Below are 268,505 nucleotides of genomic sequence, written 5' to 3' on the forward strand. Positions count from 1 at the left end.
GCAGGTGAACCTCTGCATGAAAATGAGGGACATTGAATTTGAAGCCCGCATGGAGCTCAATTCACCAGGAGCTGACAGTCGCTGTTACCAGTAAGTCACATTTAGCACTTCAACTACACAGTGACAGCATGAGGTGATGTCTGTGTGACACAATGAAATGCATTTTAACTTATTTCAAATGTGTGTATCCTGCAGAGAGCCTCACATCCAGCGGCTGGCTGCAGAAGCCATGAGCAGCCTGGTGGAGAAGCAGCAGGAGCCCGGCTCCCGCCTCCTCGGCCCCCAGGAGGTGGTGATGGAGGTGGTCCCCAAAGTGGTGCAGGGCTTCTGGCTGCATCCACCGAGCCTCTCTTTCACCATGCCGTCCCTGCAGCTCAGCCCCCTGGCTGTAGGCATGACAAAAGCCGTTCTGGACCAGCTCAGCTCCACCCTGCCCTCCATGGAGCTTCAGGTCCCATTCTCCCGCTCCATCCGGGATGAAAAGGCTCTCTCCATTCAGGAGAAAATTAGGCAAAATTACATCCCCGATGTTCTGGTGCAGGAGCTAAACGGTTTGAGATCAAATGTGCTCCACACCATCGTTGACACAGCAGTGGGGGAAATTTCTACAATGTTTGAGCCCCCAAAACACGCAGATGAATTGATGAACACAGAGGTTAGAGGACCTGCTCACATGAATCACAGAGTAGCAGTAAAGGACACTATAAAGTATAAAAAATATCCTTTAATTAACAATTAAATTTTCCAAAATGAAAACATTTTCTCTCCTGCTTTAGGTGGAACTACATTATTCCTCCCTGCCAGCTGCAGAGGATGTTGCTTACATTTCCTCCACCTCCCACAACGGAGGTTTGAACAAGGAACCGGACTTTGAGAAAACTACAGCCGTCACAGAGATGGACAACTCCACCACCAGTGATGCAGCTGATGCAACCACATCCACCACAGAGATGGACTACAGTGATGGTGGTTTGAGTCAGAAGCCCAGCCTGAAGGAGGACACTGAGAACAAAACCTTCATCCCAGAGCTGGACTTTCCCAACACTGACAACTCCACTGCCAGTGAAGGAGTTTTGAGTGAGGCACCCAGCCTGGAGGAGAGCACCACAGAGATGGAGTCCCCTGGAGCTTCAGCTCCTCTGGAGCCTCTGAGGCTCCCTGCTGAAGCTGCTGCCATCACTGCAGGGCAGGAGGACTTGAGCATCTGTCTGGCTGACAACGAGGAGCTTGAGCTCTCCCCCGACACCACATCAGGTAGGAGTTCTCCTCTCTGACTTGTGTCTGAGTCATCAGGCCCGTTCACTCTGTAGCTGATGGTTACTTCCATCAAGAAGAGTTCAGGCACTGACTTTGCTCTTTGTTCTTTGACTTTTTAGAGGTCAAAAAGACCAAGAGATCAAGAATCCAACGCTTCTGCTGTTGGCTGCGAACATTCTTCTACTGATGCTGTCTGCCCAAGGACACAGAGGAAGACTAAATTTCTCATGAAAAAAATAAATGCAGTGCTGCACTGCAGTCAGGCCATATTAGTTGACTTTTGTTTCATTTATGTGAATTGATTCCATGTAAAGGAACCAGATATTAACTGAACCAGATATTATCTCTCCGCTTCATGGTCTATAACAATCAAGCCCAGACTACATCGGGAGAACCGGGAGATTTCCTGAAGCGCCGGCCTGTCACTGGCCTGGTGGCCTGCCTGTCTTTCTTTTTTTTTTCTTTTTTTTTTTTTTTTTAGACAGGTCGCCGGCCAGGCCAATGAGCTGTCCATCCGGTCCGGTCCGGCTGGCCTCGCCAGTCTGACTTTTTTTTTTTTTTAAGTCAGAGAGACAGGCCAGGCCAATCAGAGGCCAGCAACCTGTGAAGAGATCAAGACGTGATTGGTTTGTTTTGATTAACACCTGGCCCAACAGTCCGAGTACGTTGTAAACACAGGCAGCATGTTGAGGAGGGGGTGTCACGACTCGCGTGTGTCCCTGCGTTCCAAATTGCATACTTCTACTTTTTACTTTTTACTTAGTATGTACTGCAGCTGCCCTTACAAAGTATGTAGTTTAGTATGAAATATGCATGCGAATGCATGCTATCAGGACACACTACACACATCGTCCCTGAAGTCCGACCCTCTTGCTCACTTCCGCCGCCGTCCGCAGCGCCACATTTGAATGTTGTCAAAATGCCGGTGCTGTTTCATACTTCGCTGTCGTCTGTCATATTTCTGATCTTCTCTGATCGTCTTCCTGCTGCTGTACCTGAGCAGGTTTTGTGCGATATGTGTGTTTTGTTGTCGTCTGTATGTGGGCGTGGCTTGTACACGCAACTCAGTGCGACGTAACGTCTGCTGCACAAAGGATTGTGGATCAGAATGGCCAGAGCAGCATGCTGAAATGCATACTGCGAAATCTGACCGGATGTAGTAGAACATCCTGGTACTCTTGGCATACTGCATCTGACATACTATGTATTGGGATATACTAATTCTTTTTTTTCCATACTAAATAGTATGATAGTATGAGTATTGGAAAGCAGGGTGTGTTTGACTGTGGAAGAGAGGAGAGGAGGAGGAAGAAGAGGTTGCGTGATTGAATTGAAGTTAATACATTAATTCCCCAAATCCGGGGAAAAAAGAGGAAAGGTGTGCCCCCGCCCCCCCGCGGACCCGCATCCCACTGGCCCTACTCATACTGCGCCACTGGAAGGATTCAAGATCTCCACTGGAAAATTTACATGTTACATATCCTGAGGATGGAGCAACATGAGGCGGCTGGAAGGAAGAAAGAACAACAATTTAACCAAGTATGGAAGGAAATATGGCACGCTAGGCGAAGATAAGTTGAATTGTTCTCATTTCCTGTTCTGAGGAGCAGGATAGGTGGTGCTGACTGGTGAACAGACTGCCAACTGGGAAGGCTGGTCTTGGTCCCGGGCGGGGTCCCAGTGATTCTGCATCAGGAGGACTGCACTGCAACGTGGCTTGCATTGGATCCATAGATGAGGGACCCTCAGTGCACCAGCCTTTGCCCATCTGGTTGCTCCATAAATATTAAATAATATGGATAAAATTAGAATATATAATTTATGTTTTGGTCCCCTGTGGTCATCTTATCTCTTCATTTTTTTCAGTGCTGTTGGTGAGGGATTGAGGAGCTGACCGGTTTATGTGTTCCCACTGCATCGTGTGTGTATGTGTGTGTATGTGCGTGTGTGTGAGGTTGTTATTTTGTCATTGTCATTTTTTTTTGTCTGCTGTGTTTTAGTGTGTTTTATTAATTCTATGATGTTTGTAACTGTGTAGCTGTGGAATAATTATACAAAAAGAAAATAAAGGATGCAGATCAAAATATTTGGTTTAAACTAAAATTGTGTTTTTGTGTCTAAAGCAGAGAAATGGATCATTGAGGCAAGGCAGAAGAGTCATGAGGACGATGATCATCAGCATCAGTGGAGAAAGACGCAAGGCAGCAAGCTCAGCCACTGGGTGCTCCTCCACTTCATGTCGAACCTCATCTACATCAGCCGTACCTCAAAGCCGACATTACTTGTGACGTATTTTTTGGTATAGTGGCCAACCACATCAGCAGCAAGAGCAATAGATGGTGCCATGATCATTTGTACCCTCACAGTGACATTTCACACAGTAGTATCACTATTATTAGTCATCTGGTAGGTATTCTCTCAGTGTTCAAAGAAAGACTGAAGATCCAGAGCCACAAGTGATGTTATCTCCCATTTTGTCAGCCCTTTGTCTACCAAGTGCCAGTTTCTTTTTCTATCTTGTGGGAATAAGTGAGAAAAAGAAAGATATGGGATTAGGATTAAACCACATTTGTGATTTTACATACATGATGCCCAATAATGTGTGTCATTCATATTAACAAGTCTGCAGGAGTCACATATGTGCATTAAAGGACCACATGATTAAAGGACCATTCCAGTAATTTTGCATGTTTAGCGTAATATCTACAAAATGCAAATATATCACAATTCTACTATTTATTTCCAAAGCAAACAGTCATATTTTTAAAAAACTACTATATCATTTTTCCTACCTGAAGTTCTTTTTATGCCACTCTATGCCAGGAGGGGGAGCACAATGGTCATAAGTTGCTTGAAGTCATTTGACGCTGGAAACACAACACCACAACAGAGACCAGCAAACTACGTCTGTGTGTGTATTTGATCCATCACCATGTCATGTTTAATGTCGGATGAAAGCAGCACACAAAATGCGGGTTTCCTAAAAAGGCAAAAAGTAAAGTGTCAAAACAAGGAGGAGGGAGGCATAATAACTTTTCATTGCAGCTGCTTGCATGTTGAAGACTTTTTTGTTTTTTTTTGTGCAAGCCCATAAACGCTGTGAAAGCTGTGTATTTTAAAGCTGAAATAAAGACATTTTTGTCCATTACAGTGGCTTCCCTCCCAAACATTTTTTATAGTTAGGTTTGTGGTGCACTAAACAAGTGTGTGTGTGTATTTGTGTGTGGTGTGTGTGTGTGTGTGTGTGTGTGTGTGTGCGCGCGAAGGGAGGCATCTCTGGATCTTGCCTAGGGCTCCAAAAAAGGCCAGGGCTGGCCCAGAGGCTGGCGCTGATTATCTCTGGTGAAAATGTTACTGGCCCATGGACTTTCACAACAAACAGGACAACAGCACCTGACGTAATCCTCATAGTGGGCAAAACAAAAAAGTTATTATTATTTTTTTTTGATGTGGTGGTGATGGCAGCACATCATGATGAATGTTATCCTTGATGCCCCTGTAGTGTTCAGTGTGATGTCTGAATATGAAAATGTGTCAGTGTTCCTCAGCATGCAGCCTCAGGCATTTAAGTGTTTCAAAGAGAAATAATAACAAAAATCGATTTTAAATAAATGTAACGTGGGTAAAACATGCCAAATTAAAAAGAAAAAAAAACCTTTAAAATCTGGCCAGCTGGAGCAGAAAATGGTTCTTCAGAGTGATGCTGTAAGATAACCCTTTCTGCTTCCACAAAGAACTTCCCAGGCCATGTTTTTTTTTTTTTTTAGAGACCTTTAAAAATGGATTAAAAAAAAAAAAAAAAAGATATTTGAAGGACCAGCGATGGTTCTTTAAAGAGGAGAGAAGAGAAAAGGTAGATGGAAACAGCAGATTATTCTCATTTCCTGAAACTAAACTAAAGCTGGCAACTGGAACCTTAATGGTGATGCTGCAGGAGAACCACAAAGAACCCTTTAAACCACAGTTCTTTAGAGAACCTTTCTTTAAATGGTTCTTTAAGGAATCCCCAAAGGTGCCTAAAAGACCCATTTTAAAAAGTTCTTCATGTGATGGTGAAATGATTCTTCAAATAACCTGAACCCCCCATCTCCTTTTCCCCCAGATGAAGAACCCTTCAGTAAATAAAGTGGTTCTTTGGTAGCTGATGGTTCTTCCTCGACCCACACAATCTTAACCATCTTAGAACCATTACTTTTTTTGTGTATGCCGAAACACGTGCAAATGGCTAATATGCACGTGTTTCTGCAAATAAAATAAGTAGGAAATAAAATATATAAATTTTAAGAAGTAATTTCTCGCCAAAGATGAGAATGAATGTATCTTGAGATTCATAGTTCAAACGAGCTATTGATATTTGTAAGCCTACAGAAAAAGGTAATAAATCATTCTTTAGCTTGAAAAAAATACTCATTTGACATTACCGCTGTGTTTTCATGATTCACTCAAAGACACAAACACCTAACTTTCCTCTATCAAATATGAGTTAGACGTGATGCATGATTTCGTGCACTTTATCTCTCGCTTTCACGTCGTTTCCTTTTCCAGTTATTCACACACACACACACACACACACACACACACACACACACACACACACACACACACACACACACACACACACACTGAGTGGGTCAGTTGAGGTATGTGACGTTTGACCCAGTTTGCGACGAGGAAAAACGTCCTTCACATTTACGCACACTGAAATGCGTGAGAGGTTTTCAATTTGAGCTGTTTCCCTGCAGCAGCGTGCGTGGCATGCAGGAGCACAAGACATCACAGTGAGGGGTAGAGAAAGAAAGAAAGAGAGAGAGAGAGAGAGAGAGAGAGAGAGAGAGAGAGAGAGAGAGAGAGAGAGAGAGAGAGAGAGAAGGAGGGAGGGGGTCTGTTGATGTGGGGAGTTGCACAACAACACGGACTAATGTGTCTTTCTGAAACCGCATAGCTTGGAAATAAGTGGGACAATGCTCTTCTAAATCAGGTAAGATTAAAAAATACAGATGTTTGGCTCACTCCTGTCGGTGGCGACGCTTAAAATGCCACCAGCGTGAGAAATGTGTGCGTAAGAAAACTTAATTGGCATTTACTACGGAGGCTGTGTCGCGTAAAGTCGCCTCCCCGACTAACAACCGCCTGTTTAATCACTTCGGGACTGTGCAGAAGTCCCGTCGCGCTCATGTAGCCTACAGCCTGGTGTGCTGGACGTGGGGTTTTCTCCGTAGCTGCTATCGCCGTCTTCAACAAAGAGCCTTACTTGTTGCTTCGGCCCAGTTCGGCTGAGACAGGCGCCGCCAAATGCAGAAAACTCAGCTAAAAGTCCAGCGACAGCCTCCATGCAAAACACCCAGCGCCGCGGGTGATTGATAGGTTGGGGTTAGCTGACGGCTCGCTGTCAGTCTGTACAGGCCCGGGCTGCTGTCGATCAGAGCCACGGAGTCATGTATTTCCTCTCACTGATGTGCTCCTAACTTCATAACAGGAAATCATCGCAATACACCTCTAGCCTGTGTAGTGGCTGTTAGTTTTCATATTGCCATTATTGTTGAAAATAGCTCCACTTTTTTAACTTTTTTTTTTTTACGAGTCTGGGTTACTGTTTGCTTGTTGCAGTAGTCAGAATGGCATAATGGGGTCGTGACTATGCCTTGTGAAATTCAGAAACTACGAATAAAAAACACATTTTCGGCTAAGAGTAGGCCAAATGTTTTATTGCTTTGCTTTGTCAGGAATGTCGTGTGGGCAGTGTGGAGTAACATTTACACTAAAAGTCTGGGTGATGTGGTCTTAACCACTGTTAGCAATATATCATTATCAATATTATGCTGATATTTTAATTTGAAATTAGATATCATCTGATGATATCGTGATAGGACTTAAGTGTTGTCTTTTCCTGGTTTTAAATGTTACAGTAAAGGGATGCAGTTTTACAGACTTTTATAGCTGTTGCTTTTACCTGCTTGGTCAACATATCCATATTACTAATAAATGTTTATCAAAATTCTCACTGTAAATATCCTATGACAACACCAGCCGGCTAGCCATCCCAACATCATCATCAAAATATTGATATTAAAGTAATTAATCAAAGATATCATAACATTAGTCACAGTTGTAAGTGCCCCCCAAAAGCGTACAATAGGCATGTTAGTAGGCATATGTTCTGTTGTGTGAGACCTGCAGTATGAAATGTGATGTGTGTCAATGTGGTCTGCAGTTCCTCTGTCACAGATGTGTTGGTAGAGATGCAAGTTGAGGTCAAATGGCAGCAGGGGTGACCGGTGTTGGGAGTTATGAGGATGCCTGGGCATACGAGGTTAAATAACTTGCTAAAATTAGTCACATGTCAGCTGTGTCAGGGAGTTAGTGTCCCATATGACTGGGGAAAGCATTGTCATGATATATTTCACATGCTAAGTTGCCGGGCACTTGAAAAAGTTGTATGCAGTTGTGATGGCCATATTTGTCACAGTTATAGACCGTAGTAAGCTTGGATATAGGTTAAGTGATTAATCTGATACATACATCGCACTTGCTGTTGTTACAAATGTCTGTCGGTCATAATTGCTAATAGGACTGAATTACCGTGATGACCTGGGCTGATGTGAGGATGGCTTGTAGTTGACCAGTGATTCTGCATGCCAAGCTTCAAATCTACAAAATGTATATACTTCATGATTCTACTAATCTTTTCTCAATGTAATCAGTCATATTTTTGAACTCATATAATTTTCCAACCTTTTATCCAGCCGTTGTTTTACATTCATTCCACTATAGTATGAAAATGAACTTTCAGAGACTTCAAGCTTTGTTCTTCACACCAGTATTTCATCACTGTAATAATGTTGTCAACATTAGTTTTGCTGAAAGCAGCAGCACTGTTGTGTTTTGATCACTTGAAATTGGACAGAGTGAAACAGTCCCTCTGCCAGGGAAAATAGTCCCGAGGGAAACATTTGCTTTACACAGCCAATTATCACTTGTGTGGTTTATGAATGTTGATGACTTCTGTTAGCCACAGAAGCAGAAAATTATAAGGTGGGTGTTTCAACCAACAATTCATATTGGAAAATGAAGGGATTTTGATTATATGTTGTGACATCTTTAATGGATTCATTGATATTCACCCATACAAATATGAAATATACATACTTGCACACTTTCCTTGTACCTGTACACATGAAACATTCATACATTCATGCTAATGAATGTTTGCACATACACATATGAAACAGTCACATGGACACATGAAATACGTGCATGTCCATGTGAAACATTTGTACATACACATGAAAAACTCACAAGAAGATGTGAAACTTTCACATATGTGTCTCGCAGATTAGAGTGTGGCTCGGGATACATATTTCTGTCCGAACCCGGATCGTGTCTGGGAGAGTAGTAACCGAGCCCAACCTGAACCCAACAGGCATTCTGTGTTTTTTTGTTTGTTTGTTTGTTTGTTTGTTTTAATGTCTGAACCCGACTCAAGCCCAATGCAGGTAAAGGTGGCTGCAGCACTGAGTTTGTGTTATCATGTTGTTATCATGGCTACAGCTTGCCTGTTTACCCTGATTACATGTGTGGGTACCTTTAAATGACCATCAAAAAGCCACTGTTTTACGTAAGTCTAGGTAAAGTGTTTGAACACACACGCCATGCAATGTGGCCGACGTGACTGAACCTGACCTGAGTATCATTTCTGAATTTTTGTCTGAACCCAGGCCAACCTGTCGGGCCCTGTGGGGTTTGGGTCGTGTCCGCCCTATATGTAGATGCGTAATGTACTTCACTTGTGTGAGTTTTCACAAACCAAAAAAAAGTAAATTACCACAAAATCACCCCAAAAATCATGCAAAATGATTTTTTTAGAGGGTGAAATAATAGCTTTCACATTGGTCTTGTTTTGGACCTACAATGATGTAGTTGTAGTATAAGGCAGGGGCCTCCAAATTATGTTTTGTCTTGGGCTCCCAAATGTCTGGTGGCGGCACTGTTCAAAGATAAAGTAGACAAGGGACAAAAAGCATAATTTCAATCACTTTCTGTTCTGTGTGATGTATGCGTTTATTAGGGATGTAACCACTCTGAAACAGAGACCAAAACTGTGATAGAAACATCCACAGTCTCGAGTCGAAGTTCCCTCTTCCATGTCGCGGCCCCTCCACCCCCAGGGCAGCTGCCACCGATGGCACCTGCCACCTCGACCAACCCTCTGCCCCCGCTGCTGGTGTGGCTTGTTAAGCTCTCATTAAGTTCCTGTTAAGGGACTAACAATATATGGTATCACTATTGTTTGCCATGCAAAAATGTAGCATGTGTTTGGTCAGATGTGACAGTGTATATTGCATTGTGACATCTGACATCAGTAACAAAACTAAGAAATGGCAAAACATTGCAAACTGTAAGTTGTACTAACAGCTGCGAACCCTGATCAGTGTTGGGGAGAATAAAGTATCTACCCAGAATGCCTTGTGTGCACAGTTTAACAAACAGCATGGCGGTAATGTCAGAGTGCCACTGCTGCTATTCGGACACAGCAGTGGTCAGAGGAAGCAGCTTTTCTCCTGCAGGCAGAACGGGGGAGAGCTGCCTGGTGCTCATGGGAGGAAATGTAAACAGTGTCAGAAGCTGATATAATCTGTCAACAAGCAGGACTTAAGATGGATAAGTAGACTGATAGAGTAGTTTATTGAGCCCAAAAGGAAAAATTATGTTGTTGCAGTAGTTATCACAAAAAAGCATTGTGAGTCTCCCACTGAGCGTGCTCCTTTGTGCAGTGGATGAGAGGGACTGTCCACGATGGCCCTCCAGTCTGGGATGTGGTTGTGCAGCCGCATCTCAGTGAAGCACATGATGTCATGTTCCCACAAGTCCCTCCGACTCCTCGTCAAAACCACTAGCTCATCCATCATGGCGTGTACGCTCACATTCCCATGATAGAAGGGATAGTAGGTTTATATTTCCTCTTCCTTTCAGTGTTTTATACCTGCTCTGCATCCCCTCTCCACCTCCGAATCTCTTTCGATACTTCCAGCCTCTTCCTCTGAAACACGGCTGACTCTCGTAGTGCTGCCAGCCAATCTCGTGTTTAAACAATGCTGCTTTGACCAATGAACACATCGCCTCAAGCTGGTTGAAGCGCTCCAACAACAGACAAAAACATGTACAGCCACAAACCTCCATCCATTGTTGTGATGTCCAAGGAAGGTTAGAAAGTATTAAAAACAATAAAAACACAGTAACAAAAAGTAAAACAATCAAAAACAAACCAGAGACACTGGAGCTGCCACGACAGGCTGCCACTAGCATGGCATTGATTTAAGATATTTTGTTTGCAATTCTATGCCTCTGCTCAGGTCTTCAGCACTCTAAAAGAGGGGTCTAAAGATACATTTGTTAAAAACAAAAACCTTGATTATGTCTCAGAAATTTAAAAAATGATTCTTTTTCAGTCATTTTTCTTGATTCTTATTTCTGATTCAAAATACTGTGAGAATATCAAATCATGGACTCTGTTTTGTGAATCGAATCAAATTGTGAACTGAGCAAATCATTCGTCCCCTAATGTTCATCAGTCATGTTGCCAAATATGGTTGATATTGTCTCAGTTCAAATGTTGTCATGATTTTTAGGCTAATCCCTGCAGAACAACTGTTCTGACCCTTCCATGGTTGTATATAATGCAAGTTTGTTGTGAACACAGCAATCTATAATGTAGGCCTACTACTACTGGTGAGGATGCATGGTGGTTGAGAGATGTCAGTACTTGTTTATTAGGGCAGCATCTCTTGGAAAGAGGCTTTTGAGGTGGGAAAGTGGCCCTGGTTTTAATGGACTGTTTTCATCTCCCAGGGGAATGTTGCTGGGAAAATGTAGTGGCCTGGAACGGACCCGGGGGATGTGGAGGATTTGACCCTCTCACTGCTAGAAACTGTCCCCTCTGTCCTCCGCACTGTATTCCATCTCCAAATTGTTATCCAGTCCATCCACTTACTAAATAGTTCACCTCTGTGCTCGTGAAAGGCATCTGAATGCCTTCAGACATCTCTCACAAGCATTTAACCCTTTGAAAACTGAGCAAATTCACTTTGATTTCTGTCGAAAACACGGGGAAAAAGTTGATGAGCAACCTGGCAGGAAATGACCTGAAAATAAGCAAGAGATTTGAAAAAAAGGAAAAGAAAAAAGAAAGTAAATGAAAGTAAATGAAGCGAAATTGAACAAAGGAAAAATACATAAAAACTATCCAAAAATTAAGAATTATTGTAAGAAAATTACATAGAATTACCACAGAAATGCCCACAGTTTTGTTAAAGAAATTAGAAGAAGAAACAGGAGAAGAAGAAAGAAGCAGGAGGAAATTCATCAGCTCACAAAAAATATGATTAATTTAAAAAAACTTTTATTAAATATTATGGTGACTTCCATAGTGAAAGGTGGTGGTGACTTTGTAATTTAATTCAAAAAATGTATTTGAAAAAAAGTCGAGTGAATTTGCTCAGGTTTCAAAGGGTTTGTATATACATACACAATAAAAGCGACACAAACCTGTCGATTTGTTTTTATGAAAGAAAAGTGAAAAGTCTCAAACTCTTGGACATTCCATCCCCTCACTTTTGAAGCAATGGCTACGCCCCTGATTTAAGATTAATTGCAAATATTGGAATTGCTCAGTTGCTGCAGAAAGATAATGATCTTGAATTGATGAATTGATCTTTAATGGTGTTGAACCCTTGACACAACTGATATTTGTGCTCAGCAGTGATAAATAGGTATTGCCAAGGAGTACCAAAATAATCTCGTATATTCTTCTAAGAAACACATACAGTATGTAAGGAAGTATCCAAAACTTTCCATAAATACTAAAAGATTAATCAAGACTATTCTATTTGGCCCTTAATTATGTTCTCTGATCCAAGGGCAGTTGACTACGTGCCGTGCTCCCTACTACCAACACCACACTTCGCATTCATACAGTCGCACACAGGAAGCGATGAATCACCCGCAGGAAGTGATGAGTCACCCACAGAAAGTGAAGAATAAAAACTTAAGAGTGAATCCAAACTGTCTCCTAACCAGCCGTGAGCAGCGCTGAGCGTCCAGAAAGAGCTGAACTCACCAGCGTGACTGCGGCTCTTTTGCCTCTCTCAGCCTCTGGGACCCTTTGGTAGGGAGCGGGACAGACCAGCCAGGTTGGTAGACGTGAGCGTGTCGTGTGCAGCTCACGGACATCAGGATGCAGAACACTGAAACTGAATTTTTGTAGATCCAATTCGGAGCTGCCAATGTGGACTTTTCCCATGTGGCTGTAACAGTTTTAATTCAAATAACTAATCTAATCCAAATTATGTTTTCATGCTTATGTATTCCTGCAGTTACCAAAAAGGAACTAGCAAACTGTAGTGTGTGTGTGTGTTCATGTAAGACCTATGTAAATGTATATGGTTTTTGTATAGCCTGTACTAGAGCATAGAATGGTTCTTCAGAGTGATGCCATTGGAGAACTTTTCCTGGTTCCACAAAGATCTTCTTAGACCACAGTTCTTTAATAGAACCGCTTCTTTGAATAGTTAAAATGTGTGTCCAAGAGCCATTAAAAACAGTTACTTGTGCTATGGTTCATGAGTCAGCCATGGTTACTTCAAAGAAGGTAGATGAAATGATACATGAAAGTACCAGTTGATTCTAATCTCAAAAATGAAAAATAAAAGTGTGAAATGGAAACAAAATTAAAGTCAGTCAGGATGGAACTTTATTTGTTTCCAGTGCGGCAATTGGTCGTGCAACAGTGAGACACAGACATTCAGCACACATATAAATACAACACTAAGAACATAAAACATAATAAAAGTAAAATACTGAGCCGATCAAAAGAAGAAAAAACAGAAATTTAAAACATTACATGTGCAAGTAACTACCTTTTCCTCCTGGAGTTAGGGAGGCAGATGGACAAGAGTGTGTGTTGTGGGTGTTGGTTTTAGCTCGTGGATGTCTGCAGAGAGTGCCAGACGGCAGAACTGAAACTCTCGATTGGAACCTCGCTTAGAACATTTATCTGTTTGACTTAGGCAGAGTGATACCCATCCAAAAAAGAAAGAAAAAAAAAAAAAAACATCAAAGTTGTTCTTCGAGGAAGCAGAAATGGTTCTTCCAAGAATTCTACCCAAAATGTTATCTAAAGAACTTTAAAGAACACCAGAAACAGTTTTTGGAGGAGTTACAATGAAGAACCCTTTTCTTTTTTCTTTTTAATTTTTTTTTTTTTTTTTTTTTTTTTTTCACATTAGGAATCATCCACTAAATAAATTGGTTCTTCAGTACTTCCTCATGGAGCCAAACTCTTTTAAGGAGCCATTTTAGATTGTAATACACCTCTTCTCCAGTCTGAAGGTTCTTTCCGGGCTTTACTTTAACAAGAGATGCCAGAGTTTCACCACACTTTGAAAAACATCAGTATTCACTCAGTCTCTGATACTCACTGTTCAGTGTTCAATACTAGGACCACTTTGACAGTTTTCTTGTGACTTCCACTGTCGTTTCCCAGGTGACAGAGTTGATTTCGACATGAAACTGAATTTCGCGCTGCTTTTCCAGAAGAAAGAGCAGAAGACCTAAAGCCAAGGACAAAGCTGTAGACTCTTTGGTGAGTAACATTTCTCATATCCTCCTCTGTGGTTTCCTTTCTTTTGCCTGTGGCTGCCTTGTTGTGTCTTGGTCGTATACTCGTACGTAAGTTTCCTCAAGAAAGATTGTGAAATTATTCAGTACCCTCTCGAACCGAGGGCAACTTAAGTGTATCGCTGCAGAAAAACCCCAAAACAAACCAAAAAAATCCCCATGACTTTTTATTGATTTTTTTTCAAATTCTAGTCTTGGCTACAAGCACATTGTACTAATTGAACCCAGAGAGAATCTGAATTACAGGTTGAATGGTTTCATATGCTCAAAGGAACTTCAAAGGGGAAATGGTTTCAGTTACATCAGAAATGGTTTTGAACAGATGTAAAGGGATCGCAAACACAGTTAAAAGTTTAATTTGGTATTTTTCCTGGTAATATCTTCATCATCCACCAAGATTTGAGATTTCCTGAAAGTCAGTAACTGTAATAAAATGGAGTTTTAATCCATTCCTGCAGAGCTGGGTGGACTTTAATCTACGTGCAGGGTAAGAACATTGTCTGGTCCCTGGAGAGACCAACCAGCTGTCAAGCACAGTGGAAATACCACACTGGTTGGAAATAGCTCCAGGTCTTACGACCGCTGAAACAATATGTTAGCAAATGTTGTCATAGCTAGCATTGCTGTAGAGCCGTGATTTTCAAACTGTGGGTCCTGGACTATTGATGGGTTCCATGTGGGCCGTAGGAAGGCTGCATAAATACATGCTTTTCTTATTTTTGACTGAAAAAAGAAAAAAAACTGGTTTGTAGAAATGAGTACAACAAGGGATATCTGTATTTGCAAATGAACTCTTCAAATATTGAAGGATCGTTAAGATTCACTGTGATGACGGATGTGAGTGCATTGAAATTGGAATTGTATTAGAAACCTTGGTAAAGGGAACCCTAGAGGGGAAGAATAGAGCAGAGAAGTTTTCATTAAAAGTGCACGTTGTTGTTGTATTATGGTGTCCTCTGTTATAAATTGTTGCCCCATTTCTGGTTTTGTTCATGCTTTGATTCACTTGAAATTCATTGATTCATTTTTCTTCTCAAATGACTGTGGTTTTTGGTACAACGACTGGAAGTATGTGACAGTGTTGTTAGGGCACATAACTAACGTCCATTTTATGGAATCTGTTGTCGGTGTTGTGACCACTGACCACCAAACTTTGGCTCCATTGCAGGAGGACCACAGTAGAAAAAACCCAAGTTGTAAAGCAGCAATAACTTTTTTTTTTTTAACCAAATCAGAATCCCCAAAACAAAAATCAACAAAAGCTCTCTTAAAAACAGAATTCTTTACAAACCACGAAACCTGCACCCTAAGGACATTTGCGCTTTTGTTAGATTGGTTAGCCTACAAGTAAGCGGATGTGAATTTGGATTTTCAAAATAATTCAATCAGTTTTACTTAACCTTGCATATTAAACAGAAATGGCATAAAGAAAACATTAATTCTGCCTGTTATTTATTTAGATCATTTTATATGTCAGCCACTAACAACTTGACTAACACACTTCCTGTAGGAAATGTTGCAGTGTAGTTCCCTGCTGAGGTAATCATACCGAGAATGGAGATTATAGCAGAATTTTTTTTCCCCCAAATAGTGTGACAGTTTCAAGAAAGAAATTTTGTCTAACATTTTTCCAGTGCAGTCAGTAGATACTAGATAGACAGAAACAATGAATAGGCTCGATGAAAAGGCTTTTTTGTTTCCAGTAGCACCACGTGCAAGCCAAACATATCATGAAACAGCATATCATGAAATGGAATCAGCAGATTGCCATGATATTTGGTGGGTGTATTCATACTCCCCAAAGGATGATTTGTGGTGACCCTATGACCTTTGCTCTTGCGACACCTTAAGGTGTTTTATTTTAATTTTACATTCTAAAATCATGTAGGTGTATTTCCCTGGAATTTGGAAGCACATTCATGCTACCCGATGACCTCATGACCTTTCCACTAGTGCCACCTTCAGGCCAAAATGTACAAACTCCATTCTCCCACCAGTCCCCATGATGCTGTTTTCAGTGAAAATTAAGAATTTGTGCAAAAATCATCATTCCTTTTAAAATCATGAATCATATAGAAATCGTAAAGTCTGTCAAAATAAATCACAATATGTTTTTTTGTTTGTTTTGGCTTTTTTTTATGCCTCCACAGTGGTGATAGCTGTGTCTGGAGACATGATGTTTTTGGGTTCATCCATTCTAGTTTAATCCTTATGTACATACAGATGTCACATACTTTTGAATGTGATATCTCAGGAGCCCCTGGGGGGAATTTCATTACATCTGGCACACACGTCCACTTGTACTCAAGGATGAACTGATTAAAGTTTGGTGGTCAAAGGTCACACTCTTGGTCATATTTCAGCCTGTCATACTCTCATTATGACGAAGTTTCACACAAATGTCAAATAGGATAAAATGACAACGTCATCACATTTTATATCCCAAATGCTACAGGTCAGTATCATAGTCCTCAGTATTCTGTGTCTGGATAGACATGGATGTAAACTGCAACTTGCCAGTTCCCCGGAGGCATACAACCACAATGCGGTAATTCTAGTTTTACCATGTCCTTGGTAAGCTACAGGTAGCAGCATGAGATTCAGACAGGTTTTTACAGTAGCAAACAACTTTATTTGTTTAGCAGCTGCTCCCATTTGGCACATGTATGTGTATGTAGGTCATATGGTAATTTCAATTAGCTGTATGCATGTGCAAGATGAACTCCTTTCTTTTTTATTGATTTTTTTTTTTTTTGAAGTTGTGTTTTAATTGTGTTTTGTACTAGATTTCCATAGGTTTATGTTGCAAGAAACACCAATGCAAGAAATAAGGTTAATAAATCTTCATCATTATTATCGTTATTGTTTTTATTATTATTATTGTTGTTGTTGTTTTCTTTGTTACAGTGGTGAGTGGGCATGATATACCACAATGGAGGAACAGGACAACCACCAGCCTACACTAGACAACCACAACAATCTCTACAAGATACCTGGCCAAGAGGATCAGGTACAGCATCAATCTAGACCTCTGATCGCCTTACAGTGCTCTGGAGAAATATTTACTTCAGGCAGTGGTGCTTCCGGCTGGTCCGGCTGCCCTGTAAATGCAGGTGGTTGCTGCACCAGCAGCTTCTACTTGTGCAGTGGGGCTTCAGTGAATCGTCTCACTGTCAAGTGAAAGCACATTGCTTTACTTGGAGTATTGGCAACTGTAGCATTATTGTGTGCTTTCAAATGTTGCCAAACACGCCTAATTGAATGCAGTATTTTCATTTAAAGGGAAATCACAGAAGGAAATGGAATTACAGGCAACCTAAAAACAGTAGAAACAACTTTATTTACAACAGTGTTTGTTGGAAATGCCTTGATATTTGTGCCAGTGATTGTCTTCCAAAATATGCAGTCTGTTGGGCTTTTAGGGTGCTCTATATTCATATTCAGGGTGCCTCATATTCTACTCCAACTGCAGCTCCCCAACAAGAACAAAGGTTTATCTTGTGAGAAGCTTTGAAAGGGGGTGAAAAGAGCTGATTTGTTTGATCATGATTAATTGTAGCCCACACACCTACTCATAATGTATTGCCTCTAATCCAGTTCCATGCTCATGCCCAGCTCAATGTGCACCTTTACGTACTTCAGTAGAGTTTTGACTGACATTGTGACGAGGAATGAGAAAGATTTATTTTGGGCTTAGCTATGCCATACATGGGTGTAAATTGACCAACAGGACCAAAACAAACTTGTTTATTGTCTGGTAACACTGAAGTCCCATTTGAGACAACAAAGAGTGAATCTGCAACATACAGGAGCACTGGACTTACAGTGTAGTCTGCATCAGCCCTACAGTCTGCAGGCTTTCATTCCAACCAAATCCTGCACCAGCTGAGTTTGCTCATTATCACACTTTCAACCAGACAAATAGTGAGTAGACTTGCTGTAGTGTTTTGGTTGGAATGTCAAGCTGAAGATTTTTTTGGTCATGATGACTCATGCTTTTAAAACAAGGTTCTTGGGAAGTATGAAAATACTAGTTGCAACACAGTGAAATGCTCTGGATGCAGCTAAGCACAAATATCAGTGTAATGGTGTCCGTTTTAATCTTGTGTTTTCTTGTACAGAGAAACATGCCAAGCTATCAGTACTGCTGCAGGTTGGCAAACTTCCGAATTGAGAAAAAGATCGGCCGTGGCCAATTCAGTGAGGTCTACAAAGCCACATATCTGCTGGAAGGACAGCTGGTTGCACTCAAGAAAGTTCAGGTACTTACCACTGTGTGTTAAGGTTGCATGTCAAAAAAATCATTTACTAGTTGTTATTCTTATGTGCAACAGAGTTTAAATCTTCCCCATATTTATGGAATGAGATGCAGTGAAATTTATCCAGATTATCAGCACATTCACGTCCCTTGTAAACTGGTTAAGTCTCTACCTGGAATCTATCCAGGATTTTCAGGAGGTTTGAGAACCACTTGAAAAACCTCAGTGACTGTGAGGAGGACTTTTTTGTTTATTTGGGAAAAGCAAACTGTTTTGGAGATGCGGTTCATGTTTTCACTGCTGTGTTGTCATTGCAGATCTTTGAGATGATGGATGCCAAGGCTCGTCAGGACTGCATCAAAGAGATAGATCTACTAAAGGTAAGATTATTCAACAACAGACATATTTTATCCCTATTGTCAACAGTGTGGGACTCTATAGATGGAGACGTCGGTCGGTTCGTCAGTCTGTTTGTTCATGTAGCTCATGTAGGGTTTCACTTCCAGTAGGTTTCAGTACAGAACTTGAATTGGAGTTGATTGTTCATGAAACTGTACAGAATAAAATATTAATTGTGGTTTGCTGTGGTGACATTGTGCATCAGTATGGCCATGAAGTGTGTCACACTACCTTGAGAACTGAGAAGATATGTTGTGCTGTGGCTGCTTGCTGAAAGCAGTAATCAATCTTAATTGTTACCACCAATCGGTCCATCAATCCTCAGTTTCCCTCCGGCAGCCCAAGATGCCTCTCCATGTTCCAGACTCCACTGCTTGTTCAGTCGGTGCTACCAAACATCACACTTCAGAGAGTCAGCGACTTTCCACGAGTCGGTTTATTCATCAGTTCACACAGCACAATGGGCACAATGGCTAGGACACACATAAAAATGGCCGACATCCTGCTATGTTGATTTGAATGGGAAAGTCCGCTCTACTCCAATTCAACTTCTGCGGGTTTCAGTTTTAGTAGGGGGAAGTCTTCACAACAGCAGTTTCACAATAGTAGTGAAGACAGTGTTTCCCTATTGTGGTGGAATAATCGGATTAATTTTTTAATTTTATCAAATGTAGCTTATTTCTGCTGAGACGCCCCTCTATGATCAAAGTGACAGGCAATGTGTGGACGCCATGGACAGAGCAAAAGTCACACACAGACCCACTGCTGTCTGTAGTATTCCTGTAGCGTTTCTAGTCACTCAGTAGCATCACTGTTGCTTAAAACACCTCAGAACAGAACTACATAAAAATGTATGCAACAGTGACACAAATAACAAGTGCAAGTAAAGCAATGGTCTTTTCTGATTGAGACTGACTCACACTGTTGAAAAGTGCATAAATCACTGATTGAGCTCATTAAAATCAGTGTTGGTGCACATACGCACAAACATACCAGCTCGTTATGCATAGAAAAACTCCTGTGTCACCAATCATTATCACCCCTTGCCCACCACCTGTCACCCTCAAGTATCAGGAGGAATGCTACAGTGGTGGTCTGGCTATACGAGGCTTGGCAAGACTTGTTAAACCTTCATTTGTAGATTTAACCTTTTTACCACTGAACAAAAATAAGTGGTCATTTACATTTTTATTTTGTTTGTTTGTTTATTTCTATTTAATGGGTAATTTAAATAAACAATTATTCCTACATAAATGATGATCTATTTAGTTGCTAATCAAACAAAACAAGAAAACAAGAAAATTGACTTTATCCAAGCTATTCTGATATGCAAACTAGCATTTTTACAAAAATGTGAATATTTTGTTCCTGTATGTGATCCCCTCAGTCCGGTTGTTGCACACATCCTGATACTGAGTGCTGGGTGGTGTCAGGGTCCTCTTTGCACAGTGAGCCCCTCGGGTCCTCATGTGGCAGACCCCGGCTTGTCTCGACCTGCTGCTGAAAAGCTGCTCTTGTGCAGCTAAATCTGAGCCTCTGATGTCCTTCAGTCAAGCTTTTTCTAGCCTCTGGCAGGATTTCCTGATGTCAGCCACCTCTCTGCTGGTGGTTCATTCTTTGTGGACGCTTGGCTCGTCATGCCACCTCCTCTGTTTGCTCTTCATCCACATTTCCTGTTTTTGAGATATTCTTGTAGCAGCTCCTTAGAAGGTCTTTTACAGATGTACGGAAGTGTATTCATTAATTCAGTTATAGATCAGAATTTTTTTTCATAAAAACCTTTCCCAGAATTTTGATTATATTTATCTCATTAACTCAGAAAAACGGGGCAGAATTTTTTTCTTGAAGTGAATGCATTACGCTTCCATGCAGATGTACTAATGGTATTCATGCTATGTGTTCCATTCAGGATGGTGGCTTTGATGCTTATTACAAGTTCATTCTGATAGGAATCAATGTGTGTATATATATCAGTACGGAGGACTTTGATCCACACCATTCCTTGTTTTTAGCTGTAATACATTTTAATTTACAGAACTTTTGCATGTCATGATAAATTAAGGAAATTGTTCATTTGGACATTCTGAATGTTTTCTTTTGGGTTTCCCCCTGCAGCAGCTGAATCACCCCAATGTGATCAAGTATCTAGATTCCTTCATTGAGGACAATGAGCTTAACATTGTCCTGGAGCTGGCCGATGCTGGAGATTTGTCTCAGATGATAAAGGTCAGGAGCCACTACTCACCTTAGAAAACTGACTCTATCGTCTTGGTTATGCTCTGGAATTTCACTGAAAGGTCCAAAAATGTTCAGAAAGTGATTAGGTACAATTCATGATGGTTGATGCACATATTCACCCCCAGTCACCCTCTTACCAGTTCCACTACCCCAACCTTCATCGCTACATATTGCTCTTCTTCCACCCCCAGCTTCCTGTGTTGTCCCTGATCACATGCATTCAGTATTTTAATTCCTGTATGATGCAGAAATTAGAAACTTCCTCAGCAAACCTCAACTTGCTCTGAATCATCCCTGGGCGAAGTTCTAATTTTAACCACCACATTCTCGGTTTCCACCTCTCTCTCTTTTCTCTGAAACATTTGAATAATTTTTCTTAGCATTCTGCTTTATTTATGTTTTAATCAAACTGCATTCTTAAACAAAAGTCTGGTACTTTTTTCTGTAACAAGGTATAAAAACCAAACATATATGCTTGCAATGTGTCAGCCTACCACAAAAATGTTTGGAATTTCGGTGGAATCATTTGTCATTCGTCCTTGCCTGGTGCAAATGACATCAATAAAGTGCGTGGTTTGGATGAGAAAAAAATGTAAAGCACAGGAACAATAAATCAAGCGCACCCTTCCAAGCGCTTTGTGTGTTTTGGAAGTAAAGAAGTGCACTGACTTCCATGGAAGCCATGGAAGTTGCATGGCTTGTTTGATCTGGTGCCCATGCTGTTGGAATAAAATTTAGCATCATGAAACATTATGACCTATTTTTTCTGTCATTTTACTTGGGAGATAAGAAATTACTGACTGCCAAAAACCAACAGCGCTCGATATTAGACAGTCAGCTGCAGCAGGAGTTGACATTAAAACCCATTAAAAACCCATATGTCTGTCCTGGGCACAAACACCCTGCAACAACTTGTAAGAAATTCATAAGAAAACTAATTTGTTTATGTTGACTTAATGTTTGCAGATGTGATATCTTGTTGGACATGCGATCGTGACGTTTTGTATGTTGGTTTTGGCAGGCAGTTGCTATTCCCTCTTCCCTACTGTGTAACCGGCATTGAATGTTTGAGTGGTGCTCTTTGAGTACTTGACTTTACTGGCCTACTTTCACCCAAGCCTCATAAATTCCTACTTACATAAATCAATATTTGAAACATCAGCCGCTGTAAATAGCTGCGTACTTTCTGTCAGTTCTCTTCATGACAAAGAATTAGTGCTGAATAATTACATTCTCATTGCCGGTCTTTCTACATTTCAATAACTTGAAACAGAGACCCAGCACCCTATCATTATAAATCAGTCAATCAAGTTTATTTGTCACATGTAATCATATAAGGTACAATTTGAAATCTAATCCTGCCTTCCCCTCAATTTACGCATCAAAGAGTTTAAATTGGGTGGGGTGGGGGGTGCCTTAGGCGGTGACCTCTTTTAGCATCCTGGTGGTCTGAGGTAGAAGCTTTTCCTGAGCGTCTTAGTGTTGGCCTGGTGTATCCAGTACCTTCCTCCCAACACAGCAGGAAAAAAGGGCTGTTATCCGATGGGTGGGATCTGTAAAGATTCTCCAAGCCTTATTCTTGAAGCACCTGGTGTAAATTTCCTTTAGGCAGGGTGGCCAAATGGCATTGTCCGGTATTCCATGACCCAGCCAAGTCTCGGCCAAACAAAAGATGCCACAGTTCCTGATATTCTGGTGGAAACTGATGCGGTCACAGAGGTCGTCCAGCTCTTTATCCGACGCCTGTACACTGGCCAGCAGAATGCCCGGCAGAAAAGATCCACATGGCCAGGTCTACATTGGTGCCCCCCTTTTTTAATCATCAGTCATGGTTGGATGACTGGATGAATATATCTTGGATCTGCGATGACCTGAATCCATTTATTGTTGGAATTCACTAGCCAACATTTGGTTATTTAAATTGTTGCCCACTAGTACAAAAATGCTTGATAAGCATATACTCCTTTTCTACTACAGGAACTGTCTTTGGAAAACAGAAACTCTTTTGAGGAACCAGGAACTGCTTCCTATTTCCATCAGAAGAGCTTGTTCCTCTTTTTGCCCCAAAATGGTCCCTGCAGCTGAGTTCCTGGGGTGGTCAGAGTGCAGTTTCAGTGCTGAACATCTCTAATTGGTTAAACCCAACAGCTTGCAAGCATCAACCAAGCTGTTTTAAAAACAGGCATGAGCAATCACAAACACAAATTGTTAAAACATTGTTCGATCAAGGTATCTTTAGGCAAATAATTGAGAGGAAACAAACCATTTTTTGCCATTTGCATTGAATTTGCATTAAAAGTAGTTTCTTTTTTAGGAGTCCTCAGTCTCATTTTTGACCTCTACAGGTCTGTTCTCCTCATTTGCATCAAGTTTGCTGTTCTCGGGATGTGATGGAAACCCAAACACACAGGATCTTAGGGTACTAACTGCTCGGTGCCCTCTTCCAAGAACAAGGCCCAAGAACATAGTCTGAAATTTTTGGGTGGAAAAGAGACTATTCATAGCTGTTTGGAATACTCCTTAAAAAAAAAAATCCTTAAAAAAAAAAAAAAACCCAAATATCACTTAAATTTTCAATGAGATTAGATTAATTGAGATTGGATCAGATTACTTTGGGAGCATCACATTGTTGTAGTAAACTTAAGTAACTATTACAACTTAAATTAACATTAAAGACTTAAAATCAGCATGCTCTGCCTAAAATTAAGAAGATTGGACTATAACCCATTTCTCACTGAGCTGAATTTGGCAGATGATCTGCTGGGCTGCTCGTTGACACAAAGGGAGATTGCTTTACAACAAAAAACTGTTTTTTTGCTCGGCAGTAAGCTTAAACTCTATTGCATTTCCACTAAGTGCATTGTAGTTAAGCTTAGCATTAACTCACCTGGTCAGAATGAATACTGTCCATTGTACAGGGCTGTTTATCAGCTCTTATCGCTTGCTCTTTAAAACAAATGCAGTAAGCCAGGTGTGGGGGGCAGGAACCAATAGTCTTTTTGTGACTGAAAGCAATGTGTTTTATTGGACATGTGGTCCTAATTTGGAGAAACACCAGCCTTACCTAGTGTGTACCACTGTTGTGAGATAGAGGCTACCATTCATCCTGACCATAGTCACAAGTTATCACAGCTAATTTGGCCTGATTTATACAGTAGATGTTAAAAAGTGATAGCTTTGTAACGTTTTGGGGGGAGTAACCTTTTCTTTTCCCTTATTTCTCCATTTAGTACTTCAAGAAGAAGAGGCGGCTCATCCCAGAGAGGACAATATGGAAATATTTTGTCCAGCTCTGTAGTGCCCTAGAGCACATGCATTCACGCAGAGTAATGCACCGCGGTAAACATCCACTCAGTCTGTTCAAGCCTCTTCTTTCTCTCTATTTTAAACCCTACATGTTTTCAGATCTTTTCCTCTGGTCCATGTCTTTGTCCCACCCCAACCAGTCATTATTTCACTGGCTCCCCTTGTGGCTTTATTCACCTTGCTTTTTTTCACTGTTTTCCACAATTTCTTATTTTTCTTTAATGATTATTTTTCAGTGTGTTACTTCCCATGTGTCTGTTCAATACTTTTGTGGCTTGCCATGACATTGTATCAATAGTGTGTCAAATCAGGTACAAATCAGGAGGTATTATTGCTAGTATGAGTGCACTGCTTTTCAAGGGGATAAGAAGATCAGATGTGATTGGCCATGATTGATAGAAGCCCTGCCGCATCTACTGATAATCCATGACTGCATTGCCACTGTAGCTCTTTTGGACCATAACCTCCGGTCACAAAATCACCAAAGATCTGCTGGGCATGCCCTGATTAGTTTGTACCATGATTTTGGGATACCACCTGTGTCTGCACCTTGATTCAACACAGATAGAGCCCAGGAAAGCAAAGGAAGTTGGCCCTTGATTCCTCTCAGCCGTAATCTAGTTTCCACTTTGCTAAACGGTAACAGGCAAGGTGGCAAATTAGCACCTGGCACCTGCTAAATGCGGGTAAAAATTTGCAGAGCTGCGTAGCTGTTTCTTTTTAGTTTACCAGATATGGTGGCACGTTAAATGAAATAGTCTACAGCTCAGTGGCAACACAGAGCCAGTGTGAAAAGTCCCACTAAAGCTACAAAAACAGCAAACAATGAAAACAAAGAATTGCCTTAGAAAATTCATTAAATATTATTTGATGAAAGGTGGCCAAAGGATGAGAAGGGGAAAAGAACAAAACATGATTTTCTTAAAATTAGAAGCAAATTATTAACCCATTGAAACCTTAGGAAATTGATTTGATTTCTTTCAAAAACATGGGGAAAAAAATCAACAAATTAGCAAAAATTAAATTATTGGAGTGTTAGTTAAAAAATAGCAGCAGCAACAGAAAGGTAGTATTTTTTAATTACAAGAAAACTAAATTTATAGTTACTGGCATAATATACTTAAATGTCAGATCAGTGGCGATGGACTTACCAAAAAATGTAAATGTAATTATTGGGCATGCAGTTTGGGCATCCAGCAGACGCCTTGGCAAATGGAAAAAAAATGTATCTGCCTCCTTGGTAACAGGGTTAGTGGCATGGCACAGCAGCACTGGAACAGCTCAGGCAAAGTCAGCATATTCATGAGCACAAATATCGTAGGACAGAGCGTCTGTGGCGGGATTTCATTCGAAGGCGGCGGTATAAGTCATGTGCAAGACTCCTGTGAGAGATTTTGAATCACAGTCTGGGAAGTCACTGAGAAATGCCTCCTACATTGTTGTCTGATAGAGTACCAGAGTGTGCTGATGATGAAGTCATATTTACATGAGTCTGTATTTCTGTGTGTGTGTGTGTGTGTGTGTGTGTGTGTGTAAAACAGATATCAAACCAGCCAACGTGTTCATAACAGCCACAGGGGAAGTAAAGCTGGGTGACCTGGGCTTGGGACGCTTCTTTAGCTCCAACACCACTGCAGCGCACTCCTTAGGTAAAACACAGCAGTGTACATAAAGTGTAAATGGTACACATCTGGTAAACAGTGAATTGTATGTATGATAGAAGCTAGTGTTGTCTTTTACAGGTTTAAAAGGCTGAATTAAAATAAAGGGATTCAGTTTTCTGAACTTAGTAGACTGTTCTAGCTGTCCCATTATTAAATCCACATTACTACATTACATTATCAAAAATCTTGTGTTTCAATGTATTATGAGAGCACAAGCAGTCATCCCTTAAATATCGTGATGATACTGTGGTATTCAGTCAAAGATATTTTGATATTTGATTTTGTTCAAATCACCTAGAGACAGCATTTCAATCTCAGATAGATTTTCATCAGGCAGCAGTAACGCAAACACAAAAGGAAGACCAGCTGCCCCCATACCAAGTCAACGTTACAGTAAAGGATGAACCAGTATTATAAAACATTAGTATAACATTAGAATATACTGGACAGTACCATTAAAAGATGTAGACGTGTGCTACAGTACATCAAGCACATGAGCCTGTCAGTATTTTCCAATTCGGCACACCATTCAATCCATATATTAGTTTGATCAGAATACCCTAACAAGTAGTTCATAGAGGAGAACACTAAGTCTACATCAAAAACTAAAAATAGTAGGCCATAGTAAGCCATCATATGATTTATGAAAAACTAATAAGGAAAAACAAGGTAAACATGACCCATTACATCAATACAATTTTTAAAATTTATTGTAGTGTATTACAGCAGTACAATAATCATCTTTGTTTTCAGAGTTGCAGACAACTTTGACAAGGACAAAAAAAATAATCCTCTCCAGGTTATTGTGCATGCATTTTTGAGCTATGAGTCATCAAAACAAAATGCCAACAGAATGTGTGGCTATGAAAAACCCTGAGTGAGTTTTGATTCTCACAAAGCAAGCAGTACGTTTTACATGTTCACATTTAACTCGACATTAGATGAGAAGAGAAAAACAATAATTTTCTTAAATTTCATTCACTGCTGATTCAAGAAGGAGTCACTGGCTTGGCTTCCCTTAGCAGTGCAAAGCGAAAGCGTCCCAGAGCAGTGGACGTTTGTCTTGATGAGGAAACCACTCCCAAAGTAAGGGGAAGTGAAATATAGTCAAATGTATTTTATCAGGTGTTATTCATTTTTTGTGCGGGAGTATCACAAAATACCAACAATTTTCAACAAATTCCCAAAGTGATGTGTTCTTCATGTCATTTCAGGTCAGCTCAAAGAGGGTTGACCTAGTTACGCTTGCTATGATAACAGTCACAACCTCAGCTACATGATTGCTGAAGTCGGTACTTGCTACAATGATATATTAAACGAAATGAGATGTTGTCCACTTATTTGTCTGTCTTTCTGTCCCAGTGGGGACACCATACTACATGTCCCCGGAGAGAATCCATGAGAATGGTTACAACTTCAAATCTGACATCTGGTCCCTGGGATGTCTCCTGTATGAGGTAAGGTCACAGACACTGTTACCGTTTACCTTTCTAAAGTCTATAGTCCTATAAGTTTTTTTTTTACAAAACAAAAGGAAAAAGAAACTAGTTTGCTGCTACTGAAATGTTTCTCAGCTGTATGGGTTTTATGGTACAATTTTTTTTCACCTCTGTTAATTTGTGCCGGATCTACCTAAACCGTCGGTGGTGCGAGGATCACTTTTTAAATCCCAAGATGTGTGTTTCAAATCCACGATACTCTGTGTAAATAACACAGCTTTGGGGTTGCTGAAAGGCTAATTTTTTTCACTTGGACAGAGATAGGCTAATGACTCCCATAGACCTCAAGTCTTTATGCTAAGCTAAAACAAAATGCTACTTATAGAAACAATCAAGCATCTTGTCTCAGTCTGGGTAAATCAGAAAAAGTAGAATTCTTTAAATTTCAAACCTTTAAGCCGACCAGGCGTCCAAACACAGCTGAAATGACACCATTAACACAGAATGAATGAGGTATATGTGCAGAGAGAGAACGAGGAGATTTTGATTGCTTCTCTGGGTGATGGACACTGACAGGCGCTGACAAAGACAGGTTGTCTTAAAAACCATCTTAGAAAGGATTGCCCTAAAAGGACAAAAAAAATTAACCTGTGGGAAGTGAGTCAACTCTGATAAAATGCAAAGAGCCAGCAGAAAAAGAGGCAGCCTTTGATTGGCTCGTGTGGAGGGAGGAAAAGCCATGAGTGAACCCAAGAAGTCAGGACAGGAATTTTTACCCCAAATGAACCTACATTAAACTACATTTGTCCCGCCCGAAAACAGCGCTGGTTGGCCCGGTTCATTTTTCAAACGAGAAATCACACCTGAATTGGTCAAGAATGGCGGCAGCTGAAATGCTTTATGGCAAAAAACACCAAATGTCTTTATTTTGCAAGTATTGCGCAATCTTATTTCCAGTTCATTTACACCTTTTCCTGGTAAGAATGCCTTGTGGTTGTTATTGGGTGTTATCTTTCATCTGGATTTTCACAACAAATGCAGAGGGGTGGAGGAGGGCAAGTAGCAACATTGTTTTGTTCCACATGGCTGTGGGGTATACAGGAAAGGTGGTCTTAATTTTTATTAACATAAATGCTAGACAGAGCATGTTTAGAGAAATTCAACAATGCTGGTAAAGCTTACTGTACACCGACTTTAACAAAATCCGGCGTACCTGCATGTAGACGCTTGCCACCTCTGCTGCGAGCACAAAAACTCTTATTCATCTTCGTTTTGTTTTTCATTGGAAGGCTGAGTCATCATTAATGCTTATCCTCAGAGACAATGCTCCTTCAGGCAGATGTGTTCTGGATATTATCTCAGAGATTTTTGACAGGCCAACACAGACTGAACGACCAGCATTATCCCATGGAATCCCAATCACTTCCTATTTCTGTCTACTTTCTCTTTAATTTCCTGCTGTCTTTCCCATTTTCATCTGAACTGTTTCTTCATATTTCACTGCTTGTACTATTCTCTAAACATGAAATATTGTAGCATTGCAGCTAAACCTGGCGCCCTATATTTTCAGCAGCTGTTGCATAAACTAACATTGTTCTAAATGTTGGTCTTGGGTGCTAAATGTGTAGTCAGTCAACTGAGACAGGCGAGGGCTGTCTTTCTTGGTGGAAAATTTGCTTAAGCTTTCTATATTATTTGGAAAAGTTCAGTTTCAGCTTAATCTAAAAACTACCGAAGCATAATGCATTTACCTCTTAGATAACTATCTCATTAATTCAGAAAAAAAACAGCAGATTTTCCTGGCAGTCTTTCTCAGAATTTTGAGATGTTAATCTTGTGAATTCTGAAAAACAGACTTTATCGTTTTTCCTTGAAAACCTAATTATCTCATTAATTCAGAAAAGAGGTTTGTTTTTTTCATGAAAAACTTTTCTCAGAATAGAGAAGTATGTCATCAATCCAGAAAAATGGGGCAGATTTTTTTTTTTTTTCTCAAGCAACATAATGACAGTATGGGAGAAAGAAAATTATACAATCCTAGTTCAGTTTCTAGTCTTGTGTGGGAATAATAAAAACATTTTATCAAAAAATTCTTTCTTTCTCTCTCTCTCTCCACGTGCAGATGGCAGCACTACAGAGTCCGTTTTACGGGGACAAGATGAACCTCGTCTCTCTGTGCCACAAGATCGAGCAGTGCGACTACCCCCCCCTCCCACCTGACCATTACTCTGAGAAGGTAGATGAACACATGGCCACTACATTTGATTTCTGTCAGATTCAACGCCAGTCAGACCAATTTTATATTTGAAAATATGGGAAGTGGATTTGTTTTTCACCTACAAATCATGAGGAATTTGTGCAAAAAAGGAGAACACTCATGCACAAGTATGTGTGAGTTTGTACAAATCATTTCACCTTTTTTTTTTTTAAATGAAAACGTTTAAGACACAAGTTGAAAGATATTTGTGGATAGTAAAATATGCCTGTGATGTGTCTGTTATGTGTGGATTAAGATGTCAACATTTGTCAAGATTAATAAGAGGAATCTACCCCCATAACTACACACTTCAAAATCAGTGTAATAATTGATCTGCGGTGGTTTAGGTGAAAACGTGTGATCTCTTCGAACAGAGCAGACACAGATGACATTAAGATTTTTTAAAGCTCATTTTTCACTGCAGAAGGTTAATCTAAACTTCTTTTCCTCACATTGTAGCTACGGGACCTGGTAAGCATGTGCATCAACCCGGACCCGGACCAGCGCCCGGACATCGTCTTTGTGCTTCAGGTGGCCAAACAGATGCACATGTGGACGGCCAGCACCTGAGCGCCACTTCTGCTGAAAACCCGCATTCTGCTGAGTCTGAGGACCTCAAGCCACAAGACGGCAGCTCTGCCTGGTTTCCCCAGTAGGAAGTGTTTGATTGGTTCTCATCTGGAGACGTTGTTACACACCGGTCACGAGGAAACCGTGGAAAGACTTTGGCACAAGTGAACCGTGACGTTTTGACTTCGGTGGCCACTTCTTGTCTTTTGTGGAGGATCTGAGGAGGTGCGGCGGCGGCGCAGGGGTGGCTGGAGGTGATCCAGGTGGCTGTCTTCACGGCTTCTTCACCGCTCCAGGTAGAGGTGGTGCTGTCGCAGACGTCTCTAAGCCACTTTTTTGTCATTTCGCAGGGGTTGCACTCCACAGGCAGAGCCCAGTGTTTTGGGTGATGTCTGTGCGGAGTAACTTAGTGTCTGCACTTTGCTGATGCCACACTTTATGCTCTTTTCTTTTAGCTCATTACTTAAGCCATATTTAGAAATATTATTTTGATGTCGCCTGAAGTCATTCTCATACTTTGCATATCATTGTTTGCAATGTCGTTTGTCGCCTTATAGTAACAGTCAACCCAAAAATTGGGGGGGTGTCATTTGCTCTTGGGTGCAAAACTAACTTTAAAGGACCTTACCAGTGATTTTGCATGTTTAGCATAATATCTATACAATATATAAACTTCACATTTCTGCTAATCTTTTCCCAAGGAAGCAGTTATATTTCATTTTCCATATCGTTGTAGTATTGTCGTTTTGATGACGTGAAATTGGACAGAGTGATGCGGTCCCTCCGCCAGGGAAAATAGTCCCCGGGGAAACATTTACTTTACACAGCCACTAATCAGCTCTGTGATGAATTGTCACGGAAGCTGAATGTTATAAGGTGGCTGTTGTAACCAAAAATTCATATTTGAAAATGGGGAGATTATGATAGGTTGTGAAATCTTTAGTACCCCCGCATGATTTGCTAAATTGTTTGCTGCAATGTAAAATGTGAGGAAACTGTAGTAAATGGGCCAAACATTCAAAATCACAGGTGCAGTCCTTTTTAAGTGCCAAACCAAGGAATCAAAACTGAGTCAGTATTGAAAGCACAATGTTTTTGAAGAGCAGCCTTGAACTTTACCATCATCAATACTCCTGGAAAACCCATTAAATGCCACACTATTTTGAGCCAAAAAAGTAGACTTGTTGAGTCTAGTTTGAAATGTGTTAAATTTATAGATAACACGCGTAGATTCAACAAACCAGTGTGATAAAATTTACCTAAAATATATGTTCACTTAAAGTAGCTGACTACCTTGGCGGTGGGTGCTGCTTAATGTTTGTTGCTGTTGTGTATGATTGCAAATTTATGTGTTGTAAAATACCAAATGTTTACTAATGATTTTGTGTAGACATTGTTGAATTCATATTGGCAGATGTAAACAAGTGTTTACTGTGAAACTGTAAAGAACATTGAAATGAGGCTGCCTATTATTGCCTAACAGTAGCACACAAGCCAAAAAAAGTGTAATCTGATGGCAGTGCCATGTTAATGTATTTTAACATTAACATTAAAACTTAATACAAAATATTAGCCGACAAATTACAAAACCACAGTTTATGGGAAATGGATTATATACACATTTAGTTCAGACCAATCTGCAAAAATCATCAGTATTAATCAACTGCCTTGTATAAATAACTAGGGCGAGAGCTTGAATCCAAAGTATCATGTCATTATATTAACAAATGTACTGCCTTAATTAAAAAAACCAAAAAAAAAAAAAAAAACAAAGACTTGGCGATTTATGTGAACATGGTTAGGTGTTTCCTGGTTTGTTTTGTAATTCCACAACAAGAGAGACTTGATGTTCTCTGCAGATAGGTGGAAAAAAATGTGCACATTTATCAGTGTTGGTCAAAAGAGATGGACAACTTCAGAGTATCGGATATCTGCCAAGAAAAAAAAAAAAAAAAAAATCATCATCATGCTTCCCTAAACTGGACCGTTGTTGATGCCAAAGTGCTTTGTGGTCTGGTCACTTAGTGTGTTGCATCATGTCACACCACAGCAGTGATCTGTGTGCATCAAGATCTCACCTGTCTGAGCGACTTCACCCACAAAGTGTCACATCATTAATAATTTAGATGATGTGTTCTCTCCCAAACATTTTTTTTTATTGTTGTAGGCAGTTGTTTACACTCTAGGAGCAATTTTTATGATAATAAACTAATTAGGCAAAAAGTAACTTTGCTAACAGATTAAGTATACTCTTATGGAGGGGACTAATTTTAAGTCAGTTTTTTATGCAACAGGTGCTTTAGATTTTCCTGGTTTAATGGTTTTATTCAGACCTGCATCTGATTTTAACACATCTGAACAAACTTGAAACACTTTTTTACAAAAATCCTTCACAACTCAATTTTTATTGAAAACAACGAGAGAGAGAAAAAAAAAACATGCCATGTCTTCTAAGGAATTATGGGGAGTTGGGGTGGGCAAACTTATGCTGGGAAAATAAAGTACACATGCTTTAGGAGGTGTCCATAGTCTGTACAGTCTCCTCCACCACGTCCAGGTCCAGTGGGGTTACCGTCTTCGACAAGACCCCAGTTGTTCCTCTTTTGTACTTGTACTCACCAGTCCTGAGGAGGGAGAGATACACAACATGAGACCAAGTTTCAACTAAACAGAGCTACTCAGTGAGACTTGTTGTGTAACACACATCTAAGATTTCATCTTCATTATCACAGCAGGCCAGTCTGGACACACAACTTAAACAGCACAGAAAGCCATGCAAATTAGTTGTTCAGTGTGAAATTCAGCAGAAGGAAATTCACAGGCCAAACACAAAAGTAGGTTAGTTGTTAGATAAATGAGGTATGTTCTAAGAGACGGCCGGTGGACACGGCTGTCTCGTCTGCACTCTACACAGACACTTCACATCTTTACTCACGGGTACAAGGCTTCAAGCTCAGTTATTCTTCAAGCAAAACAGGCAACAAGACAAAAAGTTATCCACCATTTAATTAATGGATCATTACCAAGTCAAATGAGTTAAGGTAATAAGAATGATTTAAGGTCATGATCATCTCATCACAACATGCACCACAAATATTCAAGACAACACAGGGAAGTCTGTCTGATCACTGTCACATTGTCATGATTCTAATGTGTTACTTTGGCTAAGGATTTCATTCCAAAAAAGCACTTTTGATTCGCTCAAGTATTTTTTTTTAATGTAACCAAAGATGGGTATATCAGTGCTACAGACAGAAATTTAACCAATAAAGCACAATAATATTTAGTGCTCTTCTTCAAGAAGCTGTTTAAGGGCTGCTCAGTTACACCGGGACATGAACATGTGATGATAACTGGAAGAGCAACATTGCCACAAAGTTTTTTTCAATATGAGTATTAATGTGAGGATTGACACATTTAGTCAGAGGATCTGTTATGGGGGCGCCCCGGTAGCTCACCATGCTGAATGCATATCATGTAATACTAAGGCTAAGCTGGAGCTCGAATCTGGCTCAGACTGCATGTCACCCCCTCTCTCTGCCCTGTCTCTCACCACTGTGATGGACTAATATAGCAGAAATGCCCAAAAAATAATCTTTAAAAAATGGATTGGTTGTGGTTTCAAATGTCACAGATGCAATTTATCAGAAACAAAAAGCTGACATATGCACACCAAACAGAACCAAACTGGTGATCAATTCAATGAATGAGGCACCCTTTCTTTGGATAGTCCCCTACAGATATTCAACAGAATGTCAACTGATATGGAAGATAATATCAATAAGCCATAAATTATATTTCAACAACAGATTGACATATCTACTGACAGCAGGGCCTTTATCTGCTTTTGAGAAACACAGGTTGAAACACAGTAGTATATTGGTCTGAAAACTGGCTGGGGAGTTTTCATACACTCAGCAGCTCAGCAACGACCCCTAGAGGATCATTTGGGGGAAGAAAATGTGAGATCCTCTAGGGGACACCAAATCACAAGACGTGAACATGCCAGGAGCTGCAGCAAAGAAACACTGTGGTAACATCACTGCTGTAAGTTCCTTACCTGACCCCCTTCTTGTTGGCCTCATCGTGAGGCCGCAGGTAGTCCACCTTGCCCTTCATGATGACACACAGGTCAACATTACTGCCAGAGCCCAGGTCATTGAAGATGCCTGCTGCAATGGCATCCCGCACCAGCTGCTTGGCTTCTTCCTCCTTTGAAGAAAAAAAAACACGGTGGTTAGTTTCTCAAATAAACATGTCGACATTAAAAGTAACAGTAACACTGGCTTTCTATTAGTGCAGACTGTAAATTTGGTAGCAGCTAGGGGTGGGGGAAAAACTATTCAGCTAGAAATTGCTTTTTTGTTTGATATGTATAATGCCATTCTGACCCTGAATCTAAAATATAACTTAAATTACATTAAAATTCAATTATAGTAGATTCATTTTATTTATTTATTATTATTATTATTTGTATTGTATTAATTTAATTTGATCATCTTTTTGTATTTTTCTATCACTGTAAAATTCAAGAAGTCTACTGTACTGTAATTCTGAATCAAAAATACTTTGGCGTTACAGTTGCAGTAAATACTGAATCGGCCCCCAGGTACTGTGAAACTTAAATTGCAGTGTCTGAGAAACACAAATGACGCTATAACTGTGCCACAGAGTTTCATCCAAATATATCTAGTTTTTGAGTTATCGTACTAATAGACAAACAAACAGGTGAAAACATAAGCCGCATCTTCCCTCAGTGGTGGAGTTAATAAGCCACGCCGATGCAGGGGTGCTAGTGTAATCGGATTTGTGTGGCAGTAAACTTACCTCCATGTCAGGCTTGTAGCGGTCCTCAAACACTGCCATGGCAGCAAGGGACCCGGAGCCTTTACAAAAAAAAAAAAAAGAGAGGAATAAGTGATTATTTGAATGACAGGCAATACATTAACACAGTGTTCCCTTTCAACTCACTGTGGTCTGTATTCAGGGCAGAGAGAGAAGGCACTGGAGATTTCAGTTCTTCCAAACAGGCTTTACCTGGGCGGGCTACCCAGGAAGATCTGCTAGTGTTTTGCAGTTTTAACCTCAGGTCCCTCACAGATTCACTTGTCATTATAGAGTGGGCTGACGCACAGAGCATATTCCCAGATCAGGTTTTGATGTTTTGATGTCTGACTTTACACAAACTGTTGGAATTTATATAACTTAACCTTAACCAACACTGACCGGAGCTGTTCATTTGAAAAGGGACTGAATCAACACCATTGCACCAAATATGTTGTTTTCCTTATGTGCAACTGTATAACAACCATCCAACAACAAAAGCAGTTCTCGTGTGGTGGTAGAAAATGACAGAACAGACTCACCCATAGTGACGTAGGGTAGCTTGTCAGTGGAGCCGTGAGGGTAAATACTGTAAAGGTGAGGGCCCATACAGTCGACTCCACCCAGAACCAGAGCAGCACCAATGTAACCCTGGTACCTGAAGACATACAGTGCACTACTGTTAACACATTTCCATAGTGTTACCATTCTACTATTACTTTAAGTTTTGATGTGGAGCTTTGATTACACAGGAAAGTGCTTTTCTCCACACACATAAAATGCTGCATAGGGTTGCATTAGCGAGTCAAGAATATCTCAGGTACGACCTGTATTTCTGTGAATTTTCACCCCATGCATCTACTTGTGGAGAGCTTGAAAGATGCATATAATATACATTTAAATTCTCCTCTTCATATATACATTTGCTAAAAGATAAAACATGACAGTGAGTGTGTTTACATGCACACAAATGATTCTATCTTAGCTCACAACTGGACAGGGTGCTGACTGGCTACCCTCAGTAAAGAAAACTGAAATCTGATCTATTTACAGTATTTAAAACAGGGCTGAAACCACCATTTCAGCATTGGAGGGGACAGATATGCCTGAACATTGAATTGCTAATATATTCCAGCAATATTTTTGGGGGGGGACATTTTTGGAGTGCCTGAACATTGGGGGGGACTTGTACCTCTCAATGTATATGGGTGTTACGGCCTTGATTTGAAATAGAAAATCTCCATCCAAAGAGTAACCTTGTCTGAATTAAACGAGTCGCTTGTAAGTATGCTGCCAGTAATGTGATTCTGTCATTCATCAATCAATTCATCAAAACATCAGGAGTATTATTCTTATCCTGAGCAGAAGTATATTGGAAGAAAATAAATAAATAAATACATTTGGGTGTTACAATACAAACAATTTATGTCTGATTGTGGATCAACAGCAGCCATGACTTGAACAAACCCTGAAATTCTGCTAACAGCTGCTCTGGCTACTGCAGTGCAGCTGTGCAGCTGCTTGGCTCGTTTCTTACGTCACCAACAGAAAGGACTTTCAAAAGATCATGCTGTGTCCCTTTGCTTAGCTTGCTATTCAACAGGCCAAAGATGTTTCTTGCCATGATCAATTTGTGAGATCATGTGGCTCTCGGGGCCAAGTTTACCTGAAGAGCATCTGCTTCAGCATGCGGTTAGCAGTGGCTACACGAGGCAGTCTGCCTGTGGAGAGGGAGTGTAGCTCGAGGTTGGAGGAGATGATCTGAGTGGTCATCTCTGTATCTGCAGCTGTACCTGCTCCACAACAACTGGAGACACAAGGACAGGACAAAGGTCTTTCAATCATGCAATATCACACATCGAACACATTAATCGTATTCATAGTATTACAGCAACACCCTGCTCACACTTGGTTTTGAAAAAGGACAATACCACTGATTTTAAATGTTTAGCTTAATATCTACAAAATGTATATACTTCACATTTCTAATCTTTTCCCAAAACAAGCAGTCGTATTTTAGAACTATCTTTTATCCAGCCGTTGGTTTCCATTCATATGAAAATTAACTTTCAGGGACTTCAAACTTTCGTCACACCAGTATTCCATTACCATAATAAAGTCTTCCACATAAGTTTTTCCTAAAAGCAGCAGCACTGTTGTGTTTTAAAGACTTTAAATTGAGTGAAACTGTCTCTGTGCTGCAAAACAGTCCCCAGAGAAACGTTTTCTTTACACAGCCAGCTATCACTTCTGTGGTTTATAGATGGTGACGACTTGGTTAGCCACAGAAGCAGAACTTTATAAAGCGGGTGTTTCAACCAAACTGATTATATGCTGTGAAAAGTGAAGTAGCCCCACATCATTTGCAAAATGGTTTGTTGCAATGTAAATTGTGGGTAAATTGTAGTAAATGTGCCAAACATTCAAAATAACTGGTACAGTCCTTTAACATCCAGCTGACATGTTCCAGTCACAAGTAGACAGCAGAGACACATCATCGTTCACTCCTGTCACTATTATGTATCACAGATGTGCTTCCAGTTACCACCTGTGACTGAATTTGTGATCACAGCCTCAGACCCATCAGGATTACCTCCTCTTACTTACTCCTACTTTGCTACACTGATTCCTCCGTAATTTTCTCCAACTCCCTCCCATCCCCTCTTCCTTGATATGCCATGTTTTCACAATTCCTCATCTCTGGGCCATTCACAAAGCAGTTGTGCCCATCTTCTCTTTTTTGGAAGATGCACCATCTCACTGCAAAAATGAACTTTATTCAAAGTTCAATTACAAACCAACACTCCACTCCATCAAGTTCTTTCCGGTCATCTTGCTGTCGGCAACACACTGTGTCCCTGACAACCTCCTGTCCACTTGTGATTAGATCACCCAAGATACATTTTAAAACCAAGCTTGATCAGGGACTTGGAATTAATTGGACATAAAGCCACCTTATCAGCCAAAATCATAAAGGAAAGCTATACAGACTCTATATTAAGAATTCACAGACTGACCATATTCAGAAGATGTTTGCGAAAAGTGTTATTTTAAGGCTGCTCCAAAATGACAGGCATGTCTTGTTTGCTAGTACCGTGCCATATTTGCATTCATTTTATCTCATCACCCTAAAATGGCAACAATAATAACTGCAGAAACTCCTAAGAAATTGCCACTTACTAAATGTTGGGGGAAATGTAGTGGATCTTGGAGCAGTTCTTGTCTGCCACCACCATGCCCTCAGTCGCTCTTGTGTCAGCTCCAAGGACGATGCCATCCTTAACAGGGAAAGACAAAGACAGTTAGGAAGGTCGACCACCTGCGAAGATCCCTGCACATCATTACTCTGTATATAACATGATATCTTAACACTGCCATCACAAGGGGTACCCTTACCACATGGGAGAAAATATAATTCCCAAACTCAAACAAAAACACTTATGCTGTTTTATTTTATTTATCTGGTAGCGTCTCTTTGAAATAAAATCTCTCTTCTTCCAGGGAGTCCTGAAAGCAGCTTATTTATTCAGAGGCACAGGGTTATGTTCATTGCACATGCATTGAGCACAAGGTTTCCTACTGAACAAATTATTTCAGGCAGTCTAATTCAGGAAGTCCAGAAGTTACTGGATCTTTCCAGATGTTGACAACAGCGAAAATGCAGTTACAAAGGTAATTTGAGCAAAAGCTGAGCTTGAAGCTCCTTCAGGCAGCAGCTGGGTTTTAATCAAAGCAACAATAACTTTATCTAAAAGTTAAGGTTTATCTGTTCAGCAGAAGGAAGTGCAAGTCAGAGCTAACATGACATTTGAAATAAGAAAATCTCCGCCCTCGTGACAGTATGACTCATCAACACGTGAAGCCAACAGACCCACAGAGATCAGCCGGTGATGCTTGCTGTCTCATATGAGTACACACTGTGCATCTGAATGTTCACTCAGACCTCTCACTGAGGGACTGACCATGTAAGGACTAAACTCTCAGCCCCTCTGTGTTTACAATGCACATTTACTTTGCTCATTACTCCTTGTTGGTTGGTGATTTGAATTGCTTACCTTGAAAACGACGCCACAGATAGTAGTGCCGGTTTTGCGGGCAGCAGGCAAGTTGCATCCCAATTTGCTAACTTCATTTTCCAAAACTGCATTTCTGAAAACAAATTAAAAAGCCTTATCTGAGTGCAACAGGAAAATTATTACGATTCAATATTGTGCCATTCTGGACAAAGATAAGGATGTTCTTCTTTAATTATTATTATTATTATTAATGTATAAATATAAAAGAGGGTAAAAAAATGCAAATTAATATTTAACTAAAGTAATGAAGTAAAATAAATATTTAAAAGATAACATAAAAATAAGGACATGATATACTACAATTGTTTTTTCTATACATTTTAATGCAACTAATGTATTGAAATTTAAGCAAATTGTAATTTAATTTCATTTTTTTTTAATCAATTCTATTTAATTTGATTTCAATTAAGGCCGCACAATCAATTCAGGGTCACCATGACAATATAAAAATCGACAGAAAAAAATACTGACTACTTGAGTTTTATTTTAACTGTTGTTCTAATGTCTTTTACACTTTTTTAATTCCTTATTTCTTGTACTAGGGGCTTTTGTGTGGTATTATGGTGTATTTCGTTGCATAGTATTGTGTATAGTCTTGCAGCACATTTTTTTTTTTTACTTTGCAGTTTTACCTGATATTTCTCTTATTGCCTGATCCCAATTATTTTAATTTTTTTTGTTTTATTGGGACTTGTGTTGTACTATGGGGTTGTATTTAATTGTGTTTTACTTTTTCCATTTTCTCTTACTTACATTTATCTCCATCATTTTGACTCTGTTTCATTACATTAAGTCTTTTTTTTTTTTTTTTAATTTATTTTTTTATTTTTTTATCACTTTTATTATAAATTTGACCTTTATTTGGTTGGATAATTCATGTTGATTATCAATCAAATGTGCCTCTCTGAGCTGTATTTTCCATGTATGAAATGTGATATACAAGTAGAGTTTTTGATTGAAGACTACTGTTTGCAGTTCTAACATCCAAAACAGCCAAATTATAGTAAAGTGTGGACGTGTGGGGAAAAAAAGGGTTAATGGTTTAAATCGTTTGCTTTTTTCCCCTGTATCTGGGAGGATGCATCTGTAGAGCAATCAAACAAACAGTGGAGAGATTAAAAACTAAACCACTGTCTGTTCACAAAATTATGAACCACATAAATAATTTTAATTTTACTATACTTTTACCATAAACTATACTGCACCAGTAAGTGGGTAACATAGGCTTCATTTAGGTTTACATTGGTTACAAAACAACAGATAACTTTAGATAACACCATGTAACTAAATATTAACAAATAATGGTTTGAATTGTAAATGATATCAAAACTAATAAATTAAAAAACAACCAAAAAAAAAAAAAAAAAAAAACTGTTATCTGCCCTCTCATTTTAAATTACAGCCCTAGCAGCAGCTAACTTGGCTAATTTAACTGCCGGCGGACTCAGTTTTCACCTCTGTCACCTGTTTGTTTGTTTGTTTGTTTGTTTTTTTAAGATAATGTCTAGGTAAAAATGTAAATTTCACATGCTCTGTAGGACCTAAAGTGAGAAGCCGCTCCAGGTGTAATTGACGGTGATAAAGCTGCATCGTGCTGAAAAGCCTGAGTCATTGTGTGGCAGCCGACACACCGACACCGCTAGCGTTAGCTTGTCACCGCTCAAACTGAAAAACACGTCCATTTCACATTTTTTACACAATTTAAAGGTGCTTTTCACAGACGTACACGCTGCCCTGATGTGTCTCCATTGTGAACGCTTACCTTTTGCAGTTTTCGAAACTGAAACCTCCGACTGGCGGCCGACACACTGACAACGTCGCCATTTTGCTGAATGAGTGTGTGTGTTGTTTCCGGGAAGTGAAGCACCCGGAGAGAGAGAGAGAGATGCTGCTTTCAGGTGCTCCCCGCACTCACGGACTTCCCAGCTTTATGCGGCTTCAGGGGCCTTGTAGTGTGTCTGGACAGACACAACAGCAAAACGTAACCCCTACACATTTGTATTTTATTTTACAAATACATTGGCGCATTGTTACGTTTTATAAAGTTATTATTAGGCTATTATTATTATTATTATTATTAGCTGTTATCAGGTAGAGAGTTCATGGTCAGTTTTCCTTCCAGATAAGAATTATTCATGCTATCAAAGCTCTTTCAATAACCTATAGTCAAGTCAATGTTTCAATGTTAGTGCACCACAAATTTTAAGGTATAAAAAAAAAAAAACATAACAACAACAACACTGCTGTCCCGAGACATTTTGGGCACTTTGCAACAAATCATTTGGGGGCCTTGTTTTATCATGAGTAGATCAGTGTGGTCCAAATGATGAATTTATTTTTTCATTTATTTCACCTTTGCTCCATAAAGAAGTTAACTTACTTTGGTCCTTCCTCTGTCCATGAAATACAGGCATATACAGAACCATTTTTGATGCTCTTTTACAGTTGGAGGCATCACGGTAATTTTTTATTGCCCCCCAGGAGCGACTGTAGCCAGCAGTAAATATAATCATCAACAACAATCAACACACAGCAACACACATTAATTTTTTTTCCAGTCAGACACAATTTGTTCATTATTAAACTTCAAGAAAAGGTCAAGAAACACTGTGGGACTCCTCTCAGGAGGGGGCGGCGGAGGGCAGGGCTGGGGGCTGTGGCCCCTGCACCCCCCAGTGCTGAAGTGAAGACCACATCCTTGGCCTCATCTCTTATAAAATCCTGCTTGATTCAAGAACCACTGACCTCTGAGGGCCAAAGCGTGGATGCAGAAACAACCCCCGAATTCTTCATCTCACACTGTATAAAATAAATATAATTCTCCAGTGGTGCACCAGCGATAATATCAAACATCTAAAACAATGAAGAAATAACATTGTGATTACCAGAAAATGAGTTAAGAGTGTGTGCAGTTGTCCTGGTTTAACTCTGTCCTGTTTTGTCCTGGCATGGGATGGATGCCAACCTGATGCCAGCTGGATGGCGAGGTCGACTACCAAAAAAAAGGGGCTGCAATCAGGCAAACAACATCAGATAGGGCATGTTGAGTGCATTACGCTGATTAGGCGGTTCATTAAAGACAGAGTGGGCAAAACAGATGGTTTAAGGTGTAATCGGTGGGATCTCTGACAGGTCCATCGTGTTCTGACTTAATCCAGGAAGTGTGTCAAATGGATGGTTTTTCATCAGACCTTGTTTCCATGTTCAAACACATTATCCTGTGCTCGCTAAGTGAGGCTGAACTATCCAAGTGTGTGTATGGTTAAATGACATGCTGCAGATATGAGAAAACTTTGTGATTTTTGAAAAGCAAAGTTTGCGTTGTACCTGCTGCTGACATTTGCACTTCCTCCTGTGCTTCAGCTCCATAGCTGGCTTAATCATGTAAATGCGATTGACTGATTTTTGGTTTATGTGCTTTCAGAGCTGATGACCGGGCTTATAGCCTAATTGTCTACCAACTTGTGTGGACATGCAACTCTCTCCTTTTTCGGACTTGAAGCTCAGAAAGATAATGTTTTCAAAATTAATCTTTTTTCCCTTTAATTACACTTTATACAATCCACTGGACAGAAAATGACTGAGATTTTAACCCTTGCTTTTGCCCCAAACTGAGCCTTCAGTTTGACAAAGAACAGACACAGAAAGTTATCCTGGATAAGAAACTAGTTTATGTCAAGAGAGATGCATCAAGGTGCAAACTGCTTTATTGACATGACTGCATCACATAGAGCATTGCCAAAGCTGAAGTTTTAACAGACAGATAACAAAATAGTTAAAGACATCAAAAGTCTATAATTGACGTTTCTGTACAAGCTGAAAAGCTCAGTTGCTTTATTTTAACATGTACACACAAACTGTCTGAGCCTTCACATGCAGGCAAGTTTGGCGTGCAGCATCTCGATGAGCAGGTTGTTGCAGGGCACCTCACCGCTGAGGTGCTTGCAGCACAGGTAGTCCTCAGCGAGGGTGCTCAGAGAGCGCAGCTCAGACAAACAGAGCAGCAGGTGACCAAATCTGTCCAGGTACTGAGGGTACGTGCACAGCGTGTACTCCAGCAGGGCTCCTTGAACCTGCTCCTGGACGCTCTCCACAAACGGCTGGCTTTCCAGAGGTTTCACATCTTAAGAGAAAGAGCATGTTTATTGTGTACTCTTGTTGATTCATGGTGAAATTAAACTGTTCCTCATTTGGCTGGTGGCAGGGCTCTGAGGAGGACACACCATGAGCTGAGACATCAGCCACTTCAGCAAAGAATAAAGTTTACGCCTGTCTTTACTGTTGTGATAACGTTTAATTAAGATTGCTCCTGTGACATAGAGTGTATGTCACAGGAGTCCAGTCTTAAGCTGATTAAGACTGGACAATTTTATAAATTAAAAAATATAAAGAAGAGAGTCAGACTTGTCTAAATCAGAAAAAGTGGTCTGTTGGAAAAATTATAATTGCCCATGCCCAACAAAAACAAAGCACTAAAACAAAGCAATTCTCACTATTAAAAGCAGCATGATGTGTCACCTTTAAATTAGTGTATCTTACAGAGATGTAGATTACACAAGGATCATTTTCAACTCTATTTGGCTTGAGACCTGGAAAATAAATCAATTCTGCAAACTGTCCAGTAATCCTTCATTTAATACTGCTTGGAACAAGGAGTTTCCTCCTTCTGACAAAACGGCTCCATTTATTATTAGGCAGCTGCACCCATCGGCCAGGTGGCTTACAGTGTTTTGAGTGGGACTATGCTTCATTGCGTGAGCTCACCTCTCCTATTTCATCTCCTATTTTTTCCCATTAAATGCTACTGTGGCTCTTATAAAAATTAATCTCAGTGATGTAACCGAATTCGTGCTTCACTAGTTAGTCGCAGAATAACGAAAATAGATCAAAACAGCACCAGAAATGTAATGAAAATCACCAGATCCTATTTTAAACAGTGTTAACAGGATTTTCCTTTAACAACTATGGACAAGCCCATGTGATCTATTTTTAGGTCTATTACTGATCATACATAATGTGCCATTGCCATGTCACTAACCTGGGTTGAAGAGAATGAGGAACTTAATACAGACAACCTCTTGGCGGTCTACTTGTAGGCCATGGAGCTTCTCCAGCAGCTCCTGTCCCCTCTGGACCAGGTGGGCCAAAGTGGGGTCCGCATAGGAGGCTACAGCCGACAGCTCCACCTGAACCAAGGAAAACCATCCTGATGTGAGAAACATGTTGGCTCTTGTGTTTTACCATGCAGGTCCAGTAGATGAACAACTTTGTAGCATTCTGTCTGGAGCTGTTTTAATGCGTCTTTGCTTAAATATGTACAAAAGATCACACCAATCTGCTGAACCCTGTGAAACCCAGGATCCTGTGAGCAGTAGTTGTTCTTTTTTCCTTAACAATTTTTGGGATATTTTGTGGTAATTTTTTCCTATAATATAATCAAAAATACATAATTAAAATAATTTGGTTTATTTTCTGATCTTTTTTGCAGGTTTTAACTTTGTACCCTGCTACTTTTCTGAGTGTTTCTTCTAAAGAAATCAATATAAATACATATGTTAACTCAATTTTAAAAAAATATGTGGGGGCTGTGGAAGGCAGGGCTCGAGACGCTGCCTGATCTGCGTAGAAGGTCTAGCGGCTCTGCATGTGAGTATATCCTTTTGCATCCTAAAAGTTTCATATTCTTCTAGCATATTTTCCACCCTTTCAGCAATGCAGCACTGAAACAAAGTAAAAAAAAAAAAAAAAAAAAAAAAAGGCATGTCCTGCACTGGCCTGGAACAGCCAGCTGGTCTTGTGAGATCAATTTAATTTGATTCACAAATCCAGAACTGAGAAACAGAGACAAGAGGACACCAACACAGATTTTTCTCATAAAAATGGTATGAATTGTAGAGCAACATACTTTCGCTGTAACAGTTGCCGCCATTTGTTTTGCTCCACTGTTGTGCCATATGATGTTTGTTTTATTGGACACTTAATTAATGATTGACAGATGGCTGATCCAGTCTCCTGCTATGGATTTTGCAAACACCCATTGCTTCCATTCCTTTTCCAAATGGTTTTCAATCTGAGAGTGCCAAGAGTGTTTCATGCAGTAAACAATGGTAATGAAATCACAGGATGGCTGCGCCAGGATAAATATCCATGTATGAGCATGGATATTAGCAGACTTGTCAGCCGTCATCTGAGTTCCTTCTCTGTCATCCCCTGTAAATTTAGCCTCTCAAAGCAACAGTGCCCCACATGATTGCACGATCATGCAGGGATGACACATGATCTCCTCCAGGCTGCCACCTGGCAGAGATAATAATAAGAAACTTGTGACCAAGGGAACATTCTTACTGACTGGACTATTTTTTCCATGTTATTGAGGCTCGAGGATCACTGACCTCCTGCCCGGTGACCAGGAGCACACTGCTCCTCTTGCCGTGCTGGACCTGCCTGAAGAGGATGTCCAGGACCAGCAGCTCACTCCAGCAGTTGTGAAGCAGTTTCATCTGGTCACTCACCTGGAAACGGAAACCAAAAGATGAGAGGAAAAATAAAAGATGAGTTTGTATCTAGCAGTTTTACCTTTAGTCTTGTGTCAAAAATTAAATATGAGAAGAAATAAAATAATATTTTAAGAGAAAGTGAAATAAACTCCTAAAACATGTCCACATGGGTTTCAAAGGATTTAGGCTTAATATACACACAATAACAGTGACACAAACCTGCTGATTTACCTTCAGGCAAAAATTAAAGTTTCTCATAAACGTTCCATCCCCATCACTTTTAATGTGATGGCTCCATCTTAAATATATTTTGTATATGTAAACAGAGATATTATTGCTACATGTGGGCAATGATACATGTTGTCAGTCACTTCCTGAACTCATTCTGATGTTAAAGATGAACACACATCTGTCTGAAAAAGAGACACAAAGACCTGGAAACAGGCCATTAACAAGTGTTGAAAAGAGTAAATAGTGTCCCTTCCAGTGTTAAAACATACATGTAATGTAAACAGGCGGCTAACCGACCTCACTGTCAACACGGATCACAACTGGCACGATGCATAGCCTACATGTGGGAACTATATTTTGTTGTGAGGGGGGCTGTGGCGAGCACTGTTTACAGAAGCAGAACACAGTTCACTCAAAGCCAATATAATACTAAGGCAGCCTATATAACTGGGGGAATTCCAGTGGTTATTCCAAAATGTTAGTGATTTTAATGCTATGTCCCTTGGGGCATGGTGCTTTTTCTTCCTGCACTATCAGCATTCATCTCTTGCAAAACCTCGTTCAGATGCATGTTTTAGATTATGATCCCATACTCAGGTTTCAAAGTGTTAGTTGAGCCTAAAAAAAGAAGAAAAAAGAATCTGATTCACTATAGTGCAATATATTGAGGAAGGCAGGCCGTAGTTGTCGTGCCTGATCTACTCAGTTGACTGACGGCTCTGTCTGAGGTTACTGGCTTTCTCTGCTGTGGTGTGTAAGTGTTGCTCTGATGTGTTGCTTTCACCTTCACACATCTCACAATACAGCCATGTGGGTCTACCAGTGAGTATCAGCAAGTAACAGCAAACAGTATGGGATTTAGCAGTAAAAACAATTCTAACTTCACTAGGACAGACTGTCATGGCACTCTCGTGACTTTAAGGGAACAGTGGAGCTCTCCTTGAACATACACCCCATTTACACCTGTTACTAAGATGCCAGAGATCTGTATCCAGATACATTATCTACAAAAGGGAAAACACATGTTAATGCAAGGCGTAAATGCAAGTCCTGACATTAGATCTGATCATCCTCTTTCTAAGCTCCTTGCCTGGTTTGTCTGTGAGGTTTGGCTGCTGTGCCTCTTGCGGTTTCTGAGGTCCAGATATTCTTATGGCAGTAGAGGAAGAAGAGAAAGAAGTAGAAGCAAAAGCAGGGTTCCAGCACTTCATGGTTAGACCTATATTGAAATTTTAAAAATATAAGCCCCCTACCTCTATTTGCATAAAATTGTACCTTGAACATTTGTAATATATACATCTTTTGCTGTAGATTTTTGTAGTTTAACTGTTAGATGGAATTTTTCTTTAGTTGTACTTGCACCTAGTAAGTCAATTCTGTATTGATTTAGTGTCTTTTAATATGTCAGCGCCAATTAACAACGTCAGATTACTCATGCATCCATTTCATTTGGTGGATTAAAATGATCCTGACTCTAACTTATCTTTCAAGCTGTTACTGTAGAACTCAGTTGTATATTACATTTAATTAGCTTGTTTCTGGCAGTACAGTGCAATAAAAACAATGTCAGTCTTTCAATCAATACTCTCAGTCCTGGTTCTACTAATGTGAGACTTTGCAGATGCACTTTATCCTGTCAGCATGTCTTCATCACGGTGAACACCTCTCAGCAACGAGGCACAAAACAAACAAGAGTGTGGTTGCTGCTACATATGAATTAATACTGTGTGTGTGGGTGTGCGTGTTTGTTCGTGTGCTTATGTTTGCAGCTGCATGTGCCCGTGCCGCATCTTTTTAGCTCACAGCAAGTCTGAAACTGCTATCTAACATGTATTTAATTTCTTTCACAGACTGATGTACTTGATCTTTCATAAAACTGATTTTTTTATGATAGATTTCCGGCTGTTGTGTACACGGAAAAAATAACAGTTCTAAAATGCTTCTTTCAAAGACTGCACAAGTCCATGAAGAACCATCAACTACTAAAGAGCCTCTTTATTTAGAAGCAGTACACAGTTCACTTGTTGGGGAAAAGAAAAATTTGAAAAAGGCTCCTGACTGAACCAACTGGGTTAGGGTTTAGATTCTGGATCTATTTTGAAAATGGTTCAGTGAGAATTTTTTTTGTTTGTTTGTTTTGTATTGTTTGTTTGTTTTTGTTTTTTTTTTTTTTTTGTTTTGTTTTGTTTTTGCTTGTTTAAGTTATTTGAAGAAGCATTTCACCATCACATAAAAGAACTTTTTAGATGTGTCTTTGAGGCACCTTTGAGGATTCTTTGAACAACCATTTAAAGAAATGGTTCCTTAAAGAGCCGTAGGTTGAAAGGTTCTTTGTGGAATCAGAAATGGTTCTCCTATAGCATCACTATTGGCACTTTTGGACCAAACAGTTCTGGAGACTCCCCTCCACTACTTCCATGTATCTTTTTTCCTGCTTCTTTGAAGAACCATTGCCGGTTCCTCAAACAACTGTTTTAGGGCTCTTTGAACCATTTAGAAAAATGGTTCTTTAAAGCACCATGATGTCAATTGCTTGCAGTGGATGCAGAAAATGTTCTCCTATGGCTCTCTCCTATCTCTCACATCACTCTGGAGAAACATTTTCAGTTCCTGTTGGCACCACCTTCATTTTTCTGTGTGTACTGAAACATGAATGTGGATGGATCTAAGAAAAGAACAACAGGAAGAAAACATGACTGCCAAGATGGCCTTGTAGCTGTGCACCTTCACAGAAAACAAACCCAATCCTATCAGTGGGTTGAACAGCCAGAGATCCATTAGCAGCATTTATCCATTTATCCCAAATCAAACCTAGAAGTGCCTGACTGATTTTGATTTTCTGACAGATTAGTCCGGGAGCCAAAGGGTGATTTTTGGCCAAACCTTGTTGCGTCGGTAAAAGTTTTTTTCTCAGCTGATTCTTGTAGCTTGGGGTCTCCTCTTAAGAATTCAAGAGGGTGCCGAGTGATATCCCTTGAGCATTTTTAGTTATTAACCCCTTAATGCCCGAAACACTAAAATCCCAGAAAAATAGAGATTTATGGTGTTTAATTCAAAATACTTGATCTAGATGCATCAAATATGCTTTCTACAATGCTTATACATTACAGTGGATATGTACAATGTATTTGATTTTAGATTAGGGCATTTTTAGATATTAACCCCTTCATGCCCAAAACACCGAAATACCATAAAATTAAGATTTATGACATTTTATGCACAATAATCAAGTCAAATAAAATAAATCTGCTTTCTACAATGTTTATTTAGTGAAACTGGTCATGTACAGTATATTTAATTTTAGATGAATACATATTAACCCTTTTAGGCCTTCTATCTTGAGCATCCTGAACCAAAACATCCAATTAACATTTCCCAGAAAAATAGGGTTTACCACTTTTCCTGCTATTTTAACTGACATGCTAGCGGGGAATCAGGTTTGTTTTCCAAACATTTCTACTGACTGGCTAGTAGGTGAGCTAAGCAGCAGGATGGTTTGTGGTTTCTTGTGTAAATTGTCTTAATTTACATAATGATCTAAAACCGAATTATAAGACTTTAGTCATGGTAACCTATTTCCCAGGTAGCATGGCATAATATAGCTAGACAATGGCAATAACAGCCAAATCCATTCAAGTGGGAGACTCCAAAGTTTATGACCTAAATGCTATTTATTCAAGGGTCATAGCACTCCTGCCTAGTGACCGTGATGTTCACGTGGAGGATGTCTTCAACTATGAGCTGGCACCAGTCCCAGCTGCCATGTTCACTGAGGATGGAATGCAAATTTGCAAGTCCACACTGAAGAACTCACTCCAGAGGCCTGTATCACAAAGCGGGATTAAGGTGTTAGCAAGATAACTTCAGGCTCAACTCCGGATTTTCTGTATCACAAAGCTGGTTAACCTCTCATTGGGATAGGAAACCTATCCCAAACCTGTCCTGAAAGCTAGCCTGCTCCGGGGCAGGCTAACTTTTAGGATAGGATTGAATCCTACATTAAGGCTGTAATCTCTTAGTGGACTGGTTGATTTGTTGGTCGATACGTTCTTGGTCGACCAAAATCTGATTGGTTGATTATTTACCGTGTTCATTTTATCAGGAGTAATGTGGGTGTTTTCAGAACACCCTGTTTCACAGGTAACAGTCTGTCTTCAGAACACCCCCCCTTGTTTTCACAGTTTTGGATTAGCCCAACCCACTGGCAGAGACAGATAGGTAGGCCCGTATGTTCTGAACTGAAGAAAAAATTAGGTCTGGTTTTCCGAATATTTGCTTAATTAAGAACGTTTAATGAACATTTAGTCCTCTACTATGTCAAAGACATCGTCAGTGTGGCAGCATTTTCCCAAAACAGATGGAAAAAAAGTCGAATGCAAACTTTGCAAACAACAGAAAAAAATGATATCACGCAGGACGTTGTCGGTTTTATTGCACCGGGCAATTCAGCCTCGCTCTGTGCGAGGACACGCACAGTGCAGGCTGGAATAATAGTGGAAGGTCCTGTCAATTATTATAACACATGACAAAAACGAATGTCTAAATTATGTTGCGTATACCTCAACAGTTCTTGTGCTGATGTCACTAGTTGACATAGTACTATTTTTGGAAATCATAGGCTATGATATTGCGTAGGTGCACGTGATGCAGCGCTGTCAGAGCCGACCGACTCCAGTGTGTTATTCAGTGCAAAATAATTAGGCCAAAAATACTAGTTGTTTATGTTTATTTATAATTCATTTAGGCGGACAAGGCTATCAGGTAGCCTACTGCCCAGTTAATTAATCTAAAATTAGGACTTTTGGTCGAAATTTCAGGACTTTAGTCGACCAAGATTTTCTTTGGTTGACTACAGCCCTATCCTACATAAAGCTGTCACCCTGCATATCAGCTGTTTGCCAAAACATGGCCTAAAGGATATTTGATAATTAAGTATTTTTATAGTATATTTATATTTTTTAGTATAATATGCTGCTCCTCCACCGTGAAATGCGCTGTGCATTTTTCCTTGCGCATTCACGGCTCTTGATGAGGCAAACCTGGATCGAATGAGCGAGTTGATAACCTGCGTCGTGATACGGCTTATGCATGATAATCTTGATTAGTGTAGCTGGATAGGTCTGAGCAATTCAAGGAAAACTGAGCTTGCTTCGTGATACAGGCCTCAGGTCAAAGTCTCCAAGAGGAATGCAGATGTCACTGTCATAAACATCACACAAAAAGTAAGGAAATTTGTGTTTGGTAGATTATTTCTTTGTTGTAACAATGCTTCTTGGCAATAAATCTTATACCGCTGGAAAGCCTGTTTATTCCCCTTTTTAAATGGTGCCACATTTGTAAGGAACATGCATTTGTGGGATGAGCAGCAGAGCTGAGTATGTGGGTTCTGGTACCCCCAGGTGCTGCCAATCAGGTGCCTGATTGGCAGCACCAACAGGCCGCGAAGTGGGCGTCCCAAGAACACCCAAGAGCAGACTGCATGCAGCCAATCTCTGGTCTTATAGGGCTGCCAGGACTGCCCCTCACCGTCAGGCCCGTTTGTGATGCATCTACCTCACTGGAAAAACAAGGCTTGTCATCATTGGAGGCAATCTCAATGCAGGGAGATATCAAGATGAGATTCTGTAACCAGCAGCAATCCTATATCTCCACAGTCTGGGACCAAACGCTATCCTCCAAGATGTCAACGCTCGCCCCCACAGAGCGGGTTTATCAGAGACTACCTCCAGAATTTGGGAGTGGAGAGGACGGAACGGCCTGCCAGCAGTCTTGACCTCAACCCCATTGAACACTTGTGGGATGAGCTTGGGCGTGCTGTTTGTGCCTGAGTGACCAACACAACCACGTTGGCTGACTTGTGACAAATGCTGGTTGAAGAATGGGATGGCGTCCCACAGCAGTGTGTGAGCAGCACGAGGAGGAGGTGCCAAACTGTTGTGGCTGTGTATGGTTCCTCCACACGCTACTGAGGCTCCTGTTTGTTAAATGAATAAATTGTTAAATTGCCAATACGGGCTCTAGTTTCCCGGCGCAGCGCGGGGTGGCGCAGTGAGGCGAACCCCGCGCAGGGCTAGTTTCGACCGGCGAAACGGGAGAGGCGGACAGTTTCCAAGTTTCACAGACCGAGATGCGCCGAGATGGGAGTGGCGGCGCAGCGGGGGGAGGTGCCGACAGATTCAGCTTGGCGCAGTGACAGTTTCGTGCCAAAAGGCTTCGCCGAGGTGCGCCAAAAGCTCGCCATCTGAAACCACGTCTACTTTCAGCGCAAGGCGGAGCGGAGCCGGCGCAGTGGAAGTTTGGCTGACTGGCGCACATCACCAAAACCTCACAATCAGCACAAATGGTGCCAATCTCCTTTGATCTGACATCAGTTGTGACGGGACAGTTGATATGGAGATACCGTATTGATCTGAATATAAGACGATATTTTTTCCATTGAAAATGCCCGGAAAAAACGCCCTCGTCTTATATTGGGGGTCTAAGCAAATACACATGTATTGTACTTGCATATGTTCTGTGCTTGAATACAGCACACTTTCCCCGCTCTGGCACGGTTGGAAGGGGTGTGCTCCAGCACGGTACGGGCGTTCATGCACGAGCACATGCACGGTCACGCAGCGCGCGAACGTGGATACAACGTAAATCATGCAACTTTCCTCCTGCCTCCGCAAAATCAATTAATGCGCAGCGCGATTACCAGCGAATGGCCACGTCGCGCAATCAATAATCAACCATGTTGTCTGTGTCGCTGTCCATGGTGCTGCTGCAACCGTGTATAAACAAAAGCTGATTAATGATGAAAGGTATATATGGCAGTCTGTGTGCGAGCGACCGAGGCACCAGCCGGTATCAGGTGGGCTGGCCGGTGTGCGCCGCCACCCGGTTGAATGTAGCAGCCAGCTGACATGCCGCTCCGGCTGTCAGTTGGACGCTCTCTGAAGTTACCTCCGAAACTGTCGAGGTAAATAAACATCCCTTAACCCTGGCCATGAGTGCAATGTGAGACGGTGGCGGTCTCAGAAAGAAGAGCTAAAAAATGCCCACAGCCAGAGAAGGGCTTTTTGTGGTCCACAAACTGGTCGATTCAACGAGATTGACAGGAGGGTGTGCGATTTTGTGAATGAGAAATGTAGTGAAGGACTGCCCGTTACGAGGGCTGTGATGCAGCAAAAAGCACTTGAAGCTGCCACAGAGCTCAACATAGCCCGCACTGAGTTTAAAGCTAGCATGGGCTGGTGTTGCAGAATGCAGTGGCGGATTTAAGAAATTTGGGGCCCAAGGCAAAGGCAGGCATGGGGCCCTCTGAGATGAGAGGACAACACACAAAACAGGGGCCCCGAGACACACATAATACGATAAGCATTCTGCTGGCATTTTAGCGAAAGTATTTTAATCAAAAACATAATTAATGTGCGCAAATAAGTAATAACTGTATTAACCATAAGTGTATGAGGAGTTTTATGGGGCCCTCAGGAACTTGGGGCCCTAGGCAACCGCCTAGTTTTGCCTAATGGTAAGTCCGCTCCTGGCAGAATGTCCATATAAAAAGTATTTTTCCAAAAAAGGGTCTTGAAAAAGAGGGGTCGTCTTAAAATCAGGGTCGTCTTTTATTCGGGTCAATACGGTATATGTATGTGCTGATTGTGATCGTAGCATTGAATAGTGTTTTTTTCGGTATTTATTGCATTGTTCATGTGTCTGACATTCCGGAAGCCTGCCTGTGAGGTTTTGGTGACGTGTCCGCACTGCTCGCCGGTCTCCGCTCCGCGCGGGTCTCCTGAGCTCCGCTCCGCCTGCGGCAATAGACCTCCTTGTCAGCTGTGTAAACTTTCATTACGCCTTCACGCAGCGCATTTTAAAGGCGAGGACAGGGGCTCATTTGATTGGTTAAATGTGAATCGGCTGTGTCAAACCCACTCCACGCCTTCTCTCCTCCCCTCCGCCGGTAGGAGGGACGGCGGAGTACTTGCGCCACCGAGAACGGCATGCCAAACTTGGAAAATCCACCTGGCCACACCCAGTTGGCGAAGCGCATCTGCGCTACGCCCCTGCCTCGCCAGGTCTGCGAAACTAGAGGCCTACGTCTTGTTTCTTCAAACCTCAATCATCCAATCCACCAAACACCAAACAAGAGTCAACGGCACAATCAGCTTTTTGGCTTTGGCAGAGGAGATTTGGCAAATTTTTCATGGGCGCAACCCACATCCTCAGCTCTGCTGCTCATCCCACAAATGCATGTTCCTCACAAATGTGGCACCATTTCAAAGGGAAATAAAGAGGCTTTCCAACAGTATAAGATTTATTGCCAAGAAGCATTGTTACAACAAAGAAATAATCTACCAAACACAAATTTCCTTACTTTTTGTGCGATGTTTAAATGGATCAGCCCTTCTTTGGACCTGTCATACAGTGACGTGTACCTCATCTTTGACAGATACTATCAATACAGTATCAAGTCAGTCACTAGAGATGTCAGGGAGATAGGGGTCAGCAAGCATAGCATTGCACAAACTCCATTCACACTGACCAAGGCACCCATACACACCACACTAACTAGGTTAGATAGGATTTAGATTGGGTTTATTTTATAAATAATGTCCTGTAAACTTGGTTCTCATCTCTGTCTGTGCTTCTGGGACCTCAGTCACATTTTGGCTGGGTTGTATCATTGGGCCACAATAGTAGATGTACATGCTGTACATGACAACTTCCATATAAACATAAAAAAAAAAAAAAAAAAAAATTACATAGCAGATTTGATGTATTTGACTTGATTATTGTGCATAAAATGTCATAAATCTTAATTTTATGGTATTTTGGTGTTTTGGGCATGAAGGGGTTAATATCTAAAAATGCCCCAATCTAAAATCAAATACATTGTACATATCCACTGTAATGTATAAGCATTGTAGAAAGCATATTTGATGCATCTAGATCAAGTATTTTGAATTAAACACCATAAATCTCTATTTTTCTGGGATTTTAGTGTTTCGGGCATTAAGGGGTTAATAACTAAAAATGCTCAAGGGATATCACTCGGCACCTTCTTGAATTCTTAAGAGGAGACCCCAAGCTACAAGAATCAGCTGAGAAAAAAACTTTTACCGACGCAACAAGGTCCACCCCCCCGGCTCCCGGACTAGATGACCGTTCAATGTCCATTCAGAAAAAGTTCCACTTGGTTGAACCAAGCAAGAGAGATAAGGACAGGAACATAACAGGAAACAAGGACACTGGAATAATAACACTGCATGATCTATAAACCTGGAGTGAGGAGGGGTAATGCTGCGTGCCCTTGTTGGATTCCAAGATTTACATTAACCAGAGGTTTGTATAAATTGGGTCTTACCTTAAGCTCTTTGAAGAAGATGCATCTGCGAGCCCATTCCACAATAGAGAAGAGCATCTGGTCAGCCATGCGGCACATGAAGCTGAAAGCAGTCGGCTTCCCCTGCTTCTCCCAGCTGCTCTGTTCCCGCTGGAGGTGGGCAGCAATGTTCCTCTGCATCTGAAGCTCATCTGGATCACAGCGCAGGAACTCCATCACTAGCTGAGGCATCCTGGGAACTTGTGGAGAAAAAGTTTCCTCCTGAAGCTCTTCTGAGTAGGCATGGTCCCCCAAAACAGAGGCTTGTGAACTCATATGGATGTCCGTGTGTTCTGACTTGATGGCCGGATTGGAGGAGGTGTACTGACGCTGGGTAGATATAGATGGGTTGGAGGGTGTTGATGTGCCCAGTGATGGCAGCCCGTAGCAGTTGTGGTTATAGTGTGTTGTGGGTACAAGTGTTGTTTGAATGATGGGAACTGGGTAGAGACCGGGGAAGCTGCCAGTAAAAGCAGAGTCTGTCTGATTTGAGGAGACAAGAGATGCGGCGGCCTCTGTTTTGAATCCATTTGCTCGCATCAAAGCCCTTTTCTGCTGCTTGAGGGCACGGTCACGCTTGTACATGGGGCCAAATTTGTTCCTGCCGCCTCGCATCCGATCTGCTCGAACAGCTGGCAAGAAAAGTTCAGGGAATTAGTGGTGTTTGTCTTACCTTCCAGGCATGGTGGCAAATAAAGTCTTTGGTCTGATCTGACCTTAAAATATATCACTTTAAGAGTTATGAATATAGTTTACTTGTAAGGTTTAAAACCAGCAATGCCTTCAACGGTGTGTGGATCACTGTGATAGACGGCTGGATACAGCAGTTATAGTTCCAACCATCTAACTTCTCCCTTTCAATTCCAAGACATGCATTTCAAATATTCATGATACACTGTGTAAATAACACAGCTGCAAGTTTGTTTGTTTTTTCACTTTGACAGAGCTAGGCTAAGGAATCTCATAGACTTCAAGTCTTTATGCTAAGGTAACATGAAATGCTATCCATAGGAACTGAACCACTGGACGTACAGAGGTGAAAATGGTATTGAACATCTTGTCTCAGTCTAGGTAAGTCAGAAAAAAGTAGTTTGCCAGAAATCTTGGAGTATTCCTTTAAGATGTGCTAATCAGTGAAATCTTCTGATGCAGTGTTTGTTTGGAATGAAAACCTGCAGACTCTCAGCCCTCTGTGGCACATCATTGCCTATCCCTGGCTTTTACAGTGTATATGCTTTGCAGCAAACCACTTTCTTAGTAGCATTGGTTCAACTTAATTGTAGAAGAATATTAAAAAGTAAGTAAGGCAAAGTTGGTTTAATGACTCTGCAGTTACTGAGACTGCTGACTCAGTAACTGCAGAGCTCCAAACCCCCTCTGGCATTAACATCAACACAAAAACTGTGCACCGGAAGTTTCATGGCATGGGCTTCCATGGCTGAGCAGCTGCATGCAAGCCTTACATCACCAAGCACAACGTGAAGGGCCTTGGCCTTGGCCCCTTAATTCCGGCGAAGGGAAATCTTGGAAATCTCTGCTTCCAACTTTGTGGGAGCAGTTTGGAAAGGCCCTTTTCTGTTCCACCATGACTGAGCCCCAGTGCACAAAGCAAGCTCCATAAAGGCATGGTTGGGTGAGTTTGGTGTGGAAGAACTTGATTGGCCCACACAGAGCCCTGACCTCAACCCCATCCAACACTTTTGGGATGAACTAGAACAGAGATTGTGAGACAGACCCACTTGTCCAACATCAGTGTCTGACCTCACAAATGCTCTTCTGGATGAAGGTACAAAACTTCCCACAGACACACAGACACACACTCCAAAATCTTGTAGAAAGCCTTCCTAAGAGAGTGGAAGCTGTTATAGCTGCACCAACTCCATATTAATGCCTATGGATCTAGAATGGGATGGTATCAAAGCTCATGTTGGTGTAATGGCCCAATTCTTTTGTCCATGTTGTGTGTATGCATACAGATAGAAAGAGCCCTAGCCTCTTCAGTTTGGTAGGCTATCAATATATTTTACGCAGAGCATGCATTTCGGTTTAATATAAATTTGTTGTTGACTATTTTGACTATTTTAACTTAGGCTTAACCTTTTTGCTTATACATCCATTTATTCCCAGTTCCCATTCCTGTAACTGCCTAATATATAATAGCTGTGCAGAAGCCCCTTAATGTTGAAGTAAATGCAGAGCCATGACCACAATTTAGGCATTAACAAACAATCAAACAAGAGAAACTCAGTAATTACATGTATTTTGTTAGTATTACAAGGCAGGAGGACAGCTTGATTTACAATGGCAAATGCAGTGGTTTTAGGCGACTTCAACCTGAATAATGATTGTTAACTAGGTTTTGTTTTTTCTTTCAATAATTATTTTATTTAGTATTTAATGTAGCAGAATCTTATTTCTTAAATCAAGTCTTTTTTTTTTTTTTTTTTTTTTTTTTTTTTTTTGGTGGTAGTGGAGTAATATGCCCTAACAAGGCACTTAAACAAAGGAGAAAATTTCTCATTATGAACTATAGTACTGGTTTATAGAAATTACCTAAACAAATATTAAAATTAACCTGAATCCTTAGTTGCATTAATGTGGTATCAAACAATAAAAGTCAGGCTACAACTATTAGCCTATGAAATATGGCCATTTTTATCTAACCTTTATTTGACTCTCAGTGAGATTAAAAATCCCTTTTCCCAAGACAGACCGGGCCACGAGTGCAGCGCAAAAGTTTGGACAACATGCAGAGATGGACCTTCAAACAAAACAGCTGGCGCAAATTTCTGGAAATAATAATATAAAAAAGTGACGCCCAACTTTTGAGAGAAAAGACAGTGATCGACGTAAAAAAAAAAAAAAAATCAGTATGTACTATGTTTTTTGTTCACATGTTCAACGGAAAAACAAAATTAAAAAAGTAAGATAAAAAAAAGTAAAGTACAGCAGTGAGTGAGCTCATTTTCTGATCCCTGCTATTTATGATTAAAGCAAAAGCTATTTACAATTTTGCTCTATGACACCTGTTTGAGAGTAGTTATTTATGAACTGTGCTGTACAGACACACGCAAAAAGAGTTGATTATTTATTATCTGACAAATTATTATGACAAATTATTCATTTTCTGTAAACGAGCAGCATTTTGTCTAGGCCTACTCATATTTTCATAAGTCACAGCCATCACCGTGTGGAAAAAGGCATTTCCCGATGTTTTTATTTTCATGTAGGCTAAGCGTTTCCTTCCAGCCAACCATCTGGCACAGTGTAAAATAATAACACTCTAAAACAATAACTATATTCCATTAAAAAAACAACAACAAAAAAAAACAAACTCCCTTTTACCTTCCAGTCGCATCCCAACGATGAGGCATTTCTGAAATCTGCAGGAGGGACACCGCTTCCTGTGGGTTTTATCGATTTTGCAATCCTGGTTTTCTGCGCAAATATATTTTTTGTTGTTTTGAACAGTTCTTTTGAAAAAACCCTGTGTGTTCAAGCAGAGGAGAACAATATTGCAATGTTAGGCTATGTGGTTTGAAATATATTGGTCCTTCGTCGAAACCAAGGATATCGAAAAGAGATTAAAATATTATAATTAAAAAAAAAAAAAAAAATGCAAATAATCCTACAGCAGAAAGTAATCCTAGACAACAGTTATTTTAAGGGGAAAATCCCTTCGTACCTTACAGCTTTCACAAGTCAATAACCCATAGTGGTACCCGGATACTTTATCTCCACAAACTGGACAGAGCTCCTCCAAATCCACTTCACATCTGTACTCCATTCCGGAAAAAACACCTGGAAAGAGCATAAAGGCCAGGCTGGATTCATTCAAAGAAATCTTAAAGTGTCAAATAAAATTCAATGGTATTCATATTAATTACATCAGAATATGCCAAGATAAGGCTAGGAGCGTTTCCTGGCCCAGAAAAGTAAGAACTGACAAAAACTGATCAATGAATAAATTACGACTTTATTCAACTTGTTTCTTTTTAATTTAACATTTTTGCGTGAATATTTGGGAAATTTTCTTGTAATATTCAGACTTCTGTCACACTTATTTTTTAATAATGCACACAATAATAATGCACACTTCAAAAAAATTGTTCCTTTTTTTTTTTTTTTTTTTTTTTTATTTTTATGTCCTTTCTTGCTAAGCTGCTCCTCACCCCCCACCCCGAAGAAAATCAAGTGATTTTGCTCAGTTTCCACAGGGTAAGAAGCTTATGACCGGCATGTCAGAGGGTTTAAAGAGTCCCATCAAAATTTCAAGCAAAGTGGATTGTGAGAAATAAAGTTCTGCCTGAACCTACAGCTACTTGTCTCTTGGGCTTAGAAGAAGCCTATACTTTTCTATTGTTGTGGAGAAATCCATAATAAATTTGCACACGTACATATGAATTGGTCTCTGTGGGAAAGCCGTAACACATACAGAGTGTGACTGAATGTCCTACCTGGATCAATGTTTTGGCCCTGTGGTGGATGCTGTAGTCCTCGGTGTCTGGTTGGATATGGATCCATACAAACTGGGAGTTACAGGCGCACATTAAACTCTTAGGGGTGTTGCTGCTGATGTGACAGGGACAGCAGCAGCAGCTGCTGGTGGTCTCCTTAACCTGTGTAGGAGGTGCAGACCAGGGGGCATGGGGGGCTGGAGCTGCACCAACCTGGGCATCAGCTGGGTGTGACAAGGTGTGTCACTCTCCATAACTTATCCTCACTGAGATCAATTTAAATCTTGTTATCATGGAGAGGAAAGGGAAAGAAAATCACTATCTTACTGGAAGCCATATACATAAAACACAGCAGAGAGGATGAATGCCCAAAGCCAGTAATTTGTTGATTTATGACTGGTGATTTGTCACCTGTTTGTCCCCCAAACAATAGACCCCACCAGCATGTAAACAATATATTTGCACTTAGTGCTTCAGTTCAGTCCTGCTACATCAGCCTCCAGTCAGCGTCGCAGCAGAGAGCTCAGAGTGCTCATGTTTTTACAGCACAGCCAGTGAATATATGCCAGTGACATTAATATATATGAGCCTTTTAGTAAGGCAGAGTTGACTATGGCCTGTAGATGAATCAGATGATGGGGTTGATTATTGTTATTGTACTTGAGCTTGTTATTATTGTTGTCCGTTGCTGTTGCTGTTGCTGTTGCTGCTGCTGTTGCTGTTGTTGTTTTTGTATATTGTTGTTGTTGCTGCTGCTGTTGTTGTTGTTTTGTTGCTGTTTCTGTTGTTCTTATGATGGTGATGATTATTACTGTTGTTGTTGCAATCATTATTATTGTTGTCGTGGGTGTTGATGATGATGACAATAATATTAGTAGTAGTAGCACTAGTAGTAGTAGTTACAGTCGTTAACTACTACTACTACTACAGTCGTTAGTGGGTTTTGGGGTTTTACAGCTTTTATACAGTCTTCAATCAATGATTGGGTCAGCCACTCCCCAAAGCATCACACCAGCTTGTGGTGCAGGAGATATATGTGGAGATATGTGGTGAATATTCACACATTTGGTTTTAATAATACACACGTAATGAATTGTGAACAGAGTGCTGACGTGTTCATTCAGAAAAGCATTTAAGATTCATTTTGTAGTACTAACAATCATTTTGTAGTACTGCTCAAAGTGGAGCAGCTCCTAGTAAAACAGATAGGCACAGAAATGTACATTTTGCAGTAAATCACAAACACATTTTGCACCACCAGTAGGCCACTTTATTGTATAAGGAGTGATAGAGCGCCCTCTAGTGCTGCTCATGCCCAGAGGAGGCAGGTGATGAGGAGGTGAAAGAGATGCGACAAAAAGAAGTAAACCTGCCAATGGAATATGAGTTTTCCAAAATCAAGGGAAAAGTAATAGCAAAACATAATGAAAGCACATTGAACCACCTGAGCAGTAGCAGTGAGATATTTCAGCATCCGTGAAGGTGTTGTGTGTGTGAATTTGTTATTCCAGAGTGTTTCAGTGAGGGACATTTTATCAGACTTCATAAACTCCCTCTACCTCCCCTCAGAGTCTCAGTGTGTGTGTGTGTGTGTGTGTGTGTGTGTGTGTGTGTGTGTGTGTGTGTATGTGTGTGTGTGTGTGTGTGTGTGTGTGTGTGTGTGTGTGTGTGTGTGTGTGTGTGTGTGTGTGCAGGGTCGAACTGGGAGACTTTTTCAGGCCATGAATCAGTCATAATCAGGCCTCATAATCTTCCTCATGAAGCTCATCGAGAGAATGCCAAGAGTGTGCAAAGCAGTAATCAGAGCAAAGGGTGGCTATTTTGAAGAATCTCAAATATAAAACATGTTTTGAGTTATTTCACACTTTTTTGTTTACTACATAATTCCATGTGTGTTCATTCATAGTTTTGATTCCTTCAGTGAGAATCTACAATGTAAATAGTCATGAAAATAAAGAAAAAACATTGAATGAGAAGGTGTGTCCAAACCTTTGACTGGAAGTGTATATTCGCATACATGCAGGCACGTGCTACTTATACAAGGATACAAGGATACAAGGAAGTTTATTTGTCATTATACAACAGGTTGAATAATGAAATTAAAGTGTGGTTCCCTCTTGATTGATTAATTGATTGTATAGAAAATAAAATTATTATAGGTTTCATAGTTATGTTTACTGTTTTCCATAGCCTGTGCAAGAAGAATCGCTTGCTGCCGATTGTTGCAATGGACACCAGCTTACACATATCCGCTGACATATAGGTTGCTCACTGCAAGGAAGACATGCTTCTGCTTAGGACCTAAATTATGTGATTTTTGTTATTTGTTATTATTTTGTTATTACGAAACTGGCACACATGAGGACCGACCCAGGAAAGGAAGACCAAGAGTCACCTCTGCTTCTGAGGACAAGTTCATCCGAGTCACCAGCCTCAGAAATCACAAGTTAACAGCAGCTCAGATCAGAGACCAGATAAATGCCACACAGAGTTCTAGCAGCAGACCCATCTCTAGAACAACTGTTAAGAGGAGACTGCGCCAATCAGGCCTTCATGGTCAAATAGCTGCTAGGAAACCACTGCTAAGGAGAGGCAACAAGCAGAAGAGATTTGTTTGGACCAAGAAACACAAGGAATGGACATTAGACCAGTGGAAATCTGTGCTTTGGTCTGATGAGTCCAAATTTGAAATCTCTGGCTCCAATCCGTTGTGTCTTTGTGAGACGCAGAAAAGGTGAACGGATGGATTCCACATGCCTGGTTCCCACTGTGAAGCATGGAGGAGGAGGTGTGATGGTGTGGGGGTGTTTTGCTGGTGACACTGTTGGGGATTTATTCAAAATTGAAGGCACACTGAACCAGCATGGCTACCACAGCATCCTGCAGCGACATGCCATCCCATCCGGTTGGCATTTAGTTGGAACATCATTTATTTTTCAACAGGACAATGACCCCAAACACACCTCCAGGCTGTGTAAGGGCTATTTGACCAAGAAGGAGAGTGATGGAGTGCTGCAGCAGATGACCTGGCCTCCACAGTCACCGGACCTGAACCCAGTCGAGATGGTTTGGGGTGAGCTGGACCGCAGAGTGAAGGCAAAGGGGCCAACAAGTGCTAAACACCTCTGGGAACTCCTTCAAGACTGTTGGAAAACCATTTCAGGTGACTACCTCTTGAAGCTCATGGAGAGAATGCCAAGAGTGTGCAAAGCAGTAATCAGAGCAAAGGGTGGCTATTTTGAAGAAACTAGAATATAAAACATGTTTTCAGTTATTTCACCTTTTTTTGTTACATAACTCCATGTGTTCATTCATAGTTTTGATTCCTTCAGTTAGAATCTACAATGTAAATAGTCATGAAAATAAAGAAAACACATTGAATGAGAAGGTGTGTCCAAACTTTTGGCCTGTACTGCACATATAAGTGATAACATGTAGTAATGTGTATACCTGTTACAAACCAATAGTCCCAAACCCAGTCCTCAAGGACCCCCTGTCCTGCAGGTTTTTGTTTAAGCTCTACTCTTTCACACCTGATCCATTTAAGGGCTTCATGCTGATTGGCTGAAACAGATCTACCTGAGGAGCGTGTGCCTGAAGGTTTGTGGACCTTAATTGGGTCAGGTGTGCAAGAGCTGAAACCAAAACCTGAAGGGAGTCCTTGAGGACTGGGTTGGGGACAACTGTTATAGACCGTGAAGCAGAGAGACAATATCTGGTTTAATTAATATCTGGTTCCTTTACATGGAATCAATTCACATAAATCAAACAAAAGTCAACTAATATGGACTGACTGCAGTGCAGCAGTGCAGCACTGCATTTATTTTTTTCATGAGAAATTTAGTCTTCCTCTGTGTCCTTGGGCAGACAGCAGCAGTAGAAGAAGTTTCGCAGCCAACAGCGGAAGCGTTGGAGTCTTGATCTCTTGGTCTTTTTGACCTCTAAAAAGTCAAAGAACAAAGAGCAAAGTCAGTGCCTGAACTCTTCTTGATGGAAGTAACCATCAGCTACAGAGTGAACGGGCCTGATGACTCAGACACAAGTCAGAGAGGAGAACTCCTACCTGATGTGGTGTCGGGGGAGAGCTCAAGCTCCTCGCTGTCAGCCAGACAGATGCTCAAGTCCTCCTGCCCTGCAGTGATGGCAGCAGCTTCAGCAGGGAGGGTCAGAGGCTCCAGAGGAGCTGAAGCTCCAGAGGACTCCATCTCTGTGGTGCTCTCCTCCAGGCTGGGTGCCTCACTCAAAACTCCTTCACTGGCAGTGGAGTTGTCAGTGTTTGGAAAGTCCAGCTCTGGGATGAAGGTTTTGTTCTCAGTGTCCTCCTTCAGGCTGGGCTTCTGACTCAAACCACCATCACTGTAGTCCATCTCTGTGGTGGATGTGGTGGCATCAGCTGCATCACTGGTGGTGGAGTTGTCTATCTTTGTGACGGCTGTAGTTTTCTCAAAGTCCGGTTCCTTGTTCAAACCTACGTTGTGGGAGGTGGTGGAATTGTAAGCAACATCCTCTGCAGCTGGCAGGGAGGAATAATGTAGTTCCACCTAAAGCAGGAGAGAAAATGTTTTAATTAAATTGTCAATTAAAAGATATTTTTTATACTTATAGTGTCCTTTACTGCTACTCTGTGATATATGTGAGCAGGTCCTCTTACCTCTGTGTTCATCAATTCATCTGCGTGTTTTAGGGGCTCAAACATTATAGAAATTTCCCCCACTGCTGTGTCAACGATGGTGTGGAGTACATTTGAGCTGAAACCATTTAGCTCCTGCACCAGAACGTCGGGGATGTAATTTTGTCTAATTTTCTCCTGAATGGAGAGAGCCTTTTCATCCCGGATGGAGCGGGAGAATGGGACCTGAAGCTCCATGGAGGGCAGGGTGGAGCTGAGCTGGTCCAGAACGGCTTTTGTTACGCCTACAGTCAGGGGGCTGAGCTGCAGGGACGGCATGGTGAAAGAGAGGCTCGGTGGATGCAGCCAGAAGCCCTGCACCACTTTGGGGACCACCTCCATCACCACTTCCTGGGGGCCGAGGAGGCGGGAGCCGGGTTTCTGCTGCTTCTCCACCAGGCTGCTCATGGCTTCTGCAGCCAGCCGCCGGATGTGAGGCTCTCTGCAGGATACACACATTTGAAATAAGTTGCAATACATTTCATTGTGTCACACAGACATCACCTCATGCTGTCACTGTGTAGTTGAAGTGCTAAATGTGACTTACTGATAACAGCGACTGTCAGCTCCTGGTGAATTGAGCTCCATGCGGGCTTCAAATTCAATGTCCCTCATTTTCATGCAGAGGTTCACCTGCCATGTCTGAAACACAAATGAAATTCATCATTCAGATTTGAGCATTTTACAGGATAAACCTAACATTATGTGATCATTTACTCCAAACCTGTCATGATAATGTCTTACCAGCATGAGGACAGGCTGAACGATCTCTGCATCATGGTCCTCAAGTGCAAACCTCCACAAGCTTCAAACAGAAAACAAACAGAAAGGTTTTCTTTACTTTAGCTCTTTTGCCCGCTCATTAGAAACACAATAGGTCAACATGAGCAGAGTTGATGACAGATGGAGTGGTGGACTGTGTGTATGTCTCACCGCTCCCTGAGGGTCTTCTTGCCCCGCTCCACCAGCCACTCGGTCATGTCTTCAGCCGTCAGCTGAGACAGGAGCTGGTTTCTCTGCTGAAGCCTCAGCATCTCCACCATCAGTTTTCTCTACAAGAAAATACAAGAAATCAGAGGGTTTACACACAAGTATGAGAGACACTTGACTGAAATTATAAAGTGTTTTATTTTTTGGTGTGAGCCTGAAAACAAAGAGTGGCTCTTACCTGTGAGAGATAATATTTTTTCTCCCAGCAGATCTCTATGGCCTGTCTGTAGACTGGGGCATTGAACAGTTCCTTAAAAGGAAACAAGGTAATATTGTCAGTAATTATTTTTTACTCAGTGATTTAACTACAGTACAAAATATCTACAATTTAACTGCAAAACAAAAACCATCCTCACATACCTCAATGGGCCTGTAGATGGCCCTGCCTTCGATCCAGTGCTGGGATGTTGCAGCTTCAGCAGGGAGGCTCAGAGGCTCCAGAGAAGCTGAAGCACCAGAGGACTCCATCTCGGGGGTGGATGTGGTGTCCTCCTCCTGGCCGGGCTCCTGGCTTGAACCTCCATCATGGGAGGAATCATCCAGTGCCATCTAGAAAGAAGACAAGCTGTTTTCATTTTTGGAGAATGAAACTAAGATTTTTTTTTTGTTTTTACTTTACAGAGTCTCATGCTGTTACTCTATGATTCATGTGAGCAGGTCTTCTTACCTCTGTGGTCATCAACACTTCTGATATTTCTGCATGCCTCGAGGGCTCAAACATGGCAGAAATTTCCCCCGCTGTGGTGGCAACAATGCTCTTCAGCACATTTGAGCTGAAGCGGTTTAGCTCCTGCACCAGAACATCAGGGATGAAGCTCTGTCTAATTTTCTCCTGAATGGAGAGAGCCTTTTGGTCCCGGATGGAGCGGGAGAATGGGACCTGAAGCTCCATGGAGGGCAGGGTGGAGCTGAGCTGGTCCAGAACGGCTTTTGTCACGCCTACAGTCAGGGGGCTGAGCTGCAGGGACGGCATGGTGAAAGAGAGGCTCGGTGGATGCAGCCAGAAGCCCTGCACCACTTTGGGGACCACCTCCATCACCACCTCCTGGGGGCCGAGGAGGCGGGAGCCGGGCTCCTGCTGCTTCTCCACCAGGCTGCTCATGGCTTCTGCAGCCAGCCGCCGGATGTGAGGCTCTCTGCAGGATACACACATTTGAAATAAGTTAAAATGCATTTCACTGTGTCACACAGACATCACCTCATGCTGTCACTGTGTAGTTGAAGTGCTAAATGTGACTTACTGATAACAGCGACTGTCAGCTCCTGGTGAATTGAGCTCCATGCGGGCTTCAAATTCAATGTCCCTCATTTTCATGCAGAGGTTCACCTGCCATGTCTGAAACATAATGAGATTCATCATTCAGATATGAGCATTTTACAGGATAAGCCTAACATTATGTGATCATTTACTGCAAACTTATCATGATAATGTCTTACCAGCATGAGGACAGGCTGAACGATCTCTGCATCATGGTCCTCAAGTGCGAACCTCCACAAGCTTCAAATAGAAAACAAACAGAAAGGTTCTCTTTACTTTTGCTCTATTACCTGCTCATTAGAAACACAATAAGTCAACATGAGCAGAGTTGATGACAGATGGAGTGGTGGACTGTGTGTATGTCTCACCGCTCCCTGAGGGTCTTCTTGCCCCGCTCCACCAGCCACTCGGTCATGTCTTCAGCCGTCAGCTGAGACAGGAGCTGGTTTCGCTGCTGAAGCCTCAGCATCTCCACCATCAGTTTTCTCTACAAGAAATACAAGAAATCAGAGGGTTTACACAGAAGGATGAGAGACACTTGACTGAAATTACAAAGTGTTTTATTTTTTGGTGTGAGCCTGAAAACAAAAAGTGGTTCTTACCTGTGAGAGATAATATTTTTTCTCCCAGCAGATCTCTATGGCCTGTCTGTAGACTGGGGCATTGAACAGTTCCTTATAAAGGAAATCAGGGTGAAATCATCAGTGAAATCATTAGTAATTACTGTTTACTCCATGTTTTAACTACAGTACAAAATATCTACATTTTAACTGCAACACAAAGTCCTCACATACCTCAATGGGCCTATAGATGGCCCTGCCTTCTATCCAGTCCATGGTTGTGGTTTTGCTGCAGGACAATTCAAATGGACAGCAACAACAAAAACAAATCAATATCCAACAAAATGATCATAACTGCAGAGCAGTCAAAAGAGCAGCCAAACGCGGTCGATCAGTAAGGCACAAGTGAAACAGTGAAGTTTTCTGTGCGTTGCCATAGGAGACAGAACGGAGCTGTTGTTGAGTCACAGGCAGTAGAACTCGGCTCTTTATGACACAGATTCTGTTTGGTTCTGCTGCTCAGGTTGAGATCAGCAGAGAAAATGTCTGGGCAACCTGAGCAACAGAGATCAAGTAGGAATCACAGAGCAAAGTCTTTTTACCACACAACATGTTAGCAGATGTTTACAGCTGTGTTTTGACTTGGCCAGTGTGTTGGCAGGCTTTTAACTGTGATACACTGTGGCAGGTTAACATTAAACTGAATAGATGTATGCTGTTTTGTATTCGTTTTCCAGTTTGTTTGTTTGTTTTTAAGTCAGTCATCAGTCATGTCCTACCTCCAGTATTGTGCTTAAATCACAACCACACAGAGAACTATTTTTCAGGCCTAGCACAGCAATATATTCTAGACTGGCCAACTGTGGTTCCTTTTTCTTTGAGCAGTCATTGGCAGAAACAATATTATTTGCAATTTAAAAAAAAAAAAAAATCCTACATAGATTCTCCATTTTCTTATTCTTGATGTTCTGCTAAAAAATTACAAGCAAAGCAGGGAGAGGCAGTCCATTGTGATTTCTGCTTCATGTGCACCAGTCCAACTACAAATCAGCTTAGTTTTTGTGTTGTTTCCATCCTGTGTTGTTTCCAGTATAATATATATATTTTATATATTAACACTGCCTAATAATTTGATTCTTAAACATTCTGTATTTTCTGCTTTACATCCCCATGCCAGTTTGCCCACTAATCTGTTACACAAATGCTTCATAATAAGATCATAATATAAGGAATGATAAGATGCAGGACGATGCCGACAACAAGGGGACTCACGCTCCCCCAAGATAGTGTTGAAATTCTCTTACATTTTGCATCACACTTAGTAGCTTCAGTTGTCTGTCACTTGTAGCAGACATGGGCAGCTGGTGGCCCACCATCCTTCATGCTGTGGCCTCCAGGGGAGTTTCCCTGCTTGTGAGAGAAATGACTGACCTCAACTGTCATTTCCCTTAAAGCTGCTGCTCTCATTTTGGCCACTAGGAGGAACCCATGTAGCTTGATGGTAGTACCTGCAAGTCAGCCTCAACCAGCGTGTTTATCTAATGAGGTCAAAGGTCATAGCACACCACTTACCCCAATAAAAGTTGCCCATTTTTATCCTCGGGTCACTGAGGTAAAAATCCCTATTTTCTCTCATTTTTTTCATTTCCTTTACCTCGCCCTTTGTCACCCCTCATTTACCTGATTAAGTTCACCTGTTCACTCCTTATCTACGGGCTGCACTCTCTCCCGTCTGGATAACCCTAGATTTGTGAAACTCTCGCAAATCTGGGGTTACCATCTACCACAACTGCTACACTCCCTCAGATTCAGCTGAGGTTTTTCATTTGTCCTTGTTTCTTTAAGATGGACATGTGAGACGAATTTGAGTTATTGGGTTACGTTTTCAGATTCAAAGGCTGTGTGCTTTCCCCCTTATTTTTGTAAATTCAATTTCTTTGAAGTTAAAAGAAATTAAAGCTAAAATTAAAACTTTGTTCAGAGGACTCAAGTGTCCCTGGCTTTATTTCAAGCACTCTAACCAATCACCGAGACAGAGGGGGGAGATCAGTGCTGTCATACCTATGGATTATCCATCTTTTGTACCCATACTTCAAAAGATAACTACTCCATGCAGAACCCATTCATATAACATTTGCTCATGCAGATGGCCTGTGTCTTTTACGGTTTAAATAATATTTATCTATGGCTTTTGGTCTGTGTGGCAGCAAACATGATATTAAAACAGGCAATAGTGAGATAATATTTTATTTAATTAAAAAAATGGGTCTGAAGACAGTGGAGAAATGGAAAGGGGTTTAAATCTAGACAAAAACGCTTTGGTTTATTATGTCGATTGTAGTATAAACCTTTTTGAGTATGTAGTGATGGTAGTGTAGAGCAGGGCTCCCTAAAGCTTTGGATGCTAAGACCCAAATGTGGAGGTGCTACTTGTCCTGAGACCCTCCAGATATTTCGTGAAGTGAAATAAAGCTGTCAAAAAGCACTTACAAGCTCACAACGCTCTTATCCGTGAACTCTGTTTATTTTCTGTTGAGCTCAAAATACATCACTCTTGCATTCCATATGAGCAAATAAATCAAATTTATTGTTACATTTCCAGGGGATCCAATGTTACCACATGTCAACTTTTCCAGATTCCAGGGCTTCATCAGCATCAGGTCCTTGATCGGCCACAAAACTGCAGTCAATAAACAAATCGATGTATCGTATTTTCTATATGGTTGTTCGGTAGCTGAGCAGACCGCCGCCACTCTCACTGTCACTTTTTCACGGCTGCCTGCTCAGTGGTGTTTCAGGGTCGACTGGTGGATGTAGAAATTGTGCCTATGTTACATGATTGCCTCATCTTGTTATTCAGAAAAGAGTACGTGCACACAGCCTTCTCTGTTCTCAATTCTCTGTTTAAATGTCAATATGAAATGTCCAGTGGTGGACAAAGTACACAACCCCATTATATTTAGGGTATAGATACTCCTGGTCAAATGTTACTCCACTACAAGAGCAAGTTGCTCAGTGAAAGTTTTACTTGAGTTAAAATATTTGCTTTTAAAAATACTTAAGTATACCAAAGTGAATTTTCTTTTTTTAATATCAACGCACTGCTTTATTGTTTTCATAACAATTACAGAACATCGTAACTCTCTGGAGCCACCTGATGAATGCACTGACCTGCATGTTGAGCCTCTACACCACAAAAATACAGAAATACCAATAAAAACTTCAGCATCGAAACACAGTCAAATCAACAAGACAGCCAATGACATTTTCATTTTTCATGTTTTATTTACCCATCCCACCACACAAACAAACACACGCGCACACACACATACATACACTAAGCAGCATGGCAGTGTTCTGACACATCATGGTGTGTGTGTGTGTGTATACATGTAGGTATTAGACAGTGGATGACATATTTCTACGATCCATCAAACCCAGTTGAGAGCAGCTACTCTGATTGGTTTTTCTCCTGTGAGGAACACAATGTGCGTGCGGCCAATCGCATTTTAGAACAGAGAAAAAAAAAATCACCCACTGAATTCAAAGCTATGCTCAAAATTAACAACTTTCATAGAAATGAGTCAAAAGTACACTATTCGTCTTTGAAATGCAGTAGAGTAAAAGTCCAAAGTTTATACAACAAATGTACAGTACTGAAGTAAATGTATTCTGTTACTGTCTGGCAATGGAAATGGCAAAAGCAAATACTAGTGAAATTTGAATTTTCATTTTAAGCCAAAATTTGCACATACAAATGGCAACTTTTATGTCAAATACAAGACTCCATTGCCATTTTATATATTCAATTTCTGTTGGGCATGAAAAGATATTGTGATTTTTTGCAATTTCCACATTGAGAGGTCAATCAGAGACATAATATCTTTAACATAGTGTAAATGTAGTAATAAAAAAAAATATCTTTGTTTGCTAACTGGCTTTAACTCCCTGACATTGGTAGTTGATAGCATAAACATGACTACTGATGTTTAATGTTACCCAAAAGAGGCTCTAATGAAGTTGACTCAGCATCTGGTCCATCACAACCCAAAAATAAGGCTGAGCTGACCGGGACTGACCTGAACGCTTCAAAGCCATAAACTGTTGCCATGGTAGTTGAAGGCAAAATCAGTCTTTTTTCCCTTTTGTAACAGTGGACACTGTGTCTTCTCTTGACACAAACAGATCCACCCATGGCACATCCACATTTGCCTCCCAAAAGCTGTGTGCACAGTCTGCTGTGTGTACAGCGGCGGGCCCCTGGACAGCAGATCCACCCTCAGATTAAGACCCTCCCTCTTCGTAGTGAGGCTTCAGATAATTGCTGCCAAAGCTTCGAAGACCAAAAGAAGGTGTTCGGAACAGCCGTAGAGTTAGACTTATTTATCAGGCTAAAAATATAATGACAACACCCAAAACATTCATGAATTATCCAAATAACATCATTTTGATTGTGAAGTTAGAACATGTTTGAAATTAAGGCTTCAAAAACTAAGCAACATAAACTGTGCAGCAGGCCTTGTGACCTCCAGTGAATACTCACATAGCAGAAACACAACTAACGTTTCTATCTTTATAAATTCCTTGAAGCACCTGAACGCCCCACTGAATAGTCAGTTTACAGGGCACTTTAATAGGAATCCACTGAGGGCTGACAGTGTAGGTTTGAAATCACGGAGCAGCCATGTAGCCAAGTTTTTTTTTTTTTTTTTTTTTTTGACACAGTTGGGTGTGATGTTTAGTATGATTGCATACTAGGTGTGTGCAACAAATGCCTTCCAAGATATCTCTGCATTGAAGGCAGAAGAGTACTATTTCCCTAAAAAAACCAAACAACAATGTATAGACTTATATAAAAATAATCCCTCTTCATCATCACTTGTGAGCCACAAGAAGTGTGTGTTGGTGTGTGTATCTGCAGAGACGCTGCCCTGTGCCTGGATCTTCTTGTTATGCTGAGCTTGGCTTTCACCGCAGTGAGCACTGAGGTAGAGGAGGAGGATGAAGGGCGATGTGGTGTTGACCTGTTCTCTGTTGGACAGGTAGGTCCCGACAGGCCAATTTTATTTTTTCCCATGACAGCAATGTTACATTTTGGGCGGGTGTGTCATTCTGTCACCATCCTAGGAAAAGAAAAGTCACTGCTGGCATTAAGCTCAGCCAGGGAGGAGGGGCCAAATTTGAATGCTGTGTTGACAAACCATAATGAAAAATCTGTCTTAAACTGTCTTTATTTCAGACAGCTGCAGATTATGCCATCACCTTTTAATAACATTTTACCCGAAAACTGAAAATGTGAAATAGAGATATTTTTCTCAAGCCGCATCACAACTCAATCCAGCAGTGTAGGGGCCATGGCTGAGGCTGTCAGTATTTTTAGCCTTCTTTTCCTTTGTCCCTGTCCAAAACCTGGTTTATCTGGCTGAACGGGACAGTCTGGCCGCTAAGGCTCCCCACTGAGCTGCTTCTCTGCTTTTGGAGGAAAATGTTTGTAGGCCCATTGTTTTGCTGTCTGTGGCCTGTCCTGTCTTGACCTGTCGACGTTAGGGGAGGGGTGACAGTGACGCAGCAGGGACTGGAGGTGAGACCAGGACATTATGTAGCCCCGTTCACATCGGGGTGGGGGGTGGGGGTTGAGGGCTGGGGAAAAAGTATTAAGGACTTTAGCCCTGAATCCCCGGGCCAGGTGACGCACCTGCAGCAGCATGTTGCCTCCATGCCAAACAAAAAAAAAAAGCAGATCAGTATCAAAGTATCACAATATTTTCACGTTATGACATCTTTTCTTATTGTTATGACATACAAACAGCAAATTACAACAAGAAACTCTCGTTATGATATGAAATGTTTCTTGTTACAATGAGATGTGACAGGAATAAGTTGCCATAACTGAGAGACTAATTCTACACAATTATTTCATATATCGTAAGGCCCAAATAGAGAAAATTTCACATATTACCAAAACATGCTGGTCAGTTATTATATTACTTGAGTCCATGCCTGAGGAGACTGACATGTCAGTGAAAGCTCAAGACTTTCAACAACACCCCCTAATGACATTTTTTTTTGAAGATGTCCATCCCTGGAATTTGGAAAAGCTTAATTCTGGTGCCAAGTACAGTGTAAAACAGCTTGCTGAACAGAGTTTTGTCACTCATGTAAGTTTTTTCTCTGTCATGTGAATATTGTCTATAAAAAGTGTTGACTCATGATTTGAAGCCCCACTGCCCCAAAGGCCAGGTCAATGGCAAAAGTCTGCAACTGGAAAAAAAAAATCTGAAAGCGGGAAAAAAAAACCAAAAAACATCTGAAAACAAAAAAATATAAAACCTGTGACTGGGAAAAAAGAAGACAAATATCAAAATATATATGAAAGTGAAAAATGAAAATTATTTATTCAGAACATTTCCAGAACTGAATGAAAATTATATTTAACTTGAAAAAACCCTAGGCTTATTTTTAGTTTGAATACATTGTTCAGTTAAAGATCAAAACTCCAGTAAGTAGACAGGTCCCAATGTCATGTGAGCATTAGTTCAAGATCAAAACTTGAACTTTCAGCTTCAGATTTCAGTTTTTCCAATTAAATTTTTTTTTTTAAACAAGCAAACCTTAGTGGCCTGTCACTGGCACCATTTCAACCGTCTGAGCTGATGTTAAGTATTGTCGAATTGGCTGCTATTTCTAATTTACATGGCTTTACCTGAGTCATTTAAAAAACTGTATTTGCATGTGCAAGGCTGAATTTCCAGCATTATTCTGTGATTTTCTCTTATTGTACTCAATGGACGGATAACATGGAAATCAAATTTAGTCAGTTTGGCAAAACAGCATGCACTCCTCACAGTCCAAACCCTTACTGAACCCAGGCTTTAGTGCTCCGGCAAGGTCAATAACACACACAGTATTGTGGCCAATGGTTATGTCACAAACATCCCAGTATGCATGAGTGAATCTGAATATTACAATTGCAGGTGCAGCCTTACATACAGTATGGCGTTTCCAAGCTCTCATGTTTAGGTGTCAGTTCTCAAGCATCCTCACGTTTGTCACAGTGCTCTGGCTCATCACTAACTTGACGATGCCTTGTTAACCAAAACACACTCATAAATTATTCAACATGATTGTAGGCTCTCGGATTCTCAAATAAAATAAAATAAAATGAAATAAAATAAAAACACTGAAAATAAAGAGCTCTCTATGTGAAGGCACCATGATCTACTTGTCCGGTAACGCCCAGCTGTGTGGTTTTGTTGGTTCCTATAGCTTCCGCTCCCCAGCGAGGATGCTCTGGTAGATACTGTCCGTCAAAGGAATGTAGCACTTCTGTGTGTAGTCCAAGAAATAGAGAGGCTCTGAGATTGTTGCAGGGTTGAAACCACTCTGCACTAGATGGAATTTCTGTTGCTTAAAGGTGCTGGTCATATCCATGAACTCCTGGGGGAAAAAAAAGTGATGCAACAGGTCATTTTATGCAATGCAATTCCAGGTGATACATAAGTGTAAGGGGATAAATCGTGCCTTAAGATGTCTGATGTAGAGAGAGAGAAAGGATCAGAGAAAGGATGTCAGAGGTTGGGAGGGAATGAAAAATAAATGGAGAGATAGGGAATAAGCAGATGAAGATCGAGAGAGTGTTATTTCTATATCTTCATGAGAAAGGTCTAATATAATCAAGCTAATTTTAAACCATGATACCACACAGGTGGAGGTATGCACCTATAAACTAAAACTGGTTTGTAACCTGCTGAAAAACCAAAAAGGAAGAACAAGAAGCAATTTCAGACTAATTTTAACCCTATAAAGCCTGAACTATGAAAGAATTGGCAGAAAATTCCAATTTTTTGAAACTGAACCCTTTATTTAGTCCTATAACAAAATGTGGAAAAAAAAAAAGATTTTTCAAAAAATATGTTCTTACATAGGATTTTTCTGTTGTATCATATATGATAGTACTTGAAGTGCCAATGGTATGGTCCAGGGTGAACAGGGGAAGTGTCCAAAGCTATACAACAGTATTTTGGTCAAGTATTGATTAAACTGAAAACAGAATGTGTTATTTGATAACATGTATCATATATGATACAAATGGCTTTATAGGGTTAAACTCTTTAAAAAATAACTACAGTACAGGCCAAAAGTTTGGACACACCTTCTCATTCAATGCGTTTTCTTTATTTTCATGGCTATTTACATTGTAGATTCTAACTGAAGGAATCAAAACTATGAATGAACACATGTGGAGTTATGTACTTAACAAAAAAAGGTGAAATAACTGAAAACATCTTTTATATTCTAGTTTCTTCAAAATAGCCACCCTTTGCTCTGATTACTGCTTTGCACACTCTTGGCATTCTCTCCATGAGCTTCAAGAGGTAGTCACCTGAAATGGTTTTCACTTCACAGGTGTGCCTTATCAGGGTTAATTAGTGGAATTTCTTGCTTTATCAATGGGGTTGGGACCATCAGTTGTGTTGTGCAGAAGTCAGGTTACTACACAGCCGACAGCCCTATTGGACAACTGTTAAAATTCATATTATGGCAAGAACCAATCAGCTAACTAAAGAAAAACGAGTGGCCATCATTACTTTAAGAAATGAAGGTCAGTCAGTCCGGAAAATTGAAAAAACTTTAAATGTGTCCCCAAGTGGAGTCGCAAAAACCATCAAGCGCTACAACGAAACTGGCACACATGAGGACTGACCCAGAAAAGGAAGACCAAGAGTCACCTCTGCTGCTGAGGACAAGTTCATCCGAGTCACCAGCCTCAGAAATCGCAAGTTAACAGCAGCTCAGATCAGAGACCAGATAAATGCCACACAGAGTTCTGGCAGCAGGCCCATCTCTAGAACAACTGTTAAGAGGAGACTGCGCCAATCAGGCCTTCATGGTCAAATAGCTGCTAGGAAACCACTGCTAAGGAGAGGCAACAAGCAGAAGAGATTTGTTTGGGCCAAGAAACACAAGGAATGGACATTAGACCAGTGGAAATCTGTGCTTTGGTCTGATGAGTCCAAATTTGAGATCTTTGGTTCCACCTGTCGTGTCTTTGTGAGACGCAGAAAAGGTGAACGGATGGATTCCACATGCCTGGTTCCCACTGTGAAGCATGGAGGAGGAGGTGTGATGGTGTGGGGGTGTTTTGCTGGTGACACTGTTGGGGATTTATTCAAAATTGAAGGCACACTGAACCAGCATGGCTACCACAGCATCCTGCAGCGACATGCCATCCCATCCGGTTTGCGTTTAGTTGGACGATCATTTATTTTTCAACAGGACAGTGACCCCACACACACCTCCAGGCTGTGTAAGGGCTATTTGACCAAGAAGGAGAGTGATGGAGTGCTGCGGCAGATGACCTGGCCTCCACAGTCACCAGACCTGAACCCAATCGAGATGGTTTGGGGTGAGCTGGACCGCAGAGTGAAGGCAAAGGGGGCCAACAAGTGCTAAACACCTCTGGGAACTCCTTCAAGACTGTTGGAAAACCATTTCAGGTGACTACCTCTTGAAGCTCATCGAGAGAATGCCAAGAGTGTGCAAAGCAGTAATCAGAGCAAAGGGTGGCTATTTTGAAGAAACTAGAATATAAAAGATGTTTTCAGTTATTTCACCTTTTTTTGTTAAGTACATAACTCCACATGTGTTCATTCATAGTTTTGATGCCTTCAGTGAGAATCTACAATGTAAATAGTCATGAAAATAAAGAAAACGCATTGAATGAAAAGGTGTGTCCAAACTTTTGGCCTGTACTGTATGGATCACACACGCATCCTTGGCCAAAATTAGAAAGATTCAGCCGTTCTGGATGTCAATTACTGCAGTGTTGTCTGAAATATTCAAATAAAAATAAAATAAATTAAGTTGAGTGAATGAATGAATAAATAAATAAACAAATAAGTAAATTGAGGGCAGCATCTGAATGGTAAAATCCCGGTAGAATTCATTCATTCATTAATGCATTCATTTTAAATAAATAAATATACGGTTTTGTGTTCCTTACCTGAAGTCGTATGAAAAGAGGACGGGCATAAGCTGGTAGATCCCTCAAGACGTGGTCAAACAGTTTCTTGCTGTCAAAAGAATGGCCTGGTCTGACAATGATGGCAGCCATTCCTGCTCTGCCCTCATTTCCTATCGACAGAATTGTTGCTCATTACTTCTGTCATCATGGTCCAGTTTCATTTTGACAGTATTTTCAGCCTATAGACTTTTTTCACACATGCACAGCAGACACGTATTTGCACACAAAGTACCTGGAATCTCCACCCCGTACACATTGGCCTCTTGGATGAAGTCAACCAGCCCGAGTGTTTCTGTCACCTCTGTCGTCGCCACATTTTCACCTTTCCACCTGAAATCAGTCATTAAACTGACATTAACACTGCAGGTCCACCTGATATTATAAAAGTAGCTTCAGTGGGCAGGATGCTCACTGCAGGACAATCTCTTGACTTGTATGGTACAGGTATTACAGATCTTAAGACTGACATCTGTCATCCTCTGAACAGTTCACCCCTTTTGAGAATGTGTCATTAATTTGCTCTAAAACACTGGAACACTGAAACATCCACTTCACTGACTCTGCCCAATCCCATCAGCCTGATATGGACTGCAGCTGTTGTGTGCATTTTCTCAATGCATGAATACAATTTCCCCTATTCAGTGTAGTTACTCTCAGTCAAAGCTACAGTTCATTATGTAAATAAACATTGGACACTGAGAATTTCATAAGCGGCTCCTGTTGCAGTATCCATAACATAACAGGCTGCCAGTCATTTCACACCCATGTGTGAAAACACCGACCAGAACACAGATCGCAGCCACAGCTGGATCACCAAACTGGACACTAGGATGCAAATAATAATTACTGTTGCCTTGAAAAAACAGAGAGTGAAACCACAAGCTTTGATGAACTCGTGACCCCAAATTAGTTTGTAACAACTGGGCACATTGCATAGGAGCAATATTAGAAAATTACAGCTGAGGTGCCTTTCACACCTGCCGTGTTCATTCTTGTTAAATTGAACTGATGTGTTTACTCCCTTGGTTTGGTTTGTTTGGGTCAGTGGCAACACCATAACTGAACCCTGGTGTGCACCAAATATTCAAACCAGAGTCTTCTTGAAAGAGGTGGTGTCAGAGGCAAACTCTGAGGTGGTTCATTTAAGTGAGAAAGGGAATCACATCAGCTTTACCAAATTTATATGCTACTGTACCTGGTTGGTATCTGGCCTAATGGAGTTAGGTATTTAGGTATTTTTTTTTGTATTTTGGCTTCTGTTCCAGGATCTGATGGCAGACCGGTATCATCACCAATCAATTGGAGACATATCAGTCTCTAATGTTTTGTTTCATTAATCCTCCTTTGTCCTATGTTGTGATGTGGCTTCATGATCTCACAACAATAAATAACTTTTATAATCAAAGTATCTCTGTGATAATTATTCTCATATTTCACTGCGTGCAGCACACGTGTATTCAAAGCCGGCATCATCTGTGTTTGTTTTGATGGGAAAACTGTTAACAAAGGATGAACCTGCCTGGTTATGTATCTTGTACACTAACACATACAGACAAAGACACACACACACACACACACACACACACACACACACACACACACACACACAGTGGAGCATCAACCAGGGAGAGCTGCTCTACAGTGAAAGAGTATAAATGGGCTAACAAGCGTATTCATCCTGTTGCAAGCTGCCTGCATCTCTGCCTTCTGCTCTGTTTCCCCAACTCACGAAAGAAACCCCGGCCTGTAAAGAATCACACTGATCGTTCTCCTCTGCTACTGTCTGCCTGCACTCTAATTGTGTCCAGGAACATTTTAAAACCAGGTGAAAACAGGGTCCCAACCTGTTAACATGAAATTCCCCTGTACCTGAAGGTATCTCCCACTCTGTCTTTGAAGCAGATGAAGTCCTCCTGGTTTTCAGCCATCAGATCGCCTGTGTTGAAGTAAGCGTCTCCCTTCACAAATACGTTTCTCATCAGCTTCTTCTCTGTCAACTGTTTGCTGCCGGCGTAACCAAAGAATGGGCTGGTGGCGCCCACCTTGGACAGTAAGAGCCCCGTCTCACCTGAGGAGACACATGACACAAGACGTGTGGAATCACTGCACATGCTCTTTCCTACATAAGCGCAATGCATTCACTCAGGGGATAAAATTCTGCCCTTTTTCTGAATTAATGAGATCTCAAAATTTGGAGATGATTAATAATATGAAAAAAATTCTGCCTTGAAAACATTATATTAAAAGTACACTATATTGCCAAAAGTATTCGCTCATCTATCTAAATCATTGAATTCAGGTGTTCCAATCACTTCCATGACCACAGGTGTATAAAATCAAGCACCTAGGCATGCAGACTACTTCTACAAACATTTGTGAAAGAATGGGTCGCTCTCAGGAGCTCAGTGAATTCCAGCATGGTGCTGTAATAGTAATGTAATAGGATGCCACCTGTGCAGTAAGTCCAGTTGTGAAACTTCCTCGCTACTAAATATTCCACAATCAACTGTTAGTGGTACTATAACAAAGTAGAAGCGATTGGGAACGACAGCAACTCAGCCACAGAGTGGTAGGCCACATAAAATCACAGAGCGGGGTCAGCGGATGCTGAGACGCATAGTGCGCAGAGGACGCCAACTTTCTGCAGAGTCAATAGCTACAGACCTCCAAACTTCATGTGATCTTCAGATTAGCTCAGGAACAGTGCGTAGAGAGCTTCATGGAATGGGTTTCCATGGCCGAGCAGCTGCAGCCAAGCCACACATCACCAAGTGCAATGCAAAGCATCGGATGCAGCGGTGTAAAGCACACCGCCACTGGACTCTAGAGCAGTGGACACGTGTTCTCTGCAGTGACGAGTCACGCTTCTCCGTCTGGCAATCTGATGGACGAGTCTGGGTTTGGTGGTTGCCAAGAGAACGGTACTTGTCTGACTGCATTGTGCCAAGTGTAAAGTTTGGTGGAGGGGGGATTATGGTGTGGGGTTGTTTTTCGGATGTTGGGCTCGGCCCCTTAGTTCCAGTGAAAGGAATTCTTAATGCTTCAGCATACAAAGACATTTTGGACAATTTCATGCTCCCAACTTTGTGGGAACAGTTTGGAGATGGCCCTTCCTGTTCCAACACGACTGTGCACCAGTGCACAAAGCAAGGTCCATAAAGACATGGATGACAGAGTCTGGTGTGGATGAACTTGACTGGCCTGCACAGAGTCCTGACCTGAACCCGATAGAACACCTTTGGGATGAATTAGAGCGGAGACTGCGAGCCAGGCCTTCTCGACCAACATCAGTGTGTGACCTCACCAATGCACTTCTGGAAGAATGGTCAAAAATTCCCATAAACACACTCCTAAACCTTGTGGAAAGCCTTCCTAGAAGAGTTGAAGCTTTTCTAGCTGCAAAGGATGGGCCCACATCATATTAAATCCTATGGTTTAAGAATGGGATGTCACTCATGTTCATATGTGTGTGAAGGCAGCCGAGCGAATACTTTTGGCAATATAGTGTATTAAACGTTTTAAACTTTACATTAAAAAAAACTTTATATTAAAGGTATCTCATTATTCATAAAAACAAGGCAGCAATTTTTTTCTTATGTGAATATGTTACACTTCTGTTCTTTTCCATCTAAGTAGGACTTCTTATATTCTTGAGGGTGCACGCTTACCCTTTTTCACTCGCTGACAGAAACCACGTTCATCCTTTACAGGTTCATCTTTCACCATGTCATACTGTACCAAATCATACTTGAAGAGAACCTATGAATAAAGCAAACAGGTTTAGTCATGTTGTCACTTTACACAGGGAAGTGTTTGTGGCCAGGGGCTTTCAAACATCTGGACCCCAAAGTTAACTTTACAAAAGCCGTGGACCACATCTGAAGTGTTTTTGCCCTAAAGCAGCCCTTATATCAAGAGATATTTAAATACAAGAAATCTGATGTAAATTCAGCATCACCGTTCTGATGTTTAAATATATTATTTAGTAATTAGAAATATAGAGTTATTATAATTTTTTAAAGTATGATTTGCTCATTTTCAATTGTTTAAATTGTTTAGATGTACTTGAACACTGACAAATCATGGTTAGGGTTATAGTTGGGGAAATCAAGCCATTCCTCATTTTACTGATGAGCCCCTGGGTGCTGGTCAAGGAACCCTGGGAGTCTGGGGATCCCACTTTGAAATGCACACCAGGTAACAGGGGTGATGGTCATGGGAAAATGCAGGCTACTTGGAGATATAGAGAGAAAGACCCTATACTCAGCTCCACATAAATAGTGTATTTTGTCAATGTTTTGGTCTACCAACTTCCCCCTGTGGTTGTATATTCCATACTAGTGTGGTATGAGTGACATGACTGACTGTCAAAAAGTCAACTTCAACAAAAGTATAAAATGGGCTTAACAAACCCAGTGACCCTCATTAGCTCTTTGGAAGTCCAAATCCGATTAATCCTAGACATTTCCTCACAATAAGCCTGTAAACAAACAGTATTTTGTACGACTGAAAATCCTGTTTTCCAGGAACATGTGCACCAGAAGACGCTGGTAGCTCTGCTGAAAAACCCTGGACCCACAGCTCTTCCTCTGCGCGACAAGCCTGTCTGAACCTTACCTTTCTAAAGCAATGAGGGAAATGGGCAAGTTTTAAAAAAGAAATATACAATTTGGCAGCATTTAGTGCATTTGTGCTGAATTAACCTGACCTATCACAGACAACAAATCTCAGTTTCTCAATGATGTGTTTCAACGATCATGCCTTAAAAAATAAACAGGAACTTTGGATTCCTTGGTACATGAACTGATGCAAAGGCAGGGAGCTGACATTAAAATGATCAGAAACACTGAATACTATACCAGTTGAGATGACTAGATCTTTGGTCTATATGCTGATGTTGTAATTCTAAATCATTCAATAAGATGGCCCACTTTGAACAAAAGCAATTGATAACACAAAACCTGTTTCCAATCCTCAGTTAAAACCCCTGCAAAAATAATTGGTAAACCCCATAGACTCCATTTTTCAATCTGTTTATTGCCTTTTACAGTGTATTTATCTCATGTTTGCAGTCTTACTTCTTTCATATGTGGGACACCCACTCCCTACCCCTCTTTTTCTGGCTCTGATGAAACTACTGTACAAAACTATTTACCTTTTGTAACTGCCCTTTGGGAATAACCAAGTGCTTTGACTGATTGATGAAAAAAAGGAGGAGAAGAAGAAAAATCATAATAACTCTAATACAGCCCCAGCACTACACGCTTGGATCTCTAATGATGATGAGCTAATATAATGGTGCTACAATGAGTGGCACAGTAATTACAGGCCTACTTGAAGTGAAGTGCAGACTGCAGCATTCAAAAGCATTTAGCACGGCCACATAACACCCCATTTCTAGATGTTACAGAACGGGCAATCCTGTTAGATAAATTAAGATGTATGCCGGTGAATCGTTACATTCCATGTTTTATAAGCTGTGTTTGTGGGCCAACACACCACGGCACTAAGAACAGGCCTAAGAATAGCTAAGGAAAGAGATTAAACCTAAATACTCTTACCTACTGGTTTGCAACCCTCCTGATTAACAGCAACGTCTGAATCTACTCCTGAGATGTCCTACAGCTGCTAAAGCCAGAGAGGAAACCCCATTCACCGTTGATATAATACAGTTAAAGCCCTAATGCTGATTACCCCAAGAAGCACTTCAGCCTGTGCTCGAATTAATGTTGCACAATACGGCTGTGCCATTACGCAGTCTTTCTGAGCCATCGTCCGTCAAGCTGCAGATATCAACGTACAGGAGATTCTTTTTAACCAACAAATATCTGGACAGTGAGCTCGCTGTGCTGTTCAGTCCAAGTCTTGTGGTAGTTTACTGTCCTGTAACCTCTGACAGGAGTGACTACAGCAGCCTGAGAGATGCATGACCTGACAAGCTATTCTAAACCATCTGTCAAGGCCCCTGACCCCGCAAGGAATTCAGTGCAGCAGCTTTGTCATCTTTGCAGGAAGCCATATGAACCCTTTGGTCCACCTGACACAGTGTCTGCTGGACGGCCACTGAGATTTTTTTTTTTTACCGGATACTTTGTTTTTTTCTTTTCTTCAGTGATTATATTTACATTTACCAAAGCATTTTTTCTGCCCATTGAGCAACTTCTGGCCCTTAAATCCTTATGAAAGCATTTAAACTCAAGAAATCTGACACAGATCCAGCATCACCAACAGCAGCATCATCATATTTTTGGGTAATATTCAGGCCATTATTATTTATTTATTTATTTATTTAATTTTATTTTTTGTCAATTTTTGGACAATTGTTAATTTTCTGGTCTTTTTTGGACTCCATTTCCCTATTCTTTATTTTTTTCTCTAATTTCTTTGTTAATGTTCCAGGATTTTTTCCCCCCTAATTTGTTAATCGCTTGTTTATGTTTCAAAGGGTTAATTGCTTCCAGTTTTAAGTTTTCTGTCCCCATGACAAATTAATTTGCCTGCCCTTTATCTGAGACATAAATTCGTGAATGGTACATTATCATGTGTTGTTCATTTCCCTTCTCATCCTTTCATTAAATAATCTTATTTTTTTAGGCGGTTCTACTTTGTTTTCATTGTTTGCTCTTTTTGAAGGTTCAGCAGGACTTTTTCATGCCAGGTCTGGTGGACTTAAAAAAAACCTAACTGCCACTGCATACATTTTTACCACATTTGGCAGGTGGCAGGCGCTAATTTGCCACCCTGGAACTTAGTAGTAAAACACACTTTTTAGGTAAAACCAATATTGTTGCTACAAAATCATAAGAAGAAATCATATAGAAGAAACTGAACAAGAGAATGTGTCTTACAGGAAATAACATGAGGTAGCTTCAGTCTTGGAGATATAGTTATTAAATGCACAACAGTCTACCAATATGCTTTCCATATAACCCATTATGCATGCAGGGTCCTACTGATGCACTTTATATCTTTTTACCTATGGAAATACTTCCTATGTAATTTAATGAGTAAACTTCAGTGTCTTTTCTTATTACTGAAACTTTTTCATTGTTGTAATGGTCTGTATTTGTATATCTGACTCACATAATATTGCATTTAATTTAGTTTTCTGTGAAATTGCTGCAAGTAGTTAGAATAAGTTGTTGATTTATTTAAAAAATGAGTAATTATGCATTTGTGGTTTTGGAATACAATTACGCACATTCAGTCAAAAGTCACATGACCCTTCTGTATATATCACCCCCCTGTCCAGTCTTCTAATGGGAAAGCCTAAAGCAAGATGTGCAACGTCATCTTTTACTTACAAAATATGTTGAAATAAATGGTTGGTTTATCAAGTGGGTCTAGAGCTTTGATGGTGTGCGGCAACATTTTTGACTTCAGGCTCTGTAGATCATTTTCAGGTGATGTTATTTACAATAACACACAGCCTTTCATGTTCTTTTGCTTAAACTGAGACTCCCTGACACTGGAGCCCAGAGGATACAAAGTGGCACAACAAGGAAAACAAAAGGTTAGGTGTGCTGTCACCCCGCTCTGCGTAACCTCTGAGAAAAACTTATCATTAACTGGCCTTAGTTGGACTCATTTCAAGATTAAATGTGCACCTCTGTGTAGAAAAAACACACACACACGCACACACACACACACACATGCACACACACAAACCTACTACTACTGAGTGAACTGGGCAAGATGACAAGGATTCATTCCCTGGCACTATTTATATCAAAGTGTAAGCCAGATTTGTTTGTGTGCAGGAAAAATAATATATCATATTAGATCATATCAAGCTATTAACACACCCTGTTCAGACTTCAGACATAAGAGCCAACCAAACAGGGCCCTCTGGATAAGTGGGGGGTCAAAATAAGGGGCTGTTGATCAGGGCTCTTTATTTCTATGCACTGGCAAAAACATAACCCTAACCCTAAGTATTAAGTATCAAACCCCACATGCCTTTACTTTTAATTTACAAACTATTAGTAGTAGTAGTATTTCTGATACTAGTACTAGTATTACTAGTATTAGTATTGATATTACTATTATCATTATCACACTTTAGCTTGCTATCTTTGGAGAATTCTGCAAAGCTGACGGAGATAATCCACATGAGGTTCTGTGTTTCCCAGCTGCTGTGGTCGGCTCTGGAGAGACAGAAGGTGCTGGTCGGCTGTATGTGTGTTTTTACCCCACAATAAAATGATAAAGGTTTTGGTTGAAAATGGACAAAATGTTCCTTTAGCGGCCACCCTCAAGAGCGGTGGTTTTCAAAGCGGAGTCCAGGAACCCCCAGGCTTCCAGGGGGTCCTCAGCAAAATGAGAACTGGTTTAATTTCCTGTAATTTAATCCACTGGAAATATTAGAGTGCAGAAAACATAAACTATCATATTAACATTCTCATTTTTCTGATTTTTTCTCACCCCATTTTGTCAGTGTTCAAATATGACACTGAAACAGTTGAACTCTTTGAAACCTGAACAAATTCACTTGATTTCTGTGGAATAAGGGTGTAAATTAGATCTGTGATGACATAAGCTTGCTTGTCTTTAAATATCTCTTAATATGAGGGCCCCTATAATGTAAAATCACTTCACCACGGCAGAAGATGGAAAAGTTTGAACACCCCTGCTTTAGACAGTCAGATTCAAGTATTTGCCAAGGTTGCCTTAGTTGACTGTCTATGTCCATGTGTAGCCTACATTTTGAGTGCAATTAAAAGAAACATATCGATGCTTCATGCGAGCCAGTCATGCTTTTCCAGGCTTAATGCAGCAAATCCCTCTTCCAACCCTGCAGAGAAGCCAGAGGTCACCTGGCGCTCACCTTGTAGAAGAAGTTGGAGCGCCCCACAGCTCCAATCTTGCCAATGTGGTTCATGAAGCAAAGGTTTCCCTCGGTTGAACCGTAGATCTCACACATGCGAATTTCTCCGAAGCGATTTTGAAAGTCACACCAGATGTCCTGCCGAAGCCCGTTCCCCACGCCCATTCGGACCTTGTGAACTTTGTCCTGCACCCCCTGTTGAGGAAAGTTGTGAAGTGTTACACATCGGCGTAAAATTAGGGGAAACATGAGTGATTGTGTGTATACTAATGATGAAGAATGCAATCATAAAGCTGCCACACTGGATCTACAGGATTACGTTTCAGTGATGCCATGTGCAAAGTAAATGTATGACTGCAGGTGACTATAGGGCCTGGGCAAAGTGTGTGCAAACACTCCAGTTTCACAACTAAGCACACATACCAGTTTCACCACATAGCACTCCCAAAAGTCGTTGTGGTGTGTGTGTGTATGTGTCACAAAGAAAAAAGAAAACACCAGGACAGCACATGGGTGTGAACCAACAGACACAAATACAAAAAGAAGGAATGAGGAAAGCCCTGACAAAGGAAGTCTTTTACTACAACATACTCATACTAGCACATGAGCACACACACACATGCACACTCATGTTGCACAGACACATTTCTCTAGTCTGGAGAAAACTATAAGAGGCCTGGATGATATTAAATAAATGATTAGTGCCATGCTGGATCCAGGGTTCTGTGTGTGGATTTGAGCTCAGCCTGTAATTCGATGAAAACACATATTCTCCTGAAAAGGCTCATTGATCTCCACATCAATAAGGGGTTAGTTCTCTGGACCAGAGCTTTTCATTCCTGACGCCCACAGAGTGTGTGTGTCGGGGGGAGCATGTCGGACATGCACACTTTGAGCAGAGGCTGCCCGCAAGGCTGTGTGCCTCCCCCTGTGCTTTTCTCTCTTCTTACTAATGATTTATGATCAAAGAGAAATATTTTGGATTGTTTAGGCATGATGATGACATGGCGCTGGTTGGCCTCCAACAGAAAACAGACCCTTTTTTGGGTGAAGCTGCCCATCTGGCCCACACCAAGGCCCTTCAAACATGGTGGCACATTAGCCAGCAAGAAATCAGTGTGGCTAAGAGAAAAGAATTAAGAATTCTATGTACAAAACGAGATTTGAAAACAGACAGTTTCACTTGATGGCCAACATGTTGAAACTGTGGAAAACAAATATCTGCTCTGCACATACAGAGTATATTTTCAAGAGATGCTCACAGAGACTTCATCTAATTAAAAGGCTCAGTGGCCTCAGTGTTAGTCGGCAGACTGTAGAACTGATTTACAAAACTTTCATCTTCCTGCCCGGTTCGGTCAACTAAACTGTGGATGCAACAACAAACTTCCCAGGATTGTGTCAATGGCAAGTAAAATAGTTAGGTAGTTAGTATCCGGGCAGATTGCTCCCATCCTCTCTCCAGCCAGGAGGCGCTATAGAGTCCTTCTGGCAACTTTCCCTCATGCCATCGATATTGTCAACTTTACAAGGTGACCGGTTCATCAACATGAACCATTTGTAATGTGTAATGTGACCTTGTCTTTGTGTTTGTTTGACTAACTGCTTGTTTTATTTCCTGTGTTTTGGTCAGCCGAAGACAAAATTTCACCCCGATGGACAATCAAGATCTATTCTATTCTATTCTATTCTATTCTATTTCCATTGAATGTACACTATCAATACCAGACTAATATCATTATCATTCTTATTACATCATCACCATCATCATCATCACTACTATTGTTGCTGTTGCATTTGTTGGTGAAAACATCTGTAGTGGTGTTTACAGAAGAGGATTAGGGCCACACACACATACATACAACGGAGTTCTGAGATTAATCTTGGAATTCCGACAGAAAAGTTGGAATTCTGGCCTTTTTTTGTGTTTTCTCTCCAGAATTCCGATGTTAACCTCAAAACTCTGAGATTAAAGTCAGGGTGTGACGTTCTGTTGTTAAAGTAAGAATTCGGATTTTGATCTCAAAATTCTGGGATTAAAATCAGAACTGAATTCTTCTATTTTTGTGGATTTGATAAGTGATGAAACCAAAGCGTTCCTGGGAAGTTACAGGACAGTAAATATGTAAGACGGCCCGCGTGTGAGCACCCACACTGTGAGGTACAAAAGTCACAGCTGAGAGACGCTCACATGTTTCTGATCAGCCATGAACTGAGGCTGCGAGTGCGTCCTCGAGTCCGTGTGCTCACTGCGTCACCGCTGTGTGTATTATGCAGTCGCCATGTATATTCATAGAGCACATCATTAGGGCTCATGCTTATGCACACGTACTGAACTTCTGAATAAGCGGCTGTGTGCTACGTGCCCATCTTCACTGCGTCAACCTTTGTCCGTCATTGGCAAGGACTGTACCACGGCCAGCCTTTCACCCTGACGCATTAGGGCGAGACTAATGGACAGAGAGTGGACAAAGAGGACTTTGAGTCCAGCCTCAGCGAGGGGATTGCACAGCCGCATGTTTGTGTGTGTGTGTGTGTGTGTGTGTGTGTGTGTGTGTGTGTGTGTGTGTGTGTGTGTGTGTATGTGTGTGTGTACGTCTACAAGCACCACGGATGCAAACACCAAAACAAATGTGCTGTTTGTCTGTTGGCCATGAAAATGTAACACAGTTGTGCACAATGTTTTTGGGCTGATTTGGAAGAAGCGGTGACCTCAAACGAACCTTTTTCAGAGAGAAAACGACATGCTGATAGAATAATTCACATTTTTGGGTTCATTTTGTTGTTTGGTGCTGCTTTTTTTTATATATATGTATTTGTGTAGATAACTGCCCAAACATAGATAATGTAGGTACAGACTTACTATGTGTCAGGTTTTTGTGTCAGCACCACAGAATCAAAGTGCACAACAGCTTCTTCCTCAACTCACAGTTATCAGTGTCATTTAATTTAGCACTAAGTTTAACATTTAGTTTAGCGCACAGGCAGAAATCCAGCAGATTGAGGCCGCTGACATGTTGTTTTTCACACGAGGGGCATGGACGCAACTGTAAGACACGCCCGAATGTTCACCAACTACACGCCGATCTAGTTGCAGCACAGGCCCATGTGCTCACTTGTGACCCAAAGCAACAAGTTCATGTCCCGTCTCTGGAATTTCTTGAAAGGCATTCTGGGAGATGTAGGCATGCACTGAATTAAATAAAAGTGGATGCACCAAAAAAGTAAATGGCAACACTTGATTGCCAAAAAAGTCCTTGGATGCACTGAATATCACAGATTTATCACATCTAATTTAGTTCTGATTAATCCTAATTTAAACTGGGATTAAGGAACATATTTTTATTAGGGATGGGAATCAACAAGGATCCCCCTATATGATACGATTCATGATACTTGTGCTGATTTTATATGAAGTGCGATTCTGTAATCATTGTGAGTTTTGCAATTTTGCTGCTTTACAGTAATTCATGATCTTTAATTACTTATTTTTTAAACACTACACTATGGAAACAGGACACATCATAAGCACATCAGTCAAATTTACTTTAAGCTTTCAACAAAATGTGTGGTAACCCTAATTGGCTCACAAATTGGTCTTATTTGACTTGAGATACTTAACTGTGGCACAGTGTGCATACAAAGTGTTCTAAGTGATTAAAGCCAAAGTTCTCCACTTTGACTTTTGACTTTAGACTTTTGATCTAAAGCATGATCTTGGAGTCTTTAATTCCTGTGATGACAGGCTTAACTGCCAGAGACCTGGAAGTAAGTGTGTATTTGAACAGGTTACACGGCCTTCTGTTACACTCTAATTAGAAACATTTCCCCCCTGAGTAAAATAAAAAATATATGTTCAAAATATGGTCAAAGTATCGATTCAGGGTCAGGGTTGTTGGAAAAAAAAAAAAAAGCAGTCAGGATGTGTAACTGAATCCATTCTTTTCTCATCCCTATTTTTTTTTTAAAATGAATGTAGGAGAGGGTTAAATCTGTCCTGTCTCTATTCTACCTCCCTTCATCTTTTCATGCCTTGACCATTGTAGGGGAGACTGGGGTAAGATGAGCCATTTTTCATATTTAGGATCACTACATCAAGGCAATCATAGTTTTGTCACTAACTAATATATCTGCATATATTTCAGGATGTTGTGCATCTCTTCAAACAAACAGAATGAATGTAAACATAACTGTTTCTATAATGTAGCATGTCCAAAAAAAAGTGGTCTCGTGGCACAACTTACCCCGTGTATGGGGTAAGTTGAGCATAGGAGCGGGGTAAGTTGAGCCGTATCCCTACTCACCCCACACCCTCCTCCCCACCTCCATCCCACCCCTCCCTCACCTTCTCCCTCCCTAAATAACAGTCACTTCTTCAAATTCATGTGTATTTTTATGTATTAAACACAGTTCAACAGGTACAATAAACAGCTGTTTTAATATGCCTTAAAGTGCGCTTGGGAAGAGAACATTAACAACTGTGTTTTTGGAAAGAAAACACTAGAACACTAGCTTCTTGGTGTCCTTGCTGACAGTAAGGTCAGTTATGAACATATGAATGTAACACATTTGGTGGCCACGGCCACTATTTGGTGGCCACGGCCACTATTGGCCATCACAAAACTGAGATGCATTGGATCTTCATAATATTCCACCTGTCGAGGTTGCAGGGGAATACAAATTGCTCAGACCTCCTTGCTGTACCACCAACACTGTGAGGTTTGGGGAGTTTTAGAGATTTAATATTTAACCCTCATAAATGCTTAAGGGGTCAAAACGGCCCGAGCTGGTGGCTCAACTTACCCCTGGCCAAATGGCTCAACTTACCCCAGAGCTACCATTTTGACTTTTTTAGTCCCCACAGCTAAAATGGCGCACTTTTATGCTAGGTTTATGACCTCATGTTGTAGCTCATAGATACCACAATTGATGTATAAAACAAATTTAAAATGATCTATTTTGGTTTTAACACAATTCTCATGAAACTTATGATAGACTAAATTCACTTTCAAGAGTAAAAAATGTTTTTTTGGAAATAAATGTCTAACAACTTTACCCATGTGGTTCTTACCTTCACAGACTCCATGAAATGATGCCTTCCTCCTAAATATTTGGTCACATGATCAATATTTTTTACCGTTTCCTAGCAACAGGGGGTGGCTCAACTTACCCTTTGGCTCAACTTACCCCAGTCTCCCCTACTGTCCTTTTCATTTGCCTTAATCAAAAAGACCTTAAGATCGGCTCCAGATTGTCCAGAAGTCGGCCAGCCTTTTCACTGAGAGACAGGATCACATTTCCTCAGCGGCCCCACACTGGCAGCCTGCACACTGTAGAGCTGACTTTTAAGATTTCACTGATAAGTTTTAGGACACTTGATGGCCCGGCTCCTGGTTTCAGCCTGGATGCCAATTTTTAACAGCCACAGAGTTTTTTTTCCACTAATTATTTATATCAGGTCCTCTGGATGGCTCACGGTCCTTAATGCTTCTCAAAGCTGCATTCATAAACCTCTCACAAGCATTTGGACACGAGAAATCTGACACTAATCCAGCATCACTGAACTGACGTTTAAATACATCATTTTGATAATTGTTTTCTTATTTTTTTTTAAACATTTTGCTAATTTATAAGTAATTTTTGCTAATGTAGTGGTAATTTTTTGGTAATTTGTTAATTGATTTTTTCCCCCTATGTTTTTGAAAGAATGAAAAATGAATTACCTCCAGTTTGAACTGTATATTTCCTACACATTTCCTACATGAAGTGATTGTCATTTGTTTGTGCTTTTTATTGTCAGCAGCATTTTGTAACTTTGGTTTTAGAAAGTGCTCAACAAGTAAGTAGATTTTTCCGATGTAAGGGTGGAACAATGAATTGATAATGCAATATAATGAGATAATTCCTCTTACAAGATGTTATCAATACAGTTCCGCAAAGTATGGATATTTAAGTGCTCAATTTTATTTGCACAAATGCACATTTGAATTCATACGAGGTGTCTTTGTTCCCTGCCTTGAGGTGTTTAAACTGTCACTGTTCTGTCATGTTCGTGCGGCAGTCGCTGTGCAGATTAAAACTCAGATTAAAACTTATTGGGAAATTATTTTGCCTTTTCCAGGATATTCTTCCTTCTTCAGTTACAGATATCGTGATGTAATGTAGCTGATTATCTAACAAAATATCACATATAAGAGAATCACCTGCATTGTGATTCCATTGTTATCGTGGGGAAAACACTGTGATCGTACCAAATGTCCAGTTACCCAGTGATTCCCACCCCATTCCTATCATCATCATCATCATCATTATTAATACTATGACTATTACACTATCTTTTCAGACAAGAGGTTCTCAATAGAGCACTGCAAAATGCCATGATACAACGGCGCATTACCTTAGGCTGGTTGCACAGGTATCTGCAGAGTTCACCGATATACTGGAAGATGGTCACGTTATATTTTCTACAGTCGTTCCAGAACTGGGAGGCTGAGAACTTCTTTTTCAGGACGCAGGTTGCACCTAGCATAGTGGGCACAGACAAAGGCACATTCACACTTCAGTATTCGACGTTAACAACAGCAAACTAATTTGTAATACAAATATTAAAAGGACCACCCCACACCCCTCCATCCTCTTGCACAGCTAGATATCATCAGTTTGTTTTGCTCAACGTGCTGCAGGAGTTATTTTATGATGAAGCGTTGCAATTTTACTTATATGATGAGCTAATTTTCCTCTCAACCTGCCATGTCTACTTCAGTTTGTGATTTCTTCACGGTCCTCAATGTCAGCATAAAATGATGATACTAGAATGAAGCCCTTTCTGTTTGATTCTGAGGCGCTGACACTAAAGAGGTTGGATTTTTCCTTGAGGTTCCCTGGCGCAGAGAGACTACAGAGCCTCCCTGACCAGCACAGCAACCTGTGACACTGAAAGGCATCGAGGATGATATACAGGATGTCCATAAAGTCTCTTTACAATTTAACAAATTTATTACAAAAGCAAATGAATAGACAAATCTGTGGAAATTATAACAAAATGAGGAGTAGATATTGAAGTGGGGTTTTTTTGCCTCATTTAATACACCTCTGTATGGGCACCATTAGTTGCACGAAGCACATCAAGATGGTATTCGATTTCTTGCCATGTTCGCTGTAGTATAGCCTCATCAATGGTGGAAATGGCATCAGTGATCTTTTGCTCCAGGTCGTTGACGTGCAGTGTGATTAAAAACTTTGATAACCACTGAGTACATAGAACAAGTCTGATTAACATATCTCATCAATTGCTTTTGTAATAGATTTTCTGAATTGTAAATAGACTTTGTGGACACCCTGTACAGCCATAATTATGACTAATGACAATATCTGGGAGGCATCTCATTTACTAAGTCATCACAGCCGGTGGAAGAACACAGGACAAGGGGCCTCCTCACGCAGCCTTTGGTAACCCCGACCCAGAACACGCAATCCTTCACAGACGACTGAGGTACAAACTACAAGTGTCCCATTCTCTGTGGCCCGCCAGGTAACTCCAGAGCAAATAAAACATACAGATAAGCACTGTCTGCCGTCTTTACGGACTGAAACAACTGAAACTGTTGGGACACTGACCTCCCCAAGGTTTGTTAGTACAGCATGTCCAGAATGTTGGTCAACGGTGCAGAAGGACATTGCACTGTCAGTCAGCTTTGGCAGGAGTTATGACAATAAAATGAAGCAAACAAAGACACAAGAATGGGACAGCTGATTAAAACGTGTTTTCACCCAATTCAGTCTGTTTGTTTGTCAGCAGGATCTCTCAAAAAGTTCCAAATGGATTTGCCAAAAAAAAAAAAAACACTTTGTTGGGCCAAAAAAAGAGCTGCTTAACCTTTCACATGGATTGGCCAAAGAGTAGCGTGGTAGGCCTGTCACACAAAGGTGCATAGCTACAACAAGGGAAATCCTCCCTGCATCGATCACACACATAACTGTTTGATGTTTGAATCTATTCATCAAAAATCATCACTTTCAGGTAAAAGTATGAAAAGTAAAAACCGACAAAAGTTTAATTTGGTCAACTATGTGATATGGAAATGGCATAGCATATGAAGAATGTGCTGTACTAATTGCCATTTTTCTATCCCAATAATCATTTTCCACTATGCTATGTTGTTAAAATCCAAAGGCAGGAGATTATTTTCCATGTTAAGCCACAAAAGCAGAGATTAGATCAGGATTACATGGGGTTAAGACTGGCATTTGGTGTAAATCAAACCAAGAACACAAAATGCCTTCGCAGTGGAGTGGGAGGCATCAACATAATAACGATAATAACAGTCTCCAGTGTCATATACTTGCACTTCCTGCTTTGAAGCCATTAATTAAGCTGCTAACTGGAGTGAGACGAAGGGTCCACAAACAGCTCACATTGTTTTCCTGTTAGATCGAGGGTCACTGAACATCATCTGCAATCCTCTGTGCCAGCTTACCAAACATTTTACTGGCTCTCTGCATCTACCAAACCACCACATGGATCTCACAGCATCTGACTGGCACATGCAGACGCCTCTGGACCAAGAAGACTGCGCTCTTAAATTCATGCAGTGGATTGGTGTACAATGGAAAACTCTCACACTTTACAATAATGTTCCTTAACAAATGACTCACAAGGCACTAATAAATACGTGCAAGATTATTATTATTTTTACATATCTTAATTGCATGAAAGTGTAATTACATTTGCCATTGCATACTTATATTTATAACTGCTTTATAAATGTAGGAATGACAATAGAGTGTTGATAAAATGTAATATTTATGAAGATTGTATAATTAATTTGCGAAGAACCATCATTACATTAAGTGTTATTTAAGAAATTGAAATATCAACATTGATGATGAGTGTCAAGAATAAATCTTAAACTGCATATATTTGTGTATTGCCTGATGTATGTAAAAAAAATATTTATAGGAGCAGTAATGCAAGCCAACCTGTTGTGTTTTGCTGATATAGTTTGCTGATATATTTCATCTTAAATGGAACAGAACCTTAATTAATATCATCAGTAACACCCGGGTTTACCTGCTGTTTCATGTCATATATATCTTAATGTATAAATATTTTGAGGCCTACCCATCTCTATGGTTCCTCCGATGCCAATCAAGGAGGCTGCGCTGTGGTACAGGGGCAGAGGTATGTACACCACGTCTTCTTCTGTCCCACCAAATGCCCAGAAACCTCCTGCTCCCTTCAGAGTCTGAAGGTGGGTAATCACTGCTGCCTTGGGGAGACCTGGGAAAATACAAAACCATGAAATGATGTTGGAAAAAAATACACTGAAAATGAGAAATAAAATCATTTGAATAAGACCCAAAGGAAGTCACATCCACCCGTCGTGATGGGGAAATGGCCACAACAGTACTGATAAATGATGACAGTGATGTCTCAAATTCTTGGTGTAAATAATAATAATAGTAACAGTTTCATCCTTGTTATTTCTCTAAAGCCATCACAACTAGTGGCTTCAGAGCGGCTCATTCTGCTGGGACGTCCCTCTCTGTTCTCACTGAAGCTCTCCAAGCGGCGGGACCTACCTGCTTCACTCTATCCTGTCTTCATCCTCTTAGTCCTGTCAGCTGCCTTGCAAAGTTGAAAGACCACAGCAATGACTTTGCATGTTCAGCCTCGACACAATACTTCATGTTTCTGCTAACATTTTCCCAGAGCCAGCAGTCGTATTTTAGAACTCCCATATTATTTTTCCTCTCTTTTAATCCAGCCACTGGTTTCCATTTATTCCTCTATGATATGAAAATGAACACCCAGAGACTTCAGACTTTCCTCACACCAGTATTCCATCACTGTCCACATTAGTTTTCCTAAAAGCAGCAGCACTGTTGTGTTTTGATGACTTGAAATTGGCAGGGTGAAACGATCCCTCCTCTGGAAAACAGTCCCTGGGGAAACATTTGCTTTCCACAGCCAATTATCAGTTGTGTGGTTTATGTTGTTGACGACCTTGGTTAGCAGCAGAAGCAAAGCATTATAAGGTGGGTGTTTCCACCAAAACTTCTAATTTGCAAATAAAGGGATTTTGATTAGATGTTGTAAAATCTTTAATATCCTCCCATGATTTGCAAAATGGTTTGTTGTGATGTAAAATGTAGGGATGTTGTAGTAAAGGCGCCAACATTCAAAATCACTGGTATGGTCCTTTAACCATCTGATGCCTTTCGCTTTCATCACTGGTTTATAATCTCTATAGTCTCCTTCCTCACTGTCCACTCCTACCAGGGCTCTTGGACAGGGCCTCTGTTAAAATAAGGTTGCCCAAGTCTCAGTCCTAAGCCACGTCTTCTCTCTCTCTGCTAAGTCTCCAGGCTTGGCTCGGTCAATTTGGGTCAGGGATTATTGGATTAAAACTCATGTTGAACACTGGATTTTGATTGTGTAATTGGAACTCACTGGGAATGACTTTTTGACTTTTTTCCCAGCATGGAAAACAAACCTGTGGCATGTGTTGGGTACTGACAATACACAGTAGCCCTTTAAATCTCAGTAAAATGTTACATGGTGTGAAAGACAGCAGGTTACTGAAAAATGTGTTACAAGTTCTGGAGTTGGATGAATAAAATACAAAACTCCTCTTCCAGTGCCAATGCAGCCTTTGTGTTGTTACACACACACACACACACACACACACTGTTGTGGACCATAATAGCCTATTCATTGATCACAAATGAGTAGGTCTAATTTATGATTCCATCTGCACTGCTCCTCAGCCCACACTACTGCACAATTTGTTGACAATATGAAACTTATTTACTCACACTACAATAAAAATAGCCTGGCAGAAAAAAAAACACAACACAAACATCTGAAAATGTTATATGAAACTTTTTGGAGGCCACTGTGTTTGAATGGCTGTCAGCAGTAACAGTGATTTTGAATGTTTGGTTCATTTCCTACGACTTCCCCACATTTTAAAGTGCAACAAAACCATTTTGCAAATCAGATGAATGTACAGAATATTTCACAACATATAATCAAAATCCCTCAATTTTAAAATGTGAGTGTTTGACTGAAAAAACCCACCTTATAATGTTCTGCTTCTGTGGCTAACAAAGTCATCACCATTCATTATCCACAGGACTGATAATTGGCTGTGGAAAGCAAACGTTTCCTCGGGGACTATTTTCCCTGGCGGAGGGACAATTTCACTCCACCAGGTGCAAATCATCAAAACACAACAGTGCTGCTGCTTTTAGGAAAACTAATGTGGACGACTTTATTACAGTGATGAAATACTGGTGTGAAGAAAGTTTGAAGTCTCTAAAAGTTCATTTTCATATCATAGAGGAATGAATGCAAACCAGTGGCTGGATAAAAGGGAGGAAAATGATATAGTAATTCTAAAATATGACTGCTTTCTTTGGAAAAAATGAGCAGAAACATGACACATACATTTTGTAGATATTATGCTAAATATGCAAAATCATTAGTATATGAAAATGACTGATTTCAATGCAGCGGCTCCTTTATATTTGCAGGTCGTTTGGGATTTGATCCACTGACAGTTCAGGTTTGCTTGGCAGAATCAGACAGGATATTTTTCTATGGGAAAACTGACAGGTCAATCTCGTCAAAGGCCTCCAAAGGAAATACTGCCAAGGGCCCCCAAGACGCCAGGGCCAGCCCTACTGGGGAATCGTTGACTTTACACTGTGAATACCACTGTTCTGTGGTTTAAAAATGGTGATGAATCTGCAGAATCAGGACACTATAAGGTTTGTGCCCCAAACAAAAGTTGAAAAGGAGGGATTTTGATTATATGTTGTGAAATCCTTAATCTTAATCTTCAGATCATGTAGTTACCAGGTACCCTCCTAATGTACCCTGGGTTTGGACAGACCCCGGGAAACTGGCATGTTCCCACTATGCACTTTGGGCTTGGAATAATCTAATCATAAAGAATGAAGGCATGTAATTGTTGTTTCTTGAGAGGTCACTGTGTGTGAATGGCTGCCTTACTGTTCATTGTGAATTTTTGCATATCATGTTGTATATGTTGCCATTTTATTTGTTGTGATGTTGTATGGCTACCTTGGTCAGGTCTCTCTTGCAAAAGACATTTTAATCTCAGTGGTTAAAAACAAATTTAAATAGGATGGGTAAATTGTAGTAAATGAGCCAAACATTCAAAATCAGTGGTATTGTCCTTTCAGATGGTATTGCACATTGAACTACAGAGAGCAATCGACTCACCGGTGGTTCCAGAGGTGAAGATGTAGAGGGTGGGAGTCTTGAGGACGGTCACGGCTCGTAATGCTGCCGGTACGGGCTGGATGGAGGCAGCAGCAATATGATCCAACAGAGGGTGGATGTCCGTGTGGTCACTCTGGCTCACAAGGGCCCAGATCTGAATGCTGTCCTCCTGCAGACTGGCTGAGATGTCTTTCAGACATTCCACCAGGTCTGGAGGACAAAATGAAATCTGAGCACGTTTGGGCTTCAATTTATTGAAAATTAATCGAAACTGACATTCAGAACCTCTAACCGACCGGAATCTTGCCCATGTCGATTATTTCATTTTTAAAAATTCTGAATACTTTTCCCACTGTGTGTGTTCATGTCTCAACATGGGTGAACTATCCCTTTAAGTAAGACCTACAGAGTTGGGTAATGCAGCGGACAAATCACGAGTGGTATGAGTGAGATATGCTTTTTAAGTGTGGATTATCGATGTGATATGGTTACAGCCCTCTTAAAGGAAATGGAGCCTAATAATCAAGAATCACAAAACACATGGTTCAACAAGGACTGTCAAGAGCCGAACTACGGCTGAATGATATGGCAAAAAAAAAAGAAAAAGAAAAAGAAAATCATATTACGATAATTTTTTTCAGATACAGAGATATTCACAATTTTAGTGGGAATGATCACTTTTGCATGTTTTCTTACATCTGGACAGTAAAATGTGTTGGTCCTTTTGAGAATTAGTAGGCCAGGGCATCTCTGTAGCACCATAACATGTTATTTACAACAATGTTTTGTCTCACATATGTACACATAGTGTATAAACAGCGTGATGGGACTCCTATCCTCCCAATAAACCTTAAAATTTGTGTTTTCTAGCGTCATTTGTCTGTCATTTTGGAATTTTTCCTATGTAATTTTCTATGTTTTTTACGTATTTTTCTAAGTATTTTTGTACTTGTTCTATTAATTCATGTAAGACAGCATTTTTTTGTGTATCAACCTTCTAACTGATCTAATGAAAGTAAGTTATTAACTCTATGCTTCTGTATGTTAATTATCTGAGGAAAATCAAACTTTCCCTTAGGCGTGTAATGTTATGACATTAATGGAATTAACATTTATGGAAAAAGTGCATGTACTTGGCTGTCATGCAATTTCTATAATAGTTTGATTCATTGTTCAGCTCTACTGTGCATCACTCAGTTCACTCTTTATAGGTGCACGGAGAATAAAAACACTCTTTTCCACTGAACCAGGTATTAAATGATGTTAACACAAAGTTAAATTACAATAAGGATCCCAAGTTATTCTGCATCTTATCCAAAATATACTTCCAGTATGGAGTTAGTTGTTGTATGTATATTGTGCATCATTAATGAAATTAGGATACTGAAGACACAAAAAGTGAAACTGAGCAGGCTTGAAGCACTACTCAGCACTTCTCCTGTCATTTCCTTTGTTTCTTTCTTTCTTTCCTTCCTTCTGTCCTGTTAGGCCAAGTACAGAAATCTGTAATCTACCTTCACTAGAGGTGTTACGCCAATTTTTATTTTTATATGCATGTGATTATTTTAACCTATGGTGGCTTTAACATTATTTTAATAGTGATTGTATTTTCGTGAATACAATCAGACAGAATTAAATTATTTTTAGGACTCCCATAGGGGCCCACAGGGGTTTCACTTTGGTCCCATAACTTAGGAACAGCTTCACCAGCAAGTACAAAATGATGCTGACACTTAGTGCATATCTTACCATGTCAAGTCTATCAGTGTTTATTGACTTCTAATGTCCATTTCTTGCTCTAACACGGCATTGCAGAGAGCACATTGGGGTTGTTGGGATGGAAAATGTGTGAGAAGGCACCAGTGGTTGGATCTGTCACTCTGTCACATGGCTCTAACACAGTGAAACAAATCAACTGTAAAAACATCGCTCCTGTGCCATCAGGGCATCAGCTGCATCTGGCAAGCGCCTAAGAGTGAGTCCAAATCTGACATTGTTTTTTAACAGTATGCTAGAGAGCAAATACATGTTATTCTAACCCATATACTACAAAGAGCCACAGCAGGAGGCATTCAGGAGCAATATTTCCTCCAAGATGACACACAGAAGAGCCCTGTCTCCTAAAAATTACATTCAACTGAACTGGATTCACATATTTTGTAACTGGATTATTGTTGTTTTTGTACTGTGTCACATGAACATTTGCAATGACTTAGTCTGATGCCAGTACTAGAAGGATGGAGAGGTGGTGGACGGGTCAAACAACCGACTTTCACCCAGGTGACCTGAGTTTGAGTCCAGCGTGAGCGGTGTGTGTTTGTTGCACATGTTACAGTAACTAAGAGGTTTTTCTTCCTAAACCTTTCTGCTTTTGGTGGCTAAAGCAAACTGGCTGACATGATGTACAAGATATGTTGATTAAATATATTAACTATGTTCCCCCCTGAATGTTGTTAAGAATGCAGTTTTGTTGTATGGGTATCTAATCAACTACCAAAGAACAATTTTATTTTATGGAGGGTTCCTCATTTAAAAAAAAAAACATCTGAAAGGGTTCTTCACTGAACCAACTGGCTTCAATAAGAACAATTTTGAAAAAGGTTCTCAGAGAACATTTATTTTCTTGGTTCAAGTTATTTTTAAAGAATCATTTTACCATCACATCAAGAACTTTTTTGGACGGCTCCTTTGCAGATTCTTTGAGGAGCCATTCAAAGAAAGGTTTCTCTAAAGAACTGTGGTTTCACTGTGGTTCTTTGTCCAATCAGAAATGTCTCTCCTGTAGCATCACTATGAAGAACTATATTCAGGTCCACTTGACACCTGTGGTTTAGCTTTAAGAAATGAGAATTAACTGCTGTTTCACCTTTTCTCTTCTCTCTTAAAGATCTGTTTTTATGGCTCTATGAGGCACCTTTGTTCTATTTAAAAAAAAAAAAAAAAAAAAAAAAAAAGGTTCTTTAGAGAACCATGGTCTGAACCTGGCTCTTGGTAGAATCAGAAAAGGTTCTCGCCTGTGACAGATTATTTCATTTTTCATTTCACTTTCTCATGTTCTAGACCCCTAAACTGACTTTCGTTAAGTCCCAGACCCCTATCTCAAATTAATTTTGCCCTGGAGGATGCTGATAAGGAAAAGTATTTGTTTGTATTAAGTATTAAATTGTTTAGATGTGAGTCTTGAACACTAACAAAGATTCAAAGAGGTGAGATTATAACGTGTAAAAATAATCACTCTTATTTTTCTTCATTGTGACAATTCTAGTGATTTAGTTGATCCTAAAATCAAACCTTTAAAACCTTGGCAAATTAATTTGATTTCTCTCAAAAACATGAAGGAGAGAAAAGTTGAGATGCCTTTCACAAGCATTTAAACTATTCCTCATTTTGCAGAGGACACCGAGGAGGATCCTCAGTGACCCCTGTGGGCCCGGAACCCGCTTAAAAAAAAACACTGTCCCATGGCACCACTCTGAAGAACCATTTTCGGCTCCAGCTGGCACCTTTATTGTTCTGTGTGTACCTCTAACGATCTATCGGCACACTGACCAAATTACAACACCCCGCCTGGTCCAGCGGTTAGTGGATGTAAGCTCTTTGGGAAGTAATTATAAACGGAGACGCAGGAAACCGGGGAGCGGTCAAATCTGTTGCGAAACATGTGGCTCGGATCTTATTCTCTCAAACGGGACACTTCTCAGAGCCAGGCAGGGAGGGCAAACGGGGATAGCCCCTGTGAAACCTGATGAAATAAACTCCCCCAAAGAGTATACTGGCCGCACTAACGCCGTGTGAGAGATGCTTTACCTGCACCAACAATGAGCGTCTTGGCCCCGCAGCAGTTGAAGCAGTGCAGCAGCGACCTGGACTTGATGTTGGTGTTGAGGAAAGCCACGGAGCAGCCCAGCTTGGTCAAGCCGAACCAAACGCAGACAAAATCGGGCTCGTTGCTCATCAGCAGCGCAACCGAGTCTCCTTTCTTCAAGTTGCCCCGCTCCAGGAAAACATTGGCGATTTTGTTGCTGCGCTCCTCGATGTCCCGGTAGGTGTAGGTCGAGCCCTCGTACAGCAGGAAAGGCTTGTCGGGGATGCGCTGCGCCTGCTGGATGAACCTGTCCAGCACCGTCACCACCCGGGACGTCAGCTTGAACACCTCCAGCTTGGCGCCGTACTTGATTACTTTCAATAAGAAGAAAAGGTCCCTCCAAAAGTATGGGAAACATAGTTTCTGCAAAACATGCACGGTGAAAAACCCCGCCAGCACGGCTGACAGCCACCCCAGAGACAGGGACATGACTGAGGCTGCTCCCGGTCCGGAGGACGATCTGGAAGAGAAGGACGGCAGGCACGCCAGGTGCCCGGGACTACACCCTCAGCAGCATCGTCTCAGGTGATAAATAGTAACTTGCTGCCCGCAGGCGCGATGCCAAGTCAGTAGTGGACTACAGCTGAGTCAAGACACAGAGAGGGAGGCCGGATTGTCAGACACGCTGCCTTCAAAATAAAGGCAAGGCAAGGCAGAGTTAGCCTCTGTATACTACTACTACTACTACTATTACTTCAACAATAATAATGATGATGACATAACAATATAATAATAATAGTACAATAACAAAAATAACAGTGACAAGAGTAATGATGATGATGAATGAGCAGCTTGGATGGACACACTTGTACACACGTCGTGTATGAAAGGATTTTCATAAGTGGTCTTTGCTGCAAGAGTGTACATCTGTGTGTTTGGGAAATAGTGAATGTACGACTGGATACCAGAGACTTGGATTATACAGCATGATGAGAGTGAGCTGTTTAAACACAAGTTTAAATGATGGTGTTTTGTTGATGTGAAACTGTAAAAATTATGGCCCTGAGTTTTGTCATTGGTTTTTGGAGTAATCACCAAGAAGGCTTTTAAGTAAAATGTCCTTCATATGAGCTTGAAGGCAGGACATGGTGAGGACTTGATAACAAAAATTATATATTATGGATGAACTATCCCTGTAGGGAGGCCTACAGCATAAAACAGAAGAGAGATACAAACTACAAGAAGCTATAAAGAAGAATGTATGCCATTTTATTCATAAAGTTAACTAAGAAATAAGTTAATGAGGAATTTACAGGAAGAAAATGTGAAAATTGATTCAGTGGAATTATAGATTAAAACTTAAGTTTACACTGACTAAAACCAAAACTAGACTAAGTCTTAAAAAAAAAAAAAAAAAAAAAAAAAAAAAGTTACTTAACATGCACCTTATTTTGAAGGTCCCACTTCCTGTCCCGTCGTGGCTGACTCGGCTGAACTTTACAGTCTGGCTGAGGGCATCATATCATGTGACTCTTGTTGTGGAGACCAGTGGGAGGGTCCCAGTTAAAGCGCCTCTCTCCCCTACTTTAAAAAGCGTCGCCCTAATGCTCTAACAACATATGGGTAAGAGTATTACAGCAGCCTATTCTGGCAGATAGCGGGATGGATGGGGGCTGGGAGGAACAGTGACAAATTATTATATTTCAGGGCTCACTTAAAAAAAAAAAAAAAAAAAAAAAAAAAAAAATCAGCCTGGATCAGAATGGTTTGGATAATCAATTCCCATTTTGTTTTCTTATCAGTATCAAAATGATCTCCCTGATTTTGTCCCAGTTTTTCCAAGCCCTGTCAGGTTGGATAATGCTGATCCAGCCTAGCACAGGATCCGGATTTCCAAATCTGGAGTGGGAGTGCCTTTAATACCTCCTCTGTAAAGTGGCCACCTGCTGGATCAAAAGTTTGGTTAGAAGAAGTCATTAATGATCTGCCATTTTCTCCATCAGCAGCCTTATGAGGAAGAGTTGATCTGTGGACACAACAGCAACATGTTTAATTTCTTTTTTGTGATGATTTGAGAAATGGAGGTTTACCAAAGGGTTTCTCACTCCCTGTCCAGCGGCTCCATCAGGCTGCAGGGTGGCGGTGGCAGGGCAGTGCCCAGGGCGTAGCAGACGGGGGGTTACGGGAGGCACATGTCCCCCCTCAGTCACTTCTAGGACCTCAGTCCCCCTGAACTTCACTCCACCTACAAACTGTCAGAGTTCATCCACTTACTCAATAGTTCACCTGCTGTCAAGAGTCAGCTGTCCCGTCTCATCCCTAATATATCTTTTCATTTTTTAGTTCTGGTCACAGAATTCAAATTCACTTGATTTCTTAAAAAAAAAAAAAAAAAAAAAAAATATATATATATATATATATATATATATATATATAGGTGGAAAAAAGGTGATGAGCTAAAATTACCTGAAAATTAGCACAGAACTATAAAAATGACAAGAAAATAACCAGAAAATTAGTTTATATATATATCTATATCTATATCTATATAGATATAGATATATGTGTGTGTGTGTATATATATATATCTATAGATATAGATATAGATATGTTGTATATATATATATATATGTATATACACACACACATATATCTATATCTATATCTATCTATCTATATATATATAATAATGAATAATAAAAAATTACAATACTAATAATTTTGTTGTAATTTTACAGTGATTTTCTTCCAATTAAATGGTAAATATAGAATATTTTTGAAAGAAATCAAGTGTTTCTAAAGGTTTGTATGTACACATGCAATAAAAGTGACACAAACCAGTTGATTTATTCATTTTGCAAAACAAGTCTGGTATGAGATCACTTCTGGAGGATAAGTTCTGAGTAGTAAACTCTAGTGTTGTGCTTGTTACAGAAGTAACACAAACGGGGGAAAAAAAACAGCGAGTAAGACGAAAACATTTTATTTAAAATACATCATAGTTACACAGAATTTTTTGCAAAGGGACAGGAGGGGAGAGGATTCAGACTGTACAAAAAAAAAAAAAAAAAAAAAAAAAAAAAAAAAGTGTGTATCCTGATGCTCTGCCCCAGCACAGTGAGACAGTGTTTCAATCTAACCAGGTCAAAGCCAGGGGCTTGGATCTGATGCCACTGCAGAGTTTCCAAGCTTCTACTGGGATGCCTATGCAGACGTTATATGGTATTGTGTGGTATGGTATTATTATAAAATAAAAATAAAATATTAATTGAATAGAAAAACTACAATACTAAAATGGAATTATACTATGCAGGTTCAAATGGGAGGACACACAACTTTGAGCTTTGAAATGACCACACGACTTGTACTTCCTGTCTTAAATAGTGACATCATCCTGCCCAAACATCCTGTTTCAACAGGAAATACAGCAAATCAAGAGAGGAAGAGTCCACTTCATGGGGTCTTCAAGGATGAGGCTGAGGAAAGATGAAACCTTTCAGGTTCATGCCACGACTAATAACCCATAGAATTAATGTGACACTTTTAAATGTCTATATTAACTCTAATGTTTTGATGTCAAATGGACACAAAAACAATGGAGTAAACTGCTCTTATATTTTGGGTTATGATGGGTAAAAGAGTTGTCCAGAGCCTTATTTCTGAGGTTTCCATCATTCTTCACCACATAATCACAAGGTGAGGCGCCTTCCCCTGTGAAACTGCACAGTCTGCCTTTAATGTGAAACAACTGACTTGAGACAAAAAGGGGGGCATGTCCACAAAAAGATCGACAGTTAGGACAACAAGAGTAATCTAATTCACTGCTTCCACCCATGGCTGATAGTCCAGTAAGCCACATGGTCACCGCCCATCAGCTTATCAGGAGGGGCCACTCGTCATCTGTGCAGCATAAGTCCATTGTCACCAGCTCAGGGACAGCAGAGGTGCAACAGATCCCAGCTTTTGTTAACATGTATTGACGCCTGCAGAGGTAACTATCCCAACCCAGATACTTTTTACCTTTTCTGTTTAACAGGATCCTTTATAGCTGCCACCTGTAGGTGATAGCTGGCCCTCGTGCGTCCTCAAAGGGGTCCATAGTGGGGGTGGAAATAGCCGGTGTGCTCACGATTCAATTTAATCACCTTTCTTTTATTACTCAGGATTCAGTTATTAGCTTCAGTTTGTGATGCTTGTATGTTTACAGTCAAAAATGCAACAATCTCAGAAACACAAGCCCTGATTTGTTTTACTTGTGCCAGTGGTGGAAAGAGTGATTTTGGAGACTGTGGCAAACATGGGCATGGGGCCTCGACATCCCTTTATCTCCCCACTGTCAGTCCTTATTCGTCTAATAAGACCTACTGGTAAATCAGAATCAGAAATACTTTATTGATCCCAGAGGGGAAATCAGGTCAGTTGCAGTTTCTCAATTCCCAAGAGAAGAATTAAATTATAAGAAAATAGAAAGAAATATGAAATGTACAAATATGTGCCATACAAATCTTAGTAAGTATGTGCATTACGCATAAGTTATATCAAAAGTATGTACATTAATCCTACAAAATATTACAACAATAATAAATAAGAAATAAAGCATATCTAAAAAGTATACATATATACACCTTATATGCACTGGGATATTGCACTGTTGAACTGTTGCCTAAAGTCCTAAAGGTATATATTATTGCACAGTTAAGTAAACAGTTTAAACAGTGTACAGTTATGCAGTCCTGTAACTAAGCTCGTCTCTTGACCAGCGCTGATACTGTTGAAAAGTACAGCAATGTCCAGCAATCTCTGGTCCAGATTTCCTAAAAGAGGCATTATTTGCCCTGAATTTTGAACCATGTTGCACCTTTAGCTGTTGCAAATTTAGCACCGTATCTATGAAGAACTTGTATGAAAATGAACACAGCCGCCATAATGACCGTGTGACCAGCACTACAAAAACACCCACTGCTGTTATTGTCAGTGGTACTGTCACTGTCACACTTTCTTTGGATAGGCCTCTACTGATGATCAGCAAATGTCATTTGATAAATAAGTTCAACCTCAACCAGAGTTCAGTAAAATATCAATAAACCATAATACCATCATATTTCAACATGTTGACATATGCTCACATTCTGTTGTATGAATTTATTGCATTTTAACATCTGGTTGGATGACGGCTTGTGTCAAGTCTGTTGTAGTGAATAGGCAGCAGGTCAACAAATGGTGGGATCCACAATAACATTTTATAGATATGTTGATAAGTGTCATTCATGGCTTACTGATATTCTACTGAATTCTTGTTGAAATTTAACTTGTATATCAATTGACATTCTGTTGAATCTCTATGGGGGAATATCCACAGAAAGTGTTACTAAAGTCTCTTATCTCACAAGGAAAACACAAGAAATCATTTTTCCTCTTCCAACTGAGTGCTAACCTGCAACAGTTTCAGTTCATAATACTGAGACTGAACAAGTCACCACTTAAATATTTGGGAATTCATGTTGATCCTACCTTATCTTGGAATAGGCACATAGCTCATATCTACAGGAAAGAGCAGTAGTGTATCTATTTTCTTGAAAGAATGAGGTCATTTGGTGCAAACAGACAGATTTTACTCTTGGTACAGCTGTCTCTCTGTTCAGCTGAATTCCGGCTAAAATGTCCAGATTATCATGGATAAGTTCAAAGACTATGGCCAAACTCCAGGCAGGATTTCAAGCTTCAGATACGAAGTGAATGTTGACTCTGGCTGCTAACATGACGTCTGACCCATCCCATATTTACCTCAAGGGATATAGGTTTTTTGCCATCTACCGCAGTGATTTTCAAAGGTTAATTTCACTGTAATTTAATTAAGTAGAAACTGTTACAATGCAGAAAATGCATAAAGCATCATTTTAACATTTTCTTCTCTCTGGTTTAATCCCACCACGATTTGCCAGTGTTCAAGTATGACACCAAAATGATTTATCCCTTTGAAACCTGAGCAAATTCACTTGATTTCTTTCAAAAAAAAATTGGGGGGAAAAAGAAAGGCAGCTAACAATATAGTAAAAAATTACCGGAATATTAATAAAAGAAGTTTTGAAATTTGAAAAAATGATAATTAACAAAATCTTTATTGAAAAATATGAAAAATATATTTATAATTACTGAAATTATATGTTTAAACATCAGATTAGTGATGCTGGATCTACATCATTTGCTTTATTTAAATACACAAAACAGTGGTCCTCCCTTGTACTGTGACAGAGATTCACAGATGGCTGTTGTCACGGTCTTGCAACCAAAGATAGCCTGGGACAAAATTCTGGCAGTGTCAGAAATTTAGGATAACCCCCTCACAATGTGACTGCTGCTACCGTCTACATCTACTAACCAACCAGAATGCAGCATAAAGTGAAGCACTGTTCAACACGACACTGGCCCTAAACCCAGTGATAAGAGGTAAAACGAGCAAAAGTAAATGTTTGGGATTCCAACAAAGAAGAAAACGACCAGGTCCAGATTCCCCTCCTCCCGTTGTTTGGATTTTTCTGCCAACACATTAACACCACTAATGCAAAGGCTCAGTTCCTGCTTAACTTCATTGTTTACCACTACTGCTTTGCAGGCGGATGACACACACTGATGATGTTGTCTTGTGTACTGACTTGTGTTGAAGCCCATAAGATTCAGTCGGTGTGATCATCGCACTGTCTACATACATCAAACTTGATGTCGCATCCAGGTTTATTAGATCCATTTTGCATGGTATGGCGGTAATAAACTTTTAAGTTTGCTGAAATTTCAGTTTTCAGAAAAAAATCAGAAAACGAATTATTATTTTTTTTTTTTTTAAAAAGGACAGACAGCTGGGAGGAGGAGGAGCATTTTAATGATGGACACTTAAGTACAATAACCGTATAACTGCTTATTTGTTGTCATAGTCATTAATCTGTCCATGTCAGTGTTGTTATTTTATGTGCATCCTCCTTGTCTGTAAGCAGTGGGTCTTGGGACATAAAATAAATTTCAGTCCTACAAACAGTAAAGAATCATCTAATCCATAACCTTAAAGCTTAACCAAAATGATGTTCACTTGAAAAGACGGGGCTGAAAGTCCAGCCAAGAGAAGTGGGGCATGATTGTGTCCGCAGTTGTGACTCATTTTTTTCTCCAGAAATTTAATCTGTTCACACTATCAAAATTCGGAGGTTTCGGTGGTAAATATTGGACTGAGGGACTTCGTCATGACTTAGGGTTTAGTGAGCTGGTGTCCCTGTAGATAAACAGAGTCGAGCTAAACAATCGTCAGAGCAATTGAGGCGGTCCATGGTGACTCATTTACCCACTGAAATGCAACACAAAGGTTTATTTGCTAGTCTGCTGGCCTGATTAAAAACAGGCTGGGTTATCAGTGTCCACAGGACTGGGGTCAGTTCATTATGGTTTGGGACAGGACAAGTTTGGAAAAAAACAAACAAAAAAAAAACAGTCACATGACGGTGTCACACTGTGTTAATTCCAGCTGTTCAGGTCTGCAGACTCTAATTCAATTTATCTGCCTACATCCAGTATACACAGACACTGATTATTTTGCAAGGTTTGAGTTCAGTTTGAGTTACACACCATATTGGCCATTCATGTGACAAAACGCCCAATTAACATTCAATGCATAACAAAATGTAATATATTTTTTATCCATCACATTATAGTAGGTTACACTGCATTATGGTTTATCCACAACCACCATTCAAGTTTTAACATATTAGAAACAAGCATCTTAAACAAAACCAATACCAACGACTGGCTCTTTTTCAAATAAAAATGTAATTTCTGAAGTTGCCAAACTAAAAGTTCTGTTTGTTCTGTGTTATCTGCAGGGCATACAGATGAGCATGTGTTGGCAGCCGCCACAGTGGTTACACAGTAACCTGGTATCAGCACACAAGTCAAAATAACTAAGATGTTTAATTCGATGAAACAACCTGTTATGAATGGACACTGCTTTTGGTGTAACTGCTCAAATTCTTATCATCATTAGTAATGTTTTTGCCTCTATTTTGCTAAGTCCATGGGATTAGGGTTTCTGCACTTTTGGTATATACTGTAGACAGTATTGGTGCCAATATGATGTTTTGCTTTTTCTTTCTTGCTTTTTTTTTAATTGAAGTTTTTTTTTTTTTTTTTTTTTTTTTTTAAATCCACTTTCACCTAATAATAATAATGATAATAATACTGATGATAATAATAATAATAATAATAATAATAAATTTTATTTGTAAAGCACTTTTCATAAAAGAATCTCAAAGTGCTACAAAAACCTAAAATAACAACAAAAACACAGAGAGCAGTAAAACAATAAAAAATCATGAACAAGGAGAGAACAGCTAAAAGGAAGGAAGAGTAAGAGCATAGGATGAAAATTCAAGGCAACTATGTTTTATATTTTTGTTTTTGGGCCAGTTTGTCACAGTTGTCTAAATGTTTGTGAAAGGCGTCAGATGCTTTTCAAGCTCTTTAAATATGTTCACACAATTCAACAGTGACAGAAAACCTGTTGATTTGTTTTAATTTAAAAAAAAAAAAAAAAAAGAAAAAAGAAGAAAAGAAAAGTATTACACCTGAAAATTTCATGTCCCTCACTTTGGAAATGCTGACTATACCCCTGCACTGAATATTTGCAAAATTATCAACCAGCATGCAGATTATAGCTTCTGATAGACTGCCCCACACTGCCACCATGTGTTTAAGTCACAACATTACACGTGGCAGGACATGTTGGTACAGCACAAGCAGCACAAGGACGACGTTCAGCCATGATTTTAAATAGTTCTCCTGTTCTGCCCTCTGTTGTTGGTTATCTGTTGTGAGTCTGTTATTGTTTGTCTCTGTCACAGTTAGGGTCCAGTGATTTTTTTGGAGGGGTCTCTGAGGGGCTTCCAGGAGGACCTCAGCAACATGGGAATGAGTCTAATTTCATTGTAATTTAATTTACTAGAAATTAACAGAAAGCAGAATTTTAAGGTTTTTTTTCTTCATGGTTTAATCTAACCACTGTTTGTCAGTGTTCAAGTATGACATTAAACAACTTATTTAAACATCTTACCCCTTTGAAAACTGAGCAAATTCTCCCATTTTCCTCCAAAAACATGGGAAAAAAGGTGATTAGTAAATCAGCACAACACTAATGGAAAATTTAAAACATAGCAAAAATAAATACAAAAATCCATAAAGTTATTGAGGAAAAACACCAAGTAATAATTATTAAGAATATATATACTTTAAAAAATTACGAGAAACTTTATTTATTATTAAAGAAACAATGTATTTAAACATCCAATCAGTGATGCTGGATCAAAGTCATATTTAATGTGTTTAAATACTGAACACACACCAAAATATAAGGGTCCTTACAGGTCAAAATCCCTCTTAGGGATCCTTGATTTGTTGAAAGTCAGCTTGGGGTCCAAAGCATGAAAACATTTGAAAACCTACATGTTATTATCAAACGTCTTTGTCATAGTACCAAACTGCTGTAGCCAGGTTGCTAAAGCATTTTGGGCAACACTGTTTTATGATGTGTCATTAGGAAAAAAAGCAATAACGAAACATAATAAAATGCGATGATTCGAACACAGAAAGAAGTGATCATACATTTGTGCAGAAGTGATTAAAAACATTCTTTTAGGAACAAGAGGAAAGACAAAAGAGGAAAGACGAAGAAAAAGCAAAATGAAGAGTAACAATCACACAAAAACCGTTGAAAAACTGAGACACACCCAGGCTGGACCACAGAGTGATGATGGCAACAGAGCAGCCTGGCGCTGCTGAACCGTCGGCGTGTCCTGACAAAGGAGCATCCTGAGGACAAACACTGACCTTGAGGGGTTTTTCTTCGCCTCTGCTGCTCACAGTTTGACGTAAGCTTGTCTTTCATGGTATCACTGGGATTTAGAGCAGAACAATAACATGCAGTCACACTTTGACCAACTCAAAAGCCTGTAGGACGTAGGTTTCACAAACAGATATGGGCAGTTTCTGATGCTCAAATAGTAGCACGCTGTGATTTTAACATGTCACCTCATGTTTTGTTTTTTTTTTTACATGCTATTATTAACATCTCATCCTACATCTATGCCCATGCATGCAGCTCATCTTCTTGAATGAGGTAATAAACTTTGAAACAGAGTGATGAGATGTGTTGCTTACAGATGAATATGACTTTTAAAAGCATGTCAGCTGCAACATTTTACTTCTCAGGCAGTGGCTTACTGATGGCTGCCTGCTCTGTTATAAAAGAATAGAGATACTTTTCACCATGCCAAATAGAGCGAAGGCTAAAAAAAAAACATCAGGAAATGACCCATGATGGGCATAAAAATACAAATAAGTTGAAGCAGCCTGAAACACAAACCACAAACCACAATGGCACTGTACTGATTTCAAACAATGTGGACTTAACCATTTCTAACATCCTGTTTTCCCTCTGCACATCCTGTTTTCTTTGGCACTCGCTTCATTTTCCCACCAACTACAAGCAAACATCATAACAAAACCCAGAAAATATCAGAGAGATGTCACAGAAAAACTTGAAAACTTCACCTCAGCAATGAATTTCTGCCCCGCAGCAGCAAGCAGAGACACACAAAACACATCTTCACACAAATAAACATGCTAAGCCATTCACATCCGAGAGGCAGAGGACCTGAGGACCTCGAGGACACATGGGGGCCCCCACTGGGGATCACCAAGGGGCCCCACTTCAAAAACCCCGGGTTTAGAGCAACTCTCTCTCTCTATATGACATTTTTATTGCTTCTCTGCATATGAGAATAATTTCTCTTTAAGAAAGAGCTTTTTTTTTAACTATGAAAGAAGCTTGGAACAAAACATGAAACAATGGCCTCAAGTTTGAACTGAGAGACCTGGACCTCAAACTCAGCAACCTCTGTTGGTAATCATTAAATTAAGTCCAAGAAAAGCTCATGAGTAATCTCTCCAGCCAGGTGTCCCTCAGGGCACACTACCCAGCCCTCTGTGTTACCAGACAGCAACTTTGTTCATATCTATGAAATTTAATCCAACACCGTCAAGTGCACGTCTGCTACTGGTGCAGCTTCAAACATTATTCAGTAGCTGCCAACAAATTCTCCCTTGGTGTCCTGAAAACCCAAAGTCCTCTTTTGTTGTCAAGACTTTGGGGCCAGAAACAAACACATAGGGAAAAAAAAGTTGGGAATTCCAGGAGTACATGCTGGGCTGGGTGCAAAGTAGCCATAAAAATGTCAGAGGCAAAAATAACAGTGATAAATGGTAGTTGAAAGTTTAACAGTGGAAAATCATAGTTTTTTAAATCAACAATGTCCCGTAAAGGTGAGAAAAATCAATAAATCAATGATGGAAGAGTGGGAAAATGGTAGTGTGGTAGTGATGGTAGTGTGTATTTGCTGGTGTGACTGCAGGGTCAGCCTGTCTGGGGCAGGTAAAGGTCGGTGTTAAGTGTCTTGCTCAACAGGTATATGACTGGGATTAAATCTTCGCTGTATGGCTGGGGAACAACCTCAAGTCTTTTCCCAAAGCGAGCAGTCATATTTCACACCCAGCTACTGGTTTCCATTCATTCCAATACGATATGAAAATGAACTTTCAGAGACTTCAAACTTTCTTCACACCAGTATTCCATCACCATAATAAAGTCATGCACATTAGTTTTCCTAAAAGCAGCAGCACTGTTGTGTTTTGATGACTTGAAACTGGGCAGAGTGATACGATCCCTCTGCTGAAAAATAGTCCCTGTGGAAAAACGGATGTCTTTATTAGCTGCAGCAGCAGAACATTATAAGTGGGAGCTTCAACTAAAAATTCAAATTTGAAAATGGAGGGATTTTAATTATATGTTGTGAAATATTTAGTACCCCCAAAGAATTTGCAAAATGGTTTGCTGCAATGTAAAATATGGGTAAACTATAGTACTGTAAATGGGCCAATCATTCGAAATCACTGAATATTTTGCCAGTGAAACCATCCCAAAAAACAAGCATGCAGCCTATATACTAATCTATATGATTTCTATACTCGCGTATCCTAATGAAGGGTCATGAAGGGACTGGAGCTTATCCCAGCATGTGTAGGACAGAAGGCAGGGAGACACCTTGGGCACATCGTCAATCAATCACAGGGAGAAGACACAGGCCGACAAACACACTCACCCACACACACACACACATTCACACCTACAGGCAGTTCACCTGACTTACATGTCCATGGACTGCTGGAGGAAAGCCACGCAAACACAGGGAGAAGTCCACACAGAGAGGGCCAGGGACCCGGGCTCAAACCCAGGACCTCGCTGCTGTGAGGCGACCAATCAGTGCTAACCACTGAGCCGCTATAGCACATTATATTTTTCTTTCATTTGAATCAATCAATCAAAAATTATGACTTTAATCTCTGAACTCAATTTTTCATTTCTGTGCCCCTGATCCTCTTCCAAAGATCAATTAAAATCATAATGTCATCTAATAAAACACAATACAATATAATATTGAGTGTGCTGTAGATCATATGGCACTATGTGCAATATTTTAATGGCATTAATTAAACCATCTTCATCAAAAACTGCATCCCTTTGTTCCTCTGACATTTCACTCTTATTGTTTACCATCTACTTCAGTATTTAGCCTCACACTTCCTCCCTTTGTGTCTTTTTATTTTCCTCTACACAGCCCATCTCAGTGTTTTTTTTCCCCTCTGGCATACATAACATGCATAGCTCATTGGCTGCTCACATGCCCCTGTAAAATTGCATAATAAGTGGCCCTCATGTTAACCGCAGGTTTTCCAAGGGCATGCGCAATTGCAGCCTGCCAGTTAAAAGTTTTGGAGTAAAGCAGCAGTCCCCGTCCTGCTTAAAGATGATAACATGGCTACTTACTAGTGTTTCAGCAGGACTCCTGGCCCTTCTTCTCTACCAAAGGACAGCGTACCCCTTCTTTTGGGAGGATCTCATGTATTACTTGAAACTCCGGAGGTACGGAAAGGCGCTGAAATCTCGTATGCAAAAGGGAATCATAACATACCTCGACTACCTTCTCTACCACGCCAGGAAGAGCCCCAACAAACCCTTCATAGTCTTCGAGGAGCAGACTTTGACTTACCGGGATGTGGACAGGAGAAGTACCCGCTTTGCTAAAGTGTTCCGGGCCGAGGGGGCTTTGAGGAAAGGAGACGTCGTTGCCCTGCTGATGTGCAACGAGCCTGACTTTATCTGTGTCTGGTTTGGCCTCTGTAAGCTCGGCTGTGAGGTCGCCTTCCTCAACTTCAACATCAAATCTCAGTCCCTCCTCCACTGTCTGCAGAGCTGCGGGGCCGACACGCTGGTGGTCGGCGCAGGTATTTACACCGCGACCGGAGGCGGTTCTGCCGTGCACCGGCCCGAACCGCCTCCGCCTTACCGTCACTTATCAAGCTGGGCCCGGCCAGCGTTCACAGCATGATGGATGTGTCGCCTCTCCCAGGCCGTATACATTACAGAAAACGTTATTTGTCGATTTGCTTAATACATACCATGATCCATGCGTTTTAATCTTCTTCATGCTCAAGACCCCCAGGTTGACTGTCACTCAGCAAAGGGCCCCCAGCAGTGTTTTTGCCCCATAAGGTCCCTCATATTGTGGCTGGTGTGCTGTCTTTGAACGCAGCAAACATGACGTGGATCCAGCATCACTGATCTGACGATTTAATGCATCGTTTTAGTAATTAGAAATAGTTTTCTTCTAATTTTTTAAAATATACATTCTGTTGTTTTTTAAGTTTTTTAGTATAGCTCCTCCAAAACATTTTTTTTAATTTAAATATTGTCATCAATTAATTTGCCAGTGTTTATTTGTTAAATTTTTTTCTTCACTGTTTTTTCCCCCTTAAAGTTCTGGTAATTTTTTTTTTTTTTTTTTTTTTTTTTTTTTACCAATTTTCTAATTGCCTCTCTCCCATGTTTCAAGTGAAATCAAGTGAATTTGCTTTTGCATTTGTTTTTGAATGAAATTAACAGAATTTGCTCAGGTTTAAAATGGCTACATTGTTGAGCTCTGACAAATTTTGGTGAGATAAAACCAGAAAGAAGCAAGAAAAATACATTTTCTGCTTCATAACATTTTCTTGTGACTGAAATTACAGTGGAATCAAAGTGTTCCTCATTCAGCTGAGGACCACTGGCAGACTCTCAGAGACCCCTTTCCCTTTCAAGGACTTTGGGGTTACCGTGGATTTTGGGGGACGACATAGCCGTGAAGACGGTCCCTGAAGGGGTCCAGGGCTCTTTAAACAGGTTCCAGTGATCCTCCCAGGGGTATCTCTGGGAGGATCACTGGAACCTTTTCCTAGCAAAATGAGGAACAATTTAAAGTCACTGCAGCCTAATTCTCTTGAAATTATGAAATTATCCCCCTTAAATCAGTTAGAGAATAATTAAGCTTTCTTATCATATCAGTGCCTATCTTATCACAGACCAATGTCATCTCTCAGCTCTACAATATCATATTATATTAACAGCAACAAAACTCTTCCTATATGGGACTCAGAGACTAAATCTGATCATATATTGCAAAATGAATTACAGGACTAAAATGTCAAACTGTAAAACTAATACATGCTCACAGAATGATTTAAATTGGACAAATGGCCAGATAGCCCAAAACTGTGTGAAATTGATGTCTTCAATAACATGTTGTCCACACATTTTTGTGTACAGAGTGTAGTTAACATGCAAAAAAATGAGCATGCTTACAACACTTGACACTGACTAATGTGGTGTTTGAGCGAAATCAACACATTTTTGTGCTACAAATGTGTTGGTTTTGCAGAAACACAGTGTTAATAATTAAGTAGTTACTCATTACCTTCTACAAGTTGAAATCGCATAACTTTACTAACCGCTTGACTCTCTGAAAAATAGTCACATTACTAATTACTGTTGTGTTACTTTCCAAAACCCAGATCAGCCCTTATTAGACAGAGAACAAGATACCACATCATGAGTACTGATTAGTGCTGCCTATTGCATCATATTGCCTTTTCAATAATAAAAACTGCAATTGTTCTTTTTGCACACTTCTGTACAGTTACGGCTACAGACTTCCTTTCTGCCTCCCTGAACTCCTGATCACTTGCCAAAAACAGACAAAATGCTCAATAAACAAAGATGATATTGAGTTTTGACTGCTTGCATCATTTTTCATCTTCATCATCTTCATATTTCAAATTTGCTGCTGGCTAGGTATCGCAACAATAACATTCTCATTATTATTTCTTTCGGCTATGATAATTATGCCGTGAAAATCTGAGTCTGTTCCAACCAAGCTTCTTTTCTTACATCTGGAAATTACAATTCGATATTGCACTTGGCCCATATTGCGATTTCAAGTAAGGGTTATTTGAACGGTTTAAATGCTTTGTGGATTTGTTAGCTGGTGTGCATGACAGAATACCAGATGACACATCCAGTTGGTGAGCACAAATTCAGTATTATCAGTGATTCAGTATGGGAAAGCACATACCATACAGTGATTACATTCAATGTTATCAATTTTATTGATATGAGGCATGTATGACAGGGAGCAAAGTATCATTTAGCCATGCCTCACCTCATCATGTACAGTTCATATATATGTACAGGCATGGTATCTGTAAGCCTGGATCTGTAGATATGATTACACCGACCGCTATCCTATATGTTCAGTGTTATGGTTTGTAAATGATCAAGCAAAGCCTCCCACTGAAGTTTTCTCCTGTGTGCTCCTTCTTTACAGTCTGCTCCACTGGCTTGAATACTGTTTGATGAAGTGACAGAGTAATAACCCATAACTCAATCAATCTTTTTTATCCCCGTCTTGCACAGATTTGGCAAATTTGCTAGAGGACCTGCTGCCTAGCCTGAAGGACAACAACATCTCTGTGTGGGTGGTGGATGACAGATCGCCATATGAGGCGTGCAGCAGCTTGTTGGATAAGATGGAGCAGATGTCTGGAGAACCGTTGTCTGACCTGCCCAAAGCTGACATCATGTCCAACTTCCTCTTCATCTTTACCTCAGGCACCACTGGTACTGTGCTGCTGCTTCAGTCCTTAGCCATGCTTAAAAGACCATAACAGTCATATTTTAGAACTCCCATATCATTATTCCTGCCTTTTTTTCCAGCCAGTGGTTTCCATTCATTCCACTTCAATATGAAAATGAACTTTCAGAGACTTCAAACTTTCCTCACACCAGTATTACATCACCGTAATAAAGTCGTCCACATTAGTTTTCCTAAAAGCAGCAGCACTGTTGTGTTTTGATGACATGAAGTTAGGCGGAGTGATACGGTCCCTCCGCTGGGAAATAGTTCCTGGAGAAACATTTGCTTTACACAGCCAAATCAGCTCATCAAATCAGCTCTGTGGTTTATGAATGCTGGCAAAATTTGAAAATGGATTTTGATTTTATGTTGTGAAATCATAGATATCTCTGCGTGATTTGCAAAATAGTTTGTTGTGGTGTAAAATGTAGATAATTCATAGTACATGGGCTGTCAGAGTTGTTGTTATTGATATTCAAAACAGTTATGTTTTAGGATGGGAGTGTTACTGAATCAAAACAAAACGATTGCAAAATGATTGTTCAGTATCAGTTTATGAGTTTCTGATTGGTTGTTATTAATCCACTGGCTGTTTTAGTTGAGCTGCTAAGCAGTTGAATGCAGCTAGATGTCTTTGATTCTTTTTTTTTTTTTTTTTTTTTTTTGTAGTAGTAGTAGTAGTAGTAGTAGTTGATTTTGTTATTCTTCCAGCAAAATTTGAGTATGACTGAGTCAAGGGATTCAAACCCGGTTTCTTTGGGTTTGAAAAGAGTCATTTATAAAAGATAATTAATTGATGGTAAAATACTTTTAATTGTTGAGATTCTGCCAGTAAGTGAAAGAGGTATGCTCATCTCACAGAGTAAGTTGTTGTTTAGGACACTGCGATGAGGACTCAGGGCTCAGTGGCGTGCCCCCCAGAGAATGCATTTTTAAAATAAATAAATAAATGGACATATGTGGTGCACATTTAAATGGATTTGTGTAAAGACTGTGGCAGATTTCACCGTGCTGTCTGAGTGACTAAATCTCTCCTTTTCCAGGCGTTTCTAAGGCGGCTCGTGTTGGTCATCTGAAAGCCATTATGAGTATGGCCTTCCTGGAGTTTTGTGGAGCCAGATCTGATGACAACGTCTACATCGCTCTTCCTCTTTACCACATGTCAGCCTCCTTACTGGGAATCGGAGGATGCTTACAGCTTGGTAATAAATCAGTGATATGTAATAGAATGGAGCCACTCATGTCACCTTGTCTCCTTAGTCACTATGTCACTATCCTGCTCCACTAAGTCAAATCTATGTCATGTGAATGCTATTTTTTCCACATTTTCAACACAATTAGTGTTATGTGATATTTGAATACACTGTGTTGTAGTGCAATATGCATATTGGAATCAGAATCAGAATCAGAAATACTTCAGCTGCAGCTGCTCAAATCCTCAAGAGAAAAATTAAATGATAAAAAATAGAAAAGGAATAAGAAATATAAAAAAAAATGTGCCTTAGAAATGTAAAAAAAAGCATGCACATTATGTCTAAGTATGTGCATTAATCCTACAAAAATATTACAACAACTAATACAGAAATAGATATTGAGCATATGTAAAAAGTATACCTGTATAAACCATATATGCACAGGGGTATTACACTGTTGAATTATTGTAAAGTCACACAGGTATAAATTATTGCACAGTTAAATAGTGGTGAGTTACACAGTCAGTCAACTCAACTATCTGACAATCCATGGGAGGTGATTAAAAGTCTTCCTGTGGTGTATTTGTTCTGTATATGTGCACTGAATTCACATTAAGAGTCAGCAAAGAGCTGACTGTGAAACATTACATGTTTCTAAATCCTAATTGAGTATTTCGAGTGCATTCAGATTAACTGTGAATAAGGTGCTTGTAACTTGGACAGGTGTTAAATTGGTTGTCAGGTAGAGCTGCTGCTGTCACACAGGGCAGTCCCATCCCGTCCTAACACCACAGCCCATGTACTGTTATACTACAGAGCAATGCCATTTCCTGCTGAGTCACCATTTCAGCTAAACAACATCAACAACAACAATGTGATTTGTTTTGTGTGGCAATGACAGGCCCAACCTTTATTTCAGCAGCCTCCAGGGTTGCTGGGTACCTGTTAGACTCTCTGGCCTTGAGTTTGTCTTCCACCTGTCTGGGCTCTCCCACAGAGTGATGACAGCAGAGAGAAAATAATATGGCACCATAAGACCTTGATGAATTTTAACACAGTTTCTGAAAAAGTAAAGGAAATAATTTTCCTAGGTAGGGGCTGCAGCAAACCATGGATATCCTTTTGTCCTCACACTCTAGTTCAACAAAAACTAGTAAAAAGAACCTGCCCTAGCCCAAACCAGAGGCTTTATTTAAATAACTAATTATAGTGGCTATGAATTAATTGTAGTAACACTTAGTTACATATATAAGGTATGAGAACTGTCACTAATATACTTGAAATACATTCAAAATTAAACAAGTGAAATTAATTTTTGCAGTATGTTGTTTTAAGCTGGTCTAAAATATTCTTTACCTTTTTCTTTTCTCTTTTCTTTTTACTCTTTTTTTTTTTTGGCTATCCTTTTGGATCACAGGTGCAACATGTGTGTTAAAAAAGAAGTTCTCTGCCAGTCAGTTTTGGAAGGACTGTGTGAAATACAATGTCACTGTGTTCCAATACATAGGAGAGCTCTGTCGATACCTGGTCAACCAGCCCACGGTAAGACTGAGAGCAGTTTCTGCTCATGCTACAGTATGACTCGGTTTATATATGCTCTTATTTCTCTTGCTATTCTGCCATGATCCCATTTCATGTGTCCTGGTTTCTCAATCAGCTGAAATATGTCCATGTGCTATTTTCACTGGCCCTGCTTATGGAGTTCAATTTCCTATTCATCTTCTCGGTATAGCACATTTCAGAAAAATCCAACACAGCTTTGAGATCAAGCAGCTATGGGATGAATAACAAACCTACCGCAATACATTAATAGAAAAATACACACATACACGCACAAGAAGCCATAGTAGAGCAGCTCCAATCAGCTCTTCAGGTTGCTTTCTAACGTTACTTTGGTTTGGTCTTGTTACCAAACATTCACATGTAGGTTCATGGGTATTGTAGTATTTCACACAGAACTTAAAAAACATGATACATATGCAGTATATAGTCCTTTCACAATTGAAAAGACCTTACACTGTTTAAAATTTAAAAGGGCCATACTGTAATATACGTTTCTGCAAATCTTTTCCCATATCATTTTTCCTCCCTTTAATCCAGCTATATTTTTCCATTCATGCCACTTCAATATGAAAATGAACTTTCAGAGACTTCACACTTTCTTCACTCCAGTTTTCCATCACTGTAATAAAGCTAGTTTTCCTAAAAGCAGCTGCACTGTTATGTTCTGATGACTTGAAATTGGGCGAAGTGATATGATCCCTCTGCTGGAAAGTAGTCCCAGAGGAAAAGTTTGCTTTGCACAGCTGATCATTGGTTCTGTGGTTTATGAATTGTGATGTCTTTATCAGCCACAGAAGCAGAACATTATAAGGTGGCTGTTTTAGCCCAAAATTCAAATTTGAAAATGGAGGGATTTTGATTATATGTTTTGAAAGCCCCACATAAATTGCAAAATGGTTTGTTGCAATGTAAAATGTGAGTAAATTGTGGTAAATAGGCCAAAGATTTAAAATCAGTGGTGTGGTCCTTGTAATGATCAAATTATTCATGGGAAAAATGAATGGGAAATGTAGTCCTGGAACCCAGTGTTTCAGTTCTGTTCTACTTCCTGCTTACTTGAAACCTGACAGAGTGATGTTAACTCCAGGCGCTTTTCTTCCATGAATGATTTTTTTTACTGCTGAATATTGAAAATGTTGGTTCTGTTATCGATGTGTGTTAATCCAAGTATTGGCCTCGTTCCAGGTTCCAGAGGAGAAAACCCACAGTGTTCGTCTTGCAGCAGGAAGTGGTCTCAGGTCAGATGTGTGGCAAGAGTTTGCCAAACGCTTTGGGAATATCAGGATAAGGGAGGGTTACGGCTTGACCGAGGCCAGCATCGGCTTCCTCAACTACACTGAGGAGATTGGACCGATTGGGAGGGCGAGCTATTTTAACAAGGTCAGGAAGAAAACATTCACACAGTGTTCCTCGGGGCCAGCAAAAGTGCACAACAAAACTCAAAACCCAACTAGAAATGTTGTCTTATACCACATTTTAGTGTATCCAGTGTCTGTGAACAGATGTTTGGTGTGCTACACTTTTGTCACTGCTGCACGGCTGAGCTTTGTTCAAACTTTCAAATGTTATTTCAAATTTCAGTGGTGATCCCAACATTTCCGAAGATACTAAGTACATCACGCTAAACTGCAGGAAAATATGTATAAAGTGATGCACAACACAGCTAGATATTTTCTGTTTCATGTAATGTTGCAGCCAAAAAAAAACAGGCATCTTGGGTTTGAATATTTCACTCAGTGTAAGTGTGATGGAGCTTTGCAACCAGAAGACACAGAATAATGATGTGTTTTTTCTAACTTGGAAGCTAAGTGGAAATTTAAAGGGGTTCAGGGGGTTAATAAAATAATCAACTTTCACATGTAACCAACTTGTTGCTTCAACCATAATAAAAACAATATAATATGAAAAACAGGATGAAGAAAACGCAATTGGTCAAATACCCATATAGTGCTGACATTTTTTTTTTCTTTTCATTTTCCACTGAACCCCCAACAAAGTTATCATTTTATAAAACCAATCTATGGTGGCTTTAAAGGTTTAATAGTGGAAGGCTTGGGCCCGCAGTGATGTAATGATTTTGTTTTATTTTCCTCTCAGCTCGCTGCGCCTTTTGAACTCTTGAAATGTGATCCCCAAACATATGAGCCGATCCGAACAGACTCTGGGAGATGTACACCAGCACAGACAGGTAAAGTGATGATGATGATGATGAGCATCACATGTCCAAGTTCATCAGCGTGAGCATGTTTCAGTCTGTAGTGCATATCTGAATTGTGCTGGGAGAGGGAGGTAGAGATGGTGTGCAGACTGGATGTGCTTCATGTGTTGCAGGAGAGACTGGCATCCTGGTGGCTCCACTGTCAGTGATGAACCAGTTCCTGGGCTATGCTGGTAACAAAGTGCAGTCTGAGAAGAAGCTCCTCAGGGATGTGTTCAAGGAGGGCGATGTCTACTTCAACACCGGAGACCTCCTGCTCCGTGACCACAGGGACTTCCTCTACTTCCGCGACCGTATTGGAGACACCTTCAGGTACATCTGTCTGTCCATTTATCCATCTTCCATACTGGCTTAATCAGGGGAAAATACTGGAGCTTTGGTCAGCATGTATAGGCATAAAGCAGAGAAACAGCCTGGACAGGTCACCAGACCATTACCCTCAGGTACTGTGATATAAAATTAATCTATGATGGGTAAGATAGGTCTACTTCATATTATTGGAGATGTTATATACACTCAGTGGCCACTTTATCAGGTCCACCTGCACAATCCAATACAATCCAGCACAACTGTTTTGCCATAAGGTTTACTTTTCTCATGCCTATAATGCTCAGGTTTTCTTGTTGTCACAGTAACAGAGGTGTTCATTCAATCCTCTGTTTGGCATTGAGCTCATAGTTAGTGCTGCTGTTGTACTGGACTGCATTTTATTGAGAGGTGTTTCTACTATTCTGTCCCCCCTCATGTATATAAATAGGGAGGGCAAAAAATCAGAAACACCTCTCAGTATAATCTATTCCAGTACAAGACCTCTGCAAACTACAACCTCAATAATAAACACAGAATTAAATTGACACATTCTGCACAATGTCAACAAAAACTGAACATTATAAACTTTCATAAAAGGTAGAATTTGCAGCAGAGTTGTTGCTCTGAACTGTATTAGACTGTACAGCTGAGATCCTGCTATGTAAGCACAGTGGGATAAACAAGCAGCGGGCAAACAAATTAAACTGATAAAAGTCATTATAACAGTATAGGCCCCGGCCTTTAGAAACCATTAATAGCATACTGCAGGCCTATTCAATTGGCGGCCCGCGGGCCACATGCGGCCCAGAAGCAATTCCCGAGTGGCCCAGCTCGTGGTTCAACCAAAAAAGCAGAGAAAAACATTCGCGAGAATGAACTCTGCAGTAGTTCAGAAAGTGAATGCAACACTTCACGTTGCCTAGCAACACACAACCAACTTACACTGCAGCGCGTTGTTTTGAAAGTTACTGATGCTAGCGGCTCAAAAGTATGTCTTTTTCAACCCTTAAATGAAAAATTGACAATGAAAACCGCCGTTTTAAATGTCTGGAAAATGTCTGGCCCAGCTTAAGGTCTCGGTTAAAAATCTGGCCCAACTGAATTTGTAATTGAATAGCCCTGGCATACTGTTTGTAAAACCTTCAGTAGGCTAGTGTGTGGAATATAATTTTTGGCACAAATATATATACATTATTCCCTATCATTTGGTTGGTAATATATTTCCTTGTGCTATTATTAACAGCAGAATTCACAAAACTGTTTTCATTTTGTTACTGAATGGCAGTATAATATTATTTTATCCTGTGGGGTCTGCTAAAGCGCTGCTCAGTGATTGATTGCAGGGATCCATAATGTTGACAGCCATGTTGTCTTTCCCCTGAAGCCTGTTGATGCTTCCCACTGTGCCGCTGAATGAGCTTGCAGGCCCGCTCAATCCTCACAAACAGCTCTCTTAAACCCTCTCTCTCAGCCTTGGCAGGACCAAGACAGAATATGTAAAAGCTTGGTGGTCAAGAGCAACACACACACACACACACACACACACACACACACACACACACACCTACAAATACCATCCTATTCGTTCCTTTAAAGACTGACTCAACCATCGCTGATCTTGCCCTGCTAGGAATTCAAATACAAAGTCAGAAAATACTTCTGCACACTTAGATCCAAAAGCGTCTTGGAGCAGGTAAGAAATGCAGCCAACATGAGTTCATACAAGGTCAACTAGATCCACTTTTCCAATCCATCCATCTCACCCCAGTGCCTGACTCCATGTTTTCCAACTGGCCTCTGTTTTCAGGGCCGCTTTTCTGCGATGTCATTACCGTGACAAGGAAAGAAAGGACCAAACAGGCATGTTAGCGGATCAATTGCTTGTAATCAGGCGAATGCTCAGGGAGCGTTCAGGCACACAATGACACTGTTTGTTTGCGTGTCCTGTGGGTTTGGCATGGCGAGAGGTGCCAAAGTAATGATGCAGGATTGTTCAGCGAGCTGTGCTGCTGCTTCGTTTTCCCACAGAGGATAGCGAGTGGTTTTGATTTGCTTCCATGCTTTTTTCCCGAAACGTCATCAGACCTCCCCCGCATGTTATCATCTTTAAATGTGCCCTTCATATTGCTCACTGCATCTGTTGTTCCTCTGATGAGTCTAGTAAATGGTGGAAATCATGACAAAATGAAAACATGGCCCTAAAGCTTGCTAGAATGTTTCTGGATGTAAGATAATAATATAATACCTTATTTCTCAGTAGTTTTTGGATTTTTGAAGCGAATGAGAATGGATGAATGAAAGAAAACATACTTTTGGAGAAGAGCGATGTCTGTAAAGCGGTCATAATTTTGCATGTTTAGCATAATACCTACAAAATGTATGAACTTGACATGTCTGCTAACCTTTTCCCAAAGCAAGAAGTGGTATTTTAGAATTCCCATATCGTTTTTCCTCCCTTAAATCCAGCCATTTCCATTCATTCCACTATGATATGAAAATGAACTTTCAGAGACTTCAACCTTTCTTCCCACCTTTATTCCATCACTGTAATAAAGTCATTCACATTAGTTTTCCTATTTTCTGGTGGAGAGACACGTGGTTGGCCACAGGTGACCTGTACTTGTAAAGGTGAAGGACAAACTTTAACTGCATCTGAATCTGTGTTTTATAGGTGGAAAGGAGAGAATGTCGCCACCACAGAAGTCTCTGACATTTTGGGTAACCTGGAATTCATCCAGGAGGTCAATGTCTACGGAGTCGCTGTACCAGGTTTGTGGTAAATTATCAGCTTGGGGTGACCCAGGTCAGTGGTTTTCAGAGTGGGGTCTGGGGCCCCCCAAGAGCCCATGAGGGTCTTCCAGGGGGTCCTCAGTAAAATGAGGGGGAAAAAAGTTAAATTTCACTCCAATTAAAAAAGCTTGTGAGAGGCATCTGAGTGCAGTCTGCCTTTGACAAGATGTTTTTTGTAGCTTTTTCCCCCCTTTCTCTTCCCTTGCTAATTTTGCGATCATTGTTGTCTGATAGCAAAGAAATTACCAAATAATAAATGTTTTTTTCGGTATTTTGTTGGGAATTTTGTGGTCATTTCTTGTAACTTTTGACTAATTTCTCTCTAAGCTCTGAATCATATCCTGCTGAGGGACCAGAACATGACAAAGTGACCCAGACGACTCCATACACACATATATTATCAGAAAAATTATGATGAGAGAATGCAATAGCAAGAGGCTCATTTTTTTGTTTCCTTTTGTTCATGTAACTCTGACACAACGTATTATCCCGGCGGCGCCTTGTTCCACTCTGTCAACAGGACATGAGGGTCGAGCGGGCATGGCGGCGATCGTCCTGAAGCCGGATCACAAATTAAACGGTGCAAAACTCTACAGCCACCTGGTGAAAAGATTTCCTGCATATGCCTGGCCGTGGTTTCTCAGAATACAGGTACAGCACACATGACGTCATTCAGGTGCACAGGAACCCTGTGGCTTTGTAACCTCAGAACACATTTTGTTGTCATGATTTTATAATAAGATTTTATAATAAGTGAGTAGTTTGTAAGATTTTGGTCATAATTCTGGGTTGTAGGGTCGTAGCATTGTTACCTCTCGCCTGCCTGAATTTACAAGAAGGGAAGACACTTCCTGGCCCCAGCAAGGCCAGAGAAATTCACTTAAAGAATTTTCATAACATATATATAACAACATACTCTTTGTGTCATGTCTTGTGAGCGGCACCGTTTGTAAAAAAAAAAAAAAAAGAGTCACTCACTCATCTGTTTTTTTCAGTTGTACTGTGATTTTGAAATGCTGGGCCATTTCCAAAGTTAAAATCATAATTTAAGTCTTTACTTTGAAAGATGAAATAATATACTTTTAATATAAGGAGCCAATTATTGTAAATGTCATGATTTAGTTAATTTTTAGTTATTCACAAATGTTGATCTACAAAAAAAGACCTTAACGAGATTGGTTATTTGCTGGACCTTAAATTTCATCAAAAGAAAAAGGGTATCAACACCATCAATGGTTATTATTATAGTTTGGAATGTGTATTTTTGTAAATTTTGTAAATTTTGTAAATGTATTTTGAAGAACTGACTGAGAATCTCTCAAAGTTTATTGAAGAACGGGGGAAAAGTTCCAACTTTTGGTTTAAAACTGTGTGTGTCACCTTACGGTCAAGATGTTTTATGGGTTAAATGTTGTTTTAGCTGAACTGTTACTTTACCTCGTCAGTAACACGGACCACATGGAGATACATTTCCTGTCCTCTCTCCCTCCTTTTATCCTCAGACGTCTATAGATGTGACGGAGACCTTCAAGCAGCAAAAGGGGAAGCTGGTGCAGGAGGGTTTTAACCCTGAGGTCGTCAAGGAGCCTCTGTACTTCCTGGATGTCTCTCAGAGGGACTACACGGCCCTCACCCCGTCTCTGTACGAGGACATTGTCTCCGGAAAGATCCATCTGTAGACAGTGGAGGAGGCGGACCCTGAACTCAGGTGCTCAAAAGGGAGATTAAAAGCTCAACAAAAACATGACAAAAATATTTGTCAAGTGGCATGGCCAGTTTATGTTTTTTGTTTGTTTTTTGAAGATATGACGGTGTTTACTGATATCTACATCTATCCAAAATGATCCATCCACTGCTGTCATTCAAAACTTAATGTAACTGATGATAATGTTTTATTTAGAATCTTAACAGGAAGCCTGGGCTAAAAAAAATTGGAAAATCTCATTCACACTCTCTGATACAGAGACATTTGTTTAGTTAGTTATATATTTACATTATTAAGGCCTGGGGGGAAGTATTGGCTGGCAGGGCAGGATACACAATAACAAATTTAAGGAGATAACATTACCACAAATATTAAGAATCCCTACAAATATATTGTGTTTGTGTAACTATGTATAACTATTTTGTATGTTTGGAGTAATTCTAGGTTTACTTGTTTGAAAATTCTTTGATGACTGTTAACCACCAACTGCTTACCAATATGGCCTGGATTTTTTAATAGTATGTGATTTTTTTAATAGTATGTAATTTTCTAACATTGATAGTTTTGATAATGAGTCTGTATAGTATGAACTGATTTCTTTCAAAATGTAAATATGTCCATTTTAATAAAAACAAAGTCTTGATGTACATTATTCAGGGTTTCGTATCTGTGAAGCTGAATTTTCTCTAAAATGTTGAAAATGGGAAAAATGCAAAGGAAACAACCACAACATTGGCCACCAAAACACACACACGCACACACACAAAAAGTAACTTCTTGACTGTTTGGTGAAGAAGGCGTCACAGCGACCCCTGTTGGATGATAAAATGTGAACATAGTCACTGGGATTGTGTCCTATGTTAATTTTGTACTGCAGGCTTTATTAATGTGAATTCATGAAACCAAACAATATGTCTGAACTGACATTTTATACATGTATCTAGGTGTTGTTTTGAATCCCCAATTAAAATTTGATTTATAACTCAATCCAGCTGTACACCCATCCTCCTCTAGCTGCCATGAGTTTATCACACTGTTCTTCTTGTGTTTCTGTCTGTCCCTGAGCAAGACCCTTGACATCTTTGCACAAAAGATATCATAAAATGTAAGCATGATAGTTGGTTAGTGCAGAATATTTCCCAAAGGAGGATTTCTCTTGATACTGGTGAGCTTTATGATGTTTCTAGTAGTGCCACTTTTGGGACAAAATGTCAACTTTAATATCGACTGGACAAGAAATGTGATGAGTGCAGACATGCTACCAGAAGCACGCAGGAGCACAGTGTTGGTGCCACCGTGAACTCTCCTCTAGTGCCACATGAACACACACCCCTCCCTCACAATTTGCGCTTCTTCCATCATCAACACTACTCGAGGCAAAAACAAAGATATTTATCAGTGGACCTCTTCCAGCCTGAGGAACCATTATGTCCTCCATGTTGCTCAGTATAAACGCATGACCAACACACACACACACACACACACACACACACACACTGTCATTTCACACTGGTGGTGTGAAGTGGCAGACTTTAGCAAGAGGCAAAGGTCGGAAACCGCCTCAGAGCCCATTAACACCTCATGCAGTTATAAATTAGAGGGTTTATTTTTTGCTTAAGAAGTTATGCATTTGTAAAACTCGATGGACTTCCCCAAGCTTTGCAGCTCCCTGGAGACTAAAGGACTTTGTTACCATAATAAAGCTTTTACAGTCACTAGTACTTTTGGCTTTCACCAATACGTCAATCTATCCACTCATTCCAGCGGCAACACTTTAGATTTAATCTTAGCTCGTGGCCCAGATGTCTCTCATGTAGGAAAAGAATATATATTTATATGTTCAAGTATTTTTAAAAGCAAGTAATCTAATAGCTTAACTCAGGTAAAAAATTTGACTGAGCAACTTCCCTTGTAGCGGAGTAATATTTGACCAGGAGTATCTATACTTTAGAAATCGACTAAAACTGTTTCCAGTCCATCTCCTCCATGAGGTGGACAGGAGGACATGAACTTTCCTGTAAGGCTGTGTGATGTACAGTTAGTTATGGCACATTAGTTACTGTTTAAATTCCTGGAAACCAAGTGGGCATGCAGAGGCTGTCTCAGGTCGGTCAGGCTCTTCAGCTTCAGTCTGATAATGATCAGATTTCTGATCAAACACAGAAAACCACTTGGATGTGCGCAGTACAGCGAAGGTGGAGGAGCTTCAGTAAACAGACACACATGGCCATTCTTCCTGACTGGTGGGGCGAACAGAGAGTCTGGCTCACCGGCATCAAAAAGCTCTAGCCATCTTCTCAAAACTGAAGGGGATGAAATGCAATTGAAAAGATAGAGTAATAGTTTTTTTTTTAATGTAAGAATAAATCAAGAGGTTAAAGAGGTCAAGAGGTTTATATCACATTTTTTTGTGTATGTGTATGTGTTTACAAACCCTTTGAAACCCATCTGAATTTGAAAACAAATTCACTTGATTTCTACTAAACACATGGGAAAGGGGTGACAAGTAAATTATCTAGAACTGGCCCAAAAATGTGCAATAGTTTGTAAAAATTTACAAGAAAATGTATTGGCAAAATATTTTTTACAATTTAAAAAAAAAAGAAAAGAAAAAAAATTACGGATAAGTTGAGAATATGGAAAATATTAAGAGTCATTTCTTAATTCTGCTGAGGACCCACTGGAAGACCCTCAAGGACCCTACTGGGTCCCTGGACCCTACTTTGAAAACCACTGAGTTAGCTATAAGACACAGTTACACTGAGACATTTAATTTTCTTAAAGAGTAACTAAACCCCAAACCCAACTCTGTGTGAAGCCTGACCCCTAGTGGTGAGGAAGAGTACGCCTGGTCTTTGGTGGCAGGTGATGTCATCTCCTGTTGTTCTCGACAGATGAGCTTTTAAGATGGGAAAGCAAGACTTTAGTGCTGAATAATCTCAGAATTTTGAGATTCTGACTTTTTTCCCCCCAGAATTCAGCGATCAAAGTCAGAATTCATATTTTTTTTTCTCTGAATTTTGACTTTCATCTCAGAATTCTGAGGAAGGGCTGGACAATATGGACAAAATCAAATATCACAATATTCTTGACCTAATACTTCAATAGTGTTGTAGGGATGGCTATTGGTGCTTTCACAAAATATGCTGTCAGATGTCTGATGAACAATCATTAATAATGTGGATATGATGACCAAGCAGGTAGAGACAAAGAAAAGCTAAAACAGTCTCATAAATCCAGAAAATTGGATCTGTTTATGTAATGCAGCCTTTAAAACCAGGAAAACAACAGTTATGCCCTATCACAATATTACCATATCCAAAATCTTAGACGATATCTGGTCTTATATGACGATATCGATATAAACTCAAGATATGGCCCAACCCAACTCTGAGATTAATCCCCTTCCATGACGAAGAGCCCCGCTGCCCTCAAGCTGTAAGGATCCAGAGCCGAGGTTCACAATGAGGTGGCAAGAGAGGACACATTTACTTCAAAGATAATTGATTTCTTTTATTTGATTTATTTATTGCAATAAAAGATGTACAAAGTATTGGTAATCATAAATGTTAAAATGTTAGAAAAAACATATCTGTGACGGTTAACAGTACAGTATATCAAAACATTACTGTTTCAACCGGCTGGGTAGATTCCATCCACTTTTGTGTGAAAGCAGGAGAAAACGGGTTTGAACTGCTTTTGTCATCATAGCTTTTCTTCAAAAGGCATTTAAAAGATAGAAATGTACAGACTGAAAAAAGAGAGAAACAAAAAGACAATTCCATGAAATCAGAGGTAAAAAAAAAAAAAAAAAGAAGAAAGAAATCAACATGCAAATTAACTTAAATTCAAAACCAAAATATAAAGAAAAAAAAATGGAGAATACTCTAAACTAAAATAAATATATCTTTCTCCATAATTCATTTTAACATTAATATTCCACTCCCTTAATTTATGCCAATAGACTAGGTTTATTTACAGGTTAGTCTTGCAGTGTGAACTGGAGGTCTGACAGTGGTGAGCTGCTCAGACCAGTTTTATGCTTTTTCTCCGTCTTCCCATCATGGCTCAAACTCATGATAGATGGGAGTTTGCAGAGGAAGGGGGGGCTTTGGCTAAAAATACATACAAAATGAAGATGTCTGGAACATGGCATAGTGGATGACACGAGTACAAGGGACATTTGGTTTCTTTAACAGCACAGTAGTAGTGTCAGTTCAGCTAAATAGAGGCTGGGAGGATGCTACTGTATCTCCAGTTGCAGCCAACACAACTTTTGAACCTATTTATCAATACATTAATGAGGAAAAACAACACACAAACACACATTATTTGGTTTTTGACATATCAATAGCAAGGTTTTTTTCATTTAATGTGACATATCAAAGACAAAAGATCCCCTCCGAGTTGTATTGTATTGTATACAGTTATATATATATATATATATATGTATGTTTATATACTTAAGTATATATAGTTTTTTAAATGTACAAATATAGAGTAACCCGTGTTCTTGTTTGTAATGTTGTTTTGCAACAGTAACGGAGGGTGAGTGCAGATCCTAGTTTAACTGTACCTTCTGAAAAGATTTACTATTCCCCCACCCATTACATGCTTTACACATACTCTAAAGAAAGGTATTTAATACACTAGTGTGCATGTGTGTATACATATACATAATGTGTGTATACTGTGTGCATATATACACACACACAAACCCATACACACGCATAGATGTATATAAAAATGTTGCCGTACACATTCTCTAGATGAAGGACAGAGTGATGGGATGCAGTTGTATGGATGGTAATAGTACACTGAACCTGAAACACATCACACTGCTCTGTGACCTTTTTTTTTTTGTAATATGTGGGACTGGAATTTGAGCAGTTGTAACATGTGAAAACATGGCCAAAAAAACCCAAAATTAAAAAAATAAAAATAAATAATAAAAAAAATAAACAAAATAAACAAAATAAAACAAAAAACAGTTCATAGAAATCAGGATGTCAAAACAAAAAATAGGCTATGTATATGCTAATTCCTACTGGTAGTGTTCGTCAGCTTTACATTCAGCTAACCTAAGCATCATGTCACATTCCTCTTTTTGAAATTGCATACAGTACAAGGACAGAATCGATGGAGAGAATGATCGAAATGGTAGCCTATAAACCGTTTCTTGGGGAAGACAAGGCAAAAGAAGAACGTTACAAAAAAAAGAAAAAGAAGAAGAAGAAGAAGAAGAAGAAAAAAAAAAAAAAAACACAACCCTGTTTTGATCCAGTAGCTTTGCGGCAGTTTTCAAATCTAAAAAGTTTGTCTTCCAGTACCCAGTAGCTGTCTGCTTGGAGCCACGGTACCTTTAAAGAGAGAGGCTCCGCATCGAATGATCTCACTGCCCTCGAAGACAAAAACTCCCCTAGTTTGAAAAGAAAGCTATAAGGGACGTCTGTACAGTGTCCCCGGAAAATGAACTGAGGTGAACGTCTCACATGAAGGAGTGAACGGGCTTTTAATCACAACGCAACGAGCTCATGTGCATAGAGGTATATCTTCACCCACCTTGACACATTCTAATCCATCCCGCCTACTGGCAAGTCTCCCTATTTTAAAACTTGCATGGCATTAATTAATTCAGCCCAGCAGTCACATAAACAAGTTACCCATTTAGGCCTCGTGGGAATGGGAAGCTAGCAGTCCATTATACAACAGGATGGCGGACAAGCAGCCAGACAGGCATGCATGAGTGCAAAACTCTAGTCTAGTGTAGCGCAAAGAATGACAAAGTGGAATATGTTCAGTGCTATTGTCTGTGGCAGAGCGGTGCAACACCAGCCACAAGACAAAGACAAAAAAAAAAAAAAGTCTATGATTCAGTACTTTCCAAGCCTACAGCAAGCACTGTGACAGACTGATGGAGCTCGAAATGGAAACTAAATTCAATGTATATACATACTCACAATGGAGAATACTTCCTAAGAGGACCGACTAGGTATTCTCTTCACACATCACTAATGGAGTGCTAGCTATATCTGCATTTACCCACGAGAGGAACTCAATCGTCCAGCCAGTATGGCTTATAAGAGAAAAGGAAATCGTGACAATCGTTAGTTCTAGCATTAAGGCAAGGTATTAAGTAAGTCGTGAGAGGGTGGAGCAGTTTCTTTACAGGAGAGGAATCACACGTGAAAACAGAAAACAAAAGAGGTCGTGGTTGAAAGAAAAGAAAAACCCTTGTTTGAGCTAACTAGCAGCTATACGGGACAGCTGGTCTTCTCAGCTGACAAGGCTCGTCAGAAATGAAGTTTCTCCAACTCTATGAATGTATCACACACAACATATGATCTGTAGATATTAAATGTAAGAACTGCAGAAAAAACATTTTCATGTGCTGCTCAACTGTCCCAGTCGACGCTAAATTGTGTCTTGTATTCAGTAACCAAGTAGTACACTAAGAAATATATCCATTTATTCAACAATGTTAAAAAGGAAGACTCAAAAAGGTGGATAGAAGTAAATACACCAAGGCCAAAAGAACAAATTGATTAAGAGAAATGATAGAGAAAGTCTTCATGCAATCAAGTGGACACCCTTCACTAAATTCTTGCAATCCACTCGCATAAATACAATTCTCCAGCTAATTATGAATCACATTTAATACCCGCTAATAAAAGTAAGTATTATCCATCAATATATAGGTATTATTATCAATCTGGAGAGAGATCAATAATTTAATCTGATTCAACTGGAAGGCACATCCATAAGGCTTTATAAGGTTTTGCAAAGCATTCTGCATGGTTCTCTCCCAATACTTGAGGAAAAAAAAAAAAACAGGGTGATTATTGCTGCATCACTAACAGAAAGGATGAACCAATTAACCTAAGAATTATGACATCAAGATAATCCCAATAATAATAGCAATATTAACAATGATGTGAACGCTGTGCACAACTGCTTTCAAGCCAGAAAGAAATCAACTTCAAAATGAAACTGTTCGTTTGTGAGGAAACTGTCAGAGACAGGAGCTCCGGCCTCTGTTTCGTGATAAATGAAATAAAACGGAGCGGGGACACACCAGCTGGGAAACTTTACAGCCCCTCCCCATTTTCTCCACTTGTGGGGGGAGAGTACATATCTCAAGCAACATAAATTCCTTCATCATTATTAATATTATCATCATTATTCTCAGTAATGGCTGTGTTTTCTACCGTCATTAGTAGCACATGTGGTGCACCTTTTAAGTTGGGACTGGAACTGGGATGTGTATGTGAGTCTGCTCCCAGAGGCAGCAGGTGGATGTAAGTGTAAATCACTTGTAGTTTTCTTCTACTTGTGTACGTTTAAGAGTAGAAGGTGAGGACGCTCTGGTGGTTGCCGCGCACCAGGAGGATGGGTGGCAGGTCCTTGGACAGAGCCTCGAGCCAGGCCATGTAGAGAGCGCTGGATACTGTTCCCTTCCTGGCCAAGGGCATGCTCCTGCACAGACAAAAAGTCAGCATGAATAATAGATCGTAACGGAGAAAAGCAATTATCAGTGGCCATCCTCAGAGCAGCTCGTTGAGTTAAAACATCAAGGCTTAAACGTTTTTAGATCAAGTATAAAAAAACTGGGTCTGTAATTTTACAAATTTACTAAAGCAAAATGCGATCGTGATAGAAATATAGATTTTGAAATATAGACTACAGAAATATAGACAAGTTCACACATTCCTAAGCCAAATCTCCAGGTTTGATATAATTTTCCTCCACCGACTTCCAGAAATATCAGTCCCTCTCGATACTCAAGACTCAGGGTTCCTAGATTTTTTCATTCTGGATCGAGAATTTCAGAGCCAACTCAGAGGTGTCAGATCCGTTCATCCCAGAGCATGTTTGGATCCTTCAGCTGTAACTGTACTGTACTGTACTGTACTTCTCTCCACAGTCTTGAGAAGCCCGGTTTCAGGGTTTCATCAGCCCAGATCCAAAGTTTCCAGATTCATCCTCCCTTCACCTTTAGTTCCGAGGCCCTTGCAACCTACAAATGAGGTTTCCAGTTTGCTCCACCCTGGATCCAGAGTTTCCCTGCCCAGCCTTGATCCAGATCCATGGTCCCAGCAGTGCAGATCCCTCCAATCCAGATCAGAAGTTTCAGGCTCCTCCACCTCAGATATAAAGGTTCAAGGTCCTTCCACTCCACAACTAGTTTCCACATTGCTCCAGCGATCATCCAGACATTCTAGATGCTTCCATCCCTGATTGGGAGTTTCCATGTCCCTCTATCCTGGAGTCTCCACTTGCCTCCCTGCATCTCAATTCACAAGTTGTATAATCAATATTTCATAACATCCTGTGTTTTCCAGCTCTTCGAATGTCCCTGCCAGACCTCACAGGCTTATGCAGTTCAGTGCAGTTTTCACAACTGAGGATGCAGGCGAGTTTGTAATGCCTCAGCTGCTGTATAAGCTGTCTTCAGGTGCATTACAAACACCTCTCTTTCCCTCAACTTGGTACAATAAACAGTCTGATGAATTATGCTGACATAGGTGGAAAAAGTAGAAACCGGTCCACATTAAACACAAACTTCTTAAGCTCGTTTTTGCTCTTTGGGACCTTTCTTCAATTGAAAGCAAAAGTACGGTGTCAGCAGGGCACACTGCAGCACAACCAACATTTGTGACACCATCATACCAACAGGAGGGAAGAAAGAGGAAGGCAGAGGGATGGTGATGAAATGGAAAGCTCGTTTTTCGTGGTGTGCAGAAGAGCACGTTGGCATCTCCATTTACATGGCCTCCTGATTTATTCATTGACGGATCCTCACTGACGGACACACCTGGACAATTTCACAATTTCACGCTGCCAGAGGTCCAAGAAATTAGGGCACCTCATACACAAACACATGCACACACAGACACAAAAATGGGCTTACATGACGATGAGGTTGGCTGTGCTTGAGTGCTCCTTCAGCAGCTCATTGAGTCTGATCTGGCGATTAGTCTGAAGAGCAAAACAAACAGATCTGGCTTAAACACAGAAGTATCATCTTACCAGATAATCATCTCAAGCTGCTTCATTGCTGACATTATTCCAACAGTGCAGCGGGCGGGGCAGACTTATTCCTTCATACAAACCACTCATTCCTCTTTCCAAACGCATTAGGCTATCATAATATATTTATAAAATCAGCCAAATTACATTTCTATGCTTTTCACACGGCAGATTATCTAAATAGCTTCATTTATAAGGCACATTTCCTACACAGAGACAATTCAAAGTGCTTTATAGAATAACAAATATGAAATCAAATTAAAGAGAGAGAGAAAGGTTTCATTATGAGGCAGAATAGGCCGTTCAAAACACAAAAGTTGTCAAAGTTTTGACCTGTCTAACATCATTGGGGAGGTTATCCCATTATAACAAAACTCGGAGTGACTTGTAGACAAGTAGCAAAATTTTAAAATCAATTCTCTGATTGATTGGTAATCAGTGTAGGGATTTCCAGACTTGTGTAATGCAATAACAACAATAACAATAATGAAAACTTTATATAGCATTTTCTTAGCAATAGCAAACAATATAAACTTGTCAAAAAAGGGACAATACAACAGAGCAACTTATCGAGCATTCATAAAAACTTTCCGATAAAAGAATATTATATTTCTTGGCAGCAGCATTTTGAATAAGAAGCTGAAGTAGTTTCTGTGTGGCTGAAACATTTCCTCAATACAGTATTAATATATTTTTCATAAAATTCTGTATTGCTGATACTGTCCTTGTGCAGAATCAACAGTGTCATCACAATCAATGACAGCTTATTAAAATATCATTGATCTGCCTTGGATCCTCATAACAAAGAGCCGTCAACTGTTTACAGCAGCTATTACTCCTGATTTGTTTGGTTTTACTTTGTCTGCTTTAGGTTATCATTCCTCTTAGCAAACATTGTTTTTGCTCAGAATGTTGTTGTAGTCATAACTCTAAAACCTAAAACTTCTTTTGTGTGATCTTTGATTATCAAAGTTACTGCCGGTTGTGCAGTGCAGCGTGCTGACCTTGGCACGATAGAGCTCCAGCTCGTTGTCGGTGATCCTCCAGGGCTCGCTGTTCTTCAGCCTCTCGGCAACCTCCTGCTCCATGTCATCCTCCTTTAGCCGATACGGCTCAATCATCTCCTCAAAGGCTGACGAGCTGGACAACAACGGGTTCATGGTCAGTTCACTTGCAGAAGCACAAAGGCTCAGTGTTGTTTAGTTGCATAAGGAAATGGCCAAGCCAGACCTCACCGTACATTTAAAGGGACACAGGACAGGGTGTGGATGTGTTTCATTTTCTATGATTATTACCAATTTTGTGTTTTTTTTTGTGTATGTTTCTATCTGTAAAAGTGATACAGACCTTCCTGCTGTTCATGACAATGATATTAAACATAGCATTAAAATATTTTGCTTTTGTGCCACTGGCAATTTTAATAAAATACTATGTCCCTCTGTATTATTCCAAGGAAATTCCATTGGACTTATTTACTGCATCTGGTATGTGTCTGGTTGTTGTTTTGCTTTTCTGTGCTCTGATGGTGGAGCACAGAAATGCAAAATACATAAATTAAAAATGACCTAAATTTCAGCCATAAATTAGCGGTGCACTGATATGCATGTGCTACATGCACATTTTCCTGCACCGAGGTGAGTTTTTTTCTTCTTTGCACACCTGCAACCAAAAATACTTATGTGTGCAGATATTTTTGCTTTCTTTTGCTTTCTTCAAGAGGCTAAAGAATTGCATTAATCATGTAACACATTGTGAACAAAAATAGATGTACAGGCTCGTTCCAATCTTATTCTAAAAGACTTGATGTGGCAAGCTGAAAACCAGTTGTGTTGAGGGGCTTAATAAAGAACTCTTACTTCTCCTTCTTGGGCTTGGTGTTGATGTCTCCGAGCACGGTGATGTCAGAGAAGTCTATCCTGAACTTGCTGAGCAGAGTAGCCATCCTGCACAGAAAATACAACAAAGAGAGATGTAGTAAACCCCTGAAACCTCCGTCCAAGGAGCTTTGGATGGAGATGACGCCTGTGACCCATTTTAGAAGCCAGGGGAAGCCATTTTGAATAGCTTTGTTTGAACACATTTCTTTTTTGTGGGGTTTGGGGGGCTGTGAAGATCCTTTTTTATGACAGTCATTTCCTCTAGCCTTCATGTCAAAGAATGCGTGGCTTTAAACATCATCTCCTGTGCTAGCACATATTGCTGCCAACCATGCCACTTTCCCTGATGATGGGCAATAAAGCAGGGGTTTTCAAACTTTTTCATGTTCTGGGGCCCAGGTTGACCCTCGTGAAGCCCCAGACGAAGTGGTTTTGCCCTTAGGGGTTTGATATGAAAAGATATTTAGGTTTGTGTTAATTATGGAATTGTCTACTTGTATTTAAAACATAACGTTAACATAATGACTCCTAATGACAAATTCACTTTCAAAACATGCAAGGAACAGGGCAATCAGCAAAATAGCATAAATAAAAACATCAGAACAAAGCATAAATAAATAAGCTTAAATAAAAATAATAATAATAATAATAATAAAAACTGTTAAATTAGCAAAAATATATATCTGAACAGGCATCTGAACACAGCCTGCGTTCAGATGCCAAGCGCAGAAATTAAAGTGAATTTAAAGTTTTCCTCATTTTGCTTGGAAGTCCCTACACCCCACTTTGAGAACCCCTGAAATAACGCACAGCTTTTGCAATTTAGTTGGATCATCAAGAAGAAAAGATAGAATAAAGAACAGCTTAACGGTATGAGAAAGTCAACACTGAAGTTTCAAATGTGTGATGAAATGCTTTGTTTTGGAGTTTCCAATAATCGAACACGGGGGACTTCAAAGTGCAAATTCAAAATCTCTGCCTCCACATGGAGATAAAAGGCTTGGCTGCTCGCGCTGAGCTAATTTTATCCAACAAAAGGAGCAGGAGGCAGCTGTGGGGGACAATAAGAGAGAGACAAGGGAAGTGAGCGTGTGTGTGTATGTGTGTGCATGTGTGTGTGTGTGTGTGTGTGCATTAAGAGCAATGGAGGGTGAGAAATCCCTTTGTGCTGAAAACTGATATTGTCTGTGGGTATACACTGCCTGGCATACAATATCAACTAACAATGTTAAGAGACTGGAACATGCAAGGTAAAAAGAAACAAAGTAAAAGTAATCTGGGTCATTTTGATATAAATAAACTTATTTTCTGATTGCTGTGAAAATAGCGATTGAACCCATAGTCAGTTCATAAAAGCTTTTACATTTGCTGTTCTGAACAACCACATCCTTCCAAATTTTGTTCCCTTTTTCCTTGTTGATGTGTCTTGGACTCCTAATAATACTGCTATCACTACTAATAATCAAGCTAATAAGAGCACCGAGGGATTGGAGATGCTACAGGAGATAGAGGCTTACACAAGACAAACAACAGAAACAGAACAAATGGCAGAGATGTGGGGAAGAGCTGTGATGAGAAAACCCTGTCAAGATAAACAAGCGACTGAACATTTGTGCTAAAAGGCTGATGGGTTTCAGCGAGGGTCAAACCCTTTAGAGCTGGACCACAAACCAAACAGGGAAGTTAGGAAGGTTTTCTGTTAAAAGTCAAATTAGCATCATCTCCTCCCAGTGACTCCATGATCTGACAGAGCTTACAGTTAAACATTATGTGTAATGTGTAATTTTTAATTAAAATGGTCCTTTATTGTCATCATTGGGTGAACAAATCATCATGAAACTGAGTCTAAAGTCCTACCTTTTTTTTTTTTTTTTTTTTCTTGCTGTGTTTGTTGTCTTTCATGACCTTGTCTACGTACCAATGGTTTTATAAGCTAAAGGTAGTTGTTGAGAATGTATCAGCCATAATCTTTGTCAGACTGGGCTGGGAACTGCGACAAAGCGGTCTCTCCTGTGAAATGTGGCTTCAGAACAAAAGCTGCACTTACGCTCGGCGGTCGTGGTCAATCCTGTTGATCTTTCCTCCAATGAACACGCGAATCTTGCAGTCCTTCCACCTCTTCTTGTTGGTTAGCAGGTAGGGGATGAGCAGGGTCAAACCTTAAGGTGGGACATCAGAGAGGTGCTCAAAAGCTCTGAAGAAGAGACTTGGTGGTGTAAACATGCAAAAACCTGGCATAAAATCTTGCTTTCATCGTTTGCAGGCAGTCTGCCAGAGAGACTCAGAGTCTCTGCAGAGGTGAAGCTTTCTTCAGAGCTGCAGGTGGAGGACATATTAAATTTGCCCGGCATAAGTAAGGTTACTGGAGGGCACTTACAAAAAGACCAGTTTCTTGTTTCATATCACGTTTGAACTTTGGCATCACTTATGCTGCAGCTAAAAGTGTTGTTGTGTTATGGTTTTCCCTCGGCACAACATTAAAAAGCATAGAGTCAGATGTGATTCTAATCTGGATCATGGCGATATGGCACAAAATGGGATCCCGAGGCATGCAGCCCATATGCGACTTGTATCTGAACACTCAGAGTTTGTCAGCACTGCCATGACATTAAAAGGATACTTCGACTATAATGCATATTTGTATGAGCTTGCTCTGTGCTTTACAGTGCTGATAATCCAGCCTGATAATCCAGTCTCCATTCTCTTGCTTTCTCAAACACAGACAGGTGGACAGACCTGGCAGGTACATAACCGCCGCCAGCTCCTTGTCGGAGGTAATTACACTTTTAGCACATAAACAAACATGAACAAAGCAGATTATGCCAAAATAAAAAATACCAAGTTCAGGTGAGGAAATTAAACATCTGTTTTCTTGCTATTTTCTAATTTGCAATGGAAAGCAGATCCGGCAGACAGCAAAGTTCCACACAGTATCCTTAGGCCAGGATGACACAACCAGATGGCACTTTGAAAAATAACTGTAATTACACAGAGTTTATGTGCTAAAATTGTCATTATAAAAGATGTTTTGCCACACTATGGAAGTCGATGGAGAGATGGAAACACAATATTGTGGATTAGAAGCCAAAAGCAGCACGGAGCAACTAATGAGGATATTTCAGCCCCTCATATAATGCCTAGGCAACTATACAATCAAACACCTGGCTACAGTTCAATTTTGTTTTATGGGTGCACTATGCAAACTTTTCAAAAAACAACCACAGAATTTGCAATCAAATAATAAATAAAAAACAAAAATGAATAAAACTAATGGCCCTATCAAGTGAACACAGAGTTGAACTAGTTGATAACTACCTTGATGAGACCAGACAGCCAGGACTGACATAGTTTGGTTTCGTGAAGCCAGCTGCCACAAAGATTATCAGACTGTGTTTATAGTTAGTTTTAGCTTTGGAGCCGCTACAAGGTCTCAATTCCCTCACTTCTTAAACAGCGCTACTGTGTTGGCGAGGAGCCTACTATCACTCCACATGTTGTATGATGAAGTGCCGGCGTGGAACACCACAGTCAAAAACCTACATGAGGAAACATGGGTGATTTTGGAGTGCGACTTTCATCGAGAAAAGACAAAAACCACAGCAAGTCCCTTTCACTGCCAAGCTCACCTCCGTCATCAAACAGCCACCAGACGTCCACGGTGCCTTTCCCTTGTTTCTTCTGGAACTGCTGGCTGGCCTCCAGCAGCCTCTGGTCGGACAGGTTCAGTGGTACGGTGGGGCTCTTCTTGTCTGGAGGGGGGGAGGCCAAACGCACACGCAGACACACCGCAACATACAGAAAACACCAACGCAGGAGGAAAAAACACGCAGTAATTTAGATGACAAGATAAAAACAGTTATTACTATTTAGTCTTTTGTTGGCTGTGTTACATGTCAGAGTGTGGGATTCAGTATGGAAGCTGTCATAGCATGAATAGTGGATGTGTTCATCATAATGTTGGAAATGGAGTTTCACTCAAACCGCCATGTTTCTATTTTATGTTTCTCACATGTGCTGAAAAATGAATATGTTGTTTATCTAATTTGAACCTAAATCTCACCATTTTTTATTAATTACTGTCATGCAATGATTTATGAACGGCACATATACCTGGTGCGTTCAGTCTTTATTAGTAACATTTTGATGAAAATATATTTTCATGGCATTTTCTTCAGTAGACGGCTGTGATTCTGCTACAAGTTAAATCCATGACTTTGCTTATTTATTGTTGTCAGGATCTGAGTTATAAACAGTGATTACCTGACATCCTCATAACAGTCATTTCTTGAAAAACTCTCTCAATGTCTTCTTAGATTGGTGTAGATTGCTTTAAACAATAGCACTAATGATTTCTATTTACAATGATATGACCTTCACATATAATACATGAATTTATCTACCTGTGGTTCTTCACATGTTGAGAAGTTATCCTGGGAGACTCATCTACCTGTGGGAACTCAGCACGTGTCTATAAAAATGAGACTGGTCCTCACCACTAGTAATGACGCTGATGAAGGCTAAAGGCTGGAAACATCCTGTCTCTGTCTACACATGTGAGAAATAAATAAATAGAACGGAGCATGAAGATTTGCGTGTGACTCCATTTCAAACGCTGTGATCTGACTTTCAGAGAGACGCACCAACAGCCGAGGCTCGGTGGTCACAACAAAAGCTCACGTTTGGATTTCTTATGGAGAAACATGAAGTCTGGCTTTGTGGACTGTAAAATGTTCAGTGAGCTGTCTGTTCTACGATGTTGCCCTGCTCCATGTTTGATTGAGCAAAAGGAGCACATGAAATACAGATTGAGATTACAATGGTGAGGAAGTAGCAAGGACAGATTAAACAAATTAAATAAAGCAAGAAAGACAAGGTTTCAAACCTCACTTCAAAGTTATGATTAGTGTTTACCCTAGAGCAAGGGTTTTCAAAGTCTGAGACTGTGGGCCTCCCCTCCAACAAAGGCTTAGAAAAAGGTGCCAGCCCACCCCACCCTTAGTTTTTAGTTTTTTTTTAATCAATTATTCAATGTCTGTAAGAGCTACAGGATCCCAAAGACATCCAAGAAGTAAATATCCAGGATTAGCCTAATATTGCTGATTGATATTACATAAAAATGTAGAATTCTGCAGAATGACATCTCTGACAAAATGACTAAATAAACAGTATATCAAAAATGCTTGAATTTTCACCCTCTCCTGAAACTGTTTATTTCCCATGGGGAAGCCCACCTCCTACTTTGAAAACCTCGGCTGAAGAGATTTCTGTGAATGAATATAAGGAAAACAGTAGCAATATTGGACAGAAAGCAAACAGGAAGGAAAGGAGAGGCTCTAGAAGTGGCTGAACAGGTCTGAATACAGTAGAGGGAAAACAGGAGAGGAGTTTTCATACTGAAAAAGAAGGCTAGGGACAAGCTGTCACCTTCCAAGAGAAGAAGCAGCTGCTTAATAGACAGGCAGAGACTGAAGACACTTTGGAGGAAACTGAAATGTTGGCACGGACACACACAATAAATTAAATGAGACAGTCCCAGACTTGAATGTGCAATCACACACAGCTTGAGAGACTGGGCTCGAGCTTCAAGCTGGAAACGGCTAAAAGTGGACAGGACAGCAGGAGAGCGAGAGGAAAAGAAAAATGTTACCTCAAAAGCCAACTAGCTAGCAGGACCGAAACACAGGACAGAGAGAGGTTATGTGTAAAACTGAGGCACTAAATCTCATCGAGAGGAAAAGGAGAGCGCAAAAGAGACAGAACAGAGGTTGGGAAGGATAGACAAACTTAAAAAAAAAAAAAAAAAGACAGAAACAACAATTGAGAGGTGAAAGAGAATCAGAGAAAGTAAAAAAACAGAGATTTAAAGGCCACTCAATGAAGTGGATTTCCTGCCTTTTTTCAACAGAGGTTGAGTTGGAGCTTTGCCATCATCATCGTCATCTGGGCAATATAAAAAGAAAAAGAAAAAAAAAACAGAATGGAGGGATTAACATTTAGTTGTAGTAGCCATGACCAGAAAAGCATAGGCCCTGAAGTTCGGGGTCTGTTCTTTCCCAGCATCCAAAGATCAGGTTAAAGTGGATGTTACTGGTGATGTGATGGGATGACACAGCACAGACAACATATTGTGGCTTCTCTATTTTAGTACACATAATGTTAGGTTTGGTACATGAACCCTGGTGTTTGTAGCAACGGGTGTGTGAGTAATTAAAGTCTTGATTGGCAAAAACCTCAAATTGGCTGGATTAGTCAAGTTAGCTAGCCAGATACTACAATTTAGATAATTCCAAATCCCAGTTTAGAAGCAGACAGTAAACTCGCTGGTGATAGAAAACATCAGAAAGAGCCAATGTACAGTCAGTGCTGTAGATCAACTTACATAGAATGGACTATAACCTCGTCACTTGTTGGAAAAAAACAAAACAAACCGCATTTGGCTAAGTAGCCAATTAAAATGGGAGTTGAAATAATGTAAGGTGTGTCAAAGCGCTTGGTTTGTTGAGATGAATAGTGCCACATTTAGCAATGAAAAAAAAAAAATCACAAACGCAGAGATACATACATACAGCATGGTGCTCATAAGACATGTTAACTAAGACTGTCAGGAGTGAGGAGGAGATATGGCGCTGGAAAACGACTACACCGTAATGGTTTGGCAATCAGCATCACGGAGAACAAAGAAGCTTTGGTGAGGTTTCTCCAGCTGTCTGGGCTTTTAACAGAGAGCTCAGACTTTATTTCTGAGATCTCCTGCCCAACCAAGTCAATGAAATCAGTAGTTTCAAGCCAGGAGTTTGTCTCTGGGTAAATGAAGCCGGCTTTGACCGGCCATTTGTTAATAAAAGAAAAGTTTTCTGGACATGTGAGACGGCACTTGAATCATTTCTGTTTCTCAGAGTTTGAATTGAGTAGAATTCAAATCAACATCGCAGGATGGACAGAGCGGTGGCCATTTTTATGTGCATCGTTGCCGTGGTACATAAACCTGTTAAAGTTAACACTTTTCTTCTCGACTGAAGCTGGGCTGAATACCCAAACAGTTTGTAGTATGTAAGGAGTTTTATTAACCCTATAAAGCCATTTGTATCATATATGATACACATTTTCAATTCCATTTTTTGTTTTCAGTTTAATCAATACTTGACCAAAATACTGTTGTATACCTTTGAACACTTCCCCTGTTCACCCTGGACCATACCATTGGCACTTCAAGTACATATCATATATCATACACTAGAAAGGTTGTGTAATAACATATTTTTTGATTTTTATATATATATATATATATATATATATATATATATATTGTTACAGGACTAAATAAAGGGTTCAATTTTTTTAAAAAAAAATGGATTTTTCTGCCAATTCTTTAATAGTTCAGGCATTATAGGGTTAAGTAAAAAGGTCTGTTCTTTTAGTATTTTCTGCTCTTGGGCTGCAGCCACAGTACAACATATCTGCAGCTCTGAAGCAAGTGTGACACATTTTATGGCTCTACTGTCTTGTTACGGTAGCAAACGACTACAACTGTCATTTTATTCTGGCCAAATGAGCGCAGCAGACAGAGCAATGTCCATTCTACTCCATTCAAGTTCTGTGGTTGACGTATTTCACTGACAGCCTCCTTGTCCTTGGATTATAAATAAACATGTCTAAGGTGAGCACAGTAATAGAAGGAAAATTACTCCACAAAGATGTGTGCTGCATCTGAGCCACAGCCTACATTAATAAAGAGTCGGGTATTAGCTTTTGCCTGCAACTAAGAGGATTAACTGAACATGGCATTAATCTTCAATTTGTCAGTTTTGTCACTTGTCACCAGGCCAACATTTTCACAATGTAGGAAACTGACACAATTTGTTTACGCAGCGAACAACGCAGGCGATACGCTTATACGAACACACACAGACACACCCCTGCTTTCTACATTCCTCCCAACATTAAATCAGCTTCTTCAATGTCAGAAAACAAGGTCCTCGAGGAAACTTTGATGAGTACTGGGAAACTTGCTGTTGTTCTTTAGTGTCCTCACATGCCAGGCAAGTTTTATGTTTTCAAGGTCAAAGCAAAGTAATGGTAAATACACAGCAGTTATATCATGCTTCTCTAGTCTAATGACAAAGTGCTTGACAGCGTGTGCCTCACGTTCAGCCGACCACACACACACTGAGACACTGATGGCGGAGGCTGCCACAGGAGGCGGCACCTCCAGCAGCAGCAGCACTTAAGGGGTTCAGTGTCTTCCTCAACGACACTTCGTCATGCCCTCTTTACAAGTGAAGCGGGAACTCGCCATTTGCTAGATAATTGCTGTGCCTCCTGAGCCACACCATCGCTTAAGTAATGCACTTAGCGATATTCTAATGAACCAACTAATGATCATAAAACCACGAGAAGCTTCTGGGTGTCGATCGGTAAAACCTGCTATGAAACCCGCCTCTCTCAAGGAGCCGCTCACCCGTCTAAGTGAATGCCAACTGTATGACTTTCAGTCGCGCATTTTAGCATCCGCTGACTACTCAGACGCTGTTTCAGAGGCGTTTCCACCCCAACAAAAATACAGCTCTTGGGGAAAAAGAGCCTCACCTTTTCCTCAAAATAGAGCCCCCACATTAAGATTTTTTTGAAAGCTCAATTAAACTAAATGCTTCAATGTTTTGTACACATAGAAGCGAAGACACATTAAAAGATTTCAAAATAGAATGCCACAAAGTCTTATGGCCTTGTGTTAACATACAGGTTATTATCTAGACCTACATTAATCTGTTCACAGTCATGGTAAAGTTATTTTTTTTGGCCGAGGTCCCCAAATGTCCAGGGACGGCACTGGTTCCCAAACAGTTCACAACAGACCGCTACAAAGTTATTGTCTTGTGTCATATGGGTTGTTATTTGGGCCTACATTGATCTATTGAAGGTGAAACGCAATGGATCCCGAAAGATTTTTTGCTGAGGTCCCCTGAATGTCTAAGGACGGCACTGGGGGAAGGGAGAGGGGCACAAAGCTCGGGATTTGTAGAATTTTTGTGGGAAAGAAAATGATCACATTTAAAAATAAAGAGTATCGGCACAAATGCTGACCTTTAAGAACGTGGTGTGTATCGGTCAGACCCTCGTGGTCTGACACCGGTTGGGAATGTATAGTAGTACAGTTCCCACAGTCTGGGAGCAGTTTCTTTGTTTGTTTACTAAGAGCTTGAGTGGGTGGCACTTATACAGCACAATGATGTGTGATGTGACTGGGACACACACACATGCTCTGTGTGGCCAAGACAGCTGTGGACTAACAAACTGGGCCCAGTGGGATGACTAGGGTCATGGGTGACAGAGGCAACTTCCTCTTGAGGCACTGAGTGTGTGTGTGTGTGTGTGTGTGTGTGTGTAGGGGGGGTTGAATAAGGAAAGCCACTGATGGATTCAGAAGGATCTTTGAGAATGGTGCTAAACTGCTTTTTACATCCTCAACAAAAACCCTTCCTTGGTCATGACCTCAAATGATGTACGAACAAAATACACACACACAGGCTTTTGTTTTGCACCAATGCCATACATCAATACACATACCCCCACAGTAATACTCTGACCATCTCAAAAAATATATGATGTTTCAGTGTTTGTATTAGGTCCTAGCCAGCATTAGCTGAAACTTAGCTTAATTATTATATTCACTGGGGGTGTGACGATTCACTCAGTTCATGATTTGATTTGTTCACAATACAGGGTTCACAATTTGATATTCTCACAATATTTTGAACAAAATTTGAATTGTTAGCCTGCAGGTTTTCATTCCAACCAAAAACTACACCAGGTGATTTCACTGATTACCTCACTTTCACTTGACTGGTTAGCAGGATTTGAGTTCCTTCGCCTACAGAAATCAGCTGACACTGGGTCTGAATTCAGACTGAATATCAGGATATTTTTATCCTGCGTTCTGTAACAATTACTGAAAAAATCATTTGTTTCCATAAGACAACCGCCTAGTTACATGAAGATCATATTAACACTCAGGTTGTCTAACCTTTCTGTATGGCCGGACTGTTCTGGAGACTGGTGGCTTTAGACGACGGCTTGGATGAATCCCCGTCGGAGTCCTTGCTCATGTCTATGGACACAACCACATCCTTCATCCCTGATGACTTCTCCTGAGAGGACAGCAGGTCATCTGGGACAACGAGACATGAGGCATGGAGAGGGATGGGAAAGGGGAAGACGAGATGGGGAGGAATGGAAATAACACGGTGAGAATTAGAAACATTAGTTTTGAGATGGCAGAATGAGTGCAGACAAAGCAGAGTTGCATAGAGACAGCGAAGAAGGGGGAAGAAAAAACAAGAAAGCATGAAAAGTTAGGCTACTGAAATAACCAGACCTTTAAATATATCATGTTAATAATTATAAACCATAGTTTTCTTGTCATTTTTTTAAAGTATGTTTTGCTCATTTTCAAACACTGAAAATCGTTGTGAGGTTAAGCAAATGTTAAAATGATCTGCCATATGTTTTCTGCACTGTAACAATTTCTAGTGAATTAAATTACAGTGAAATGAAACTATTCCTCACCTTACCTGCTGGAAGCCCCTCAAAGACCCGGACCCAACTCTGCGTTAGAGTGATTTAGCATGAAAAATGTTCGTGTCTGTGAGTGTGGTCAATACCTTGTCCTTGGATATGGGACACGTCCAGCCCCTCTTTCAGTCGAAGGATAACAGCACCATACTGGAAGTCAAAGGCATCGCTGCAAAGCAAAAACAAACAGATGAGGCTCATGATTAGCAGCCGGCAGAGACAAGCATGACACGCTTGATTATTCTGCAAAGACCAAAGAGTGCTTGTCCGCGCACGCACACAAACAACCGCGACGACATGGACCATTTTCAAAGGAGGAAAACAATCACTGCAGAATAAAAGGGCTGCTACGGTAGTTTCTCACGAGGACGAGAAATTTCAAGTTACAACCTGTTTCTAATCTTTCATGGAGACAATTATATCACTGGAAAACAAGCTACACTGGAAGCTCCAGCTAGTTATTGGATTGAGACTAAAGAGCACATTGCGGAGCGTATTAGAGGTGATTTTAATATAGCGGGCCGAACCATCTCTGACCTTCCACTGTAAAGCCTTAATCCCCACAGTTAACAATCAGGAACAGATTCGGCTTAAGTCTTTTGGTCACAATCTCACATGACCGGTTTAGAGTTGAGCAGGGAACAAGGGCTTTAGGCGGCCAAACTCTGCACCCTGCGCTGTTTGTTAGTCCAGGTTCTGTGTGTGTGTGTGTGTGTGTGTGTGTGTGTCCAGCTGTGTTAGCCTTACATTCTATTACTCATCCTAAGTGCTGTAATAGGATTCTCATCAGTAAATCTTTCCAGGCAGGCCCCTGGTACAGTCATGCTTCTTTAACCATTTGAAACCCAGGGAATTTTTTGGCTTAGTCTTTATTATTGTTATGATTTTATGATATTATTTTTTTTCCTGTAATTTTCACATCGATTTTTCTTAATATATAGATATGGGTAATTTTCTGGTACTGCTCTTCTAATTTTAAATATATAACTTTATTAATTATAATAATACAGTTTTTTATGTATATGATAGTCTTGAAATTACTTTACAAATTTGCTAATATATGTGCTCTTTTTTTGCTGATTGTTTTGTAGTTTACTATTTTTTATAATGTTCTGGTCATTTTTAACGTATCTGCTTGTAAAGTTTTTTCTTAATTTCTTGAAATTTTGTTTTACACTTTTCTTTAAAAAACTGTAACCTGCTTCCAAGTGTTTTTTTTTTTTTTTTTTTTTTTGCTTGTTTGCTTGCTTGTTTAACACATTTTTGGAGGTCATTTTGTAGTGACTGTTCCAAACAAATCAAGTGAATTTGTTCAGGTTTCAAAAGGTTAAATGGCAGAACGGCCGTGCAAAATGTCGCCAACTCACTGGATCATGTGGATGTACGTCTCCACATTCATCATGTCGCCGTCCCTCCAGTCGTTTTTGAAGCCGAGCACCAGCGTGTTGGGCCGGAGGCGACCCAGACCAGCAGCCTTGAGGAGAACGAGAGGTGGTCAGAGCATTCAGCAGCAAAGCTTTGTGGCACTGAATCAACTCCGTGTTTCAGCAACTATGACGACTTCCAGCGCCTCACTTTTGCTGTACTTCATAGCGGGGGTTTTCAAACTTCTCCTGGACCCCCAAGTTGACTTTCATTAAGCTGCCGACCCCCAGCTGAAGTCATTTTACTCTGTAAGGGCCCTGATTTCAAAGCATTCAAACACAAAAAATCTGTTGTCAATCTAGCATCACTAATCTAATATTTAAAAATATCATTTTAAAGTTTACAAGTAACATTTAGAATAGTTTGGGGTAATTCTTTAAGTATTTTTTGCAAACTGACATTTTTTCCCCTCATTTTCTGGTCATTTGTTGTTCTAATTCTTTAGTAATGTTCCAGGAATTCTGGGGGAATCATTTGTCAATTGTCTTTTCCCCAAGCAAATCAATTTGTTCAAAAACATGTGAAAAGGCATTCAGTAAATTAGCAAGAAATGACCTATAATTTAGCAAGAAATTAGTAAAAAGTTACACAAAAATGACCATAAAAAAATCAGATGACTGTTGAATGTCAGATGAGTGATGCTGGATCATTTTTCTTGTATTTAAATGCTCATGAAAGGCACCTGAACGCAGCTTTTCATAAGAACTTTAACTTTTCCACTATTCCTCATTTTTGCTGAGGACCCACTGGAAGACCCTAAAGGACCCCTGGGAAACCCCCCCGGACCCCACTTTGAAAACCACTGTTTTATAGCACACTGATAAAATGATTTCCAGTGGAAAGCAAGAGAAACAATTTGAAACATTCAGAGCTGGCAGCCATTTTACAACATTTAGGAAAAACATGTTCCATTAGAAATAAGTGCCTATTAACCCCAACAAACACCAGCAGCACGCAGTAAGCCAACACTGCTGGCATCTGCTGCCATTTGATGTCAGTCCACAAAAGATGTAAATAGGCTTCCAGGGAATTAATCTTTGCACATACAGTCACTAATTGTGTTGGTTCAGTGATATCGTCACACCCTCTTCTACCACATTTTCCTACCTGTAGCAGGTACTGGGTGCCCTGTCTCATGTCTTCAGCGAACACTGGGGTGTAGAAGGCCTTGGTTTCGTTCCTCAGCAGCCATCGCTGGTAACGGGATTGGTCTGTTGCCAACTCTTTGAAGTTTGGCCTTCTGGAGCCCTATGGAGAAGCATACACACACACACAGCACATAAAATGTGTCCCAGTGGCACTGCCCGCGGCTGACTTAGGATGATTAGCTCAAATGACCATGTGGACCAATCTCAGTTTGTCCTAACAAAATCAAAAGTAACAGGATGATAAATTTAGTCTGACTGTGATTACTGGGGAGAAGTCGGTAAAAAGCCCTAATTCAAAAGCTCTGCTCCAAACGTCATCATCGGGGAGTTTGTTTATTTCTGAAGAAAAGAGCACACAGAAGACGCCCTAAGCCAGGAACATGTATCGCTATTAGCGGGGAATGTTTACACCATCGGTTCGTGTGAGGCTCTCTCTCTCTCAGTGCTAATGGAAGAGCCAAGCAGGAGGGCAAAACAGAGGGCACTCATTGGGGGGCAGCATGTTCCAGCGAGGGCTGGCGGACTGCATGGAGCCTGCCTTCATCCAATCAAAGAGGGCCTCTGACTGTGAACTTTCAGGGTGGCTGCCAGGGGATCGGTAAAGGGCTTTTTACACAGTAGTATACAGCAGAGGAACAATTACGTCAGCCCCCATGACCACGGTGCCACTTTAGGATATATTTTACCTAAAATGAGAAATACAAGCTTGAAAGAATGGCCTTAAAAGCACCACAACAGTGACTTTGAATGTTTGGCCCATTTACTACAATTTTACCTACATTTTACACTGCAACAAACACAAACCATGCAGTCATCAGTCATCAAAACACAACAGTGCTGCTGCTTTTAGGGAAACTGATGTGGACGACTTTATTATATATAGTGATGGAACACTGGTGTGAAGAAAGTCTGAAGTCTCTGAAAGTTCATTTTCACATTGTAGTGGAATGAATGGAAACCAGTGGCTGGATAAAAGGCAGGAAAAATGATATGGGACTTTTTGCTTTCAGAAAAGCAGAAACACAGTATGAGCATTTTGTAGTTATTGCACTAAATATGCAAAATCACTGGTATGATTCTTTAATGAAGAGAGGAAAACAATGAAGTGGGCTGCACTTAGTGTATATGGATCATTCTTTGAGCTTTTCATGGCTAATGGCCTTTGTGGGATTTTCCGAAGCACTTATGTTGGTGGCATCTGTCATAACATCCAAGTAAATAAATCTAATGAGGTCAACTGTTATTGACTGTGTGGCCAACAATCACAGTGCTCATGACTAAATTGCCTCTCTCAAAGTATATCTTCAAAGACATGTCTTGGTCGATCAATGACGCCACAATAATTTCCTTTGTGGCGCTATCATTATTAGTCTCTGAAGCAATTTAGGAACCGTTCGAGAGTTGCAATAGCATCTGTCCTCATAAAAAAAATAACTTGGACGTACCCACAAAAACAAAATGACGACAAAAACGAACAACAGTGCAGCTACTTACCGTGCGAACATGGCCACAGATCAACAGGCCGACATTCTTGGTGAAAGAGTGGACCAGGTGAAGAAGAGCTGGACGGGAGTTGGGATAGCCAGTCATCACCAAACACTGTGGTCTGGGGGCAAACACAAATAACAGAAGCACGTCCACATTACAGTTAGCATCAACTCATTTTATTTTATTTATTTATTTTCAGCACTTTTTTGGCATTTCTGCTTTAGTTGATAGGTCGAGTGGAGCCTGGCCTAATACTGAACCAGGGCGGCAGAAACTGCGACTTCTGGCTCGTTCATGTGGTGTCAGGTTTATTGAATATTCCAGTTTCCCAGCACAAAGTGCACATGAATGCCACACAAAGTTGGGCAATCAAGTTAGGCAAATCAGGATTCTAGATGTAACAAGAGTTAGTGAAGTTGTTAGCATTTTGGTGCTTCTGCTGTTTTTGCATTTTGCATTTTGAGTAATCTCTGGTGCATGAATTTCCTTTGGGATCAATAAAGTTTAATCTCATGAGTCCCCAAATGCTTTGCACATGAATACCATGCTATTTTATTTTTTATTTTATTATCATTATTATTATTACTATTTTACAAACCAGGAAACGGGAGCTTCAGAATTATCCCATGAATCTGACGAGGACTTGAACGCAGCATTAGCCTCAATAGTTATGTGGTACACGGTCTAACTGATCAGCTACATTTTAGTATCAAACCTTTTCCCCTTTTCACAGTCACATGTGCACGTTTTTGTTTCTATCCACATCTTCTTGTGACCTGGGGAGCGGTCTCTCTTTTCTTGGCCAAGGATGTAAAAACAGGCTTGTAGAGGACCAGAGTAGCGCACATCAAAGCAAATATGTTAAGCACTGTGAGATTTAATGGAGCCGGTCGGGGGAGAGACAAAGGAGCTGAGAGCAACGTTCAAGTAGTTTTGAAGACACTGTCAGATGTCTCTTAATCTCTTTGTTGATTTATTGCCATGGGAACCTCTCCAAGGTGGAGACACATGCCCGGTACATGCTCAAAACCACAAGTGCATCATATGCAACGTGTGCAAGCACTGGGAAAACAAACACATTTTGTTAGGCAGATGTTACACCTGCATTTTGTTGGATTAGGGTTACAGTAACAAGCGTGGGCACTGTTGGCAGGGGCGGCCTCGCTGAGCACCTTGACAGGTTTGTCACACTAAATGTTGATGCTACCCTTCATCTGGTTGGGCTCTCATGTCACTTTAGGACAATGAACAGGAAGGCACCATCCTTCAGTCCTGAATGTGACTGTTTCACTCTATCAGTGCTGTTTCATTTCATCTAAGTCTACTGCCTTAGCTCCCTGGAGGGTCTATGCTGAAGGACTACAAAGACCAATATTAGGAACTGTATGTTTAAAGGTCAAGGGTTATGACTAATGTTTAGATTTAAACAGAATGTATCTCCATAAATGCCAATAAATTATCTAATGTCCACTTCTGTACCAGAAACCCTTCAGCTGGAAGATGAACTTTGAGGTCTTTTCTGAGTTCCACTAATAATAATTATGTAAATAATACACAAAAACATTCAGTATGTCTGAAGTATTTCTGCCAAGTTAGATATTTTTCCCTGCAAAAAACGGACTTTATTTTCATTTATCTATTTTACATCAGTTTGATTGCCACCCGAATATGAGCGTCAACTGTTGGCCCAGAAAAAGCTCTCAGCAACCAGCACAGCTCTCTGCCCTGCTGGCACATCCCGTGAAAAACAAAAGCTGTAAGGTTCAAGCCCTGAGTGCTGCTACAAAGATACTGCGAGTCTTCCAAATGACATGTGGTATTAATTGTGTTGAAACTAACTGATGAATGTGCTGCTACAGCTATTGCCTAAGCTCCAAAGAATCCCATTCTGAAGACATTTTGAACAAATTTTTTTTCAGAAAGCCTTGCCTGCTGCGGTAATATATGCAAATCTCCTTCCTTTTTTTGCCGTCTTTTCACTTGTCTCTCTTCATCTTCATCTACTTAGTCCAGAACTTCTCAATTTGCTCGTCTCTGTTCCACTGCTGTGCTGGAGCAAACAGACTCTTCACAGCAGCCATTTTGCCGTGAAATAGCAGGTAAACACAGGTGTTACTGATGACATTAATGAAGGCTCTGTTGAGTTTAGGTCTAACACAGCCCAGGTCCTGCTGTTGTTCATTCTTGCTCACTTGAAAGGCTTTGCTAAACCTTAATGGAAGTTAATTAATTTCATTAGTAAAAGCTGTGTTTACCCTGCTGTTTCATGTCAAAATGGCTGCTGTGAAAAAGGTCCACTGCTCTTTAGTTCTGGAGGGTGGCCTGGGTAATGCTGATGTTGCTCAAGACACACATTCAAACCTCTAAACATATTTTTTCCACATACTACATACAGTAGTAAGTGAAAAAAAAAAAAAAAAAAAAAACTAGGCCAGCATACCAAACATTTGCTTGATGTGGTGTAGATAATGTGATTAATCCTAATTCACTTGCACTGTGAGCATGTTACAACACAAGCACAGCAACCAATACTGTACTGACATGTGACGGCTGCCTGAGAGGAGACCGCTTCAGTGTACAACAAGAGCGACAGAGGACAGGGTTGTGAAAAGTCAGTCTGCCACTCGTCTCCCCTGATATGTAGTTATATAAGACGCTCTCCTGAGCAAGTGGTTATGTGCTGAGAGGTAGGATAATCGTGACTGCAGTCTATTCACTGTCACCCGGCCGCTGTCCCTGCAGATTCCCTACTCTCATGTTGCTTTCCTTGTCTGCCATGTGTTACCTCCTGTGCCACTGATAATTAGACATGAGAACACAGGGGTAAAAGAATGGGGCGAGTATGACCTGCTGAACAGCTATGCCACAATTGCTTTCAAACCAAATATGAAAACCTCCTACAGATTTTCACTTATACGCTATAATACGCACTGGCAGAACTACAAGTAACTCATGACTTTTAAATATCATATGACATACATATATGTAATGTATTTGAAGGTAATGAAGTTATGAAGGTAACTTGCCCAACACTGACAGCTACTCCATGCTAGTCTCTATAACAACTGGGATTCAGTTAAGAGCCAATTCAAAGCTTTTACATTTGCTGTTCTCAACACCTGCCTGTCTTTCCTGAGGCAAAATAGTCTTGATTATGTTTCCAGATTGTTTGTGATAAACAGAAGAGCTGGGCAGCTGGCATGAGCAGCCACCATGGGTGAACAGAAAGAAAAAACAAACTTCCAACAGAACATCAAAATTAAAAAGCATCCCAGCCCCTGGACTCACTGTTTGATTGACAAGAGATCTCTGGCAAGTTCAGTGCAAAAACACCTCCCCAATGAGTGTTTAACCCTTTGAAACACAGGAGCCCTGGGGAAGGTTTTATTTCATCCTCTTAAAAAATTCACTTTGTTTCTTTTTTTTTTTCTTCTTTTGTTTATTGTGGGGAATTTTGGGCAATTTTAATTGTGATGTAATTGTAAACATACATAATAAATAGGAGATATATAGGAGAAGGTTTATCTTAGTTAGTCTATTTCACCTGTTTCAAGTTTCATTTCATCACTATTTTTGTGAACAAGATTTACCATTGGTCACCATATCCAGTGAAGAAAATTAAACTGGGCAAACGGAGTGATTCTACGGCATCTCAACTGTAATTGAGGCTGATAAGATGGCTGGATTTTATGCCAAAATAACACAGACAGGGACACACAGGCATTTCCTTTTTGGTACCTGAAGTTCTTGACGTGGTCCTCTACTCCACTGAGGTGCAGAGTGTGGGTCAGAGCCTGGTGGTAGGTCAGAGCCTGAGTCGATGAACCCCAGTTCACATCTGGAGGAGACAACACATGCAGACAAAAACACACCGTGGGGTCAGGAAGACTGTTTATGGGTGGCCTGCCAGGCCAAAGGCCGTCTGACCCATGTGGTGCTGGGCGTCAGTAGGGATGCCTCGTGTGTGTGTGTAGCTGCATGTCAAACTGAGTGTGCAAACAGGTGTGTGTTTAGAGCTGCGAGACCAAACTTTGTGTTGGAGGAGGTGTGTGGTCATACATGAGGTCTTGGCCACCAGGGCTCCTAAACTCTGGACTGACTGCTGACTCTGAATCATCATTTGCTTATTAAACTTAAACAGTAGACTAGTTCTTGTTATACTGCCCGATACTTGACCACCTTTGTATGACTTAGCTTTCTATACCCTACTCTGCTTCTCTGTTGTTTGATTCATGTGAAATATTACTTTAGCTACGTTCTTCTTAGCTGTATTTTAAAAAGTGCTAACATTTCCAAATCAAGCTTCTTAATCAGAATTCTTCATTTTATTTGAGCTGTGCCTGACCACTTGAAAGGCCTATGCATATTTATGTGTTAAGATGCCCTGTCCTGATTTGTTTTCCCCTGGAAATTGTCAGGTTACCTATCCCAGCAAACACTGGGCAACAACAAAACACACACATTCACAACTACAGCCAATTTAAAGTCTTCAGTTCGTCTGTGGGCGATTTCCTCTGGGGGCTCTCCACCCACGCACACACAAAGGCAACATTCACAGTCCACACAGAAAGGACCTGGGGGGGATTTCAGGAAGGTGCTTAAACAAACCCTGAACATAACGCTGAACTCTGAGTTGAACAAACCCAACTTGGGTTTCAGAACAGTTTGTGAGGCGGGTTCACAATGGACTGAAGAAGCCACCATTGATGGAGAGCAGATTAAAGGATTCACCACAGAAACCAACAAGGCAAAGGGTCAGTGCAGAGGATTTAGCCCAATTTGCTGACAAATTTCAACGAAGAAATCGGTTTCTGCAAAAAATAATGTGGACTTCGATGTGGACGGATTGTCAAAAAAAGAGCACGCCATGTCCAACAGCTATCTCCCAGGTAAAATGGTCCAAGCTCCACAAGGTTTCTGAGCGATAACTGGAGGTTAGTTCAGGTAAAGCTGCCACCCAGCAGGTTAGCTTCAGAGTGCAAGTCACTGTAGTGACTGACCTAGAACTGCTGTAATCTCACTTCCTGAGACCAAAATCCCAGGTTTCCCTGAACTCTTGGTTAACAAACGAGCTAGTCAGTAAGCCTGCTTTCTGAAATATCCCTCAGGGCTGGTTCAAACGCATGTCTTCCTGCTGTGATGAAACAGGGCTAACAAGTGAGTTACTGTGTCAACCGCGTCGACTCAGAGCAAATCCTGCAGTTCCTCTGGATTTGTTTTCAGCACAATATGTATTAAGTAACACAGGACACTAACATTAATGGGATATTCCCACAGGATTGGAGATCTCTGCAATCAGTCTCCAAATTTACAAAGATCTTCTCCATATATTTTGTCATCACAACTAAAATGTACCATGTGTCATGCCCATCTTCTTACCTACATGCCACTGGACGCAGGACTAGGAGAGGTGTCGATATTGTCTGGGATTTTGGATATCATCACATCGTGATATGACAACTTTGTTATTCCCAAATATTACAAATTTAGTGTTTTTTTCTCATTGGCTCCAACAATAATGTACAAAATAGTACATTTATCTGATTCAGTTGTATTTACTGAAAAGCTATATAAACTATATGCCCACTTGTTAACTATGTAATTGTATTTATAAACAAACAAAAAACCTTTGGTTTTATTAAATCCCCTTCACCTAACACATAAACACACATAAAAAAAGGTGCCTATTGTCATCTGGCCGGGGACTACAGCAGGATATTAGCCATGTTGGCTAAAGCTGCCCTTTTTACTGTCATTGATGCAGTTAATTAATTGGGATTGTCCACGACATAATAAACTAATGAACTAAACTAAACTAAACTAGTCACCTACCTGGCTTCTTGTAGCTGACATAGATATAGAGACCCATGACGATGACGTTGGTGAGGAGAGCCGCCCACCAGTTGATGACAAACATCACCACACAGCAGAGTACAGCTCCAGCCAGAGAAACCCACATATTGTAGTATTTGAAGCTGGGGCGCCACCCTGGAGAGCAAAGAAAAGTGAGTCACATCATACCCTGTGAAAACCTAACTAAGACAAATATAAGAGCAAGAATCACAAGGATTTCACAAAACTGGCAAATTCATAATTGAGAAGAAAAGATGTGCTTCATGTTAAGGTTGATAAAAACAAACAGCCAGGTGTTCAGATTTGTTCTTCTGCCAATAACTTTAAATTCGGACCAACTTTTATCAGACCTGAGATTCAAAAGACTAAAAAATAGAGGAAACCAACATGGATCCTACCTCAAGTCATTCCTCTTCAAATAAAACATTTCTCAATAAATATCATCATTGTAAGTTAATATTTTTATGAGGATAAGTTTAAAGAGCAAATGTAGCTGATTAAAAGAGCATGAATATGTGCTTGGATTAAAGAATGGGAGTTAGCAGCCAGTTAGGACAGGAGACAGGAATGTTACACCAGCTACTGGAGACCACACTTGTTTACCGGGTACCAGAGAAACTAGACTGGTGGGATTTTAGTAATGAGGTACAGTTTGACGTAGTTACACAATGACCGACTCTAAAAACAAACCACAGGACATAAAGGGTACATTGATGGTGACATCACTCTCTGCCCCATGCAGGTTTTTCAAAGTGCACCCAAGAGAGGGTGGAAATGAGGCCCAAAGTGGCCAGAAAACCAAATGGGGTAGGAATGACCATTTAGTGATTCCAGAGGCAGTAAAATCCATTAGTCATGTCCATTTTACTGCTCGCCTGTAATTGAGACATGTACCATTTAAGTCCTTGTAATTATATGAACTGCTTGGAGGAATTAAAATCAGATAGAAAGTCTGTACCTGGAATTCTGCTACAGCTTTGGTATTGAGGGGAAAAAAGCACACAACTCTTAATATAACCAGTGCCTTCATGCATTTTGCAGAGCTCGTCCTTCACACTTCTTGCACAAATAAAATACAGTGTTAGCAAATAGTGGGCTTGCATTTTTGTGAAGTGGATAAGTAACAGCCATATAAATTTGTTTGTAATTCAGCTTTCACAGCAGAAATTTGACTGATTTCAGCCAGTTCAAAGGCATATTTGACCCATTTTGAACACACACACACACACACAGCTATATGGGACAGTAGTAGTGCTGTCTTCCTATCGAGATTACCGAGTGCTGGTAAACATTTTAAGTGGAATAATCTTTTTGGATAAAATTATCTAGTCCTACTGGAATTGACACATTACTTTCCCATTGAAGCAAACCTTTATACCATTTAAACCATTTCTGGCTGTAAAAGATGTAAGTGGTTATTTTTAAAACTGTAAGACTTTTTAAAAATGGGTGAACTATCTCTTTAACACAAGAGAACATCCTCAATTTCAAGTCAGACAAATGATAATTAATGCCACTGTGCAGTTGAAGAAACATTCCCCCATCCCCTGATGACAGCCCCTGCCACTCTACACTCTGTTCCATTTCTAATAAAACAATGGAGCTAAAAAAAAATATTCAACTGAACGCTGTAATCTACATTTAAAGAGGCTCAGATACACCAGTGACATTTTGTTTGAATTTAGCATTTACTTTTGCTCAAAAGGAACTGATCATCATCTGGTGAATCATATGTCGTGACAAACGAAAGGTGAAAAGTGTTTCAGTGACAGAGCGACGTTATTCTGCACTTGCCTTCTCAAGAAATAAATGTCATTCATGGCAACATTACACCAACAGCCTATCAGAAAAAGGCATTCTATCCTTCCTGTCAGTCGGACTAGTGTGTGCAATAATAAATGTCAGAGTAATTGGAGAAAACAGGGAGGGCGCATGGGTAGGTAGGGGTTGTGGGGCAAGGGAGAAAGTAAACACCAGGATGAGGTGTGACACAGCACATGAAACACCATCATAATAATCTCATTACCAAAAAACGGTGACTATAAACCTTTAATAAAAACACTAATGCTGTTCTTCCAAGAATTTTTAATGATATACTGAATTTGACGTTTACAGCATTTCTTGAACTTGAACTGAAAGTGACCCTAACTCGAGTCATGTGTCTTTTCTCTGGCTTTCAGTGGACTGAAAAGACAAGAGCCACAGCTTTGCACGTTCTTAGAGACGTGCATATAAATCAAGTTATATTTACTATGAATGAGACAGCGAATGCTGCACCACCTCATCCGAATGATCCTGATCCTGTAAGACTGCTATTGCAATACATGTGCATGTATCATTGGGCTCGCAGGCTAAGAGCTCAAGTAAAATTGTATCTGACAAGCGTCAAAAAATGTCCATGGGCAGTGATGATATGACCTGTCTTGTGAGCTGCCAAGCCACTTTCAAGTGCTCTCAGGGTACCGTGTTCAAAACTACTCAAAGTACTTCAAGTAATTGCCCTATAATGAAGCCCTATAATCTTCCGTCACATTCATTGTTTAAGTCAATATGACTCATGTCAGCTCTAATGGCTGATGAGCTTCTCTTCTCGCAGTAAGACAAAGGAAGTGTCTCAAAATAAGTAATCTTCACTCTGGCCCTAGAATACATGAGGTGTGATTTTCTTTTCTTTTGCTTCTCCCAACTTCAACGTCTAAAGCGAAAAAACACAACGTTTCTTGCTCTCACCTGGTGAGTTGGCCAACGAGGCGTGGAACACGGAGAAGTTGATCAAGGCGTAAGAAGCCAAGAAAAAGTTGGAGATGATGGGCGCAATGATGTTCAGTTCAGCTGAGGGAAGAGAAAACATGAGTGCAGTCAAGGTGTGATGAAAAACACTGGGAATCCAATTCATGAACAGAATATCACTTCCTATAATGCTCATGTCATAATAATCCCTAATTGTCCTGGTGCAAATGAGCGGCATGTGCAGTCGAGCTTGTGTCTTACCGATGAGGATGAAGCCCAGGGCGATACAGAAGGTGAGGATGTAGCCTCGGAGCGGCTCGTTGTTCTTGCCGTAGCCTTTGGCGAACATGCTGAAGCCGGGGTAGATGTTGTCCTTACATAAAGCCTAGAGAAGTGGGAAACATTGTGTAACTTATGACAAATAACCAACATGAAGATTAATGTATGTTCAGTTGTGATAGTGGGTCAGAATAAAACAAGCGTGTTATTTCTACCAAAGATGCCTCACTGGGCCTGTTGGTGGTGCTACAGGGAAGGTCATGGGGTCAGCAAAACGGACAGATTTCAGTGTGTGTAGGTGGCGCCTGGCCCTTGATAGTTTGCGTTTAAAACTTTGCGCGTTTCTTACCTGAAAAACTTTTGGTGCGCTGACCAGAGAGGCCAGGGCTGAGGACAGAGTGGCAGAGAAGATTCCAGCAGTGATGATGGGGCTGAAACCAGATACCAAGCTCATGACCTACACACAAAGCAGACAAAACATAAAAAGGTTTGACATCTGTGTACCTGACAGCCTTGCACAACATTGCTATTTTGATCTCTCTGTCCTTGAGCGATCCTCATAGATTCTCCAAACCTCAGACTCGTGACTCTGCTTCTGTTTACCTGGACGTCATTTTGGAGTCCATAGGGACACTTCTTGCCAGCACAGGAGGAAAAGTCAAAGCCAAACTTGCAAGCGGCGTCTGTGCAGTTCGCCATGAACTGGGAGCTGATTGTGTCGTTGATACTTCCGGTGGCATCTCTCACAATGCAGGAGCCTGGTAAAATAGTTTTTGATATATACATATTATTCTGAATGGTATATCAAAAAATTTCAAATTTGCGATTCCTGTACAGATTTAAACACTGTTGCCAAAATCAAATAAGAGCACAGTTTCTTTGAAGAAGCATCTCAGTGATTTTGAATGTTTGGCCCATTTGCTACAACTGACCCACATTTTACAGTGCAATAAACCATCTTCATCATCACTAAAGATTTCACCTCGCCCAATTCCATGTCATCAAAACACAACAGTGCTGCTGCTTTTAGGAAAATTAATGTGGACGATTTTATTACAGTGATGAAGTACTGGAGTGAAGAAAGTCTGACGTCTGAATGGAAACTAATGGCTGGATAAAAAAAAAGGGAGGAAAAATGATATCAGAGGTGTAAAATACAACCTCTTGCTTTGGGAAAATATCAGCAGAGATGTGAAGTATACGGATTTTGTAGATATTATGTTACACATGCAAAATCACTGGTATGGTGCTTAAGTTACATGAAAAATATTAAATACAGCAGGTATCATTCACCTGTAGAAACGGCAACACCTAGGTAGACAATGCCTGTGATCAAGATGGCCAAGAGTGTTCCTCTGGGAATAGCCAGCTGTGGGTCCTGCAATTCACAACCACAAACACACATGATTTGAAGACAAGCGCTGCTGATTTACTCCAGTTTTTTTAATCTAAAAATAAACAGACAGCAGAATGTTCCACTACCAACTTCTTGGCATCAGAGTTTCTAATATTTTAGTTCATCAGGAACTCCCACTCAGGGCGGCCAGTCCACCCTGCTTCCATCTTTTAGCGTCATGTGTGCTACTCCTCCCTGGTGGTTTGTTGCTTATGACCAGCGTTCATTTTATTGGCTATGGCAAAGTATTCATGAGAAACACTTTCTCTAGGATGAAAAAGAGACAAAAAACTAAATAAAAATGAGCCTTGTTGACAAAAACTGTGACAAAATATACTGACTTTTTAAAGTAATTTTTTTGGGCATTTCTGCTTTACTTGACAGCCACAATAGTGAGAGACAGGAAAGGCAGTGGAGAGAGAGGATTATATGCAGCAAATGGCCCGAGGTCAGATTTGAACACAGGATGCTGCGATCAGGACATGGTACACGCCTAATAATGACATTTATGTCAACAAATAAGAGAGAAGAAAATGCCAGAAACAGACGAATAAAAACACAGCTCCTGTCATTTGGAAGACAATAGGTATATGGGCAAAATTTACTTTTGATATAAAGTACAGCAACAACAATGGAAATTCATTTTCAACTTGGATCATCCTTTGACCACAATTTGCATGTGCAACTGCATTTATTTATTTGTTTGTTTGCACGCTTGTATGAACAGGATGTTGAAATTACTGCAGCTAAAACAAGTGGTCTTATGACTGGTTCTCTGGCTAGAAATTGTGACTTTTTTCACATTTCCCGGAACGTGATTAGCTTGCGGAAGGAAACTGACAGAACAACTTTTCTGAAATGTCATCTGTCCACACATGACCTCTAAAAGTTGTATGTCGAATGAAAAAGTTGTATATGTGACTTCTATTCTACTGGGAGCATTCTTTTATGGGCAGTAAGAGAAAGACAATTGCGTACAGCGAGGTCTCCTGAGATGTTGGCTCCAGCCAGAATGCCAGTGGCTGCAGGGAAGAAGATGGAAAAAACAGAGAAGAAGGTTTGTTCTCGGAAGTCTGGACCCATGTTCTCCCACATGATGGAACCTGACAGGAAAACAGAGAGAGTTTGAAAAACAAAAACAGCTGATAAAACACAGCGCAAACAAGACTAAAGCAAATCTCAGCTAATACAATTTATTCTATCTCGTGATGTTGGTCTCAACTGGTGACAAGAATTTGAAACAGTGATACTATGCGTGGAGTGCAATGAGACTGTATGGGTTATGAGATGATAAAAAAAGACTTCCTGGAAAGGTGTTTTATATAATTAAATCTTAAGAAAACAGACTGTATTCATACCATCATAGCCAAAGAAGCCCATAGGTGCCTTAGACTGAACAGTAATGAACGTTCCAATGAAATAATTGATGATGGCTGTGACGAGGACAAAGAGCAGGAAGATCTGGGCCTGCAGAGAAATCAAACCAGAAGATGTATTCAGGTCACCGCTGATCTCAGTGGATGTGGCAATATTTGTAGAGCACTGAACACAAAATGGAGCTAGAGTTCATGTATTAATGAGTAATACCCCATATTAGTCATTCTGAAAGGTTTTCCTGATTTTATGATGCCGATATGAGATCAGAGTCATTTCCACACTTGGAACGCTTTGCCTTAGGCTAACTGGAGCCCAGGGCTAAGGTTAGCTTTGATTCACACTAGTACTTGTTAACCCACATCTTACAGGTAGATCTGGGTTGAACGAGTCACACATGAAAATCAAAGCCCACGGTTGATGTCCTCAGAACATTTGTAGCACAGTTTTGATTAGCCAACAAACCTCTGCTTTTCAGACATTTTCTTTTGATTTTATTCTACGCTTGGCTCTCACCTTGATTCACACTACAGACCCAAACCCAGACTTTTTAAGAGATACCCCTAGAAAAAGGTATTCCTGGGTTAGGACATCCAAGTTGCAAGTGTGAAAAGACAGTTCGACCAGGGAGCCCGAGTGTAGTGTGAGTCAGTTGTGGGAATTTTCGTTTGAGCTCAGATGCTATGAAATATATGAACAATAACTGCTGAAGAACATCATCTGGATATCAGGATATTTGACAATAGATGTGTTTTCGTACCTTGGCTTCCCATTCCATTCCTGCCACTGAGATGCCCAGGAGAAGGATGACTGTGATAGTGCCGATGATCCGGATGTCATTGGTTTCATCAGTCATGATGGCATTGACACCCTATAAGACAATTGAAACTTCAGACACCGTAACGTTCACTTCCACACGCGCTATGCTTTCCCACTGAATCTCCTCTCTGAGAGGTGACTGGGTGGTGGCGTGTGGAGGTCTACACCCTCCCCCCCAAACCAACATATGACACTGGGAACTGGACAAAACTGAACTGGGAGAAAACAAATGAGGAAAAACAAAAGCTGGGTACAAAATACAAGAAGCTATAATGAGGAATTCAGATCCATCTATGCATAAAGGTACACTAAAATGTAATTTAATGAGGACTTCAAAGAAAAATTATGAAAACTGATCCAACAGAATTAGATTAAATAAAACTTGTATTTTCACTTTTGAGTTAACTAAAACCACTGAAGATTTTGCCAACAAAATATAGACTAAAACTAACAAAATTAAAAAATGCGACTAAAGCTCAAACGCATTTTAGTCAAAAAGGCTAAGACTAAAACTAAATCAAAACTGGCTGTCAAAATTAACACTGCTTATGAGTGGATATGCAACTACTGTCCAAAAACTAAAGTTAGAACAGATTTTTTTCCTTATCTATGGCTATTTGTTAGGCTTTCTTACTCATGGATATTTTTTTTAAATACTCTTTAGGGCGTCCAAAAAGTCATGTTATTAGCAATAACTCAGAAATATAGAAACGGAGGGGATTTTAAAGCATGCCATCAAATGTGCTTTGCAACAAAAAAAGCTCATTTAAGCTTCAGCTGAAATGTTACTTTGAGGGTAAAGAGCAATAATCACATAAATCTTAAATTATCCTTTTGAAAATATGCTGTAAATGGCAATCCGTTATTCACTTACAGCAAGAAGATCCACAACGGTTTCAGCAAAGCCAACCACGTACATGGCGACGGCCACAGCGTTAGCAAAGGCAAAGATTAGACCGATGGAGCCGCCGAACTCTGGGCCCAAACTTCTCGATATCAAATAATACGCTCCTCCTGGAAAACAAACACAAAATGAACAAGACAGAGTTAGGTGGTCTCAAATGAAGTGTATGATCGTGATCTGAGCCTTTAAACAGCCAATTATCAGCTCTGTGGTTTATGCATGGTGACGACTTTGTCAGCTGCAAAATCAGAACATTACAAGGTGGCTGTTTCACCCAAAAATTCATATTTGAAAATGAAGGCATTTTGATTCTATGCTGTGAAATCTTTAATACCCCTGCATGATTTGCAAAATGGTTTATAGTGATGTAAAATGTCAAATCACTGGTATAGTCCTTTGAGTACCACTGTGATTGGGAGAAACCTCACTGTTAGTACTGAAGAACCAACAATTTAATATGTAATACCTCTATATGTAATACAGTATGTAATAATCTGTGCTGCCGGGATGAACTGTTAGTGTATTAGTATGGATTGTCTTGTTACATTAAGTAATAACTGTCTTTTACCTATTCACAAATCGGTGTTCATAAAGTCCCTTACCCTCAAAAATATTGTGCCAGTTCCTTCACCAGAAAAAAACTGCATTCATGTCCCCTGTTGGCTCACACTTGGATGTGTGATGCTTGTTTTCAAAAGCTATTAGTGAAATAGTAAAGTGGCTGAACTTGGACAGGGCTCCGAGGAAATATTTTCCAAACAAGTCATATTTTGGAGAGGCAGATGTTTGAACAAGTTTTACTGTTGCTTTCAGTGTTGCAGGAAAAAAAAAAACAAAAAAAAAAACACGATAATCACTACAATCTACTAATGCACACAAAATGAATCCAGTGTGCCGTCAATAAAAAAGTAATTGCTGACAACACTAATATGATATGTAATCTAAATCTTTTCCTCACCAGGAAATTTTAAATAAGTGGGAATTCTCTGTTTTGCCTCGTGTAATGAGTGAGAAATGGCTGTATATCCATTTCAGACCACCCTGCCAGAGCTAGCACTGTTTGAAGGAAAAACGCTGTAATCTAGAGACCCATGATTGAATTCCCCCTCCTGCTGGCACACTGGGAGCGATGTGTTTTCAACCCCGCTTTTATTTGACTCATAATAAAGCTGGAGACAAATCAGCAAGACAGCAACATGTAATACATCTGAGGTTGTGATGGATGACAGGTTTGCTGATAGCCGGGTCATGCTGGGAAAAAAAAAAAAAAAAAAAGTTTGGAACGGCTAGTTTCACTGCTGGATGCCGGGCCCCGCTCACATCTAATATGTGAGAGCTCCGTAGCAGGATTACAGGAAGTTACGGAAAGGTAAAAAAGAATCAGTGCCTCACAAATGTAACACCGTCAGGTATCACATATTTACAGATATCACAACAGAATTATAAAATCATAAACAATGACTTTTAGGAACATCATGATGGATAGAGGCGGTCTTAAAGCCAAGGTTGCTTCATCAAAGACGAATTTAATCTGAGATTAATTCTAGTCAGAGTTTAGCAAAACCAGGTTTAAAAGATTTAGCTCCAGATTTAAAATGAAGCATAGCGCTGTTGCATACTTAAAAAGTCATTTTAGTTTCATAAATCAAAGTTTTGTGATTTAAACCTACCTTAAGCACTTAGAGTTAAACCAAAGTACCACAGTGTGTAAGAAATATAAAAAAATAGAAAGAAAAGCAAAGTTAATCTGTATCTGCTGACAATGTACAAAATTTGCTAGCTAACAAGCATTTAGCGCACTCGTCAAGGCTCTGCACAAATTCAAATTTCTTTTGAGAAATTATAGAAAATGAAATTACAGAAGATAGAAGGACAAAAGCACAGTTGAAATAAAAAACGAGCCTGCCAGGAAGAAACTGGCACACTGTTAATAGGTCAGCAGGAGTAAAGAGAGTTTGTTCCTTAACTAACACAACACCGTCTGTCCTTTAGCTAACACAAGATTAACTGGAATAACTGGAATTTAAAGTTTTGGCACAGCAGGATTAAATTTAATCTAGGTTCAGAGTAAAAACTAATCTGAGATTTAAAGAGAGGTTTAAACTGAATCTTTGAGTGAATTATAGTTTTGGATAAAATCATCCAGCCCTGCAGGACTGACATTACTTTTCCTTTCAAGAAACAACACATCTTGATCTAAAAGGCATGGTTCATGCGTTATGAAAAATGAGATTATTTCACAGCAGTGGTTCTATCTTCCTCTCGTTGTTACTGAGCGTCGGACGCTGGCTGCATGCGTTAGCCTCCTGCCACTGAGCTGGACGTCCCCCTGGCTGACAGTCAACAGCTTTTTGAGTGAACTATCCCTTTAAGCAATTTTGTTTCAAATGTCTTGTGAAAGCAGGACTGCTGGCTGGGCACAGGGAAAGATGAAATAACAGCGCTCTGCCCTTGCTGTGATGAACCTATGAGCTATCAGCTTACACACCGTGACAAAGTGTTTTATAATGCAATCACAGCCGCTGCAGGTTTGATTTGAACTTACTATGTTGTGCCAAAGCAGGGAGGAAAACACTAATAAGTATTATTGACTTGAAACATGGAGCTTCCCTCTCCTTGTCCTCTCCCTACACGGTACAACGAAATTTTGCTGGTAGTTGGGATGGAGAATTCACACCAAACTGGAGTGAGAGACTATCAGTGTATCAGTGGCAAAAGTAACAGTTTGCAGAAGAGAAATGCAAAAGTAGAAACATCAGCAAGCTGACAAATCTAAAGTTTTATGGCAAATGAATTATTTGGTACACACCTTCCTGTAGGGTTTTGTTTTTATTTCAACCTTTTTTTTTTAATCACTGTTTTAAGACTCGGCTGTGAAGCATCTTGGGCTTCAGCGCTTTAGTATATCGCATCAAGTAATATAAAGTGATATATACCTCCCCGTACAAAACCGTTGGTGGCAATGGCCGAGGTGGAGAGGCCGGTGATGGTGGTCACCACAGTAGCCATGAGGACGATCACACAGGAGAGAGCTGCCAAAAGAAACCAGAGCATTCAGAACAGAGCACCAGAGTCTATATTTCTACTAACTTCTACAAAAACAAACTCCTAAATAGTGTGGCTGGAAAAAAAAGCAGCAACAACATTTTGCAGTAGATCAACTGGTCACTATCACATTTCTTGCAATTCTGAGGGCCCCTGTGGAAAGTAGCAGCCGAGCTAAAAAAAAAAACAAGCCGGCACGGTTCAGCTGACCACGTGTCACGCTGTGGCAACATTTCACATCCATGTGGAGAATCATCAAGAGGTGTGTGTTAGTGTGTGTGTGTGTGTGTGTGTGTGTGTGTGTGTGTGGGAGGGGGTCCCCGAGAGGATTTGGGGTGGACGATGGTGAGTTGTGTGTGAACTGAAAAAGTAATTCACACAGAATCTCCAAGGAAGGGTCTGAAACTACCACTAAGTTAACCCTTTGACACCTGATCACATTCACTCGATTTCTTACAAAACTATGACACATTTAAAAAAAACTCAAAATAAAAATAATAAAAAAAAAAAAATCCTGAAAAATGCTTGTAAAAACTGTAAATAGTATAAAATGATTACAAATTGCTGAAAAACTTAACAATTTCTTACAAGCAGGGACATCATGGCTTCTTGAAAACCTCTTCAAAATGCTCTCTGCTAATTCAAATAATGCACGTCATGATGGATCACACAGCTGATCCGCTGTAAAAGTGACTGACCACATCTCAAGTTGCAGTGCAGTACAGAGACTCTATACATTAACAGTGCTGAAAAACAAGTAGGATAACATTTCAACTGGTGGCATTTATATCAACTTTTTTTTTTTTTCCCAGTTAAACAGCCTTTGGCGGGTGAGCCAGAAAGTTGATTTTGGACACTGCTCCATGCTCTGCTCTAAAGCTGCCTCTACACAGTGCAACACAGTGCAAATAATATCTGGCTGCAAATCTTTGCTCTGTCTGCAAACTCATCCCAAATGATGATATAAGCCTGGGATTATAAATAGAAACTTCCTATCCTAAATCTTAAAGATTTTTTTTTTCCCAATTTGGTATTTTAGAAACCAATCCTGACTAAATTTAGGGATCCAACATTATCTTACTCCATCCTGTCCCAACTCAGGTTAGGTAATCCTAAATACTCAATCCAGCATCGCTTCTTCACTTTAATGTCTGTTAACCAGCGACTGACGCTACTTTTCTAATCTGGCTGATGCTGACACACTAATTGCTGCCTTGATTAAATTGCATGACACAGCAGGGTGAGATGTTTTTTCACTCTGAAAATCTCCCTTTGTGAAAAAATGAAGGTCATTTGCTGGGAGAGCCCTCTGTGGCCTGGCCGACCTCCCCGGACCTGCTGGCAGCTGCCGGCCTGGATCACAGACCGGGGCAGGAGCCGCCATCTACTAATAAGCATTTTGTCATCAAACCACCACACATTGTTCAGGCTGCCATAAGCCTTCCGGTTGACATTTTGCTGCTTTTGTGTAAGCAATAAAACAAATTAGCCAACACTTCCTGGTGGAGAAGTGAAACAGGACGGCTTAAGGCTTTTCCGAGTTTTTTTTTTTTTTTTTAGATTAAAAAAAAAAAAAAAAAAAAATTGCATTCAAACTCCTCCATGTAAAGCCAGCCTAACATATCAACTTACCAATTCCTGCCTGGCCTACGATCCATGACATGCGGATGAAAAGCATCACACCCCAAATGTTCAACATGCAGCGGACCTGCACAGAGGAAGGGCTGTTAGTCAGGATGCATGTGGGATGATGAACACAATTTACCAAACAAAAAGTGGTCCAAACTCTGGTCTCAGAACATGCCAGGATGGAAAATATTAAGTAGCATGGTCCTGATTAAGGTTTCAAACAAAGTCTGATGTGGATGTTATTGGCTGGAGACCCAACCTGCTCCTGGATGTTTATCTTAACTAAAATGTTTCACTAATAACAGGCAACATGTAGTGTGGAGGATAGATTCAAGTGTCTTATGTGGCGCAGCTGTAAGCACACTTATAATTCAGTCTATAACAATCTCTGATTTGTTAAAGAAATGGTATCATAACAAACAAGTCGCTGTGGTGCTTATTTTACCGACAACTGTATTTGTGTCAGATTGCCTCTCCACCACTGCACCATTTTCTGATTAGGAAATGCTATGAACCAAAGTCACCGTTCATAAGCTGTGCTGCCATGACCTTGGCAGAGAAAATACAGCTGATCTGAATTAAATCCCTGCACGCTCCAAAGGTGGTGCTCTGGGGCTGACCCTGACCTCTGACCTCCCTGTGCTTGCAGGACATAAATTATGTTTCACATCAGAAGAGATTATTGAAGAGAAATATCCTACACACTCGGTAAGAGCCATTACAACCTGAAACCCAAGACATGAAAATGAGCGCAAAGTTTATGTTAGAGAGGAAGCGATGGCTTTTCACGTCAAAATACGAGCGGGGTGATGAGACGCAGACTTAGAATGAAACTTCCATCGCCTGCAAACTTTGCCCTCAAAAGTTAAAATGCTCTTCAGAGTCTGTACCAGCCATATTCTCTGGTTGTTGTGAGTGTGATTCCTTGGTCCATTAATATTACAATGTTAGAGCCCAGAGCAATTCACACTCATGGCCCAAAATTCTTAGCAGAGTGTGATCTACTCACACACGTTCACATTGTTCAGTGGCACACTTGTTCTAGCCTTCGCTGGTCACAGCGAACACAAGAAACTGTGACCAACCACTTGGAACATGAATATATACAGACCAAACATGATGACTAATAAACTAGCTTTTCAGATTTGATGGGCCAAATTGTAGTAAAGGAAACCAAAACCCCACGTGAAAAACAGGCAGACAGGAAAGCCTGCCTACATATATCGTTCCTTCCGTGTGTGTGTGTGTGTGTGTGTGTGTGTGTATTTGGAATAGATGCTGTTGTAACCTTCTCAGAGTAGAGTAGTACACATAAATTCCACATTTATCTTACACTGACTAGAGGCTGGACTGAAGAGTTTATGTAAGGATATTAATGATTGTTTCCAGAATAATAAACAGTTTGTTTTTAGATTATAACAGTTAGCTGTCAACTCACTGTCATCTTTATTAACTTGCATTTAATCTCCAATTGACATGTTGCTATGCTGGTAATGTCCAATATATGTTTTATTATTTTACTGAGTGGACATTATTGCTGCTAGTCTCAATGAAATAAGCAGTGCAAGTTTTTTTTTTTTTTTTTTTTAAAGCTCTGTTGTTATGTTTGTTTTGTGTATTTTAGCAGCAGCAGTAGTAACAGCAGTAGTAAGCGTGGTGCAGCAGCAGCAGCAGCAGTAATAGTATTAGCAGTGGTATTTTTTCTCAATGACCCTGCGTTCCTGTGCCATGACTTACACCAGAGGTGCTAGTGATGCTGCAGCCTCGGTGTCAAACAACTCAGAGAAAGATTACAAGAGATAAGCAACAAATACAGCTGCCAGCAACGATGAGCAGGTTGCCCTAGAGCAGCATGGGAAAAGACCCAAGGAGGTACTGTGGGCATTCTAGTCTGGTATTATCACAACATAACTTCAAATGGCTGTATTTCCTTTAAATTGCAGTGTATCAGTATGTGCCTTGGCAGGTAAAAAAAAAAAAAAAGATGTTTCTGACTAACTTGTAGTGTTTCAGGTGGACTGTTTACTTTGTCATGATTTCACTATTGGTTGACCTTTTTGCGCAAATTTAAAAAAAATAACAAAAAAAAAAAAACTAAATCTTAATACATTAGCTATCTTTGGGGTGATTTTATGGCTACGTGAGAAGTAATTAAAATAGGCACACCCATTAATAAACTGCCAAATTTTTTGTCTTTCTGAAAAGAAGTTGAAAGGCAGACGCCATTGTTTCCAAAGATAAAAATGTTCAATGTCCAATACTCGTCTTCTCCAAGTTTCACATCTCTCCAACTAATGGAGCTGGACTTTATTACAGTGATAAAATACTGGTGTGAATAAAGTTTGAAGTCTCTGAAAGTTCATTTTCATATCGTAGTGGAATGAATGGAAACCAACTGCTGGATAAAAGTACATACATTTTGCAGTTACTAGGCTAAACGTGCAAAATCACTGGAATGGTCCTTAAAGGCTTATAATGGCGTCCCTTATGGCCCAAGCAGTACCATTTTCTCTGTCCAAGTGGTGGCTGATGAGGTCTATAGACAGTATTTGCCAAAGGTACCAATCCAAACTTTGTAGCCAGTGGCCTGATTACAGGGCAACAATAACATTATATACTAATATTAATATACTAATCATATACTAATCATCATATACTAATAAGCAAGAGGCAAAGGGAAAGCTTACAGCAAATGGAAGTCAAGGTGGAGACTGCCATACACCAATTAATAAATGAATAGAAATATTACTAAATTCAGGAAGCATCTATAAGTGACAAAATACTCACCAACACTCCCTTAATCCAACCAAACTTGACCACTCCCTTGGAATCAGCTGCTTCCTTAGCGGCAGCCTCCTCAGCCGGGGTCAGCTCCTCTCCGTTGGCAAACCCATCTTCAAATGGCTCCTAAACCACAAACAAAAACATAAAAAATACAAGACATGGTTAGGACAACAAGGTCAGAGAATATGTTTGTAACGTATGAGTACAAAAAGGTTCAAATGTGAAGATACACAAAAGCTGCAATGGGGTCCACATAGTGTTCAATATAAAAATATGTGAGGACATAAAAAAAAAAAAAAAAGTTTGTCATTTTTTTAAAACTTGCATTGAAGTGATTTGACTGTGCTTTGACAGTGACAGCAATAATCAACCTCATTTTGATATTATCACCTACAGCAGTGTTTACAGGCAGAATATTCATCATGCAGTTATCAGAGAGATAAAGTTAGGGTTGTAAGACCTTTTAAATACCATTTTTATGCAAGATTCTTTTTTTGGACAAAATCAACAATGCAGGCAAGTATAAAGGTTATTTTTAGGTAGTAATGTGGTTATTATTAGATCATGTATGAACTGTTATTCTGACAGTTTTCTTTAGGTTACACAGCAAAACTACACAGCTGTAGTAAATCTAACCAGGACCAGCATAAGGGCAATAAAATAAAATCAAACAGATAGCACATTTAAGGCCTTATATTTATTGATTTGAACACTTTTTAAATGATAACAGATAACAGAATGTGAAATGTATAAATTTGACAATTTGAAACCCCTTGCATATATGGTTCTCCTCTACTTTTATCATTGCCACTGGCTCTTTAAAACAGACAGACGCATTTCGAAGGAGGATTTCTGTCCTTGTATAACTGCAGAAGGTAAAACACAGGAAGCCTCCCTCCTGAGCAGAGACAATGTCATGACGTCGGTGGCCTCTCTGCAAGGGCTCTCTGGGAATACAGCGTACTGTCTTCCTGCATTTGTAGCCTAGACCTCTCCATGCCCTCCCAATAAGCTCTGGAAAAACACAGGGTGGCAAAAAAAAAAAAAAAAAAAAACTTGATTTACAATGTCTCACCTTTTCTTCTACCAGACAGAATGTACATAAACACAGAACAGGAAAAAAGACGAGCTCAAAAGCAGGACCTCAAAACTAAAGCTGGACGCTCCGCTTTACAAGCCCTGAATACAAGTCAACCCAAAACATAATTTACATATGTATGGCGGCTGGCATTATAAAAGCCCTTTGGATCAGTCTAGCCATTGGCAGTGTGGAAAAAGTGTCCATCGACTCAATGCAAACGTTGGCCTGTTTGTGCTCAGCAGGGTATTGACATGCTGCTGGGGGTCAATACATTTCTATGGCCCACAGAGAACGAAAAGAGAATTAGGCAAACTGAGCTAGGTGAAACCAAATGTCTGTCCAGGGCCTGTTTTCAGATCAGATCACTCATAATGTAGAGAATACATACAATCACATCATGCCATGAAATCAATTTGTGTACACTGAATATCCTAACATTGTGTTGTTTTTTTTAGGCTTTAACCTACATTTTTAGGCACTTTCTGCCATTTTTTCTCTAACTACTGTGAAAAAGGGCTATTGCACTATTCAGCCATTTTGCCATGAAGCAGTAGGTAAACACTGTGTACATAATGACATTAATTTATTAGAGTTTAGTATTAGAAGTCAGTGAAGGTTTAAATTAAACCTCCAAGGCAGCAGGTTTCATTCAGATTCATGCTGTTTTGTCACAGGAGAAAGTCCGTCCTGTTTCTCCTCCAGTTCCACGGGACTTTTCATGATCCAGTCCAGGTTTTATGAGCATCATCAGGTTTTGAAATTAGAGTAATAATCCACAACCTTAAATGTCTATTTTGCTAGTCTCTATTGCCACATGATACTGTACAATAGTGACTCAACATGCGGCTGGAACATGAAAACTGTCACGTTTGCTGTTTTAAACTCCTGTAGGAGGCAACTTCCCTAAAAACAATCTGCATAAGTGGTGTGTTTTTTTTATGTTTATGGAAGCAACAACAGGGGGTCGTCCGTAATAAAGGTGACACAGTAAAAGAAATATAAGAGACAGGAGTCTTCACTGACTTGATTCTTTATTACTACGCAGGGCTAGCTCCCTCGCTGAGTGTGAAACACCAAAACAATGACCACTTCTCACCAAAGGTGGCGCTCAAACCCAGAAAAACATGGAACTGGAGGATTATCACTTTAAATTCAGTCGACGACTCCACCGTCCAAAAATAACTTATTTGGAGTTAAGATGTGTTTTAAAAAGTCACTTCTTGGGCCATGAGTCCCGTCCTGATTCAATCCCTGTCTGGGAAAATGGCCCTAGAAGTATTAGCAAATTACAGACATAGTATACAAGGTGTCTGCAGAAAAACAAAACAAACTTAACACTTTGAAAAACAGCTGTAACCACTTGGAATACAATACACAGACTTGGAATAGAACTGAAAATCCCAAAGAAAGCATGACAGCGATTTCTGACTGAACACAGTCAATGAAAAATCTGAAACTATCATTAACAGCCACATAAGATATATGAAAAACAGAACCTGGTCATTAAACTAAGTCCATACTGCATTAATGTCAGAGTGAACATGACATAACACAAAATAAGAAAATAAAACCAACAGTAATACCTGTTCATACCAATATTTGAAACTGCACTGACAATATTGTCTCATTTCAACTGCCTTATTTTCCAACCCTGCCTGAATGTGAAGAAATCTGTCAGTAACTAATTGTTCAGGTGCATCAAAATGAACCGAAGTTTAAAAAAATGACGACCTCAACATAACACTGAGCTAATTTTACAGTTTTGCATTCTTTGTAGAAACCGGCTGATACCCTATTCAGGTTTCACTTTTGCATTTCTAAGAAGGAAACTTGTTCTGCACAGGCACAGCATAAATCTATCCATACGTCTGTTTCTTTGCGAGCTGAAGTTCCCGCTGTTCCGGATATATGGATGACCTTGGCTTTATGGATTGTGCTCATTCACTGTGTAATCGTGTTACATTACGCAGCGAGACGGGCAAGTGTGTTGATGTAGCATCGGTCTGCCCATGCCCTCCGTGCTCAGTGGTGAGGACGGTATCGTGCGGCTGACCTCGGTGACCAGCGGCAAAAACATCGACTGACTGTGGCTGTCGGATGAACACGTGTGTGCACATGTATGATCAGGCTACAGACAAAGAGCTTGTCCACCTCGCAGGGCTTCGCTTTAACATCTTATACATATACACATATATACATTCATACACACATCTATACATGTGTGTGTATACGTGTGTTGTTGTTTTACAGGACAAAAGTAAGACGGAAAGGAAAAGTGTGGTTATTTTAATTTTATACAGCTTATTTAGTTATATTTTCTAGATGAGAATCTTAAAAAAAAGTCCAAATTGGGCAATTATTTTAAAAATATTTTCAATATAATATTTAATGTTCTTTTTTCACTCAAATAGCATTGCTAGAGATAGATAGATTATTGTACATTTTATATTTATATTTTGCTTGTTGATGTTAAGATGCACAAAGATTTTTTTCTTATTTTTCATTCATTCAACATGTCAATTAAATATTTTTCAAGTGTTGCCAAATGAGGTGATGGATTTTAGTCTGTTCCTAAAAAAAAAAAAAAAAAAAAAAAAAAAAAAAAAACCAACTGTAAAGAGGGTATTTTGGAAATGTAAACATGTAAAATTGCAGCAAATGGCTTATGTTAAAAAAAAAAAAAAAATTGGGATGACTACCAACCCCAGTGTCCCGCTTAGTCATGCCCGGTCCCCCACCTGTACACTCGATTAGGCGCCCATGTTTGAACATGTACAAACATTTGGTCAATTCACAGACATCTTCGAGTTTCGACAAAGTTTAACACCGTACCAACCAAACCACGGTGACTTTGCACATTTTTGTTCCTCCAAGATCAATACGCTTTGACAGTTAATGAATAATGTATTAAGTGCAATAAATGTGCATACGAGAGACAAGGAGATGGTGCGACATAATGCAGCAGAGTGCCTTCTACCACATCCCTGTAACGCCGATCAGTTGTGATGACGCACGCAATACTGTGGCTCTCCAGAGGAAAAGGGTGAGTCAACCCGTTGCATTATAATCCAGCCTCCACCCCATAATGTCTAATCCTGCTCTTCCATTCTTCCAGTCGTCACTCAGTCAGTTCTCCTCACTCATCTCGCCTCAGTTCTGTCTGAAATGCTGCAGAAATGAGCAGCCACCCCCCAGCAATTAAGGCTGCGGCGGAGTATTCTTGTTTTATCTGATGTGACTGAGCTTGGGTCAGGTGGCCACAAAGCCCGGCCTTATCCTCACCACGGGATTTTGATACAGAGAGAAACTGCCACCAGTGATGTGGTGGTAAATGAAATGCCAAAAACTACATGGCAATTGACAAAGAACAAATGTGGGAGTGCTGCACTGGAATGTGGAGTAAAAAAAAAAAAAAAAAAAACACCTGCCAGGAATTAGATCAACCAGGTTGATCTTAGGGTGAGCGGTAACTACCGACACACACTCTCTAAAAAGGGTGAAATGTGTCTGAGATTATGGGCAAAAAGCTTCGAGGCACTGAAAAAAATTAATTAAAACTTTAATTAATTAAAACTGGGGTAGGGATGGGGAAAAAAATGGATTCAGCTGTAAATCTTTTTTGGTGGGAGATTTTTCTATCACCGTGCTGACTCCGAGTTGATATTTTGTACTTAATTTGCATCGAATTTTAAATAGAAAGATCTAAAATAAATAAATAAAAATCATTTAAATATACATTCATATGTATAAAAAAAAGAAAGATGAAAAAAGAAAAAGACAGAGCGGAAAAAGATGGAAAAGACAAAACAGTGTTTTTATTTAAGGTAATAAACAAGGTGATGTCATTACAAAAAATAATATTATAAACAAGTGCAATGAAATGCAACACAACCACCAAAAAAATAGACAAATTTGTTGTTAAAAATGGGTTTATCCTCCTCAACATGTCACCCTGCAGAGGGTTGAGTAGTGGAGGAGGACAGAAGAGACGCAGAGGTGAGTGGAGGTGTGTGAGTGTGTGTGAGCTCAGCGGCTCGGTGAGAACGGCTATATAAAGGCGTTATAAATAATCCAGGACCGGTGCCTGTAACATGTGCGGAGCTGAACCACGGAGAGGAGCGGCTGGGCATTACTCAGCATCCCCTCACCTGGGCCATCTGTCAACATAAACGTCCTGCCTGTGTCCCCGTGGTGACTCGGCAGCATCACTGAGATCCGGCTGCGGCAGCTTGGTAGGCCGCTGATAAAACGATACAGGAAGCGAGTGGAAAAAAAATAAAGCAGCGTCAAGGGGGGCCGTCAGCACAAGTTAGAGGGGGGCTTAGACAGCCAACGCCACGGTGGGGAGGAACCTGGGGGACACGGATATGCGAGTATCAGCTGTGGGTGTTGGATGTTTTGTGTGTATCAGAGGACGGTGGTTTTCAAAGTGGGGTCCAGGGACTCTCAGATGCCCTTAAAGATGTTCCAGGGGGTCCTCAGCAAAATGAGCATGATCATTTATTGTCAATGTAACTTAAATTTAAAAAGGAGGTAGCGTCCAGGTACCTTTCACAAGCATTTAAACATAAGAAATCCAATCCAGCATCACTGATATGACCTTTAAATACATTGTATATTAAATATATACTCAGTGTTCACTTTATCACCACCTGTACAGTCTAATGCAGTCTAACGCACTGCAACAGCTCTGCCATAAATTCTACCTTTTATGAAAGTTTATAATGTTCAGTTTTTGTTGACATTGTGGAGAATGTGTCAAATTAATTCTATGTTTATTACTAAGGTTGTAGTTTGCAGAGATCTTGTACTGGACTACAATATATTTAGAGGTGTTTCTAATCTTTTGTCCTCCCCATTTACATGCATGAAGGGGACAGAATAGTGGAAACACCTCTCAATAAAATGCCATTAAATTTTTCAAATTTCATACGTAATATGTGAGGAAATAACACAAAAAGAAAACCAAAACCTCAAAACCTAACATTAAAATATCTATGTTAATGTGACTTGTTGATATTTTTAGGTCACTCTGTTATGACAAAGCACTGTTATTGGAAGAAAGCTAGTGTTTATGTGTTGATGGACTGATTTTGAGACGTGCGCAGTGTTTTGTTAGTTTTGGTGCATTTGGGGCGTGAAGTTCTGCCGAGCTGCATGTTGGTGCAGGCAGTTTTGAGAAAGTGAACTCAGTGTTGAGAAGTGCTTGAAACCAATTGTAAAAACCTGTGAAATATAGCCTTGTGCAAGAGGGGAAGCACTCTCTGGAACAAAAATGATGTTCAAACTGAATGTGATTGTGTTTGGAGCCGAAACACAGCTGACATTTCCCAGAGCCTCTGTCATCATGACTGCTTTGGCACTGCTGCTTCCTGTTGGCAATTTATTTAACCTTAATTTAAACAGCGTGTCACACTAAATCAACTACGCAGGATTAATTCAAAATATACATATCTGCAGACATAGTAAAACAAGTCATAATGAAGGAGAAAGAGGCAAAAACCTCAGTAGTCACAGGTGTGAGATCATTAGCAGACAGAGTAATCGTGAGTGAACAGGTCCCGTGTAAGATCTCCAAATTCTCCTCGAGACTCTAGCTGATCTAATTTTAGACGGCTTTGAAGATTGTTCCACAAACAATGTGCTGAAGAGCTGAAAGCCGCTTTGCCAAGATCACACGCAATTAATGGAGTCTCCAAGCAGAGTTTTTTTTTTTTGTTTGTTTGTTTTGTTTTGTTTACATGGAGTCTGACAGTTTGATGTTCTGTGCCTGGCGTTTTCATACTTTAACATTTTCTGGACTTTCAGTAAGCCACAGACCCCCATTTTAAGTGATTTTGCCCTTATCAATTATATAATTGGTCTTTTTTTTTTTTTTTTTTGCTCATTTTCAAAGAAATCAAGTGAATTTACACACGTTTCAATGGATTAAATTACTTCAAGGTCATACTTGAACACCGACAATTGGTGGTGAGATTCAACCAGAAAGAAAAAAATGTTAAAATGGTCGCTCATACATTTTCTGCCTTCTAACAATTTCTGATGAATTTAATTACAGTGACATGAAACTCTTCCTCGTTTTGCTGAGGACCCCCTGGAAGCCCCGTAAGGACCCCTGGGGTGTCCCTTGACCCCACTTTGAAAAGCTCTGCTCTATGAGAGGAGGTAAGGCAGAGGTTCATGTAAAAGGGATTGAAAATGTGTTGAATGAGGCACTTATCTAGCTCTGATTTCCAGGGAAACCTTAATTTGAATACAACATGCAATAGCACATATACTGATCACCTGCAAAAAACAAACAAACAAACAAAAAAAAATCCTATGACAAACCGCATCTAACTGCTTCACACCTGTGGTGGTAGCAGATTTGACTATAATACTATCATAAATGTGGAACCGGTATGAAAGTTGACTGAACTATTAGTGAGAAGTCTTGGCAGGCAATCTGTTGGATCTGGTCCAAAAGATAGCAGGTTTACGCAGGCAGGCTGGCACAAACAGTTCCAGGTGCAAGGAAAGAAACCAGGAAATTAAAGTCAGAACTCCTGTCTTACCAGCCATTCGATCACGGCACAAACAGCTTGATGATGCAGTCACAGCGCCTCAGCGTGAGTCAGACACCCAGCAAGTGCTTTCTCACTCATTGTTCCTCGGAAGAAACCAAACGAGTCTCCTCAGACAGACAAAGTCCACAAGCCATCGAGCTGTGAAGTAATCACAGCAGCCGGCGACGTGAGGCATTGTTTGAGGATGCTGTTAAAAGGCTGGTAAGGGATATCAGCTGTCCACCACATCCAACACCACATGTTCATGTTTAACAAAACTATGAAATTACAATTGTACACAACGTAATTTTATTCAAAGAACAAATGGAGGGCAGTGCACTGGAACATGGAGTAAAAAACTCAAAAACTAAATAAAATAACACACACAGAACTAGATTGATCAGGTGCTCTTCGATTTAGAGAGATACACAAAACTCCCTAAACAGGGTGAAAATTAATGTGTCAGAGTATGGAGAAGAGGATCTAAGGCACTCTGCTTTTTTTTTTTTTTTTTTTTTTTTTGTAGGCTCCCTAGCATAAAATTGCTTCAAATGGGGGTCTGTAGCTTCATGAAAGTCAACTTGGGGGTCTGGAACATGATGAAGTTTGAAGGCCCCAGGTATGGCCTTCACTACATTCCCAAAAACGCTGTGGAACTCCTGGCAGGATGAGAATAACAAGTGCTCTCATTTCCTTCAGCGACGACAAGGCACTTAAAGCTCCCCTGCCCCAGTGCAGCTGGCCAGTGGCCATGTAGGACTGCCTGTACCGAACAGCCTGTGTGACTCGATAGCCAAGAACACACACTCAAACATGCTACTTCTTTGGAATTGTTAAGGCTGTTAAGACTAGGTTGTAATCCTGAGTGTCTCGTTTTTTTGGGAATGCGTTCTGCCCCATTTATGCACACCAGTTGCACAGCTCTGGTGCTTCAACACTGCATAAACAGTCCAAACCAACAGCTCCTGCTTTCTTGGCTGTGAGAGCTCTATTCATTGAAGCAGGCATTACTGAAAAGGAGCGACGCAGTGTTGATCAAATCCCATGCCTGAATACAGATTTTAAAAAGATGGGAAACATTTTTTTTTTCTATTCAGAGAGAGGCCTGTTGGTTTTCTCCTGACTCAAAAGAACAGTTTTGCTGCAAATGAAAAGATTACCTTCACACAGGATTATATCCGAAGACACGAACAGGCGAGGGCTAGCAAAGACTCCCATCTAAACATAGAGCTTTAGTAGGCGATGGAGTCAGTCATGGACTTTCTCACATCAACTCCACTACTACAAACCTCTACAGTGTTGGCTTGGAAAACATTTGCTATCATATTGCTGCAGTGCTAGCCCCAACCAGCGAGATAGGCTATGTTGACTACAGTTGGCTGACCTATCGACAGTAACGGTTCTCTGATAGAACGGCCACTCAGTCCTGCTGGAAAGGATTACAGTAGAAAATGTGGCCCCTAAAACTCTGTTTTATTAGTTATTGACTTGCAGGAACTCTCACATCTTGGTGGATGATAAAGGTAGTCCTCAAGAATAATACTAAATAATAAAACCCCTATTTTTAACTGTTTTTCCATCCCTTTAACAGTGAGATGTTATTTTTAATTATTATGGTAAATACTGCATATAGTTGGTAATGACACACATGGAAAACTTGTAATGTTATCTTGAGGGCTATAATGACTACAGACCCATGACTCATGACAGGGTAAATGGTTGCTAGCTCAGAATGTAACTGCATTTAAAGCACAAGTGGCACAAGTAATCTGAACAGCTGGCCAGTGGGAAATCATACTCTTTGGTGGCGAGTGAGGTCAGGTTATGTTATTGGTGTCATTACGCAACACTGTAATCAAAGTCTGCCGCTTTTCTGTAACATTAGGGATTTTGGAAGCCGGGGAGCATCTGTTCTGTTCGTTTTAAAAAGGGGGTCAAATTTGATACCGACTCGATCCTATCTCATTTTGCTAATGTGACCTGTGATGTCTGAGGCAAAATACATGGAGACAAAATATAATCCTGACATGGTCATAGCTGTGGTCAGCTTTCTGACACAACTGCTGCACTTTTCTTTACGGTGAATTAAACTGAAAGCTGTGCGGCCATCTGATGTGACCTGTGACAGCAGTTAGGATGAAATATAAGACCATTAAAATGTTCGGCTGATTTCTTACAAGAAATACAGTGTACTAACAAACCTACAGACTTTGGTTGAAACTATACTAGGCATTTAATGGCAACATTAAACAACACTGCAGGTTGAGGCCTTGAATACAGCTAATCAGCTTCACAATATTTAAGACGTGTGTGTTATAATTAATTAAATGATGCCTTTACAAATTAGATCAGTGACGCTAGATCAACATCTTATTGCTTGTGTTTAAATACTGAAAACAAACCAAAACATAAGGACCCTTAGAGAGAAAAATCCTTCATGGGGGTCCTTGGCTTAATGAAAGTCATTTCGAAAGCCTGAAAACCACTGAACTAGGCCACAGGGTTGGAGAGGCCCTCCGACTGAAATCCTGGCTGTTGGCTTCCAACTCCATTCGACACTTGGCTCAAAACGCTACAATAAATGAGCTCTTGGCACAACTCAATAAATCTCAGGTGTAGATTGCTGAAGCCGCTCCGAATTCAACTCAAGAAATGTATCTGATGCGGCTGCAAGAGCTGTCACTTTTGAATTCACCGAGCAGAGAACAGTGCAGACGACACAGGATGAGTTGGAGAACATTATCTACATGGGTGAAGCAACACAAAGGCTGGCTTACGACAACAATGACAAAGCATCGAGAGCTTAGCACAGCAGTGCAAACTGTACCATGACTCGCCATGAAGGGCATCGCTGCAAAAATGATGACCACAATCTGATTTCACAGCATCAGAAGTGGACCTTGGGAGAAAGTTACTGGATATTATACTTAAAAAACTGAAAGACGTTCTGAGAAGTGACCAAATAACTAACCACGCAGACAGATAAAGCTCCGATTGAAAGCAGTGAACCTTCCAAATCATGTGTTACAGGCAAATGAGAAAGTCAAGAGTCCTTGAACAAAGAAAAAAAGAAACACCGCCACGTTCTGCTAGCTGCGTTTTAATTTCTGCCCTATAAATTATCAGGATTGACTCAACACGTCTTATCAAAAAAACAACACTGCAATTAATATCAGCAGGCCTTGAACTGCCAGGCCCCCTCTGTATTTCTTAACTACCGACTACATCATGGAAAAGCAAGCATCACCTGGGACATCTCATTTGGCTCCTCTAAATAGAAGACACTTGTTTTTTTTAACTTAAAAAATACTATGCTAAAATAAAACATGTAGAATGAGACGAGGCACCATTAAACTATCATAATATTGTATACCATCCACCGGCCAAAATGACTAAAACTACAAGCCGTTTTCAAATCATTTAGAGATCTACTAACACTTCCCTTCCCCTGCTAACACCTGAAAGGTTGAAAGACTTATAATGATCTGCTGCTGTGGCTGACAAAGTCATCACCATTCATAAACCACAAAACTGGGATAATTTATGTGTATGTGTGTGTGAGTAGCAAACGTTTCTCTCGAGACTATTTCTTGGCGAAGAGACTGAATCAACTCGCTTGCTTTGGGAAAAGATTAGCAGGAACGTGAAGCTTATACATTTTGTAGATATTACGGCAAACAAGCACAATCACTGGCATTGTCTTTATATAACCAAGGGACATTCAGGGCCTTATTCTCAAGGTTAGTTGGAGGTGACATGAAACACCGTAGCTGCCATGAGAAATGGTCCTCTGTCTGGAAATCAGCTGACATATCTGTCAACTCTGGATAAAGGTGAGGAGAAGAAGCAGAGATTGCTGGAAACAGCATAAAAAGAGATCTGTCATCCTGGAAATTTGGTTTAGCAATGTGGGAACTCCAAAAGAGGGATGGTAGAGGGATGTGGCGTCTGCAGAAAGTGAGTGGGGGAAGTTGACTTTTTTTTTTTCCCCGATGGAAAGTGGTGGAAAATGCAGAAAGGCTCTCTGGCTGTGGAGAGCCACAGTGCGTTAGGTAAAAGTGTGTATCTTTTGAAGGAAACTGGTGGTGTTTCCCATGAGAATGTGAAGCCAAACATGTAAATGTGAAAGCAATCAACACTGCAAGCTGCCTTGTTAGCTGCCTACAACACACCTGCCACTACTGATACAAATCCTTTCTTGGGCTTTTACAACGGCCTTTTTCTCACAGCAGCCATTTTGACATGGAATAGCAGGTAAACACAGGTGTTTTTAATGAAAGGAGATGCTTAATTAAAGTCATTAGTAACACCTGTGTTTACCTCTTTGACGTGTTTGAGAGTGTCTGCAGCAAATTGTTTTGTCCCTTGCAATTCATTTTTTCAAAGATAATTCAGGGCACTGAGCGGTGAAATTCTCAATTTGCAGCTTGACAAAAATCTGAATTTGCTTAACAATACTTAACACTGAAATCATGTCTCGTCTCTGTAAAATCTTCATGGTCTAGCCTTTGATGACATGAAAATTGGATGAGCTGGTGCTTCAAATACCCATGGGCTCTTCAAAGGGGAGAAGAGCAGGCGAGCCGTGGTATGAAGAGGAGTGGGAGGAGGAAAGACACTACAAGTGTAGGAGAAGAACACGAAAAGTGTGATTCAAAAACTCCACTAAGAATAAAGTAGCTTGTTTGAAATAGCAATATCTCATCTCCCTGTTTAAAGAGGAACTCTACAGTAAAAGCACATTTGAGCTGGAGGCTAGTATTTAGTGCTATATAGAAATACAGCGCCGGTCATATGATCAACATTTGATATGCATGTGCAATTGTGTCGTAACCCTAACTCTGTGGTGAAGATGTGCAGGCGGTGTTCAGTTTGACATGCAGCTGTGTTAACGGACACTAAAATATGTCCTCTGGGGAGAAAAAACTCAAAGCCCATCAGAGTATGCAATTACAAACAAATGATCCACCTCATTCTCTACTCATCACTCCAGAGTCAACCACCACTCATGTGCACCACTCGCAGGGGGATCATTTGAAAAAAATGAAAAATTAGATATTATTTCACTTCCTCTCCAAGCCGTTATGTAGGACAGTAGTGGTGTAATCTCCCTCTCATTGTTACTAAGTGCTGGATACCAGCTGGATGCTCCAAATGCAGCTAACACTCTTAACAATAACTGCCTTAATCCACTCAAAAAGAAGGTGTAACATTACTTTGCAAATGTCACATTTTTAATTCACAATGGGTGAATTATCCCTTTAACACCTGCTGTCTTGGATTTGCTAAAGCATTCAGTCGGCCAACACGAGGCCCGAACTGGATGGAGGATTACGACACGGCAGCAACAGTCTGCATCATATCCTCGTCCTCTTTCATCATTTGGCTGGCTGTGTACTGACGGGGTTACAGTGGTTCGGGTATGGGTGCTGTAGTCGAGTTTCTTGTGATTTATTTGTAAATATGTATCTATAATAGCCTAATTCTAGTTTTTACGTATTTTTTACTGGGTTTTTTTTGCAAATTTTTTGGTGATGTTTTACTATTTTTCTGGTATTTTTTTTGTTCATTTTTTGATAGTTTATTCCTGATAATTTCCAAGTAATTTCTTGTTAATATGCTTATCATCCTTTTTCCACATGTTTTTGAAAGAACTCAAGAAATCAAGTGAATTTGCTCATGTGTCAAATGCTTGTGAAGGTGTCTGAACACATTCAACCGTCCCCTGTCTCTTATCCAAGGCATAAAGGCGGCAAAGTGAACGCTGCATCATCATGTTTTGTTCTTTTCCCCTCTTATTCTTTCACCAGCTCTCATTAAATACTCCTCTTTTCTTATAGCTCTCCATTTTGTTTTCACTGTTTCCTGTTTTTCTAACTTCAGCATTTTCACAGCAGCTCTGTGCCGCCCAGGGAACTGAAAGCTAAATTTAACCACCAGTGTGGTGGATTAAAAAAAAATATCTACCCACCACTGAAAAGATTCACCTGCATTTGGTAGATGGTGGGTGCTAACTGGCCACCTTGTGCATGAAGCAAGATTTATGTGAGGTTGCCCCCTCACCATCAACGATTGGGCCAAAAAGATATTAAAAAGATATTATTAAAAAGATATTAAAGTAGCTCTGTATTACATTAATGATAACTTGACCTTCATCAGCATGTTATCTACATATAGTCTGCACACCATCACTTATCTGATAAACAAAAGGCACGTTTGTGCTGTTCGTGATGAAGATGCTGCTGACATCTGATGAAGTCAGCGCGATAACAGAGCAGGAAATGAGCACGCCTTCCTGCTTCTGTCTAACCCTGTGAGTCAAGCGACTCAAGGTTCAATGATCATAATAATTCACCTTGAGTCACCTTACCTCAGTATTCACAATGAGACCTTTTGTCTGTGCAGACCAATTAGCTTTGGGTGTAGCACAGGACCACGCAGTGTTGACAAGTGAGCACTGTTCACATTTAGGGCTTTTGATGATTGACCTGAAAGAGAAGAGGTCGATGCGGTGTGATCCTCTGCTTACCGATGAGCCGAGGGCCAGTCAAAGTCCCAGGAACGCTCTGTGAGCATCATGGAAAAATGGGAAAAACATCCTCTATGTATTTGTTTACAAACCCCCCACACATGTGCGCTTCAGTGTATGTGCATGCGCAGGATAAACAAAAAGCTAACAAACGGATGTGAGATGAGCAGAGGAAAAGGACAGGGAGGAATCTGGACTATTAATGTCCCGCTGAAATTTTATCACATGCTTGTCAGCCTATGTGTATAAACACATGCATACAAGAACAAATGCACAGCAGCTTTACTTGAAATTGTAAACAGGATGAGAAATGTGTGTGGCGTAAGGCAGAAAACGCAACGGTAAAGTTGCCAAATGCTCATGAACTTGCAACCTGAACTATTCTTCACACTGTTCTGACTGTGATTATTATTTCTAGTCACTGGTGTCGATTCTGAGACACAATATTCCTATTACAGATGTGAGTAACAGGGAGATTTGAGATTTGTCCAGACACTATATCAGTATACAGTATACATGTCATTTTATTCAACATCTGAATAAAATGCCATATAAATGTATAAATAAATGAGGAGATATAAAAAAGGGAAAAATGAATAAAAGCCTTAATAAAAAATTCTTTAATTTCACGTATATTTGTTCTTTGATTTCTGTATACATTTCTATATTTCTGTATTTTCCCCAAATTTATTCATTTAGTTTTATATTTATTTGTTCCCCTTTAGATTTATACATTTAATTTACTTTTGTATTATTTAATTCTTTTATTTATTTATGTATTTATTCCTCTTTGTATTTCCATATATAGTCGTTATAGTATTTATTTCAACAGTTCCATAATGACAAAAGGTACTTGGCTAAAAAGATCAAATCTTAAAGTGATCTGTTTCCCTTACTATCAAACAGGCTGGGTGGACCCAGTGTGGCACTTGCCAGCGCAATTTTCTGGGGGGAAACACTGCTGATGCAACATGTTATTTCCACCCCCACCTACAGAAAAAAATAAAAAATAAAAAGGATAGGCGTTCCCTCCTGTTCCCTCCACACATAGAAATTGCCTCGCCATCTGAGTCAATTTCACTGATGGGGTTACCTTGCTTCCCAACAAAGCCTTTCACTGTCTCCAGGTCGCTCACTCACCACCTCTTTTATAGCCATGCCAGACTCCAAACTGTAATTCAACACAATTCAAAACAAAAAAAAAAATCTCAGCAATATAACGCTGGGCCATTTTGGTTCCATCAGCAGGCCACATGGGGTGGCAGGGAATTCAACTCTGGGAGGATTTGGATATAAAAGAATAATGAACTGAGCAGTGAGAAGGTTTTTTTTTTCTTTTTTAAACAATGGAGAGATTTCTGAGACATTCATGCTGCAACATCTGATCTCTCAAATACTGACTGGGGGGGTTGAAACAGGTATCTTTCCTGAGAATCCATTAGCATCAGCACGGTTCAAAAAGATGCTTGTCGCTGCAACGTAAAAGAAAAAAAATCTGTATATTGAAGCAGATCGCACAACTTTGCAGTTTTTTTTTTTTTTTTTTTTTTTACATAATATAAATAAACACTGCAAGACTAGAATGCTAGACCTGCACTGCTTGCATGTAATATAATCCAAAAGTCCTGAAGGAAGGTGTCACATGTTTTACAAAGTGGGAAAGGGGCTGACTGAGCCTGACCTCTGACAACACAAGTCTGTGAAAGCTTTTGCAGTTAGTGGGTCAGTGTAAGCTAGTACACTCGTGCCATTCTTCCTATTTAATCACAACTTTTCACTGACTAGTCTTAAATACTCTGAGCTGAGGGCATTCAAACTTTAAACTGTCTCCAGTGGTGGACCGTCCTTCTGACTTGAGTGACTGTCATTGCCATTTTGTCCTGTGCCAGCCAAATGACCGCAGCAAACAGTGCAATGACGCTTTACACCGTTCAGGTTCGGTGCTGTAGGCTCTTCCTGTCACCCTATTGACTGTCCGTTTCTAAGCAACGTGTACGCCATTGTCCCGCTGCTTTTGTCTTTCCACTTCCGGCACACTGTGTGACACGGGTTCTCGGTGGCTTCCAAGTCCATCAATTTTTCATGGAAAAAAAAAAAAAAAAACACAAGCCACCCTTACTCTCTCTCTCTCTCGCTCTCTCATTGCCCTTAATTGCATTACAAGGCACACACAGTTCTGTCCATCCATGTGTTTGTTTGTTTTTTTACTTTTATTACTCACACATGTAAAGTACAAGATAAAATCAAATAAAATACAAATACAAGAAAATTATATTAGTAAGGAAATTGCAAGAAAATTACCAAGAAATCATAAGAAAAAAAGGCAAAAAAAAAAAACCCAAAACAAAACAGAATTTTAGCCAAAAAAGTGATCGTTATTAGATTACCCCTCTGTTAAGACAAGTAACGACAACAGACTATATATTAGCATTTTGTCTTTCTGTAAAACTAAACTGAATACAAATCCAGTGAAAAGGGAATGGAAAATTGTAGCCATATTATCAGAAACGCTGGCCCGTACACTTGCTTTTGCTTTTGGCGTCTTGAGTGGTTTTCATATCGGCCATCATGCAAATCGAAATTACATCACTGATTAGTGAAAAAGTCTGAATATCGCCCGGATTATTGGCAGGGACTGATAACTGGTCGGTTTATGTATTTCATATCAAAAGCTTAATTCCATGGCACTGGACAATCAAAACTGTCCCATTTTTAAGGGATGTAGAAGGAATGCTAACTACATCTGCATTGTTTACTTAGTTAGAGCTTTTCAACACAAAAGTGTTTGCCATGCAGTGCTATTTGCACTGTACAAGTCCTGTGACAAGCATATTTTTCTACTACTAGTGCATTTCCACATTTTCTCCAGAACATTTATTGTCACTTGTAGCCTGTAGCCTATTGGTGAAATGAGCCACTTCTGTCAAATGATTCCAGATTGGAGAAATCACTTTTGCACGTGTGTGTAAATAAAACAAAAGGTTGAATGAGCTTTGTGTTCTCCACTTAAGTCCAAAACGACTGATACTGGTAGATGGAAAAAATATTGTCCAACTATTCATAGAAGCAAAGTATTACTCAAAAAGTCTACAGTGGAAATATGCATTTAAACAGTAAGAAAATCTCTCTTTTTGCCCCCCTACAGTGCTGACAGGTGTGTGGCTAACTGGTTGATTTCTGGTTTATTTCCAGTTTGACACCAGTGGGAGGATGGGAGGGTACAGGGTGGAATAAATATACTTCCTGAGAATCCATTGTCCTCATCTGAGCCCTGAAGTATTTGACACTTTTCGAGTGACACACTGTCAGAGTGTCAAAGCTACATGCACGCATGCCCAGAGTGGCTCTTTCAGGGCCTGAATTCCCACGTGAAAATAACGTATGGAGTTCGTGACATGCTGAGCTCGACATTGCTGGGAGCAGATGTTCGATCTGTCGTGCAGTGCCGTGCAAGAGTAAGGCCTCCTCTGCAAGCGAAAGGAAACATGACTGTGAAGGTCATCATTGTTTTGTCCTCAAAGGGGGTAAAAATTCCACTCTTCTGACAAGTCAGGTGACAAAATACAGTGGGTGGGTCTTTGAAGAGTTTCATCCTGCTTAATAACGCATTTGGATTTAGCAGGAGATTTTCGACAAATGAAACTGTTGTGAGGAAGCAGTTGGCCTGCCTTGTGTGACAGAGCATGGCTATATTGTTTTGTGTCCTTCCAACAGACTTCCCAGGGGTCGGCTGAACCAGTCGGATTTAACCCCGGACAAAGGGTAGATCTAATAAGCTGTAGAATGTACCTAGTAAGACTTAGTTGCTGGATTACGGCCAGGGGCTATGTGTGGTGCAAGCAGTCAAATCACTAAGGAGGAATAGGCAAAGAGTGAACTGCACTAGTAGTCAATACAACCGTTAAACTTGCAACTCTGAGCGAGTCAGACGGGATCTGCACTGTCCGCAGTGCTGCTGCTTCAACAGCACTCACATTTTATGGTAATAATGCAGTTACTGTATGTCTATGAGCAGCATGAGTGGATCAATGACTTGGCAAACTATCAGAAGACTGTTTGAATGTTCACAGGACACACACTATCCCTGTTTACCCAGCCTTCCTCCACAGTAATGGTACAGCCCAACAAGCTGGGATGTTGTCTTTTTGGTTTAAAAAAGGCACACACCAGTGATTCTGCATGCTTAGCGTAATGTCTGTGTAAACTTCACGTTTCTTCTAATGCTTTCCCAAAGCTAGTAGTCGGATCATGTCTATGTATCATTTTTCATTTTGTATCATTTTTCCTCCCTTTTATCCAGCCATTGGTTTCAAACTTTCTTCGCTCCAGTATGCCTTCACTGTAATATAGTCATCCACATTAGTTTTCCTAAAAGCAGCAGAACTGTTGTGTTTTGATGACTTGAAATTGAGTGAAACCGCCGGAAAATAGTTTTTCGCATCCAAATATCAGTTCTGGGGTTTATGAATGGCAGAGACTCTGTCAGCTGCAGCATCAAAACATTATAAGGTGGGTGTTTCAACCAAAAATTTGGATTTGAAAATGGAGGGATTTTGATTATATATTCGCATGATTTGCAAAATGTTGTTGTCATGTAAAATGAGGGGTAATCGTTGTAAAATGGCAAAACCTTTAAGTGATGTTCACATTCAGGCCACAGCCAAAAATACGGATTTGTCGTAAACCGTCATGTAAGTATGCAAAATTCTGATAAACATAGCAGTCCAACAACAATTGCATTACCATATGTCAGCATGAGTGTGCATGTCCCAAGTCAAAGTATTTCATAAGATGTTTTCACCAACCCTCTGAATTTTGCAATAAGATTGCCACATGTACAGATGGTACAGCAGGTGTAATACGGATCACAGCACTGGCAAAACAGGTGGACACCCTGGGGTCTGATGTCCCAGCAAAATTACAGCATACATGGTAGATGAAAAAATAAAAACATTAAACATACCCATTAACTTCAACAATCATTCAATGACATTCATCCTTAGCTCACTTATTATCTCAACTGACAAACACAAACAACTTTATGTCAAATTTCAGTCGACAGCAGACTGGTTTTCATTACTGCACAGCAGCTATGAGCACAACACAGTTTTGAACCTTGCATGGCAACTTCCTTTGCAGGGTAAGTGAGGAAAGTGTCTTCAAACACATTATTTCCACTCTTTGATGGAACTGTGCAATTTCTCAACCATAACTCCAGTTTGTTGCTGATAGTAATCACATAACTTCATATAGCAAGCACTCATATAAAAGTGTTGAGACCTTTCAGCACCATTCCAATAAAGTAGCACTAAAGATTTCATCAAAATCCTTTCATTTTCAAATACTAGTTATCACTCCGCCCACTCAAAACACAACAGTGCTGCTGCTTTTAGGAAAACTCATGTGGACGACTTTATTACGGTGATGGAGTACTGGTATGAAGAAAGTCTGAAGTCTCTGAAAGTTCATTTTCACGTGGAAGTGAAAAGTGAATGGAAACCAATGGCTGGTTGAAAGTAAGGAAAAAATTAAATGGGAGTTCTAAAATACGACTGCTTGCTTTGAGAATGGATTAGCAGAAACGCAGAGTTTCTACATTTTGTAGATATTACGCTACACATGCAAAATCACTGGAGTGGTACTGTAAATTGAAGCATGTATTACATTTTCTGATAAGGAAGCAAGGGAAAATGCTGCCATCGACTCTTTGATGGTCTATATCTTGCATGTTTTGAAATCATTATATCAGATATTAATATAAGTTTGAAATCGCTACATAAAACCAAGCGTTACTATGAAATTAAGCTTACTGCCATAGTTATCGCTTATGTAATTCTGGCTAGGAATAATCTTGCTTTTCACTGAATCTGACTCTGACTGGTGCTGCTATATTACCTTATTGTCAAGGAAAAATACAACACGCACAAAAAAAGCTTTCAGACCCCAACTTCATTACATCTCACTGGTGCAAACAGCCTCTGGAAGGGGGGTGGGGTTGTTGTGCTATTTCTGACATCAGGCCCAAAGTGACGCACATGGGTATAGGGATAAGAGGGAAGCAAGATCCTTGCCAGACACAAGGCACACACTTTCTTACACACAGACAAGTTGTTACCAAATAACCTGTGTATATATTACCGCAGCTGTGTGCCAACAACCAAGCCTGATCAGAGACAAAAGGACTCCCTCTCTGTGTCTATCCCACCCTCTCATTGCAGAGCAGAAGCCTGAGGCTTCCTTTGCTTCCTGTTTCTCTGTACAACCTTGGGCGCAGTGAACAAAGAAAGAAGGGGTGTGTGTAGACAGTGAGGGAAAAGAAAGAGGGAGGGGGGGCAAGCCAATGTGAAACTAGCCTTGGCTGGACCACTCAAACAGAGGCACCGTTGTGCAAGCTAACCTCACAACATCTCCTTTTAAAAGCAAGTTGTAAATGGTGCAACAGCTGCACCTCAAACTGTTGACTTGCCATGCAACCTTTGCTGCAACTTGTATGCACTACGGCTGCCAACGTCTGATCAAATCTTATTGAATTAATTCACAAGGAATTAACATTTTCAGTGAACCTTTAATTTCTACAATGACAGATGTGTCTGCATATAACAAGAAAATGACAACGATATTATGCTCTGTTATCACTGCTGCATATAACTCAGTAATGGGCAACCTAAGGCCCAGGGGCCGGGTCCAGGTCAGGGTTCGGCCTGGGAGACGATTTAATCTGATCCACAGGCATAAACAATCATTTCTAATAGAATCCAATCACACTGCTGAATGCACGTTTGTTTGATTTTACAAAGGTGCCGTGCATATGAAAAGGAAGTAGCATGACACAATTGAGTGTTTTGAAGTAAAAGGCACTGGTATAGACAACTGTGCAGAGAAAAGAAATTATTGTGCAGTTGTTTATTGAGTATGGACAAACATAATAAACCTGGAACTTGGAAGGCATTCCCTGAGCTGGTCTTCAAAACTCTTTCCAGCCCTTGATCCAAAACGTTTGCCCACCCCTGATCTAGCTCGTAAGCAAGAGCTAATAGTTCCTGGAGTTTTGTCGTGTGTGCACACTTAATACTTCTGAGGATGTGAGCCAGATTTACTTTTCCACTAGTAAGTACTTAAAAAAATGAAACTAAAAAAAATACATCGGCTAAATGTCACTGGATGTTCCTTAACTGTGCAATTGTTATGCCAGGATTTTCACTTTTCATCCCACAGATAACCAAATGAGTTCAAGTCTCTTCACAGTTGCGTTGTCTCTCCAAGAGCAAATTTCTCAGGCGAATGGCTGTTACTTAGATTAGCACAGATATTCTGCACGAGCTCCAAAAATGTTGATAGAGCTCTTAGTAAAAGCAGGAAAAGTTAAATTACAAATGGAAAGCCCAGAAGTGCCCACAATACAGTATTAGTACCGCGTCTCAAAAAAGGACAGATTTTAGAGTAAAACTGATCCGATTTACTCAATTTGCAGCAACAATAAATGCAATGTGTTTAAATCAACTGTGAAAGAGAAAATATTCAAAGAATGTAGGCCAGTAGTGCAACAACAGTGTGAGTGTATGAGGGGACGTTTCTGATATTTTGACCTGATATGGAATCTAAACATAATCTTTGGTTTATTTTGGTAACAGAAGGGTCTTGGACTTTACTTAATAATAAGGAGAGCATGTTTTAACTGACTTTTTTGTGTCATTATGTTGTTCTTAGATAAACCCTTATGGAAAGCATGTATATCTAAACAAAAAAAAGTAACGGTCACATTTCTGAGTCTTTAAGCTTGCAGTCTAGACACCACGCTGACATCAAGGCAACGTAGTCATCTTTATTTCAGCAGTATACATTAAAAAAAAAACTCCGAAATTTTAGATGACAACATTTAATTTGGGGTTTAAAGTAGAATTTACCCCCAACACACACGCACACACACACACAACACTGCGGCTTCTCATTGGTGTCCATGGAAACCACTGACTGGGAGGGGACTGCTTTGTCTACTAAGCTACAAAAAGGAAAAAGAAAAATCACAACAATGTCTTCCGGGAGTCCACCAGCCCCTCGGCAATGCCCCGTTACCACTGACTCTCATTAACAAAACTCAAGAGACACTGGGAGGGATGAAGGAGACTCCACTCCAACTGCAGCAAAATGTCATTTCTGGGTTCAGATGGGTACACATTTAATCTGTAATTCTGTCATTGCACCTACTTAGTTAAAGAAAATAACTATTTCTTTTACTGTGCTCAACAACAACCTACAAATTTCTTCTGCCGAGGAGCTCAATTTCTGTGTTGTGGAGTTATGACTGCTTGCTGTGAGAAACGATTAGCAGAAACAGGACGTTTATGCATTTTGTAGACATTACACTCAAACTGGTATCACTGGTTTGGTCCTTTAAGCACATGGAAAACCAGCCACATGGAGATAAAGTAATGTCACATGCACATATTTCCAGCATTGTTATTGATGCAACATTTTTTGAGTGAATAAAACCAAAGAAATGGTGACTGAATTCACAAATTTGGCACCTAAACTAACAATAATGGAGCTTTTGAGTCTAATTATGTGTAGTAGAATTTTTACAGGCCAAAATCGGGTAAAACATAAAAAAGTAGGTCTACTACCATCTCTGTGGTGGCTCCTGCTGCTCTGGCACAGAGTTGAGGGGGGGTCCTTTGGGTCCCTTTAATGTGTGTGCTGTTACAATTATGCTGTTTTAAAAATCTTTTATTAAATCTGTTTTCTCATTTTCTCTTGTCCTGTAGTTTGGCTCGACAGCTTTGTGGCCAGTAAAATGACTGACATGAGACACAGGCGCAGCTCATGGACATTTACAACAACAGACGCGTACCATCTTGAACAGTCCCACTCCTATGAGGGGAGTCTCAGCTCCTACCTTCAGGCTGCCACTTACAGGGTCCCATCTAACAGGACAAATGTAGAGCCTCATGATCACATGTGTTTGGCTCTCAAGGATTGTCCTTGATCCTTTCTTTTTGGTGTGGTATTTCTAGTATTTGCTGTAACCGGACTTCCTCATGTGTTATAATGAAGACTTGAAACTGAATCAACAGTGATCTCAATGGCCAGGAATATAATATGCAGCCACAACTTGCATTGTGGCCTTGATAGATCTGTATCTTGTGAAATACAAGGCCCTCTTGAATTCGTCACACCACTGCATTGTTCTCCCTGTCTTCTCTCGATTGGAAAAACTGATGCTGCAGTTCTTTCCACCTACAGCACAGAGCACCACCCTCTCTGGAAGATGTCGAACGGCATTCTGGGAAATGTAGTAGCTGAAGCAGACAAGGCAGGTTGACAAAAAGTGAACACGCCTAAAAGGCGCATTATAACAATTCCTTGCAGAACAATTATTAGAATGCACTGCACATCTCATATTGATGATATTTAACATTGTACGAGTATCTTACACTGGAATATTCCTTTTATCATCACGTTATCACAGCTCTCATTTACACAACCCCCAAACTATCCACAAAACAACTTATCAAAAAGGTTGCATGTGTCAGCTTTTTTTTTTTTTGGAACAAGTTCATAGAAATTAATATGTAGATGCAGTTTTATCACTACTGAGCATCCAAATTCCTACGAATTAAGAATATTTCAAGCAAATATAGACATGTATTCAGAGGGGGACATGCTATTAGATACTATAACTTCAAAAGATATAGAATAAGTTCATGATGCCAAATATACCCTAGAAAGGACCATACCAGTGATTTTGCATTTTTAGTGTCATCATGATTCTGCTATTATTTTCCCAAAGCAAGCAGAACTTCCATATCATTTTCCTGCCTTTTACTCAGCTGTTTGTTTCCATGAATTCCACTATGATATGAAAATGAACTTTCAGAGACTTCAAACTTTCTTCACATCAGTATTTCATCACTGTGATAAAGTCGTCCACATTTGTTTTCCTAAAAGCAGCAGCACTGCTGTGTTTTGATGATTTGAAATTGGGCGGAGTGACACGATCTACCTGTGCGAAAACAGTCCCAGGAGAACTGTTTGCTTTACACAGAACGGTGTTTATGTACGGTGGAGACTTTGTTAGCAGCAGGAGCAGAACATTATAAGGTGGCTGTTTAAACCAAAAATTAAAATTTGAAAATGAGGGGTTTTGAGTATATGTTGTAAAATATTTGCCACAGTGGTTTGTTGCAATGTAAAATGTGGAGAAACTGTCGTAAATGGGCCACATATTCAAAATCATTGGTATTATCTTGTACTTAGTGAACAAGCAGCTTTTCAAAGAATATAACCTATTAGGATACAACAGTGTCCGTAGTAAACGTCACTCAGACAGGACAAGGGGGAAGTGCTTTTAGCAAATGAGTTAGCTAGCCTTTTCAGGCATGTCTGCGCTCCCACATTGTGGTGACAGTGGGGGTGGCATCAATATTTAAGCACAATCTGTTTCTGCTTGGCTACCCAGCACTGAATAAATCTGCCCTGTCAGTGTTTCCCTTCTGGCTGGTCAATATAGCCCTGGAGCACACGGCTGCTGTGGCTGTTGTTGCCTGGTCAAGGGCCCAATAGGGTAAGAGAACAGGACATGCCTGCCTGCCCATCGTCTTCCAGCGCAACAGGCCAGTAGCTGGTTAATGTGCTGTAATCACTGAAAACACTACTTTTCCTCTGGCAGAAATCATCGTCTTGGTCATGGTTGGGAGGCAGCATGAGAGGCGCTGAGGTACTGAGCCATCATCAGGTCACTGTGCAGCGCTACCATTTCTTTTTATTTGCCCTCAACACATATCAGTTGACTACACAGAGCTTTCAAAGGAGTAGAACAGTCTTTCCCATTCAAATCAATATATTAGAATGGTCTGCGCAGCAGCCATGTAAATGGACTTCCAGCGAGTCGCTGACTCTCTCAGGTGAGAGGAACTGCAGCACAGACACAAAGAGTGGAAGGAGGTCCTGCGTTCCAGCCCACGTCTCTTAACCGTCTTAAGTTAACAAACATGTTTATACCTTGTTGCCTAGGTCAGATATTAACTGGGTTTTGACTGAACTTCTTTATTTTCCAGAATCCCAGGCTGAATTTAAGCTTTCATTAAGCTTCCGACCTCCACTGGATCTGTGGACTCCGGTTAATATTTTAACCGGATATTTTGGTTTGTGTTCAGTATTCAGTGTTTCGTGTTCCGATATCGAAATGGACAAATTGATTAAAGCACGCATAGATTTTCTTGTATTGTAACATTTTCTGATAAATTAAATTACAGTGAAATTAACCTGAGCAAAGTCAATTAATTTAGAAAAAAAAACATGGGAGAAAGGGAAATTAACAAATCAGCATTAAAAAAATAGCAAAAAACGCAAGATAGAAAAAAGCAACATAGAAAAGGAAATTGTCACCAAAAAAATCTTCATCTCCATTTTCTCTATTTATTCTTTATTCTACATTTATATTTCTATATCGTCTACATCTCTATAATTATTGAAGTTATTTAAAGGTCAGATCAGTGAATCTGGATCGATGTCAGGTTTCTCGAGGCTGCATTCAGATGTCTTTCACAAAAAATTTAATTTTTTCTCCCTTCTTTTGCTGAAGGCCCGCTCTAGGACCCTCAAGGACCTTACTTTGAAAACCACCGGTCTGAGCGCAGGAAACACTAACACATGTTCACAATTTGCTTAGTAATTTCTGCTTTTAGGTTACACAATGCAACATATCTGGACAGTTGTCAGGCAAATATGACCCATGTCACACCCCGCCTGACTCTCCCAAAGAGCTATCATGACCATTTTGTTCTGTGCCAGCCAAATGAGCACAGCCAACAGAGCAATGTCCGCTCTACTCCGTTCAAGTTCTGTGCTTGATTCATTGATTGCTGTGCAAAAAGGTTCATGGGTAACAGTTAATCGGTACAGTGGAATTTCCATTCCATGTTTCGATCCATGAGGCAATAACAGGCAGGAAAAACTCTTCAACGCTCCAGCATGATACAGCGGAAACGCCGGGGTCATCACGACCTTCAAGCCACCACAATCCCGAGAGAGTTTCACAGCAGCTGTTTGTGAGGCAGCTTCCTAGATATTGAACTAACGCACTGCCTCTATGGATGTCAGCCAAATTAAATCATGCTGTCCATCAGCTGATCATGCGTATCTGCTAGCAGCAGTAATTTTTTGGTGATGAAATGGGCTGAAGTCCTAATACTGCACTAGACTCTCACCATTGAGACTGTAGCACACAATATGAGCCCTCTTTCAACCACGCAACCTTGAAAAAAAATATCAGCCCGGCTTTTCATCAGAAACTACTTGATGTCTAGATATGGGAACAGCTTGCCGCCTGCTTGGACGATTACGGGGCAGAGGAGGGAGATTGTCTTTCACAATTTTTCATTTACTGTAGGAGGCAGTAATCTTGGACACAGGCATCCTGCCCCTGCTGAGAGACAATCACATGCCGGTATTTGTACTAACATACAGGACACCTTCCAGTCAATATAGATCATTAAATTAGAGAAGTAAGGCAATCCCAAGACTAATTTCTGACTTTAACATCTTTAACTGAAAAACAAGCTCAAATACAATATGACATACATGACATACTTAAATAAAAAAGTTGGGGGTACATTTACATTTTTAGAGAGTGAACACCTGGAAATGTTTGTGGCAAGATTAATTAATGACAACATATAAGATGGTCCAAAATGTACATGGAAGACTTTTCTTACTGGTGTACATTTCTGAGATGCTGTTACACAAGACGGAAGGAAACGATTTAAATAATTAAGAGTAACATATCACATTTACATAAAATACCAGGTTATTGTGTGCTTCAAACTTTTTTCTAACGGTCTAAACTCTGATCATACCATGTAACACCTGATGTTGTGTGACACTGCATTACTTTCAAATTGTTCCTAGTACCCAAAACAAAAATGCATGCAGCAGGCAGCATCCACTGCAGCAAAAATATATGGGTCCATGGGGGAAATTAGTCAGAGCTGCTATTCAGGTCATTTATATATCAGATCCTTGTGCAATTTGGTTTATTTAAATAAAATATTCTAACACTGAGCAGCATACAGGCTCACTAACAAACAGTGTGCAATATTACCTTTTGTGTCAGGTTTCAAAGTAATTGTTTTTGAGAATGAACTATTCTTTATCTCCACTGAAAAGCAACTCAAACCTTTGATGTGCTATGCTCCAGATTAATCATTAACAATTAGTCTCCAGAAGTCAAAATTGTCATCAACTTTATTAAAAAAAAAAAAAAACTTGCTCGGATTAAGTCAACTGGAGCCTCAGTGTAACCAGCAGGAGGCAGTGTGCCTTAAAAGCATAACAATATCTTGCCAAGTGCTAGGACAAGAAATAATTTCCAAATTCTGCCCTGTTTTATAAAGAGAGGAAATAAGTTTCATTTTAGTTTTGTATGCCAAATGCCTAAAAATATGAAGAAACCATCCTCATTTAACCCTACAGAGGTGTAAAGGATGCATCACAAATCTCCTAGCAGCCGTGTCTGGCTCCATCAAGAAGGTCCAGTGGAGAACTGGCTGTGAGATATAAAGTGTAAATATATAACAAAGAAAAAAAACAGGCAGATTTACTTACACTGAGTTGTAGCTTGAGAAAAGTCAGACTGGATTGGCGAGCTGACTGGTCTGAACAAACACGAGCACACTTAAACAGACAGGTTCCCAAACAGGGATTAAATTAAGACAGGACTAGGCTTTCATCAGGAAAAGTTAATCATGGCATAAAAAGTGACTTTCCAAAACACATCTTAACTTCAGATCAGTTACTTCTGGACTGTGGAGTCCTCGATTAAATTTAAAATCATAATGCACCATATCCATGTTTTTCTGGGTTTGGGCACCACCTTTGGTGAGAAATGGTCATTGTTTTGGTGTTCTGCACCCACTTTAAGGGCTAACTCTGCACAATAATAAAGACTAGATTGAATCAAATCTCTTACAGTTTCTGCCAGGAAAAAGCCCCCTCCAGCCCTCCCAGGAGTTTAGAATAGAAAACATTAAAGCATTCATGAACTGGTTATGGGTTGACTCACTATTGCACAGTATCAATTGGCCAGAGACCATCAAAATGGACATTTACTGAGATAACAGGCTTGTTGATCATTACCTTAATTTCAAAACCTGGACAGCATCTAGAAAATTCCTGAACTGAGTGGAAGTGGAGGAGAAACAGGATGGGCTGTTTCTCCTCTGACAAATCTGAAATTAATCCTGCTGCCTTGGAGGTTTAATTTATGACAAACACTAATCTCTGAGCTGATAATCAGATCATTTAGATAAATAAGATAAATTCATGACTACTTCAATCCATGTCCCAGAAAATGAATTAGGGTTATACAGGTTTTAAAAAAGGGCATTAGCCAACTCCCAATTTCCAGACAAATCGACTGTTCATTCAAAGGTTTTAGACCAAAATGAGGGTCTTATTACAAAATGAAGGAAACAGTTACTACATTTTGGTAAGTTATAAAATACAGTATTATTACATAACAAGCTGTTAGAAACCTGAGATAGTCATCACTTTTTCAGTTTTGGACAAACTCAAATAACATGCTCTGGCTTGCCGTCATGCTTTCAGGGCATTACACCACCTTGAACTACAACAACAAGCTAGTCGAGATAAGATACAGCCACCTGTATTAACACCTGAACACATGAAAAGAATCAACACAGTATCTTCTTCTAGGTTTATGCTATTACAGGTCTGCTGGAGTGTAATTTTTCTTTGCATATTGCCATGCTACTGTTTATCTGCACAGTCTGTGATGACACTGAAGATGAAGTATGCCGGAAACTATGACTGAGGATGACGTCAGCTTGAAGAGAAACCAGTAAAACCCTGTAGGTCTGTGTTGTTTTGTCTCTCAATCATTTATGGTCCAAATCAATATTCACATTAGTGCATTTCCTCGAGGCAGATGAGTACTCGCTGATATGTTAACCACCACATATCAAATCCAAACCAACACATAAACAAAATGAAGCCAAAAAACAACTACAGCAGCTATGTACATACAGTATGGAATATGAACCATTACCCAGCTCCTTCATTATTTTTATTACTCGATCATAAAAGGGACAAATGTATAGACGGCTGGGTTCTACTAAGATATATAGCAGCTAAAGAGCTGGAGCAGCCGGTAAGGCTTCATTATGCTCGAAAAAGCAACAGCATAAAGGAGCAAATGTGTCTTCCACTACATCCTGTGTACTGATAAATGGCCGATGTCATTCCCAGCAAGCAGTAAAAGTACGGCTGCAGACCGTAAACATCTCTCTACTTCGATGCAAGTCAGCATAACTGGCCCTGCTAATTGCACTGGGAGACAGCTTACAATCTGTAGATGTTGATCTCCAGACATAGTTAAAAGTGGGTGTGTTATTATTCAAAACTGACTCATCTTTACGCCCCACGTTATGCTTCATGTTTCACTTCACGTCAAGTTTTAGGAAAGAGTTCTGCACGTGATTTTCATTTGGTGTCACTGGAGACATGAAAAATAAGGCTGAATTACCCCTCGGGGATTAGGATTCACCATTCATTTCATTTATTATTCTTTTTATTTTCCAAGAAAAACACTGTTATGAGATACCTCGAAGCCACACGTCACACTATGTAATCTTGAATATCCTCCTGTGTGTTAGGAGCTCCTCATATCCTCACCAACTCTGGCTCCTAGACATATCTTACCCTGGAATGTTAACATGGCATGGTACATGATGTCCTTCTATTGTTTTTCTTTGATCTTCCAAGACCTTTACTGCTGGAGTGATATGACGATTCAGTTCTTGGTAATGTATAAATTAAGGTCTGTAACATTATCTCAACTTGCTTCAAAATTACCGTGTACAGAAACTTTTGTAATGCGTTCCTTTATGTTTACAGGCGATGTCAACAACAAGGCTAACTTCATTGACAAAAAGAGCAAAAAGCTACTTCTCTCATTTTTTTTTTTTTTTTTTTAAATTCTAATTTTCTGGTCATTTTTCCCCATAATATTCTGATTTAAATTAATTTGTAGAGGCTTCAAAGGGTTAATTGGTAATGCAACACAGAAGAGTTTGCCCTCATGTTAGGTCTTGGGTTCAGTTTTTTTTCCCCCTTGTCACTCAGTGTTGGATAAACATCATCTTTGCACCGAAGACAAAAGACATAACAATTTAGCCATAAGCCTTATAAAACAGAGGCCGGCACTAAGCAGCAGATGCAGCAATTTCTCCAGTATTTTTGCTTTGGCATGGACTATCACACACTGACACCATCTAACAAGAGCAAATCAAACACTTACCTGTTGAGCATGAAGAACAATACAAATACCTGCTTGCGCCTCTAGAAGTGCTTCAACAATTTGGAAATCTGCCCACATTCACATTCAGTATAAAACAGTATTTTGGACCCACAAACATCACTCCTCCTCTGGTACACATATCTGTACGTTGCTTTTGGGACTTTTATTGGGATGTGCTGTGTGTGCAGAATGTCAAGTCATTACCAGCAAGACAGTGTTAGCTTTAAAGTGTGACAGTTTCAGCTCTGTTCCACTTTCCCTGCTAGTTTGAAAATTAAAAGGAGGAAGAAAACAGAGTTAAACTATGATACAACACTGCAAAACACCAAATGATGTTCATTTCCTCTTGATTTTTAACGTTAAAAAAGGGAATTATCATTTGAATGCCTAAAACACTTGTAGTTCAACAAATGCGATTAATGTGACTATACGCCTAGTAGGCTATTACTGTCCTCTATAACAAACAGCACAAAAATATGCTGTACAGCTTTTGATCCCTCTGGCTCCTAGCCCTCAAAAGCTGTGTTTGGGAAATTTATTGGAACTTTGATAGAAGCACTAACAGGATGCAAAGGCTTCAGAGGAAGTATCAAAGTTTGAGATAGCACAGAACAGCTGTGTGGAATAAGCAATAAAATGAAAGGGCCTGGCATGACATTTTATATGGAGCTCTTTAGGATGCATGAAATTAGCTGCAAACTTTAGGCTACCATTTGTTAGAGAGTTGCCATGTCCTAGTTAACTGAGCCAAAAAACTTCTACTCATGTTTAGGTTTATGCATTACTAGGGCTATGATAGGACTAAATCTATGTTTTATTATATCTTACTGTACCTTGTCTGCTTTCTGTTGTCTTTCATTCTTTTTTGGTGTTTTACCGTTGCAATCTCTTCCACTCACAAAAGCACCTTTAAGACGGATGTTGCGATTGAGTGTCAGTTATAAACACTATCATACTCAGATAACTTACCCATGTGTAGTGTATCCGTCCCTATTAAACAAACCATAAATAAATAAATACCGATGGCACATCAAAGTCAACACCGGTCTAATCCCCCACTTCAGAGCTAGACTTTTCGCATCATCACTGTTCTACGTACTGTAACGTATACTGTTTATGTATAATTAAGCATGCCATAATAAAAAGGTCCACCTGTGATGCGACCTCTCCGTTTGACAACACTGATAAGCGAGTGACCTTGCGCAGTCAAGCAGCTAGACAAGCGACACACAAGCTCTCCATTTATTTTTGGCCTCATCAAGATCTTGTTTCTTTCAAAACAGAGAGCAAAGGATATAATCTCTCTTTTCATGTCTGCTCAACCGTTGGGGGATTGATATAAAAAGGCACTTCAGATAAAGTTAGCAAGAGAAGCACTTACAGCATCTCTTGAATGTGTTTCGGTCATAGCCTTAGACGTTAAAACAATGTAAATTTATCAGGGCTTTATTGTGCTAGCAAAGGGCAAAGTAGCCAACCACTGCCTTTGAAGTTGAACAAAATTTCACCTTGACAACTCAGGGCTGCTTTAGTATCAGTTTTTTTTTTTTTGCACTGTTCAGGTCGGTTTGTGTTGCTAGAAATGTGTCATGACTAGTTTTGTAAACAGGGTTAGGGTCACATCCATGATCACTTAAAACCAGTCATGTTTAATCACAGCCCACAGGGGCCCAAGAGTCATCGGGTGACAGCTTCCGGGCCTCCGTGGACCTTGGCTGAGGCTTCCGTACCCAGTCAGCTATGCAGCTCCTTGTTTCGTGAGGTCACAGAATTGTGTGCTTCAAGGTTATGAAACAGCACTGATTTGCTGGGTTTTGACCTACACAAGGTTTATTATCGTGCATGCAAACTTTGCAGAGAGTGGACCGGATAATTTGATAAGCTGGTTATCACTGTGAACGTTTATGCCTTCAAATCATCTCACTGTCTGGACTTCTGGGCTGCCCATGTCTATAACGTGAGCACATCATTTTTCATTCATAAACCCTGCCCTGACAATAAAGTCTGTCACTATTAACCATGCCTGTGGATCAATTGAATAACTCCTCAAAAGACCCTGAGGGGGGTGAAACAAAGAAAAATCCCAAGATGGACATTTGAAACTGATGAAGTCACATGATTCAACATTTTCAGTACAATTCAAACTGCAGCATCTACCCTAATATTCAGCAAGGAGGCGGATACTACTCTGCAATTACTGCACACCCAATACAGATAGAACAGAGAGCACCACATAAAACAGCTGTACACCTACAAATGCCAGTCGTTTGACCGATGTAATATTACCTATTCTGCAAACCACAGCTGTCCCTGCATCAATAAAAAAAAAGGATCCACTCCATGCTGCACAAAAAAAAGACTAATCTGCACAGCAGCCATGCACAGATTGTTGTGACAGGAGAGCAGCTTTCAAGCAGAGCCTCATTCCATTTCTATCTGCACAGACAGAAAGGCACCCTGTCCCTGCCTGTGCGCAAACCATGATCTACAAAAAGACAAACAACGCATGCATAAACAAGGGAATGTGCAGGGGTTTGTTGTCACCAGCGATGTAGTGGAGGGTTAATACAGACACCCTTGTGACCCACCTTTTTGGAACAGTTTATGCAAATATTAGGGTAAATATATCCCAGAAAAAGTGTCAAACTGCCGTAATCAATGCGAAGATCTGCACAGTATACATTACTCTTTTATGATTATGTAAATTATTGTTTTAAATTGATAGTCACCTGGGGGTCATAGGTTGTCCACCTTTTTATTTACCACACAACCGCGGGGATAGTTTATTTAAAATGTTGTGACACCAGTGCTGCAGCCAGATAGACAGTATGTGCGATGCACCATGATCTCACTTGGTGTTATCAGAGCCATGTGTTACAGCATACCTTGTCTAGCTCGTCGTGCAGCTCCGACAGGGTGGGTCTGATGAGTTTCTCGCCCAGCGGCGCTGCTGTCTGCCGGTAGAAATCGATGTTGGGCACGGCGTCGATTGTATTGTGGCCAAAAGTCCTCAGGTAATAGGTGTTGGTGTGGGTGTCGTAGTGATAATGATGCTGGCCCCCTGTGGATGAGTGCAGGCTGGTCTCACTCATCACCGTGTCCCCGTTCTGCAGACCCTCAGCCGGCGCTCCCTCAGGAGGGGCCCCAGTCCCCTCTGCGCTCGGATCCGCGAAGTTCACCACTCGAAACCGGCCTTTGGCTTCCTCTGTGGCGGCCCCTGCGTCCGGTCCCTCTGTGGCTGCGGAGGAAGTGGCCTTCTCACTGGATGGGAGAGTGGTCGAGGCGTCGGAGCTCGGAGACTTGTCATCGGCGCCGGCACCGGCCGCCTCAGCCACAAGGTCCACCTGGAACCGGCTCTGGCTGGGTGTCGGACCCGGCGGCCTCAGCCCTGAGTCCGGCGCTAGAGCCTCATTTTCCAGCGCGGCGTTCTCCGCCTGCGCGGGAGGCGTGGAGGATGGCGCTGACATGGCACAAAAAACAACGATGAATTAGGCTGAGTATATGAGAGGAACGCTCAGTCTTTACGTTGAACGTGGATAAACACACAGCCGATGTAAAAGCCAAGTCGTGGACCCCGAAAGTAGGTGGAGAGCCTGGCCCGAGAGTCGCTCCGTGACTAGCGCAGTACTGGCTTCCTATTTACAAGGAAGGCAACACGCCGCTCTGCCTTGTCAGGAAAGAGCACAGCGAGACATGCGGAGAGTCACAATAGGCAAGGATGGCTCGTTAGCTGCCTCAGTAGTACATGAGCGGCACGGGCACTCAGCCGTCAACCCTCTGGTCCAACTTCTTTACAGATAAAAATAAAAAAAAACGACAAATCCTCTCGTTACTTCTTCTAGCAGCGGATAAAAGTGCGCCTTAACCAAACCCCGTAAACCCGCGTATCTTTGTATCCGTCAGGGAGGGATGCTGTCGTCGACCTTGCTGCAGCTCCTCCTAAACTCCCTGTGTCTCCCTCGCTGCTATTATACACACTGGAGTCGGCATCGCTTTAAGGGTGGGCTCCGGCAGGGGGGGGTGACCTCGCGAGATGTTGCTTCTTTTTTTCAAGTGAAGAGTATTATCGCGATACGTCAGCACAAAACTTAAAATGGTAGGCGTGACTTGAGGCTGTGGGAGAGGATGGGAGATGAAGCGATGCACCAGCAGGCCTACCAAACAGGCCGTGTGCCCGGGCCTGTCTCCCCATCTACCTGTCTGGCTGCTGAGCAATTATCCCTCTTAAACAACTGCGTGGGCTCCCACTGTGTATGGCACGGTGGGGGGGTTTGTTTAGTGAAAACAACTCCATGACATTTTCCATTAACACGATGACTTACAAACTTATACACATGGTTTATCCGTTCAAAGTGCTTCTGGTACCCATAGGCTGAGATTAAATATTGATGTTAAATGTTCCCTCTGTAATGCTGATGTTGAAACACTGCCTCGCCTTTTTCGGTAATGCTCCTATGTTACATTGTTTTGGAAAGACCTATTACACTGAAATGTATAACAGTGAAATTACTATTGGAAGAAAGGGATGCATTACTATTTTCCAACAGAAGAAATGATCCAAATATAATAACCTCGCAGTTAATCTTATAATTAGCAGACATCATCTTCATTAGACAACATGGTCTACTCCAAAACCACATTTCTGTGTGTTAAAGATGGATCTGAAGCACTACATGTGTCAGCATATTCATTCGTATGATAAAAACAGCACTCATATGATCCATATATGATATTTATTCCAAGTTATCGCCACTAAGCACCACACACTGCCTTCTTCAAACATGCCAAAAGAGAAAGATGGTTTAGCCTCAAATGTTTCCTAATCAAAATGGGAAATTGCTGTGGTTGTACACACAATTATCTGACAATGTGATTGGTGTCAAAGTAATTAAGGCTGACGAAATAAAGACTAAACCACTGTCTGTTTTCTGAGGCAGGAGACTATATTGATCTTTCCAAGACTTGTCTAGGAGATTATCTCGGCTCCTGACTATAACACACAGTTGATTTTTCCCTCTTCCCTCTTGCTGCTCCATAAGCTGCTGCATCCAGTAAGCAGTCTAAAGTTTCCCATCCTGCATCTGCACCACAGCCTGTGCAGCAGTCGGGGCATCTCGCTGGGAATCACACTGAGAGAAGATCTTGCCAGGCCCTGGCATACCGTGTCTTTTGCCAGCAGTGTCTGAGGTCAGAGCGGGTCGGCTGTTTCTCCTCCTCATTAGCCCAGAGGATCTCTAATCCGGTTAATGCTACTCTCTCCAGCAGGGGCTCATTACTGCTTGCCTTGGCCGGTGTGATAGACACTTATTTGCTTAGTCTTCTCTTGTTCGCACTCCCAGTCACTCTCTGCTTCACGTTTTACTGCGCTTTAAAATTACAAAGGCATTTCAACGATTCCATCCAAACCTTTTTTGTTCTACATTGCTCTGTAATGAGACATGGATAAAAGGTGTAAAAGACGATGATTTGAAGTCACGCCTTTTTCTTACACAGTGTTCATGCTGCAGTGCCTTGGCTGCTGCTGTATCCCTTTCTAAGCCTTTACCTTATCAAAAGCTAAGTGTCGTGCAGTGCAGTCCCTAGACTTTTAGGGGCCTTAGACCAACAATCATTTGGGGGGGCCCAGTATTTAAATCAGTGTAGATTAAAAAGAAGAACCACCTAATAGTTTGTGTTTTTTTCCTTTAAGATTATTGTCTAGGTTTTTGCTAATTGTCTCGTAATTTCATGGCTAATTTTGCAATAATTATATTGTAATTGTTTTACTAATTTTTAAACTGTATTCAATTTTTTGCAAATTTTTAGTAATTTCTTGCTAATTTGCTCCTCAGCCTATTTCCCCAAATTAATTCGCTCAGGTTGACACAAGAAATCTGATGTCAATCCAGCATCACTGATCTAACATCTAAATATGCCATTTTAATAGGTATAAATCAAGTTTTCTTGTGTATTTTTCAAAATTATGGAAGTTGTCTGGTCATGAATAAAGTGAAAATTACATAAATGCACATCTCATTGAGCAGTATATTGAAAAATACATGCTCTGAATGAACTGTATTTACCTCCATTTCTCTCCAATTAGACCTTTGATCCTTATTTAACTGTAACATAGTTCATTGAATTCTTGGTAAAATGTTCCCTCAGTGATTTTTAATCACAAGACCATGACTTATGACTATGACTAGCTGAAACTGGCAAGAAACATCTATAGGCCACGTACTGAGTTATGAGTTAACCTCACTAAATTATGCCATTTAGGTTTTACAGAGAACTTCTTTTTACTCTCTCCCCTCCTCTTCCTCTTTTCCTCCCGCCTCTGTTTCTCAGTTTCTGTCACTCTATCCAAAGCAATCAGACTAGCATCACTGTAATAGGCATCTAATCACCCCATGAGTCGAGAGGTTGAAGGCGGGTCATTATTGTGGTTGATACTGACGTGCTTGAAATTATGAGTTTGTTTTTGTTTTCATTAGCAGCAGTTTGGTTGTCATCAGGGAACACAGCAGCAGGGAAAGGATTTTAGGAGTCCAAGTGAAGGGCAACACGCTGTCAGCTGAACGGGAGTAAATACAGTTCCTTACATGATTTCTAGTGTTAAAGGTCATCTGTGCGTTTTAGATGCACTGCATGACTGTAGTATTGAAGACAAAGAGGCATTTGTGACACATAATTTAATAAATACACACATCCACACACACACACACACAGTCATGCTAAGACGTGTTTGTTTCCCTGCGGGTAGAAAAGTTATCTGTTTCTCTCGTGGAGAAGATTGTTTCAACTTCCATATCTCAAAATAAATTTGCCTCTTGATATATTCACTTTGTTACCACCCAGTTTACAGTTCAGGATGACAGGGAAGTGTTTAATGATGTTGAATGATCACCAGCACTGGAGGGATTACTGTGGAGCACCGACACATGAAAGTTACTGAAATTCATTATATGTAAGGGATAATCCACTGCAAGGAGTTTTGTTTTCGAAAAATAACGATTGAGGTGGAGGCAAAGAACCCCGAGTCCTAACTGTGCGCCCAGACCAAACACAAAGCAAGTTTTTAACGCAGTGCGGTTACATATAAAGTCAACATAAACACACGAATAGACACAAATTTGCGCTGGTTGACCTGAGTGATTTGAATTTCTGTGTCGCGAATGACGTGAGCACATGAAAGTCACAACATTCACGTATTCATGTGAGTCGAAATTTTCTAGCAAAAAACTCGCAGCCATATTCGTATACGTCCTGTACACAAAAACTACCATGACAACTGGCTGTTATTCAGAAATAACAGGCCCCGTAATGCTTTAACTGACCAATCAGAATCAAGTATTCAACATAACTATGTAATAACTTCAGTCTATCATACACACTTAATGCACACTTAATAGATATTATCACACAGGTACCAGAATGCTGTTATTGTCAAGGCGGGACCTCATCACTGACCCTCTGTTCCAAATTAATGCGCCTCACCAAAGAAAAGCCTTGCTGCTGTGTGCTGTAGGCCAGCGAGCTAGCTACGAATCATTTACAGAAAGAAGTCAGTTCAGTAGCTGAGCGGTGACACCCGGTGTCAAAAAGACGTTACGACTGCTAATCTGTTGAATTACTGGGCCCCAATGCCGCAGACAGGGAACAGTGGAGCAAGATAGTCAGGTGAGAGCAGCAGGTGAGTGCCTCTCCCAGCTGGCTGCCTGTAGGCAAACTTCACTACTTAACAACGCTGAAATAGAAACAGAACAACTCTACCTACCTAGGGAAGAAGGTTTATTGCAGTTTCTTACCAACACACTGGTAAATAGACTACTATTAGCCATATGATGAGCAGATAACACACTGAAGCTGTTTGTAACTGAAAAATAACCTTGGCAGAGGAACCACGCCGAGGTTCTTCGCCTCCATTTCAAGTCATTACGAAAGGAATAGTCAACTCACAGGTCTGCGTTAAAAGGGTTTTAAAGCAGCACATGGAGGCAAAGAACCTCATACATGAAGTGGAGGGTGGCCTTAAAACCATTTAACACACACCTACAGGTTGATTATCCTGCTTATATCATAGTCCTTTAACAATAATATAAAAGAAAGAGGAGGAAATGATCTAAAAAATTCCATGGGTGTGTTTTCTTTCCTGGTTCCTTCCTGGGTACAAGTTTATTAGATGGATTTACAACAGTGATTAAACTTTAGCCAAACTACATGTGAAATACGTAGTTTTAACACACACTTATCGGCCAATCAGAAAAGAGTATTCACCCAGGCTGTGGAATAAGTTTTGAAAACAGCCTTGTCATGGATTAATTATTTAATCATGTATTTCTGTCTTTAGATATTTCAACAACAAAACCACAAAATTAGCAAATTCTTCCTTAGTTATACAGCTCCTGAAACACAGCAAAGGTTTGATTCATTCATTAATTCATTTACTTGTTCATTCATTCATTTACTTTAATTTATACACTCCAGTGTGTGAAATGATGGCAGACATTTTTCACTGAGACGCAGTTGTTCAGCTTTTTCCATAGAAAGCCTCTTTTGACAGGCCTCGGTGGAGGAGAGCGGCGGGGAGCTGCAGCCAGGCCATCTGGGGCCGAGGTAAGTGGTGGCATTTACAAAGACCCGCCACTGGGACGTCCAGGTCAGAGCTTGTCTCCTGTTTTTCCCACAGTTACCCTCCGTCTTCTGGAGCCACAGATAATCACCAAGATTATCACTGTGCCTGGAAAAAAATAGCCTCGAGGACTGGTGCTTTCCAGCGACTGAAAAGAGAGACACATCAGACACGGACAAGGACAAAAGTGTGTTGCTGTGGTTTTCCGAACTTAAAGGGAAACCATCACTTTGGATAATCATTTTTGGAAAAACACCACAATAATGAAACTCTTTCAAAAGATACCATTGAATGGACAAAATCTGGATCAGATTGTCAGAAAGCGAAGCAAATATATTGTTCTATCTTTTCTCTTTTTTTGTGTGACTAAGTGTTTATTCAGTGAAACAAGCAAAATGTATTGTAACAATTCACTTTCCCCAATTTTGAGGGTGCTACCGGTTTGTTTGTTTGTTTGTTTGATTGATTGATTTAAGTTGAATACGTTGTACAGTAGGTGCTGTTTGACACTATAGACTACTATTGTCATGTTACCAAAATTTGAACAGATTTTAAACAGATATCAGAACATGTATCGTGGTTTTGAACCTAAAAAGATTCAACATGGGCCAAAAATGTAAAAATAAAATAAAACAAAATTAAACAAAACAGAATGGAAACAATGATGTAACCTAAAGTAACCAGACATGTTTTAAAAAATAATTTATATATTTTTTGAAAACAAGTAAACAAGCATGACCATTGATAGGAGTTTTGACAACAACCGCAACAACTGTCTCAAATTGCAAATATTTGTTGTCTTCAAAATTCCTGTTCTTGCATGCTCAAAACAAACAGCTGGGTTGTGAAACTAAAGCAAAGTTGTATAGGGTACAATTTTCTAGTAATAACAAAAGATATACTTAATCTGAGTGCAATAAACTTTTACAGCAAGTAACATTCAAGCTGAAGTATGACATGAAACAGTACAATTTTTTTAATTATTTGCTTTAGGGGTAAAAAGTATTGTGTCTCAGATGATGCAGCAGTTCTTGGACCAGTGCCACTAATCTGTACTAATAACCTCACTTTAGATAGTTTGGCTCTCAGTGTTTGATGACGCTGTCTCCAACTGAAAGAAAAGTGTTTGCTGGCCTTAGGGTCTCTATCATGCACTTTTACAAAGAGCTTTACCGAAAACAAAGAAAAGCAACACAAAACAGAGGAGTGCACCAAGGAGAGTCCAGGCGTGTCTCCCCGTCTCCGGTTTTCAGACTTAGGCGGCAAACCACCCCTTTTTACACCTACCGGGAAAGAGGAAAATACAGAGGCACTTCCTGCGTATCTCCCCTTCTCTGGTGCTTGGACAAAAAAAAAAAAAAAAAAAAAAAAAAGCTGAGGCGTTAGTCAGTTTTGAATCACTGCAACCAGAAGAGGTCCTTGATCATAAAGTCATAACTGTGCACAAAAAATATTAAGATGATAAGACCAGTAGTATGTGAGATTAGCTGTGGACAGAGACACACACAACCAAAGACATGATCTCCTCCAGGCTGCCACCCAGCAGGGATAATAAACCGAGATCAATACAACCTGTGGAAGGCAAAAACTCAAAAAGCATTACTAAAAAAAACAAAAAACAGAAAACAATTGAAATGCACTGAAAAGCCTGATCACTAACTCCAGCACTGCTATATTTCCTACAGGCCAGAGTAAGACGTTTTGTGATCCACCAAATCTGACATATTGGCTTTTTTCATAATATTTCAAGAAAAAGCTCAAGATTAACGTTGTGCTTATGTTTTTATTTCCTAATGGTTTAGTAATGTAATTCTTCATTTAAAGACATGTCACAGAGTTTCGCCACTGTTGAATAGGTGGGGGGTCCCACATCAAAGACCTGCTAACCCTAAAAGAATATAATTAATTTGGATTTCAGTGGCCAGTCATCCCATTCTGGTCACAGGGTTTTTCCACCCTGACAATAGTAAAATTGGTGAGAAAAACTGACTAATAATAAAATGGTAATATAATAATTTCACCAAAAATAGTCAAGTTTAAAGGGCCTTACCAGTGTTTTTGAATGTCTGGCCCATTTACTACGATTTACCCACATTTTACATCACAACAAACCATTCTGGAAGTCATGCGGGGGTCCTTGTCACAAGCCCTCCTCCGTGACTCGTGTGTGCTGTGGGAGTGTGTTTGTTTTCTGTTTCTTGTCAGCCTTTGGTATGAGTGACGGGGTGCTTGGTGTGTTGTGGTTTTGTCTGTCTTTTGTGTTAAAGGAATACTTTGCCGATTTTCAACTAGCTTTGTATCATTACAGTGTTGGTAGTGTATGCAAATGAACAATGTTTACATGGTGTCTTAGCACAGATTAGGGGGCAATAACAACAGTGTTTTGTTACTGACGTGCAAAGTTGCGGTGTGAAACCCACAATACACATTTTTATGAGGCGGTGGTATGTGTGCAGTGCATTCTGGTTGTTGTAGGGTTTCTAATTTTTAAGAAAGAGGGAATACCACAGTTTTCAAATCAAATCAAGTTTGCCTCTGTGGCACATTTAAAAACAACCAGTTGACCAAAGTGCTGTACAACAATTAAAATAAAAGAGACAACCAAGGCGAAATGAAATCAACAGTAAAAAGCATGAATGGTAGTGAGACCCGACTCGGCCGGCACTTTATCTCCACCCACCCCACGGACCCGCATCCGACTGGCCCTGCATCACAACTCCAACCAACCCCCCCGCCCCGCCCCGGCCTGATTCTGATTCGTGGCCTGAAAAAGTCTCCCAGTCCGTGTAAAAAGGCCAGAGAACAGTAATAAGAGGCAAGGTTAAAATAAAGGAAATATCAAAATACGAGCACAAATATAAAAACAGAACAGACAAAAACTTGTAAGAACCAAATTATAAAACTACAAAATATAAAACCCACAAAGAGCAATCAAAGGCCATTGAAAGCATGTACATGTGCATTAGGCCATAAGAGTCCTTCTAGATTCATTCAACATGTTGTTTATGGACACCTGAGACTACTTACGATTCATGAGGGAGGGTGGGGCTTAATGATGTTGTCCTCATGACTTATTCAGCTGTTGTTTTTGTGTGGCACCTTTTCCCTTTTGTCACCTAATGTTTCGTGCTTTTTTCTTGTTTTTTTTTTTCTTTCCCTCCAGCTTTTCTCTCAAGGTGCCAATGGCATGAATTGTTTCCACTCGTGTAGTCCAGTCATGCAGCTCATTAGCCTACCTGCGCTGTGGTGCACTGAGCAAAGTTTTGGTGAAAGAAGCTATGTGGTGAGAGGTTGAGGACCATATGTGACTTGGGTGTACCTTTTATAACTACTTTTTATGTACTTTTTTAAATAACCATATCTATAACTACTATCTAAAATTCCTCCAAGTTACAAAAAAATGGATGCGATTTATCACAGAATTTGCCCTGAACACTGAACAGCTGCAAAATGTTTAAACTTGCTTGACAGCAGGTTATAGTCAGGCTACTGGATCCAAATGTATAACATGTTCCTCTTTTTATCGGTCAGCTCAGAATGCATCATCTTTCCTGGAGGCACCTATGGGGTTTACTGAAACAACCTTAACTGATAAAATAGCACTTGGAAATTGATGGGGATATGGCACTGACTGAACAGAAAAGGCTATTCAGTTATTTAAAATGTATACAGGATATAATTTGTATTATAAAAAACTTGACTTGAGTGCAGAACCACTACAGCACTTGCAACACACATAAGACAACAGGTGAGCAAACTGATACTTAATGTTCAAATTTTGAAATAAGTGATGCTTGATAGAATATGCCAATTTCAGATGTTGCTCCTAAAGATTCGGAAAAGGTCTTGAGTTCAACCCTCTCTTCTCTTGATAGAAAATTGAACATACTGGTGAAAAAGCTGAGTTTATATATGTGACATGTTGCCGCACTGCTCCACTCACCTTGTTGCCTCTTTGACCCTGACCTGGACAAGCATTGTAAAACCAGTGTCAAATGTGGGAGCTGTGACCTTGATTATTTTCTTTTAATTTTAAGTCAATACATCAAAAGTTGACAAGAGAGCTGTGAAATGTCGCTGTATCTGGCCACTAAGATGACTGACACCTAATGTTTCAGCTTCTACTACATTGTTCTTTGTACATTCATTGCTGATTTGTAGTTGGACTGGTGCACGTGAAGCAGAAATCACACTGGACTGCCTCTCTCTTTGCTTGTAGCTTTTAGCAGAACATTGAGAATAAGAAAATGAAGAATCTATGTAAGATTTTTTTTTTTTTTTTTTTTTAAATAGCAAATAATACTGTTTCTGCCAATGACTGCTCAAAGAAAAAGGAACCACAGTTGGCCAGTCTATAATATATTGCTGTGCTAGGCCTGAAAAATAGTTCTCTGTGTGGTTGTGATTTAAGCACAATACTGGGAGTAGAATGTGACTGATGACTGACTTAAAAATAAACAAACAAACAAAACTAGAAAAAGAATACAAAAAACATACATCTATTCAGATTATGTTGATGCATCAAAGAGAAACAACATTGGCCTTGATACATGGGCAGCATTTTTAGGAAATATAAATAGTTTATTTATTTGTTTATTTTTAAATTACACTAATTACTCATAGCCATAATGGCTTCTACATTGATTTTGGCCCATTTTACAATCCCCCCTCCGTTAGAAACAGTAATTCCTATCTCCAAACCTTCACAATGTTGCTTGTGTGTGTACCTGGCCTGTGTTACCCTGCCACAGTGTATCACAGTTAAAAGCCTGCCAACACACTGGCCAAGTCAAAACACAGCTGTAAACATCTGCTAACATGTTGTGTGGTAAAAAGACTTTGCTCTGTGATTCCTACTTGATCTCTGTTGCTCAAGTTGCCCAGACATTTTCTCTGCTGATCTCAGCCTGAGCAGCAGAACCAAACAGAATCTGTGTGTCATAAAGAGCCGAGTTCTACTGCCTGTGACTCAACAACAGGTCCGTTCTGTCTCCTATGGCAACGCACAGAAAACTTCACTGCTTCACTTGTGCCTAACGGATCGACCGCGTTTGGCTGCTCTTTTGACTGCTCTGCAGTTATGATCATTTTGTTGGATAGTGACTTGTTTTTGTTGTTGCTGTACATTTGAATTGTCCTGCAGCAAAACCACAACCATGGACTGGATAGAAGGCAGGGCCATCTATAGGCCCATTGAGGTATGTGAGGATTTTGTGTTGCAGTTAAATTGTAGATATTTTGTACTGTAGTTAAAACATTGAGTAAACAGTAATTACTAATGATTTCACTGATGACTTCACCCTGATTTCCTTTATAAGGAATTGTTTAATGCCCCAGTCTACAGACAGGCTATAGAGATCTGCTGGGAGAAAAAATATTATCTCTCACAGGTAAGAACCACTTCTTGTTTTCAGGCTCACACCAAAAAATAAAACACTTGATCATTTCAGTCAAGTGTCTCTCATCCTTCTGTGTAAACCCTCTGATTTCTTGTATTTTCTTGTAGAGAAAACTGATGGTGGAGATGCTGAGGCTTCAGCAGCGAAACCAGCTCCTGTCTCAGCTGACGGCTGAAGACATGACCGAGTGGCTGGTGGAGCGGGGCAAGAAGACCCTCAGGGAGCGGTGAGACATACACACAGTCCACCACTCCATCTGTCATCAACTCTTCTCATGTTGACTTATTGTGTTTCTATTGAGCAGGTAATAGAGCAAAAGTAAAGAAAACCTTTCTGTGTGTTTTCTGTTTGAAGCTTGTGGAGGTTCGCACTTGAGGACCATGATGCAGAGATCGTTCAGCCTGTCCTCATGCTGGTAAGACATTATCATGATAAGTTTGCAGTAAATGATCACATAATACTCGATTTATACTGTAAGAAGCTCAAATCTGAATGATAAATTTCATTTGTGTGTCAGACATGGCAGGTGAACCTCTGCATGAAAATGAGGGACATTGAATTTGAAGCCCGCATGGAGCTCAATTCACCAGGAGCTGACAGACGCTGTAATCAGTAAGTCACATTCATCACTTCAACTACACAGTGACAGCATGAGGTGATGTCTGTGTGATACAATGAAATGTATTGCAACTTATTTCAAATGTGTGTATCCTGCAGAGAGCCTCACATCCGGCGGCTGGCTGCAGAAGCCATGAGCAGCCTGGTGGAGAAGCAGCAGGAGCCCGGCTCCCGCCTCCTCGGCCCCCAGGAGGTGGTGATGGAGGTGGTCCCCAAAGTGGTGCAGGGCTTCTGGCTGCATCCACCGAGCCTCTCTTTCACCATGCCGTCCCTGCAGCTCAGCCCCCTGGCTGTAGGTGTGACAAAAGCCGTTCTGGACCAGCTCAGCTCCACCCTGCCCTCCATGGAGCTTCAGGTCCCATTCTCCCGCTCCACCCGGGACCAAAAGGCTCTCTCCATTCAGGAGAAAATTAGACAGAGCTTCATCCCTGATGTTCTGGTGCAGGAGCTAAACTGCTTAAGCTCAAATGTGCTGAAGAGCATTGTTGCCACCACAGCGGGGGAAATTTCTGCCATGTTTGAGCCCCTGAAGCATGCAGAAATATCAGAAGTGTTGATGACCACAGAGGTAAGAAGACCTGCTCACATGAATCATAGAGTAACAGCATGAGACTCTGTAAAGTAAAAAAAAAAAAAAATCTTAGTTTCATTTTCCAAAAATTAAAATGGCTTGTCTACTTTTAGATGGCACTGGATGATTCCTCCCATGATGGAGGTTCAAGCCAGGAGCCCGGCCAGGAGGAGGACATCACATCCACCCCCGAGATGGAGTCCTCTGGAGCTTCAGCTCCTCTGGAGCCTCTGAGCCTCCCTGCTGAAGCTGCAACATCTCAGCACTGGATCGAAGGCAAGGCCATCTACAGGCCCATTGAGGTATGTGAGGATGGTTTTTGTTTTGTTAAATTGTAGATATAAATTGTAGATATTTTGTACTGTAGTTAAAACACTGAGTAAAAAATAATTACTGACAATATTACCTTGTTTCCTTTAAAGGAACTGTTCAATGCCCCAGTCTACAGACAGGCCATAGAGATCTGCTGGGAGGAAAAATATTATCTCTCACAGGTAAGAACCACTTTTTGTTTTCAGGCTCACACCAAAAAATAAAACACTTGATAATTTCAGTCAAGTGTCTCTCATCCTTCTGTGTAAACCCTCTGATTTCTTGTATTTTCTTGTAGAGAAAACTGATGGTGGAGATGCTGAGGCTTCAGCAGCGAAACCAGCTCCTGTCTCAGCTGACGGCTGAAGACATGACCGAGTGGCTGGTGGAGCGGGGCAAGAAGACCCTCAGGGAGCGGTGAGACATACACACAGTCCACCACTCGATCTGTCATCAACTCTGCTCATGTTGACGTATTGTGTTTCTAATGAGCAGGCAATAGAGCAAAAGTAAAGAAAACCTTTCTGTTTGTTTTCTATTTGAAGCTTGTGGAGGTTCGCACTTGAGGACCATGATGCAGAGATCGTTCAGCCTGTCCTCATGCTGGTAAGACATTATTATGATAAGTTTGCAGTAAATGATCACATAATGTTAGGTTTCTCCTGTAAAATGCTCATATCTGAAAGATGAATTTCATTATGTTTCAGACATGGCAGGTGAACCTTTGCATGAAAATGAGGGACATTGAATTTGAAGCCCGCATGGAGCTCAATTCACCAGGAGCTGACAGTCGCTGTTATCAGTAAGTCACATTTAGCACTTCAACTACACAGTGACAGCATGAGGTGATGTCTGTGTGATACAATGAAATGCATTTTAACTTATTTCAAATGTGTGTATCCTGCAGAGAGCCTCACATCCAGCGGCTGGCTGCAGAAGCCATGAGCAGCCTGGTGGAGAAGCAGCAGGAGCCCGGTTCCCGCCTCCTCGGCCCCCAGGAGGTGGTGATGGAGGTGGTCCCCAAAGTGGTGCAGGGCTTCTGGCTGCATCCACCGAGTCTCTCTTTCACCATGCCGTCCCTGCAGCTCAGCCCCCTGGCTGTAGGTGTGACAAAAGCCGTTCTGGACCAGCTCAGCTCCACCCTGCCCTCCATGGAGCTTCAGGTCCCATTCTCCCGCTCCATCCGGGACCAAAAGGCTCTCTCCATTCAGGAGAAAATTAGACAGAGCTTCATCCCTGATGTTCTGGTGCAGGAGCTAAACCGCTTCAGCTCAAATGTGCTGAAGAGCATTGTTGCCACCACAGCGGGGGAAATTTCTGCCATGTTTGAGCCCCTGAAGCATGCAGAAATATCAGAAGTGTCGATGACCACAGAGGTAAGAAGACCTGCTCACATGAATCATAGAGTAACAGCATGAGACTCTGTAAAGTAAAAAAAAAAATTAAAAAAAAAGAAATCTTATTTTCATTTTCCAAAAATGAAAACGGCTTGTCTTCTTTTTAGATGGCACTGGATGATTCCTCCCATGATGGAGGTTCAAGCCAGGAGCCCGGCCAGGAGGAGGACACCACATCCACCCCCGAGATGGAGTCCTCTGGTGCTTCAGCTCCTCTGGAGCCTCTGAGCCTCCCTGCTGAAGCTGCAACATCCCAGCACTGGATCGAAGGCAGGGCCATCTACAGGCCCATTGAGGTATGTGAGGATGTTTTTTGTTTTGCAGTTAAATTGTAGATATTTTGTACTGTAGTTAAATCACTGAGTAAAAAATAATTACTGACAATATTACCTTGTTTCCTTTTAAGGAACTGTTCAATGCCCCAGTCTACAGACAGGCCATAGAGATCTGCTGGGAGAAAAAATATTATCTCTCACAGGTAAGAACCACTTTTTGTTTTCAGGCTCACACCAAAAAATAAAACACTTGATAATTTCAGTCAAGTGTCTCTCATCCTTCTGTGTAAACCCTCTGATTTCTTGTATTTTCTTGTAGAGAAAACTGATGGTAGAGATGCTGAGGCTTCAGCAGAGAAACCAGCTCCTGTCTCAGCTGACGGCTGAAGACATGACCGAGTGGCTGGTGGAGCGGGGCAAGAAGACCCTCAGGGAGCGGTGAGACATACACACAGTCCACCACTCCATCTGTCATCAACTCTTCTCATGTTGACTTATTGTGTTTCTAATGAGCAGGTAATAGAGCAAAAGTAAAGAAAACCTTTCTGTTTGTTTTCTGTTTGAAGCTTGTGGAGGTTCGCACTTGAGGACCACGATGCAGAGATCGTTCAGCCTGTCCTCATGCTGGTAAGACATTATCATGATAGGTTTGCAGTAAATGATCACATAATGTTAGGTTTCTAACCTGTAAAATGCTCAAATCTGAATGATGAATTTCATTTGTGTTTCAGACATGGCAGGTGAACCTCTGCATGAAAATGAGGGACATTGAATTTGAAGCCCGCATGGAGCTCAATTCACCAGGAGCTGACAGTCGCTGTTATCAGTAAGTCACATTTAGCACTTCAACTACACAGTGACAGCATGAGGTGATGTCTGTGTGATACAATGAAATGCATTTTAACTTATTTCAAATGTGTGTATCCTGCAGAGAGCCTCACATCCGGCGGCTGGCTGCAGAAGCCATGAGCAGCCTGGTGGAGAAGCAGCAGGAGCCCGGCTCCCGCCTCCTCGGCCCCCAGGAGGTGGTGATGGAGGTGGTCCCCAAAGTGGTGCAGGGCTTCTGGCTGCATCCACCGAGCCTCTCTTTCACCATGCCGTCCCTGCAGCTCAGCCCCCTGGCTGTAGGTGTGACAAAAGCCGTTCTGGACCAGCTCAGCTCCAGCCTGCCCTCCATGGAGCTTCAGGTCCCATTCTCCCGCTCCATCCGGGACCAAAAGGCTCTCTCCATTCAGGAGAAAGTTAGACAAAATTACATCCCCGACGTTCTGGTGGCTGAGCTAAACAGTTTCAGCTCAAATGTGCTCCACACCATCGTTGACACTGCAGTGGGGGAAATTTCTACAATGTTTGAGCCCCCAAAACACGCAGATGAATTGATGAACACAGAGGTAAGAGGACCTGCTCACATGAATCACAGAGTAGCAGTAAAGGCCACTATAAAGTATAAAAAATATCTTTTAATTAACAATTTAATTTTCCAAAATGAAAACATTTTCTCTCCTGCTTTAGGTGGAACTACATTATTCCTCCCTGCCAGCTGCAGCGGATGTTGCTTACATTTCCACCACCTCCCACAATGGAGGTTTGAACAAGGAACCGGACTTTGAGAAAACTACAGCCGTCACAAAGATGGACAACTCCACCACCAGTGATGCAGCTGATGCAACCACATCCACCACAGAGATGGACTACAATGATGGTGGTTTGAGTCAGAAGCCCAGCCTGAAGGAGGACACTGAGAACAAAACCTTCATCCCAGAGCTGGACTTTCCCAACACTGACAACTCCACTGCCAGTGAAGGAGTTTTGAGTGAGGCACCCAGCCTGGAGGAGAGCACCACAGAGATGGAGTCCTCTGGAGCTTCAGCTCCTCTGGAGCCTCTGAGCCTCCCTGCTGAAGCTGCTGCCATCACTGCAGGGCAGGAGGACTTGAGCATCTGTCTGGCTGACAACGAGGAGCTTGAGCTCTCCCCCGACACCACATCAGGTAGGAGTTCTCCTCTCTGACTTGTGTCTGAGTCATCAGGCCCGTCCACTCTGTAGCTGATGGTTACTTCCATCAAGAAGAGTTCAGGCACTGACTTTGCTCTTTGTTCTTTGACTTTTTAGAGGTCAAAAAGACCAAGAGATCAAGAATCCAACGCTTCCACTGTTGGCTGCGAAACTTCTTCTACTGCTGCTGTCTGCCCAAGGACACAGAGGAAGACTAAATTTCTCATGAAAAAAATAAATGCAGTGCTGCACTGCAGTCAGGCCATATTAGTTGACTTTTGTTTCATTTATGTGAATTGATTCCATGTAAAGGAACCAGATATTAATTAAACTAGATATTGTCTCTCTGCTTCATGGTCTATAACAGTTGTCCCCAACCCAGTCCTCAAGGACTCCCTTCAGGTTTTGGTTTCAGCTCTTGCACACCTGACCCAATTAAGGTCCACAAACCTTCAGGCACACGCTCTTCAGACAGATCTGTTTCAGCCAATCAGCATGAAGCCCTTAAATGGATCAGGTGTGAAAGAGTAGAGCTGAAACAAAAACCTGCAGGACAGGGGGTCCTTGAGCACTGGGTTTGGGACTATTGGTTTGTAACAGGTATACACGTTACTACATGTCATCACTTATATGTATATCAGTGATATGTAAAAAAAAAAAAAAAAAAAAAAAAATTCCGGCTGGCCTCGCCAGTCTCACCTTTTTTTTTTTTTTTTTTTTTTTTGTTAAGTCAGAGAGACGGGCCAGGCCAATCAGAGGCCAGCTGTGAAGAGATCAAGGCGTGATTGGTTTGTTTTGATTAACACCCACCCCAACAGTCCGAGTACGTTGTAAACACAGGCAGCATGTTGAGGAGGGGGTGTCGCGACTCACCTGTGTGTATCTGATGTGGAGGAGAGTTAATACATTAATTCCCCAAATCCGGGGAAAAAGGAGGAAAGGTGTGGAAAGGGAGAAAGAAAATAAAAGGTACTCGAGGAAGACGCGGTCCCACAGTGCACCCGATTCGGCTCGCACTTTATCTCCACCCCCCTGCGGACCCGCATCCGACTGGCCCCACATTACAACCCCTCCCAAACCCCCCACCCCGCCCCGGCGTGATTATGACTGATTCGTGGCCTGAAAAAGTCTCCCAGTCCGGCCCTGATGGGCGTAAAAAGGCCAGAGAACAGTAATAAGAGGCAAGGATAAAATAAAGGAAATATCAAAATATGAGCACAAATATGAAAACAGAACAGACAAAAACTTATAAGAACCAAATTATAAAACTACAAAATATAAAACCCACAAAGAGCAATCAAAGGCCATTGAAAACATGTACATCTTGAGTATTTTCTTAAAAGCAACCGGTCAGAGGAACTGAGTGGCCTGGAGCTGGAGTAGGGGAAGAAAAGCTCTGGAATATACAGGGATGCCATCCCATGTAAGGCATTAAAAACAAATAAAAGGACTTTAAATTCAATTCTGTATCTTGACAGGTAGCCAGTTCAGAGTTGAAAGTAACCTTGTATGAAAAGACCATCTTTCCAGTGGTGAATTATGAATTAGTCCTATAAGTATTCCTCCCCCAGCTTTCCCTCTGCCTCTCTCTCCACTGCTCCCTGTCACTCTCTCCCTACACATCTGACATTCATCCCAAGGCACAGCTGTCCCTGTCACGCCATCACCGTCACATCATCACCAACACGCAGTCCCCGCCAGATCGTTGTCCAGTAGTGGGATGCTTCCAGCCGTTTGACTTAGAGTCTAATTCAGTACAGTTTTGCCAGTTTGCCTGTCTGCCTTGCTGGTCTGACTCCTGTTTCCTTTTGCCCAGACCTGCCTGCCCCATCTGCTTGTCTCGTCTGCCAGCCTGTTCGCCCCTCTGGTTTCCCCTGCACACTCCCTCAACCCGTACCCCTCTGCCCACCTCAGCCCGCCCTCGCCCTCGTGTCCTCCGCCCACAATCTCTGCCAGCCACCAGCTCACCACCTGTAATCAAATAAATTCCTTCGTTTGCATTTTGGTTCAGATCTTTGGTTAAAACATTCACCTCATAATGTTCTGCCTCTAAACCACAGAACTGATAACTGGCTGTGTAAAGGACTATTTTCTGGTGGAGGGACCGTTTCACTCCGCCCAATTTCAAGTCATCAAAACAGTGCTGCTACTTTTAGGAAAACTGATGTGGACAACTTTATTACACTGATGGAATACTGGTGTGAAGAAAGTTTGAAGCCTCTGAAAGTTCATTTTCATATCATAGTGGAATGAATGGAAACCAATGGCTGGATCAGAGTTCCATGATAACTTTTACACTTCCATCTCAAAGTGTTTGAGCTATTCTACGGGTTTATAGTACGCCTGGAGTGCTGGGCATGAATAGCTGCACTGGAGTATTGAGTCACATCTTATTTTAGACGAGCTCACTTATCAAATGACACTATTTTGCTTCTCTAGATGCTACCTGGAAAGTAAGACGTCATCTTAATATTGCCACAATATAGTAGTATCTATCGTGACTTTTAACCAAAAGTTATCTCAATGCAAGCTGCCTAACAAGTTAATCTAGGTTACTGCTCATTACCAAATGCAACTCTTCATACAGTGGATATAAAAAGTCTACACACCCACTTTTTAACTATTTATGAGTTTGAAAAGATCTAAAAGATTTTAGTTTGTTTTTAAATTGATTTGTACAGATTATAGATCACATTAGAGGTGGAAAAAGTTCTGACATGGTTTATCTTGGTCTTTTTCTTTCTTTCTTTCTTTCTTTCTTTCTTTCTTTCTTTCTTTCTTTCTTTCTTTAAATCACAACAACCTGGCATTTTAACAGGGGTGTGCAGACTTTTTCTATCCACTGTAGTTCGCATCACATTTGTTATTGTGGCTAATGGGATAATCTTCCTTTTATTTCCCTCTGACGTCCAAGGAAACGTAATGAAATTTCTCTATGAAGTGATTTATCTCCACCATCTTAGTTACTTTGTTACCGCTTTTCCCAAAACCTGCAGATAAAAGCTACCCCAGGAATAAGGGGTAGGGACAACAGCCCTACGCTAATGGATTAAGGGCAGGTTTTCCAGGAGAGTGCTGAACACTTGCAATCTTAAAATAGTTAGGAATGCAGCCAGTTGAGAGAGACACACAGAAGAGAGCAAGCTAAGGCCTACAGCCCGTGAAACCTCTTTTAGGAAGTCAGATGTCGTAATGTCTCGGGTAGAGAAAAGGTTTATGAGACAATGAATCTTTCTGAGTATCAGTCGACAGTTATACTGATACATAGTAATAACTTCAGAAAACTAAATGGCTCCTGTTTATTTTTTAGATTTAGTGAGTATATAAAAACCTACTTTATATTTGCAAGTAATGGTTAAGCTACAGTAAAGCCAATACTCCTAAACTTTGGAGAATTTTTAATTTTAACACAAGGCCCTGAGGTGTTCAGATCACTGAAGTGAGGCTTTAAATGTGGCCACTTGTTGATCCACAGTCTGCCTGTTCTTGGGCATTTCTGTCCAAAATGTAATGTTTTAACTGATATGGATTTGAAGACCAAAACCAGCCCTGAAAACTGAGGTTACCAGTAGCTGACTATTCCAGTGATTTTGCATGTTTAGCGTAATACCTACAAAATGTATATACTTCACGTTTCTGCTAATTTTGGCCCAAAGTAAGCATTATTTTAGTATTCCCATATTTGATTTGATTTGATTTTTTTAATTCCTAGAACAATGGTTTTTATTACAATGTAAAATGTAGGGAAATTGTATTAAATGGGCCAAGCATTCAAAATCACTGGTGTAGCCCTTTAAGCACAGACCCAGCGGGGACTGCAGCGCCCCCTATATGTCATTTCTGAAACAGCACTTATCAGTGATGACACTTTGGGGGTTGCCCTTCCATGTGTTTGATGTATTTGCACAAATTATAGTTTAAATACATTCACTATTTCATATCATTGAACATCATACATATTACACATGTAATTAGAAATAAACGCTCCTGTGTGTGTGTTAGATATCCTAAAATCAACACAGCAGAGTGTTGTGTGTGTTCACAGTGACGACAGGAGCTGGTCTGAAGCAGCAGCTCTGAGGACTCTGTTTGGTTTGTTCACACCTAGACGTCGTTAAGGTTGTAGTGTGAGACTGAAACACTCACTGGGTCACAGACATATCACTGGTGTCAGAAAGACCTTCAGGTAATTTTGGAGTATGGCACTGGGTCTTTGAATGCTGCTCCCATTTAGCGGAAATTAAACAAATTTGCCAACCTCAGAAGGACATTATTTGAGTATAACTATTGGTTTAGTCAGGATGAGAAATTGAAGCTATAATTTGGAAAGCTGTCTCCCAGAGTTTTTTTTTTTTTTTTTAAGCTATTCTACTTGACTAACCAAACATCCTCTTTAGAAATATGCTGGTCATGACTGTGTGATGATTTAAATGATTTGGCCCAGACATCTTGAGATAGTTTCAGCTTTTTCTTGGTTCTTTAAATCCATGTTGTTAGCTCCCGATTCTTTTGTTGAAAGCCCAAGAACAGACCGGAGTCAGTCTTCAATTTTCTGATGCAGTATTTATTATGGTCACATATAAAGCAAGGCAGCGCTGGTCTCAGTGTGACAGAGCTCCCGCAGGATCTCAGTCAGAATGAGCCTCGATATCAGGAAATGATACACATTTATGTTCTTGGGCTTGGGCCTGCCCCGTACATAGGTTGGACTTAAACGCAACCGAGAATAATTGGCCAGTTACCCGGACATGGACAGGCCAACCACTGTCCATGCCTTGTTTCTGGAATGTGCTATGCTATGTGTGTGAATGTTGACTGGGCGTGTATCTAATGCAACAGACCTAAATAACAAGATAGAGAAAGTACATCTGGCTCCTGCTGTGTCTATCCTCTGCTTAGCAGCTAAGCTGCCCTGAACTATGTAATACATTGGATAATGCAAGAAACATTGAACTATACGGCCAATTGTAACAATGTATCAATACTGAAGCGAGGGTTTCAAAATTGATCAACTTTGGAGAAAATTTCAAGCCTTGATTTTTATTAAGCACAAAACAAGGTTGTACAGAATTACGCCATCAAGTCAGCATATACAGAATATGTTTGTTTTCTTGCATTTGATTGTTACTGCAAATTACAAACTTCCACTATGATGACCACGACGACAATGACATAACAACTAGCACAAAGGTAACACTTCCAGCAAAATGACGTTTTCTTGCAATACAACAGAAAAGCACCCATGTTTAAGCACCCGTGTTTTTTGTCATGCACTCTAACTGGTTGCTCCTCCCCCACTACACTGTAAGAGGAGAAGTTTGAGCCCTGGGTCTCTTCTAAATCTAGCCTCTTCTAGTCTATCACTTGTCGCTTTGCAGTATTTCTTCCCCAGAGGATCACGACCCTCCACAGACATACTAAATGACCACATACACTGGAAAAGGGTTAAAAAATTCTGTCATGTTTTTTTGGGGAGGTTCAGGCGAAGACAAAGGATGTTAGATAATTTGATCTTTTTCACTTCTCTAAAACTGTGGTTTAGTGAGCTGTGTAGAAAGCAAGGGTGTAGCTCAAATGGGGGATGGGGGGTCATGTTCCCCTTTTCATCCAGTTAAATAGTTAACCCACTGTCACAAGTAGGCCATCCCATCTCATCCCTATTCTTTGTATCTTTGGTGTCATTGTTTTTGTAGTTGTTGTTTTTGTTTAAGCCTTTGCAACCTCAGCAAATTCACTTGATTTTTTTTTTCATAAACATGTAAGAAAGAGTTAAAATTACACACACAAAAAGAGAGAGTCATGTCTAAATTTCAGAGTATCCTGGACACAATGAATCAATATAATACTGTGTTGCCGGTGATAAAAGAAAAATCCCAGAGCAGGATTAATTAGTAATACTACCAATAGCAGCTTTAAATTAATCAGCCTGCTCCAGGTCAGTTTTCATGAGTGAAACACTTAACACGCTGACTCAGAGAAAAAAGAAAAAAAAAATCGCTGCTGCCTCAAAGGTCCTGCTAAGCAAGCCAGCAAGAAGTAGTCACAATACACAAATCCAGAGAGTGTGATGCAAGCCCCGAGAGATGACGGCACAGTGAGATGCTGCCCAAACTCATTACCAAACCTGTCAGTGACTCAACACAGCTCCAGGTGATCGCAGGCTGTTTTAAACCAACAAGTCTACCACTTGCTGCTTTGCAAAAAAATGACTTAATCTGTAGTGATATTCCAAATAGCCAAATAGCTGAATCAGTTCAGTGTGCCCGCACATTCTGTCAGTACCTCAGAGATTAATCAGGACATATTCCCTCTAACCCATTTTGATACTGTCGCCTTACATGTGCTTTCCAAACTGGTGCACTCAGCTAAACCAACCTCTTGCCTGCTTGACTCCTCCCTGCTAAACTTACGTAGAGCTCTTCTCAATTCTTGGCCCAATAATGCTCAATCTTCTTGTCATCTTAAATCTCTGCTTTTAAAATGGCCCTGATCAGGCCTCTATCTAAAAAAAAAAAAAAAAAAAAAAAAAAAAAAAAAACAACCTTGACCATGAAGCCTTAAATAATTACAGGCCAATTTCAAATCTCAAGTTTTTCCCCATAATATTTGAAAAAGAAAAATGTAACTGCTCAGTTTCTATACCATGTGTCCTCCAACAATGTGTTTAAAGCCTTTCAATAGGCTTCAGGAGTTTTCATCCTTCTGAAACCAGGCGTACTAGAGTGAAACATGATCTCTTACTAGCCATAGTCACTGGTGCTACTGCTATTCTTCCCCTACTTGATCTGAAGCAGAGAGAAAGCAGTGTGTCTACTGCAATAATGAGACCTCTGAGTACTGAGAGCTTAGCTATGGTGTTCCTCTGGGGTCGGTCCTCGGCCCACTCCTATTCTCTGTCTACATGCCCCCCCGGATGATATTATTAGTAGTTATAACATTAACGTCCGTTGTTAACGTCCGACACTCAGATCTTCATCCCCAACCCTAGCCTTGAGGCATGTTCGTATGCTATTAAAGCTTGGATGTCTTCTAATTTCCTGTTGCTTAATGCTGGCAAGACTGAAATGCTGGCCATTGGTCCTCCTATGCACAAGCATCTTCTTAGTGATCGTACCCTAAATTATGACAACTGCGTCTTCTCTCAAAACTGCTTTTTATCACCTGTGCAATAATGTCAAAATTAGGCTCATGATGAGTATGGCTGATGTTGTTCATGCATTTGTCACCTTGATTGCTGTCATGTTCTGTACTACACAGAAATCTTCAGATGGTCTGTTGTTAGCATAGACTAACAAGAAATCCCTGGAACAGAGCTGGGGTAATTTCCTCTGTGGGGCTAGTTGATAAATTACAATCTTGACCACAGAATGCAAAAAACATCTTCCTCTCTCAGACATGCTTTCAGTGTACAATGTTGCTGTGATTGAGTATTCTTAGTTTTAATTCATCTGAAAGGACATCAGTAGCGTCAATAGCAGTGTCTGGCTTTCTCAGCCAGTCCTCAATGTTTATCCCACCAACAACAGAACTGATTAGCCTGGTTAGTTTCATGCAGTAAATCAGACTTGAATTGGGCAACATCAGACCTGTATGAATCATGAAAATATGTTGGTTTTTTTAAGTGAATGTGCAATTCTCGTGTCAGAAACTAGACTAAGATGCAATATCAGATTCAACCACTTGGTCATTCTTTGGCAGAGATATCAAGTTACTCTGTGCCTCTGTAACAAAAATTTCTCTCATCTATTTCTCCATTAAAATCAATAGACCAGCAGCCATGTTGACATTTACTAACATGGTAATCACATGTGTTTCTAATGATATTAATTAGGGTTCCATTTCATTTAAGTGTATTTCCTGTGTTTACCAGCTATTTCATGTCACAGTGGGTGCAGTGAAAAAGATCTGTTGGCAGCTCAGCGTATTGGTGCAGAAATGCTATTGATGACTTGATTAATTTGATTAATTTGGCCCCACACAGATGTCATCCAGTGAAAAGGTCAATCCCAGGCAAAAGATGGAGTTGTTGTCCAGTGCAGGCAGAGTGGGATGATTACAGCAGGCAACTACAGCACCATGACCTTTACGTTGGGTGAAAATAGATGGCTGTATAGAGCAGCTGCTGATGTTGTAAAATGTACAATTTTATTTCTATATTTTTTTCAGTGATCTGATATGGTGATACAGTAACACAATAAGTATACACTCACCAGACTGCCCCTTAATTCTTTCATCATTTATTGATGTATCCTGTTGCAAAAGGATTAAAACAAACTTTATTTATTTATTGTAAGGATTCCACTGCAAAAATGAAATATAATTTGCATTCATTAGCTATCAAGAGCCTTACAAAACACAAATACCCTTCTAACCCACACTCTAAAAATCAGTCGGATTATTAATTTCTTTTCATTTGCATTACTTTCTAAAACCCAGATCAGCCCCTATGGATAAGAACAAAACATCAAATCACATGAGTGCTGATGTAGGATCAGTCTAGCATATGAAATCATAATTTACAGGATATAAAAATCTGCTCCTCGACCAGCAGACACATTTACACCTCAGCTCATGTGATATCTTTCAAAAAGTGCCTTGCTCAAGTGATGGAAGTAATGAATACAGCAGCTATAATGTGATCACTGAAAATTAAAACATAATCCCTTACATTACCTCATTGCTAGGAAAAATGATGGCATTATAGTAATCTGAGTAAAAGTAATCTAATTACTCCCAACACTGCTTTGCACCGCCCACCATCAACCAGAATGACGCAGCCCATGCAGCAAGGTGATGTCAGAGTCAGTGAGGTGAGCTGCTCCCCTCAGTGCAAACACACCGCGAGTGCCGCTCTCGCTCGTGAACGCCCTCCTCTCCTCGACCTGCCATGCTGCTGCACATTCTGGGAATCTGAGCTGGATCAACCTTCTGAGAAGCCCGAGTGACACTGCAGGCGCAGGCTTCTCCCCCACAAATAGCAACAATTGAAAACAATGTTGAAATCCACTCACATGTGCTATCTCTTATTTTTAAAAATGATTTCAAGGCAGAGGTTTTCAAACTTTTTCATCTTCTGGACTCCCAAGCTGAGTGATCTGGGAGAAGCAGAAGATCCAGAGAGAGATTTAATTTGTTTCATTCTTTTAAGTCATTCATTATACAAATTTTGTCCTTGAATTCCACAACAGTTGTGAAATTGATTTTTGATTTGATCTGCATTTTAAGTTTGGAAAAAGACTTCCAGCAGAATACTATGCTCATCTCTCACTGCATGTTGTGTCCTTGATGAGGGGAGCAGAAGATGTTGCTCTTCATACTAAACTTGATGCCATGACCCTATTCTCAAAGTGGAAAAGGCCAAACATTTATTTAAAAAATTAAAAAAAAAAAAAAAAAAAACATTTTACTTTATTTTTACATTTTATTTTATTTTCCTTTCTTTTAAAAATGGCCACTCATGAACTTCTTTGAGTCATAGCCTTCTTTGATTGTAGCTCTGTTTTGACAGTTTGTTTTTAGCTACAGTCGAAGGGTTTAATAAAGTATCACATGACTCAGTACTCTGAGGAATATTAGGAATATCCTAATAAGTCACACTGTTTTAGCCAGTTTCCACAGAACAGCATAAATAGACGCACTGTAAAACACTGTCAAATCTTTTTTTTCCCTGTAACTGAGCAGAACAACTGAGTAAGTATAAATATTTTCACCTGCATCCCATCTGTGATGGCAACCCACTTGTTTTGAGTTGAGCACTTTATCTCCACATTCTCCTCACTGCGTTTGAGGCTCACTTGATAATGTACAACTTAATTCTTTTATCAGCACATCCACTGGAGAAACTCATTTTCTTGAGAGCTGAACCGTAGAGGCATGTGTCAAGTCTCAAGTCTCACTTAATGTAAAAAAAAAAAAAAGAAAGAAAAAAAAACACAACAAAAAATGACAGATTCATGCTTCAGTGCCATTACATTATGGTTTGAGAATGAAAGTCTATCTGAATACGTAAGTTTTCAGCAGCTGCTCTCCTCTCTCATCACAGCTTGATGTTCAGATGAGCAGCTTGCAGTGGACGAGCGCTGCTGCAGTGTTTTGGTCGCAGCTCGGGTGAAGATTCACCTCACATACTTGTGAGGGCAGTGAAAGTCACAGAGCCCTGTTAACTGAAAGGCCAGAAGTATGGCCAAAACAAATCAAACGCTGATGACACATAAACTGAACTGGACACCGCTGTGCAGCCTGTAACTACTGGTCTGTTGGGAAGTCATAAAATCTGTCACATCCAAGAATAGATGCAGCAGCACATCTGACTCTTAATGGTAAAAATGAATACTTGTAGATAAGATATAGATTTTTATATCCATTTAGGGGGGAAAATGTCTTGTATGATGTTCAGTGCTCAAACTTTAAAAATCAGGGATAATTCCATCCTTTAAAATGCTTCTGTTTCACCCGATTCGACTGTTATCACAATTCCTGCTTATTACTGATGAACAGAAATGGGCGGGGTTCCTGGGAAAATTGCATTTGCAAGTTGATTTTCAAAGAACACGGCTTCAATGCAGGAGAGAGGGCACTGATTTTCTTCACAAAGCAGTGAAACTTTCCCTTAAAACATGTCTTGGTCAGGTGTGAAACACTGGTGTCGAAGGACATCATACAAAAGCACTTGATTGTTTTCAGTTCTGTAAATTTAGATTATTGGACATTGTGAAATGACCTTGTTTAAGTAAAGTCTACTTTAAGATTGTTTTCTTTTGTTTTGTTTTTATTAGTAATGCTACATGTTCAAAATCAATGAACGGCTAACTAATACAATTACTTAAGCCTGGAAAGCTTTTACATTTTAATTGACTTAAGATTTTTACTTTCAACAGGCAATATATAATGAGAGCTCTGTTTTATGGAATGCATTCACACAAGAAAATGGTGTTTTTCTGAATTAACAAGTCAATTATAGTCAGAATTCTGAGATATCTCATTAATTAAAAAAGCAGAGCAATTTTTTCCCTGTGAATTTTTTCTCATAATTCTAAGATAAGTATCTTGTGAATTCAGAAAAACAAGGAAGAGTTTTTAAGTGAATGCATCACACTTCATGCCATTTACATCTGCTTCAAACAAAAGTGAAACAGCACGGCTGAAACCACTCTATAAGCCTCGAAAGGTTTACCATGGATACGTGAACACAGACTTTGACTTGGAAAGGGACAATGAAGTGTTAAAGTTACAAAACACAACAGCCACAGCTACTGTATTCAGGAGTGTTTGCATTTAATTTGCATAATAATACTATCACACACAAATTAGCACACAATCTAACAAGACTTCTCCCCCCACTTTGTCTTGGACACAGCAGACCCAGAGTGGAAAGTTTTCAGCGAACATCCTTTAGCCACTGCAGGTTGTTGTGAGCTTACACACTGCGAAGCCAAACCAGCATTTAGCGCTGCAGGTGGAGCATGCAGTGAGGAGCTCAGTGGGTGAACTTTGAATCAGGGTAAACATTATGGATGTCAATATTGATGGTGCTCTGTATCCGTGTGTTTTGCCATTAAAATGTCACAAAAAAAAAGCCTAGAGGGCATGTTCCAACCCGAATAATCCCAACCACTTGTCCCTGTGTCCAACAGGTGACATGCCAGGTGAGCGGAAAACTTACAAGGGATTGCGGAAGTGAAAGGAGGAAGAGGAGGAGGACAAGGAGGAGGGGTGGGGGCAAAAGAGTCACTTTCTGAATAGATGACACTTTTGTTGAGAAAAAGAAAATGATGACAAATTTGAAATACCAGTTTAAATACTATTTTTTTCTATGATTCTTCAGTCTGCTGTGGAACACCCTGCCCAAAGATGTCAGGGAGGCGAGCTTGATCGATACTTTCAAACAAAATCCTATGACTTGTTTATTTCAGTTAGTGCTTGTACCTCTTATTATTTTTTTAATGTATTTTTTTAATGAATGTTTTATTGTTTTGTTTATCATTGTTGCACTCTTGTTTTTACTGTTGCTGACGTTTTTATTGCATTCATTATTTTAGTGTACTTGATTTTTTAAATTCATCACCTCCTTTGCTGTAAAGCACTTCTATGTATGAAAGGTGCTATACAAATAAAATGTATTCTTCTTTTTCTTCTTCCTCTTATTCTGTTTCATCATCATAATTGTGTTTGATTGCCATCCTCTCCATGTTGATTCACCATGCCAGAGCATCATTCCCGGAAAAAAGGAAAAAGAAAAAGAAAAATGGAAATGCAGCCACTGCAGATGTGCCTGTTTCAGTTTCACCATGCTCCACCATGCACATCAGTGTCATAATAATTCTTGTGCCTGCCTGAATCTGTGTGTGTGTGATGCCTCTGTAGCCACTCATACTGCAGCCCGATGATGCCTTTCTTTAAAGGCAGACTCTGTAGTTTCATCCCCACCTTGTTATGATGTGGTATAGAGTGACGAATGCCACTCAGCTCTCAAAAGACAAGAACTTATGGGTCCAGAACAAATCTTTTACGCCATCATAACCCAAAACAGAGGGGCATTTTGTCACAATCAGTAGAAATGACACAAAAGCAGAACACAACATGGAGTAGAAAACAAAGTTTAATGGCAGGTTTGCAGGTGATAGAGGAGATGGATTTTGGCTGGTGAAGGTTGATGATGGAAGATGGTTTGCAGCAAACACAAGAAAATAGTGTTAGAGGTGATTTAAAGCAAGCTAAAATACACACTTCTAAGGGGCAAATCGCTCAATACCACACCGGCTGAGGCAACGATCAGGCAAAGAGTGACTGAAGAACCACCTGCTGGGGAGATGAGCTGATGAACTGCAGGTGTGTCTGCTGAGCAGCAACCAAGGAGCTGACTGACTGCCACGCCCACAAAGAGAGAGAGAGAGAGAGAGAGAGAGAGAGAGAGAGAGAGAGAGAGGAGCAACACAGGGGAATGGAAAAACACAGGGAAATATAAAGGACAAACTGAAGACCATGGCACATTTGGCTCTATTGTTTATGGTTTTCTGTAAATTTTACATCAAATTTTTTTTTATTCAAAACAAGCATTTAAAGGTGCTTCATTAAATCTATGAGTTATTAGTCCTGAGGAGTTTGATCCTTCCTCAGCTTCATCCTTAACATTAGCAAACAAAGAGGCAGGTGTGTCCTCCCATTTCAGACTGCATAGTCTGCCATTAACGTATTCTACAAAAATAAGTCCTCTCTTGGTCAAAATGTAAATCAAAAGCCATTAGCTTGAAAACCAGTAGTCTAAGTTGTTGTGAATCACTATTCTAATCAAAATATAGCAAATTTATACAGGTAGATACTTTTAAAAAACCTGTTCTGATGTGCTAACGTAGGTAGGGTAGGTCAACGTGTCATGTACCAATAGGTGTCCAGCCTGCATGGGCTTACAACGCACTAAAAACATAACAAACAAGAGCAATAACACAATGAGCAAATATGAGCCTCACACGGATGAAAACAAATCATCTTCCCTTGCAATTATTAACAAAATGATACAAGCCAGCCCCTTACAGACATTGCAACACAGTAAAAAAAAAAAAAAACAAAAACAAAACTGAGACACATCTTGATCTGTTAAAAACACAGACTATGCCTTTAACAGATCAAACAGAGCGCCCTAATATATTGATAGAAAGTATTTAACACAAACTGAGCTCGGTGAAACACTTTGAATTCAATGACTATGCAGTGAAAAAATACTCTCCAGTTCTGGTTGCTGATGCTACAGCAGCACTTACACCTCCCTGCTGACCTCTGCAGGAGGCACATGACGCACCACAGCTTTCTGCTCGCTGCTGGGACGGCCTGTCGTGCAGCAGGTGCCCTTTTTAATTTTCTCACCCCTGCCCTTCAAACAGCCTGACTCCGCCACTGCCCCTGTGTGCTGCAGGGTAGCAGTAGAAGGTTAAGCAGCCATCGTTTCACCACAAGATGGCGAGAGCAGCTGCTGAATTACACATGAGTGTTTGGGGACTGGGTTGGTGTCGCTTCAGAGGAGATTTAATTCTGATTCAGTCGACTACAATCTGCTCAGCTGAAATGTGAGACACTGTTACATGAATGCTGCAGGTTCAGTGTCAGCGCTGGGAGACAACAACTTGAAAAACTGGAGATCCTTCTTGAGATGTTTGGAGAAATTTTCTGGAGGTACCAGGCTTCAGCGTCTTTGCCTTTAGCCATTAGAGGTTACAAAGAATTGTTTGTAACTTACAAAACCAGGGTCGCCACTTTTATTGTGCATACAATAAAAGTGTAGACTATTAACCCTTAAAACCCAGAAGACAGTGGATGCGCATTTTTCCAATCATATTTATATGATTGGATGTATACATATATATATATATATATATATATATGTATAGATATAGATATATATATATACATATATATTTATTTATTTATTTATTTTTGCTACTTTTACAATTTGCCAATCACCCCTTTTGGGGGAAAAAAATCAAGTGAATTTGCTTCAGTTTCAAAAGGTAAAATGCCTGTGACAGACGTCTACTAAAACGAACAAAAAAAAAAAGATTCAATAGGTATAAGGTGGGACGGCTGACTCACAACAGTGGGTGAACTATTGCATAACTGGATGAACTCTAATAATTTGTGAGTGCGGGCGACAGAGGATACAGGGTGCAGAAGTGAGGAGACATCCCCTTTCCCCCGGGTTTATTGTTCATCAGCTGTTGGTGTTTGCAGTTGTGTGCCACATGGTGTGTTTTGGTGGTGTGAGATGGAAAACTGGACGCAAAACAAAGAGACACCATTTTCAGGAGAGACTGGGACAGTGATTTGGAAACAACGTATTTATTGTCACTCTGTTACACAAATTTATTCATGTCATGTTTCACATGTTCTGCTTCTGAAGCAGGTGCTGACACCACAGTGTAGCAGACTCACACAGCACTATCACCATGGCTCTGTGTATGTGCATGTACAGCATGGAGAGCCGCCCACGGTCACATGGTAATCAACATAAATCCATGTGTCGAGCTGTGCTCTAGAAACATGTGCACGGTTTATAAACCTTGCCCAATTAAATGTGGCCTAAATTCATAATCTATACCTCCAAATTATTAATCCAAGAGGCTTCGTGTCCTCTAGGCAGGTCAGCCACAGGCAGCCACACAACCAATCAGATTTTTAATTTTTAATCAATTAACCCTTTGAAACCTGACCAAATTCTTTCAAAAACATTGGAAAAGGGAATCTGAGGACCAATTTAATTTGTGGGCATGCTTTCTAAACTGGGCACACAGATTTGTAACCTGGATTAATTTTTTCAGCCATGTGACCCCATGAGGGCTTTGAGCTAATGATGAGAAAATTATTGAACAGGACATCAGCACTGTAACTTTTTTTTTTTTTTTTTCTTTTTTTTCAACTTGACCTTGGTCATTGTTACAGACTCTGAAAGCATTGGTCATTATGGAGTTTCCAGCGCCAGCAAATCCACTTGAGTAGAAAAGGACCACCAATGTACTGCGAATGCACCACAAATGTGTTTAAGTGTGCTGAGCAAGTTCAAATTTTAAGTGTCAATAGGAAATATATTGGCAAGCTAAAGAAAGCATTCTGAGTTTCAGTCTGTATTTTCAGTCCATGGCTAGCTGCTGGTTAGACGCAGAAGAATCTCATTGATTTGAATACACATTTAATATATCAGAAACATATTAGTGACATTATCAGCTGTGTGTCTGTTTTTTCATATTGCAACAAACATTTATAACATAGATAATTAGTCCGATGTTTTCCACAACTACTATCTTGTCATAGTTTTAGCTTATGTTTCATGGTGAGCACTGCAATGTCATACACAGACAAAACATAGTTTCCATTAAAGTAGCTCTGATAGGACATTTCAAATGGGAGCTATTCATCTCAATGGCTTCAATGCCTCCTTTAAAGGGACAGTTCACCCATTTTGAAAAATGTGATATTACACCTGTTCTGTAGGACAGCAGCGGTGATCTTCCTCTCATTGTTACTGAGTGCTGGATACTGGCTGGAGGCTCCAAACTGTTAGCCTTCTGCTATTAAGGTGGACTTCCCCCCAGCTAACACTCAAATAACCTCTTATGGATTTATGAGGTCATGCATTTTCACAAAATAGAAAAAATAAAGAAACACAACAATATCACACTTTTCAAAATGGGTGAACTGTCCCTTTAATATCCAAGTCAGGTATATAAGTCAAGTTTGTAAGCTGCTCTAGAAAGTGTTACCAATACACAGATGCTGTGTGTTGGTAATTTACTTACAACTGCCTGAAAATGACTGCTGTGCTGGAGGCTCTACATGGTGTATTTATTTAAGAGCAGTGTTCTAGTCCATGCACGTCACTGTATAAAATAGCTTCATACTTAAAGCTTTTAGATAGTTTTTCTGCACTGGTCACATAAGAAATACAAAGTAGGAGAAATCCTGGTCTAGTAATACATTCAATATTCAGAAGCAACAAGTACAACTTGAAAGTTCATGTAATTTTTTTTTTCTTTTTAACAAAATGGAAGCTTGCTATTTTGATTTCCCACATATGGCACGAATGCAAAAGTACATCACAATCACAGCCTGGGCGAACATTTGATTCTGTTTGGGCGTCCACTGAAGTAATTCAGCATAGGCTGTGGTACAACCAGGCAGTCCAGATGCTAGTCTAATAGTTTGTGCTACCTACAAAGATTTGTGCATTACATTTAGACAACAAACTTAAACTCAAAGGAGCTCTAATCCAGAAGAGTTAATCATGGGCTAAAAAGTGCCTTTCCAAAATACATCGTCACTTCAGAGTAGTTACTTCTGGACTATGGAGTCCTTGATTAAATTGAAAGTGAAAATCCACTACTAACACGGTGGTCATTGTTTTGGTGTTTTGCACTCAACTGGTGGAAGCACTGTGCAATAATAAAGACTCTCACTGATCGCTGCTGTTTCTCATATCTTTCCTACTGTCTCGCATTTATTACAAACAAACCTCTACCCTCATAGTAGTTAATCATAACTGTGCAGTATCATTTGGGGATTGAGAGTACCAAAATGGACATTTATTGATGTAACAGGGTTGTGGATTATGACTCTAATTTCAAAACCTGGTGATGCTCATAAAATCTGGGCTGGATCTAGAAAACTGCAGTGTTGTGTGGAACTGGAGGAGAAACAAGACTCTATTTCTTCTCTGACAAACAGCAGGAATCTGAAGTTAAACCTGCTGCCTTGGACGTTTAATTTAAGCCTTCACTGACCTCAGGACTAACACTAATCTCTGATCTGAAAATCAGAGCATTTGAATCTAGGTTAAGATTAAAATTTAAATCCATCACCCAGAAAATGAATTCCAGTTTAGAAGGGCATTTTAGTCTGTGACGAGGCTTCATCCCTGTTGGGGAAACCGCCCCAAAATGTTTTCAATATGACCAAGTTGTTGATGAAGACTCTTGAAAATAGTAGCATCAAAAATGGATCAATAATGGATCCGCTGTAATTTTACAATGTAAGCCCCAGACATTGTGCACCCACTCTGTCAGGAACCTTACGACGGACATGTAACACCATGCTGTCACTTGTTTAAAATCCATGTTAAAGTGTGATTTTTTCATTAATATCACAACACAGCTTAGATAAGATGAAACTTTCATGATTTCTTGGGGAAATCAGGTCACTGCAGCAACAAATAGTGACCTAATTTAACAGCAAAGGATGGAACAAGTGAACAAGTCTTATCCTATCCACGAGAAACAGCTTGGACGTTTTGCGTTATAGTGTTCACTCAGTTTGGTGATGCCCGTGAGGCATTTCACTGGAAAGGCCAGCAGCTGGAAGGCTGAAGGAAGCAGCAGGTGAGTGCACGTTGGTTAGCAGCAACAGAAAGCTGTGGAAGACCCATCTTTCTGATTTTTTTTTTTTTTTTTTTTTTTTTTTTTTTTTGTGGATATATACAAAATATGAAGTAACACACTATTTCTAATCTTTGGCAGATGGATTCACATTGTGCAGCTCTTAATCTCTTTGTGATTATTTAATTCATTTGAAGGACCATGCCAGTGATTTTGAATGTTTGGTCCATTTACTACAATTTCCCGACATTTTATATTACAACAAACCATTTTGCAAATCATACAGGGGATACTCCGCCCAATTTCAAGTCAACAAAAAAAGTTCATTTTCATATCATAGTGGAAACAATGAAAACCAATGGCTGGATAAAAGGGAGGAAAATTTGTTCTAAAATAGGACTGCATGCTTTGGGGAAAGATTCGCAGAAATGTGAAGTTTATACAGTTTGCAGATTTGATGCTACACATGCAGAATCACTGGTATGGTCCTTTAACGTGTCCAACATCAATACCCTGTGCCCTTGCATCAAGCTCTGGGCTTCGACTCCAAAGTAGATGAAAACACCTCACAGTTAAAGGTCGAAAGTCCCATTTCACTTTTTTTTTTTCCAAAGAAGATCTTTACAGGTGCAGTTTTGTTATTATTCACATACTCTGGACTCTTCAGCATGTTTGAAATTCTTTCAGAAAACACAAAATCCTTTCATTAGGCTCCATCTGGCCTAAACATTTCTCCTTCATAACAGTCGAATCACTGCACAGCTCAGTTGATTTTCATCTACAATAAGAGCAAATCTTCACAAAACCATTGAGCTGTGACATTATGATGTTTCTTTATGGCGACTGAGCCAGCCGTAAGAGCATGTCATCACCGATAGGCTAGCATGTTGGTGCAAAATCCAGTTCTCTCAATCACTGAATTATTCACTTGCCTGTAAAAAATGTCTCTATTAGGAGCACCATCTCAGTAAGTAACACCCAGGAAGTCAAAATAAAACTATTTCACTTTCAGCTTCATGTCACCACAGTTCAGCTTTGACACTGCCATTTTGTTTTATGTTTTGAAACCAAAGACAAGAGCAGAGCCTTAAAAAAAAATTTGAATAACCTTAGCCTACTTCAAGTGCTCAGAGTTAGACGTGTCAGAGCTTTCCATGGCACAGACACACAGCAGTGGCTTAAGACAGTGAGGTGTGGTGAAGGACTACCCTGTAGAAGTGAGCCACCCTACACACAGAAAAATGATCGTTCTAAAAGAACCATCAACTACTAACTGAACCTACAGACCCCACCAAGAACTATTTTCAAAAAGGTTGAGCGTTAAAGTTCTTTGAAGAACCATTTCAGCACCACATCAAAGAACTTTTCTGATGGCTCTTTTCTGATCAACCTTTGGGAGTTCTTTGATAAACCATCTGGAGAACTGTTCTTTAAATCAATGGTTCTTTAAAGAACTGTGGGCTGAGCGGTTCTGTTGTGGAATCAGAATCTGACTCCCTTTAGGAAAGGAGAATTAGCTGCTATCTCCATGTACCTTTTTCTCTTCTGTCTTTGAAGAACGATTGCTGGTTCCTCAAATAACTTTTTTTTTAATGGTTCTTTGAGGCACAATTGAACCATTTAGGGAAAAAATGGTTCTTTAAAGAGCCATGGTCTCAAAAGTTCTTTGTGGAACCAGAGAAGGTTCTACTCTGACATCACATTTTGGGTTCCAGCTGGCACCATCATTTCTCTGTGTAAGGTCATCTTTACATTGCATCTGTCTCTTGTTGCAGTGAGCCTACAAATGCTGACAGTGTAAACAACAAACACACAGCTGGAGGAGCAGCGGCACACATCTCTACACATGTGCATGAGGACAGCAAAACACAACGCCTCCAAACTGTTCAAACTGTGTATGTGTGTGAGTGTGTGTGTGTGTGTGTGTGTGTGAGTGAGTGTGTGTGTGTGTGTGTGTGTGTGTGTGTGTGTGTGTGTGTGTGTGTATGAGTGTGCGCATGTGTGTGCAATGGTTAATACCCTCTAAGAGATACACACGCATGTTTGCCACCAGCTACCAGGGGCGTTTTTTTTTTTTTTTTTTTGGTACATAAAAATAAATCAACAGGTTGATTTCCCTTTCATTTTATGTATATGTAAATTCACTTGATGTCTTTCAAAAACATAATAGACTTAAAATTGAATGTACAAGGAAATTACCACAAAATTACCCAAAAATTTGAAAATAAATAAATGAACAACTACTGAAATATGAAAGACAGGAAAATGACCAGAAATTAAAAATTAAAAAAACATAAAAAAAAAATTCAAATAAATTCAACATATTAGATTTATAGAGCTTACATTATGTAAAATTAAATTACAACCAAGTTCTGACTGAATTAAGCCCCAAAACTGTAAAATCACATTATTTCTATTTATTCTTTTTTTTTTTTTTTTTTTTTTTTTTTTTTTTTGTAAATTTCTTCAACAAATTTACCCCAAATTTTTGGAGTAAATTTGTTCTAATTTAATGTTAATTCATATAACTAATAACAATTATATATATTTTTAGACAGATGTTTTACTAAATTTACTTGAGTACTGTACGAATTTTCTAGTCATTTCTTGCCAATTTTCTTCTTATTTATTTATTTATTTATTGCAGCATTTTACTAATTTCTTGCTAATTTGCTCCTGACTTTCCCCCCATGTTTTGGAAATAAATCAAGTGAATTTGCTCAGGTTTTACAGCTTTCACAAGAAATTAAACCAAAAAATAAAGATAAAAGGATGCAACAGGGATGGCAGTGGGATGGTAGTAACTGGACAAACTTTAACAGCTTGTAAGTGGAACAAAGTGCGGGGGGACAGACGTGAGGGGGACATGCTCCCCCCCATCCTGTGTCGGCTCCTCCCCTGCCAGCTACTCAAGCTAAATCACCCATTACTGTGTTAATTTAAGAGCGTGAACATCACACACACCTAACCAAACCACCTACGCACCAAAGCATCCACCAAGTCATCCCACATTATGGTCGCCCATGACACTTCAAAGTCCCATCTGTAAAACTGTGTCTTGGCATTTGTATGTCGTAGTTACAGCCACACTGGCCTGTATGGTGTCGTCTGTTTGGAGGTAAAACACTCCCATATGCCAGGACTAATCTGGCCCATCTTTAATGAACATCTGTGTGTGAGAATAAAATACCTGTGTGTACAGTTCACATACACACCACCGAGGCAGTGTGAGACAGACGCATGTAAAAGAGACAAATCCTCTGCCTCGTGCTCCCCTTGGTCAAGACAACAAAGTCAAGGCAAAAACAGCCATACAGCAAATTGTGACTGTGCGTGTGTGTGTTTGTGTGTGCATGCATATGCTGTATATTTGTGTGCTTAGGTTAGGGCTGGGCAATATGGACTAAATCAAATCATCAATAATATTGTAGGGATAAGTGTTGGTGCTTTCTGAGGATATTTACACAATGATATTTTTGATCAACAGTCATTAATACTATGGATATGATGACCAGGCAGGTAGAGGCAAATTATAAAACAGCTGGAACAGTCAAAAACATTCAAAAAATTGGATCCTTTTACTGTGATGCTGCCTTTAAAATCAGGGAAAGATAATTCTTATGGCATATCATGATATAACAACATCCAACACCCCGGCTGATACCTCGTCTTATATCATGACGGTGATTTATTGCCCAGCCCTAGCTTGGAAGAGTGTATTTTGCATACAACCCTAGGCCAGAGTGTAGTCGAACTGGCCCTTCTCTAGGCCATCGAGGCCATCTGCCCAAGTGGAGGTGGGCATGCTGCGGTAGGGGTCCAGCAGGATGCGGAAGCAACGCACGATGAGGATGAGCAGGAAGACGAAGAGGAAAATGACCAGCGCGAAGGTGGTCTTCTGCTCCAGGGACATAGCAGCAGCAGCTGAATCGGAAAAGGAGGAGGAAGAAGACGAGGAGGAGGAGGAGGAGGAGGAGGAGGAGGAAGAGAGGGAGACAAAGTGCCCCCCGGCAGAGTGCAGCAAAGAGGAGAGAGGAGAGGTGAAGGGCTCTCCCTCCATCATCCAGGAAGAAAAGTGTGCGGCAGGGGCGGGGTAGTGGCACTGCAGATCCCACAGGGGGCGCTGTGTCATCCTCACACCAGCCTGGCCCTGCCCCTTTAGATGGACCTCATTGCCTGAACAAATGGGAATAGATAGTAGAAAATGAATAGAAATAGAAATAGAAAGTCAGCTCAAATTTATTCATAAAGAAAAGTAACACTTTGTAATTGGCCCATTGAGACTAAAATGAGGCTGAGAGATAATGTTATGATCTTATATGGTTTTCTTATACAGCCACCCACAGCCAATACATGGAGATTTGGCTCTGTGCTTCTTCTGCAATGCCTTTATGCGAGCACCAAAAATAAAAAAGGCATTTTGTGCAGTGTCAGATCAGGGCCTCCAACATATCTCATCCTAAAGCTAACAGCAGGGATCATCCATGTTTACAGAACACACAATTTAAAGTCAGCAGGGTTACAGAGAGAGAGAGGCATACACACACACACACACACACAGAGAGAGAGAGAGAGAGAGAGAGAGAGAGAGAGAGAGAGAAGAGAGAGAGAGAGACTTGCTGACAGAGTTCATGACATTCTATTCTCTGCAACAAAAAAATCTCAGACTGCAGCCTCTTACCCATCCAGATAAACTCGCTGTTCAATGTTGGAGGGAAAAATTGTTTTGTTTACCCCATATTGGCCATGTTAATGCCTAAAATCATACATGTTACACTCCCTAAATTCTTCATTTGTCTTTTAGATTTTCTTCCTCTCTGCACTGTTGATGTGAATGTCGAGCAGAAACGTTTCCTTGTTGTCTGGCGAGCTCAGTCAACCATGAGTCCTTCCCCTCCAGACTAAACAAACCTCAACACACACTTATTCTGATACAAAAAAAAAAGTCTTCTAACACCATATCCAGAGCAGCAAGCAGTCCAAGATGACATATACGGCTCAGAGCATGGTTTTAAATCTCAGCAAGCTGTTAGGTAATGCTTCTTTGACATATAATCTACTAAACAATTTAGCACACAGAGATAGGAGGAAGCTGTTTGGGTGTGACTGGTTAGTAGTGCTGAATCATGGAATAAATATGGGGTCTTGTATGATATGGGCAAAATGGGGGTAATCCTAAAAACAAATAACTGTACAACAGAAAACCTGACTGCATACTAACCTCCACATGACAGATCCTTTAAAAATATCAGACTCATGACACAGCACTTTTAAATTTAATGTCACCCACATCTGTAGTCAATCACAGTCTCTAAAGATTGGTATTCTGGTAATATGGGATCAATTCAAGTATGAAATTAATTTTCTTACTTTAAAAAAACAGGAATGAATCAATTTATTTACTCATTTATTTATTTATTTTCCTTTTAAGAGAGCCGTCATGCCCACAAGGCAGATCAGACACAGGACCAAACTCTGGAGAGCAAATGATGTGGACATGACTGGAATGACTTGATTTTTCTTTTCTTTATCCCTCAGACTGAAACAAACGAGGCAAACTCATAAGAAAATTCTGCAGCTATTGGTTATATGTATAAGGAGCTTCAAACTACGAGGAAGGTGTGTTTGATTCTGGCCTGACACTGAAGACGATTACAGGAATGAACATTAGCAAGAAACTAGAGGAAATAAGAAGGTCACTGTTTTGTTTTTTTTTTCTTTCTTTCTGACGCAGCTCTTGATGTGAAAGGCCAATTAAAATTCAACAAAGTGTGTGAACAGGTTGCAGCTGGAGACAGAGAGCTTTAGCGAACATCTGCTTAAGAAACAGCAGATCTCTTAAGACCTCGATGGGAGCTACAGCAGAGCATGAACAACACACTAATCCACTACATTTGGATGAGAATATTTCTCACAGTTCCCTATATGTTGCATATTTAAATTATAGATGGGTGGTTTTCTACAGAATTTTTAATTTTATGCTATTTATGTCTCTTGCAGTAGTAAGGGCTTCATCAGTGACTCTTGCCAAAAAAATGGTACAATTATAAAATAGTTATAAGAAATCAGTTCAACCACCATTTTATTTTGCAGGACATAGTTTCCCATTAGTGACATATTTCACACAAATTGATGTTATATGACAGTTAAGTCATTTAGAAATAAATTATTGCATTTCTGAAAGGACTCTGGATTTTTGTCAGATCATCACCAACAGGAGGGTCATGGTTTACCCATCTTCTTATTTAGCACCATATCACTGATTTGCATGTTTGTTTCAGAAGGCATTTTGAATGATCAGTCTGTGGTGGCAGTTAAATTGATGTGTGCCTAGAAAGCCTTAATCAGTGTTACTCTGATTATTAGCTGAAAGCAGAAGATGCTCACGCAGACACCAGTGCATTTACAATTCATGTAGTAATCAAACACACCATCTCTAGCGACCTTCACCTGTGACCTGCTAACACCTGTGTGCAATCAGATGGCAACAAGGCCAAATAAATACAGGAGTACAGGTGTATTCAGAAAAGCAAGATATTTACATGACGTCTGATCAAACAACTCAGCGCTTTAATCAGGTTATATCAGATAATTTTGGTGTATGTAAAAGTGCACCAATGATGATACTAAATGAGCTGCCAGTCCAGTAGGCAGGTAAGGTACAGGTAAGGTAGGCAGGTATGGTACAGAGCCACAACTAATTAAAAAAAAAAAAAAAAACCTCAATTAAACATTTGAAGCTTGAACCATTCACTGGATTTCTTTCTAAACCATGGGAAAAGGCAATAAGCAAATTAACCAGAAAAGAAACTTAATTTAAAAGCCGAGTCCTAATTAAATGCTGGGTCCCTTTTACCTACACAGTTTGACAAATAAAGGCTAGCTTCAGCAAGAAGCTGGGTCTAAATTAACTGTTTTTGCCTTTAATACAGATGCAGTTTTCTTCTTCTTTTTTGATCATTTGCAATCAGTCAACTGATATGTTATCCAGTAGGTTCAGTTTTATACAGGTAATATTCATACCTACTGGTTTGAATGAACAATTTGAAAGTCTTTCCCCACTGCTGCTGAGCAGCAAAACAAGACAACAGGAATTAAAGGCAGGACTCTCTAGACGCCTGTCCCAAATATAGGCTGGGTGTTTTCAGTGACTGAAGCAAATAAAATCCCAGGCTGTCAACTGAAGTTTGAAGGTATTTACTGCGTGATTCAGGCTTTGAGCAGCCAGAAGGAGCTACTATCACACTACTAACAGACATATAGCTCTGTCTCACATCCACAGTGCCTAATGTTTGCATGTAAGGCACGACTTTCAAAGCGCAGTGAAAATACCTTCATCACATCTATTCTGGTGCATTTTTCAGCACCATGGACAGAGAGCAGAGGTCTAATATCATTAGTCATCTGTTTAAATCGCAGAAAATAAAGAATTGCATTAAATTACATGCTAATATCTGGTAGGTAACCAAGGGGTGTTCAAAACACAGCAAAACAACATGCAATTTTGGCACAATAATAAGCAAAGTGTTGATTCAAAGCACTAAGGCCTGACCACGCAGGCTGATTTCTGTCTGCAGTAACATGTTTGAATACACTCGTTACTGGAAAAACACCTACAGTCACAGGCAGCATTTGTACAGGCTGTTGGGCACAAATGATCAATGTTAAGGCAGTGCTGATGAAAACATTTTTGTTTTTATTTTACATATATAAAGAAAACATTCCAGCTATGGCAGATGCTATTACCTTGCCAAACCCAATTGATGCTTGTGGCCCCCGGGCCCCGTATGATGTCCCTACTAACTTTATAAGCAAACCAGCACCCAGGGACCCTAGTTATTATTAAAAAAAAAAAAAAAAAAAAAAAACAATGAAAAATGAAAAACAAGTTGCATATATAAACTTGACAGTATATTGGCTGTGTAACAGGATATGCTCATTACTAAGAAACCATTACCTAAGAAATGAATAATTCACAGTGATTCATTTGATGCAGTTTAATTCGATGCAGTATAGAGCAGAGGTTCATAAGCTTTCTCATGCTCTGGACCCTCAAGGTGACTCTCACGGGGCCCCAAACCCTCACTTGTATGTATAACTGAAATTATATATTTGAACGTCAGATCAATGATGCAGGATGGATGTTATATTTCTTGTGTTTAAATTGTAATTATAATTAAAATTAAAGTGAAATTAAACTAAGTCTCATTCTGCTGAGGACCCCCTGGAGGAACCTCCCGCACCCTTGGGGATCCCCGGGCCCCCGAGCCCACTTTGAAAAGCAGTGGCACAGAAAACGCAACATCATGACTGGAGGCGGCGGGGTGGGGGCGTTCAAGTTCATAAGGACGACATGATGCTTGTTGATATGTCACCTGCAGCTGTAAGAGCAACATTCGTCCTAATTCACTCCAAACACACATGCCCGTGCAGCTCATTAGCACGTGAACTGGCGAGGTTTGCGCACATTGAGAGCCAAGGCGCTCACCCCGCCGTCGTATGTTCACTCAACAAGTGCAGAGCCAATGTCAGTGCTGGCGAGCCGTCACATTCTGCACACTACAGGCTGTTGCACAGATTGCCTTTTATCGTCACACACACACGCACACACATGCATGCACATGCATACACACACAAACGCATGCAAACGTAATATGCAGATGAAATGCATGCATCTGAGCAACACTGAATATCTACCTTCGCCTGTCTGCGGGAATGTCGGATCCATTTCCAGAGTTACAAAGGGGACCGGCGGGTTTGGCCCATTCTACCCTCCCCTCTCTGCTTCCACATCGGCAGCTTGTGCAATCAAAGGACAAAATAAAACGATAGGGGAAAGAAAAAGGTGCGCCGTGTCCCCTCCAGACGGACAGGATGCCATCCCAGGCTGACGGGCTCAGCAGCCTCGGCAGCCTCCCAGCTCACCGAGGAGGCTTGTGACTCCCCCGGGAGGAAGGGGCGTTTCAGCCCAGTCCACATCATATGAACTCCACTGGAACAGGAAAATACCGGGTTTCCCCCCCCCCAAATACAGCCAGGGAGGGTCCCCCCGGCCGCCCTGCCCTGTGAAAAGCTTTTTAATCCCAGACGCTAACGACATGGATCAGTGCATGTCTCTTAATGTGCAACATGCTGTAACCCAATTAATCAAATGCATGCAATTGTGATGAACCTGACGAATTCTTACTTGAAAGACTGGTAGCCTGTGATATTTCTCTATGAAATATAAATAGTTTTAGGAATTATTTATCTATAGAATATCAAAATGTCCAGCTTGCCTACTCTTATTTTCATGTCTGAATTGAAACTTGGGTTTTATGTTTGTAGTAATTGAAAATGAGGCACATTATGATGATGATGATGATGATGATTGTTATTATTATTAAAGACAGACTACATTTTCAAAGAGGATGGCACTCGAGGGCCATTCAATTCTCAAAAGAACAGCACTTGTAGCCCATCATAAGCTATAATATAAGGGCATGTCACTCCATTATTCATGTTTTTGTGTCTATTTGTCATCGAAACATTAGATTAAACATGGAAATATGAAAGTGTCACATTAATGCTATGGGTTATTAGTCCTGGCATGAACCTGAGGGGTTTCAACCTTCCTCAGCCTCATCCTTAACACTAATAACCAAAGTGATGTGCGCTCCCATTTGAACCTGCATGGCCTGTATGTAATACTAATACTAATAATTGAGTAAATTGAATGAGAAGAATGATTTTAAAAATGGCAAATAAAAGGTATGAGAGAGCAAAAGGATATGATGACCAAAAATGACATGGATAAAAGAACAGGAAGTGATCAAAGAGTAAGGTAAAATCTATAAAATAATTAAAAGGATACAACAAATGAATTCATGTCAAGTGAGATTCAGATAGAACAGTATAATCTGACCTTTGACCCATGAGCCAGACCTCCTGACATGTTAACAGGGCACTCGCCTCACTCACATAAATAACAGTTCATCATGATGTTGGCATTAATCTAGGCTACGTTGTTTTTGTTGACTTTGCACATAGTTTTCTCTATTTTTGCAGTTTTTCGTATATCTGAGAAAATGGCCTGTTTTGCAAGTACCACCATCTTGTCTGATGCATTGTGGGATTGTTCGGGAACAAACCGTGGGATCACCGAAATGAAACACACATGCACACACACACGGACGCGCCTATACACACACCCACACCCACACCCACACACACACACACACACCTGGCTGGCAAGGTAAGCCAGTTTAATTTATCAAACTGACCACATATCTTTAACATAATTAATCATCGCTTCATTCTTCCAACGCGTAGGTGCCTTAAGGTACTTTTTTTATTTGTGCCAACATCACTACAAGGTTTAAAAAGAGTCGTGTTAATGATGCTCATAAATCTTACTCTCCTCTGCAGCCCCTTGAAGTGAAGATGTCAAAAAGTTACACCACCTGAGAATATGGTTGAATCTAATGAGGGCCTGTTGTGGGTCGTGAGACGGTATGCAAATCATATACCAAGTAATATTCCAGGTTCTTGGTTTATCTGTAGGCCTCATGAGTCAAGAACATGTTACACTGGGCTTACTCTGTTGTGAAGAGCTTGTGAAGTTTAAACCATATTTGTAGGAATGTATTCTTATTAATAGGAAGCCTAGGTGCCACATATGGAAATATAAGGGGGAAAAAAAACAAACCCTTTCAATATTGACACATACCAGCTTGAAAAAAAAAAAGTTATTTATTTTACTTCTGTAAAAAGGCACATTTAGGAGACACAAGATACATAGAAGTATCACTATTTACTCTTCACCAAAAATGGTTGAGAACAGTTTCTGGTTTTTCTCTCAAACAATTTACAGTTTCCTCTATAATCTGCATGTAGTGTCCCCTGCTGTGTTTCTGGCAGTGTCCAACTGCCTGTAGCAGCATTAAATAATCTGATTGCCTTTTAAACAACATCCCTCATCACTCTGGGTTGTGTTCTTTTTGCATCCCCCTGCTACTGCTCATGAGTAAAAATGTTTTTCCTTGCAGAGTGCATACATAAAGCACAATGGTTGTGAGCTACTGTGAGATACAACAGGCTAGAGTGAATACAAAAGTGACACTTGTTTTTTTTTTTTTTTCCAACCAATACATTACATCTAAATCACAACAATCTATTGAAATTATCATGCCACCCATTCTGTTTCAAAATCGTTTTGACACTACAGATCCCAGCCGGCCTTTTAACATTTAGTAACATGTGAATCAGCATCGTGGGTCATCATGAATCACTGATGAATTTGGTTTCCGTTTGGCAAAATGAATCAACATTGAAACCACAATGTTTTTTTTGTTTTTTTCCCAACGTATTATTTTTCAACATTGACTATATGTTAACCTTGCTTTTCACTCTACACAGTACACCACTGGGCATCCAAAACAATTACAATGATAATAATAGTTCAAAAGACAGAATTTTACATTTCATATGTGGTTGAATACATTATGTTGATTCAGTGTACAGCTTTTGTGACAAGTTCAACATTGATTTATCAGTATTTTATCAACATTTTATAAACCATTAAGCCTTGAACCATTTCTATACGTTGTTTCCAAACAATGTCTTTTCTTCAACTGACATTATTTCAACCAAATTTAAACGCTGAATGTTAGCCAGTGCCGGCTGGGATTATTCAAGTCCATATAGTCTCTTCAATAACCATTTGCATTAATAAACAGAAGACATGTACATTACTGACATACTTGTAACACAACTTAAAGCACAAACAATAATCTTTGAAAGGTACTGATATTAACATACACAATGTCTAGTGATCTTAGAAAAGAGGATAAAGAAATTTTCTATTAATGGTTAAGTTTTCATTTAAGCTGACAAAAAAAAAAAAAAATCTGAAATCAATTTTGGTTTGTTGTATGTCGTTAATCCCCTGTCAACACGCTGGAATGTCATCTCTCTGTACACAAACATGAATACACTGCAAGAAATGTGCATTTGGCTTCGCCTCCCAGGGCCAGATGGAGGACAGATGGGGAGCTGGAGAACTTCACCGGCCTGCCGCTCCCATCAAATGATGTCACCTTCAACGTGGATTCACCTGTTCTCTCAGTTTGTGGTAGAAAGTGACAAGCCAGTGAAATTTCACGCAGTCCTGGGTGGCAGCTGCTGTTTATAGATGCCAGCCAGAGCCTTGGCAGCGCTCTGGAACATCTGGCGCTGGTTCATGCCAGTGATGGCCCGATGCCAGTCTGTCCGGTTGATGTTGGGCAGGCTGGACTCCAGGACCTCGCCGACCGTGACCAGCAGACCTGACCAGCGCAGGCTGTAGTCGGGAGGGGTCAGGGACTGAGCCTGGAAGGGAATGATTTAAAAAAAAAAAAAAAAAAAAAACTGGTGACTCAGCATTCCAACATTTCCAAGTCTGGTTCTATTTGACACTTGAAGAACTGTCTCCTGTGTGTGAGCCCAGGCAAAAAAAGAAGAAAGGCCTTTGCATTTTACCATGAATTAATAAACGTCAGTCCAGAACAGCCTGAAAGCTTTTATATTTTTATTTTTTATTTTGGGTGATTTCCTTGTGATTTTTTTAAAACCATTTTTTGGTGTAATTTTACATAAATTGTTTTTTTTTTTTTTTTTTGGAGGGGGGTATGGAACATTTTCTCATAATATTAATTTTAACTATGCACATAGAATAATTGTTCATTTAGTTTTAGGTGACCTTTGCGTTGTATTTTTTTTTTCAGATTTTTTTTGTATGTATGGCTTTTCTGCTTTATTAGACAGACACAGTGGAGACAAGAAGGTCGGGGCACAGAGAGAAATGCCTCAAAGACTCAGGGTGGAATCAAACCCAGACAAGCCTCGACAGCACGTGGTGCACGCTCTACTGCTTATTTTTACCTGCTGCACGTGTTCCAGAGCCACGGGCGTCGTCTGGGTGAACATCTCAATATGGATGCCCAAACCAGGGTCCTCCAGGATCAAACAGCCAATGTCAAACCACCTGGTCAAGGGGACAAAGATGCATTTGTATTATAGTTCTGTCTGTGTTATGCATGCATACATGTGTTACGCGTCTTTCCAAGCTGTTTAGTCCGGTCAAACACCCGCGCTTGTGCACACACACTTCATGACCTCGCATAGGACAATTTAGTAGAGGCAGTCTTTGCAGAAAGACTGAGTGTGTGTTTGGGAAGTGCCGAGTACATGACCGGATACCAGGGACGTGGATTATACAGCATGATGAGTGTGAGCTTTTTAAACCTTACTTTTGTTTTGCTGCTGTAAAATTGTAAAACTGCAGACCATTTTTTCCCCCCCATTTGGATTACAGATAGCTAAAATTTTGGAATATGAGTTTTGGAATATGAGGCTTGTGAGTAAAACTTTCTTCATCCTGGAAGTGAAGCCAGCGTGTTAGTAATAGATACAAAAATTATGGCTTATGAGTGAAGTATCCAGTAAGCTGAAGAAGAAATGTTTTTGCATATTCTACAGCAAAAAAAACCCCAAACTTTTTAAAATTGACATTACTTATCATCACCCTTTTTAATATGCCTAACATATAATGACATTTTCATCAACAGATTTAAAAAAAAGCGATGAAAATACCAGAAACAGACAAATGAGCACAACAGCTAGATTTAAGAGTTTTTAAAGACCCTGCTGAAGAGCTTGTTCGGATGTTATAAATTTGGCTCCCGACGTTTCTCAGCGTTTCTCTTGATATGTTTTGGTGAGTCTGTGCTTCTCTGCTTACTTATCAGGAAAGAGCTCTGCGATGAAATTCTCCACAGAGACCACTGGCTGCTTCTCATGGATCACACCGGCTCGACGCAAGCTGTCGATTCGCTCCTGAGCTCCCTGTGGACACGGACACACACACACACACACACACACACACAGATACATAAATACCCAACGAAATAAAGGTTTGTGCACTGTTGGCAACTTTTCTGGGTTTTAGTGTTCACTGTGACTTATCAATTCTTACAGGCACTGTTATAAATGAAAGCTTTGTATCCACACCAGATATTTGTGTATTTATTACCCACAACTTTATTTTTTAAATCCATAATCAAGGTACTGAACAAAATCCAACAACTCAACTGTAAGTGTTATAAAGTAAACAAAATAGAAGACATGCACACGCGTAAACCACAGATCTTGAATGGAGCAGAGTGGTCGTTGCTCTGTTTGCTGTGGTCACTTGGCTGCTACAGAACTAAATGGCGATTATAGTTGTTTGCTACGATAACAAGTTAGCAGAGCTGTGAAGTGTGTCACACTTGCTTGAGACTTGTGTTGATATGTTGTATTGTGACTGTTGCTCGAGAGCAGAAATTACTACAAGAACTGTGAACATCTGAATGTGTGTGTCCTGCTGTGTTACACAAAGTTAGTGTAACGTTAGGAAGATGGTGCTTCTCCTATTAGCTCCTCCAGTCAACATTTGTAAGCTACCAAACCTAGCTGTTCAGCATCATTAAATAGTCCTTTTACTGAATATAACTTCTTAAATACAACAAACTGAGTGACTGAACCGAGTGACTGACTGCTCATGCACCAGGACAATGATACAGATAAAAACGCCACTCTGAGAAGACTAGTATGTTGATTTGAATGGGAAAGACTGTTCTACTCCACTCTAGTTCTGTGGTATTAGCACTGCCTTGGGACAATCACAATCCAGCTACAAGCAAGCAAGCTACAGTGGCTCACTAAACAATTTTTTTTTTTCAAAGGATCAATCAGAAATTGACGTCCAGGTCTTAAGACAGTTATTAAGGTGATACAATAAATGCTTGGATCCGTGATATGAGTGAGTCTACACATTTTTTGTTTTACTGCATACTGTCCAGTAAAACTGAAGGAGCATAAAAATAGTCTTGAATGCGGAAAGAAATGAGAACAAGAGTGCGGCGCTGCAGTGAGCTGACCTTGACGCCGGCTGCATAACCCACAGGCTGTGGGGCGATGTTGGACTGACCAGGCTCTCCAGTGACCATGGCCATACCGAACACCTCCTGAAAGGCATCTCTGACTGCTTCCACCTTCATCTCATTGTCTGAAGTCACCACAATATCGACATCCCCACCAGACTCTGGAGAACAAGAATGTACAAAGTGGACTAGGAAACAGGCACAACAGGCATGAAGGAATAACACCCTTTTGCCCTAATTTACAACTATGATACGATGAGAAAATTGATAGGTAGTGCAGAGTTGACTTACTAATGTAAGGCGCCATGCCAGGATCCAGAGTGGTGATCATGGACTCAACAGAGTGCTTGGTTTTATCCAGGACCGTCTTCACCATCGGATTCCCTGCCACACCCTTAAGACACAAGAAATACACTTGAAGCAATTGTGGGATAACACTTGATCTTTCACAAGGAATTAAGGTTCCACTTCAAAACTGCCTTAGCAATAAAACTGCATACATAGACATTCATTTTTTGATATGTTTGACTTAACTCATAATATGTTTGGCTGTCAAACTTGAGCAGTTTTACCTTGAAGAAGCCCCAGATGCCTCCACCTGCATTGTTATCTCCAGAAACTCTGGGATCTTCTTGCTCCTCGGGGAAAGTAATCGGCGACCCAGTGTCTAGGCCTCCTGACATCACCGGCTGTTGAACCATAGGATTGGAAACCACACCTAAAGGACAGAACAGAACAATCAATAAAAACACTGCTTGGAAACCCTTGTCATGATCAGTCAGTGCAATCATTTTCCTCTGATAAATGGATACAGGATCATACAATTGATTGTAGAGTATAGTAACAGAAGTTTCTCATTTGACTAGACAAGCCATGACATTTTTTTTTATTTTTGTGACAGTGTTGTGGCGCTGAAGACACCAGCCACCCCTGCCCTGCTCTCAGTGCAAGTCTCCAGCACATCCTTTCAGCTTCCAAGACAGTAATGGCTCAAGGGTGTTGTAGATGACAGTATGATCAAGTACTGAGGAAGAGAACAGAGATTCTGGAGACAAGCAGGCCAACAGAGACTGGGCTCAGCTGGCAGTCGACTGAAATCTGACATTAGTGGCAAGATGAACCAAACATTATCGAAGACTGTGCTGTACAAACTCAGACACTTTGGTGAATATAACTACATAAACGCTACAAACTGTCATTTTGCCAGACTGTCACGGAGAAGATGTGCTCGTAAACTTTAAACAGATGAAGGACAGCTAAAGGATTAACTCAGCTGTAATCATAATTAACTATGACTACTTCTACTCACCGGTGCAAAGATGTCAAAACCTTTGTAAAAATCTACTTAAAAAATAAATAAATAAAGTGGCAAATTGTAAAAGAACGCCATCTAGTGTAGGCATATGTGACAACATACTTACATTTGTCACTCCACTGTTTTGGCTCAATATATATAAAAATGGCTGCTACTCCAACCATCCTACTCCATCCACAGGAAAACCAGTGCCAGTGGAAGTGATTCAGTGGATCTTACCTGGCATGGGGGTTGGGCTGGAGAAAGAAGGCATGAGAGGCGTCTGCGGTGTTCGCCCAGCATGGCCCCGTGTGATGTCATATCCTGCGCTCATGGAGAAGGTGGACTTGGGTGGGCCGACTGGAGGCGGTGACATGACAGGGCCTGAGGGTGGGGGTCTGATGGGAGAGGCCAGGAGTGGTATCGAGGGAGGCGGGCCAGAGAAGGGAGCGCCACTTGTGAGGGCGGCAGCAACTGTGGGGGGAGGGGCAAACTGGGAGGCCTGGGAAGGTACTGGGCCAAGGGGGCTGCTAAAGGCAGGTGAGGAATGAATAGGAGGAAGGGTGGTGGAGACAGAGGGGGAACCAGTGGGCATAGATATTGTGCTGGGGAGGGACAGTGGGCTGGAAAGACCTGGAGGAGAAAGAAGAAAATAGACTTACTTTTCTTGGTAGTGTTTTTATAAACCCTATTTGAACATTCTTGTGTTTTTAGTCAAAAACGTAAAAAGCAAAGGGATTACAGGCATGTCTTTTAGCATTGTCTACAGAGCCATTCGCAGTGCCTGCAGGAGAATGAGCAGGGGAAGGAGATAACACTTAAACGATTTCTCACAGTGTTAGCACCAGGCTACCGTGAAGCTGCATTCGGTAAACCATGTTGGCTGAGCTAGTTGGACCTCTCAAAATTCAAGATTAAAAAACATATTTAAAAAAATATACTAAAAAAATCCTCTTTAACTTGGTTTACCAGCCATTAAAAGCCACCTCAACTGATTTCATGACCTCAGTTATTTTTGGTAATTTTCTGTATGTTTTTAAAACCACAAGTTATTGCATTTTCTGCACTGCACCAATTTCTAGTGTACTAAATTACAGTAAAAATAAACAGGTCTTTATACATCACTGAACTGTTTGACGTCATCTTTTAGTAGGATGACAAGACCCAAGAGACAAAAATGGTTTAAGGCTCCTCTTTCAAGTTAAAAAAGAGGATGAGGACAATGTTGAGGAAGCAGAGGACAAGTATGATCGGTAACGTGATGCATTCCTAACATCCGGGAAGTATGAGTAGTGCTCCATGAGTAATGTTTACTTACTTCAGTAAGCCCAACCTTGCTGAGTGTGACGCCAACTTATCACTTCTTACCTACTGTCAGTGGGGCACTGACTGTGGAAGCCGCACTGGGAGGAGGTGTCGGACTGGTGGGTGGTGTAGTCTCAATCCCACTCTCTTCCATCATCTTCTCAGCCTTATATCTGCACTTAGCAGAACACACACCAGAGTTAATAGATAGATAGATAGATTTTATTGTCATTGCACAATCATATACGTAATATAGTGTACTATTTTAATTTTTATTTCGTCTTTAATTTTGTTTAATTGTTTCCACTTCAATTAGTTTTCAATTTTTAGTCTAGTTTATTTTTATTTCAGTTAAGTAAAATAACCTTGATGGACATTCATTAAACACTTTGCTATGGAGGGTCCACAACTCAAAACCAGATTAGTTGAGTCCCCTTTGCTGCATGGAGCAAATACTTTCTAATCAGGCCGCTCGTTGCATTAATCACTGTATACAGTGTGGGTGGGGCAGAGGTGGGCAGACCGGCAGGTGAACCAAACAGACTTCATAACAGCTGCTATGGATCAGACAGACCGATAAAGATCTCATTTAGTGTGTCAAACACCTGCACAGGTCCGTGGCATGATGATTAAAGGCAATAAAAGATAAATTAATCACCAAAATGACAGTCGCTATCTCAGTATAAAGCTGTCAAAGTTTGACCGGCAACATAGTAGCCACAGAAGAGATCACATCATGTGAAACGTCAGTTTCACATGATGTGATCCATGTAAGTGTAGCAGAGCCTTTACAGTGAACCAGCAGGAACAACACCAGGACCCCGGCTCTGTTAGACTTGAATGAACACAACCTTCATTAATGTCATCAGTAACACCTGTGTTTTATTTCATGTGAAAATCGCTGTTGTGAAAAGCGCCTATTGGACAGCTGACTGGAATTAGCTCCTACACTGCATCCAGGGGGAGCGATAGTGAATATAATCTTCTAATTGAAAATATTGTGCACCTCAGCCTTCAGCTGGTAAATATAACAAGAAAATAACACCAACAGCATTTCAATAGAACAGCTTTAAAATTGGGGATCTGCTCAACTTGTGTGTTAAGTTTGACACAGCTAATCAGTGGCAACTCAAAGGAATACTTCACCCATAATGTATAATTTTTGTATGAAATACTCACTGTGTGCTGCCTTCAATACCCAACAGAGGAAGTTTTACTCACAGGCCTCAAAGCTAAACTCATGTTCCAAAAACACTAGCCATGTCTGATGGAATGGAAAAAACTGGGTCCTTAATTTAACATCTTAACAACATCAAAACACTATCAAAAGTTCAAAGTTTAAAAATAGAGTAGAACACAATGCCTTTATTGTCAATGCACAGCAGTACAATGAATTTTCGTGTGCCACTCCTAGGTGGTGCATACTGCCAGTGAAATCATGCTGTATAATCCTCTAAGTCTCTGGTGTCCAGTCACGTGATCAGTGCTTTCCAAACACACGGATTCTTGCTGAAATCACGCTGCAAAGACCCCTTCTGCAAACTTCTCATGCTCGGTCGTGAAGCGTGTGTGTGTGTAAGTTCGTCCATCCCGCTCATCCCGTCAAAAGCTGGAGATGTACTTGCTTTGTATGAAAGGCCCCTAACTGTGCCTACTGACCCCTGATCCTGTCACATCCCCATACTGCCCCCACTGACCATGTGTGTGTTACACCTTGCAGAGGCATAGCATTAATTTCTGAGGTTTTTGAAATATGAGCTTTTGCGTAAAACTTTTCTCTGACAGGGCTGGGCAATATGGACAAAATCACGATATTTGACCAAATACCTTGATATCTGTATTGTGACGATGCTGTTGGAATGAATGACTGCTGGTGCTTTCATAAGATATTCACACCTGAGATTATTGCTAAACAATCATCAATAATGTGGATATGAAAACCAAGCAGGTGGAGCTAGAGCAGTCTAATAAGCTCAGAAAATTGTATTACTTTACTGTATTGCAGCTTTTAAAACCTGGAGAGGACATCACTTATGCCACACAATAATATTACAGTATCTGAAATCCCAGACGATATCTACTTTCAAAACTCAGTATCAATAAAATATCAACACATCGCCTCGTCCTATTCTGAAGGCTGCACATGGTGAGCACTCGATATAAAAAATCATGCATTATGGGTGAAATATCCCTTTAAGTCTGTTGTTATTGAACGTCACAGCCCTGAAAGCAGCATGCCTCCATTCAATGCAATTTCAATGCAATGCTTGTCTCTGAGTGAGCCAGTGTGTTCAGCTGACATCATTTCTGACAGTTTACACCTCAGCCACCGCACACAGTCACAACACGAAGGTCATGCCATGTTGTTTGGGTACTGACAGCAGACATACAGAGGCAGTGCTTGCAGGAAAAAACCTGAGGTGAATTTGAGCAGCACTGCTGATATTCAACAGGGAACACAGTTCGCAGCCCTCACTATCAAAGCTTTGTTTGTCATGACACAGAGGAGGACCAAACACCTGCTGTCTGCCACGTCGCCGGCTGACACCAAGTCCGAACAAGGCTGACTGACCGGCACCATGACACGTTTGGTTCAGTGTTGCATAAAGAGACTCAGAGGCTAACCAGACTCCGTTCACAAATCCGTCACTTTAGCTGCGCCGCTTATCGGCAAGGCTACACACCTGCTAAAACAAGACTTAAAACATTCTGCGAATAGCTAAGGATCTAATATTTAATTCGGCATTCTTTAAACATAACTAGCAGCATTTATTTAAACAAAATTTTAACTTAAATAAGTGGTTAACCGGCTAGCTTACCCTATAGTCCTCTCCACGTAGTACATGGTGGTGGCAGGCGTTAATGTCATGACTAGCGTGAACTCCTTCTAAAAGAGGATTAAAATAAAATGATGCTTGGTGCACTAGCTACCTATACTACCTATATGTTAAACATGTCCAGTTTTACCTTTGTCGACAAGCAAGGAAATGTTCCCTTCCTGTCTGAGGGAGGCTTGTATCAGGGCTGCTGCTGCAGGACAGCGGTCATTGATGCCTGCTAGCTAACTACTAGCTAAAGGATGACGGTTCGTGCACAGTAGGGGACGGGTACTTTTCTATCGGATACTCCAGTAAAACAGCATCTGTTTTCATTTGTTTGGGTGTGTGGGAACAGGAGAAACAGTAGCACAACTCACCTGCTCGCTCGGCTAGCTCAGTAACGACGGACACACTTTGATGACGTCGTGTGTTGCCACGTCTACTTCACAGTGCCTGGTGAAGCCACTGCACATGTGCTCCCGGAAATAACCTCATTCACGAAAACAATAGCCGGAGTTGTACGGATTACGATCTAACCAGCCTCAATAACAATTAAATATACCTGCGGTTATAATCGGACCAGCAACAAAAGCATGATGAGTTTTGACTGATCAAACTATCTCTTCAGATAGGCTGTCTGTGGTGATGTCACACAAATCGTCATTCATCCTCTCACATCTTTAACCAAGCCCTTTTCAGCATAGGATATATGGATTTTTCCCCCCCATTTCACACAGTTCATATTAAAGACAGAAAAAAAGCACTTCAATGGCATCCTAATTTACATAGTTGTTAAATTATTCTGCATTGTGGCAGTCATAAAAAAAACATGTCTATCCCAGGATTAAAGAAATCAAAGATAATCATTATGCAAAATACAGGAACATCTCAGATTTCCAGGTGTTGCTGGCTGCATGGTGTGGAGAAGAGCCAGAGAGCCTGCAGATCAGCATCACTGATCTGACATTTAAATATATCATTTAAAGTATTATAAGTAGTTGTTGTTGTTGTTGTTGTTGTTGTTGTTGTTGTTTGCTAATTTTTTTTTTTTTTTTTTTTTAAGATTTTGCTAATTTCCTGGAAATATTACTATTTTTCTGGTCATTTATGACAATTTCTGCTTTTTTATTTTTATTTATTTATTTATTTATTTATTTAATCTATTTATTTTTTATTTTTAAATTATTTTCTAAGTCATTTTCTAATAGTTTTCAAGCAACGTTTTACTAATTTCTTGCCAATTTTCGGTCATTTGTTTCCAGTTTGTTGCTCACCTTTTTTTCCCCATGTTTTTGAAAGATATAAGTTGAATTTTCTTTGGTTTCAAGTTCCAGTTGCTTGGATTAAAAGTTACACCCCCTCAAGTGTAAGTTTAAAGGTAATTATGGACCACAGTTAACATTTGAGTTCTAAGTTTTGGTGCAACAGGATTCAATTTAGAGTAAAAACTAAGATGAAGTTAAAAGGGAGGCTTAAATTTAATTTTTGAATTTATACCATTGAAGTTTGTTGTGGTAAGAGTAGAGTTTAATGATGTAGAAATGAATCCTTGTTATGACTCTATTGGTTCACTAATGGCGTAAAATACAAATGAATCCACACGTTCATTCATTCAGGATGCAACACCAGCTTGTTTCATCACATTGTCATTTTATTCAAAAGCATTTGCACAAACAGCATTATAATGAAAAACAAAACTTGAAAAAATGTCTAATATAATATCAAGTGGTGGTAGTGGCTTAATCATCGTCAATATCTTTTTCTTTTGGCAACAAATGTGCAGTCTTAATCTGTGCGTATATAGTTTTTCTTTCTACCAGGGAAACAGAAAACCAATCTTAGTGGAAAAAACAGAAATGCACTTTCATGATTTTTCTGAGTTTATAAAAATCTCAAGCCTTTCTTTTCTTTTCAGAGAAAAAGTGATTTTTCAATGCACATCCTTCACCGAGGAGAAGAACAAAACAGTGAATCAAAAGAAACAGCTTGTCTGTTATGTACAAAAGTCACAGGTTTCATAACTGTTCAGGTTTTTTAATGAATATAAATTGGGGATCACTGTCAAAGTTTCTCTAATCATAAGACACTGGGTGATGTTTACATTTTATACATCAGTGTGGAAATCCACCTCTTATTTGGAAGCCATTAAAACTATATACATTATTTTACAAACACATTTCAAATGTGGCTCAGAATAGCTTAAGACTATTTGCTATTTTAGGCCATTCAGAGTGAAGGAAGAGACGCAAACAGAAAATACAATACAATCATTCTAAAGCTAAAAAAGGTTTTTGAGCGACGTCTGTGTACATGAGAATGTTTATTTTAGATGAATTTTCACGCAGTTCTGTCACGCTGATCTTTTCACAAGTCCAAAGTCCCATTGCCAAAGTCCAGCTTAAGCATAAAAATATTAGATATGTCGAGCCCTTTAAATTGCACAGCAATAAAGATCAGCAACTGTTTCATTAGCATTGGCGAGTATTATTGAATAGGTCCTATCGTGTGGATTAATAGGCTAATTTGGTGCTATGTGGCTATTTATTGTTGCAGCATGTGTGAAGTCGCATTACAAAACAAGATGAAGATGCAATAATGTGGAATTGCCATTACATTCAGCAAACATGTTTTTTTTGTGTGTGTGTGTGTGTGTGTTTATCACCGACAGAAGACTAAACCCCAACTTCTGATTTAAAGCTGCACTAGAAAAGATATTTATGGAAAAAAAAAAAAAAAAAAATCCAGCCATCTTACCTGCCTACATCGTAAAACAGGGCTGTGGCATCAGATTCAGCAAATACACACATATTAGATTCTGATGTTCGCATGTTCAGTGGTGGGGGGACAAATCAAAACTTGAAAATGCAAACCCAAAGTGTCTCATTAACAGCAGTGAGCGAGCCCTCCGTCCAGAGACCCCAACTAGATATGACAGTAGTGGAAAACATGTTTAAGTAACACACTGGCGATTTTGAACATGTGTCCCACTGACAGTTTCCCCACATTTTACATCGCAACAAACCATTTTGCAAATCATGTGGAATACTGGTGTGGAGAAAGTCTGAAGTCTCTGAAAGTTCATTTTCATATCGTAGTGGAATGAATGGAAACCAGTGGCTGGAGAAAAGGGAGGAAAATGATGCTGGAGTTCTAAACTACGGCTGCTTGCTTTGGGAAAAGATTAGCAGACATGTGAAGTTTATACATTTTGTAAATATTACGCTAAACATGCAAAATCTCTGGTATGGTCCTTGAACTCCACACGACAGATGATCAGTGTCACCATAGAGATATGCTGCCTGACACACACTGCACACTGGGCCAAACTATATCAGTGGTCCCACCATTACTGATAGAAACAGAGGTATATCTGCTAACAACATAACCTTGATGCTGTACAGTCATTACATTTACAGGAAGAGCTATAAAGAAGTGCTTTTTACATTGGCTGCCTGTGCCCAAGGTCCTCTTTTGTTGACATCCGTGGTCCTGACAAATTCCTGGACGGTAAAGCCCATATTTCTACACCTTCTCACCCTTCATCCACTCTATCAATTACCCATCACACTAATGAAACAGAGAAAAAAAGGCACACTACTTTATTTCATTTGTAATTTAGTATTTGGGCTGGATCAGACCTCAAACTTAGGGCTCTATTTTCATGAGTCACATAGTGCACAGGCTGTGGCAACTGATGTTTGGTGAGCTAGATTTGGGGTTTGATTAGTAGGAATACATTATCAACAGGCCAGGTGGGGAAAAAAAAAAAAAAAAACTTTCCCCCCCTCTGGTTATGTTATGCCACCAGTCAACCCCACAATGCCTCATCTCTGCCCCCAAAGGACAAAACACTGTACTACACCCTTTTTTGTCTCAAAGCCGTAGTTTGACCTTAAATCTCAATAGCAGGGTTCAGGAACCTTATATTCCTGAAGAGCAATCTTTTTCTTTTAATCTGATACATTTTTTCCTCAAGAGCATGTACAGAGAGGAAGCCCATCCAAGGCCACCGACTGCTGAGAGACAGAGAAAGAGTGCAGTACCACTTAATCTCATCCCTGGTGAATTTGTCCACAGGTTTCCACACACCGTGCTGTGTTCACTTAAAGTAGGAGATCAGAGTTTTGGCATTGTAAAATTCCACCCAGCAACAACATTTTTTTTTTTTAATTAGACTGCCCAAAACTGGGATGTCATGTCAGGCCTTTTTTTGTTTACGACAGCAGTTGCCACCCCATGCCACCTCCTGGACATGCTATTGCCAGCAGTCCTGCAGCTGACCCCTGACCTCTGACCTCCTTGTGAAGGAGAGCAAGAGAAATGACAGTTTCCATATGTGGATTCATAAAGTATCAAAATCATTTTTTATACAAGGTAACTGGTAACATCTGATTGTACTGGACAGGCAAATGCAGAGCAAAATATACATGCACAAACTGCATCATGGTCGGTTCCTGCTGACATTGTACCGTCAGCTGTTTCTTGAAGGTTCGTCTACACATTGCACAGCAGAGCCTGCAGGACAATGTGTTTCTAGCAACACCAGTATCCATCTCATGGATGGTGGTGGTTGTGTTTACACACAAAGTTAATTTAGCACCCCACCCCAACCAAAAAAGGCCAGTGTAAACTTCCACTTTGCCAGCTTGTCCTCTTTAGACTGAATTTTAAGTCCAAAGAAAAAGATGAGAAGCAAATTGAAACGGTGGTTAGTATAAGATGGTGTGTACAACCAACAACAACTTCTGTGGCTATGCCTAAGGCATTCAGTTAAAATGGGAATTTACAAATTTTCACTCAATAAATTAATACAAGATTTCCATTACACCAAGGAATATATATATATTTATATATATAAATATTTTGCATGCACACTGAATTTAAACATAAGAACTGTATCAGTGTTCGTGATTGAATTGTAGACTGTTATAAACTGTAATCTGGGGAATTTTAACCATTTTCTAAAGCTGCCAAGGGCTGGAAAAACATAATAACACCGGAAAAATTCTGTATGAGCGCTACAGAATATAGATTGAACAAAGAAGTTCAAATTGGTCAGCCTTCCAATATATTTAATATACAAAAGAGTTTTCTTCATGTAAACCCCTAATCTTCACATTTTTTAAAACAAAAGCTGAGGCCAACTTGGCCTGCTAAAACGTTTCAGTTTTGTAACTTTTTTTTTTTCTTCGGAGGGGGGCATGTGGTATTTAAATGAATGTATTTCAATTTCAAGCATTTATATGACTATTGGCTCAATGTCACAATTAACAGGTTGCTGCTTTCCCCTCTTTTCAGTGTAATTGGCCTTTAAGTGACTCACGTTTTCACCATGACAGAATGATCTTGACTGTGGATGACAGATTGTGTCTTCAGTGATTCTTGACTGACACAGGCAGAGGGAGGTGCTGATCAACAAGACCTTGTAAAACCACGCCTGCACACAACAGAGCATTAACCGGTGCCTCATGTTTCTGGGAGACAGTGCCATCTGTAAACTTCCCCACTAAGTGATGGAAACAATAGGGATCAGCCAATTATCAGTCCATATTGATTATTATTAGCAATTTTGATTGACATGATGGCTGAAAGCAAGCGGGCTGGGCAGCATCTCCAATAATGTGCTTACAATTTCCATTTCCCTTTTCTCTGGACTGACTTTTAATTTGGTTTCACACAAAAACAAAAACACTAAGTTGCTACGTGTTGCCCTTATTTGCATGCCTTAAGGACAAAAGGGTTTCAAATTTTATTTTGGTTTAAAAAATTTTCAGTTTAATTTAAATGCTTCTGAAAGGTATATTTGACAAACGTTTAAGCACAAATAAATCTGATGTATATTCAGCATCACAGATCTGAGAATTAAATAGTTTAATAATGAATACAATTGTCTTGCATCATTTATTTATTTAGCTTTTTTGTTTTTGTTTTTGTTTTTTGGGGGGATTTTCTGATTAACTTTCTGATTCAGGTTTGATAGCATTAATCACTACAGCCAACAATAAACCACGGACACATGGATGGTTTTGGTGTTTGGTTCTCATCACTTACTGGGGAAGCTGATGCGTGGGACATCCTGTTGAAAAAGTCAGTACAGCACTTTAACTAGCCAGGAAGCTACCACTAGAGCTAAAACCTCATTTTTCCAAAAATGTGAAAAAAACTATGTGTCTCAGAAAGGCAACAGGTCCAAAACATACCGAGAAAAGCGCTACAAGTATCTCATCACGTGACTGTTCTAAGCTAAGAACAGCTAAGAACCTTAAATCACCAGCAGGCAGACACTGTCAGCTGCTGTGTGGAGACAAACTTAACTGTATTACATTTATTGATATACTGAATATGTTGAATGAAGATGAAGGATGAATTAAAGTTAACTAATGTACTAAAAATGGTGATGCTGGATTTGTAATACAGGTCAATGAATCCTCAGACATATTCAGCCCGATGTGCACAACTTCTCCACTTAAATACAGCACATGGAGTTATTTTTTTTTTTGCAAAGCGCTGCATGG

At 40.3% G+C, this 268,505-nt stretch overlaps 8 protein-coding genes across 10 annotated transcripts; 2 read left to right on the top strand and 6 right to left on the bottom strand.

The window, feature by feature from the left end:
• Positions 1–6,023: 6,023 nt before the first annotated feature.
• nek6 (NIMA-related kinase 6) lies at positions 6,024–32,479 on the top strand. The gene is made up of 11 exons (XM_030065245.1): positions 6,024–6,235; positions 13,796–13,894; positions 16,837–16,939; positions 18,051–18,191; positions 18,506–18,568; positions 20,703–20,813; positions 24,056–24,164; positions 25,673–25,780; positions 27,158–27,252; positions 29,357–29,470; positions 29,951–32,479. The coding sequence occupies exons 3-11, from the start codon at positions 16,862–16,864 to the stop codon at positions 30,059–30,061; spliced, it is 930 nt and encodes a 309-aa protein (XP_029921105.1). The 5' UTR covers positions 6,024–6,235; positions 13,796–13,894; positions 16,837–16,861; the 3' UTR covers positions 30,062–32,479.
• On the bottom strand, positions 32,448–40,785 carry psmb7 (proteasome 20S subunit beta 7). The gene is made up of 8 exons (XM_030065247.1): positions 40,724–40,785; positions 38,941–39,034; positions 38,066–38,163; positions 36,552–36,692; positions 35,428–35,543; positions 34,889–34,947; positions 34,122–34,273; positions 32,448–32,685 (listed from the first exon to the last, which is right to left on the bottom strand). The coding sequence occupies exons 1-8, from the start codon at positions 40,783–40,785 to the stop codon at positions 32,574–32,576; spliced, it is 834 nt and encodes a 277-aa protein (XP_029921107.1). The 3' UTR covers positions 32,448–32,573.
• Positions 40,786–42,830: 2,045 nt separating this feature from the next.
• nr5a1b (nuclear receptor subfamily 5, group A, member 1b) lies at positions 42,831–58,843 on the bottom strand. The gene is made up of 6 exons (XM_030065299.1): positions 58,742–58,843; positions 58,402–58,543; positions 55,039–55,688; positions 45,354–45,473; positions 44,000–44,147; positions 42,831–43,084 (listed from the first exon to the last, which is right to left on the bottom strand). Exons 1-6 carry the CDS (start codon positions 58,841–58,843, stop codon positions 42,831–42,833), a joined length of 1,416 nt encoding a protein of 471 aa, XP_029921159.1.
• An 11,409-nt stretch (positions 58,844–70,252) lies between these two features.
• On the bottom strand, positions 70,253–102,529 carry slc27a6 (solute carrier family 27 member 6). Its single transcript, XM_030065344.1, has 10 exons — positions 101,902–102,529; positions 98,095–98,304; positions 94,963–95,121; positions 92,239–92,363; positions 85,842–86,036; positions 80,683–80,773; positions 78,884–79,082; positions 77,247–77,344; positions 76,994–77,124; positions 70,253–74,427 (listed from the first exon to the last, which is right to left on the bottom strand). Exons 1-10 carry the CDS (start codon positions 102,386–102,388, stop codon positions 74,251–74,253), a joined length of 1,872 nt encoding a protein of 623 aa, XP_029921204.1. The 5' UTR covers positions 102,389–102,529; the 3' UTR covers positions 70,253–74,250.
• Positions 102,530–114,698: 12,169 nt separating this feature from the next.
• On the top strand, positions 114,699–128,423 carry LOC115368566 (long-chain fatty acid transport protein 6). The gene is made up of 10 exons (XM_030064730.1): positions 114,699–115,276; positions 117,780–117,983; positions 119,043–119,201; positions 120,610–120,734; positions 121,941–122,135; positions 122,853–122,943; positions 123,087–123,285; positions 125,954–126,051; positions 126,593–126,723; positions 127,575–128,423. The coding sequence occupies exons 1-10, from the start codon at positions 114,733–114,735 to the stop codon at positions 127,749–127,751; spliced, it is 1,923 nt and encodes a 640-aa protein (XP_029920590.1). The 5' UTR covers positions 114,699–114,732; the 3' UTR covers positions 127,752–128,423.
• A 2,854-nt stretch (positions 128,424–131,277) lies between these two features.
• On the bottom strand, positions 131,278–208,555 carry slc12a2 (solute carrier family 12 member 2). Of its 2 annotated transcripts, XM_030064727.1 has the most exons (27): positions 207,483–208,554; positions 174,131–174,250; positions 171,347–171,422; positions 169,606–169,701; positions 166,640–166,779; positions 165,707–165,817; positions 164,931–165,039; positions 164,551–164,675; positions 163,470–163,554; positions 162,780–162,934; positions 162,526–162,633; positions 162,159–162,282; positions 161,898–161,999; positions 159,147–159,302; positions 157,053–157,152; positions 153,321–153,432; positions 151,786–151,926; positions 150,621–150,727; positions 149,343–149,422; positions 148,706–148,849; positions 144,577–144,624; positions 142,311–142,433; positions 140,732–140,843; positions 138,664–138,750; positions 137,812–137,947; positions 136,689–136,756; positions 131,278–135,253 (listed from the first exon to the last, which is right to left on the bottom strand). In XM_030064727.1, exons 1-27 carry the CDS (start codon positions 208,062–208,064, stop codon positions 135,118–135,120), a joined length of 3,483 nt encoding a protein of 1,160 aa, XP_029920587.1. In that variant the 5' UTR covers positions 208,065–208,554; the 3' UTR covers positions 131,278–135,117. The 2 variants fall into 2 exon arrangements, with proteins under 2 accessions (XP_029920587.1, XP_029920589.1); XM_030064729.1 differs by lacking the exon at positions 144,577–144,624 and having other exon boundaries at positions 207,483–208,555.
• Positions 208,556–245,363: 36,808 nt separating this feature from the next.
• ctxn3 (cortexin 3) lies at positions 245,364–246,315 on the bottom strand. The gene is made up of 2 exons (XM_030065859.1): positions 246,312–246,315; positions 245,364–245,806 (listed from the first exon to the last, which is right to left on the bottom strand). The coding sequence occupies exons 1-2, from the start codon at positions 246,313–246,315 to the stop codon at positions 245,364–245,366; spliced, it is 447 nt and encodes a 148-aa protein (XP_029921719.1).
• A 6,027-nt stretch (positions 246,316–252,342) lies between these two features.
• Positions 252,343–262,579, bottom strand: prrc1 (proline-rich coiled-coil 1). 2 transcript variants are annotated; one of them, XM_030066017.1, is made up of 9 exons: positions 262,368–262,579; positions 259,235–259,344; positions 258,107–258,499; positions 257,145–257,290; positions 256,864–256,966; positions 256,570–256,733; positions 255,390–255,493; positions 254,531–254,633; positions 252,343–253,978 (listed from the first exon to the last, which is right to left on the bottom strand). In XM_030066017.1, exons 2-9 carry the CDS (start codon positions 259,326–259,328, stop codon positions 253,769–253,771), a joined length of 1,317 nt encoding a protein of 438 aa, XP_029921877.1. In that variant the 5' UTR covers positions 259,329–259,344; positions 262,368–262,579; the 3' UTR covers positions 252,343–253,768. The 2 variants fall into 2 exon arrangements, with proteins under 2 accessions (XP_029921877.1, XP_029921878.1); XM_030066018.1 differs by having other exon boundaries at positions 259,235–259,349.
• Between the last annotated feature and the right edge of the window lie 5,926 nt (positions 262,580–268,505).

The sequence above is a fragment of the Myripristis murdjan genome, chromosome 12 (genome assembly GCF_902150065.1).
Source record: "Myripristis murdjan chromosome 12, fMyrMur1.1, whole genome shotgun sequence".
Classification (NCBI taxonomy): domain Eukaryota; kingdom Metazoa; phylum Chordata; class Actinopteri; order Holocentriformes; family Holocentridae; genus Myripristis; species Myripristis murdjan.

Coding starts and splice junctions, on each gene's coding strand:
- psmb7 (XM_030065247.1), bottom strand. CDS start 40,785: ATGGCGACGTTGTCAGTGTGTCGGCCGCCAGTCGGAGGTTTCAGTTTC. Junction 34,948..35,427: donor GCTACCCTACGTCACTATGG/GTGAGTCTGTTC, acceptor TTTTTTGTAAAG/GCTCCGGGTCCCTTGCTGCC. Junction 32,686..34,121: donor GCCAACAAGAAGGGGGTCAG/GTAAGGAACTTA, acceptor CTCCCTCCTCAG/GACTGGTGAGTACAAGTACA.
- LOC115368566 (XM_030064730.1), top strand. CDS start 114,733: ATGCGCAATTGCAGCCTGCCAGTTAAAAGTTTTGGAGTAAAGCAGCAG. Junction 122,944..123,086: donor ATGTACACCAGCACAGACAG/GTAAAGTGATGA, acceptor CATGTGTTGCAG/GAGAGACTGGCATCCTGGTG. Junction 123,286..125,953: donor CGTATTGGAGACACCTTCAG/GTACATCTGTCT, acceptor TGTGTTTTATAG/GTGGAAAGGAGAGAATGTCG.
- prrc1 (XM_030066017.1), bottom strand. CDS start 259,328: ATGATGGAAGAGAGTGGGATTGAGACTACACCACCCACCAGTCCGACA. Junction 258,500..259,234: donor CAGTGCCCCACTGACAGTAG/GTAAGAAGTGAT, acceptor TTTCTCCTCCAG/GTCTTTCCAGCCCACTGTCC. Junction 256,734..256,863: donor TGGCATGGCGCCTTACATTA/GTAAGTCAACTC, acceptor CTTGTTCTCCAG/AGTCTGGTGGGGATGTCGAT.
- nr5a1b (XM_030065299.1), bottom strand. CDS start 58,843: ATGGAGTACAGATGTGAAGTGGATTTGGAGGAGCTCTGTCCAGTTTGT. Junction 58,544..58,741: donor TGACTTGTGAAAGCTGTAAG/GTACGAAGGGAT, acceptor TTGAACACACAG/GGTTTTTTCAAAAGAACTGT. Junction 43,085..43,999: donor CCTCATTCTCTTCAACCCAG/GTTAGTGACATG, acceptor CTTTCTCTTAAG/ATGTGAAACCTCTGGAAAGC.
- slc27a6 (XM_030065344.1), bottom strand. CDS start 102,388: ATGTCCCTGTCTCTGGGGTGGCTGTCAGCCGTGCTGGCGGGGTTTTTC. Junction 98,305..101,901: donor GACGCTCATTGTTGGTGCAG/GTAAAGCATCTC, acceptor TTTGTCCTCCAG/ACCTGGTGGAATGTCTGAAA. Junction 92,364..94,962: donor CGGAGGAACCATAGAGATGG/GTAGGCCTCAAA, acceptor CCACTATGCTAG/GTGCAACCTGCGTCCTGAAA.
- nek6 (XM_030065245.1), top strand. CDS start 16,862: ATGGAGGAACAGGACAACCACCAGCCTACACTAGACAACCACAACAAT. Junction 18,569..20,702: donor AAGAGATAGATCTACTAAAG/GTAAGATTATTC, acceptor TTCCCCCTGCAG/CAGCTGAATCACCCCAATGT. Junction 24,165..25,672: donor ACGCAGAGTAATGCACCGCG/GTAAACATCCAC, acceptor TGTGTAAAACAG/ATATCAAACCAGCCAACGTG.
- slc12a2 (XM_030064727.1), bottom strand. CDS start 208,064: ATGTCAGCGCCATCCTCCACGCCTCCCGCGCAGGCGGAGAACGCCGCG. Junction 174,251..207,482: donor TGCACGACGAGCTAGACAAG/GTATGCTGTAAC, acceptor TTTGTGGTTTAG/GAGCCATTTGAAGATGGGTT. Junction 148,850..149,342: donor GTCCCATATCCAAGGACAAG/GTATTGACCACA, acceptor TCGTTGTCCCAG/ATGACCTGCTGTCCTCTCAG.